The following is a 288,358-nucleotide window of genomic DNA, read 5'->3' as shown; positions in this document are numbered from 1 at the left end:
AATTGAAGGCAAACTCAATTGAGCTGTCAGCTGACAAATCATGAGAAATAATTTTGAAGATAAATCATTGTGTAATTTTCCCCCATATGTCTTCAAAGGAATTCAAATACTTGAGTGACATTTCTAAAACAAAATGTCCATTCCTATTTACTTATTTATATAAACAAGGTTTCTATGTGTGGTTTAACCAAAAACAAAAAGTTGGAAGACAACTGATGCTGAATCCTGCTTCATTCTAAAATAAGCACTATTTATCTATTAATACACTCACCACCTTTTTAAAAAAAAGACTTACATCACTAGTAAATTTGCTTTTTTAATAATTACACATTAAAATTTGTAATATGTTTATAACGTTTGATCCATTGTATTCCAATACTAATTGTCATGATAACACAAGCAAGACTAAATTTTGAACAACATTTACAGCTTTAGGATCACAGGAACTTTTGAAAAGCATTTAAATAGCAAAATATACACATTTTTGCTACAGAGAAATCTGGTAGGATAATCAATAAAATCATTTCAAGTGTAAAAAATATGTATTATTGGGATAAAATTCTGTTAGAATAAGAGGGAATTGAGAACTCAGGGAGAAAAGGGAAAATTTACACCTCCCAAACTGTCAAAGAAGAGCTCATTTATGAATTTTTAAAACTGATGACGGTGGCTCTCAAATCACTAACAGATTTAGGTTTCACTGCTTTCACATAAAACCGCGATGTTTTGTTTGTGAATTTGTTTGTGATTTGTCAGAAATCACATTATTTGCAGCTTGACATTTTGGATGCAAAATTTGAGATGTCAACCTGAATATGTGTGAAGGAGCACAACGTTAAAGATATTTTTAGAGAGCATTGTTATAAACCAATAGTTTTATATAAACATACAAAATAATTATCAGAGGGAGCATCATATACTCATTTGCCACCTTGTGGCCAGAGTTGTATTCAACTCCAGGCAAGGTGCTGTAATGAGGAAGGGGTCTCTCTTTAGGTCAGCCCCTTCAGCTACGCTTCCATCAGGTCTTTGTGAGGCTGAGATGGTAGCATTCGCCTGGGACTGAATCCAGACTCAAACAAGCAAGAAGTATCAAAAGGATTATGCTGACACCTGCCCCTCTCCATGTGATTCAGAGCAAAAGCAACATGCAATCAGGAAAGGAATGTAAGAAGTGCAAGAAGGTTCTGACTTTTCCCATGAGGACTGCTTTAAAAAAAATCAAATGAACTATTTCTGATATTCTTTTCTTGATTCTTCTGTTTTTGGTGTCTTTTCTCTACTGGTGACCTAGACACTTCCTCAGTCTGCCTTTTGGGGAACCCACTCCTGTTTCTGGCCCCTGGGGCAAGTGTGTTTGGTTTGGTGCTGGTTTCACAGTTCCTAGTGCAACACCTGGTCTGGGTTGGCGCTGAATAGACATTTGCTGAGTGAGTGGATGGCAGAGTGCACAACCTCCACCCGGCACTCCCCCCCTCCCCCGGCCCTGGCCTCCACTTCTTCCTTAACGTGCTGGACATGTGGGCTTCTGCAGGAAGATGATCAGTAAAGCTGTCAGGTTGCCAGTCATCAGTGGGAGATAGCCTTGGGTACACTGAGATTTTTAGGTCACTTTGGTGTCTGTTACCCTGTGGAGGTGGGATGAGAGTATTTCTTGTGCCTCCCCGCCCCCACTCTTGTAGGAGCAGGATTCCTTCAGTGGGTACTCTAGTTGTAGTTCCTCTTGTTGCGGGCCAAAAAGGGCAGGCGTTTATTGGAAGGATACTTGGATGCTTCAAGGGATGGGAACAAGAGTTGGCTTAGGAAGGGGAGACACCAGGGCAGTTCTGGGGACCTCAGGTGTATGGGAACCAGCATTCTATCCTCTTTAAAGAAGTGAAAGTCACTGGGTGGTGTCCGACTCTTTGTGACCCCATGGACTTACAGTTCATGGAATTTTCCAAGCCAGAATACTGGAGTGGGTAGCTTTTCCCTTCTCCAGGGGATCTTCCCAACCCAGGGATTGAACCCAGGTCTCCCACGTTGCAGGTGGATGCTTTACCAGCTAAGCCACAAGGGAAGTCCTCTATCCTTCTTAAGGGCTCGTGATTCCTGACAACCAACCCCTGCTGCTGACCCTGGGAGGCCTAGGCACTACCCCCTACCTGGAGGAGGGGGCCAGGTGGAGGGTGATATCCACACTAACCAGGGAGAACTCAGCCACAATGCAATAGGGCAGCACAGCCCTACAGGCCGGGCAGTATGTACTGGGCCAAGGGCTGCCATCACTGGGGCTCAGGCAGCAGACTCTTCCTGGAACACACTGTCCCCGACACTCTGCTCCTCGTGAGCCTCATCCTGACACCTGCCCTGGGCTGCACTCCCCGGGACCAGCACCTGCAGCTGCTTCCCAACATCCCCAAGTTGCCCAAGACCCAAACCACTTGCTCTGGGCTCAGTCTTTGTGAGCCCCTAGGTGCTGCTCCCCATGACTCCCAGCTCAGCACAGTGGGGTCCCAAAGATGCATGGCCGCCCATTCCCCTGACTGGCGGCTCCACAGATGGAAGCTGGTTTCTTGCCACTCCCACCTGCTGCCTGAGCTGGGCCTCCGCTGGGCTTGAGGGTCTTGGGACAGTGTCCTGTAGTTCAGGCCCCTTTCTTAGCTGCCAGCAGTAGGCCAGGCCTTATTGTGCCTTGTCCATCCCGCCACCCCCGGGGCAGCTGGCTCAGCGTCTCCTGGGCCAGAAGGCTGGCTGCCAAAACCTCAGCCCACCCGTGGCCTTGGGAGCCCGAAGGAAAGGTGCAGAGGAGGCGAGGAGCAGGCACGGACTGCGCAGAGCACCGATAAGATGAGCATGGGATGTGCCTCTTGGGGCCCAATGGCCTTGGGAGCTCTGCCCCTCTGTATCCGGGGTCCAGGCCTGCCCCAGAATGGAGCTTCGTTCTTATGGGGCAGGGCAGAACCTGGCTGGGGTGGGCGGGGAGCCTCAGACAGGGATGGGAACCTGCTCAGCCTCAGAGATGCTGGCTGATCACCGCTTCTGCCAGCGCTCCTCCCGACCCGGCCTCTGGGGGGATGTTTCCCAGCCCCAGGGACGTTTCTGGACTAGGATACCCCTCTATCCCTGGCCCCGCAGTGCTGGGGGAGGCTGCATGGACGAAGGGAAGGACGGAGAGAGGGGAGGAGACGATGAAAGGGGTCAGAGCAGCGATTGGAGCCGAGAACTGGAAGCGCCTTAAAGAGACTGCGCGGTCCCCGCCCCCCTTCCCGCCAGCCTCAATGAATTAGAGCTGTGTTTCTCAAACTTGCCTGCTCATAAGAATCTTCTCGGGCCCTAGTTAAAGATACAGGTTCCGGAGCATGTTCCTTCGGGATTCTGATTCAGTGGGGCTGCGGGTGGAGCCGAGGAATCTGTAATTTTAACACGCTCCCCACGTGATTCTCGTGAACAAGCAAGTTTGGGAAATATTGAATTAAAGGAAACCGGACCTGGCTGCAGAGCGGCCTCCGCTAGGGGGCTACGGCAGGAGGATTCCCGGGGGCGTCGCCTGCTTCCGCCGCCGCCTCCTTCAGTGAAAGTCCCTTTTGGGTCCAGCTGCCACAGCCACCGCGCTCCCTCAGGCCGGACGGGGGACACCCCTGGTCTGCGTGGCCCCCGCGCCGCCACGCCCAGTGGCCGCCCCAGCCCTGCGATTAGGGGGAGGAGCCGCTGCCAGTGGAGGCGGAGGAGCAGAGGAGGCGGAGACGGCAGAGACGGCGGAGAAGGCGGAGAGGAAGGTGGAGGCGGAGGCGAAGGTGGAGGGGAAGGTAGAGGCGGCGGGGAAGGTGGAGGCGGCTGGGAAGGTGGACGCCACCGGGAAGGTGGAGACTGTGGAGGGTCCGGGACGCCGGGTAGAGCTCAAGCTGGAGCCCGAACCTGAACCCGAGCCGGCACGGGAGGCGGAGCAGGAGCCGAAGGGGGAGCCGAAGCCGGAGCCTGAGGATGAGAACCCGGCGCGGAGTGGCGGTGGCGGCGGCAGAGACGAGGTTCCTCTCCCCTCCCTTCCCTCCGACCCCCCGCGGCCCCCCGATCCTTCCCCGCGGCGCAGCCGTGCCCCCCGCCGCCGACCCCGGCCGCGGCCGCAGACCCGGCTCCGTACCCCGCCGCAGCCTAGGCCACGGCCCCCGCCCCGGCCCCGGCCCCGGCGCGGCCCTGGGGGCGGGTGCCTGGATGTGGATTTCGCGGTGGGTCCACCAGGCTGTTCCCACGTGAACAGCTTTAAGGTGGGAGAGAACTGGAGGCAGGAACTGCGGGTGATCTACCAGTGCTTCGTGTGGTGTGGAACCCCAGAGACCAGGAAAAGCAAGGCAAAGTCGTGTATCTGCCATGTGTGCGGCACCCATTTGAACAGACTCCACTCTTGCCTTTCCTGTGTCTTCTTTGGCTGCTTCACAGAGAAGCACATTCATGAGCACGCCGAGACAAAACAACACAACTTAGCAGTAGACCTTTATTACGGAGGTATATACTGCTTTATGTGTAAGGACTATGTGTATGACAAAGACATTGAGCAAATTGCCAAAGAAGAGCAAGGGGAAGCTTTGAAATTACAAGCCTCCACCTCGACCGAGGTTTCTCACCAGCAGTATTCAATGCCAGGCCTCGGTGAGAAGTATCCAACCTGGGAGACAACCAAACCTGAGTTAGAACTGCTGGGCCACAACCCAAGGAGAAGAAGAATCGCCTCCAGCTTTACCATCGGTTTAAGAGGACTGATCAATCTTGGCAACACGTGCTTTATGAACTGCATCGTCCAGGCCCTTACCCACACTCCGATCCTGAGAGATTTTTTCCTCTCTGACAGGCACAGATGTGAAATGCCGAGTCCGGAGTTGTGTCTGGTCTGTGAGATGTCTTCGCTTTTTCGAGAGTTGTATTCTGGAAACCCATCTCCTCATGTTCCCTATAAGTTGCTGCACCTGGTGTGGATACACGCACGGCATTTAGCAGGGTACAGGCAACAGGATGCGCATGAGTTTCTCATCGCAGCGTTAGATGTCCTGCACAGGCACTGCAAAGGTGATGATGCTGGGAAGGCGGCCAGCAATCCCAACCACTGTAACTGCATCATTGACCAAATTTTCACAGGTGGCCTGCAATCTGATGTCACCTGTCAAGCCTGTCATGGTGTCTCCACCACGATAGACCCATGCTGGGACATCAGTTTGGACTTGCCTGGCTCTTGTACCTCCTTCTGGCCCATGAGCCCAGGGAGGGAGAGCAGTGTTAACGGGGAAAGCCACATACCAGGAATCACTACCCTCACGGACTGCCTGCGAAGGTTTACGAGGCCAGAGCACTTAGGAAGCAGTGCCAAAATCAAGTGTGGTAGTTGCCAAAGCTACCAGGAATCTACCAAACAGCTCACAATGAATAAATTACCTGTCGTTGCCTGTTTTCATTTCAAACGGTTTGAACACTCAGCCAAACAGAGGCGCAAGATCACTACATACATATCCTTTCCTCTGGAGCTGGATATGACACCGTTCATGGCCTCGAGTAAAGAGAGCAGGATGAATGGACAGTTGCAGCTGCCAACCAATAGTGGAAACGATGAGAATAAGTATTCCTTGTTTGCTGTGGTTAATCACCAAGGAACCTTGGAGAGTGGCCACTACACCAGCTTCATCCGGCACCACAAGGACCAGTGGTTCAAGTGTGATGATGCCGTCATCACCAAGGCCAGTATTAAGGATGTGCTGGACAGTGAAGGGTATTTACTGTTCTATCACAAACAGGTCCTGGAACATGAATCAGAAAAAGTGAAAGAAGTGAATACACAAGCCTACTGAAGTGACACACAGACCTACCTACCTGGAGTGGAAGATGACAGTGCCCATACAACAACTGGCATCAAGATTTAAAGGACCTACTTGCATGGCCCACGGGCCTGATAGAGTAAGAATTGAACAGTTTCCAGTGTCTAAAAGGTCCTGATTGTAAGAGGAATAGAAGGGGCGGGAGAAGAGGCTCTAGTCTAAGCAGTCACTTAAAGGAAGATTAAATGGCAGGATGCTCTGGGCGGGGCAGGCAGGAGTAGGGAAATCAGACACTGGTCCATATCCTATATTCCTCCAAAAGATTGTGTGGGAAAGTGTGGGGTGGGAGGGGGGTGGTGTGGGGGGGATGTGTGCCCTTGTAACTGTAAAACATCTTTCTCCATGGGTGTTTCAGCTTCAACTGACCAATCACATAACAGTTATATGTTTGGGGGAGAAAAAAGAAAAGCTTATACAAATGTAGCCCATTACATATATGGGTAGGAAAGTGGAAAAGCGGAGGAAGCAGGGATATTTCATTGACAAACACCTTTGCCAGTTTCTTTGTATTCGTGATTTTTTTGTGCTATTAAATGCAGTATTAAACAAAGAAAAGCCCATGTGGGCCTGTGAAACAAGAAAAGGGGGTTTTTGTATAAGGGGAGCAATTGCTCCAAAGGTAGAGAAGACAAGAAACACTGTAAGATAAACCAACACAGACAGGCCTCAGCTAAGAGTTTAGTGTGTGAGTGTTTAAAAAAAAAAAGCTGTATGATATACTTGAGCAAATCAATGAACCTCTTTGCGATTGTTTTCTCATCTGTACAATGCAGATAATTCCTACCTTAACGGGTTATTGTTAAAGATTAAGTGATATAAAATGTGTCAAAGTATTAATTAAAAAGGCTTGGGACTTTGTATGGGCTCAGTGAACATTTGTTGCATCTGAAACTTCTTTGGTCCAGGACCAGAATGCGTTAGAGGTGGGGGTCAGCCCTACCTGAGACCCACGGACAAAAATGACACGCACTGTGTCAGATGCAGTCACACATACACGCTTATGACTTCCTCCCCAGTACTGTTTTTTTTTTTTTTTTTGAGCCCCCAAGGCGGTGGATTCCACTATTGTCCCTTGGGTACAGGGCATTACAGTCAGTGCCACATTCAGGACTGGGGGGAGAATCACAGGTGTCCCCCCTCAAAGTCATTATTCTGTCCAATTGGAAGACTCATGTTGTTATCATGACTCAGCACCCCAGGGATGGGACTCGGGGCCAGTAGGCTGCTCGGCTTCCATGTGAGGGTGTTGGTGGTCTTTGCCCTCCACAAGTGTTATGGACATGGCTGCATCCACCTGCAGGCATAGATCATGAAAAGACTTCCAAAGCTCACTGGTATACCAGCCCAGGGATAGCGGGGGAGTGGCATGTTGGCCCCCTCCCTGATTCTCACAGAGGGCTAAGCCCAAACAGATGGGATGTGCCCAGGACGGGTTAAGCCCTGGTGGTGGTTCCTTCTTTTATCCTCTTCATCAAATACAAAAGGACATATTAGAAAACATGAGGGGGTGGGGAACTAAACATTTCAGACCCGTGGGACTTGCATCCACTGGCTCTGGTAAAAGGCTGGGCTCCTCCCACAGCTCCCCAAGACTACTTCATGGTCAGTTCATTTGGTAGTATATGTTTATTTGTGTGGTTGTGGCTGCATCCCCAACTAGCTCACAGGCATTTTTAGGACAGGGATTGTCTCTCCTCTTGTACCCTGGGCTGCATTCTCAGTCCCTAGAACAGCCCCTAGGACATAGTATTTGAAACATTTTCTGGATGGATGAATGAACTCAAACACCTTCCTTTCATAACCAAATTTTCCTCACTCCCCACCCCCAGGGCTCATTATCCTCAGGAGAAAATGTAAAAAGTCTTACTTTTGGTATCTTGTAGGCTGGGGGAGAGCAAGAGGCAAGTGGCCTCGGATGCCACTTGGCACCTTCATGCAGGTATCTGACTTCCCTTTGGGATGTGTGGGAGCCCTGCCTGGGCAGACAGCCACGTCCTCCTTCCTCATCCCTCCCACAGGAAGAGTTCAGTCAGGCATGTCCACCAGATCCTGACTGCTTGCACAGACACTTTGACATTTGTAAAACATTTTTATTTGGAAGTGATTTCTATTTTATAGGAAACTTAAAAAAAAACAGTTTAAAGAACATCCATATACCCTTTACCAGATTTAGCTATTGCTAACATTTTACCCCCTTTGCATCTATGCACTCGTGTGTGTGTGTGTGTGTGTGTGTGTGTGTGTGTGTGTGTGTGTGTTTGGACCAACTGAGGGTAAATTACATCATGGCCCTTTATGCCCAAGTACCTAAGTGTGCACTTCCTACAATTAGGCATATTCCCTACATCACAGTATAGTTAACCGCTTCAGCAAATTTAACATTGATATAATACTGTTATCTACACTTGTACTCCAGTTTTGTCTGGTGACCCAGTAATGTCCTTAATAGCATTTTCCCTCTTCGTCACAGCATCTGGTCCAGGATGAGGTGTTGCTTTTAGCTGTCATGTCTCTTTAGCCTCCTTTAATCGGGAATATTTCCACAGCCTTTCTGCATCGTGTATGGCATTAGCATTTTTAATAGAACATTCCTCACTCTGGGTTCATCTGATACAGAAACTGTCTTTAAATACCCTATACTCAGGAATAGGTCTAAGAGATATGAATGGCATTGAGACTGAAACTGACCTCCCTGTCCCCACTGGTGAAAGGCATAGACCACCAGAGGGAGCAGCTGTACCTGGCACTTTCTGATTGAAACATTCACCTCCTCTGTCTGGCAAACACCACTGTCCCTCAGCAACAGGGGAGCCATTCGAGCCCAGCCCTATGCTCTCCCCATCACGAACCCCCAGACTGAACCATGGAGTGTAACAACAGCAGGGCCTGCTTTCAGATCACATCACTGTGGAGCCCAGGGCATCGTGTACCGTGCAGGTATGTGTTAGCTTGAGCTCAAATGCAATTCAGGCATGTTTGAGCATGTCTGATACACTGGTGAGCACCTCCATGGTCGGGGCCTTTAGGGGGTCAGGAGGTAGCACCCTTGGCACCTTCTTCAACGTTCCCATGGTGGGAACAGCAGCAGTGGGGTGGCAGGGGAGGGATAAGTAATTTTGAAGCAGCTTCATGGACAAAGCACACAAAAATGGGGCACAGACTTAAGTGAGGAGGAACATAGGAGAGGCCCAAAACAGATTGGTTTCTGACATAACTGAGGACTTTCAGACAGCATTGGGCTATTTTACATGGGGGCTGGAATTCCTGTAGGAGCAGATATGGGCAAGAGCTGGTGAAATTTAAGGTCGTTCTTTAACTGAGACACTCTACTTCCACAAGCTGATAAGGCCAGGGAATCTCAGTTCATATGTGGATTTATGATCTGGGCCCAGAAGGGTACAGGCAAAAGATGGGTGCTCGTAACTGGGAGCTCATCCACCCACAGAGCTCACAGGGACTTACCTTTCATCCATTGTACATGCTTCCTATGGGTTCTTGGCCTGATCTAGTTGGAAATCCAGAACCCTATCTCTTCCCATTTCCTGGAGTAACCAGGTGCTGAAACTTATTCTGGCTTACAGGTCACATTAGGTAACTGCCTCACTTCTTCCCCTCCCACTGGGAATCCTGATCAGGGATGCCATCAACCAAGAGGTCTTTTCCAATCAAGAAACAGAGTGGCCTCCATACTGCTCATTGCCATAATACAATAGACCTGGTGCTAGGAACCTATGTTTGCATCAAATGTATATTTCACATCCAGAAGCAAAGGCCCCCATCCTCCGAGAGTATGTAGCCCAGCACCCACAGCAGTGTGTCATTTACACACTGACTTAATGCTATGTTTAAATTCTTGCATCAAAGCATGTCAGATATACAGGAAATGCACATATCATCAGGGTGCAACTTCATGAATTTTTGTAAAATGAGCACATCTCTGTGAACAGCACTCAGATAAAGAAATAGGACGTTACCCATAAGCCAGGCCCCCTTCCTGCCTCCTTCAAGTCAATAACCCCAAAGGGTAATCCCTATCTTGACTTCTTTCACTGTAGATTAGTGTTGCCTTTTAAAATGCCATCTATAAATGGAAATGTTCAGTATGTACAGTTTTGTGTCTGGCTTCTTTTGCTCAACATTATTTTGTGAGCTTCAGATCTGAAGTCTTGTTATCAAGCAGAATTATGTGGAATGTCATTATTTCTGTCTAATGAACTGAAAGTAAGGATTCCCTACTCTTCCTAGTGATGCCTCACTTATTGAACCAATTCAAAGGGACCCTGGTCATTGCAAAGTTGGACCTTGTGAGGGTCTATAATGGCCTTCATGCACAAGAAAATAGTGAATGGAAAACAGCCTGCCAGATAAGTTTGGGCTTATTTAAGCACCCAGAAATGTTCATCTTGGGCAGTACTCCAGCCTTGTTCCAATAGCTCCTGGATGGGATGCTCTATTGTAGTAAGGCCTCACACATAAATGTGCATCAGAGTCACCTAGAGGGCTTGTTAACACACAGGTTGCTGGGTCCTGCCCCCAGAGTTTCTGATTTCAGTAGATCTGGGATGGGGCCTGTGAGGGGGGTTGAGAATTTGCATTTGTAACACATTCCCAGGTGATGCTCATGCTTCTGGCTCTGGGACCACACTTTGACAACCACTGATCTATTCAATTTGTTTTCACACTGTGGTACTTGGGGCCAGAAGAGTCTATGAAGGTGGCCTTGGGGAACAAGAGGAGGGGCAAATTAGTGAGGATCAGGAACTCTGAAATATAAAATCATTAAGAGAGAGTTATTGATTTTGTATTTGGGAATTCCAAGTAATATTTGAAGAAAGAGTTCTGCTACTAAAATGTTTTAAAGTTGAAAATCACTCTGCTAAGGAAGTTTAGACCCCAGGGGAATGATGTATTTAAACTATGTAGGTGGTATATCTGGAGAATGATGCAGCATGCTGCAAAGACCTGGCCTCATATGTGCCCTTAATCTAGATGATCCCGAGGTGGATTAATTTCCTTGGAACTCAGAGAAGTTCATATTTATGAGAACGGATGTGATAAGGGAAAATTCTTAAAGTATAAACACAGCACAAAATCATATATATAAATATGATTTTCTTCTGGCTGTACAGCACACTAAGATGACATAAATAGCACCCCCCCACAAATACAAACACATATTAACATGAGATAAACTAACAAAAATTTTAATTTATAGTTGAACTTAAAAAAATAAAAAGTAAAATCTTCAGAGAAAATGAAAAAAGCCAGTCTAGTAATTGTAAATGGACATTGCAATAACCTATTGTAGTTACTGGTTCCAGATATTAGGTCCTAGGGGCTAGGGGCTCCGAGCCGGGAATCTAGTGCCCAGGCAAGTACTGGCAATACAGCCTCAAGTCTGCCAGAGGCAGAGAAACCGTCACTGAAACCTCTGAATAAAGCCTTAGTAGCTTCTCTGTTCATTAGAATGGGATTTGGAAAGTAAGCCATGAAAAGTCTTATGCTGTCTCTGGAGCCATGAGCAGAAATAAAAACCCCAGGCCTATGTCATATGTGGTTAGGAGGGATCTACATTTACCTCACTGCATGTTATGGGAATCACATACTGAAAAATTAAAACAAATATTGGAGCAGAATCATTGAAACTTCTAGAACCTCAGTGAAAGCAAAAATATTTTTATAAAACACAACACATAGAAGCCCACAGAAAAAGACCATATCTGCTGAACATGTGCTCAGAAACAAACAATAAAAATATTGTACTTGCAAAGAAATGAGACGCCATGAAGGTGAGTCACCAGTTGCCACAAGGAGGAGAATTAGTACCCCCAAGCAATATTGATGAGATGAACTTCTACTCTTTTTCTTTGAGAGTAGAATAAGGACATTTTCAGAAAAAATAAACCTAAGAAAGTTTAGCAATAATAGACTCTTACTAAAATAACTACTGGAAGATATACTTCAGGAAGAAGGAAATTGAAATTGGAGAGAAGGAATGAGTAGGAGGCAAGGAACAGTGAACAAAAATTGGTAAATGTGAGGCAATCTAAATAAGCATATAAAACAATGATAATGTTGAATCATATGGAGGTATAAAAACAAGCTGGCACTAAAAACACTGGAGCACAAAAGCATGTAAAACAGCAGGAAACTATTACTATTTAAAGCATTCTAAGTCTCTTGTTTGGGAGGAGGGTAGGGATACTGCCTGCATTCGGACCTTGTTAAGTCAAATATGAATATTTAAACATTTAAGAGTGTGAACTTCTATTGAATAGTTTCTGGCGATGGCAGGCTTGGTTATTTGATTCAACTTTCCTATTGAAGTATTGAAATATACTGGATAAAAATTTCAAAACTGCTTAAAAAGCACTGAAGAGCTGAGAGAGGACAGAGGAAAATGTTCAGGTCAATTTTTGGATGAAAGCTTGTAATCAGGCAGGTAAGCAGAGTATTGACACACCAAAGCCAACTGGGTTTGAGGGTGTTTGCCTACAGTGCCCACCTGAGCTTTTAATCAGTGGTCACAAAAGGCTGGAGGGGGAGAAGTTAAGGTTCAGGGCCAGCACAAGATAGGGGTTTAATATGACACCCTTTCTACATTAAAATGAGATCCCAAAGACCTACACTGGCTGCATAAGGTTCTGCATCCCAATCAGAACTAAATCTGTCCTGTTTCCAACAATCCCAGATAACTATACAAAAGGCTGCTTTAGCACCAAGAAGAGCTCTTTTCCTAAAAATAAGGGGTATAAAAGGGGGGAGTGGGACGGAGAACCATATGGAGGTTCCTTAAAAAAAAAAAAAATAGAGTTACTATATAATTTATGATCACACTCCTGGGCATATATCTGGAGATAACTCTATAATTTGAAAAGATATATGCACCCCATGTTCATAATGGAGGAGGAAATAGCAACCCACTCCAGTATTCTTGCTGGAAAAATCCCATGGACAGAGGCGTCTGGCAGGCTACAGTTCATCTGGTTGCAAAAGAGTCAGACATAACTGAGTACTGAGCACATGTTCATAGCAGCACTATTTACAATAGGCAAGACATGGATGCAACCTAAATACCCATTGACAGGTGAATGTTTAAAGAATATATAGTACATATACACAATGGAATATTACTCAGCCATAAAAAAGAATGAAATAATGCCATTTGCAGTAAAATGGTCTAGAGATTATCATACTAAGTAAAGTAAGTCAGACAAAGACAAATATAAGAAATAGTTTGCATGTGGAATCTTAAAAAAATTATACAAATGAATTTAGTTACAAAATAGTAATAGACCCATAGATATAGAAAACAAACTTATGGTTATCAAAGGGGGAAGGGAGGAGGAATGAATTAGGAGTTTGGGATTAAAATATACACACTACTAATATGAAATAGCTAACAAAGACCTACTGTATAGCACAAGGAATTATACTCAATATCTTGTAATAACCTATAATGGAAAAGTATCTAAAAAGAATGTATATATTATATATATACACACATATATAATATATATTCATAAGTGAATCACTTTGCTATACACCTGAAACTACCACAACATTGTAAATCAACTATATTTCAATAAAAGTTAAAGTAAATAGGGACTGCCCTGGTGGTCCAGTGGCTAAGACTCTGCACTCCCAATGCAGGAGGCCCAGGTTCAATTCCTGGTCAGGGAAGTAGATCCTACATGTTGCAACTAAGAGTTCACATGTCACAACTAAAGATCCTGAGTGCTGCCACGAAGACTGAAGATCCTGTGTGCCACAAGTAAAACCCAATGTAACCAAACAAATATGTACAAAAATAAAATAAATAGATTATAAAATTTTTAAAAGGGAAGAGTAGGTTAAAAATTCATCCCTGAGAAAAAGAGGCCACACTCCAGTCCTCAAATAGATTTGTACCCCATCACTCATGGAATGAATCAGCCAGGGAACTTCAAGCTGTGACCTTGGATTTAAGTGGCTTCCACGGTACTCAGTAAAAACAAATACAAATACAAAGCCTCTGAAGGAGAATCTATCCATTCCAGGTCTTAGGAAACCCCTACAAATAAGTTTTCAAGGGCACAATGACCAGAGAACAGGCTAAATTTGTCATACCAGGAACCAAGGGAACTCAGTTAAAAATTCAAGTTAAACTCAAGGGAACTCAAGTTAAAAACAGCAGGAATAGGAAACAACAGAAACAGACTCACACAGATTTCAGATAAGAGAATAACCAGACACATATCTTTTTTTTTTTTCAGACACATATCTTAAAACAACTAAGTGTACATGTTTAGAGAAACAAATTATTAATTTAAAAATATCCACAGGGAAGAAAAATCTATAAAAAAAAGTGACAATGCATCTTGTGAAAAAAAATAAAAAATAACTTCTGGAAGTGAAAAATACTGACTCAGTGAATGTATCTGGCAGAAATGTGGATGGTGGACATAAGTGAAGAGAGCATTAATAAGCTGAAAACATGATCAAGAATGCAGTATGGAGAGAGGAAAAAATAGAAAATACAGGAGAGAAAGTAACAGACAGGGAGGATACAATGAGAAAATCTAGCACACATCTGATTATAATGTGAGAGAAAGAGAGTATGAATATTGATGGAGCAGAGTCAATATTTGAAGAGATAATAGCTGATAAAGTTTCTAGACTTAATGAAAAGAAGTTAACTTACACATTCAAGAAGCTCAACAAATCCTGGGTAGGATAAATAAAGAGGTCTAACCCAGACACTGAAAAAAACCAAAGAGAGAGAAAGTGAAGTCAGAGAAAGATGACAGATCATGTCATAGGGACAGCAATTAGATTGATAGCTGATGTCTCAACAATCAGAAGATAGTGGAATGATCTTCAATTTATTGATTGTTAACTTAGTATTCTAAAATCAGTAAGAAAAAATTAAAGAATTAGAGTGAAATAAAGACATTTTCACACAAACATTAAGAGAGTTCTTCACCAGCAGATCCTCATTAAAGGAAATCCAAAAGAGTGTACTGTAAGTAAAAATAGAAAGAAAATTATCCCAAGGGTAGGATGACTTGGGAGATTAGGATTGACATATATACACTATTGATACTATGTATAAAATAGATAACTAATGAGAACCTACTGTATAGCACAGGGAACTCTACTGTGTTCTGCGGTGACCCAAACGGGAAGGAAATCTAAAGAGGGAATATATGTATACATATAGCTGATTCATCCTGTCCATGGGGTTCTCCAGGCAAGAATACTGGAGTGGGTCGCCATTTCCTCCTCCAGTGGACCATGTTTTGTCAGAATTCTTCATTATGACCTGTCCATCTTGGGTGGCCCTCCACAGCATGACTCCTAGGTTCACTGAGTTATGCAAGGCCCTTTGCCACCACAAGGCTGTGATCTATGAAGGGGCAACCTACTCCAGTATTCTTGCCTAGGCAACCCTATGGGCAGTATGAAAAGGCTGAAAAATATGACTGCCAAAGACCCCCCAGGTTGGAGGGTGTCCAATATGCTACTGGGGAAGAGCACAGGGCAAATACAATAATACCTCCAGTAAGAATGAAGTGGGTAGGCCAAAGCAGGAATGATGCTCAGGTGTGAATGTGTCTGGTGATGAAAGTAAAGTCTGATGCTGTAAAGAACAATATTGCATGGGAACCTGGAATGTTAGGTCCATGAATCAAGGTATATTGGATGTGGTCAAGCAGGAGATGACAAAATTGAACTTCGACATCTTGGGAATCAGTGAACTAAAATGGACCGGAATAGGTGAATTGAATCCAGATGACACTTATATCTACTGCTGTGGGCAAGAATCCCTTAGAAGAAATGGAGTAGCCCTCATAGTCAACAAAAGAGTCTGAAATGCATTGCTTGGGTGCAATCTCAAAAATGACAGGCTAATCTCAGTTTGTTTCCAAGGCAAACCCAACCACTAATGCTGAATAAGCTGAAGTTGAATGGCTCTATGAAGACCTACAAGACCAACTAGAGCTAACACCAAAAAAAAAAAAAAAAAAGATGTCCTTTTCAGCCTAAGGTAATGGAATGCAAAATAGGAAGTTAAGAGATACCTGGAATAACAGGCAAGATTCCCCTTGAAGTGAAAAATGAAGCATGGCAAAGGCTAACAGAGTTTTGTCAAGAGAACATCCTGGTCATAGCAAACACCCTTTTCCAAAAACACAAGAGACGACTCTACACATGGACATCACCAGATGGTCAATACCGAAATCAGATTGATTATATTCTTTGCAGCCAAAGATGGAGAAGCTCTATATAGTCAGCTAAAACAAGAACTGGAGCTGACTGTGGCTCAGATCATGAGCTCCTTATTGCAAAATTCAGACTTAAATTGAAGAAAGTAGGGAAAACCTCTAGAACATTTAAGTATGACCTAAATCAAATCCTTTATGGTTATACGGTAGAGGTGACAAATAGATTCAAGGGATTAGATTTGGTAGACAGAGTGCCTGAAGAAATATGGATGGAGGTTTGTAACACTGTACAGGAGGCAGTGACCAAAACCATCTGAAAGAAAAAAAAGTTAAAGAAGGTAAAGTGGTTGTCTGAGGAGGTCTTACAAATAGCTGAGAAAAGAAGAGAAGTGAAAGGCAAAGGAGAAAGGGAAAGATATACCAATTTGAATGCAGAGTTTCAGAGAATAGCAAGGAGAGATAAGAAGGCCTACTTAAATGAATGATGCAAAAAAAAAAAAAAAACAATAGAATGGGAAAGACTAAGATCTCTTCAAGAAAATTGGAGATATCAAGGGAACATTTCATGCAAGGATGGGCACAATAAAGGACAGAAATGGTAAAGACCTAATATAAGCAAAGAGATGAAGAAGAGGTAGCAAGAATATACAGAAGAACTATACAAAAAAGATCTTAATGACCCAGAAAACACCTAGAGCCAGACATTTTTAAGTGTGAGGTCAAGTGGGCCTTAGGAAGCATTACTATGAAGAAAGCTAGTGGAGGTGATGGAATTCAAGGAATCTATTTAAAATCATAAAAGATGATGCTGTTAAAGTGCTGCACTCAGTAAGTCAGCAAATTTGGAAAACTCAGCAGTGACAACAGGACTGGAAAAGGTGAGTTTTCATTGCAATTCCAAAGAAGGATAATGCCAAAGAATGTTTAAACTACCGTACAATTGTATTCATTTCACATGCTAGCAAGGTTATGCTCAAAATCCGTAAAGTTAGGTTTCTACAGTACCTGAACCAAGAACTTCAAGATGTATTAGCTAGATTTAGAAAACTCAGAGGAACCAGAGATAAAATTGCCAACATCCGTTGGATCATGGAGAAAGGAAGGGAATTCCAGAAAAACATCTACTTCTGCTTCATTGACTACATTAAAGCCTTTGACTGTGTGAATCACAACGAACTGTGGAAAATTCTTTAAGATATGGGAGTGTCAGACCACCTCATCATCTTCTGAGAAACATGTATGCAGGTCAAGAAACAACAGTTAAAACTGGACATGGAAGAATGGACTGGTTCAAGATTGGGAAAGGAGTATGACAAGGCTCTGTATCATCATCCTGCTCATTTAACTTCTATGCAGAGTACATCTCATGAAATGCCCGGCTAGATGAAGCACAAGCTGGAGTCAAGACTGTGAGGAGAAATATGAACAACCTCAGACTTGCAGATGACACCACCCTTATGGCAGATAGTGAAAAGGAACTAAAGAGCCTTTTGATGAGGGTGAAAGAGGAGAGTGAAAAAGCTGGCTTGAGACTCAACATTCGAAAAACTAAGATCATGGCATCCAGAATCATCACTTCATGCATGGCAAATAGAAGGGGGGAAAGTGGAAGCAGTGACAGATTTTATTTTCTTGGGCTCCAAAATAACTGTGGACACTGACTGTAGCCATGAAATTAAAAGATGCTTACTCCTTGCAGGGAAAGCACTGACAAACCCAGATAGCATATTAAAAAGCAGAGACATCACTTTGCTGATGAAGGTCTGTCTAGTCAAAGGTATGATTTTTCCAGAGGTCATGTACAGATGTGAGAGTTGGACCATAAAGAAGCTGAGCACCCAATAATTGATGCTTTTGAACTGTGGTTTTGGAGAACACTCTTGAGGGTCTCTTGGACAGCAAGGGGATCAAACCAGTCAATCCTAAAGGAAATCAACCCTGAATATTCATTGGAAGGACTGAGGCTGAAGCTAAAGCTCCAGTACTTTGGCCACCTGGTGGGAAGAGCCAACTCATTGGAAAAAACCCTGATGCTGGAAAAGATTGAAGGCAAAAGGAGAAGGGCACAGAAGAGGATGAGATGGTTAGATACCATCACTGACTGAAGGGACATGAATTTCAGCAAACTCCAGGAGATGGTGAAGGAAATGGAAGCCTGGCATGCTATAGTCCATGGGGTCGCAAAGAGTCAGACATGACTTAGTGACTGAACAACAATAACAACAAAGCAGTGATAATGAAAGGGAGGTCCAGTGACCCCTCAGGTCCCCAAGATCCTTTTAGGGGTCCACAAAGTCGAAAGTATTTTAATGAGAATACTGAGATTCTCTTTGCATTTATCACACTCTCCATCAAGTGTTCAGTATTTTTCCAGAAGCTACATGACCTATGTTATTGCAACAGATTGATGCACAAGCCAATATGAGAGTCCAGCTGTCTTCTATTCAGCCAGACACGAAAGAGGTTTGCAAAGATGTAAAACAATGACATTATATTTTTGGATATTTTGGAATATATACTTACCTTTCATTGCAAGTATGTTATTTATGTAACATGTAATGATTTTTCTACTATTACTGTTTTAAATTCAGTTCAGTTCAGTTCAGTCACTCAGTCATGTCCAACTCTATACGACCCCATGGACTGCAGCATGCCAGACTTCGCTGTCCATCACCAACTCCTGGAGCTTGCTCAAACTGATGTCCATCAAGTCGGTGATGTCATCCAACCATCTCATCCTCTGTCATCCCCTTCTCTTCCTGCCTTCAATCTTTCCCAGCATCAGGATCTTTTCCAATGAATCAGTTCTTCCCATCAGGTGGCCAAAGTATTGGAGTTTCAGCTTCAGCATCAGTCCTTCCAATGAAGATTCAGGACTGATTCCCTTTAGGATGAACTGGCTGGATCTCCTTGCAGTCCAAGGGACTCCCAAGAGTCTTCTCCAACACCACAGTTCAAAAGCATCAATTCTTCAGCTCTCAGCTTTCTTTATGGTCCAACTGTCACATCCATACATGACTACAGAAAGAAACCATAGCTTTGACTAGACAGACCTTTGTTGGCAAAGTAATGTCTCTGCTTTTCAATATGCTGTCTAGGTTGATGATAGCTTTTCTTCCAAGGAGCAAGTGTCTTTTAATTTCATGGCTGCAGTCATTTTGGAGACCCCAAAATAAACTCCCTTGCTATTTCCACTATTTCCCCACCTATTTGCCATGAAGTAATGGGACTGGCCCCGCCCATCAACAGAAAATTGGATTAAAGATTTATGGAGCAAGGCCCCACCCATTAGAGCAAGATCCAGTTTCCCCCTCAGTCTCTGCCATCAGGAAGCTTCCATAAGCCTCTTATCCTTAGCCATCAGAGAGCTGATAGAATGAAAACCACAGTCACAGCAAACTGATCAAACTGATCACATGGGCCACAGCCTTGTCTGATTCAATGAAACTATGAGCCATGCTGTGTAGGGCCAACCAAGACGGATGGGTCATGGTGGAGAGTTATGACAAAACGTGGTCCACTGGAGAAGGAAATGGCAAACAACTTCAGTATTCTTGCCGTGAGAACACGATGGACAGTATGAAAAGGCAAAAAGATAGGACACTGAAAGATGAACTCCCCAGGTCGGTAGGTGGCCAATATGTTACTGGAAACAGTGGAGAAATAACTCTGGAAAGAATGAAGAGATGGAGCCATAGCAAAAATAACACCCAGTTGTGGATGTGACTGGTGATGGAAGTAAAGTCCAATACTGTAAAGAGCAATATTGCATAGGAACCTAGAATTTTAGGTCCATGAATCAAGGCAAATTGGAAGTAGTCAAACAGGAAATGGCAAGGAGGAACATCAACATTTTAGGAATCATTGAACTAAAATGGACTGGAATGGGTGAATTTACCTCAGATGACCATTATATCTACTACTGTGGGCAAGAACCCCTTAGAAGAAATGGAGTAGCCCTCACAGACAACAAAAGAGTCTGAAATGCAGTACTTGGATGCAATCTCAAAAACAACTGAATGATCTCTGTTCATTTCCAAGGCAAACCATTCAATAGCACAGTAATCCAAGTCTATGCCACAACCACTAATGCCAAAGAAGCTGAAGTTGAAAGGTTCTTTGACGACCTACAAGACCTTCTAGAACTAACACCCCAAAAAGATGTCCTTTTTATTATAGGGGACTGGAATGGAAAAGTAGGAAGTCAAGAGAAACCTGAAGTAACAGGCAAATTTGGCCTTAGAGTGCAGAATGAAGCAGGGCGCAGGCTAACAGAGTTTTCCCGAGAGAACACACTGGTCATAGCAAACATCCTCTTCCTACAAAACAAGAGAAGACCCTAGACATGGACATCCCCAGATGGTCAATACCGAAATCAGATTGATTACATTCTTTGCAGCCAAAGATGGAGAAGCTCTATACAGTTAGCTAAAACAAGAATTGGAACTGTGGCTCAGATCATGAGCTCCTTTTGCAAAATTCACACTTAAAGAGAAAGTAGGGAAAACCACTAGAACATTCAAGTATGACCTAAATCAAAACCTTTATGGTTATACTGTAGAGGTGACAAATAGATTCAAGGGATTAGATCTGATAGACAGAGTGCCTGAAGAACTATGGACAGAGAGAGGTTCATGACACTCTACAGGAGGCAGTGATCATCAAGATCATCCCCAAGAAAAAGAAATGCAAAAGGGCAAAATGGTTGTCTGAGGAGGCCTTACAAATAGCTGAGAAAAGAAGAGAAAGGAAAGCTGAAGGTAAAGGAGAAATGGAAAGATATACCCATTTGAATGCAGAGTTCTAAGGAATAGCAAGAAGAGATAAGAAAGCCTTCCTAAGTGATCAATGCAAACAAATGAGGAAAAAAAGAGAATGGGAAAGACTAGAGATCTCTTCAAGAAAATTAGAGATACCAAGGGAACATTTCATGCAAAGATAGGCTCAATAAAGGACAGAAATGGTATGGACCTAACAGAAGCAGAAGATATTAAGAAGAGGTGGCAAGAATACACAGAAAAACTGTACAAAAAAGATCTTCATGACCCAGATAATCACGATGGTGTGATCACTCACCTAGAGCCAGACATCCTGGAATGCGAAGTCAAGTGGGCCTTAGGAAGCATCATTATGAACAAAGCTAGTAGAGGTGATGGAATTCCAGTTGAGTTATTTCAAATCCTAAAAGATGATGCTGTGAAGGTGCTACACTCAATATGCCAGCAAATTGGGAAACTCAGCATTGAACACAGGACTGGAAAAGTTCAGTTTTCATTCCAATCCCAAAGAAAGGCAATGCCAAAGAATGCTCAAACTACCACACAATTGCACTCATCTCACACACTAGCAAAGTAATGCTCAAAATTCTCCAAGCCAGGCTTCAACAACACATGAACCGTGAATTTCCAGATGTTCAAACTGGATTTAGAAAAAGTAGAGGAACTGGAGATCAGATTTCCAACATCTGGTGGATCATTGAAAAAGCAAGAGAGTTCCAGAAAAACATCTACTTCTGTTTTATTGACTATGCCAAAGCCTTTGTGGAAAATTTCCACAATAAACTGTGGAAAATCCTTCAAGAGATGGGAATACCAGACCACCTTACCTGCCTCCTGAGAAATCTGTATGCAGGTCAAGAAGGAACAGTTAGAACTGGACATGGAACAACAGACTAGTTCCACATCAGGAAAGGAGTACATCAAGGCTGTATATTGTCATCCTGCTTATTTAACTTAAATGCCGAGTACATCATGTGAAATGCCAGGCTGGATGAAGCACAAGCTGGAATCAAGATTGCCGGGAGAAATATCAATAACCTCAAATATGCAGATGACACCACCCTTATGGCAGAAAGTGAAGAAGAACTAAAGAGCCTCTTGATGAAAGTGAAAGAGGAGAGTGAAAAAGTTGGCTTAAAGCTCAACATTCAGAAAACTAAGATCATGGCATCCGGTCCCATCACTTCATGGCAAATAGACGGGGAAACAGTGGTTGACTTTATTTTTGGGGGCTCCAAAATCACTGCAGATGGTGATTGCAGCCATGAAATTAAAAGACGCTTGCCCCCTGGAAGAAAAGCTATGACCAACCTTCTTAAAAAGCAGAGAGATTACTTTGTCAACAAAGGTCCGTCTAGTCAAAGCTATGATTTTTCCATTAGTCATGTATGGATGTGACAGTTGAACCTCAGATGTGAAAGCTGAGAGCTGAAGAATTGATGCTTTTGAACTGTGAGAAGACTCTTGAGTGTCCCTTGGACTGCAAGGAGATCCAGCCAGTTCATGCTAAGGGAAATCAGTCCTGAATCTTCATTGGAAGGACTGATGCTGAAGCTGAAACTCCAATACTTTGGCCACCTGATGGGAAGAACTGATTCATTGGAAAAGACCCTAATGCTGGGAAAGATTGAAGGTGGGAGGACAAGGGGATGACAGAGGATGAGATGGTTGGATGGCATCACAGATTTGATGGACACGAGTTTGAGTAAGCTACGGGAGTTGGTGATGGACAGGCAAGGGTGGTATGTTGCAGTCCATGAGGTCACAGAGTCCGACATGACTGAGCGACTCAACTGAACTGATAGGACTGGATACCATGATGTTAGTTTCCTGAATGTTTAGTTTTAAGCCAAATTTTTCAGTGTCCTCTTTTACTTTCATCAAGAGACTCTTTAGTTCTTCACTTTCTTCCATAAGGGTGTTGTCATCGGTGTATCTGAGATTATTGATATTTCTCCTTGCAATCTTGATTCCAGTTTGTGCTTCATTCAGACTGAACTGGCATTTTGCATGATTTACTCTGCAAATAATATTTATTTTTAAGTGATTTGTAAGTTCTATAATGGCAAATATTGATAGATATAAACCACATAAACAAAGCTCTTTAGGAATTTCAATAATTTTTAATTAAAATGAGCATATAGTAAAATTGATCTTGTTGGCATAAAATTTGATGAATTTTAACAGTTGTATAGGCTCATGCAACCATCACCGCAAACAGAATAATAAAAAAAATTCCATTAACTCAAAATAAAAAATAGATTAATATGTAAAACAAAAAACTATGAAATTTTTAACAGAAAATATATGAAAAATAGCTTCATGACCTCGGGTTAGGTAAACTCCAGGTGCTGTCCTTTGGTTATACCATCTTCCCACCCCTAAGCCTTGACAACCACATATCCATTCTCTGTTACTATAGTTACATCTTTTTGATAATGCCATATAAATGAATCATACAATATGTAACCTTTTGAGACTTGCTTCTTTTCTTCAGCATAACGCCTTTGAGATCCATTCAAGTTGTTGGGCAAATCAATAGTTCACTCTTTTTTATTGCTGAGTAGTACCACAATTTTTTTTATCCATTCACTTGCTAAAGAGAGAATTTGGGGCTGTTACAAATAAAACTGGGCTTCCCAAGTGGTGCTGTGGTAAAGAACCTGCCTGCCAATGCAGAAGATGTGAAGAGATTGTAGGTTGGATCCCTGGGTTGGGAAGATCCCTTGGAAGAGAGCATGACAATCCACTCCAGTATTCTTGCCTGGAGAATTCCATGGACAAAGGAGCTGCAGTCCATAGGGTCACAAAGAGTCAGACATGACTAAAGAGACTTAGCATACATATACAAATATAGCTACCATGATCATCCATGTACAGGTTTCATGTGAACGTTTCTCTAAGGTAAATACTCAGGAATGGGATTGCTGGTAAGTGTATGGTTAACTTTATAAGAAACTCCTAACTGTTTTCCAAAGTGGTTGTAACAGTTTGCATTTATTATTATTTTTCTGCATTTTGCATTTAGAAGAGCAATGTAACAGTTCCAGTTGCTCTGCATCTTTGCTAGCAATTGGTTTGGTCAGTATGTTTTATTTTAGCCTTTCTAATAGATATGTAATGGTTTTAATGCATGTTTTCCTAGTGGTTAATGATGTTGAAAATCTTTTCATGTGTTTATTTTTTATCCCTATATCCTCTTTCTTCATGTGAATACTCAAGCTGTTTGGCCATTTTTTAATAAAATTTTTATTTTCTAACTCTTGGGTTATGTGAGTTCTTTACATGTGCTGGATACAAGTCCTTTGCCAGATGTGGGAATTGCAAATATTCTCTCCCAGTGTGTAGCTCCTCTTATCATTTTCTTAATGTGTCTTTCATAGAACAAAGTTTCCATTTTGATCAAGTCCAGTTTATTATTCTTTCCTTTTATGGTTCATGCTCATGGTGTCATGTGAAAAAAAAAACCTCTTTACCTAACCCTAGGTCATGAAGCTATTTTTCCTGTTTTCTGTTAAAAGTTTCATAGTTTTGTGTTTTACACATAAATCTATTTTTTGATTTTGAGTTAATTTTTGTGTAAGGTATGAGGTTAAGATTGAAATTCATTTTTTTGTGCATCTAATTCCAGTTGTTCCAATGTCATTTATTGAAAAGATTATTGTTTCTCCATTGAATTGCCTTTGCACTTTTATCAAAAATCATTTGGGTGTATTGGTGTGGTTCTACTTCTGGACTCTATCCTGAATTGATCTATGTGTGTGTCCCTTCACCAAATACCACATTGTCTTGATTTCTGTAAGTTCAAAGTAAAGTTCATAGTCTTAAAATCAGGTACTGTGATTACTTTGACTTTATTCTTTTCTAAATTGTTTTAACTATTTTCATTCCTTTGTCTTTTTGTATAAATTTTGGTATCGACTTGTCAATGTTGATAAAAAATATTATATTCCTTGGACTTTGATTGGAATACATTACATGTATAGATTAATTTGGGGAGAACTGGAATCTTTACTATGTTGAGTCTTCCAATCCATGAACATGCTATGTCCCTCCATATTTAGACTTTTACTGATTTCTTCCATTAGCATTTTGTCATTTTTAGCATACACTTTTGGACTTCTTTGAGTCCACACCAGGTTACACCAGAAGAAATAAAATAGTAAACTTACTGATAATTCAGTGATACTACAAAATCTAGTCTTCTTCCCCAATCTACTCTATTATTTGCTTTCAGGATACTCAAATAGCTGTTCCATGCATTCTGTCCAGGTTTCACAGCTATATTTGTTGTGAGAGACATTTTGGAGTTTGTTTATTCTAACTCAGCAAAACAAAACAATAATTTTTAAAGTGTAAATAGATTATGAGATGAAAAAGCTTGAGAAATGCTGCATTGTAGGTACTAAAGTTAGAATACTGTCCCAGAGATGGAAGATGAGGCCACAAAGCAGGAACTGAATTTCATCCATTAAGCCCTTTCACACAAGGGGCACTAGTAAAATTTCACCTGCAAGGTCAGAAATACAGCAAGGGAACTCATCATTTGTCCAACAAAATAGGTAGGAAATGGTCACCCCTAAAAGAAAGGGCATGCAATAAATAACTTCAAAATCATTAGAAAATTTTTAAAAAGTTATTAAGAGAGGCAGGAAGGGAGGGGGAACAAAAAGAAAGTATGATTCAAAGGTAACACAAGGACTTTCTCTTCCAATCATGGTGGACTAAAAGGAATTGGGTTTACCTTCTTGCCTTAAACAATGAAAAGGAATTAATAAATTATATAAAACAATGGTTTTCAGACATTAAACATCAGGCAGCAAAGGGCATTGATCATTGAGAGAAAGAAAACAAACAAAGTGAGCCTTATGATTACCTCAGTTTACTGCCTGGAGAGTTTTCAGGCCTCAAAATGGGCAGGGTGAACCCAAACAGAGCCTGGCAGTCTCCCTGAGTCAAGAAGACTGAGCTGAAAATTCAAGGAGAACAAGGCAATTAGATTCACAGGACGTAGTATTGGCATGGGGAGTGGCGGAGAAGGAGCGAGACCAGACCAGAGCAAGAGAGAGAGCATGCTTGAGTGCTCTGGAAATATGCAGTGGGTTCTCCTAGAGTCTTGAGCTGAGTACTGATCAGCACATGTATGTGAGGAAACGACCCAAGGCCAGGAAACGAATTATAAGAAATGAGCATAGAGAACAAGGTTATGAGCTCAAACAGGGCTGGGAAGAGTTCATATCCCCAGTATCCAGAGTAGAGAAATCTTATAATACACAGAGGTTTGGAGAGAGTACTCAGAAGAGTAGTGCCACAGTCTCAGTTCAGTTCAGTCGCTCAGTCGTGTCCGACTCTTTGTGACCCCATGAACCGCAGCACGCCAGGCCTCCCTGTCCATCACCAACTCCAGGAGTCCACCCCGACTCATGTCCATTGCGTTGGTGATGCCATCCAACCATCTCATTCTCTGTTGTCCCCTTCTCCTCCTGCCCTCAATCTTTCCCAGCATCAGGGTCTTTTCAAATGAGTCAGCTCTCCGCATCAGGTGGCCAAAGTATTGGAGTTTCAGCTTCAGTATAGTCCTTCAAATGAATATTCAGGACTGATTTCCTTTAGGGTGGACTGGTTGGATCTCCTTGCAGTCCAAGGGACTCTCAAGAGTCTTCTCCAACACCACAGTTCAAAAGCATCAATTCTTCTGTGCTCAGCTTTCTTTATAGTCCAACTCTCACATCCACACGACAACTGGAAAAACCATAGCCTTGACCAGATGGACCTTTGTTGACAGAGTAATGTCTCTGCTTTTTAATATGCTGTCTAGATTGGTCATAACTTTGGTCATAACAGTAGAGGACAATATTAGCCTTTAACTACTGTTCTGATCTGTTGGAGAAAAACGAAAAGTAAACTTTCCTGCCAATCCAGGAAATCCTCTCCACGAAGGTAGACAAGAAAGGAAACAGTTTTTTATTGAATAGGCATTAAACCAGATTGCTGCATTATAGACAATAGCTAATGAGATTGGAAAGAAATAAATCCCATTCTTCTTTATGCAATGTCTCTATTACATACTTGTTTTTATATTATAATGTGTTCTTATGTAAGAGGACTTGAAAGTACTGTTTGCTACACATTCTTTCATAGTTCATCCTAAGTTCACCCGGTAATTGGAGTAACCATCTGTGCTAGTTAATTGCCTTTATCTGAAGAAAAAATACAGTTTCTCATATCTCTATGATGAACAGGTGCTTATAGCTTAGGGCAAAGCACCTAGGCTAAAATCCCAGGATGATAGAGAAATATAGGGGCATTATTGTCCTTGATGTTTACATTTCAAAGAGATGTCCCTTCAGAAATACATTTCTGAAAAAATACAGTCCCTTCTGAAATAAATTTCTGGATTATAAGGCTGGCAAGAGACTCATTTAATCCTTAAAAAAGATTTACATACATATCAAAGCAACACAGGATGGATGAACAAATACTAGATTTCTCAAAAAAAAAAAAAAAAAAACCTCTAAGAAATGGGAGAGAGTAAAGGTCTCTTTCCCTTCTGGCAATAGGGAAAATTCAATTTTATTTTTATTTACTCTTCCAGATTTTACCTTACAAAGATGAAAAGCAAACCTAAAAAGGATCAAGTCCTTTCCAAGTAACTTAACTATATCCTAGAAGAAGCTAAAAATCATTAAAAGAAATTCAGAAAATGTAGTACCCAACAAAATAAAATTCACAATGTTTGGCATCCTATAAGACATTACTAGGTATGGAAAGAAGTAGGAAAATATGACTCATAATAAGAAAAGTATAATAATAGAAACAGACAAAGAAATGGCACAGATGACAGAGTTACTAGACAAAGCCATTAGAACAACTGATGTAAATATATTCCATATATGTAGAGGAAAGGATGAGTATATAAAGGAGAAAAATGGAAGATATAAATAAAGATCCACACTGAATTTTTAGAAATGAAAATATACATCTGTGATTATAAAATACAGTGGATGGGATTAAGAGCAGATTAGACATGTCAATAAAAAAGACTAGTGAACTTGAGGACATAGCACTTAAAATCATTCAAAAAGGAAACACAAAGAAGAAAAGTCTGAAAATAAATAAATAGAACATTAGTGAGCTGTGGGATGACTGCAATCAGCCTAATATATGTATTAGGAGAGGCAAGGAAATGGAAAACAAAAATTATTAGGAGAAATAATAGCTAAAAATTTCCCAAATATGATAAACTCTATAAACCCCATAAATCTAAGAAACTCAATAGACTCTGAACACAAGAAACAAAGAAAACTACATTAATGTATGCCAAAATCAAATTTCTCAAAACAAACAAACAAACAAACAAACACCCAGTGTTAGAGAAAAGAAAAAAAAAACCCCTAAAAGAGACCAGAGAAAAGATATATTATATTCAGAGGAACAAATATCAAAATGATACATATTTTTCATCAGAGACCATGAAATGCAGAAGACAGAGAAACAACATCTATAAAGGACTTAAAACATTGTCAACGTTGAATTCTATATTCAGCAAAAATATTTTTAAAAATGAAGGAAAGTGAAGACCTTTGCTTAAATATACAAGCTGATAGAATTAATCACCAGCAGACCTGTACTACAAGAAAATTTAACGGAAGTTTTTTAGGCAGAAAGAAAACACCAGGTGGAAACCTGGATCTATATAAAGAAATTGAAGAGATTGTAAAAGGCAACTGTGTGGGTAAAGACTATTTTTTTCCACATTTTACACCTTTCTTGAATAGATCATTGGTAGCTTAAAGCAAAAAGGATACAATATTTATAGCATATGTAGAAATAAAATGTATGAAAACAACTGCACAAACGCAAGGTGAGGGAACAGAAAGATGTTGTTGTAAGGTTCTTATACTGTACATGAACTGTTATTACCTCAAGATTGATTGTGATAGGTTAAATATATATACTGTAAATCCTAATACAATCAGCAAAGTAACACAACAAAAAGTTACATCTAATAAGCCAGAAAGGAGACAATGTAGAATAAAAAAATACTCATTAATCAAAAAACAAGACAATAAAAGAATAAAATGGGAACAAAGAACATATGGGATAGAGAAAAAATCAATAGCAAGATGGCAGATTTAAATATCATATCAACAATCACATTAAAGGTTCGTGGTTTAAACACCCCAATTAAGAGGCAGAGATTGCCTGATTGGATGAAAAAGCATGACCCAACTATATGCTGCCTACAAGATATCCATTTTAAATATAAAAACATAAATATATTAAAAATAATTCTATGCTAAGCAGAAGGAAGCTGAAGTGGCTATATTAGTATAAGACAAAATAGATTTCAGGGCAAATAATTTTACCAGTGAAAAAGTTGGCTTAAAACTCAACATTCAGAAAACTAAGATCATGGGATCTGCTCCCATCACTTCATGGCAAATAGATGGGGAAACAATGGAAACAGTGGCAGACTCTACTGTTTTGGGCTCAAAAATCACTGCAGATGGTGACTGCAGCCATGAAATTAAAAGACGCTTGCTCCTTGGAAGAAAAGCTATGATCAACCTAGACAGCATATTAAAAAACAGAGACATTACATTGCCAACAAAGGTCCGTCTAGTCAAAGCTATAGTTTTTTCAGCAGTCATGTATGGATGTGACAGTTGGACTATAAAGAAAGCTGAGCACAGAAGAATTGATGCTTTTGAACTGTGGTGTTGGAGAAGACTCTTGAGAGTCCCTTGGACTGCAAGGAGATCCAACCAGTCCATCCTAAAGGAAATCAGTCCTGAATATTCATTGGAAGGACTGATGCTAACGCTGAACCTCCAATATTTTGGCTGCCTGATGTGAAGAACTGACTAACTGGAAAAAACCCTTATGTTGGAAAAGATTGAAGGTGGGAAGAGGAGGGGATGACAGAGGATGAGATGGTTGGATGGCATCACCAACTTGATGGACATGAGTTTGAGTCAGCTCCGGGAGTTGGTGATGGAAAGGGAAGCCTGGTGTGCTGCAGTCCATGGGGTCACAAAGAGTCAGACACGACTGAGCAACTGAACTAAACTGAATTTTACCAGAGATAGAGTACCATTCATACTGATAAAATGGTCAATTCATCAAATAACTGAACTTCAAAATGCATGAAATAAAAACTGAGATTTTCAAGGAGAAATAGAATTCACAGGTATGAGACTTCAACACCCCTCTTTCAATAAATGATAGAACAAGAAGACAGAAAATCAATAAGGGTATAGAAGACTTAAATAAAACTATTAACAAAAATGGCCTAATTAACATTTATAGAACGCTTTACCCAAAACAGCAGAATATGCACTATCAAGGGTCATATAGACTATGACCAAGACACCAAATTCTTAGCCATAAAAAGTATCAATAAACAAATTGATTTAAGTAAGATGAACTCTGACCATAAAATAATTAAATTACAAATCAGTAGCAGAAATATATTTGCAAAATCTCAAGATATTTGGAAACTAATTAATGCAACTATAAATAACCCATGGGTCAGATAATAGAAAGAGCAGGAGGGATTAGAAAGCATTTTGAACTGAATGAAAATGAAAATATGGCAACAACAAAGGGCAACAACAAAACAGTGCTTGGAGGGAAACTTATAGCCTTAAACATTTACATTATTAAAAGATAAAGTTCTCAAATAAATAACTTATGCTTCCATCTTAGGAAACTAGAAAAAGAGAAGCAAATCAAACACAAATTAAATAGAAGAACAAATATAGTTAAATATTAGATCAGAAATCACTGTAACATAAAATAAATAAATCAATAAAGCCAAAAGCAGTTTCTTTGAAAAAAATCAATATAATTAATAAACACCTACTTAGACTGTATAGGGAACAAAAGAGAAGATACAACTTACTTGTATCAGAAATAAAACAATGGAACATCACTACAGATCTTAGACATACTAAAAGGATTATGAGGGAATATTATGGACAATCAGTTCAGTTCAGTTCAGTCGCTCAGTCATGTCCGACTCTTTGCAACCCCGTGAATCACAGCACGCCAGGCCTCTCTGTCCATCACAAACTCCCGAAGTTTGCTCAAACTCATGCCCATCGAGTTGGTGATGCCATCCAGCCATCTCATCCTCTGTCATCTCCTTCCCCTCCTGCCCCCAATCCCTCCAAGCATCAGGGTCTTTTCCAATGAGTCCACTCTTTGCATGAGGTGGCCAAAGTATTGGAGTTTCAGCTTCAGCATCAGTCCTTCCAATGAACACTCAGGACTGATCTCCTTGAGGATGGACTGGTTGGATCTCCTTGCAGTCCAAGGGACTCTCAAGAGTCTTCTCCAACACCATAGTTCAAAAGCATCAATTTTTCGGTGCTTAGCTTTCTTCACAGTCCAACTCTCACATCCATACATGACCACTGGAAAAACCATAGCCTTGACCAGATGGACCTTTGTTGGTAAAGTAATGTCTCTGCTTTTTAATATGCTGTCTAGGTTGGTCATAACTTTCCTTCCAAGGAGTAAGCGTCTTTTAATTTCATGGCTGCAGTCACCATCTGCAGTGATTTTGGAGCCCCCAAAAATAAAGTCTATCACTGTTTCCACTGTCTCCCCATCTATTTGCCATGAGGTGATGGGACCAGATGCCATGATCTTAGTTTTCTGAATGTTAAGCTTTAAGCCAACTTTTTCACTCTCCTCTTTCACTTTCATCAAGAGGCTTTTTAATTCCTCTTCACTTTCTGCCATAGGTTGGTGTCATCTGCATATCTGAGGTTATTGATATTTCTCCCAGCAATCTTGATTCCAGCTTGTGCTTCTTCCAGCCCAGCGTTTCTCATGATGTACTCTGCATATAAGTTAAATAAGCAGGGTGACAATATACAGCCTTGATGGACTTCTTTTCCTATTTGGAACCAGTCTGTAGTCCCATGTCCAGTTCTAACTGTTGCTTCCTGACCTGCATACAGGTTTTTCAAGAGGCAGGTCAGGTGGTCTGGTATTCCCATCTCCTTCAGAATTTTCCACAGTTTATTGTGATCCACACAGTCGAAGGCTTTGGCATAGTCAATAAAGCAGAAATAGATGTTTTTCTGGAACTCTCTTGCTTTTTCGATGATCCAGCAGATATTGGCAATTTGATCTCTGGTTCCTCTGCCTTTTCTAAAACCAGCTTGAACATCTGGATGTTCAATAGCTCACTCCAAAAGAAATAGATAACACACAGACTTGGAACTAATAAAGAAATTAAATTTTTATTTACAAACCTTCCCACAAAGTAAACTCCTGGCAAGATGACTTCTCTGACAAATTCTACTAAACATTTAAGGCAAAAAAAAAAAACACCCCAAATTCTATACAAAGTCTTCCAGAATATAGAAGATGTAGGGACACTTTCTAATGGTATGCAGCCAACATTACTCTGATACCCAAATGAGACAAATAAATTCAGAAGAAAACTACAGACCAATACCTCTAATGAACATAAATCCAAAAATTCTTAAAATTTTAGAAAATAATCTAAAATATCATGAACAGGTAATTTATTCCAAGAGTACAAGGAGGATTTAAAATTTGAAAACCAAGAAACGTATTTCACAATATTAAAAGATGAAAAAATAATGAACCATACGATCAATTCAGTAGATTCTGAAAAAGTACTTTACAAAATCTAACATCCCTTCATGATAAAAATTCTCAGCAAACTAGGAAAAAAAGGAATCTCCTCAATTTATTAAACAAAACCCACAAAAAACCTAGGTGTAAAATCATACTTATGGTGAAAGATGGAATACTTTGAGGCCAATCAGGAACAAGGGAAGATTATCTACTCTCTGCTTATATTTGTTATTCTATTGGAGGTTTTAGGCAATACAATAAAGACCAAAAAAAATTAAAAGGTATACAGAGTAGAAAGGGGGAGGTGAAACTCCAAACTGTCAGATGACAAGAGAATGCTACGTAGAGAATGCTAAGGAATCCACAAAAGAGGCTACTAGGATGAATACATGAATTCTGCAGTGCTGTAGGATACAAGAGCAAGATGCAAAAATCAATTGCATTTTTTATACAATCTGCAAACTATTGGAAATTGAACTTTAAAAATCTACATCATAGAATACTTAGAGATAAAAGTCTAATAAAATATGTGCGAGATCTATGCATTGAAAACTAGAGGGACTTCCTTGGCAGTCCAATGGTTAAGATTTCATCTTTCAATGCAGAGGGTGTGGGTTCAACCCCTGGTTAGATAGCTAAGACCCCATGTGCCTCACAGCCACAAAACCAAAACATTAAAAAAAAAAAAACAGAAACAATATTGTAAAAAATTCAATAAAGACTTAAAAAATGGTCCACATTAAAAAAAACTTGGAAAAAAAGAAAACTAGAAAACATTGCTGGAAGATATTACAAAAGATATAAATAAATCAAAAGGCACATCTTCTTCATGGATCTGAAGACTCAATACTGTTAGGATATCAGTTGTCTTCAAATTGACCTAAAGATTCAATGCAGTCTCAGTAAAAATCTTAACAGAATTTTGTAGAAACTGACAAGCAAATTCTAAAATTCATAGGTGAATGCAAACATCTAGAATAGTCAAGTACAATTTTTTAAGGGACATGCAATTGATTCCAAGGGCAGATTGCATCTTTAGTTAAAATACTAATATTATATTTTATTCATTATGTATTTTTGCATTAATTTTGATTTTTAAAATACTGTAATAAGCCACTATTTATTACTGAGTTTTTTGGTGCTTGCTTGAATTTTTCCAGCTTTTTTGAGATACAGTTGACATATAACATTGTGCAAGCTTAAGGTGTACAATCTGATGATTTGATACATTTATTCAAATACAATTTTGAAAAAGAATAAAGTTGGAATACTTATAATAACTGATATCGAGACTTTTATAAAGATACAGTGATCAAGACAGTGTGGTATTGGCATGAATATTGGTAAATAGATCAATGGAACAGAATAGAGAGTCCAAAAATAGGCCCAAAGAATTGAGTTTTGACAAAGATACAAAGGCAATTCATTAGGAAAGAATAGCATTTTTAACAAACAGTGCTCAAATGTTAGATATCCACACGCAAAAAGTAAACTTTGATGCTTCTTTCCGTTTATAAAAATTAACTCAAAATGGTCATAAATCTAAAGCCATAAAACTTCTGGAAAAGAACATAGTAGAAAATCTTTTGTTTTAACCTTGAGTTAGACGCATATTTCTCGTACATAATGCTGAAAGGATGGCCCATAAAAGAATAAATTGGTAAACTGAACTTTATTAAATTGAAATTTGTCTTAGAAAAATGTTGTTAAGAGAATGAAAAGACAAACACCAGATCAGGATAAACATTTGCAAATCCGTACTTAACAAAGGACTTGTATCCAAAGTGTATAGAGAAGTTTCAAAAGCTGAATAGACTTGTAACTATTGGGGTGGCCAAAAAGTTCGTTTGAATTTTCCTGTAACGTGTTATAGAAAAACCTGAATGAAGATTTTGGCCAATCCAATATTAAATAAGTCAAAATGATAGTAAAGAAAAAACCCCTTAAGAAAAGGCATGAGGCCAAAATGACTTATGATAGCTTTCTTTTTTTTTTTTAACCAACCTTCAAAAATTATATAACCTTAAATTTCCTGGTGAATAGGACATTCAATCTTTTGTGGCTAGAATAACCTTCATGTCCAAACCTGACCAAGACAGGGCATGAAAAAAATTTTAGAGGACAATCTTGATTATAAACATAAATGAAAACTCCTAACTAAAATACAAGCAGATTTATTCCCTCACATTTAAAAAATATGAACAAATAGGGTTTATACCATTATTTCAAGAGTGATTTAGAGAATCTGTTAATGTAATTCACCACACTAATAGTTAAAAAAGAGAAAAATCACATGATCATCTTAGCTGTAGAAAAAGTAACTATTAAAATTTAACACCCATTCATTCAGTTCAGTTCAGTCACTCAGTCCTGTCTGACTTTTTGCAACCCCATGGACTGCAGCACACCAGGCTTCCCTGTCAATCACCAACTAATGGAGCTTGCTCAAACTCATGTCTTTCAAGTTGGTGATGCCATCCATCCGTCTCGTCCTCTGTTATCCCCTTCTCCTCCCACCTTCAATCTTTCCCAGAATCAGGGTCTCTTTCACTTTCACCAAGAGGCTCTTTCTTTGCTTCCTGCCATGAGGGTGGTGTCATCTGCATATCTGAGGTTATTGATATTTCTCCCAGCAATCTTGATTCCAACTTGTGCTTCATCCAGCCTGGCATTTCACATGATGTACTCTGCATATAAGTTAAATAAGCAGGGTGACAGTATACAGCCTTGACGTACTCCTTTCTCAATTTTGAACCAGTCTGTTGCTCCATGTCCAGTTCTAACTTTTGCTTCTTGACCTGCATGCAGGTTTCTCAAGAGGCAGGTAAGGTGGTCTGGTTTTCCCATCTCTTGAAGAATTTTCCACAGTTTATTGTGATCCACACAGTCAAAGGTTTTGGCGTAGTCAATACAGCAGAAATAGATGTTTTTCTGGAATTCGATTGCTTTTTCTATGAGCCAATGTTGTTGTTTAGTCATTATGCCATATCCAACTCTTTTGCTACTGCCAGCCTCCTCTGTCCATGGGATTTCCCAGACAAGGACACTGGAGTGGGTTGCTATTTCCTTTTCCAGGGACCCAGGGATCTTCCCGACTCAGGGATCAAACCCGCATCTCCTGCAATGGCAGGCGGATGCTTTACCACTGAGCCACCTGGGAAGCCCATGAAGCCACCTGGAATACATTCTATGATCCAGTGGATGCTGGCAATTTGATTTTTGGTTCCTCTGCCCTTTTAAAATCCAGCTTGAATATCTGGAAGTTCTCAGTTCACATACTGTTGAAGCCTAGCTTGGAGAATTTTGAGCATTACTTTGCTAGCATGTGAGATGAGTGCAATCATGTGATAGTTTGACCATTCTTTTGCATTGTCTTTCTTTGGGATTGGGATGAAAATTGACCTATTTATTATTTAAAAACAAATAAACAATAAAACACAAGAGATATAGAGTTTAAAAAGGGTATACACCTAAAACCTTCATGAAACCCAGCACCATTACTAGCCAACATTAAATTAGAAATTCTAACAATGTACTAAGATGATAAAAAGAAAAAAAACTGGAACAAAGATCAAAAAAGAAGATATATATATATATATACATATATATATATATGATATGGCTGTTTATATAAAAAAGCTATGAGGACCTACAAAAGTATTAGAATAAGAGAATTCAACAAAGTTGGTAGAGACAAGAATTTCTCATAAATGACAGTAGAGTTCCTATATGGTAACAATTAGCAGTTAAATATAATTTTCAAGGAGGATCTTATTGGGCAGGAGGTGGGAGGGAGGAGATTCAAGAGGGAGGGGACATATGTACACCTGTGGTTAATTCATGTTAATATATGACAGACATCAAACCAATATTGTAAAGCAATCATCAATTTATTAAAAATAAATAAATATTTTAAAAAGAAGTAAGTAGAAAAAAAACCCTATGAGGTGCCTAGGAATAAATCTAAAACCAGTATTTTACTTAAAGTAACATACATGTATATAATATCTTTTAAAATTTATTTCTATCTAATTATTTATACTTTTGTCTCCATTCAATCAACATGTTTACTACCTACTCTGTACAGTCATTCTTGTTAGGGCCATAGATGTAGTGATGAATGAAAGTTCTAGCCTTCATGAAATTTACATTCTAGTGGGAGGAAGTGATAATAAATAAAATGGGTAAAATATATAGCCTTGTAAAAAGTGCTTGAAGAAAAATAAATCAAGGGAATTGATGACAAAGGAGGTGGCATTTTAGGAGTGGTAGAAGGGAAGGATAACATATGTGATAGAGACCCAAATGAAGTGAGGAGCTTGCCAAGGGGATATGTGGTAGCGGGGAGGGGGAAGAAGAGCTTTCCAGGCAGAAAGAGCAGCAAGAGCAAAGACCCTGAGGTTGAAGGGCATGGCAGGTCTAAAACAGCAATCCAAAATTATGTGTATCCAGAGGAGATTTGTGCAGGGAACACATCATAGGGCCTTTCTTGCAGACCATGATAAGGTGTATGGATTTTTGTTTGAATAAGATGAAGACACTATTAGAAGGTTTTGAACACAGGAGTAGTATTATTTGATGTGTATTATAAAAGGATCGATTACTTTAACTTCTGTATTATGAACAGAATATAGAGTGGCAAGTGTAGAATCCGGGAGACTAATCAGGAGAATATTACAGTAATCCATGTGAGAGATCATGATATTTAGGAACAGTGAGGTATTGTTGGTGAAGGTTAGAAATGGTGTAATTTTGGGTGTATTTGAAGAGAAAACCAAAAGGAGTTGCTAATAGATTGAACGTAGGGTGTGAAAAAAAGAGACAGAAGAGAATTGGGGATACAATTAGGGTTAAAGCTATGATCAATGGATTTTGACTTGAGGAAGGATAGTTCTCCATCAACAGAGATGAGGCATGGTGGGGGTGGATCACATTTTTAAGGAAAAATCAGGGCTGAAAATCAGGTATTGAAAATATTAAGTTTGAGACACCTATTAGACATCCAAGTTGAGATGTCAAGAAGGCAGTTCTATGATCTGAAACTTAAGGGAGATGTTAGGTTTAGACTGATAAGTTTGGAAGTCATAAGCATATTTTTAAAAATGTATTTTATTGAGGTATCAGTCAGTTCAGTTTAGTCACTCAGTTGTGTCCGACTCATTGCAATCCCATGAACTGCAGCATGCCAGGCCTCCCTGTCCATCACCAACTCCCAGAGTCCACCCAAACCCATGTCCATTGAGTCGGTGATGCCATCCGACCATCTCATCCTCTGTTGTCCCCTTCTCCTCCCGCCTTCAGTCTTTCCCAGCATCAGGGGTCTTTTCCAATGAGTCAATTCTTTGCATCAGGTGGCCAAAGTATTGGAGTTTCAGCTTCAGGATCAGTCCTTCCAATTAACACCCAGGACTGATCTCCTTTACGATGGACTGGTTGGATCTCCTTGCAGTCCAAGGGACTCTCAAGAGTCTTCTCCAACACCACAGTTCAAAAGCATCAATTCTTCTGCACTCAGCTTTCTTTATAGTCCAACTCTCACATCCATACATGACCACTGGAAAAACCACAGCCTTGACTAGACGGACCTTTGTTGACAGAGTAATGTCTCTGCTTTTTAATATGCTGTCTAGGTTGGTCATAACTTTCCTTCCAAGGTGTAAGGGTCTTTTAATTTCATGGCTGCAATCACCATCTGCAGTGATTTTTGAGTCCAGAAAAAATAAAGTCTGCCTCTGTTTCCACTGTTTCCCCATTTATTTGCCATGAAGTGATGGGACTGGATGCCCTGATCTTAAGTTTTCTGAATGTTGAGCTTTAAGCCAACTTTTTCACTCTCTTCTTTCATTTTCGTCAAGAGGCTTTTTAGTTCTTCTTCACTTTCTGCCATAAGGGTGGTGTCATCTGCATATCTAAGGTTATTGATATTTCTCCTGGCAATATTGATTCCAGCTTGTGCTTCATCCAGCAAGCGTTTCTCATGATATACTCTGCATATAAGTTAAATAAGCAGGGTGACAATATACAGCCTTGACACACTCCTTTTCCTATTTGGAACCAGTCTGTTGTTCCATGTCCAGTTCTAACTGTTGCTTCCTGACCTGCATACAGGAAATCAGATTGATTATATTCTCTGCAGCCAAAGATGGAGAAGCTCTATACAGTCAACAAAAACAAGACCAGGAGCTGACTGTGGCTCAGATCATGAACTTCTTATTGCCAAATTCAGACTTAAATTAAAGAAAGTGGGGGAAAACCACTAGACCATTCAGATTTGGCCTGAATCAAATCCCTTATGATTATACAGTGGAAGTGAAAAATAGATTTAAGGGACTAGATCTGATAGAGTGCCTGATGAACTATGGACAGAGGTTCGTGACATTGTATAGGAGACAGGGAACAAGACCATCCCCAAGAAAAAGAAATGCAAAAAAGCAAAATGGCTGTCTGAGGAGGCCTTACAAATAGCTGTGAAAAGAAGAGAAGCCAAAGCAAAAGAGAAAAGGAAAGATATACCCATTTGAATGCAGAGTTCCAAAGAATAGCAAGGAGAAATAAGAAAGCCTTCCTCAGTGATCAGTGCAAAGAAATAGAGGAAAACAATAGAATAGGAAAGACTAGAGATCTCTTCAAGAAAATCTCTTCAAAGGAACATTTCATGCAAATATGGGTATAATAAAGGACAGCAATGGTATGGACCTAACAGAAGCAGAAGCTATTAAGAAGAGGTGGCAAGAATACACAGAAGAACTATACAAAAAAGATCTTCATGACCCAGATAACCACGATGGTGTGATCACTCACCTAGAGCCGAACATCCTGGAGTGTGAAGTCAAGTGGGCCTTAGGAAGCATCACTATGAACAAAGCTAGTGGAGGTGATGGAATTCCAGTTGAGCTATTTCAAATACTAAGAGATGATGCTGTGAAAGTGCTGCACTCAATATGCCAGCAAATTTGGAAAACTCAGCAGTGGCTACAGGACTGGGAAAGGTCAGTTTTCATTCCAATCCCAAAGAAAGGCAATGCCAAAGAATGCTCAAACTACTGCACAGTTGCACGCATCTCACATGATAGTAAAGTAATGCTCAAAATTCTCCAAGCCAGGCTTCAGCAATACATGAACCATGAACTTCCAGATGTTCAAGCTGGTTTTAGAAAAGGCAGAGGAACCAGAGATCAAATTGCCAACATTCGCTGGATCATCGAAAAAGCAAGAGAGTTCCAGGAAAACATCTATTTTCACAGGTAGGCTTATTAATTTCCTCATCTGTAGTCATTTCAGTTTCATTCCCAAATAGTTCAGACTGGAAGCACAAAGAGTTTCAGAAATATAAAAATCTTCCTCAGTGGGGCTTAGGATTCAGCTTTAGTCTGACTGGGAATAGAACTCCCTTATCCAGGGCTCTGCATCTCCATTGGAAGAAGTGAAGGGCAGGCCACAATTAGCCACTCATTTCTCCTTCTCAGCACTCACAGACTTGCCACCACACTCTGCCTTAATATCACCAAACTAAGCTCTTCATGACCTTCAACTTTATGTCAATCATTACAAAATCCCTGGGACTCCTTGGTCACTACCTGCGTATTTCATGTTCTAGTGTCACACAATTTTGTGTATTCACCTAACCTATTCCCACCTCTTAGCCTTGAAATCCTTCCACTTTGTCCTGTAGAATCATAGCCCTGGTTTGCCCAGGACAATTCCAGTTTATACATGGTGTGCCACTGTCTCACCCAGTTTAATATTTGTCATTTTCATAAGTATCCCAGCTTGGATGATAAATTATATAATCATCCTATATAGCACTCAAAGTCTTCAGTAAAACTCTATATTTTTTCCCTGTTTACTGAATGCTTCCCTCACCTTCTTAATCTGACTGAAATCTGAATCTACCCAAGGACCTTACAATCATCTTAAGCACTGGTTATTTTTATTCCCACAAATTGAAGTCCCTCACTGCTATTTTCAAATCATTCTCTTTCTCCTCCCTAGAAATCCCCATCTTTCTTTGAATTTCTTATCACTTAATATGTTAAATATATTAAATATACTATATAATATGTATGGACTTTCCTGGTGACTCAGATGGTAAAGAACTGCCTGTAATGCAGGAGATCCGGGTTTGATCCCTGGGTTGGGAAGATCCCGTGGAGAAGGGAATGGCAACCCACTCCAGTATTCTTGCCTGGAGAATTCCATGGACAGAGAAGCCTGGCCGGCTATAGCCCATGGGGTCACAAAGAGTTGGACACGATTGAGTGACTAACACACATATATAATATGTACAGTTTAGCTTCTGTCTCACTGTAACTCCCTGCAATTAAGCTTGTCTTAATTCTTTGTGATTTCAATATCTTAACACCTGATTCTTCTAACACTCTAGCCTCTCAGTCCCTTGAAATCCTCTCCTACAGTTTTGTCCTCCACCTAATTGCAGTCTCTTCCTCCATTTTGTCATTTCCAGTGACTCCTATCCCTCTCCTATATCCCTGGAGTGGAATAGGGCTAGGGAAAAGCACAAAAGTACACTTTCGCTTTAAATTCAAGACCATCAACCTCAAGTGGGCACTTAATGTTGCCAGGAAATCACATAATATTATCCTAGTCCATTTACTCTCTGTTTCCTAGACAACTATTTCATACCGTCTCCTCTCACTTCAAACCTCTAACACCTCCGCACCCGTGTCCTCACTCTCAGCTCATGACCTTGCTTCCAATTTCACTGAAAAAACAGAGGCAATCAGAAAACAAAGTCCATAAATTTCTACCACTGCATCTATTACTTACCTATCTAAATCTGTGTATATATTCTACCCTTTCTCCTATGACTATGGATGAACTGTCCCTGCTTTTAGCTGAAGCCAACCCCTCCATTCCTCTTCTGGTAATTCTCTTCTCTATTGCCCCTCAAGCTTTTTTCCCATTCTAGAGTTTTCCCATCAGCTTCAACCATTCCTCTCATTAAAAAAAATTTTAAGTCTTCTTTTGAATCGCCTTCTCTTGCTCTCTACCCACCTGATTTCTCTGTCCCCATTTACAGCAAAATTCCTCATCAGAATCATCCATATTCAATGTCTACAAGTCCTCCATTCTTTAAAATTTTTTTAAAATTTGAAATAATTATAGATTCACAGGAAGTTATGAAAATAATATGGAGGTCCTTTGTAAGTTTCACCCAGATTTCCTCCACAGTTACATGTTACAAACTATTGACAATGGTATAGGAAATTGACATTGGTACAAAGTGTGTGAATACTTCTATGCCATTTTTATCGCAAGAGTAGATTTGTGTAACCACCACTGCAATCAAGATAAAGAACTGTTCTATCACCATAAAGATCTCCTTTGTGCTACTCCTTTTTAATCACTCCCCTCCCTTCACTATTCCTCATCCATGGCAACCATTAATTTATTCTCCATCTCTACCAATTCCTCATTTTGAAAATCTTAAATGGAATCCTATAATATGTGACTTTTTGAGATTGCTTTTTTACACTCACCATCCTCAATATCCATTTAAGTTATTGCATATATCAATCGCTTCCCCCTCCCCACTTCCTTGTGTTTCATAAATAAAAGGAAAGCATTGCATGGGGATGATGACAGTGTCCCTGTGTCTAGAAGTGGGTGGTGATACTATAAGTCTCTATCAGGTCATCTAGGACAGTGCTGGGTGTGGTGGTGATCTTGGCCAGCTCATAACACTCCAGTTTCGAAGTGAAGACAGCAGTTGAGCATCTGGGATGAGGATGGTCAGCACTACATTCTATAGAATGTGATAGTCTATGCACTACACCTAACCATCATGGGGCTTGAGGCCAGAGAGATGTGGCAGGATGGTGGTCAGCCTATTCTTCAGCTTCAGCAGCCTCTGAAGCCCTATGTCACTGTCCTGTGTGACAAACCATGTGACATGCTTGTTCTCCCACACCACTGACTTTTTTGGTGGGCCTTTAGGTGGCCTTTCACCCAGGGTACTCTAGATCATATTCACTTAGGTGCCCATATGGAAGCCTGCTCCCTGCAGCAGGCACATGTCTCTGGAACTCTCCTTGGCTTTCAGCAGGTACAGGTAGACGATGAGCTTGTGGCCTTGGGCAGACATACTGAATCCCAGCTGAGTATTGTCCACCATGAGGTCTACAATGTACACCTTGAGGGCTTGTCATCCCAAAACCAGAGGCTCAGAGTCTTGCTCTCCTCCTGATAGCATAGCAGTTGAAATGCTCTTCATAACAGCCATGGCCAGGATGAAATGCCCCACACTAATTATCTGGTGGAAGTACAGTTCTGTGCTAATAAAGACCATGCCCATCAGCTTGCTGGGCCACATGCTCCATAGAAAGCTCTTCTGAAAAGAAAAAAAAAAAAAAAAAGAAAGCTCTTCTGGTTGATGGCTGCAATCAGGTGGCAGTTGCAGTGACACAGGGTGGTCATGGGCCCCTTATGTTCCTCCTCATACAGCACCTTGAGTTTGTTCTTGGTTATATGCTAAGTATATGTTTAGGTTATTAAGAAAATACTAAGCTATTTCCAGAGTGATTACCATTTTACATTCCCACCAGAAATGTATAAAACATCCAGTTTCTCCACATCCTTGCCAGCATTTAGTATTATCAGGTGTTTTGTTTTATTTTGTTTTGTTTTTTAGCTTAGAAGTTCTAAGAGGTGTCTAGTGATATCTCACCATATTGTTACTTTGAATTTCCTTAAATGCTAGTGACATTGAGCATCTTTTTAGGTGTTTATTTACCTTCTATTTATCCACTTCAGTGAAATGTTTCTTCATGTTTTTTGCTCATTTTCTAATTGGATTATTTGCTTTATTTTACTGTTCAATTTCAAGTGTTCTTTATGTATTCTATTCTTTTGGCACTTGAAAAGTGTTGTGCCACTTCCTTCTGGCTTCCATGGTTTCTGATGAGAACCATGTCTTAATTTAAATAGCTCCCCTCCTCCTAAGTAAGGTGTCATGTCTCACTTGGTGCTTTCAAGGTTTTTTTCTCTGCTTTTAGTTTTCAAAAGTTTGATTATGATGTACCTTGGTGTGGATTTCTTTGCATTTATTCTGTTTGTGGTTTCCAAGCCATTGGATCTGTAGGTTCATATCTTTCCCCCAAATTTGGAAAATTGCATATTTTCCAGTTCTAAAATTTCCATTTGGCAATCCCTATCAAAATATCCATGACATTTTCCACAGAACTAGAAAGAATAATCCTAAAATTCATATGGAACCACAAAATACCCTGAATTGCCAAAGCAATCTTGAAAAAAAGAACAAATCTAGAGGTATAACCCTCCCAGAGCTCAGACTATACTACAAACCTGCAATAATCAAAACAGCATGGTACTGGCACAAAAATAGACACATAGCTCAATGGAACAGAATAGAGAGACCAGAAATAAAACCATGCACCTAAGGTCAATTAATCCATGACAGTGGAAGCAAGTATACAGAATGCAGAAAAGACAGTCTCTTCAACAGGTGGTGCTGAGAAAACAGGACAGCTACATATAAAACAATAAGAACATTCCCTTGCATTATATTTAGAAAGTTCAAAATGGTTTAGAGACCTAAATGTAAGAATTTAGGTAGACTGTAAAATGCCTAGAAGAAAACATAGGCAGAACACTCTTTGACATAGATCATAGCAATATTTTTTAGATCAGCAAAAGAAATAAAAGCAAAAATAAATAAATGGGGCCTAATTAAACTTAAAAGCTTTTGCACAGCAAAAAAATCCATCAAAACAAAGAGACAAACTACTTAATGAGATAAAATATTTGCAAATGATGTGACTGGCAATTGGTTAATATCCAAAATATACAAACAGATACAACTCAGTATCAAAAAACCAAACAATCCAATAAAAAAAAATGGGCAGAAGACCTGAATAGAAATTTTACAAAGAATACATACAGATGGCTAACAGGTACATGAAAAGTTGCTCACTGTTAGAGAAATGCAAATCAAAACAACAATGAGATGTCAACTCACATCTGTCAGAATGGATATCATCAAAAAGTCTATAAGGACTTCCTTGGTGGTCCAGTGGTAAAGGATCTACCAGCCAATGCAGGGGATATGGGTTCAATCACTGGTTTGGGAAGATTCCACATGCCTCTGGGCAACTAAACACATGTGCCACAACTACTGAGCCTGTGAGCTGCAACTATCAAGCCTGCATGTTACAACAACTGAAGCCTGCATGTGTAGAGCCTGTGCTCTGCACCAAGAGAAGACACTGCAATGAGAAACCTATGCACCACAATGAAGAGCAGCCCCCACTCACCAAAACTAGAGAAGGGCTGCATGGAACAACGAAGAACTAGGGCAACCAAAATAAATAAATAAATAATGTTTTAAAAGTCTACATATAACAAATGTTGGAAAAGATATGGAGAAAAGGAAACCCTCATATCCTGTTGGTGGGAATGTAAACTGGTGTAGCCACTATGGAAAACTGTATGGAGGCTCCTCAAAGAACAAAGAATAGAACTACTATATGATCTAGCAACTCCACTCCTGGGAATATATCCAGGGAAAAGTGAAAATGCTAGTTTGAAAGGACACATGCACCCCAATGTTCTTCAGTTCAGTTGCTCAGTCGTGTCTGATTCTTTACAATCCCATGGACTGCAGCACATCACACTTTCCTGTCCATCACCAACACCTGGAGCTTGCTCAAACTCATGTCCATCAAGTTGGTGATGCCATCCAACCAGCTCATCCTCTGTTGTCCCCTTCTCCTCCTGCCTTCAATCTTTCTCAGCATCAGGGTCTTTTCAAATAAGTCAGTTCTTCACATCAGGTGGCCAAAGTATTTGAGCTTCAGCTTCAGCATCAGTCCTTCCAATAATATTCAGGACTGATTTCCTTTAGGATGGACTGGTTGGATCTCCTTGCAGTCCAAGGGACTCTCAAGAGTCTTCTCCAACACCACAGTTCAAAAGCATCAATTCTTCTGTGCTCAGCTTTCTTTATGGTCCAACACTCACATCCATACATGACTACTGGGAAAACCATAGCTTTGACTAGACGAACCTTTGTTGGCAAAGTAATGTCTCTGCTTTTTAATATGCTGTCTAGGTTGGTCATAACTTTCCTTCCAAGGAGTAAGGGTCTTTTAATTTCATGGCTGCAATCACCATCTGCAGTGATTTTGGAGCCCCAAATGATAAAGTCTGTCACTGTTTTCATTGTTTCCCCATCAATTTGCCATTAAGTGATGGGACCGGATGCCATGATCTTAGATTTTGAAGGTTGAGTTTTAAGCCAACTTTTTCACTCTCCTCTTTCACTTTCATCAAGAGGCTCTTCAGTTCCTCTTCACTTTCTGCAATAAGGGTGGTGTCATCTGAATATCTGAGGTTATTGATATTTCTCCTGGCAATCTTGATTCCAGCTTGTGCTTCATCCAGTCTGGCATTTCTCATGATGTACTCTGCATATAGGTTAAATAAGCAATGTGACAATATACAGCCTTGACGAACTCCTTTCCCAATTTGGAACCAGTCCGTTGTTCCACATCCGGTTCTAGTTGTTGCTTCTTGACCTGCATACAGATTTCTTAGGAGGCAGGTAAAGGTGGTTTGGTATTCCCATATCTTTAAGAATTTTCCACAGTTTGTTGTGATCCACATAGTCAAAGGCTTTGGTGTAGTCAATGAAGCAGAAGTAGATATTTTTCTGGAATTCTCTTGCTTTTTTATGATCAAATGGATGTTGGCAATTTGATCTCTGGTTCCTCTGCCTTTTCTATATCCAGCTTGAACATCTGGCAGTTCTTGGTTCATGTACTGTTGAAGCCTGGCTTGGAGAATTTTGAGCATTACTTTGCTAGCATGTGAGATGAGAGCAATTGTGTGGTGGTTTGAACATTCTTTGGCATTGCCTTTCTTTGGAATTGGAATGAAAACTGACCTTTTCCATTCCTGTGGCCAATGATGAGTTTTCCAAATTTGCTGGCATATTGAGTGCAGCACTTTCACAGCATCATCTTTTAGGATTTGAAATAGCTCATCTGGAATTCCATCACCTCCACTAGCTTTGTTCATAGTGATGCTTCCTAAGGCCCACTTGATTTCTCACTTCAGAACGTCTGGCTGTAGATGGGTGATCACACCATCGTAGTTATCTGGGTCACTAAGATCTTTTTAGTATAGTTCTTCTGTGTATTCTTGCCACCTCTTCTTAATACCTTCTGCTTCTGTTAGGTCCAAACCATTTCTGTCCTTTATTGTGCCCATCTTTGCATGAAATGTTCCCTTGGTGTCTCTAATTTTCTTGAAGAGATCTTTAGTCTTTCCCATCCTATTGTCTTCCTCTATTTCTTTGCATTGATCACTTAGAAAGGGTTTCTTATCTCTCCTTGCTATTCTTTGGAACTCTGCATTCAGTTGGGTATATCTTTCCTTTTCTCCTTTGCCTTTAGCTTCTCTTCTTTTCTCAGCTATTTATAAGCCCTCATCAGACAACCATTTTGCCTTTTTGCATTTCTTTTTCTTGGGGGTGGTCTTGATCACTGCCTCCTGTACAGTGTCATGAACCTCTGTCCATAGTTCTTCAGGCACTCTGTCTATCAGATCTAATCCCTTGAATCTATTTGTCACCTCTACTGTATAATCATAAAGGTTTTGATTTAGGTCATACCTGTATGATCAGTGGTTTTCCCTACTTTCTTCAATTTAAGTCTGAATTTTGCAATAAGGATTTCATGATCTGAGCTACAGTCAGCTCCTGGTCTTGTTTTTGCTGATTGTATAGAGCTTCTCCATCTTTGGCTGCAAAGAATATAATCAGGCTGATTTTGGTATCAAGCATCTGGTGATGTCCATGTCTAGAGTCGTCTCTTATTTTGTTGGAAGAGGGTGTTTGCTATGACCAGTGCATTCTCTTGGCAAAATTCTGTTAGCCTTTGCCCTGTTTCATTTTGTACTCCAAGGCCAAACTTCCTTGTTACTCCAGGTATCTCTTGACTTCTTACTTTTGCATTCCCATCCCCTATGAGGAAAAGGAAATCTTTTTTTATTGTTAGTTCTAGAAGGTCTTGTAAGTCATCATAGAACCATTCAACTTAAGCTTCTTTGGCATTAGTGGTTGGGCATAGACTTGGATTACTGTGATATTGAATGGTTTGCCTTGGAAACAAATGGAGATCATTCTGTCATTTTTGAGATTGCACCCAAGTACTGCATTTTGGACTCTTTTGTTGACTACGAGGGCTACTCCATTTCTTCTAAGGTTCTGCAGTTCTTCAATGTTCTTAGCAATACTACTTGCAATAGCGAAGACATGGAAGCAACCCACGTGCTCATCAATAGACGACTGGATTAAGAAGATGTGGTGTGTGTGTATGTGTCTGCTTATACTGTAATATTGTTGTTGTTGTTTAGTCACTCAGTCATATCTGACTCTTTGTGATCCCATGGACTGCAGCATGCTGGGCCTCCCTGTCCCTCACCATCTCCCGGAATTTGCCCAAGTTCATGTCCATTGCATTGGTGATGCCATTCAGCCATCTCATCTTCTGACTCTCTCTTCTCCTTCTGCCCTCAATCTTTCCCAGCGGCAGGAACTTTTCCAGTGAGTCATCTGTTGGAATCAGATAACCACAATACTGGTGTTTCAGCTTCAGCATCAGTCCTTTCAGTGAATATTGAGGGTTGAGCTCCCTTAAGATTGATCGGTTTGATCTCCTTCCTCCCCAAGGGACTTTCAGGGGTCTTCTCTAGCACTACATTTCAAATATTATTGTAATATTACTCAGCCATAAAAAAGAATTAAATTCTGCTTTTTGCAGCAATGTGAATGGACCTAGAGAATATTATGCTTAGTGAAGTAAGTCAGACAGAGAAAGACAAATACTGTATGATATCACTTATATTTGGAATCTAAAAAATTTACAAATGCATGTTTATGCAAAACAAGAACAGATTCACAGATACAGAAAACAAACTTGTGGCTGGCAAAGAGGAGAGGGACAAATTAGGGGTATGGGATTAACAAATATGAACTACTATTTATAAATTAGATAAGCAATAAGATACACTGTATAGCAGAGGGAATTATAGCCATTATCTTGTGATAGTCTATAATGAAGTATTATCTGAAAAAATACTGAATTACTATGTTGTATACCTGAAACTAATATAACATTGTAAATCAACTATATTTCAATTTAAAAAACTGTACTAAGGATAAAATTTCCATTCAGTTTTCCTTTATGTCTTATATTTCTTTGCTGAGCCTTTCTATTTTTTATTCATTTCAAACCTGTTCAGTACTGCTCTTTGAAGCATTTTTATCTTGAATGCTTTAAAATCCGTGTATAATTTATATAATTCCATTATAATTCCATATAATTCCAACATATACACATGCTCAACATGTGTGACATAGGTCTTGGTGTCTGTTGGTTGACTTTCTTGTTATTACAGGTTATTTTCATTTCTATTCTGGACATTTTTTATGGTATGTGATGGGACTCTGGATTTTATTTAAATTGTCTGTTTAGTTGACCTCTTCTGATACTATGTCTGAAAGGGGATGTGGCCTTGTTAGTACTAGTTGGAGGCAGAAGACCATATTTCTTATCTTGTTTTCACTGTGGAGCAGGAGAGGCACCTGTTACAATTGGGAAGGAGAAAAAAGAGAAAGACAAGAAGGGCACAATTTACTGATTCCAGTTGGACCATAAAGAAAGCTGAATGCAGAAAAATTGATGCTTTTGAACTGCGGTGTTGGAGAAGACTCTTGTGAGTCCTTTGGAAAGCATGGAGATCAAACCAGTCAACCTTAAGGGAGATCAACCCTGAATATTCATTGGAAGGACTGATGCTGAAGCTACAATACTTTGGTCACCTGATGCGAAGAACTGACTGGAAAAGATCCTGATGCTGGGAAAGATTGAAGGCAGGAGAAGGGGACGACAGAGAACGACATGGTTGGATGGCATCACCGACTCGACGGACATGAGCTTGAGCAAGCTCCGGGAGTTGGTGATGGACAGGGAAGCCTTGCGTGCTGCAGTCCATGGGGTCACAAAGAATTGGACATGCATGACTGAGTGACTGAGCTGCAGCTGATTCTTAAAAGCGTGGTATCTCTTCCTTGAGTTATGTTCTTTATTCCACCAGTAGATGGCGCACGTTCCACGTGATTAGGTTACAGAGCACGTCTAACAAGTAAAAGTGTTAGTCACTCAGTGGTGTCTGACTCCTTGCAACCCCATGGACTGTAGCCCGCCAGGCTCCTCTGTGCATGGAATTTCCCATGCAAGAATACTGGAGCGGGTTGCCATTTCCTTCTCCAAGGGCTCTTCCCCATCTGGGGATTGAACCCGTGTCTCCTGTATTGCAGGCAGATTCCTTACCACTGAGTCAACAGGAAAGCCCCTAATGCCCTTTAATGCGGCCCTTCTAAACCAAACCTAATTTTAATAATAACCAGTCTTTCTGAATTAGGCATCTGGCTATTTATATTCACCATTTAGTTAGCACGGCTTAGTGGAAAAGTTATCATTATCCCCATGTCAGAGATAAGGAAACAGGCTCAGAGGGAAAAATCTCTTGCTAAAGCCTGAATTCGAGACTAGCTCTTTAATTCCAGAACCTGTGTTCTTTCCATCACACCATCATGCCAGGAGGTCCTTTGGAAAGCTTAAGGCAAGTTTTTCTAATTGGTGGAATTCTTGGGAGGTTCTCTTTGACTGGAAGGTTTTCTCTGTGCCGCTACCACAAAGCGCAATAGGAGTCAGAGACTAATTTGGGCTGTTTTCAATCCAGGCAAGTCACTTAGTCTGCATGCCTCATCTTCTTTATATGAGAATGATAAAATCTGCTCTACTTAATTCTGAAGGTGGTATGATGGTAGAAGGAGGAGAGAGATGTGAAAACTCTGCAAAATAGAAAACACTAGAAGAATGATATAGTCAATTCAGCACTTATTCATTGCCTACTATGAGCTGGGCACCGTGGTGGTGCTGGGAAACAATACTCCTCAAAGTGTGGTCCACGGCCCAGTGCCAGTCCACAAACTGTTTATCACTGGTCTGCAATAAGAAATTGGGAGTAAATGTTTCAAAACCTTAACAAAACCTTGACAGAGTAATTTTATGTTTGTTGAATATAATCAGAAAAGAATTGGACTTGTATTTTCTATGTCTTTTTAATTTCATTTTTCTAGTTATTCACTTTTATTGTATTTTACAAAAGTATTGGTACACAATGGATGTGACAAAAAAAATGGTCCTTCACCACAAATGGTTTGAAAAGCTCTGCTAAGATAAATATAAAGGAAGAATAGGTCATGGACTGTGCCCTCAAGGAGTTCTCACAGTAGTGGGTGACCAGGCATCACAGTGATTCTGAGAAAGCACCACCACTGTTCCATGAGCTTGCACTCCTGCATGAACAGAAAGCAATACAGAGCTTGATGAAATACAGAGTAGAGGCCTGCACATTGTCAAAACCACTCCCTAAACAAACTCTCCGATTTGCTCCTTTAGACTCTAGCAGCTCTAATCTAGATAGAATTGAACGTCTCTCAAATAGAGGGCAGTCTGACATGGAATTTTTACAAAGTAAAATTTCTCTGAAAACCATCTGTCAAAAATTTTGCTGGGCTCAATTAGAGAACTATAAAGACTGAGTTTTTGCATAACATAGATTTTCTTGCATAACAAGATCTCCTGGAAAAGGGAACAGGAACTCACTCCAGTATTCCTGCCTAGAGAATTCCCTGGACAGAAGAGCCTGGCAGGCTATAGTCCATGGGGTCGCAGAGTTGGACACGACTGAGCGACTAATATACCCACACACAAGGCAGAAAGCTGACCAACTAGCTCTTCAATCTAAACACCATCCTTGACAGGTTATTCAAAAATTTTTCTGTATTACTTTTTAAGATATATAATTGAACAGGTAATACACTTCCATGGCATAAAATTGAGAAAGTACACAACTCCACACCTTCCTTTTTTTCATAGAATTTTACATATAAGAATTTTACATATATAAAATAGATAACCAACAAGGACTTACTGTATAATACAGGGAACTATACTTAATATTTTGTAATAACCTATAAAGAAAAAGAATCTGAAAAAGAATATATATATACACACACACATATATCTGTGAATCACTGTGCTGTACATCTGAAACTAACACATTGTAAGTCAGCTATACTTCAATAAAGAAATTACGCAAAGAGCTTTCTCATTGGGTAGATGTATCAATATTTATTTGAACAATCTTCTTTTGATGAAGATCTGGTTGTTTCTTATTTTTATTACAAACAATTGCACACAATAGATTACACCTATGCAAACACAACTGAAAGAAAGATTTCTAGAAATGGATTTTTGGGATCAAAGTTTCATGTATTTGAAATTTTTATAGTTATTGCAAAGTTGCCCTCAATTGACTAAATGCACTACCACTAGCATTTCATAAGAGGACTCCCCCCACCTCCAGCTTTTTCACCAAGTATATTACTAACATTTTATGTTTTACTAAGGTACCACACTGTGGTTTTTGTTACTGTTTCTCCAATCATGAGGTTAGCTACCATTATGTCCTAGAAGACATTTGTTGATTAAAAAGTTTTTTTTTTTTTCATTTTGGACACACCACAGGGCATACAGGATCTTAGTTCCCTGACAAGAGATCAAACCTGTGCCCCCTGCAGTGGAAGCCCAGAGTCTTAACCACTGGACCACTAGAGAAGTCCTGCCATTTGTTAATATTGATACTCAGATCTTCAAGTACAAAGTAATTGTAAGTGATCCTAGATTACCCTATTTTTAGACTTCTTAACCTACTGTCTTGATAGATCCCCTGAACTAGAGAACTTTGCTCATTTCCTTTTATTCAGCCTCATTTTCCTAGAACTATTTCAGGCATTTCTTGGGCACCCAAGATATTTTATTTATGCATGGTATTTTACTTTATTTTTTAATTGAAGTATAGTTGGTTTACAATATTATGTTAGTTTCTGGTGTACAGCAAAGTGATTCAGTTATACATGTATATATTTCATATTCTTCTCCATTATAGGTTATTACAAGATATTGAATATAGTTTTCTGAGTTATACAGGACTCTGTTGTTTATCTATTTTATATATAGTGGTTTGTACCACATATTTTATTTTAAAACTAGTATCCCTAGGCTAACATAGTGAAAAGTGAAACCACTGGGGAAAACCTGGACACTAACCACACACAGCCCACCAGGTTCCTCTGTCCATGGAATTCCCCAGACAAGAACACTGGAGTGGGCAGCCATTCCCTTCTCCAGGGGATCTTCCTGATCCAGGGACCCAGGGATCCAACCTGCATCTCCTGCATTGCCGGCGGATTCTTTACCATCTGAGCTACCAGGGAAGCCCAGGGGCTAGCACTGTGCCTGGCACAATAGTAAAGACTTGAACAAAATGTGGAACAAATAAAGAACAATACCAGAAACATTTACTTACTACTTGACAAGGCTATGTACTCATATAACTATTTCAGTCTGGATTTGCAATGACAATTTCAAAATTAAAGATAAAGCTGCTTTGCTATTTATAACAGCCGAAAAACATGGAAGCAACCTAAATGTTCATCAACAGATGAATGGATAAAAATGAATATATGTATATATACACACATAACACACACAATGGAAAAATGCCATTTTCAGCAACATTGGATGAACTTAGAAATTATCACATTAATGAAGTAAGTCAGGCAGAGAAAGACAAACCATATATCACTTTATACATAGAATCTAAAAAGATATATACAAATGAACTTATTTACAAAGCAGAAAAACACTCACAGACATAGAAAGCAAACTTATGGTTACCAAAGGGGAAATCGGGGGAGAGATAAATTAGGAGTCTGGGATGAACATCTATATACTGCTATGTATAAAATAAATAAACAAGCACCTACTGTACAGCACAGGGAACTATATTCAATACCTTGTAATAACCTATAATGGTGGAGAAGGAAATGTCAACCCACTCCAATATTCTTGCCTGGAAAATTTCATGGACAGTAGAGTCTGGGAGGCTAAAGTCCATGGGGTCACAAAGAGTCGGACATGACTAAGTGACTATCACTCACTCACAGCCTATGATGGAAAAGAATTTGAAAAAGAATATATATATATATATATATATATACACATATAAAATCTATATCTATCTCTCTGTGAGTCACTTTGCTGTTCACCTGAAACTAATGTAACATTGTAAATTAACTGTACCTCAATTAAAAAAAATGGTTTTTTAAAAAAATAAAGCTGCTTTAGACATGCCAGTTTAGGTGCCACTGTGAGCTATTGACCTAGAGGTTTTTCTTTTGTAGCATTAACTCTAAAATGCTATCTTTTATTATACAGAGAAATTCACTGTTTTATTGTTTCTTTAAAATTAACTTTTAAGATCACATTGTGTTTACTCTCTACTTTGTAAGAAGTGAAATGGCTTTTGACCAAAAGTCTGGTGAGCACTGTGGCGGATAGGAACATTTTTTCAAGTTTTTCCAAGGAAGGAAGAGAATAGAGGGTCTCAGTTATCTGCACTATTGATCTATCTACACTCTTCTGGCCAGATCCACTTGTGACCATGTACACACACTTGTGGGGCACCTGGCTAAGGTTCTCATGGGGAAGAGAACAGTTAACAGAATCCGTAACTCATGATTAAATGATTAACTTTGCCTCATTAGCACCACACTCTAATCATTACACTTGGGAAAGTATAGGCATTTTTTACTCACCACATAAATAACTTCTGCAAAATTTGTGGATCCAAAGGGGCCTAAGTAATCATCATCACCATTGGTAGCAATACTAGCTCACATGTATTGAGCATTTAACCTTTTCCAACTATTTAAAATCTATTAATACATTTTATCATATTATTCATTTTACAGATAAGAAACCTGAAGGAGAGTGAAACTTGAACGAGGTGATACAGCTAGTAAGTCTCTGAATCTGGTTGGTTCTGAGACCAGGGAGTCTGGCTCCAGAGCCCACTCCCATAATTGGTATTGTTTTGCAGTTTGCAAGAGAGACAATCTTTTACAAAGCGCATTCCTAAAATCCCCAACAGGAGCCCTTCAAGCTGTCAGCGGTCAGTGGCGACACCACGTGGTCATATCGGTGTACTGCAGCCTTCATACTCCATAAATCACTCCTGAACAAGCCCCCCCAAAGAAACCTATATTCCAAGTAAAGCCAATATTTGCTCGCTTTACAGTGGTAGCTTCCAACCAGATTGCCATCCTTCAACTTACCTTTTTCTTTCTCACAGGAAAAGGCATCTTTTCCCAGCTTAGCTTGCATCTCATTTTTATCTCCCCATGTATTTTACTCCATTATTTATCCCCTCCTTTTCTTGCCTCTTCAATTTCTGTTTCACTAGTGGATCTTCCTGCTCAATCTAAAAATAAGCTCTGGTTTCTCCTATACTGCAATGACAAAAACAAATCAACTAACCTATCTCTCCATGAACATGGACCTTGTTAAAGAAGAGTGATAGAGGTTAACTAGACTTATTGTGGAAATCATATTGCAAGATATACAAATAGTGAGTCATCAGCACACCTGAAGCTCATATAATGTTAAGTGTCAATTATACTTGAATTTTTACTCCTTTTTCTGCTCTGATTGCTGTGGCAAACACTTCCAAAACTATGTTGAATAGTAGTGGTGAGAGTGGGCACCCTTGTCTTGTTCCTGATTTTAGGGGAAATGCTTTCAATTTTTCACCATTGAGGGTAATGCTTGCTGTGGGTTTGTCGTATATAGCTTTTATTATGTTGAGGTATGTTCCTTCTATTCCTGCTTTCTGGAGAGTTTTAATTATAAATGGATGTTGAATTTTGTCAAAGGCTTTTTCTGCATCTATTGAGATAATCATATGGTTTTTATCTTTCAATTTGTTAATGTGGTGTATTACATTGATTGAAACCAGATCTGAAAGAGACACGTGCACCCCAATGTTCGTCGCAGCACTGTTTATAATAGCCAGGACATGGAAGCAACCTAGATGTCCATCAGCAGACGAATGGATAAGGAAGCTGTGGTACATATACACCATGGAATATTACTCAGCCATTAAAAAGAATTCATTTGAATCAGTTCTAATGATATGGATGAAACTGGAGCCCATTATACAGAGTGAAGTAAGCCACAAAGATAAAGACCATTACAGTATACTAACACATATATATGGAATTTAGAAAGATGGTAATGATAACCCTATATGCAAAACAGAAAAAGAGACACAGATGTACAGAACAGACTTCTGGACTCTGTGGGAGAAGGCGAGGGTGGGATGTTTTGAGAGAACAGCATCGAAACACGTATATTATCTAGGGTGAAACAGATCACCAGCCCAGGTTGGATGCGTGAGACAAGTGCTCGGACCTGGTGCACTGGGAAGACCCAGAGGGATCGGGTGGAGAGGGAGGTGGGAGGGGGGATCGGGATGGGGAATACATGTAACTCCATTGCTGATTCATGTCAATGTATGACAAAAACCACTACAATATTGTAAAGTAATTAGCCTTCAACTAATAAAAATAAATGGAAAAAAAAGAAATGCAATTATACGTGAATTTTTAAAAAGTGCTCCAATAAAGGGATTACCTTTCTCAAAAACTTTAATTCTTTTTCAATCACTTTCTGAATTAAGTATAAATCTCAGCCCAACATTCAAGATCCTCCAAGACTGGGCCTCAGTTTATCTTCTAGTTACATCTCCTACAACTTCTGTGAACTTCTTCACCCTAAGCTTCAACCATAGATGACTACTCACGGGTCCTCATATGTGATTCCCTGCCTGCACACCTTTGTACAAGGTATCACCTCTCATTTACCATCTTCAGAGGACTCAGCACAGTTCAGTTCAGTCGCTCTGTTGTGTCTGACTCTTTGTGACTTGATGGACTGCAGCACGCCAGGCTTCCCTGTCCTTCACCATCTCCTGGCCCTTGCTCAAACTCATGTCCATCAAGTCGGTGATGCCATCCAACCAGCTCATCCTCTGTCGTCCCCTTCTCCTCCTGCAATCTTTCCCAGCATCAGAGTCTTTTCCAGTCAGTTCTTCGCATCAGGTGGCCAAAGTATTTGAACTTCAGCTTCAACATCAGTTCTTCCAATGAATATTCAGGACTGATTTTCTTTAGGATTGACTGGTTGGATTTCCTTGCAGTCCAAGGGACTCTCAAGAGTCTTCTCCAACACCACAGTTCAAAAGCATCAATTCTTTGGCGCTCAGCTTTCTTTATAGTCCAACTGTCACATCCATACATGACTACTGGAAAAACCATAGCTTTGACTAGATGGACCTTTGTTGGCAAAGTAATGTCTCTGCTTTTTAACATGCTGTCTAGGTTGGTGATGGCTTTGCTTCCAAGGAGCAAGTATCTTTTAATTTCATGGCTGCATTCACCATCTGCAGTGATTTTGGAGCTCCCCCAAATAAACTCTCTCACCGTTTCCACTGTTTCTCCATCTATTTGCCATGAAGTGATGGGACCGGACTTGCCCCAATTCTTTTTAGTTACTTGTGGCTATTCCCCTGGACTTCCCAGGTGACACCAGTGATAAGAACCCACCTGCCAATGCAGGAGATGTAAGAGAGGCGGGTTTGATCCCTAGGTAGGGAAGATCCCTTGGAGGAGGGCATGGCAACCCACTCCAGTATTCTTGCCTGGAGAATCCCATGGACAGAGGAGCTTGGAGGGCTATGGTCCATAGGGTCACAAAGAGTCAGAAACGACTGAAGCGACTTAGCACACAGTATTTCTCCCAAAGACATGCTGCAGCTATAAGAGGATAAAAGCCCCATTATTTGAGTGACCACCATGTTTTTCAGTTCAGTCGCTCAGTTGTGTCCGACTCTTTGCGACCCCGTGCATGTTTTTTACTCACTGAGAAACTTTGTTTTTTTACAATCACAGGCTATCAGGAATTTTACTGCTTGAAATCATGTCAGTGAGAATAAAACATTCCACATTTGTCTGCAGCACAGAAGTTTCTTGGACCCAGAGAAGCAGCCTCAATTTCCAATCCAGGTGTAGAGCTTCAGATAAGGGGTATTTGAACATTCCATATCTATCTTTACTTTGTGGTTCCCAAGGAAACAGGCCTCTGGGTTCACTTCGAAGTCCAGACCTGATATCGACCCCTTCAGACAACCCCACTTCAAGCTTACTAAAACAATGCTTCATCTAAAATTCACTGAAACTCCATCCTTCCCCCAACATCATAATGACTCCTTTTGTTTGGTGAGATGCCCCAGGGTTTCTCTTGTGTGCAGACTCTCCTGTTGCAATGGGTCAAAAAACTGGACTTTTCTGATTATAGGTTTGTTGTTGGTGGCCTAGTGCTGACTAGGCTAGGGTACATACAGGTTTTGTATCTCACACCACTTAGCTTGTCCAGAGGAGTAATTCAAAATTGTTCACTACAGTAGACTCTGAATTAGAGTACTGGGGTTCTAGTTAGACTACCTGGATTGATTATACAAATGCCAGCCTCATTTTTGCCAATAAATAATAGCTGGTTCATGTTAAGTAGGTCAACACACCCCAATGGCCTGTTTTCTCTTTTGTAAAATGAGGGGCTATTTCTTTCAAACCTAGGGCTTCAGAGTCAGGTAGGCCTAGGTTGGAATCTCAGTTCTACCCCTTCCTAGTTCTGTTATTTTTGCTTTCCTGAGCCTCTGTTTTGTAAGTATTAAAAATGGAGACAACACCCAAAACCGTACTGTGGATTTTTCAGTGTTACTGTGAGGATCATGTTGGCTGTTAGAAGCATCACTGTATTTGATCACTAATGACACTACCACTATTATATGAGCCCGGACAACCTTTCTGTGCCTCTGTTTTCTTATGAATAAAAGTGGAGAAATAATAGTACACTCCCCAGTGGGGTTACTGTCCGCATTAAATGAGATGAAAAAACTAAAGGGCTAGAACAGTGCCTGGCATATAATCAGAGGCTCAAAATAAGTGCGTGTGTGCTAATTCGCTTCAGTCGTGTCCGACTCTTTATGACCCTATGGGCTATAGCCCTCCAGGCTCCTCTGTCCATGGGATTCTCCAGGCAAGAATACTGGAGTGGGTTGCCATGCCCTCCTCCAGGGGGAGGTTGCCATGCCTTCCTCCTGGGAAGCCCAAAATACGTGAGCTAATGTAATATACCATCAGCTTCCCTGATGGCTCAAGCGGTAAAGAATCCGCCTGCACTGCAAGAGACGCAGGAGACGGGGGTTCGCTTCCTGGGTCGGGAAGATTCCCTGGAGGAGGGCGTGGCAACTCGCTCCAGGATTCTTGCCTGGGAAATCCCACGGACATAGGAGCCTGGCAGGCTCTAGTCCACGAGGTCTCAGAGTTGGACGCGACTGAACACAGCACACACAATGTAATATACTTATTACATTAGCTCACGTATTTTGTGGGCCAGAAGCTCAGGAGAAACAGTCTAGTTCTAAGGACAAAAGCAAAAAACCGGACCGCAGGCTCGAAACAGTGAAACATAAAGCAGCATTTATTTTTCAAAAGCAACTGACACGCCCAGCACTGGGCGAGGATCCGCCCAGTCCTTATTAAATATGGCAGCGAGCAAGGCCGACCTACTGCGGCTGCGCGCACGGAAACTCCTCCCAGCACCGCCTTCGCCGCGGCTCTCCCCGCCCTGCTGACTCCCGGGCGGGGATCACCTCCTCCCCACCTCCGCCGAGGTGTGGGGAGCGTGCTGGCTGGGGCGCGCACGCGCAGACGGCGGCCGTGCTTGGCAGATCTTTGCGAGGCGCCTGTCACATGAGCCGCGGGCCCGCTCCACTCCCCCTCCCCCTGGCTGGGCTGTGAATGAAGCTCTGCCGGCTACGTGGGGCGCTAGCTCAACTTAGAGTCCCGGACGCTAGAGCCGACTGAGCGCTCGGCCCGCCGGCGGCGGACACGGGCTCCGTCGCTCCGGATCTCGGCGACAGGTAAAGACAAATGGGCTGTCTACCGCAGCGGGTCTTAGGCGGGCCCCTTGGTCCCCGGCCCACCCCCAGAGCACCCCCTGGGCGTAGAGACAGAGGGGAGGCGCTCCCCCGCTGCCTCGGCCCCCCGGAGATAGGGGTTCCCCGTGCCTGGCCGCCACCGCCTGGCACTCGGAGGAGTTAGACCGGCCAGTTCTAGCCAGTGCAGGGCGGCATCTTCCAGGGAGCCCAGCCCTATTCTCCGAGCCAGGGTCCCTGCGCTGTCCCAGCGAAGTTTCCTCGCGGAGCCGCGCCAAGCCCGCCCAGCTTTTGAATGGGGGAGGGAGGTTAGCTGCAGGCGTCCCGTTTCCACGATTGGGGCAGGGTGGCTTTGGCTGGTAAAACCCCGTTGAGGCCCCGTTCTTATCCATCCTGCTCTGGGCTGGCAAGTTTGTGTGGGTCGTAATGAAGAGGAGTCCAAGCTCTCGGAAAAAGTAGTTGCTGCGTTTTTCTTTTCCCACTTAACGCGGGGAGCTGGTTCTCTCCTGACTTTACAGGCTTGCGCTTGAGCGCCTTCTCCTCAAGGGAAAAACTTTACCTTCACGTTGATATGTGTGTACCTTATTAATATTTCAAAGCAAATCATGTTCCAGGAGTGCCAAGTGAAGTTGTACGTGTGCCCATATGATAACGTCAGAGTAAGCTATCCTGAATAAGTGAGGGAGATCCAGAAGAGTGAAGTATAAAAAGCCAGTAAGAATCTGCTTTATGTACACTTCATAGATTTATTAGCAGCTGCCCAGGTTTGACTTCGGAGATGTTAAATTCTCCTGGTCCCATGAGGCGCGTATCAGTACTGCACGCTAAATAAGAGGAGAAAAAAAAGGCAAACCAAAACAAACTGCTCTAGGTTCCAGATAAGTCATCGAAGCAATTTTCCTGGTGATTCCATCCTGGGACTTTGTGAGTTCGTAGTTTTCTTGGACTTTGCAAGCCTTTCCTTATCCAAAGCATTCTTTTTTCTCTTTTGGCTTCTTGGGGTTAGTGTGCACATTCACACTTTCGTTCTTAAAAAAAGTCATTTCCATGAATAAGAGGGCTTCCCTGGTGGCTCAGACGGTAAGGAATCTGCCTGCAATGCAGGAGACCTGGGTTCAATCCCTGGGTGGGAAAGATCCCCTGGAGAAGGAAATGGCTACCCACTGCAGTAGTCTTGCCTGGAGAATCCCATGGACACAGGAGCCTGGCGGACTACAGTCCATGGGGTCGCAAAGTGTCAGACACGATTGAGCTACTAAGCATACAACCATGCATGAATAATAATAGACAAAATGAGATTGACCACTTGATATTTTTTTATCTAGTTGATAGGTACCTGGGCATTTGTTATGTTACTCATTCCTCTCATGTATATATTTGAGCTTTTCCGTTAAAAACCTTGGCTAACTATCTGTTAAGTAAAACTCAAATCTAAAACAACAGCAAAAAACATCATTTAAAAAAGGCCAAAATGATGACCGTCAAGTTCGTTGTTAGTCTTTAGTGTGTCTACTGTCAGCACTTTGACTTAGAGTGTGGAAGTGTTGCTTGTATGAAAGCTATGGAAATAGCAATCTACTTTGAAGTTCCCTGGGTCAAAAAGGTGAGGACTTTTTCTTAGAAAAAGCAGATCGGCTTGTATACTACATAAGGAAGACCACTTTAATATTTAAGAACTTGTTTAAATGGAGAAGCAAAGTGTTTAATATAGTCATCTTCTAAATCAAATAAAGTAGTCAGACCTTTTATTTTTTTCTTCCATTCCTAGTGCCTTTCTTATCCTTTCAAGCAGTACCGTCCAAAGACTGAATTTGACATTTTAAAAATAGAAATTATCTGAATTAATTTGGTTTTACTTAAATTAATGTTCTACTTTTACATTTTTCTTTTCTTTTGGTTCTTTTCCTTCCTGATTATAAAAGCAATCTAAGCTCCTACAGGACATTGGCAAAATGTGAGAAAATATAATGAAGTGTGGAGAGGAAGCACCATGACCTTGAGGGCATGGCTCTTATGCAAGATCCATTTTAAAACTTTAGTCACAAAATTTGCTCTCCTTTCTATGAAATTTCTTAATGTAGAGTTGGATGTTTTGGGGGTTGGGAAGGGCATTCCCCAAAGTGTGGAACTTGGAGGTCGAGTCAAGAGACACTTAATGGCTATCTCATCCAACCACCCATCCTTTGAGATTCTGAAACCTAGGTACTGAAGATCCAGTGATTCATGCAGAATTGGACAACACTCAAGGGCAATATTAACTGACTCTAGATCTCCCCGTTCTTTTTTCAGTGATACCTTGCTGCTTAGGTGGAAATATGACACTTGACTGTCTCTGCTTATCATGGAAAGAGAGGTCCAGAGAGGGACAGGAGATAATTTTCAAGGATTTGAATGTTTTTCATTTAGGTATTCGTTTTCTTGTTGACATTTTCAGGTTCCAGTTTGAGCATTCTGCAGAATACAAGACGATACAGCTGCTGTTCTCTCCACATCCCAGTCGATTCTCCCTACAAAACTGGGGGGTCTGGGAAACTCTGAGCTTGCTGACCTCAGCGTGGGAGAGAATAGGATCAAGATGGCCACGTGGCAGGGTAAGAAGTTAGTACTTACTCCTCCAACTGGTTTTTCCTCCTTCTCTATCCTCTCCCACAACCCAAACCCCCAAGCCAGCGGCAGGCAGCCAGGCAGCTGTTTCTTTAATTTAACCGTTTGTCTTCGCCAGGACAAAGCTTTTTAGTTCAAAAGGAGTTGCTGCTAGCTAGTTCCGATTATTTTAAAGTAGGAGTGAAGGGGTGTGTGTGGAGAGTAGGAGTAGCAGGAAAATGTAGTGCCAGGAGCATTTTCAAAGAACTCCCTTCATTTGAACATGTGCTCATGGGGGTTACAGGTCAGGAGACGGAGGATATTTTTTTCATATTTCAGTTTATTTGTTTCTGGCAAATTTCCATCATAAGGTTCTCAAAGGTGGGGGAGACAGATGTCAGCACCTCTCTGGCTTTCTCTTCCCAAAAAAGACTTTAAAGGATATTCAATGTTGTACGTTAATATTAATATCTGTTCTAATACAATGGCATGACTTGAAAGCAAAGGTTAATGCTATCTTGCCTGATAGAGCACATTTCTTGTGAACCTGTGATTTCTTACCACGTAAGTAACTTTTTATTTTTGGTGGGTTTTGGAGAGTATCAGAATCTCCAGGGGTGCATGGGATTTTATGTTTATCATAAGGGAGTATGGGTTTAGGAAATGGTAGACAAACACTACGTAAATTGGTCTGTGACCCAAAAAAGGTTAAGAACCACTTAGATGGAGTAGAATGAAGGGAGCTCAAATGTCTATAAATATTCAATAGGTAGGTTTGTTGGTGGTCTGATATTTCTTTTAAAACTGTCTCCTGTTGGTTATGGCTGTAACAAGTATTTTTGATAGGCTAGGGTTGTCACTTTAAAGATACTTGTTGAGATGAGATATCTCCTATATGCCTGGTTTGACTCATCCAATGGGCATTTATCAGGAGGAACTTGGATATTCCTGTTTAAATTCTGAGACATTCTTTTAATTCAACAAGTAGAATATAGAAATGAGTAAGATGCAGAACCCTAGAGGGTTCCTTGTCTTATCGAGGAGACAAACTATATAAGCAAATAGTTGTGTCAGGTTGAATATGTGTTATAATAGAGATGCAAAATGTGATGGACGCTCAGAGAAAAGCATGATGAACTGTGGGTTTTGAGCTGGCCTAAAAAAATGAAAAATGAGTGGGAGTTTGCCAGATGGGCAAATGAGAGAAGTGCATTCTGGGCAGACAGAGAAGCACTGTTTGGGAACTTCCAAGTTGCTCTGTTGGCCTCATGTGAGATGTGTGGGCCACAACCTTGGATGAAGCAGGAGAGGTAGTCAGAGGCCAGATGATAAAGAACCTTGTATGTCCTAAGAAGGATTTTACACTTTATCCCGAAGACAAAGATTCTAAACAGGGAAGTAACATAATCAAGTTTTATTTTAGAAAGATTACTTTGGCAGCATTATTGAGGTAGGGTTGGAGCTGGAGAGAATGGAAACCAAGAACCAGTTGGGAGGTTTCTGGCATAGTGGCTTAGGGAAGAGATGGTGAGGGTCTGAGCAGAAGGAGGGGCAGCAAGGATGGAGAGAATGAGATGAATTCTGCGAACATTCTGTAACTGGATATGGGAAGAACTGAGCCTGGGTTGGCACCCAGTTTTGGGTGCCTGGGGCCAGTGGCGCCATTCATTGAGTCGGGGACCATGAAAGGTATGTGGGGTGTGGGGGTGGTGGGAAATTAGTGTACTGCGTTTGGTTTGGCCTGTTTTGTTTGAGGTGCTGTGAGCTGTCAGGTCAGTGTTTAAAAGACAGTGCTGAAAGTATGGAATTAGAGTTTGTGCAGGCGTGGAGCTAAAGTTGTGTTCCTGAGTGCATGCTAAATCACTTTAGTCGTTTCTGACTCTTTGTGACCCTATGGACTGTAGGCTCCTCTGTCCATTGGGATTCTCCAGGTAAGAAAACTGGAGTGGGTTGCCATTTCCTTCTCCGGGGGATCTTCCCCCACCCAGGGATCAAACCTGCATCTCTTGCATTGGAAGGTGGGTTCTTTACCTCTAGTGCCACCTGAGAAGCCCTAGAGTTTGTGCAGGTGGGGAGCTAAAGTTTTGTTCCTAATGATGCATAAAAAGTGTGTGTTTTCTTTCTGTTTAATGGAAATGTCATTAGTAAGTTAATGATTTATAATAAAAACATTTTAATGGATAACAGTTCTTAATAAAAATGTCATAATTTCTTAATAAGTAATATATTTTGCTATCTCAGGCCCTGAAATTTGATCTGCTTAGAATCACATTGGAGGCAAACAGCTTTTCTAGCATTAATGAAGAGGGGGAGTATTCTACAGAAGTAACTGCAACTCATTCCTTGCTTTGTGCAACCTCTGAAGTGACAAGCACAGTACAATGATGGTTTGGGTGGCAGTATGGTAGAGTAGTTATAAGTGTGGGTCCAGGTTCAATTGCGTTGGTTGTCACTTGGTAGCTGTGAGACCTCGGGCAAGTCCCTTAATCTCTCTGTGTCTCATTTTTCTCTTTTGTAAAATGGGGATAACAATAGAACTCAACCTTGCAAGGTTGTTATTGATGATTAAGTTAATGTTAAACAAAACGCTTGGAACATAGTAAGTGCCATAAAAGTTTGTGCCACTATTATTAGTAGTAAGCCATTTAGAATAATGTCTATCATACAATAAGTGCTCAGTAAAATTTGGCAATGGGCTGCCCAGGTGGCTCCATGGTAAAGAATCTGCCTGCCGAGAAAGATAAATACCATATGATCTCATTTATACGTGGAATCTAAAGAAAGAAAAAGCAGCTCACAGATTCAGACAATGGATTGGTGATTGCCAAGGATGTGGGGTGGGGTTGGGCTAAATGTGTATAGGAAGTCAAAAGGTACAAGCTTCCAATTATAGAATAAGTAAGTCATAGAAATTTAATGTATAGCATGGTTCTTCTCGTTAATAATACTCTAGTGTATATTTGAAAGTTGCCAAGATAATAGATCTTAAAAGTTTCTATCACAGTGAGAAAATCTGTAACTGTGTATGGTGATAAAGGTAAACTAGACTCGTGGTGATTGTTTAAATATACATGCAAATACTGAATCAGTATGTTATATCTCAATAAAAAACTTATAAATAAATTAAAAAAAAACAAAAGAATCCACTTGACAGTACACGAGCTGCAGGTGACAAGGGTTCAATCCCTGGGTTGGGAAGATCCCCTGGAAGAGGAAATGGCGAAACCCACTCCAGTATTCTTGCCTGGAGAATCCCAATGGACAGAGGAGCCTGGTGGGCTGCAGTCAGGGGTTGCAAAGAGTCAGACACAACTGAGTGACTGAGCACGCACACACAAAATTCAGCAATAGCTGTTATTGTTACTAGTACTCCTGTTAGTATTACTACTACTGCTTCTACTACTGTCATTATTATTTGCTATATTCTGGAATGGACCTGGGACCCCATTCTGTGGAGGGAATTTTGGGTTGTCCTTGGAAGGCCTGCCCCATAGTAGTCTATTTGGGTCTTTCTTTTTTAATTTATTTTTTAATTGGAGGATAATTTCTTTACACTGTGTTAGTTTCTGCTGTACAACAACATGAATCAGCCATATGTACACATATATCCCCTCGCTCTTTTGTTTGGGTCTCTATGTAGAGGTTTAGATCTGAAGAGATCCTTAGAAAACGTCTAGCCCAACCTCTAGAGGTTTAGTGACATGACCGTGGTCAAATAGGTTAGCAGTAGTGACAGAACTAACACTCAGGTCTTCTGAGTCACTATTCCAATTTTTTCTTATTGACTCTTGGAGCAGGGAATGTGTGGTTCTGTCCTCAGCTCAAGGAGCTCTGAGTCACTTTCTGCATCTGCTAGAGAAACTCTTCAGAGCTAGAGGAAGCCAAGTGTCGTTAGTCTCTCAGGTCAATGCTGTCTAGTTCCTCCATGGAGAATTGGATCAGAATTCCCATACCTCTTAAACATGGCCAACATTATTATTTTGACTTTGTTTGATGGAGTCCTCTAAGACATTTCCTGGCCATTTTAAACAGAGTTTACTGAGCATAATTTAATATTTGTGATAACTCGGGGTCATCATTAATAACATCAGTTTCATTGGTCTAATGGTCAAGAAAATATTGAAGAGAATACTAGCCAAGTTGGGGTGGGATGAGGGTGGAGACTTGTGTTGTCAGGTGCCATTTATTTATTCAATTAACGTCCAGCACCACTTGTGTACCAGGCACTATGTAGAGCCCTGGAGATGGCAGTGGTCAGTAAACACAGGAATGGGCTCCACTGTCACAGAACTTACTGATGAGGATAAAAGTAGCATTTCAACTTTATGAAATGCTTTATTTAACAAACATAGTGAAGTAACTTGGAAAAATGACACCAATGTAAATTTAGAAGGATTAAAATAGTGTTTCTTAATAAAAGAAGGGGGTACATTGGAAGTCCCTTTTAAAAATATTCTTGCTCAGTTCTCATCCCCTCAAATTGTGATTCAGTCTTAAGACCTGAGTGTTTAAAGAACTGCTGTGAGCAATTCTGATGTGTAGTCCTGTTTGGGAACTGCTGCATTAAAGAATTAAAAGTTTTAAAAAAATGATAAAGGAACTCAAAAAATATAGGAGGATACTCACATAATTTTGGGGTAGGGAAGATGTTTGTATGCATAATATGAAAGGTAGACTGATGAAAAAGTTTAATATAATCAACTATATGAAAATTTAAAATTTCTACACAAAACCATGAGAGAACTAGAAACAATTGCAAAAAGACTCATTATCCTTAATATATAGACTCACAGCTTAATAAGAAAAATACAAGTATTTTACTAGAAAAATGTGGAAAGGATGGGAATAGGAAAATACATAAGCAGAAATCCAGATGGCCAATAAACATGAAAAAATGTTCTGTCTCAGTAGTAGTCAAAGAAAGGGGGAATTAAAATGGCATACCATTTTCTCCAATATAATTTGCAGTCATTAAAATGAAATGACAAAATGCAGCTTTGGCAAGGACACAAGCAAGTAGGCATTCGCGTACACTTCTGGTGGGAATGTCAATTTGGCAATATTTGTCAAAAGCTTTAAAAAACATGTTTATCTTTTCACCCAGCAGTTCCTTTTCTTGGAATTCATCCTAAGGAAATAATGAAGGATGTACAGAAAGATGGATCAATAAGGATATTGATTGTAGCATTTTCTATAGTGGGGAAAATTGATAGCACTTGCATTCTGATGCATTGATACAATGGAATACTATAGTTATTAAAAATGATAATGTGGATTAATTATACTTATTAACATAGAAATGGGTTCACAATATGGTGTTAAATGGTGGGGGTGGAAAGTACGTCCCAAATTATCAGCATTTAAAAGTGTGGGCTCTGGGCTTAGAGCTAGATGGAAATCACAGCTTTATGAGCTGCGTGGTTTTGAGAAGTTACTTGCCTTGTGTCCAACTCTTTGTGACCCCATGGACTATATAGTCCATGGAATTCTCCAGGCCAGAATGCTGGAGTGGATAGCTGTTCCCTTCTCCAAGGGATCTTCCCAACCCAGAGATCGAACCCAGGTCTCACACATTGCAGGTGGATTGTTTAACGTCTGAGTCACCAGGGAAGCCCATCCTCAACTTCCACATTAGTTAAAAGAGGGATAAAATAGAAGTGAACCTAACAGTTCCCAACCTGTACATCCATTAGGATCACCTGGGGATCTTTAAAGCACCCCCAAGCCCAAGCCTCACCCAGACCGATGAAATATGAATCTCTAGGATTGAGATCCAGTGCTCAGGGATTGAGGCCCACCAGGTGACTCCAGTGTGCAGAGGAATTTGGAAACTGCTGAGCTAATCTGTAGGGTGGTTGCAAGGATTACATGAGAAAATGATGAGAGTAAAATAAGTCAGAAAGAGAAAAACAAAATATCATATATTAACACATATATGTAGAATCTAGAAAAGTGGTATAAATGAGTTTATTTGTAAAGCAGAAATAGAGACACAGACATAGAGAACAAACTTATAGATACCAAGGGTGGAAGGCAGGGGTGAATGGATTGGGAGATTGGGATTGACATATGTGAACTATTGATACTATGTGTAAAATGGATAGCTAATGAGAAACTACTGTATACACAGGAAACTACACTGAGTGCTCTGTGGTGACCTAAATGGGGAGGAAGTAAAAAAAGAGGGAATATACATATACATATAACTGATACACTTTACTGTACAGTAGAAACTAGCACAACATTGTAAAACAATTATACTACAATTTTTTTTAAAAAAAAGAGTCCAGTAAAAAGGGAGAAAAAAAGAAGATCACAGTGCCTGGCATGTGGTAAGTACTCAATACATGGTAACTATTGTCAGTAACTGTTACTTTTTATTATTAATAGTATGATCCCATATTAATACATGTGTCATGTCCATGTATGTTTCTACAAAGAAAAGTCTAAGGGGATAGACCCCAAAGTATTTTTTAAAATAATTGCGGTTGACTTTCTTTTTGTTTATTTGTATCTTTTAATTTTTCTCTATATAACATAGATTCCTTGTTAATTTTTACAAGTATAATTTCTGAAGAAACTATCAGATATATGTATGCAACTTTATATACTAAGGTATTTATAAATGGTGAAAAAATGAAGCTTTATATACTAAGGTATTTATAAATGGTGACAAACTAACATAGGGGAATGTTAGTAAATTACGACAGGTCCACAGAGTAAAATATTTGGCTATTAAAAATCAAGACCAATGCTGAAGAAAATCTTCATGGTATAATGGAAGAGTATGGGATTATTCTGCTTCTGTCTTTTCAATGTAACTGGGAGTTTATATATATCTCTATGTGTTTACATCTGTATACCTATGAATGTGGTGATAAATACAGAATGGATGGAAATGATCCAAAGTTGTTGAACTGGCTATCCCCAGGTAGTAGGATGCATTTATATTTTTTCCCTTTTGTACTTGTATTTTCCAAATTTTATATAATAAATATGTATTTCTTTTAAATCAGAGAACAAGTTGTTTGGAAATGAGGTGTAAAATAGCAGTGCCTCCAACAAGGAAAGAAGTGAATTGTGTGGGCTTCTAGACAGCTGTTTCAGCCTTTCTGTGCCCTCTACCTCCAAAAAACAAAACAAAACACACTAAATCCCTGAGGGTTTTGTTAGAGCAGTTTTTTTTTTAATATTAATTCTTCCTTAAGTATTCTTGTAATTTTTGACTGTCTCTCCTGTTGACTCCAAAAAAACTCTTTTGAGAGTGAGATTGGGGACAGGAAAAGTGTGCAAAAATGGGGAAATTACACTTAATCTAATGTGGGAGTTACATAATAAGGTGAAGTGGCAAAATATGTCCGGGTAAGCGTGAAAATAAAACAGATGCAGTGAGAAACTGTTCTATTGGCTTCAGATCCAAGGCAAGTAAATTTCAACCTTGCAGTTTTTTTTTTTTTTAGCACATCACAGTGTATTTGTAAACACTCTGGTGATTTAGCTAACACTTGGGCGCCAAGGGGAGCATCACAAAGCAGTCAGTGAATTAATCACAGAGCTTCAGTGTGAAATCTTGATGGCTGTGTGGCTTGATACTTCGACCACCATCACCTAGGAAAAGCCATCTGGTCCTGTTCTGTTGACCAAAACGTTAGTATGTGTGTGACTCTCAAATAAAAGGGATGGTGTTAGCACAGGAGTAAAGAAACAGAGCCTCCACTCCCCTCCTTTTTTCTCTCGTGCAGTGTCTCATCTATGGCAGGTACAGGAAATGAGTTCTTCATCTCTCTGCATTATTGCCCTACCACAACTCCTCACTGGGGCAGAATGGGATGGGGTATGGATTATGATGAAAAATACTGAGTAGGGGGTAGCCAAAAAGAGACTTTCACAAAATTTTTCTCTAAGAGCCAGCTATTCCTTCCCAAGCGTCCAGTGTGGAAGGAACATGGGCCTTGGAATCCGATACACCTGCATCTGAACCCATTTCTGCCAGTTGGTAACCAGAGTTCTCTAAGCTCCAAAAGCCTCAGTTATGTCCTCTGGGGTCAAGTGTAGTCTCTGGAGACAGACTCCCTGGGTTTGTATCCTGGCTCTGTTGCTGCTAGCTATAGGCAAGTTATTTCATATCTTTGGGCCTTACCCTCTTCTGTAAAATGGGGTTAATAATAATCATACTTCAAAGGGTATATTGCATTACTCTGTACTATTTATAATTACATGTGAATCTACAAATTATGTTTTTATCTCAATGTAAAATTTTAATTAAAGAGAATAGGAAGAAAGACTTTCTCCTCCATAACAATAATAGTGTTCACACTCAAGGAATTATCACCTATACAATAATTTTATGTAGTTTATAGCCTATATTTTTTTCAATTATCCTAAAGTATCTTTTAGGACTTCCTTGGTGGCTCAGACAGTAAAGCATCTGCCTACAGTGCAGGAGACCCGGGTTCAATCCCTGGGTCAGGAAGATCTCCTGGAGAAGGAAATGGTAACCCACTCCAGTATTCTTGCCTGGAAAATCCCATGGATGGAGAAGCCTGGTAGGCTACAGACCATGGGATCACAAAGAGTTGGACACGACTGAGCGACTTCGCTTCACTAAAGTATCTTTTATAGCATTTTTGAGGAGGCATTTGGTATCCAATCAAGGGACAAATATTTGATTATCTGTCCCTTTCGTTCCTGTTTCTTTGTTTCATTGTGATACATTGACAGTTTTGAAGAAGCCAGGACAGTTGTCATATAAAAAACATTCCTCAGTTTGGCTTTGTGTGATTGTTTTCCTGAGATTAGATTCGAGTTCTGTGCTTTTGGCAAGAAATTTACATAGGTGATGTTGTGTACATCCACTGCATTACATTTTGGGTGAAGACATGTAATGTCAGTTTACCCTGTTATTGGTGATGCTAAAGTAATCACTTATTAAGGCGGTATCTGCCATATCTCTTCATTGCTGAGGTTCTGTTTTTTATAGATAATTAATAAAAAGTATCTGTGGCATGGTACTTTAAGACCTTAGGAATATCCTGTTTCCCAAATCATTCCTCCAACAGTTTTAGCATTAATTGGCAATCTTTATTCAAGTTTCTGAAAAGCAATAATTTTTCTAATTTTATCATCCCTCATTTTTTTTCAACTGGAATTCATCTATAAGGAAGTGCTCCTCCACATTTTATTTTTTATTTAACTATAGTTGATTTATAGTATTATGTTAGTTTCAGGTATATAGCTTCAGATTCTTTTTCATAATAGGTTATCATAAGATGCTGAATATAGTTCCTTGTGCTATATGGTAAATCCTTATTGTTTATCTATTTTATTTATAGTAATGTGTATCTATTAATCCCATACTCCTAGTTTGTGCCTCCCCTTCTTTGGTAACCATAAGTTTGTTTTCTCTGTCCGTGAGTCTGTTTCTCTTTTGTAAATAAGTTGATTTGTATTATATCTTTAGATTCCATATGTAAGTGATATCATATAATATTTGTCTTTGGTTGAGTTATTTCATTTAATATGATAGTCTCTGGATCCATTTATGTTGCTGCAAATGTCTTTATTCTTTTTTATGGCTAACACTCCATTGTATATATGTACTGTATCTTCTTTATCCATTCGTTTGTCGATGGACATTTAGGTTGCTTCCATGTCTTGGCTGTTGTAAATAGTGCTGCAATAAACATTGAGGTGCATGTATTTTTTCAAATTCATTTTCATATTTTTCATATATATGCCCAGGAGTGGGATTGCTGGATCATATGGTAGTTCTATTTTTAGTTTCTTAAGACACCTCCAGACTGTTTTCCATAGTGGCTGCACCAATTTACATTCCCACCAACAGTGTGGGACTCCCACAGTTTTTAAGAGAAACAAATTGTATCCCAAAAGACAAATGCTCATTTTTTCCTCCTGGGAAGTTTCTTTTTTAATTGTGGTAAAATACACATAACATAAAAATTACCAGTTTAGCTATTTTAAAGTACACAATTTAGTGACATTTGGTACATTCACAATGTTGTGAGTACTCTCTAGTTCCAGGACATTTTCATTACACTTCCAAAAGGAAATCCCCTACCCATTAAAAAATAATAATCATGTTGTCCTTTGCTATTACCATATCGTTTTGCCTAGAATATTGTTTCCCTCACACAGTTGTAGGTTACAATGAGAATCACCAAAATGCCTGGCCTGTGATGGCTATTCTCATTGTGTTATAATTGTGACAGAAAGGAAAAATCACTGTGCTCTTACAGGGATGTTTTTTAACTGGAAAGAATCTTTTGAGATGATCTGTTTCCAGAATCTCATCTTGCACAGGAAGAAACTGAGGCCCAAGGAGACTCATTCTGGTCATACAGCTGTCACATGGGGCATAGAGCCAGGATTAGGCCCCCAGCTTGATAATCAGGGCCAATCTGTGTGCCTGTTTATCCCTACTGCATTACACTGCTACCACTTCCGCAGGCTTGTCTATTTTATAATTTTCTGCTAAATGTTTGTTTTTTCCTACTGTTGCTTTCCCTGTTTTATTGCTGTTTTGAAAAGTTTGGTTTTTTCCTCCCCAAAGAATTGCTTTGTCATGGAGGCTTCCAGGATGTGTTTTTTTTCTTCCTGTGCCTCTGTTAGCATTTTTGAAATAAACTATAGGTTCCTTAGGTTTTAACCAGAATTGTGATTCAAAGCTTCCTGTTTCATGTAACACTGTTTTGTGTGTGGCCGGGCAGGGGGAGGGAGGCCTAGAAAGTTTCACTATGGGTGGCAACAAATGTCAGATTTTTCTTCTTCCCATCTTCTGTTTTTTTTAAATTATTTTATTTTTGGCTGCGTTGGGTCATTGCTGCACACAGGCTTTCTCTAGTAGCGGAGAGCAAGAGCTACTCTCTATTTGCTGTGCATGGGCCTCTCATTGCAGTGGCTTCTCTTGTTGCAGAGCAGGGGCTCGAAGCGTGTAGGCTCAGTAGTTGTGGCACACAGGGTTAGTTGCTTTGTGGCATGTGGAATCTTCCTGGACCAGGGATCAAGCCCTTGTCCCCTGCATTGGCAGGCAGATTCTTTACCATTAGACCACCAGGAAAGTCTCCTACCTTCTGTTAACATGCAGGTATTTATAAGACCTGTTGTCAGACCAGAGAAGCTGTTGAGGAGTTAATAGGATGTGGTAACTCCCTAGTAATGGCCTATCTTCATGCTTTTCAACCCAATACCATTCAGGGGTGAGGTAGCATTTTATTGTATTTATTTAGGATTTCTGCCCTTACTACTTCCATGAAGAGCATCAGAATCCACTGCCCTCCCTTGGCCTGGCCTGACCTATGTGTGGCCATCTATGACTAAGCACTGAATATTCCCAGGTCGAAATCATGATCTTTCCTATTTAGCTTGAGAGTGATGAGAGGCAGATGAACAAGGGAATGGACACTATCCAAATGCCAAACTCTGCCAACGGCTTCTTTTCCTTGGGCACTGGACCCTGGTAATTAATAATAATAATAATAATAGAACTTCTTCCTCTTACATTCGCTATACTGCTTGATCCACTATCCGCCCAGATATCAAAGCCAAAAGTTTGTATGGCAGCACATGGTCCTTGCCATTCCCCACATACAGTCCGTCCTTGGTGGCCTAGAGCATTTCAGTAGGTCACTTTCCTGGCAAATGTCTACTTATCTTTCAGTCATCAGCTCAGAGGTCATGTCTTTTCTGTAGCCCTTCCTGAAACCCTGTCTATCCTCTGGTAAAATTCGCTTCTTTGTGTATTTCCCCACTATATTGTATATCCCTTGAAGGCATTGACTATTTTTGTTCAGAACTTTTGTTTTTGTGTCTTCTCTATGCCAGACATTGTGTTGGGTGGATGCTGGGGATATAGTAGTGGCCACAAAAGTCATGATTCTTGTCCTTCTAAGCCTTGCAGTCATGTGGGAGAGTTGGAATGCAAACAAATAAATGCACAAATGTTTCATTATGAAGTGTCGTGAGTGCTATAACGTCCTCTGAAAAAGAATAATAAATAAGACGTAATTTATTGGGAGGAAAGGTCTGGGAAAAAGTGACAAGTTTGGCTGAGGCTGAAGGATAAGCAGGAATTATCCAAGCGAAGAGTTGGGGGAAGGGCATCCCAGGCAGAGGAAACAAAGTGAAAATCCCTGAGGTGGAAAGAACCTGGATTCTTCCCTAGCACAGCCCAGTGGGTCTGTACCATAGTGAAGAAGGTACAAAGGGGCATGGGATGAAATTGGAAGGACGGGACTTCCCTGGTGGTCCAGTGGTTAGGACTTGGCACTTCCACTGCAGGGGGCACAGGTTCGATCCCTGGTTGGAGAACTAATATCCTACATGACAAGCAGTGCAGCCAAAAAAAAAGAAAAAAGGAAAAAAAAAAAAAAAGAAATTGGAAGAGTGAGCAGAGAACTGGTCACTGGTCACACAGGGTTTCATAGGCCATGTAACCAAGTATCCTAAGTGCAGTGTGGAGGCTTTGCAGGTAGATTGGACAGAGCAGTTTTCAGTGAAGGAGAGGGGTGTGTCTCTATCACTTTTTAAAAAAATTCATTTTAATTGGAAGATAATTACCTTACGATATTGTGATGGTTTTCGCCATATGTTGACATGAATCAGCCACGGGTGTACGTGTGTCCCCCCCATCCTGAACCCCCTCCCAGCTCCCTCCCCACCCCATCCTTCTGGGTTGTCCCAGAGCACCGGCTTGAGTGACCTGCTTTGTGCATCAAACTTGTACTGGTCATCTATTTTACATATGGTAATATACATATTTCAATGCTGTTCTCTCAAATCATCCCACCCTTGCCTTCTCCCACTGAGTCCAAAAGTCTGTTCTTTACATCTGTGTCTCTTTTGCTGCCTTGCATATAGGAACGTCGTTACTGTCTTTCTAAATTCCATATATATATACTTTAATATATAGTATTTGTGTTTCTCTTTCTGACTTACTTCACTCTGTATAATAGGCTCCAGTTTCATCCACCTCATTAGAACTGACTCAAATGCATTCCTTCTTATGGCTGAATAATATTCTATTGTATATATGTACCACAACTTCCTTACCCGTTTGTCTGCCAAAGGACATCTAGGTTGCTTCCATGTCCTGGCTATTGTAAACAGTGCTGCAGTGAACTTTGGGGTACTTGTGTCTCTTTCAATTCAGGTTTCCTTGGTGTGAATGCCCAGCAGTGGAATTGCTGGATCATATGGCAGTTCTATTCCCAGTTTTTTAAGGAATCTCCACACTGTTCTCCATAGTGACTGTACCAGTTTGCATTCCTACCAACAGTGTAAGAGGATTCCCTTTTCTCCACACTGTCTCCAGCATTTATTCTTTGTAGACTTTTTAATGTTGGCCATTCTGACCAGCATGAGATGATGCCTCATTGTGGTTTCGATTTGCATTTCTCTGATAATGAGTGATGTTGAGCATCTTTTCATGTGTTTATTAGCCATCCTTATATCTTCTTTGGAGAAATATCTGTTTAGTTCTTTTGCCCACTTTTTGATTGGGTTGTTAGTTTTTCTGGTATTGAGCTGTATGAACTGCTTGTATATTTTGGAGACTAATTCTTTGTCAGTTGTTTGGTTTGCTATTATTTTCTCCCATTCTGAAGGCTGTCTTTTCACCTTGCTTATAGTTTCCTTCATCATGCAAAAGCTTTTACGTTTAATTAGGTCCCATTTGTTTATTTTTGTTTTTATTTCCATTACTCTGGGAGGTGGGTCATAGAGAACCTTGCTGTGATTTATGTCAGAGTGTTCTGCCTATGTTTTCCTCTAAGAGTTTTATAGTTTCTGGTCTTACATTTAGATCTTTAGCCCATTTTGAGTTTATTTTTGTGTATGGTGTTAGAAAGTGTTCTAGTTTCTTCCTTTTACAGGTGGTTGACCAGTTTTCCCAGGACCACTTGTTAAAGAGATTATCTTTTCTCCATTGTATATTTGCCTCCTTTGTCAAAGATAAGGTGTCCATAGGTGCGTGGATTTATCTCTGGGCTTTCTATTTTGTTCCACTGATCTATATTTCTGTCTTTGTGCCAGTACCATACTGTCTTGGTGACTGTAGCTTTGTAGTATAGTCTGAAGTCAGGCAGGTTGATTCCTCCAGTTCCCTTTTTCTTTCTCAAGATTGCTTTGGCTTTTTGGGGTCTTTTGTGTTTCCATACAAATTGTGAAATTATTTGTTCTAGTTCTGTGAAAAATATCATTGGTAGTTTGATATGGAGTGCATTGAATCTATAGATTGCTTTGGGTAGTATACTCATTTTCACTGTATTGAAGCTTCCAAACCAAGAACATGGTATATTTCTCAATCTGTTTGTGTCATCTTTGATTTCTTTCATCAGTGTTTTATAGTTTTCTGTATACAGAAAATATTTTATTCTTTTTGTTGTGGTGGTGAATGGGATTGTTTCCTTAATTTCTCTTTCTGATTTTTCATTGTTAGTGCATAGGAATGCAAGCGATTTCTGTGTGTTAATTTTATATCCTGAAACTTTACTATATTCATTGATTAGCACTAGTGATTTTCTGGTGGCATCCTTAGGGTTGTCTACATAGAGGATCATGTCATCTGCAAACAGTGAGAATTTTACTTTTTTTTTTTCCAGTCTGTATTTCTTTTTCTTATCTGCTGTGGCTCGGACTTCCAAAACTATGTTGAATAGTAGTGGTGAGTGATACCCTTGTTTTTTGTTCCTGATTTTAGAGGAAATGCTTTCAGTTTTTTTGCCATTGAGCATAATGTTTGCTGTGGGTTTGTCATATATGGCTTTTATTATGTTGAGGTGTGTTCCTTTTATGCCTACTTTCTGGAGAGTTTTTATCATAAATGGTCATTGAATTTTGTCACTTTTGCATGCCAACTGTCTAGCAGAGAGTACCTGCCACATACTATGTGTTCATTGAGGCTTTGTTTAATGAGTAGTACTTGGCTTGCCTTCCTACCAGGATTTCCATGAATATTAAAGTAGGTAAAATATGCTAAAGTGCTTTGCAAAATGTAGAATGTTAAACAAGTGTTATCCTATTAGATGTGATTCACTGGATTCTATGCAGTGATGCTTACAGATGTTCACTACCATTGGTGTGGGGAGGAGGGAAACATTTTAAACTAGTGAAATGTCAACCAGATCATTCCAAGCCATTAATACATTAATGTACTCATTTCTTACATATTCAAAGTGTGCCTCTATTACCAATGCCTTTAACTAATTATGGGTGAGTGTATACCACCTTATATCACACCATTATGTAGCACTCCTGGTGTTAGAGATAATTATGTTGCCAGAAGCAGTATAGGTTTCTCTTCTATGCTGAATTCTCTCAATAAAATCTCTGAGCCTAAAGAATTCATTATTGAAGAGCTGGATAAACTGTGAAGAATAGCACCCTCTGAATTTGCATTTGGATGGGGCAAGGCTAATCACAGCAGGATGTGGCTGCCACTAGCCATGGCATCTAGTTTTCTTGACTGTTAAAGATGTAACAAAATCATCAGTGTGCTGCTATTTTTGTGTCAGATATCTGGTTCCCTATTTGAACTGCAGGAACTTCAGACCAGGTAATTGACTTTTTTAAAGCACACACCCTGTGCAGTTTTGGTGGGAGTATAAATTGTTAGAGCCCATTTGGAGGGCAGCTTGAACGTTCTTATCAAAATGTTAAATATATGTCCCTTTTGTCCCAGTGACTCTAGTCTAAAAAGAAACTGCACAAAAGCCACTTGTTACCTGGATGTTCGGTGCCTCATTATTGCCATTTATTCACTGTTGATAATTGTGATGTTCATCATGAGAGACAAGTTACATTAATAATGGTGTATACACACTATGGAATGTATTTCATTAAAAAGAGGGAAGATGGCCAAGATAGATTTTAACTGGGAAAAGAAAGGTGCAGAATGGTATTGTATGGTCCCATTTGTACAGCAGAACAAAGTAGGGAGGTATAGGTTAGATAGATCTGAGTTTATATGCATAAGTAATTTACATATGCATAGACATCTTCTGCAAGTGATACTCACGAAACAGTTATCAGTTCTTTATTTTATTTTATTTTTTTTATTAGTTGGAGGCTAATTACTTCACAACATTTCAGTGGGTTTTGTCATACATTGATATGAATCAGCCATAGTTCTTTAAGATTAGGAATGGCTAGCTGCAAGCTGTCATTTTCACTTGACACTTCTATATTGCTTGACTTGTTTACAACAAGCTATACTGTCTTTTAATAATAGTCACTAGATTCTTTTCTTGACATTGTTATACGAAGAAATGAAAGATGTAATAGTGGTTGAGGTGAGAGGTCAGGTCTGAAGCACAGGAGGCAGAGTCTGGACAAATCAAAGGCCTTTGAAAGCTACCAGGGAATCATCATGACCAGGAGGCTTGGGGGATGAGGTGGGGTGGGTGTGGCTTTCTTAAAGCTTAATACTAAGAAAATGAGATAAAATTAGGTGAAAATCAGGATTTTGTTAGGTTTTCTTGATGAAGCAATTTTAATTATGTCATTAGTTTTGATACATGGATATTTTAATGCCTAAGTTGCATAATAATTGTATTCTAGGCCACAATTAAACAATTAAGTGTCTGAATAAATATCTGTTGTTCTTGTTCCACTTGTTTAAATATTGTAATTGAATGTTACACTACAATTTCTTAAGCTTTTTTGCTTAAGGATGGAAGAGGAATGCTAGTATAGTCTTATGTTTGAGGCAGAGAAGATTTAAGTTATCTGTATTTGCATAATAAAGTTTTGATTAAGTTAAATCTTCAAATGCTTCAGGCTCATTTTTAGCCCACTCTCTCCTCAGCAAAAGAAGGCTTTTGCCTGAGCTGCAAGAAGTAAAAGTTACTCCCAGTTGACTGTCCTCTTGATTTGGTATCATGAATAGTTCCCTCACCCAGTTGTGTCTATGTGGAGACAAGAGTCACTATCCAGTCTTGGCTGAACCTGATTCTTTAGTATTTGGAATTTTAGCCAGGAGATGAATGGTAGAAGACTTAAAAATGGATTAAGAAGCAAGACAGGTTTTACTCTAGGATGTATAATTGTATGTCTGTGTAATTGGGCAGGTGGCAGAGGCTGGAGGGATGGAAACAATTGTGAGAAAGAAGAAAGGCTAAGGACTTTCAGGCTGAAGATGGTCATAGAAAGACTGGAATCATAGAGAGTGCCACTTTTGAGAGATGTTTCTGGTTCTAGAAACCGTAGAGCATGAGGAGCTGCCTGTACTGTGGCTTTATGTTGAGCCTGAACCCAGACCTGGAAGTTATGCTCAGAGAACAGACAGGAAGATTTTTTTCATTGCTGATGATCAGAGAAGCTGTTACAATTGTCCCCAGCTTGGACTAGGCATAAAGGAGGGGAAAACTGGGAAAAGAAACAGACATCCTAGAAAGACATGCAGGTGGGAAGGAGATACTGGAATTGCAGAGGATTAGTTAGGAGATTGCTGCAGTGTGAGGGCCTGGATATAAGATGCTAATTTGGGAGAATTAAAGGAAGAAGGATGAGGCTTCTTTCCTAGCTCAGTTGGTAAAGAATCTGCCTGCAGTGCAGGATACCCGGGTTTGATCCCTGGGTCGGGAAGATCCACTGGAGAAGGAAATGGCAACCCACTCCAGTATTCTTGCCTTGAGAATCGCATGGACAGAGGAGCCTGGCAGGCTATAGTCCATGGGGTTGCAAGAGTTGATACAACTTAGCGACTAAACCACCAAAGGAAGGATAAATGTGAGAGACATCACAAAAGAAGATATGACAAAGCTTGGCTACTGGTCAACTTTGGAGGGAGAAGCAGAGTAAAGAACAACCCAAGATTTCACATTATTTAACAGAAACATTGTGAGCCAAAAGTAGCCATTGTAACATAAAAGATGATAGGAGTTTTTATTACCTTTCTAGATTAAGAGAAAATCTGCTTCTCAGTAAAATTGACTTGTTGTTCAGTCATTTAAGTTGTGCCTTGACTCTTTGCTACCCTGTGAAACTGTAGCACACCAGGCTGCCCTGTCCTCCACTATCTTCTGGAGTTTGCTCCAGTTCATGTCCATTGAGTCAGTGATGCTCTCTAACTTTTTTTGCCTTCTATCTTTACCCGCATCAGGGTCTTTTCCAATGAGTCCACTCTTCACATCAGGTGGTCAAAATATTGGAGCTTCAGCTTCAGCAACAGTCCCTCCAATGAATATTCAGGGTTGATTTCCTTTAAGATTGACTTCCTTTAAGATCAGTCTTTTAAGATTGATCTCCTTGCAGTCCAAGGGACTCTCAAGAGCCTTTCTCCAGCACCACAGTTTGAAAGCATCAATTCTTCAGGGCTCAGCCTTCTTTATGGTCCAACTCTCATATCCATACTTGACTACTGGCCAAACCATAGCTTTGACTATAGGGACCTTTGTCGGCAAAGTGGTATCTCTGCTTTTGAATGCACTGTCTAGGTTTGTCATATCTTTTCTTCCAAGGAGTAAACATCTTTTAATTTCATGGCTGCAGTCACTGTCACCAGTGATTTTGGAGCCCAAGAAAATAAAATTTGTCACTGCTTCCACTTTTTCCCCTTGTGTTTGACTTACTGGTTTATAATCAAATTATTTAACCCTCCTTTGTCAGTATTTACTCATCTGTAAAGTGTAGTGTTACCTGTAACTGAAAAGCCTCTGAAATAGCAGAGATTGTCTGATTTTTTTTTTTTAACTTTCATATTTCAGAATTTGAGTGCTTGTGCTCAGTAATGTAAAATTGAGTTTCAGTGTGAGTACACTCACTTTTATATCTTATATTGGCAAAACAATAATCATAATATTGATAATGATGTTTCATCTCCCTCTTCTGAACTCCTGCCTCTGTTACTGCCTTTAATTAATTGCCAGATGAATTCTAACACCTGCCTTATAATATCTTTTCTATCATTATCTCAAGCTGCTGTTTAAATTCTTTATTATGGTTTAACTTTTTAAAATGTTTAAATTAGCTCCCCATATAGAGTGGAAAATACTTGAGGGACAGGAACATTCATGTTTCTAATGCCTTAAATAGAGGCACCCAGGAAGGTTATTGATTTGTTTTGACCAGTTCATATGGTATAGTAGGACTGTCTCTTTTGTTTTGTCCATTATGCCTTATTAATATGGCCTCAGGTAACACTTGAGTTTTTCGCAGCTACATCTTACTATGAGCTCATAATGAGCCCAAAGCCTACTTCTTACTCCAAGTATGTCTGTCTTTCTCACTTTCTTTTTAAATATTTTTATTTACAAAAAACTTTCTATCTAGGCTTTTACTTAAACCTTAATGTAGTTAAATTTTTATTTCTTGTTCATCCTGTTAGTTTTAGCATTATTATTGTACATATGTCATGAATATCTTTACCCAAGTAATTAATAAAATAGTGCATGGTTTTAGTTTTCTATTGCTGTACAATAAATTACCACAAACTTAGTGTATTATTTCACAGTTTCCATGGTTCATGAGCCTGTCATGGCTTGGCTAGGTCCTTTGCTCATTCTCTCAGGCTGTAATCAATGTATTGGTTGGGACCACAAGTCTCACCTGAGGCCTTGGGGTCTTCTTCCAAGCCTACATACCTGTTGGCAGAATTTAGTTCTTCAGTTGGTTGTAGGATTGAGACCTTCACATCCTAGTGGCTACCTGTAGTTCCCTGCAACATGGCCCTCTTCATGGGCACTTCACAACATAGTAGTTCACTTCATCAAGGCCAGCAAAGGACAAAATCTGTATGTCACCACAGCAAGAAGGAATCATAATAAACATGGGAATGACATCCATCACACTTGCTGTATTCTGTTGGCTAGAAGCTGGTCACAGGTCCCACCCTTACTCAAGGCAAGGGCATAAACACCAGGAGGTAGGAATTATTGGAGGTAGCCTACAAGTGTCTGTCACACACGGCATAAAACTGAATGAGGATAATTGAAGACTTGCAATTTACCAGTAAGCCATCAGTTCAGTTCAGTTCAGTTGCTCAGTCATGTCCGACTCATTGGCTACCCCATGGACTGCAGCATGCCAGGCCTACCTGTCCATCACCAACTCCCGGAATTTACTCACACTCATGTCTATTGAGTCGGTGATGCCATCTAACCATCTCATCCTCTGTCATCCCCTTCTCCTCCCACCTTCAATCTTTCCCAGCATCAGGGTCTTTTCCAGTGAGTCAGTTCTTCGCATCAGGTGGCCAAAGTATTGGAGTTTCAGCTTCAGCATCAGTCCTTCCAGTGAATATTCAGGACTGATTTCCTTTAGGATGGACTGGTTGGATCTCCTTGTAGTCCAAGGGACTCTGAAGAGTCTTCTGCAACACCACAGTCCAAAACCATCAATTCTTTGGCACTCAGCTTTCTTTATAGTCCAACTGTCACATCCATATATGACTACTGTAAAAACCATAGCTTTGACTGGATGGACCTTTGTTGGCAAAGTAATGTCTCTGTTTTTTAATATGCTGTCTAGGTTGGTCATAACTTTTCTTTTATGGAGCAAGCGTCTTTTAATTTCATGGCTGTAGTCACCATCTGCAGTGATTTTGGAGCCCAAGAAAATAAAGTCCGTCACTGTTTCCTTTGTTTCCCCATCTGTTTGCCATGAAGTGATGGGACCAGATGCCATGATCTTAGTTTTCTGAATGTTGAGTTTTAAGCCAGCTTTTTCACTCTCCTCTTTCACTTTCATCAAGAGGCTCTTTAGTTCTCCCTCACTTTCTGCCATAATTATGGTGTCATCTGCATATCTGACGTTATTGATATTTCTTCCGGCAATCTTGATTCCAGCTTTTGCTCATCCAGTCCAGCATTTCTCATAATGTGCTCTGCATATAAGTTAAATAATCAGGGTGACAGTGTACAGCCTTGACGAACTCCTTTCCCGATTTGGAACCAGCCTGTTCCGTGTCCAGTTCTAACTGTTGCTTCTTGACCTGCATACAGATTTCTCAGGAGGCAAGTCAGGTGGTCTGGTATTCCCATCTCTTTAAGAATTTTCCACAGTTTGTTGTGATCCACACAGTCAAAGGCTTTGGCATAGTCAATAAAGCAGAAGTAGATGTTTTACTGGAACTCTCTTGCTTTTTCTGTGATCCAATGGATGTTGGCAATTTGATCTCTGGTTCCTCTGCCTTTTGTAAATCCAACTTGAACATTAAGCCATCAAGGGATACTTACTGAGCAAGGCTGTTCTAGCAGCTGTGACTCTTTATTGTCATTCAGTGAATGTTTCTTTTTTCACCTTGCTTACAAAGATATAATGAGAGGTGATGTTCAATAATTTACCTGATATCATTCATCATGTGGGGCCTTCCACTGAGACAAAGAGCACTCGAGCAGGAGTAGAGCTGTGGAGATGGAGATTTCAGTTAGGATACCTGTAGATATCCAAGTAGAGATTCATCTTGCTGGGTTTGGGGCTTACTAAAGGGTTTGGGCTTCCCCAGTGGCTCAGATGGTAAAGAATCTGCCTGTTATGCAGGAGACCCAGGTTCAATCCCTGGATTGGGAAGATTCTGTGGTGAAGGGTATGGCAACCCACTCCAGTATTCTTGCTTGGAGAATCCCCATGGACAGGGAAGCCTGGAGTGCTACAGTCCGTAGGGTAGCAAAGAGTCGGACATAACTCAGTGACTAACACTTTCACTTTACTTTGCACTGGAATAGAGATTTGGGAGTCTTATAAAGATGGGGCTTCCCTGGTGGCTCAGACAGTAAAGAATCTGCTTCCAATGCAGGAAACCCAGGTTCGATCCCTGGGTCAGGAAGATCCCCTAGAGAAGGGAATGGCAACCTACTCCAGTATTCTTGTCTGGAGAATCCCACGGACAGAGGAGCCTGGCGGGCTACAGTCCATGGGTTCACAAAGAGTTGGACACGACTGAGCGACTAACACACACATACATAAAGATGGTAAAAAGTTTTCTAGAGTGTGTGTATAGTTTGAGAGAGGGAAGGTACCAAGGGTGAGGTTCTGGGGAAACCTGAGTACTTTGAGTCCCCTGACCTCCTAATCCAACAATTTAAGTGGAAAAAGGAAACAAGTTATCCAGCTTCAGAGGAAAAGTTGTTTTATTTTTGTTTGCTTTTGCCTTCTGTCCCATCTCTTCCTGTCTATTCCAGGTAGCACTTATCCAATTATCCCCCTTTTCTTCTGTTATGTTTTCTTTCTTTCCACTGGACCCATTTGGTAGACTCCGTAAACATGTAGTGGTATCCCTTTGCTGTGCCATCTAGCTATTAATACCTACCTAGCCAGCCATCTAACCTTTCTGGGCCTCAATTTTCTCAAAGATTGAAGGGCATGATATAGGGAGAAGGCTATGATTTTTAAGAAGCCTCTTTAAGAGGTTTAAATCTTTTAAGAGGCTTAATCTTTTAAGATCTAGATTTTGTTCTGTCATCTTATTTCTCTCCCCTCTTTCCCTTTTTGGTTCTGTTGACAGTTCAGTTCCTTTTTGAAACTTCCCTCCCTTGGCCACAGAGTTGTTGTATTCTTCTGGTTCTCTTTCTGCCTGCCTCTCCTGCTGTTGTTTCTTTGCTTTTGATTCCTTCTGTCCCCTAATTATCTTCATATTTAGGTGGGTTGAGTTCTTTGCCTTTTCTCCCTTTGTATTCTCTCCCTACGAGATTCCATCTCCTCTTTTTTTTTAAACTTTTTATTTTTGTATTGGGGTATAGCTGATTAACAAACAAATGATGTGATAGTTTCAAGTGAACAGCTAAAGGACTCAGCTATACATAAACATGTTTCCATTCTCTCCCAAGGGTTTCCTGGGTAGCTCAGCTGGTAAAGAATCCACCTGTAATGCAGGAGCCCCTGGTTCGATTTCTGGGTCAGTTCCCCTGGAGAAGGGATTGGCTACCCCTCTAGTAGTCTTGGGATTCCCTCATGGCTCAGTTGGTAAAGAATCTGCCTGCAGTGCAGGAGACCCAGGTTCGATTCCTGAGTGGGAAAGATCCCCTGGAGAAGGAAATGGCAACTCACTCCAGTATTCTTGCCTGGAGAATCCCATGGACAGAGGAGTCTGGTGGGCTGTAGTCCATGCAGTTGCAAGAGTCAGACACAACTTAGTGACAAAACCACCATTCTCTCGCAAACTCCCCTCCCATTCACACTGCCACATAACATTGAGCAGAGTTCCATGTGCTACATAGTAGGTTATCAATTTCAAATATACCAGTGTGTACATGTCCACTCCAAATTCCCTAACTATCCCTTCCCTCCATCTTCCCTGCCTCCAGCAACCATAAGCTCCATTTCTCTGAGTCTGTGAGTTTGTTTCTGTTTTGTAAGTAGGTTCATTTGTATCACTTTTTTTAGATTCCACATATAAGAGATGTAATTCAGTATTTCTCCTTTTCTGTCTGACATATTTCACTCAATATGAAAATCTCTAGATCTGTCCCTGTTGCTTCATGTGGCATTTTTCAGTCTTTTTAATGGCTGAGTAATATTCCATTGTATATATGTACCACATCTTCTTTATATAGTCTTCTGTTGATGGAAATTTAGGTTGCTGCCATGTCTTGGCTATTGTAGATTTGATTTGTATTTCTCTAATAATTAGTGATGTTGAGAATCTTTTCCTGTGCTGATTGTCCATCTGTATGTCTTCTTTGGAGAAACGTCTATTTAGGTCTTCTGCCCATTTTTGAGTGGGTTGTTTTGATGCTGTTAAGCGTCATGAGCTGTTTTTAAATTTTGGAGACTAATCCCTTATTGGTCACATTATTTGCAAATACTTTCTCCCAATCTGTGGGTTGTGTTTTTGTTTTGTTTATTGTTTCCTTTGCTGTGTAAAAGCTTTTAAGCAGGTCCCATTTGTTTATTTTTGTTTTTATTTCCACTATTCTGGGAGATGGATTGAAAAAGATGTTGCTGTGATTTATGTCAGCATAAACACAGTGTTCTGCCTGTGTTTTCCTCTAGAAGTTTTTTAGTGTTTGGTCTCATATTGAGGTCTTTAATCCATTTAGAGCTTATTTTTGTGTATGGAGTTAAAAATGATCTAATTTCATATTTTTTTTACATGTAGCTGTCTAGTTTTCCCAGCACCATTTGTAGGAGAGACTGTCTTTCCAACATTGTGTAGTCTTGCTTCCTTTGTCATAGATCAATTGACCATAGGTTCATGGGCTTATTACCTCTTGGTTTTTAATTGTAGAAGTAACATGTGATTACATGTTTATCTTAAAAAATAATATAGAAGCATCTTGAGTAAAAAAATGAATGTTCTCTTTTAACCTCCTCCTCAGATGTAACCACTATTGTCATATTGGTATCCTTCCATGTGTTGAGTCCCAAACCCATAAACTTAGCTCTCAGTTCAGTTCAACCGCTCAGTCATGTCCAATTCTTTGCGGCCCCATGGGCTGCACTACGCCAGGCTTCCCTGTCCAACACGAACTCCTGGAGCTTACTCAAACTCATGTCCATTGAGTTGGTGATGCCATCCAACCATCTCATCCTTTGTCATCCCCTTCTCCTCCCGCCTTTGATCGTTCCCAGCATCAGGGTCTTTTCCAGTGAGTCAGTTCTTCGCATCAGGTGGCCAAAGTATTGGAATTTCAGCTTCAGCATCAGTCCTTTCAATGAATATTCCAGACTGATTTCCTTTAGGATGGACTGGTTGGATCTTAACTCTACTTTTTCATCTACAGCTTCAATCTGAATACTGTTAGCTCTAATGCTCTACTAGACTTCCCTGGTGGCTCAGATGGTAAAAGCGTCTGGCTATCATGTGGGAGACCCGGGTTTGATCCCTGGGTCGGGAAGATTCCCCCTGGGGAAGGAAATGGCAACCCACTCCAGTACTCTTGCCTGGAAAATCCCACGGACCAATGGAGGAGCCTGGTGGGCTACAGTCCATGGGGTCTCAAAGAGTCGGACACGAGTGAGCGACTTCACTTCAATGCTGTACTATCAGCCTATGAAATAAGTTAGATGAATGATTTTGGGCATGTGGTTGATGTGATTCATTCTGTGGTTGTTTCTGTTCTGTGTTTCTTTCATGTCTAATATGTATATATTTTTGTGTCCACATAGCATTAATGATATTCCCTATATGTTTGGTTGATCCTATTATTTTATGACTGATAAGCTCTCATTAGCCTTTCTTCCCAGTTTGCTTATATGTACAGACCCAAAGAACTAGAATAACCCTCTGTCAAAACTTAGATGAAAAGGTGGATGACTAGGTATAAGACCCAGTCACTGGAAACCAGTACATGTGAGCACTTAGGTGTGTAAGAGGAAGCATGGGGATTTGTTGGAGGAGAATTAAGTAATAGATGGATAGTTTGTTGGAAATTTTTATTTGAAGTTAAAGCCAGTGTTCTAACCTTAAAGAGAAATATCATGGGCTCTCAATATGTTAATCTAAAATATTAGCTGCTTCCCAGGTGGTGCGGTGGTAAAGAATCTGCCTGCCAATACAGGAGGCTCAAGAAACATGAGTTCGATCCCTGGGTCAGGAAGATCTCCTGGAGGAGGAAATGGCAACCCACTCCAGTATGCTTGCCTGGGAAATTCCATGGCTCCAAGAGCCTGGTGGGCTACAGTCTATGGGTCACAAAGAGCAGGACATGACTGAGTGACTGAGTGCAGACATAAAATATCAGCTACTGAAATTGCTATTTGTGTGAAAACATTGTTTTGCTCTGAAAAAGATAAATGGATAAGTTCTGCAGTGTGAGTCACTTTACAAAAGTGTTTCCTGGTGTATGTGTGTTAAATGCACATTAATTGGCAAGATTATGCTTTTGAGAATCCAGATTGCTGCCAGAAGTTGATTACTCCATGTTGTATTATTGATCCTCCATGTTGTATTAATGAGTCTATGTCATAAGCAAATGACACACTGAAAATTGCAAGTCTCTGTATATGCTTAATTATAAAGGAATTGGGGCTTCCCTTGTAGCTTAGTTGGTAAAGAATCTGCCTGCCATGCTGGAGACCCGGGGTTCGATTCCTGGGTCAGGAAGATCCCCGGGAGAAGGAAATGGCAACCCACTCCAGTATCCTTGCCTGGAGAATCCCATGGAAAGAGGAGCCTGGCAGGCTGTAGTGCATGGGGTCACAAGAGTCAGACATGACTTAGCGACTAAACCACCACCACCACTACAAAGGAATTGAGGGTCACCTCAGTGTCTGGAGGCATTTTTGGTTATCACAGCTGTGGGGGATGTTACTGACATATAGTGAGTAGAAATCAGGGTAACTGCTAAATATCCTATAATGCCCAGGTCATGCCCCTCACCCCCACCAAAGGATGCTCTGACCCAATATGTCAGTAGTGCTTAAGGTGAGAAACCAGGGAATTTGGGTTGGGAAGAGATCCATGCAGGTCGTCACTGATGCTCTTTTGTGTTCATGCTGATGTCCCATAATTGTTAACCTTGAAGGATATGACGATTATTTGGATTTCAGTGATAAAAGCATAAATATCAGATAAATTACCCTTACTTGCTTTTTAGCTATTCTAATTATTTGGATACCAGAGGAAATTATTTCCAATCTTTGTCAATACTCATTTTTTTCAGGAGGAACTTGTTGCCAGAACAGGCAAAGAGAGATAAAAAAGAATGTGAAGACCTGATGCAGTTTTGAGTTATTGCTCTGGTGTACTGCATTCGATGGAGAAGGAAATGGCAACCCACTCCAGTATTCTTGCCTGGAGAATTCCATGGACAGAGGAGCCTGGCAGGCTGCAGTCCATGGGGTCACAGAGAGTCGGACATGACTGAGTGACTAACACATACACAGACGCACACACTACATTCAAATTCTTATTTATTTGTTTCTGGCTGTGCTGGGTCTTTGTTGCTGATCAGGCTTTTCTCTAGTTGCAGTGAGTGGGGGCTACTCTTCGTTACAGTGCCTGGGCTTCTCATTGCAGTGGTTCCTCCTGTTGCAGAGCACAGGCTCTAGGACATGTGGGCTTCAATAGTTGCAGAGTGTGGGCTTAGTAGTTGCAGTTCCCAGGCTCTAGAGCACAGGCTCAGTAGTTGTGGCACATGGACTTAGTTGCTTTGTGGCATGTGGATCTTCCCAGACCAGAGACTGAACCCACTGAACCCAATGTCTTCTGCATTGGAAGGTGGATTCTTTACCACTGAGCCCCCAGGGAAGCCCTGTATTCTAATTCTTAATCCTAAATATTGCAGGTGAATTTATCTTAAACTGAGATGTAGCTTAGGAGTTTAGGTGTGTTGCCCAGGGTCACATAGTGATTTAATTATAAACTCTGGGCCAGAAATCAGGTCTCCTGACTTCTAGGCTATTATTTTTTCAGTTCTGCCATTGCTTCTGTGTTGCTTCTTTTCCTGAAGAGCACAATCAAGTATGTCAAAGATTGGATGGTCTTGGATACCGGATGTTTTGTGAATTTTTGCAAGAATATTCAACCTCACTGGTCTTCTAAGAAAAAAGCAACAAAATAATCCAAAATACTGCAGAGTAAAACTCAAGGAGTTATACATTTTCACCAATTAATATGGATACAGTATTACCCAAATGGGGGATGGAGCTTAAAGGAAGTGGTAGGGTGCAAAGACCTTTAGTATAACACAGCTGGATGGCATTTCTTTAAGCTACCATTTTGAAAATGTTGCCTTCTGGACTGACTCCGAAACTCCATTGGGCTAGCACTGTGGAATTTAAATGGGTAAAAAATATGATTTTCCATTGCTCCCAACTGCCCTGCATGGTTTACTAGACGAGTATTTAAAAGGAAATAGAACCAGCATTGATTTATTTTGTGAACCTAGGAAGTTCTGATTAGTTTCTTCATATGCTCAGGTCTTTCATATAGTAAATGGAAGATGTTAATGATAAAGGTAGTTAATTGTTTTGTTAATTATAGATATCTTTTACTTAGGATTAAGAACATCCAAAGGTAGTATGCTGTTTATTGATGGAACCACAAAGGTTGAAAGGATATGAGGTTTGCAAATTGTCATAACAGCAACAACATAAGAAGCTCTTTACACACATCAGCTCAGACTATCATAATTACCTTACAAAGTGGGCCATATTGTGTTATTTTACAGATAAAAAAATGAAATTTACAGAGCTGTTTTGGTAGAACATAGAACTATTTAACTTCCTAAAGGTAGTTAATATTTATTGAGCCCTTACAATTTGCCAGGTACTGTCCTAAGCCCATGTGTTTAAACTTCAGATCAATGCTCTAAGGTGCATATTGTTATTCCCATTTTAAAATTGAGGAAACTGAGGTAAAGACAGGTTAAGTGAGTAGCTTTTATAGCTAATAGTAAGTGCCTATTATGAATTGATGTGAATTGAGATATGCTGTTGGAGAAGGCAATGGCACCCCACTCCAGTACTCTTGCCTGGAAAATCCCATGGACGGAGGAGCCTGGTAGGCTGCAGTCCATGGGGTTGTGAAGAGTCAGACAGGACTAAGCAACTTCACTTTCACTTTTCACTTTCATGCACTGGAGAAGGAAATGGCAACCCACTCCAGTGTTCTCGCCTGGAGAATCCCAGGGACAGCGGAGCCTGGTGGACTGCCATCTGTGGGGTCACACAGTCGGACATGACTGAAGCGACTTAGCAGCAGCAGCAGCAGAGATATGCTATAAATGGAAAATACCCACTAGATTTCAGAGACTTAGTATGATAAAATGAATATACAGTATTTCAATAATTTTTTAAAGTACTGATTCCATGTTGAATAATTCCATGTTAGATATATTGAGCTAAATAAAATCTATCATTAAAATTAAATTTACCCAATTTCTCTTGACTTTTCTTAATGTGGCTTCTAGAAAATTTAGTGTATGTGGCTGGCATTTTTATATTTCTGTGAGATGGCATTGCTCTAGAGAGTTTTATCAAGCTAGATGCCAGGGGTGGGTGAAATCTCACCCCATTATGTACGTGAAACTAAGAGCTGAGAAAGGCAAAAATATTAAAACCTTGGGCTAAAGTTTGCTGCTGTTGCCAGTGAATCTCTTAAGGGGGAATGTTAGGGCTCTTCTCTAATCCTTGCATTCTTAAGGGGTGGGGAGGGAAGATGCTTTTCAACTTATGTAAGTTCTAAAGTTTTATTCCTGCACACATCTAATGAATAACCGTGGAAGACACTGTGTTTATACTGTGGCTCAGATAAAAATCAACAACTCAGACCTTGCCACCAAGAAGCTTATTATCTAGTAAAAGAACTTGGACTCACTTGACTCTATATAAAGTCATATGTAATGAGTGGTAGAAACAAAGGGCTTAGAATCTTAAGAGGATGAGATGTAATTTGCAGCTGTGGTGAGGGGGAGAGAAGGCTTGGGAAGGAGGTGACATTTAAGCTGATTGGAGAAAGATGGATAGGATTTGAATAGATATCCCCTCTGTACTCAAAATGACCTGCAGAATTTGGTGACGGTTCATTGAACTGGTGTGGTTTTCTGCTTACCAAACAGAAGCTGAATGTGGCACAACATGGAGAGAGGATCCATACATCAAAATGGGGATTTGTTAAGGATGCTTCTGTGTTGCTGTGCCTTCCTTGACAGACCCTTATCTTGCACAGACATGGAAACTTTCACTCACAGAACAGCTTACTTATCTAAGTCTTTGATTTCTGATTAGCCAGATAGCCAAGTGTTGCTTAAGCACTTTGCTTGCCTGTGCATGTGTTTTTAGCCACGTATAGATAGATGGGCAGGCAGATAAATTGTTTTTAAACAATGGGTACAATGGGTCAAACTTGAAATTTACATTTAACACTAATTTTTTCTTATAAATGATTGTCTAATATCTCAAGCAAATATTTGTAGCTCCTTCCATGGGGAAGAGTAAGTAAAGGGGTAGAAGGAGGCCTGGAACGTTTACTCTAACAGAGGCCTCTCTACTTAGAAAGAAAGGAAGTAGGAAATAAAATCATCCCCTCTCCCTCGACCATTACCACTGTGTTCAATTCTGTCTTGTCCTTCCACCTACCAATTGTGCATCAAATTGACTGGTTTGGTTTTGTGTGGAAGTCAGTTGGCATTATAAAAAAGACTGTTGGGAGTGGGAGTGGAGGGAAGAATATTGCTTTCAAGATAAAATCCCCAAAGAAGAGCACTCTGTAGCCTTAAATGGTGGGGCCTCTTCACACTATACTTGCAGGGTCTTTGTGTTCTAGGTGGATTTTGTTTGTTCATTTTGTGCTAATAGAGTTTTGCCCCACTAATGTAGAAGATGCAGCAGTGACTCCTTCCTGCTCTCCAGAGGATACCATGCAGTTCATTGGTTTTTCCTTTAATAGAGTCTAAAAATCTTAAAGCTACAAAGGGACACTCTTGTAGAATGTTAGCGTGACTAAGTCCCTTAGAAATGATAATCAATCACTTCTCTTAAAAAAAAAAAAACTAATGTAGTTTGTTTTTATTGTAACCAGCTTTTAAAAATTAAAAAAATACAAATAAGGGACAGAGAATAAATTTAAAATCCAAAATTTTAAAAAGAGAATATTTTTAGCACCCATAGGTGCCTTCTAGCCTATATGTGTAGCTAATGATAAAATGAATTGTACTTTTTATGCCACTTTTTTTTTTTCGTCTTTACATTATACCTGTTTCTCTATTGTCAGCTTTTTATTTACAGTTAACACTTCTGAATGCCCCATTGTATTGATGCACCCTGATTGGTTTAACCAATCCCTTGTTGGACATTTAAATTGTTAACAGTTGTTGTCTATCATTACCAGTGTTGCCATGAAAATCCTCGGAGTTAAATTTTTGTCATATCCTTCACTATTTCTTTGGTATAAATTATAAAAAGTAGAATCGGATAGGTAGGGGCTTCCCTGCTGGTTCAGTGGTAAAGAATCTACTTGCCAATGCAGGAGACATGGGTTCGGTTCCTGGTCCAGGAAGATCCCACATGCCACAGAGCAACTAAGCCCGTGGCCGCAATTACTGAGCCTGTGCTCTAGAGCCCAGGAGCCACAACTGCTGAGTCTTATGTGTTGTAACTGCTGAAGCCCTTGTGCCCTAGATCCCATGCTCTGCAACAAGAGAACCCACCACAATGAGAAGCCCGTGCACCACAGCAAAGAGTAGCCCCTTCTCACTGCAGCTAGAGAAAAGCCTGAGCAGCAATGAAGACCCAGCACAGCCAAAATAAATAATATATATATAAATAAATATGTCGTTTTTTTAAAAGAATTGGATAGATAGGGTAAAGCCTGATCTGTTTATAACCTTGAACTCTTACCAATCTTGTGTTTCATCATTTGGAAAATATTTGTCAGTTTGATGAGTCAGAAAGGGCCTTTTGTTGTAGCAGCATATAATTTTAATTAGGAGTGAGGTTGTACTTTCTTTGTATACTTGTATTATTGATAATTCCTTATTGGGTGGTCACTTTTTCACTGATTGAAGAGTTATTTATTAAGGGAAGTAACTGTCATAATGTATATATTTCTTCTCGGTTTTGATATTTGTTTATTACTGGTTTGTTTTTAATATCCACAAGTTTTCCCTTTTTATATAGTCAAATGTATTGATCTTTTCCTTTGTGATTTGTAGTTTACACAACTCTTACCAAAAGGCAGGGCCAAGGAGATGTGCCCTCCCAAAACTTCTGCCTGTTCTTTCTAGATGAGACTCCAGGTGCTTAGAAGCTGAGAATTCCCTACTCAGTCTGCTTCCAGGGCTGGCCAAGGCCTATTCTCTGGGCCTGTTCTAAGGGGACTGTGCCATAGGTGTGAGCTCTCCTAAGTCTAAGGGTTGGTTGTTTGGTGGGAGAGACGTGTGGGTGGGTAGAGCTACTGAGTCCACATGTATATGCCCAAGGTTCCTAGTCAGGTAGGGAGGAGTGAGGTCAGGGGAGGGGGGAGAACAAAGAGGGGGATTGTGAGCCTCCATTTATATTCTAGCCTCCAGCCTTACAGATGTCAGGGATGGACCTGTTTCTCCCAGAAGTATTTATGATTTTAATTACATTTAAACCTTGAGTCCACCTGGCTTTTCCTTTGGGCTGAGATATGAAGTCTAAAACTAACTACCCTCCCCCAAATGTTGTCCCTCTTGTTTTATAGATGGGGAAACTGAGCCTTAGGTTATAATTATCCAGAGTCACCAGGCTGGCTAGTGGCAGAGCTGTTTCATGTGACTGTCAGACTAGTACTCATTCCTTTGAGGCAGACAGACCTGGACTTGATTGACTCTGGGTTCTGGTCCTCATTGGTCTTTCACACGTTATATAGGATTAGAGGATCAATTAAATTTGAACTCTGACAAATTATAATTCATATTTGTGCTACCACAAATTTAAAAGCTATCCTTATAATTTAAGACAGAATTGAAATAGGAACTGAGTCATCCCACTGGTGTTCTTGCTCGCTCACTTGCTGTCTTTGTCACCTGTTCACATATATCTTCTATTTAGGGTGGATGATCTTACCTCAGAAAATCTGAGCTTGCTATAGCTATATGTGGTCCCATAGCCTGCCAGCGTGCTTCCTGTGTAGCAACATTGTGTTCTTTAGTCATTTCTCCTTTTTCCCTTTCAGGATGATGAGACATTGATGATATTATGAGAACTTTTCCCTTGAAATATTTTATTCTTCTTAAACAGTAGCCCACTTAAGAGTTATCATGGTCTTATCTTGTAGAAATCTCCATCCCTGATATCTGGAATATCTTGGTACCTATCAGACATTTTTGTCCTTGGTCATTACCCAACCGTACTTAAGATGACATGGCTGTGTTTCCTAAAGTTTCTTTCACTTCTACTTTTGCCAATCAGTTCTTTCTTAGTCAAACTTACCCAGAATTGTAGTTCCTTTCACTGCTTCCTCAGCATCCTAAAGAATGTAATTTCCCTCTTATAAGTTCAGCACAGCTCTTCCCCTTTCATAGGCATATTGTTCCCTGGCTGACACTCCCTTCTCATATCCCTTGTGGCCACCAGAACTCCTGTTCTTTGGTCAGGAAATGTCTGTATATTCTCAACCATTTTTTCTGGAACTCTGCCTTGATGACACTCTTTTCTTCACTGCCCTCTTAAATGGAAATTGCTCATTCTCTCATAGTTCCTCAATCTCGAAGCTAGTTTCTGCTGCCAGGATGTTGTTCAACACCTTCCTTTTCCCTTATTCTCGAATGTGCATGCCATTGGGTAGTAGACCAACTCTCATCATTGGCATAGACTGATCGCTGGCTTACTTGCACACATTCTTCAAGACCTCTGGCACCTAGCTTAGTGTTCTGTGCTATCCTGACTCCTGGCATCATCCTAGATCATGTCAGTGCCCACACTGATGCATCATCAAATGCTCCAGCATAACACTTCCTTGACTTCCAATACCGTGACCTTCATCTTTGCTCTGCTTCAGTAACTTCATCTTATGGCTACACTTAGGACCTTGCCTTGTCACCAACTGGAACTAGTCTATCTCTGATATTTCAGACTCTAAAATTCAATTTTTTGACTAGTACCTCTAGCTTTCCACATCCCATATTCGCTTCCTCTCACAAAACCTTTCTGACCTCATCAACACATCTGGCCCCTTCTCTTTTCTTCCCGATTTTTAGTCATCTTCTGCTTCTACTGCCTTTCCCACTCATTCAGCCATTTCTCACTCTCACTTGGCCCTGCCAGCCATTTGATATTAATTCCCACCAGTATGCTCAATTCCTTCACATTCCCCTTGTTCCCCTGCACCTGCCCTGCCAATCCCCAAGCCCAGATAGACTTTAGCATCTGTTTTCTTCTGCCCTGTTCCCAGGCTGCTGAGTTGTCCTCAGGAAAATCACCTCACCGTGCTGATTATACCCGTGACTAAACTATGATTTCTGACCACAGCTGGATCCTCAATGGCTGCTCACTAATCCTTTTTTACACATTCCTAGTTGGTTCCTTTTCCAGTTTCCCACAGCATCTGTTCCATTTTCTTACCACACCCCTCCAGTGCCCTAATTTAGCCTTCCCTATCCCCAGCTCCTCTCAACAGATAATCTAGTTACATATTTCCCTGAAAAGACAGAGCCCACTGGTCACAGACTCTCTTTCCCTTGAAACATTTATTTCCATGTCTAACTTTATCCTCATTCTTCTTGTATCATCTTTTCCAAGGCCTTTTACCTATCCCTCAGTGCCTTCTTAAAGATATTCTGTTTCATTAATCTCTTCTTTTTTCTATTATACTTTTTGCATTTTCCTCAAAGCACTCTTTTTCTTCTGCTTACGCATGTCCAAGAATCCCTCTTTCACCTACTTTCCCTCAGTTTCCACCCCTGCAGATTAATGGGAAACCTTTTTCCTTTATTTTATCTGAAAACTTCTTGAAAGAGCCATCTATGCTTCCTCATTTTTCAGCCTTCAACTCATAAAATTCCCTCTATTAAAAACTGACCTCTCATAGGTCAGCATTGACTTTGAAATTCAGAACATGTGGATTAGATGTCCCAAGATAATAGAAAACAGAGGAGAGGAAGTATGTGTATGTGTATGTGTGTGTGTGTGCATGCATGTGCACACGTGGGTGCACAAACAAGATTGCCCATGCTTGCTTAGAGGGGCAAATGAATATGAGGGAGAGGGGATATAATTCATACTATACCTTTTTTCTCTTCTAGAGAAGTTCATAAATAACATGATCTAATAACATCACTTCTTTCTCTTTGCTTTTATACTCAACTGTTATTTACCATGTTTCCATCATCTGATTTAATAAGAAAGCACTGCCTTTTTACTGCAAATGATGATGATGATGATAGTGGCCACCTTTGGGGTGCCTACTCTGTGCCACATACTGTGATAGATATTTGAGTGCACTATAGCCTTTGGTTTTCATAAGAGCTTAGTGAAGTAAATATAAGTGGATCAGTGATAGCTCAGAGAGGGTAAGTTTTTTAACCAAGATCACAGGACAGACAAAAGTCAGCACCCTGGTTGGCCTGGCTTCAAACCTCTCCTTAACCATTATACTCTACTGCCATCTATGATCTAGGGCCAGATGCCATCTCACTAGCTCCTGATTATGGTAACTTATCTGATTATGGTAAGATCGTGTGGGCTTCCCTGGTAGCTCAGCTGGTAAAGAATCTGCCTGCAGTGCAGGAGACCCTGGTTCGATTACTGGGTTGGGAAGATCCCCTGGAGAAGGGATGGGCTTTCCTGGTGGCTCAGACAGTAAAGAATCCACCTGCAGTGTGAGACCTGGGTTCGATCCCTGGGTTGGGAAGATCCCCCTGGAGGAGGGCATGCAACCCACTCTAGTATTCTTGCCTGGAGAATCCACATGGACAAAGCAGGCTGGTGGGCTACAGTCCATGGGGTTGCAAAGAGTCAGACATGACTGAGCGACCAAGCACACAAGATCATACTTGCTTTCTGATGTTTCATGTGCCCCAGTGACTTGGTTTATTACTACTACTGTTTAAATAAGTCTGAGGACTTCTAAAGCCCTAGGCATGATTTCTGGCTCTTTTGTCTAGTTTTCTCTTAAAGAGTAGAGGGCATCTCTTCCACTATGGTTTTTATTTCTATGTCACATTTTTGGTGGCATTTTTTCCTTTCCTTAACATTTTCCTTTAAGTTCATATTCATTATGTTGATAAATCTCCAGCAAAATCATTTCTTCCTGGTCTGTGAAATTTCCCCCATCCCTTGCCAGAAGTTCATTGTTCTGCAATCTTAAGGGATTATCCAGAAAACCACATCCTATTCTTTGACATCATCCTAGTAGCAATACATTAATTTCCCCTATCTTCCCTTCTGGTCAAAAGTCATGACCTCCAACAAGGAAGAAGAGGTAAAAAGCTCTCAGGTGCCCCTAAAGTCTTCAGTTTTCTACCTAAACTTACAAGGTCAGTAGGTATAGTCCAGGTTCTTCTTGGTTGTATAATTTGTTGCCAGATCTAAATACTTTCTGGACTAAAAATAAACTCAAAGATGCATAGCATCCATGCCCATCTCACTGAAAGAGTCAAAAATGTCTGGGATGGGAGAATTAGCTGGGACTGAAAAAAAATCAGCTTTTGCTGTTAATTAGGCTGGGAGGACAGACACTAATAAAGACAACTGCAAAGTTAACAGGAAACATTGTTTCTCCCAAAGTCAGGCAGCAGCTGTAAAAAGCCATAAGAATATTCTCTTCCAGTGAATACTGCTTTCTTGTTAATGATGCCCCAGGCCCACTCTGCTGTGCCCATCTGTTACTGGGGATTCCCAACTACTCAGCTGCCCTTGCCTCAGAAAAGCACCCAACCCCTAGTTTATCCCTGCTTTTCCCAATCTTGCTTCAGAAATAAAAAACAATCCATAACTTATCCCCCTTTAGTTAAGCCCCCTCAGAATCACTCAAACACCCACAAAGATGTTTCCCTTCTCCTTGAACAGCATCCCATGGTTCCGCCAGAGTACCCTCCCTCATGATGAGTGAGTAAATGTAACATTATCAAACTACAGGCTTGTCCTTGGTGGTCTCTAGGTGATTAAGCTTGAAATGTCACTCTCACCTTGAGCTTTCCCCTAGATAAGAAATTAGCTTATGTGATTAAGCTCCAGCTTGGCCCAGTGCCATATTTCCTGCCCTGAGAATGAAGGTCCCCATATCCTTCCTGGCCCAACCCAGGTATAGTGCTGACAACAGATTGAAATGGTGCCATCTTAGCCTGGAGGCAACAACATGAGCTGAAAATCCAGTATTAGAACATGATTGGAGACTTGACATACACATGGTGGTAAAAGGGATGCAGACTTTATGAGCAGAGAGCCAGTGGCCTCAGAAGGAGGTGAGTGGTAAAAAAAAGTGAAGGAATTACCTTGGTTTTTAAAAAAATTTAAGAGGTGTTTGACATGGGTTGGGGTGGAGGGGCAAGAGCAAGTGATTCTCGATAGAGAAGAACGACTTGTGTAAAAGGATAGAAGCCAGAACAAGAAGTCATGTTGGAGCAATAGCCCTTCTCTTGAGACTGGAGAGTCAAAGAACGAGAAAACTTGTGTTTGTTGATCTCTCTTCTCAGTGAAGTGCATGGTTTGAGAATTGGGGAGAAGCTAATTGGGGTTTAGGAAGAAACTGCTGCAACAGGTGGCCATCACAGTAGTGTAAAAGTAGTCTTGAAAGGAGGAGGAAAGGAAGTAGTCTTGAAAAGGAAACAAATGTCTGGCAGTGTCCAGGACAAAGTGGTAACCACGTGGCTGCTTCTTTTGGGGACACTACTTGCCACCTTTTATGCTCAACTGTTATTTACCATGTTTCCATCATTGGTTGAATAAAAAAGTACTGCCTTTTTACTACAAATGATGATGATGATGATAGTGGCCATCTTTGGGGTGCCTACTGTGCCACGTACTGTGATAGATATTTGAATGCATTATAGCCTTTGGTTTTCATAAGAAAAAACCAAGTGGAGAGGATACTTTCAACTTCTGCTCACCTGGATCACTCAAAGCAAGGAAATATTTCTTCCTGATTGATTCTGACCTTACGTTAGGAAAAGGGAATTTGATTACCATCCTTAGAAGGTATGTCAGGGCAGAAATTATAAATCAGTTTAGTGTTCCCCTAAAAAGAAGGATGATAGGTGAATTCCACTTCAGTTACTTTGAATACCTGCATAGATTCCTAGTGAGGCCATTTAGGATATAGTCCATGTTATTCCTGTTTGTGGACCGTTAAGTCTGTCTTTTTTCTTGTAATCACCAAGAAGTGCTAAGGAATGCCTGCATAGCATCGTCGTTTTGGCTGAAACCAAAGCCTTAATTCTGCTGCTTTTGTAGTGAAGTACACCTTTCTTGGGCTTCCCAGGTTGCGTGGTGGTAAAGAATCCACCTGCCAATGCAGGAGATGCAAGACACGCAGGTTCGATCCCTGAATCAGGAAGATCTTTTGGATTATTTCCTATTTGGATGGGATGCATGTTGCATTTTTTTTTATTAGTTGGAGGCTAATTTACAATATTGTAGTGGTTTTTGTCATGTTGCATTTTTAATTCTAACTATAAAAACAGTAATGTTAATTATGGTAAATTTGCTTTGGTCTGCAAGAATTTGTTCAGCAGCTATTTATTTAGCACCAACTATGTACCAGAAAATGTCAAACAATGTTTTGAATAATTGAACTGTTTTTGTTGAAATTAAAGTTCCCTGGTAGCTCAGACAGTTAAAGAATCTGCCTGCAGTGCCGAAGACCCGGGTTCAGTCCCTGGGTCAGGAAGGTCCCCTGGAGAAGGGAATGGTAACTCACTCCAGTATTCTTGTCTGGAGGATTCCATGGACAGAGGAGCCTGGTGGGCTACAGTCCATAGGGTCGCTAAGAGTCAGACACAACTGAGTGACTAACACAACACTTTTGTTGAAATTACAGCAGCAAACAAGATATGTTCTTTTGAAAGAATTGTTATCAAGAGTAGGTGAGACATTACTTCTTGAAAAAAACTTCGTTAATTCCATCCAATTGTAGGAAAAGTCACTGTATTTTAGCAAAAAGTGTATCTTATACAAACTTTCGCCAGTTACAGCTTTAATAAACAAGTAGCAATTTAGTACCAGAGTGTGTTCTAAGCACCTTACAAATATCAACTCACGAATCTCCCAACATCCCTATGAGGTAAATGTTATTGTCACCTTCATTGTATAGTTGAAGAAACTGAGTCACATAGAGGTTTAGCATCTTGCCCAATGTTACAGTTTTCTGAGTCATGATGTTATGATTTGAAATACAGGCAGTCTGTACTACCTGTATCAACTGCAAATAGATTCTTCCTGAAGAACCTGTAAGTTTAATTAGCTTAATTGAATTTGTCATGCCCCCTGAAATCTTGCTTATGCTATTGACTTGTTTATTGGACTCCCTTGTCCCTATGTGAAGGTTTTTTTGTACCTAGCTATAATCCAGATTATGACAAATTCTGAGTTAGCGGTATTTATTTTTTTAATTTTGTTGTTTTTATTGTATTATTTTAAACTTATTTTTGAGCACTTACTATGAGCCAGGTACTTGTCTCCAAGGCTCATTTCTTTAGTCACTCATCAGAGCATTCAGTTCCACAAGCCTTCTCTTCATTGCTTCCTCAGCAGCTCCCTACAAACCCCACATGGGATGACTTTATCTTGCCTTAGGCTGTTAGTGACTAAGCATCTCAGGTTCAAGGAAAAACCTTTCTTGAACTTTATCAATAGGTTCATGATGGAAAATTGTGTCACATACAACAAATATATGTGCTTCCAGGACACCCAGAAGGGGGACTGAAATAGAACTGTTTTGTGTTGTCTTGTGCTGCTCATTCTACTTGGAAGGTGAACACATGGGGTCATATTCCTCAGCTTAAACCAGGAGCATCAAAGTGACAAAGGGGCCGAAGGATATGCCTGGGATTAGTTTAGTGATTTGTAAGATTCTGTCTGGCTTTGAGAACATGTGATTTTTATCTCTGTTTTATCAGCTTTATTGAGACATAATGACACACAATAAAATGACACATATGTAAAGTATAAATGACACATTTAAAGTATAGGGAGCAGGGTGGGGAAGGGAAAGACTGGGAGTTTGGAATTAGCAGAGGTAAACTGTTCTACATAGGATGGATAAACAGCAAGGTCCTACTGTACACACAGGGAACTGTATTCAATTTGTTGTTGTTGTTCAGTCCCTAAGTTGTGTCCCACTCTTTGTGACTCATGGACTACAGCACACCTGTCCTCCACTATCTCCCAGAGTTTCCTCAGATTCCTGTCCATTGAGTTGGTGATGCCATCCAACCATCTCATCCTCTGTCGCCCCCTTCTCCGAATGCTCTCAATCTTTCCCAGCATCAGGGTCTTTTCCATTAAGTTGGCTCTTCGCATCAGGTGGCCAGAGTTTTGGAGCTTCAGCTTCAGCATCAGTCTTTCCAATGAATAGTCAGGATTGATTTCCTTTAGGATTTATGGTTTGATCTCCTTGCTGTCCAGAGGACTCTCAAAAATCTTCTCCAGCACCACAGTTCGAAAGCATCAATTCTTTGGCACCCAGCCTTCTTTATGGTCCAACTCTCATGTCCGTACATGACTACTGGAAAAACCATAGCTTTGACTACATGGACTTTTGTTGGCAAAGTGATATCTCTGCTTTTTAATATGCTGTCTAGGTTTGTCATAGCTTTTCTTCCAAGGAGCAAGCATCTTTTAATTTCATGGCTGCAGTCACCATCTACAGTGATTTTGGAGCCCAAGAAAATAAAATCTACCACTGCTTCCAATTTTCCCCCTTCTGTTTGCCTTGAAATGATGGGACTGGATGCCATAATCTTAGTTTTTTGCATATTGAGTTTCAAGCCAGCTTTTCACTCTCCTCTTTCACCTTCATCAAGAGGCTCTTTAGTTCCTCTTCACTTTCTGTCATTAGAGTGGTATCTTATGCATATCTGAGGTTGTTGATATTTCTCCAGGCAGTCTTGATTCCAGCTTGCGATTCATCCAGCTTGGCATTTTTCATGATATACTCTGCATATAAGTAAAATGATCAGGGTGACAGTATACAGCCTTATTGTACTCCTTTTCCAATTTTGAATCAGTCTGTTGTTCCATATCCAGTTCTAACTATTGCTTCTTGACCTGCATGCAGGTTTCTCAGGAGACAGGTAAGATAGTCTGATATTCCCATCTCTTTAAGAATTTTCCAGTTTGTTGTGATCCACACAGTCAAATGCTTTAGCATAGCTAATGAAGCAGAAGCAGATGAAACCAGTCAATCCTAAAGGAAGTCCCTTATTGGAAGGACTGATGCTGAAGCTGAAGCTCCAATACTTTGGCCACCTGATGCAAAGAACTGACTCATTGAAAAATACCCTGATGCTAGGAAGGATTGAAGGCAGAAGGAGAAGAGAGTGACAGAGGATGAGATGGTTGAATGGCGTCACTGATTCAATGGACATGAACTTGGGCAGACTCCAGCAGATAGTGGAGGACAGAGGAGCCTGGTGTGCTGCAGTCCATGGGATCACAAAGAGTGGGACACAATTTGGTTACTGAACAAAAATAATGAAGCAGAAAAGGAAAGTGAAGTTGCTCAGTCATGTCTGACTCTTTGCCACCCTGTGGACTGTAGCCTACCGGCTCCTCCATCCATGGGGATTCTCCAGGCAAGAATACTGGAGTGGGTTGCTATTTCCTTCTCCAGGGGATCTTCCCGACCCAGGGATCGAACCTGGGTCTCCCACATTGCAGGCAGATGCTTTACCTTCTGAGCCACCAGGGAAGCCCAGTGAAGCAGAAGTAGATGTTTTTCTGAAATTTCCCTGCTTTCTCCATGATCCAGTGAATGTTGTCAATTTGATCTCTGGTTCCTCTGCCTCTTCAAAACCTAGCTTGTACATCTTAAAGTTCTTGGTTCAGGTACTGCTGAAGTCTGGCTTGAAGGATTTTGAGCATAACCTTGCTAACATGTGAAATGAGTATAGTTGTACGGTAGTTTGAACATTCTTTGGCATTATTATTCTTTGGGGTTGGAATGAAAACTGACCTTTTCCAGTCCTGTGGCCACTGCTGAGTTTTCCAGATTTACTGACAGGTTGAGTGTAGCACTTCAGTAGTATCATCTTTTAGGATTTTAAATAACTCAGCTAGAATTCCATCACCTCTACTAGCTTTGTTTGTAGTAATGCTTCCTAAGGCCCACTTGATTTCACACTCCAAGATGTCTGGCTCTCAGTGAGTGATGATACCATTATGGTTATCCAGGTCATAAAGATCTTTTCTGTATAGTTTTCCTGTGTATTCTTGCCATCTCTTCTTAATCACTTCTGCTTCTGTTAGACCCTTACCATTTCTGTCCTTTATCATGCCCATCCTTGCATAAAATATTCCCTTGATATCTCCAGTTTTCTTGAAGAGACCTCTAGTCTTTACCATTTTTGTTTTCCTCTATTAGCATTGTTCATTTAAGAAGACCTTCTTATCTTTCCTTGCTTTTCTCTGGAACTCTGCATTCAGTTGGGTATAGCTTTCCCTTTCTCCCTTGCCTTTTGCTTCTCTTCTTTCCTCAGCTATTTGTAAAGCTTCCTCAGACAACCACTTTGCCTTCTTTCATTCCTTTTTCTTTGAAATGGTTTTGGTCACTGCTTCCTGTACAATGTTATGAACGTTCATCCATAGTTCTTGTGGCACTCTTTCAGATCTAATCCTTGAATTTATTCATCACTTCTACTATATATTCATAAGGGATTTGATTTAGGTCATACCTGAATTGCCTAGTAGTTTTTCCCTACTTTCTTCAATTTAAACCTGAATTTTGCAATAAAGAGCTGATAATCTAAGTTACAGTCAGCTCCAGGTATTGTTTTTGCTGACTGTATAGAGCTTCTCCATCTTTGGCTGCAAAGAATAAAATCAACCTGATTTCTATATTGACCATCTGGTGATGTCCATGTGTAGAGTTGTCTCTTGTGTTTTTGGAAAAGAGTGTTTGCTGTGACCAGTGTGTTCTCTTGATATAACTCTCATAGCCTTTGCTCTGCTTCATTTTGTACTCCAAGGCTAAACTTGCCTGTTATTCTAGTCCCCTGTGATGAAAAAGATATCTTTTTTTGGTGTTAGTTCTAGAAGGTGTTGTAGGTCTTCATAGAACTATTCAAGTTCAGCTTCTTCAGCATTAGTGGTTGGGGCATAGACTTGGATTACTGTGATATTGAATGGTTTGCCTTGGAAATGAACTGAGATCATTCTGTCATTTTTGAGATTGCACCCAAGTACTGCATTTCAGACTCTTGTTGACTATGAGGGCCACTCCATTTCTTCTAAGGGATTCTTACCCACAGTAGTAGATATAATGGTCATCTGAATTAAATTCACCCATTCCCCGTCCATTTTAGCTCACTGATTCCTAAGATTTCAGTGTTCAATCTTGCCATCTCCTGCTTGACCTCGTCCAGTTTACTTTGATTCATGGACCTAACATTCCAGGTTCCTGTGCAGTATTGTTTTTCACAGCATCGGACTTTACTTTCATTACCAGCCACATCCACAACTGAGCATCATTTCTGCTTTGGCCCAGCCACTTCATTCTTTCTATAGCTATTAATAGTTGCCCTCTGCTCTTCCCCAGTAGCATATTGGACACCTTCTGGCCTATGGAGCACATCTTTCAGTGTCATATTTTTTGCCTTTTCATACTGTTCTTGGGGTTCTCCAGGCAAGAATACTGAAGTGGGTTGCCCTATCCTCCTCTAGTGGACAATGTTTTGTCAGAACTCTTCACCATGACCTTTCTGTCATAAGCATGGCTATGCCCATGGCTCATAGCTTCATTGAGTTACACAAACCCCTTTGCCTTGACAAGGCTGTGATCCATGAAGGAAACTATATTCAATATCCTGTGATAAACCATAATGAAAATAATACAATAAAAAATATGTGTATGTGTATAATAACTAAGTCACTTTCCTGTACAGCAGAGACTAACAACATTGTAAATCAAGTATACGTCAATAAAAAATAAAACTAAAAGAATAAAGTGTATAATATGATGTTTTGAAATATGCATATAACTGTTGAAGCTATCATCAAAATCAAGAGAGTATCCTTTACCTCTGAAAGTTTCTTCCTTGTTCTATATTAATTCCTCCCTTCTCAGCCAGTGGGAACCCCACTCCTGCCACTGCCAGCAATGTGTCCTTTCTATCACTCTGTGTTAATTCGCATTTCCTAGAGTCACGTAAGTGGAATCATACACTATGTAGTTTCTTTTGTTTGACTCCTTTTGTTAAGCCTAATTATTTTGAGATTCATCCATGTCACACATACCAGTAGTTCATTGCTTTTTATTATCCTGTTTTATGGACATAGTACAGTTTATTTATCCATTCCTCTGCTGATGGACATTGGAATTATTTTTGGTTTTTGGGTACTATGAATAAGGCTGCTGTGAACATTTTAGAGCAAATCTTTCTATGGACATATGCTTTTATTTCTATTGAGTAAATAGCTATGATTGGAATGACTGTGTCATATGATAGGTATATGTTTAGCTTTTAAGAATCTGCTGACCTGTTATCCAAAGTGGTTGCTGGTGGTAATGTAAAATGATAGAGTCATTGAGTTTCAGTTGTTCCACATCTGTCCCAATACTTGATATTGGTCAGAGTATTTGATTTTGGCCATTTTTGTAGGTGCATAGTGGTATCTCATTGTGGCCTTAAATTGTCTCTTACTTTTAACTCATTTATGTCATTATATTTTCATTTCTTTTTTTTTTTTTTTTCATTTCTTTTGGCTATATACCGAGGAGTGGAATTGCTGTCATATCATAACTCTTTGTTTAATATTTTGAGAAACTACCAAGCCATTTTTTTTCTAAAGCAGCTGCAGTTTTACATTCCTAGAAGCAGTTTTACATTCCTAGAAGCAATATATGAGGGTTCCAATTTCTTCACATTCTTGCCAACACTTGCTGTTGTCTGTCATGGATGTCTTTCTATTTATTTAGGTCTTGTTTAATTTCTTTTAAGAATATTATAGACTTTTCAGAGTATAAATTGCATTTCTTTTATTAAATTTATTCCTACATATCTTACTATTTTGATGGCATTATAAATGCAGTTGTTTTCTTAATTTCATTTCAGATTGTTCATTGATAGTGTATGAAAATGCTATTGATTTTTATGTTACCCTTGTGCCCTGTGACTTTGCTGAACTCATTTATTAGTTCTCATAGTTTTTTAGTGACTTCCTTAGGATTTTCTGTATACATGGCCATGTCATCTGTATTTGCAGATAGTTTTGCTTCTTACTTTCTAATCTGGATGCTTTTAATTTCTTTTTCTGGCCTAATTGCCTTGGTTAGAACTTCCAGGACAGTATTGTGTAGAAAATGTGAGATTGTACGCCTTGTGTTTTTCCTGATTTTAGGAGGAAAGTGTTGTCTTTCAACATTAGTTATGATGTTTGCTCTGTTTTTTTTTTTTTTTTTGGTAGCATTTAATCAAGTTGAGAAAGTTCTTTTCTATGCCTAGTTTATCAATGGTTTTATCACAAAAGGGTGTTGGAGCCTCTGTCCTAGAAGTTAGCTGGAGTGAGGGTGAACAGGGCCCAGTGTTCTTGTCCTGCTACACCTAGAATAGAGTTTCTACCCTACAACTATGAGCTGGGTGAGCAACGGATACTTGATTTTCTTGGCTGCTCCTGATCAGAATGCAACTTCTGCAACAGAGGGCAGGTGAATGAGGAATACCAGCAATCTGCCCCACCCCGGGAGGGAAGGGAGCCCCCATTTTCTTGGCTACCCAGGGTAGAGCCTCTTCACACAAAGTTTTGGGGAGTGTAATAAGAAGCAGGTTGTAGCTCAAATGCCATCCACTCTCACTGTTCTTACTGAGATTTAATAGATTTTCTTCAGTGTATTTTCTTTTTTTCTTCCATTTGCTGTATACCCTTCGGACAATTTCTAGAGACTTAAAATGGTCATTTTTAAAAATAATTTTTACCAGGTAAATTGTTGCTTTGCTGAGGAGAGAGTGGGCCAAGTTCATTACCTCGCCATTCTGTAAGTCCCAATGATTAGATTTTCCAGTTAAAAAAAAATTTATTTGAAGATAATTTCAAACTTACCGAAACTTTGCCAGAAAAAGAGAAAATCAAAGACCACCATTACACCTTTTACACAGATTCACCTACTTTTAACATTTTACTCCATTTGCAGGCCCTGGTGTGTGGTTGTGTATGCTTGTACACACATTTTCTGCACCTCTTGAGGGTAAAGTGCATACATCATGGCCCTATCAGTTCAGTTCACTTCAGTCTCTCAGTCACATCCAACTCTTTGAGACCCCATGGACTGCAGCATGCCAGGCTTCCTTGTTCATCACCAACTCCCGGAGCCTACTCAAACTCATGTCCATTGAGTTGGTGATGTCATCCAACCATCTCATCCTCTGTCATCCCCTTCTCCTCCCAGCTTCAATTTTTCCCACCATCAGGGTCTTTTCAGATGAATCAGTTCTTTGCATCAGGTCCCTAAAGAATTGCATGTATATTTCTTAGGAATAGAGATAAAGTATTACAGAACTATAGGATAGTTATCAATTTCAGTAAACTTAAGCATGATTGTTATACCATGGAATCTAATCCTGTATTTTTACCCCATGCTTCTTTCCTCTGTTTTGTATATGTTTTATGCGTGCTAAGTCTCTTCAGTTATGTCTGACTATGTGCAACCCTGTCGACTGTAGCCTGCCAGGCTCCTCTCTCCATGGGATTCTCCAGGCAGGAATACTGGAGTGGGTTGCCATGCCCTCCTCCAGGGGATCTTCCTGACCCAGGGAACTCTTACATCTGTGTTAGCAGGTGGGTTCTTTACCACTGGCACCACCTGGGAAGCCTGTATGTCTTATATTGTACATAATATTAATACGTGAAAGTCCATATTAGTGTTTTTGTTTTTGTATGTGTGTGTTTTCGGTTTTTTTTTTTTTTTCAAACTTTGGTTTTTCAACTCTGAATTGTAATTTATTTATTTTAATTGAATTATAGTTGATTTACAATGTTGTGTTTGTTTCAGGTGTACAGCATAGTGATTCAGTCATATATATATATATATACACACACACATATATTTATATATATAATTCTTTTCATATTCTTCTGTTTTTCTACCGATAGACATATGCAATAAAAAGATTTGTGAAGCAGCCCACCCAGAGTTTGACAAAATGCTTTTGCTGTCAACTCAGCTGATTCTACCACCACCCTGTGATGCAGGCAAGATGTATTTTCCCACTCCTATCAAATACGAAGAAACACTGAGGAATTTACTAAAGATATAAAACTTAGCAAGTGTTAGACCTGGGCCCCGTCCCCAGGATTTCTGATCCCAGAGTTTGTATCTTTCCACACCAAGTGACCTTGCTGAATGAGCTCTCAGCTATCTACACGTGACTTTTTTACTTAGGAATTTCAAAGCCATTTAAGATTGTGTGATTCTAAAACCTGTGCCAGATGCTTTCTAACATATAGATTTAAAGACATTGAGGCCCAGGAGGTTAAGTGGCTGTCATTTCCTTAAGCAGAGAAGGAAAAAGGAAACATTACTGCTATTTCCCTTCCTCCTCTCACAGTGACCCCACACATCCTCAGAAGCATTTGACTTGACTGAGTAATGGCAACATTTATATTGTACATTACCAATTGTAATGCATTTTAGTACATTCTTTCATTATACATCCACACCAGCCCTGGGAAAACAAGTCCCAAGTTGATGCACATGTACATTCAGGTCTGAGAAATGCTGGTCTAGGGCATTGACCTTTGTTTCAACTCAAGCCTGGCTCTCATTTTCCCTCACCAGCCTGTCTGGCAATGCTCGTGAATCCTTTTCATGGCCAGTGCCAGACAGACTTTCTCTATACCAAGACAATTTCTCTTTAGTCAAAGGTGGCATTCCTTAGAGTGGAATATATAGGATAATCTACTAGGATCAGTTCAGTTCAGTTGCTCAGTTATGTCCGACTCTTTGTGACCCCATGGACTGCAGCACACCAGGCCTCCTTGCCCATCACCAATTCCCGGAGTTTACCCAAACTCATGTCCATTGAGTCAGTGATGCCATCCAACCATCTCATCCTCTGTTGTCCCCTTCTCCTGCCTTCAGTCTTTCCCAGCATCAGGGTCTTTTCCAATGAGTCAGCTCTTCCCATCAGGTGGCCAAAGTATTGGAGTTTCAGCTTCAACATCAGTCCTTTCAATGAACACTCAGGACTGATCTCCTTTAGGATGGACTGGTTGGATCTTCTTGCAGTCTACTAGGATATAGGAAGCAAATAATTAGAAAAAATATTTTTTGCCTTTTTTTGGCTGTTCTTCTATTATACTTTTTAGACAGCTTTATTAAGATATAATTCATGGGCTTCCCTGGTGCTGTGGTGGTTGAGAGTTCACTTTGCAGTGCAGGGAACACTGGTTCACTCCTGTTCTGGGAAGATCCCACGTACCACGGGGCAGCTAGGCCCGTGGGCCACAACTACTGAGCCTACACTCTAGAGCCTGTGAGCCACAACTACTGAGCCCATGTGCCACAACTACTGAAGTCCACATGACCTAGAGTCTGTGCTCTGCAACAAGAGAAGCCACTGCAATGAGAAGCCTGCACACCTCAACTAGAGAGTAGCCTCTCCTCGTTACAACTAGAGAAAGCCCACACATGGCAATAAAGACTCGGCACAGCCAAAATATAAATTAATTAATTAACTTAAAGTAAATAAAAATAAAATCTTTTAAAACTATGTAATTCACATATCATCAACTCACCCACTTAGAGTATATGATTCAATGGTTTTAAGTATATTCACCCCCACCCCAACCTTAGGAAACCACTACTCTACTTTCTCTCTCTGTAGGTTTGCCTATTCTAGGTAATCTCATATAAATGGAATCATGTGATTGCAATATGTGATCTTTTGTGTCTGGTTTCTTTCACTCAGCATAATGTTTTCAGGGCTCGTCCATGTAATTAACTGTACTTCATTCCTTTTTATTGCCTAATAAAATCCCATTGTGTTGATATACCATATTTTGTTTATCCATTCACTAGTTCATGGACATTAGGGTTGTTTCCACCTATGTACTATTATGAATAATGCTGCTGTGAACAGTTGCATATAAGTTTCTTGGTGGACATATGTTTTCATTTCTCTTGGATATTACTGTGTGCCTGATCAGCATAAATGTTAAATTTTGAGAAAAGGAAACAGTAGGAAGGTAAATATGGTTCTCTCATGGAATTAAATTTTTATTACTTCTTTGGCTTTTCATGTCATCCCTCTGAATCTTTCCCATTTTATTGACTTTCTTATTTATTTGTTTACATGTCTTCCTGACTGCTACTTACTCCTGCTAGGGATGCTGTGAGGGTAAAGGAAACATTTATTATTGAGTAACATAACATTTAACTTCATAACAACCTATGTAAGGTTGATACTGTTAAACCCATTTAAAAGAAAGGAAACTAAGGTTCTGAGATTATAACTTGTTCAAAATCACCTAGTAATTAAGAAGCAGGAGTGAGAGGAGCCCACTTCTAATTTGATTCCAAAGCCCATGCTCTTTCCGTAGTCTGTCTGCCAGATGAAGTATTTAGTGAGGTTCAGGGGATAGATCTTGCCTCTCACTGAAGACTCCAAGATGAATATATGGAATGAGAAAAACAAGAAGTGAGGGGGATTATGCCAAGATTTTGATGAGACTGTGTGCATGGGGTATATAGGAGCTGGAGGGATGGTTGATGAATATAGAAGTAGAACCTAGTTTGGGGAAGGAAGGTGTTGGTGACTGTTCAGTTTGGGACATACAGAATTTGAGGACATTATTCATTCAGGTGGTATTTAGTTTGAGTGGCTTGTCTATGCTTGACATTGTTCAGGACACTGGAAATACATTGAAGAAAGGGCTAGCCATGGTCCCTGCTCTAATGGAGACTGTGGACTTAGTGTAAGGGTAGACAGACAAAAACAGTTATAACTAAGTGTATTAGGTGTCATGAAGTAAGGGGGATAATTTAATACAGACACCTGGAGAAACTGATTCTAAAGGCTCCAGGGTTAGTAGAAAGATGTTTAAAATGGCTGTAGCTTGGATAAACAACAGGTCCTACTCTATAGCACAGGGAACTATATTCAGTATCCTGTGATAGACCATAATGGAAAAGAATATGAAAAAAGTATGTATGTATATGTATGTGTGTGTGTGTGTATATATATATGTGTATATATATATATATTCAGAATCAGAATATATATACAGAAATTTGCTGTACAGTATAAATTAACATTGTAAATCACCTATACTTCAATAAAATAAATTTTTTAAAATGGCTATAGCTTAAGGTACAAATGGAGGAAGGACAGAGAATTATCAGAAGTGGATATAGGAGATACAAAGGTTAAAGAGTTGATAATATTCTTTTCCCCTAACTTGCCCCTTCCTACACAGGGCAAAAATGATGATTTCCTCCAGCTATAGGGAACAACTGGTAGTTCCCTGATTGTCGTGCTTTGTTGCCCCCATGACTTCTGCCTGGAATTTTCCTCCCCTGTCCATTTTGTCTGGCCAATTCCTGCCCATCTTTATCATAATCTTTCAGAAAGCCTGCTTTGTCCCCTTGTTCCATGTCCCCACAGTTTCCTGAGCCTACTGTTCACACTGTCTCTTCTATTAATTGTAATTGCAGTAAAAACAGGGACCTTTTCATCAACCTGAGTAGCCCCCCACACATAGTGGGATGGGTGCATGGATGAATTAAACAAAAATGATCACATCTGGAAGAGAATCTGCATTTTATGCACAAGAGGAAGAGGTTTCATCACTTCATTAAAAGGGAACTTGACTAAGTCAGTGGTTCTTAACCTGGGGTGATTTTGCCTCTCCCCACACCCAACTTGGAACACTTGACAATGTCTAGAGACACTTTTGATTATGACAATTGACTTGGGGGAGGGGCACGTGGTTATAAGCATTGAGTAGAGGCCAAGGATGCTAAGCATCCTATAGTGCACAAGATAACCCTCCACAACAGTTATCCAGTCCAAAATATCAGTAGAGCTGAGGTTGAGAAACCCAGGTCTAACCAAGTTTAGCTCTCTTCTGCCTAAAGCAGTGGTTCTCAAAGTGTGCCCCCCACCCCTGCCAGTGACAGCATCCACCTGGGAACCGATAGAAAGGTAAATTCTAAGATCCCACTCCAAAGCCACTGAAAGAGAAACTCCAGGGCTGGACCCACTGTGTTTGAACAAGCTCTCCATGGGGTTGTGGTGCAGGCTGACATTTGAGAACCACTTCTAAAGTAAAAAACACTGGTTGGCAGGCATTCCCTGGAAGTCCCGTGGTTAGGAGTCTGTGTTTTTACTTCAGAGGGTGGGGAAAGTGGGCTGGTAATAAAGCCAGGGCCAAAACTCCAAGAGACTCCCGGGGTGGGAGAGTGGGTAAGGAATAATGGTAAAACAGTCCACAGGAAGTTATGGGCTCCAGGGTGAAGTGGTCCTTGATATCAGATATTTCTGAAGAGTTGCTAAATATGAGAACAGGCAAGGGGAGGTGAGACTGCTGCTAATAGTTAAGATTCCTGAAATGGAGCGAGGCAGGGATAATGTCATTCAGAAGTGGCAGGTTTGAGCAGTGGAGGCCTGAAAGCTTTCAGTTTGCAGTCATATGTGTGGCAGAACCACTTGTAAAAATTTGTATTTAATGTTAGGTTTCTGGAAATAACTTGCCAGGACTCTCATCCCTCTAACACAGAAGCTCTTATTCTTTTTGTGTTTTCTTTCAGGCTTTAGTTTATGTACATAGCTATTTTTACAGTGGAGAGTTGCTGTCACAGTAAATTGAAAAGTGTTTTCAAAGATTATACCAGAGCAGTAGGCAGAGGAGTTAAACTAGATCCCATGACCAGTTTGTTCTGCTTGGTTGCACGGTGGTCATAGGAAAAGCTAGGCAGGTGCCTTAGGCTAATTTTGGTTCTCTGGGAAGAAACCAGTAAAGTCAACTTCAGAACAGAAATTCTCAAGCTTCATTAAGGAAGTCAAGGATATAGATAAGACAATGGGAGAGGAAAAGTCTTCTTTAGGGGGAAAAACTTAAAAATAGTAGATACTCAGAGCCATTCGGATTGGATAGTTTTATGAAGACGCTTTTTATTGAGTGGATGTGAGGGGAGAAAAGAATTTTAGAGCCTTGTCTATGTTGGGAGAGGGAGAGTTAAAATAGGTGCTGGTGTTAGGGATTTGTTTCCCTAACAAGTTGAGTATGTTAGGGAACTGCTTCCTAGTGTTGATTGTATTTTTAAAGCAGTTTTTTCCATAGAAGACTTAAAAATTTTTTTTCTTTAGAAGGAAATTTCATGACTATATGTGTGTCAGGCACAGTGCAGTGAATTTTTAAGCACACTTCATAAGCCAGGGAAATTAATGGTGGTATCCCCAGTTTGTAGTATGAGGAAATTGAGGCTCTAAGTAAAATGATGGGGCTAGAGTCAGATAGCAAATAAGTGTCATGGATAGAATTCTAAACCCTGGTATGTTTTTCTCCAAGACTACTGTAATTAACACAGCAACAGAGTTGCTGTAGTGATCAGTTTCCTAGAGGTTATCTGATATATCTTCGTACCTCCCCTTATTGGACTAGACTCAGTACCCAAGGTTGTATGTACATCATAACCGCGAGGAGATTTTTCAAAATATGTGGTCTAAGCTATTCCCCCAAAGAAGTTCTATGGAGGAAGACTTTTAACAAAAGAACCACTTTCCCCCCACCCCCATTTCCTCCTAGTGTCTCCTCTTTCCCAGAAGCCAGGCTGTACAAAGGCTGATTTTAGAGCATGGAGCAGGTGTCAGGCAGGGCTGGGCCAGCCAGCTTCAAGCCAATTCAGCTGTGATGGTGACAGCTGCTCCTCTCCAGTTGCCTGTAACTAGCGGATCTCAATCACCTGGAAGAGGGACAGGGAGCACAAGGGTCTTTTGTGGCCATGGGCAACTGGTGTGAAGCTTTCTGGATTCAGATTTTTCTCTCTGTTGTAAATCAGTGGTGTGACCTGGGGTAAGCTGATCCCTTAACTACTTTTTTTTTAATATAGTTATATTGCATAGACGACCAGGAGACAGGATAAAGTAGTGGTTGGGTAGGTATGGCCTCTAGACTCTCCCGAAAGGATGGACTTTTTTCCAACTAATGTGGAAGATAAAGGTAGGAGCAGAGTCTCTATGGATGGGGCGGAGGGAGGGGGGGCGTGTATATTACTGGAGGGGACAGCAAGATTGAAATAAAGGAGTATTTGTGATTCTGTTTTAAATGGGAGGAATGGACCACATGTGTCACTGGAAATACAGGGGTCCCTTGCAGACAGTTGAAGCACAGGCCCACACAAAGGTGAGGAAGAAGATAGTCAAAATGCAGGTTAGGGGCCAGCTTTGGAGAGGATGGGGGGCATTTTGTCCTCTGAAACAAGCATAAATAAATTGAAGATAATATGATGTTTTTATTTACTATATACTAATATATCTTAAAAGAGGGCAATACCCTCCTCACAGAGTACCAACTATTTATGCACCTCTTATCTCTTTGTGATTTTTACCAAACAGCAGATGTTTGGTATTCTATCTTCATTTTATTTTATTGAAGTCTTGCCTACAGCTCACTTCTTTTCACACCCTCCACCATGGGCCACACATTTACCATTTTTCGTGTTTTGATGGCTAGATTTTAGTCCATCACTACTATACCACAGTTTGTTTAACCATTGATCAATTTAAAAACTTTTGGGAAGCAGATGATTTGTTTGAAAGAATGAACTTGTCTACAGTTTTCTCACATTGCTGGTTTCTGTGTATCACAGGATAGTTCTGAAGCTTTTTTTCTGCCTCAAATTATTTCTGTTCTGCCTCAAATTTTTTCAGCCTCTACAAATATAACTCACTTTCAGCCCATCATACATATCTACTTGTTTGGCCATGTCTTTGTGAATTTAAGAAATGTCCTCCAAGTGTTCAGGTGACTTCTTAACTTCTCTGCCTGTTTTACTTCTTTAGCTATGCTTTCTTCACTTTTTGTTGCCTATAATTCTTTTGTATTGAAGCAACTTTACTTTTATAAGTTCTAATTAGTCACATTAAAAGTCTAGAATTGTCTAATGTATTTAGGATTAATGATACATTATCGGGATGCTGAATTAATTATATGTATGTATCTCTTAGTTTTATATTACATAGTTAAAATAACATTTATTTTTGTTGATATAATTAACATATAACATTGTTTTAAGATGTACAGCATGTTGGTCTGATACCTCTGTCATAAATAATGTTTAATATCTAATACCACTTTAGAATAAATTCAGCCAGTCCTTCAACCCTGTTGAAAGCTTTGTTTCTTATAGGCTTTATTGAATCAAAATAATTAAAATAGCCCAAAATGTCTTCTTAGAAGTATGCTTTAAATGTAAAATCACCAGAATGTGTACAAAAATTATTAATTGATAATAAGCTTGTGGCCGGAAATATTTTCAACCAAATTTCCAAAATCCGTTTCATTTAATGACAGAAATAAAGTGGAAAAATATTTATGCAAGATTGCCAAACAAATAGATTTAGGCATAAATGACTAAAAAACCTTAAATTTAAAAAAAATCTGAAAGGAACTGAAATGCTAAAAATACACCCTAAAAGTTACAGAACTATCCTAGTGGTACATGGAAATGATCAGTATATAAAATGCCAAGTGACTGAAAAATACAGATTTTTCTATTTGTTGCTTTAACTAATTCACCTGGAGCCAATAGAATACTGTATCCTTAAAAACTAGTATCGTTTATCAAGGGAATAAAATATGGCTGTAGCCACATTTTATTATATTTTACTACAAAGTTAATAGGTAGTGCTTTAATTGCTGATGAGTCTAAACAGATTTTGGTGTTCCTTTTTTGATGACTGACGTAAGATTTTTATATTTTTTAGCCACTAACCCAAAGGAAAGTAGTATTAACTATCAGGTTGTATTCGATTTTCATTATTTTCTATGTTAAGTTCTTTTTTCATCAAAATCATGGCTGCTTTTATCTGTATTGCTTTCTTTTTATTTTTTAAAATTAAAAAAATTGTTTCTTTTTGTTTTTTAAACTTTTTGTTTTTTTTTTTTTTCAAGCTTTAAACTTTTTATTTTGTATTGGGGTATAGCCAATTAACAATGTTGTGATAGTTTCAGGTGAAGAGTGAAGGGACTCAGCTATCTCCACTATTTCCCAAACCCCCCTCCCATCCAGACTGCCACATAACATTGCCAGAGTTCCATGTGCTATACAATAGGTCTTTTGTTGGTTATCCATTTTAAATATAGCAGTGTGTACATGTAGATCCCAAACTCCCTATTCTCTTCCTCCCCACCATCCTTCACTGGCAACTGTAAGTTTGTTCTCTGAGAGTCTGTTTCTGTTTAGTAGGTAAGTTCATTTGTATCATTTCATTTTAGAGTCTGCATTTATGGGATGTCATGCCATATAGCTCTCCTCTGTCTGACTTACTTCACTCAGCATGACAACTTCTAGGTCCATCCATGTTCCTGCAGATGACATTATTTCATTCTTTTTAATAGCCCAGTAATATTGCATTGTGTATATGTACCACATCTTCTTCATCCATTCCTCTGTGAATGGACATTTAGGTTGCTTCCATGTCTTGGCTACAGTGCTGCAGTGAACATTGAGGTGCATGTACCCTTTCGGATCATGTTTTCCTTGGAGTATATGCCCAAGACTGGGATTGCAGGGTCATAGGGTAGCTCTATGTTTAGTTTTTTAAAGAAACCTCCATGCTGTTCTCCATGGTGGCTCTACCAGTTTGCATTCCCACCAACAGTGTAGGAGGATTCCCTTTTCTCTACACTCTCTCCAACGTTTATTGTCAATTTTTTGATGATAGCCGTTCTTGCTGGTGTGAGGTGATATATCACTGTAGTTTTGTTTTGCATTTCTCTAATAATGAGAAATGTTGAGCATCTTGTCATGTGTCTTTTGGCCATTTGTGTGTCTTCTTTGGAGAAATGTCTGTTTAGGTCTTCTGCCCGTTTTTGACTGGGTTGTTTGTTGTAATCTGTTAAGCATCATAAGCTGTTGGTGAATTTTGGAGACTAATCGCTTGTAAATCACATTATTTGCAAATACTTTCTCCCAATCTGTGAGTTGTCTTTTCATTTTTTTATTGTTTCCTTTGCTGTGACAAAGCTTTTGAATTTAAGTAGGTCCCATTTGTTTATTTTTGTTTTTATTTCCATTATTCTGGGAGACTGTATTACTTTCCTTTTAAACTTTGTAAATTTTTTAATGTATTAAAGTTTTATTTTTATTTAGTCGTATTCATCACCTATAGGTGATAATTTCTTCTTTTGTTTTGGTATTAATAGAATTCTTTCACATGTTAAGTATAAATGCACCCTTCTATTTTCTTATAGTGTCTCAAAATTTTTAAAAAGTTTGAATCCTTGACTCATCTGGAATGAGTTTTTAATTTTTTTCCCAAAAGCATTTTTTGAAAGTTCCGTTCCCCAGTGAACCACTATTTCTCACACTGTAATTCAAAGACATTGTGTGAATTGTTTTTCTGCTACCCATTCTCCCACATGGTTGAAGTTGCTTGAATTCTAATTTCAGATTTCATGGTAAATGCATTTCTCTATCTCTGAGCCTTGTACATGTCTTTCCCTACTTAAAAAATATTTCCCTACTTTTTAATCTGGAAACTCAACCCTTATACTACCTATTAACCAAAAATAAATAAATAAATAAATAGTGATAAACAGAAAACTGTATCTTGAAATTGCGCAGAAAGATACCATAGGTATGGAATCCCCTGTGGCTCAGACGGTAATCTGCCTGCAATGCAGGAGACCTGGGTTTGATGCCTGGGTCAGGAAGATCCCCTGGAGAAGGGAATGGCAACTCTTTCCAGTATTCTTCTCTGGCGAGTTCCCTGGACAGAGGAGCCTGGCAGGCTACAGTCCATGGGGTCACAAAGAGTTGGACATGACTGAGCCACTAACACTTTCACTTTCATACCATAGGTATTTTATTTTATTTTTCCATGTGTCAGCAGTCTTAGCAGATTTTTATTCTGTTTATTTACTTATTTTCTAAGTGAAGTTTTTAAGTACAGAAGTCAGGTCTTTCTAGATTCAGAGTTTAAATCCAAATATTACTAAATTCATTTCTCTCTAGTAGCCAGAGAGCAGCAGCTGTTGAGCTTTTGAGAGAATAACAAAGAACAAAGAGAAGAATGTATTTGAACTACCGTTAATTGTGTTTGAGCCTAAACTATGAATCTGAAACCAATAGAATAAACCTTCTAAAGATTAAATTCACCAGACTCTCAGTGGCATCATTAAGGAAATTAGTCTAAGTCCTTGGATCCTGTGTTCTTTGCCTCTGAGTCTGAAGGCTTTGTGATGCTTCTAACTGGAACCAGTGGCCATACATGCGAAGGAATCTGGGGAAGTTGTTTTGGCTTGAGTCGCCGTTCCTCTTTTCTCTTCAACTGCCATTATCACTGCTGCTCATTTCTTTCTCTGTTTTTAATCTCCTAATTTTGAGCTGTCTTTCAGAGTGGCACAGAAACAAAGCATTGTTTTTAATGCAGGTGACATTTAGGAGCAAAATAAGTTAGAAGTTTTAGGACTAAAGTCCCTTAAAATGTCTTAAAGGGCCGGGGGAGCCTAAATGTAGAGCCCTCCCGCCCCCACCTCCCGCTCCCTGCTCCCTGGTGGGAAACTTGTTATGTGGACTTTGAAGATTCCTTTTTACATTCCAACAAGTAACATCACGTAAAACATGGTGAGGAAGCTTGTGTTTTATTTTTTCCTATCAAGGATCACTGACTCACTGGAAGATTTCAGTTAAGAATCAGAAGTTTTAAAAAAGCAATTTTTTAAAAGGAAAGAAATATGTACCATTCATCTGGTTTTAAGATTAGAAAAAGGGAATATAAATCCCACTCTTCAGTAAATGTACCAAGTAATTCACAAGAACTACTTGAGTTTTATGTTATTGACAGAAGAGAAACAGAGAAGAAAGAAAAAGAGGGGTGTACTGAATTATATATTAATACACAACTAGTTTCCCTCTAAAAAACAGAAATAGAAACAGGTAGATAATGCCAAACTTTGCCACTGAAAGCATTATAGAAGTTGTAGTGCAAGTTTGTATGTGTATGTGGAAAACTATTCCACAAATTTAGAACACCAAATGTTTATATTCTTGTTCATTTCTTACACATTCTTGTCTCTCTCCTTTGTTTCTATTTGTGTGTGTGTAGAGAGAAAATCTTGCCACATTGCTTTCACCATAGATTGTCCAGTTTTTTTTGCTTTGTCACTGATAGACCTCTTCAGCTTACATTATTTTTCCATTTTCATGTATCATGTAGCATGATATAAACATTTATTTAAATGGTTGAATTAAATAATCACCCAAGTTTCTTGAGATTAGAGACTGCATGTTTTCCTTATGTGTGTATCACTCAAATGATCAATGAGTAAGGGAAGTAAGCACTATATCAGAGTTGTTTTAATCACATCTCTGGGATTTTTAAAAAAGATTATGAATGCAGTTGTGACAAACATCTTTTGTACAAAGCACCCTTTTTACATGGGAGAGGAGCTATCTAATTTGGGGGTAGGGTGGGGGAATCTGTTCCTGAACTGAGAGTACTGGGTCAGACAGTTTGTTTATGGGGTTGTATAGTCAACAGCATCTTGAGTGTGTCTTCATTACCCAAATAGCCCACAGTTATTTGGCTTTATTTGTATTATTTTACTAACACAGTGGGTGAATATTGTAATAAGTAGTCATTTACTTGTGATTGATTTCATTCATTTTATTTTATTTATTTATTTTTTTGGTGTTCCTTCATATTTTTTATTTATTTATTTTTTCCCATTTATTTTTATTAGTTGGAGGCTAATTACTTTACAATACTGTAGTGGTTTTTGCCATACATTGACAACATTCATTCCTTTTATAGAAACCGTCTGTCTCTAACTTCTTGTTATGAGAAACTTGAGCATTAACTTTATAGTTATAGTTAGATGACAAACTATTTGTACATCATACTGTCACATTACAGAAGTAAAATTGACAGGATTCAGCAAATGTCCAGGTGGAAATGAAGTCCTAAATGTTTCTGTATTATATTAAATTGTTGTCATCTTTGCCATGTTTAGTCCCCATGACATATATGTGCCCAGTTAGGGTAACTCTTGGGTTAATTTTTTCTGGTGGTTGTTGCTGTGGTAAAATAAATTTCTGTAGATGTTTATTATTGGAATGTAAAAGAGTTTTTAGATTTTATCTTATAATTTACCCCTTTGTTGAACTCATTACTTTTAATTTAGTTTCTTGAATATCTTTGTCTTTTAGGTTATATAATTATATAATGTGCAAATATTGTTTTACTTTTATCTCCTTTAGGTTATATAATTATATAATGTGCAAATATTGTTTTTATCTCCTTATGTTACTTGTTCATTTTTCATACATGGTTACAATGATTCAGTTTTCTAACATGATTAATTAGGAATGGTGACTAGACATCTTTGTGTAGTTTTCTGCCTTTTTTTTTTTTTTTTTTGGATGAATACCTCTAGTGTGTGTGTTTTAAGAATAGTGTCAACTTCTCTCAGACATACCATATTTATAGTTAAAAGAAAATCCTTCTTTTAATATCAGAAATGAATGCTGAATTTTCAGGCCATTTAAACTATTTGTTGTTGTTCAGTTGCTAAGTCATGCCCAACTCTTTGCGACCCCATGAACTGCAGCCCACCTGGCTTCCCTGTCCTTCTCCCAAAGTTTGCTAAATCTTGTCCATTGAGTCAGTGTTACCATCCAACCATCTCATTCTCTGTTACCTCTTTCTCCTCTTGCCCTCAATCTTTCTCAGCATCAGGGTCTTTTCCAATGAGTCAGCTCTTATTTAAACTATTATTTATTCACTTAATTTTATTTTTTCTGTTTTTCTCGTGAATCTCTGGTCTTATTTAAAATCAGCCTCAGGCTAAAACCTTAATGCCCATGAAGATCAATTCTTTTAAACTGCTGGTGTATGGTTTGGTAAAATTTTGTTTAGAATTTTACATCTATGTTCACAGATAGGACCAAACTATAATTTTCCTTTTCAGAGTATAGCCCTAAGTCAGGCTTAGTTCAAACTGACTTTCACTACATGAAAATGAATTAGATAGGACATGTTTAAGGAATCTTTGTGAGATAGAATTATTATTCATTTACTATTTAGACATTTAAGTGCCATTTTTGTTTCTTTTGAAATTTATTGATAATGTTGTTTATTTCTATGGTCTAGATTTCACTTTGGGTGAAATCTAAGTAAAATCTAGATTTCACTTAAATTCCTGATTTCACTTTGGGTACTTGAATTTTCTTTTCTAGAAAGTTATTCCTTTTCTTTTTTTAAAGAAAATCTGCATATGGAATGCACTGATAATGTATATCATCTTTGCAGTAATTATATATCTTTAAAATCAATAATTTGCGTGCTTTTTCTCTTTTGTTGAATTGTACTGGCGGTTTATCAGTTTTATTACTTTTTTTAAACCATCCTTTTCCTAAGAGAGACATGTAGAGCTATTGATATATTTTGATTCATATTTGAATTTTAAATAGTCACTTTCTTGATTTAGTTGTCATTTAAGAAAAATGTATTTCACAATTTCCATGTGGTTTGTATTCTTTTATCCTAATATTTTTTGCTATGTAAGAATCCTGCCATTTCATATTTGAGACTTTTTAAGTCTGAGTATATTATAAATTTTTGTGAAAAACACTTTCCTAAACTTTTCCACCTGATTATTATGATGAACCTGATAATTATATTCTATTGTTTTGTTTAGATATATTGAACTCTTTCATTGTTGTTTTTGCTGCTAATTTGCTTTCCCATATTGAAATAATGAAACAGTTCTTCAGTTAAATTGTGTTTCTCATGTTAAATTTATCAGTTTTTTGTTTTATTAAAAATCATTAGATTTTGTTTTACTTCCTGGATATTTAAAAAATCATTATCTCGTGCTTTAAAAAATCATTTTGTAATATCTGGTTTTGGTTTAAAATTTGCTTGTTTAGAAACAGATTCTGTGACTAAGATCTTTTAATTTGCATTAGAAAACCTAAAAGGAATAGCCTTTAAAAAAATGAAGTATAGTCGATTTACAATATTGTATTGGTTTTAGGTGTACAACATAGTGATTTAGTATTTTTGCAGATTTATACTCCATTATGGGCTATTACAGGATAATGGTTATAATTCCCTGTGATATGCATTGTATCCTTGTTGCTTATCTATTTTATACTTATTTTTATTTATTTATTTGGCTGTTCTGGGTCTTAGTTGCAGAACATGGGATCTTTAGTTGTTGTATGTAGGACTTAGTTTTCTGACCAGGGATTGAACCCAGGGCCCCTGCATTGGGAGCTCAGAGTCTTAACCACTGAACCACCAGGGAAGCCCAGCTTACCTATTTTATACACAGTAGTTTGTATCTGTTAATTCCATGCCCATAATCTGCCCCTCATCTCTTCCTTCCTCCCTCCCTTTGGTAACCACAAGTTTGTTTTCTTTATCTATGAGTCTGTTTCTGTTGTCATTTGCAGAAGTAGACATTTTTAAATGTATTTTTATAATCAGGGTCAGATTTCATTTAATCTAATGTATAATTTTTATTGTATTTACTGCATAAAATTTAGCATTATAATTAGCCTGTATTTTTCACTTAGGGAACTTTTTTCTTTTAAAATTCAAACTGTTGTAAATTTAAGAGATGTTTCAATGATGTGGGAGGATAGCCTTAATTCCTTAATTGATAATATTGCCTCAATTTCTTTCTTAAAAATTTTTATTTATTTATTTTTGGCTGCACTGGCTCTTTGATGCAGAGCGTGAGCTTTCTCTAGTTGTGGTGAGCTGGGGCTCCTCTTCACTGTGGTGCACAGGCTTCTCATTGCAGTGGCTTCTCTTGATTGGAGCACAGTCTCTAGATGTGCTGGCTTCAGTAGTTGTAGCATGCATGCTCTAGAGTGTGTGGGCTCAATAGATGTGGTTCATGGGCTTAGTTGCTCCACAGCATGTGGGATCTTCCTGGACCAGGGATTGAACTCATGTCGCTTGCATTGGCAGGCAGATTCTCAACCACTGGACCATCAGGGACGTCCTCTCAATGTCTTATAGATGTGTTCAGTGATTCTTTTATTTTTTAATTATCTAATAGATATTTGCCAGAGAATGGTAGTCTTTCTTATACACTGCTTAGGCCATCTATCTTATATTTGTTTTTCTTATACTATCTTAATTGGTCTTTTCACTTTATCCTTGTGACTTTACTTATTTGCTTTCAGTGTTGTGAAACTTTTTACTTGATCCTGGTTTGCTTCTTAAATAATGGCTGGAAATTTCCCTGACCTGGGGAAGGAAACAGACATCCATATCCAGGAAGCCCAGAGACTTCCAAACAAGAGGAACCCAAAGAGACCCACACCAACACAATTAAAATGTCACAAGTTAAAGACAAAGAATATTAAAAGCAGCAAGAGAAAAACACCTTGTTACACAGAAGGGAATCCCCCAAAGACAGATTTTACAGCAGAAACTTTGAAGGCCAGAAGGGAGTGGTACAATATATTCAAAGTACCAAAAGAAAAAAACCTCCAACCAAGAATACTACCTGGCAAAGTTATTTATTCAGAAGGGAAAGAGAGAGTTTTCTAGGCAAACAAAAGATAAAGGAGTTCATCACCACTAAACTAGCCTTATAGGAAATGTTAAAGGGACTTGTTTAACCTGAAAAGAAAGGGTGTTATTTAGTAACACATATGAAAGGTAAATATATAGTAAAAGTAGTGGTTTAGTCACTTACAAAGCTAGTATGAAGCTCCAATACTCTGGCCACCTGATGCGAAGAACTGACTCATTGGAAAAGACCCTGACTCTAGGAAAGATTGAAGGCAGGAGGAGAAGGGGATGACAGTGGATGAGATGGTTGGATGGCATCACCGACTTGATGGACATGAGTTTGAGCAAGCTCCGGTAGTTGGTGATGGACAGGGAAGCCTGACATGCTGCAGTCCATGGGATCGAGCTACTGAACTGAACTGAAAGTTAGTATGAAGCTTAAAAAAAACAAAAGTAGTAAAAATAACTATGATTACAACAATTAGCTGTACAAGGTGAAAGATAAATGTGACATGAAAAACATAAAACATGGTAAGGGGAGAGTAATAATGTTGAGCTTTAAAATGGGATCAAACAAATTATTAGCAACTTAAAATAGACTGTTATAGATATAAGTTGTTATATGTAAGCTTTATGGTAACCTTAAAGCAAAAAGCTTCCCTGGTGGCTCAGATGGCAAAGAATCTGCCCGCAATGCAGGAGACCTGGGTTCAATCCCTGGGTCAGGAAGATCCCCTGGAGGAGGGCATGACAACCCACTCCAGTATTCTTGCCTGGAGAATCCCCATGGACAGAGGAGCTGGGTGGGCTACAGTCCATGAGGTCGCACAGAGTCAGACATGACTGAGCAATTAAGCACACACAACCATAAAGCAAAAACCTATAGTAAATACATGGAAGAGAAGGAGAAAGGGATATAAACTTACCACTAAAGAAAGTCGTCAAACACAAAGGAAGAGAGCAAGAAACAGAGAGAGAAACTAAAAAAAAAAAAACAGAAAACAATTAACAAAATGGCAATACACACACCTATCAATAATTGCTTTAAATGTTAAGACCCTTCTATATGTTGCCTACAGGAGACCCACTGTAAATATAAGGACACACAGAGACTGAAAATGAGGGGATAAAAGAAAGATATTCCATGCAAATGGAAACTAAAAGAAAGCTGGAGCACCTTGAAAAAGGAAAAACAAAGCCCAAAGTTAATAGAAGGAAGGAAATAACAAAAATTAGAGCAGAAATAGATTGAGACTAAAAAGATAGTAGAAAAGCTCAATGAAACTAAGAACTTATTCTTTGAAAAGATAAATAAAATGAACAAACCTTTTCTAGACTCACCAACAAAAAAAGGGAGAAAGAGGTCAGATAAAAACAAATGAAAGAGGAGATGTTACAACTGTTGCCACAGAAACACAAAGGATCATTACTATGGACCAATTATACTCTAATAAATTGGACAACCTGAAAGAAATGGATACATTCCTAGAAAAATACAGCCTATGAAGACTGATGAAAGAGAAAATATAAACAAACCTATTACTAGCAAGGAGATTGACTTAGTAATCAAAAACCTCCCAACAAATGAAAGTCCAGGGCCAGAGGCTTCACTGGTCATTCAAAGAAGATGCCTTCATTTTGTTAACAGAAGAATTAATGCCAGTCTCTGTCAAATTCTTCTAAAAAATAGAAGAGATGGGACTCTTTCAAGCTGATTTTGCAAGGCCAGCATGACCCTGATATCAAAACTAGATAAGAATGCCACAAGAAAAAGATTAGAAGCCAATATCCCTGATGAACGTAGACACAAAAATTCTCAGCAAAATATTAGCAAACTGAATCCAGCATTTACATTTAAAGGATCATAGTAGGATTTATTCTGGGGACACAAGGATGGTCCGTTCTCAAACAGATTAGTCAGTGTGATACGCAACATTAACAAAATGAAAGATAGACCCCATGGCCTTCCTTTACGTGGTTGACCTGCACTTGGATGTCACCGAGGCCATGCTGTACAAAAAGTTCAGTCCTGCCGGGCCTGTGCTGTCCATTCAGGTCTGCTGTGATATGATCACCTGCCGCTCCCTGTGTTATGCCTACGTCAACTTCCAGCAGCCGGCTGATGCTGAGCGGGCCTTGGACACCATGAACTTTGATGTAATTAAGGGAAAGCCGATCTGGAACATGTGGTCTCAGAGGGATCCGTCTCTGAGAAAATCTGGTGTGGGAAACGTCTTCATCAAGAACCTGGACAAATCTATAGATAACAAGGCACTTTATGATACTTTTTCTGCTTTTGGAAACATTCTGTCCTGTAAGGTGTTGTGTGATGAGAACGGCTCTAAGGGTTATGCCTTTGTCCACTTCGAGACACAGGAGGCTGCCAACAAGGCCATCGAGAAGATGAACGGCATGCTCCACAATGACCGCAAAGTGTTTGTGGGCAGATTCAAGTCTCGAAAAGAGCGGGAAGCTGAACTTGGAGCCAAAGCCAAGGAATTCACCAATGTTTACATCAAAAACTTCGGGAAAGAGGTTGATGATGAGAATCTGAAAGAGCTATTTAGCCAGTTTGGTAAGACCCTAAGTGTCAAGGTGATGAGAGATCCCAGTGGGAAATCCAAAGGCTTTGGCTTCGTGAGTTACAAAAAAACACGAGAATGCTGATAAGGCTGTGGAAGAGATGAATGGAAACGAAATCACTGGGAAGGTCATTTTCATTGGCCATGCACTGAAGAAAGTGGAGCGGCAGGCCGAGTTAAAGTGGAAGTTTGAACAGCTGAAGCAGGAGAGGATCACTCGCTATCAGGGGGTGAACTCAACATTAAGAACTTGGATGACACCATTGATGACGAGAAGTTAAGGAAAGAGTTTTCTCCTTTTGGATCAATCACCAGTGCTAGGTGATGCTAGAGGATGGGAGAAGCAAAGGATTTGGCTTTGTCTGCTTCTCATCCCCTGAAGAGGCAACCAAAGCAGTCATAGAAATGAATGGACACATCGTGGGCTCCAAGCCACTGTATGTTGCTCTGGCCCAGAGAAAGGAGGAGAGAAAGGCTCACCTGACCAACCAGTATATGCAGCGGGTGGCCGGATGAGATCTTAAATCAGTTCCAACCTGTAGCTGGGGGCTACTTTGTGCCAGCAGTTCCACAGGCTCAGGGAAGACCTCCATATTACACACCAAACCAGTTAGCACAGATGAGGCCTAATCCACACTGGCAGCAAGGTGGGAGACCTCAAAGCTTCCAAGGAATGCCAAGTGCTATATGCCAGTCTGGGCCTCGTCCAGCTCTTCGCCATCTGGCTCCAACAGGATCTGAGTGCCCGGACCGCTTGGCTATGGACTTTGGTGGGGCTGGTGCCGCCCAGCAAGGGCTGACTGACAGCTGCCAGTCTGGAGGTGTTCCCACAGCTGTGCAGAACTTAGCGCCTCGGGCTGCTGTTGCTGCTGCTGCTCCTCGGGCTGTTGCACCTTACAAATAGGCCTTCAGCGTCCCCAGTCCTCAGCCTGCCATCCAGCCCCTGCAGGCACCCCAGCCTGCAGTCCACATGCAGGGGCAGGAGCTGCTGACTGCCTCCATGCTGGCTGCAGCACCCCCCCCCCCCACTCCAGGAACAGAAGCAGATGCTGGGTGAACGTCTGTTCCCACTCATCCAGACGATGCACTCGAACCTGGCTGGGAAGATAACTGGGATGCTGCTGGAGATTGACAACTTGGAGCTGCTGCACATGCTGGAGTCCCCCGAGTCTCTCTGCTCCAAGGTGGATGAGGCTGTGGCGGTCCTTCAGGCTCATCATGCCAAGAAAGAAGCTGCTCAGAAGGTGGGTGCTGTTGCTGCTGCTACCTCTTAGACAAGGACAAACTGATTCAAAAGCGAAATAAACCCTCATGGAATTCAGCTCAAGGTTTGAAGACTTCCTAGCTTGTCCAATGGACCTCAACACCAAGAACCGCAATTGCAAATTTAATAGGTCATTTTGTATCAAAAGGTCAATTATGAAGCATCTAGAATTTTTCAATTTAAAAATATTCTTTGGGCTCTGATATGGCCCAGACAGTGTTCACTTTTTTTTTCTATTGTGGGTTTTGATTTTTTTTCCCCCAGATATTGGTTTTATTTGATGTACCCAAGTCTTGCTGCTGCTGCTAAGTCACTTCGGTCATGTTCAACTCTGTGCGACCCCACAGACGGCAGCCCACCAGGCTCCTCTGTTCCTGGGATTCTCCAGGCAAGAATACTGGAGTGGGTTGCCATTTCCTTCTCCAATGCATGCAAGTGAAAAGTGAAAGTGAAGTCGCTCAGTCATGCCCGACTCCTAGCGACCCCATGGACCACAGCCTACCAGGCTCCTCCGTCCATGGGATTTTCCAAGCAAGAGTATTGGAGTGGGGTGTCATTGCCTTCTCCAACCCAAGTCTTAAGTTTCTCAATAAAGAAAAAAATCTCCGTTAAAAAAAAGAAAGAAATCATATGATCATCTAAATAGATGGAGAAAAAGCACTTGACAAAATTCAGCATCCATTTATGATTAAAAAAATAACAAAGTAGACTTAGAGGGAAGGTACCTTAACATAATAAAGGCCATACATGATAAGACTACAGCTAACAACAGTGAAAGGTTGAAAGCTTTTCTTCTAAAATCAGAAACAAGTTAAGGGTGCCCAGTCTCACTATTTTTATTCAGCATAGTATCGGTGTACCTTGTTTTACTGCACTTTTCTTCATTGTGCTTCATAGATATTGTGATTATTACAAATTGAAAGTTTGTGTCAACCCTATTTCAAGTAAGTCTCTTGGTGCCATTTTTTCTAATAGCATTTGCTCACTTCATGTCTTGGTGTCACATGAGTCACATTTTGGTTATTCTCACAATATTTCAGACTTTTTCATTATTATATTTATCATGGTAAACTGTAATCACTGATCTTTGATGTTACTATTACAATTTTGGAGGATGGCACGAATCATGTGCATATGACAGTGAACTTAATTGTGGTTGTGTATGTTCTGACTGTTCCACTGCCAGCTGTTTCCCTGTCTCCTTTCCCTTGGCCTCCCTATTCCTTGAAACATATAGTATTGAAATTAGGACAGTTAATAACACTACAGTGGCCTCCAAGTGTTCAAATGAAAGGAAAAGTCAGTTAGTGAAGCAAACTTCACTATTGTCCTGTTTTAATAAATTGCCACAGCCACCCCAACCTTCAGCAACTACCATCTTGACCAGTTAGCAACCATCAACATGGAGGCAAGACCCTCTATCGGCAAAAGGATTATGACTTCCTGAAGGCTCAGTTGATGGTGAGCATTTTTAACAATAAAGTATTTTTAAAATTAAGGTATGTAAGGAATCTCCATACTGTTCTCCGTAGTGGCTGTACCAGAACTGGAAATAGAGCTGCTTTAGGACCCAGCAGTCCCACTGCTGGGCAAACACAGTGAGGAAACCAGAATTGAAAGAGACACATGTACCCCAGTGTTCATTGCAACACTGTTTACAATAGCCGGGAAATGGAAGCAACCTAGATGTCCATCAGCAGAGGAATGGATAAGGAAGTTGTAAATATACACAATGGAATATTACTCAGCTATAAAAAAAAGAACGTATTTGAGTCAGTTCTAATGAGGTGGATGAAACTGGAGCCTGTTACAGAGTGAAGTAAGCCAGGGAAAAACCACTACAGTATATTAATGCATATGTATAGAAATTCAAAGACAGTAATGACAATCCTATATGCAAGAGAGCAAAAGAGACACAGATGTAAACAACAGACTTTTGGATATGAGGGAAAAGGCAAGTGTGGTATGATTTGAGAGAATAGCACTGAAACATGCATGTAATCATATGTAAAATAGATGACCAGTGCAAGTTTGATGCATGGGCAGGGCACTCAAAGCCAGTGCTTGGGGACAATGCAGAGGGAGGGGGTGGGGAGGGAAGTGAGGGGGGGTTCAGGATGCGGGAACACATGTGCACCTGAGGCTGATTCATGTTGATATATGGCAAAAACTACCACAATCTTGTGAAGTAATTATCCTCCAATTAAAATAATTAATTAAAAAATTAAGGTATGTACATTTTTTGACATAAATTTATTTCATATGCACTGGGAAACCAAATAATTCATATGACTTGCTTTATTGTAATATTCGCTGTATTGCTATAGCCTGGAACCAAATTTAAAATAACTCTGAGGTATGTCTGTATTGGAAGTCCTTATGAGAGGAATTAGGCAAGAAAAAGGAATTGTTCAGTTGCTCAGTTGTGTCAGACTCTTTTTGACCCCATGGACTGCAGGATACTAGGATTCCCTGTCCTTCACCATCTCCTGGCACTTGCTCAAACTCATGTCTATTGAGTCAGTGATGCCATCCAACCATGTTTTTTTCCTCTTTCATCCCCTTCTGCTCCTGCCCTCAATATTTCCCAGCATCAGGATCTTTTCTAATGAGTCTGCTCTTTGCATCAGGTGACCAAACTATTGGAACTTCAGCTTCAGCATCAGTCCTTCCAATGAACACCCAGGACTGATTTCCTTTAGGATGGACTGGTTGGATCTCCTTGCAGTCCAAGGGACTCTCAAGAGTCTTCTCCAACACCACAGTTCAAAAGAATCAGTTCTTTGGCTCTCAGCTTTCTTCACAATCCAACTCTCACATCCAGAGTACATCATGTGAAATGCTGGGCTGGATGAATCGTAAGCTTGAATCAAGACAGCATGGAGAAATATCAATAACCTCAGATATGCAGATGACACCACCCTTATGGCAGAAAGTGAAGAAGAACTAAAGAGCCTCTTGATGAAAGTGAAAGTGGAGAGTGAAAAATTTGGCTTAAAACTCAACGTTCAGAAAACTAATATCATGGCATCCAGTCCTATCACTTCATGTCAAATGGATGGGGAAACAATGGAAACAGTGGCAGACTTTATTTTGTTTGGCTCCAAAATCACTGCAGATGGTGACTGCAGCCATGAAATTAAAAGATGCCTGCTCCTTGGAAGAAAAGCTATGACCAACCTAGATAGCATATTGAAAATCAGAGACATTACTTTGCCAACATGTTCTGTCTAGTCAAAGCTTTGCTTTTTTCATTAGTCATGTATGGATGTGAGAGTTGGACTATAAAGAAAGCTGAGCAGCTAAGAATTGATGCTTTTGAACTGTGGTATTGGAGAAGACTCTTGAGAGTCCCTTGGACTGTAAGGAGATCCAACCAGTCCATCGTAAAGGAAATCAGTCCTGAATATTCATTGGAAGGACTGATGCTGAAGTTGAAGCTCCAATACTTTGGTCACCTGATGCAAAGAGGAGACTCATTAGAAAAGATCCTGATGCTGGGAAAGATTGAAGGCAGGAGCAGCGGGGATGACAAGAGGATGAGATCGTTGGATGGCATCACTTGCTTGATGGACATGAGTTTGAGCAAGCTCCAGTAATTGGTGATGGATAGGGAAACCTGCCATGCTGCAGCCCATGGCGTCACAAGGAATCTGACACAACTGAGTGACTGAACTGAATTTATTTTTTAGTTTAATTATTGTGTCATTTATTGCTGATAATCTGTTCTTTATTTTTTCTTGAATCCTTTCTTGAATGAATCCAAACATTTCTTGTTTCTTCTCCATATCCATGCCTCATCCTATTTATCTCTGACTCCATTTTATTTCCAAGGTTTTGGATCATCTTTACTATCATTGTTCTGAATTCTTTTTCAGGTAGACTGCCTATTTCCTGTTCATTTGTTTGGTCTTGTTGGTTTTTTATCATGCTCCTTCATCTGGTGCGTGTTTCCGTCTTTTCATTTAGTTCAGCTTACTGTGTTTGGGGTCTCCTTTCTGCCGGCTGCATGGTCATAGTTCTTTTCATTTGTTGTCTCCACCCAGTTGGTAGGGTTGGACCACTGCCTTGTGAAGATTTCCTGTTAGCGGGAACTGGTGCCTGTGTCCTGGTCAGTGGAGGTGGATTTTGTCTGTGAAGGGACAGTGTGTTTTGGACTCTCTGTGAGCTTGGTATGGCTTTGGGCAGCTTGTTTGCAAATCGGTAGTGTTATGTTCCTGGGTTTTGTTGTTGTTTTAATAGCAAAAATATTTTCATTTATGTTTTAATTTTACCTTCATTTGTTATTTCTCTGATGGTCATCCTTCTTTATGTAGATCTGAGTTTCTTTTTTATTTCTTCACTTTATTTTTAAATTTATTTATTTATTTTAATGGAGGATAATTTTTGCCATATATCAGCATGAATAGGCCATAGGTATATGTGTCTCCCCAGTTTGAACCACTCCTCCCACTTCCCTTCTCACCCTATCCCTCTATGTTGTCCCAGAACACCAGCTTTCGGTGCCCTGCTTTATGCGTCAAACTCGCACTGGTCATCTGTTTTACATATGGTAATGTATGTTTCAGTGCTATTCTCTCAAATCATCCCACCATCTCCTTTTTCCACTGAGTCCAGACCAGAAGTCTGTTCTTTATGTCTGTTTCTCCTTTGCTACCCTGCACATAGGATTGTTGGTATAATTTTTCTAAATTCCGTATTTATGCATTAATATACAGTATTTGTCTTTCTTATTTTGAGTTACTTCACTCTGTATAATTGGCTCTAGGTTCATCAGCCTCATCAGAACTGACTCATATGCGTTCCTTTTTATAGCTGAGTAATATTCCACTGTGTATATGTACCACATCTTCCTTATCAGTTCACCTACCGTTAGACATCTAAGTTGCTTCCATGACCTAGCTGTTGTAAATAGTGCAGTGAACATTACAGTACATGTGTCTTGTGTTCCTGTTTTGTAGAAGGTTTGGTGTGAGGTGTCCAGAACTGGGAGTTTTCTGGCCATTGGGTGGGGCCAGGTCTTTTTGCTGAGGGGGAGGCCTTTAGGACAGCTCTTGCTGATTAATATTCTATGGGCTCAGGAGTTCTCTGGTGGTCCAGCATCCTCAATTTGGGTCTGCCATCTTGGAGGTTTAGTCCTTACCCCTGGCTGGAGCATACACAGGCCACACAGCACTGAAAAGAAAGAGAAAAAAAGAGATAGCAAAGAAAAATAGAAAAAAAAATACCACGAACAAACATACAAAGAAAAAAAGAAAGGACAGACTAAACCCTAAGACAAATGGTAAAAGCAGCACTATACAGACAAGGACACAGAAAGAAACTCACACAAGAAAGGAAAGAGTGAAAGCAGAAACCAAAAAAAAAAAAAAAAAAAGAGTAATCAAAAGAAAGAAACCCATAAATGAAAACAAACACTAAAAACTAGACTAGCATAAATACAAAATGATAACTATGATTTAAAAAATGCAGTATAATGAAAAAGTACTGTAGAAATAGGAAAATATAAAATAAATTTATTTTTTAAATAAAAGGATTAAAAAGGGAAAAATAAATACTACTTAAAGGAATAGTAAAAAAAGAACAACAATAGAACAATATGAAAAAGAAAAAAGACAAAAATATATATAGAGTGGTAGTAAGAAGAATATTTTCCTGTGGCCTTAGTTGTCAATGTCCTCATCACATAGTGAGCTCCAGCCAATCTGCATACTGAGGAAGTCATCCAATATTTCTAGGAAGGTCTCTGGACCTGCTGTGATCACTATGGGGTCAGCTCAGACTCCGATCTGTCCTTATTCCGGCTCATACTTGCTTCCAAAGTCTACAATTGCCCCCCAAGTCCACAGCCACAAGCCAATTGGGATTTAATACCCTGCTCCTGTGACTGTTAGGAGTGAATTCCCTTCGGTCACATAGCCTCTGGTGCTCAGCATTGGTTTTGGCCCTGCCTGCTTGTAGGCTGCCCTCCGGCATCTGTTCCCTGCCCAGACATGAGGGAGTGAAAATAGCGACTGCTTAGGGCCCACTTACTCAGTCTGCCCAGAATGGAGCAGACAAAACTGGGATGTGTGGGGAGTGCCTGTAGTGGCAGAGGCCCACAGGAATTTGCTACAACCTGAGACAGGGTGTGCATTCTTCCAGGGGAATTGGCCATGGGTCATGGGTCCCTCAGCAGTGGCAGGCACAGGCTACCAGGAAGGTGTCAGCAGTGACCTGTGCCTTCTCAGCTGTGTCGGACCTCACGTCTACCTCGGGGGTCAGGTACTGCAGTCATGGCCTATCCCACGGCCTCTGAATATTTACTCTTTAAAATAAAATTATCTCTGCCACTCTTTTCACCTCATTCAAATGTGCCTGAAACATTTTTTTTGTTTAGCATAATAGAAATTTAGAAAAATACATTAATAGTAATTGTATTTTTTCCCAAAAAATTCACATGAATCTTTTTATCTTCTTCTAGTATACTGCTTCATTTAGTTTTTATTTTAAATACTGATTTTAAAATACTGTGCTTAGGCAAGGCAGCCTTCCTACACAGTGTTTTCTAGGAGGTTCAGAAGCATTCTAAGAGGGGGAGAAAATGTTTTTAAACACCGTAGAATAATCATACTTAAAATTTTTTTGAGGTAACATATAACCAAGTGTTCCAAAATTCAGTTTAGAAAATGCTGGTTGAAGGCCTCTTCCAAAAGGAGCTGCTGGACTTGATAGTCTTTAAAATCAGAAGCTTATGTAATAAGGAAAAATGCAAGGCACACTCAACACAGATCAAAAGCTTGAGTGCTGACAATAGAACCAGCTTAAGTTACCAACACATTTTTGAAATGACATATTTTCATCTTCATAGGTGCCCCCCCCATGTCTCTAAAATATTTCAGTGGCAAAAGTTCATTGACATTGTCTGTTTATTGAAGTTTCAAGAAATTTGACCTTTTCAGAGACTGTAGCCCCATAAAGCTAAACTCCAGTATTTTGGTCACCTGCTACAAACAGCTGACTCATTGGAAAAAAATCCCTCATTCTGGGAGAGATTGAGGGCAGAAGGAGAAGTGGGCATCAAGAGGATGAGATGACTAGACGGTATCACTCATGTAATGAACATGAACTTGGGCAAATTCTGGGAGATGGCAGGGGACAAGGAGGCCTGGTGTGATGTAGTCCATGGGGTCCCAAAGAGTCTGACATGACTGGGCAACTGAACAACAACAGCCCTATAATCCTTTCTTATCTTCTGAACTTTCCAAGGTTGTTTGTGGTCCACCCTACCCTTATCCCCTTGGTGGGTGGTGTAAATAGCACATTTCTTACACAAGATAGGTGATATCTTATCTGGTAAGACCTTTCTCAACCAGATTCTGGGAGAGATTTGTATATCCTTTTGGAAAATTACTAACAGTAATATACTTATATAAAAGCAGTCTATTAAATACTGCTTATTAAATCCATTAGAATCGACCCCTGACAGGTACAAGGGTTGATAATTATGGCAAGGGGGAAAAAATTACAGCCCCTTATATAAGATATCTTTGGAAGTACTTATGTACCACAAACCAAATGTTAACAAACCAGTGTTGTTATAAACTTTGTATGAGAATGTTTTCAAGGCATTATAAAACATTTTCCCTGGAAGTCCCCAAGCAGAGGCCATCTTAATTAGACTCTGTTAAATCTCAGGTAACATTGTGTTGCCTGTGCCTGTGAGAAGGAGACTCAGGGAAGCACAGCTGTTTAGATCTTTACGAAAGGCCACACACCCCCCTCCGCATTGTGGCCATTTTAACATACACTAACTCCAGTGCAGAGGGATCTCAAAGTAGAAATTGTATAGGTTAGTTTATAGATGATACAGATTTGATGAGGTATAGATACTTAGTATTTATAGTGTTACTCTTCTAGACCTTTCTTGCTTCCCGTGGTTATATCCCTTGCCTTCCCCCACTCCCCAGAAAAAGCCCTTCATCTTACAAGTGTTTTGGGTCCATCACATACCTTGTTAGTCTTCCTTTACCTGTCATCCTCATTCAAGGCTTAGCTTTTCATTTTGGAGAAGTGAGGTCCCTTTGTGTCTGGCCTCCAGCAGGAAACCTTGGAGTCCTGTTTTGCCTTTTTCGCCCCCCAGATAGCCAGTGTACTAAACTTAGCCCCTTGCTCCACAGTGTGATTGTCCATCACCCCAGGATAGGGGAGAATCAAATTCAGTTTCTTCACCAGATTTCCAGATTACTCCAATCTCTTTATTTCCCAAGAGACTGAACTCCCTTCCAATCAAACCCAACTAATGGACTCTGCCCTACAAAACAGCTGCTTTCTTTAAAAAATTTTTTTTGGAGTATAGTTGATTTACAATGTTGTGTTAGTTTTAGGTACACAGCACAGTGAATCAGTTATACACATATCCACTCCTTTTGTAGATTCTTTTCTCACATAGGCCATTGTTGTTGTATAGTCGCTAAGGCATGCCCGACTCATTGTGACCCTGTGGACTTTAGATTTCCCAGGCTCCTCTGTCCATGGGATTCTCCCAGCAAGAATACTGGAGTGGGTTGCCATTTCCTATTCGAGGGGATCGTCCCAACCCAGGGATTGAACCTGTGTCTCCTGTTTTGGCAGGCAGATTCTTTACCACTGAGCCACATGGAAAGCCCATATAGGCCATTACAGAGTCAAAGTAACTGCTTTCTTCATGTCACTTCCTTATTGGTGAACCTAGGGTGATTTTCCAGTGCTTATTGTCTTCAGCATAAACTCCTCCATGTGCTTGGGTTTCAAGGTCTTTGTTATCTTGCCTTACCTCATTTATACATCTTTGTTTTCTCTTACCTCTCCTCCATACCCCAGCCCCTTGGGTCAGATGTTTCATCATCCTCAACCAGTGTTTCTCAAGGAGTTGTGCTGAGAGACCCACTGGTTTTGTTTGTTGGTTGGTTGGTTTGTTTAGTTTTTAGCTCATAGTGGGTTGATACTTTTACATAATACAATAAAAATCATTAGGAGAATCACATTAAAAAGGCATAGTAAATAAAGACATACAAAGTAAATAAAGATGTATTTATTGTTAGAGTCACGAAACATCAAATTACTCTGTCAAATTGCTATAAAATGTTCTAAAATGCTTATTAATTTCTGGACTAGCCTTGGGGAATACTGGTAGTAATATTTGGGGACTGGCACAAGGCTTCGCAGGGCTTTCCAGGTGGTGCAGTAATAAAGATTCTGCCTACCAATGCAGGAAATACAGGAGACCTGAGTTCGACCCCTGGGTCGGGAAGATCCCCTGGAGAAGGAAATGACAACCTACTCCAGTATTCCTGCTTGGAAAATTCCATGGACAGATGAGACTTGCAATATAGTCCATGGGGTCCCAAAGAGTCAGACATGACTGAGTGACTGAGCACACACAAGGCTTTGATCTATGCTTTGAGTAGCACAGCTCTGCCTCTTGCTAATTTACACTGCCTTGCCCTTTGCTTAGATGTACCTGCCCTGGCTTGGAACACCCTCTTTTTCAGTAACTTTACCCACCCATACTAGAAGATCCATATTATGTACCCACTCCTTCCTCCACTTGTGCAGCTATACTAAACCATACTGAATATACCCCTTCCTTGAACTGTTGCTGCTCTACTTACAGTTAATACTGTACTGCTTAGCACCTGATTACACATCATATTTTATTTTTCTACAATTGTTCCATCTCTGTTACTAGTAATACTACCCACCCCCCTGCCTTCCTGAGTAGCCTGAGATGCTAAAGAGTATAAAATATGTCTTCCACAAAAACATTGCATCCTGCCACCTAGCCATGTAAGCCCTTCAATATATATTAGTCGACTGAATCTTCTTTTATCCAAATAAAAATAACATTTTATCCCCCTAAAATGTGTCTCCCACAGTGCATAGTAGGCCCTTGATTAAAACACGTATCTTAAAAGCATATTAAATTAATTATAGTCTGGGTACATATAGAGTACTCACCTTCCAATACCGCCCTGTTACATAACCTTTTGACCACTGTGTAGGGTTGACTGTGTCACAGGTTTGGTTACGTGTCCTGACTCACAAAGGCATTTTCTGCTGATTCAGACCAGTTATTCTCAGTCCTGATTTGATGATTCCATGCAGTGTCACATACTAAGAATGTTGTGAAACTTCAAAAATTGATTCCTAGTTACCCAATTTCTATTAATTTTTGTTACATATTCAAATGCCATGTTTTACTTTTTAGGTAGTATAGCCATTTTGACAGTATTGATTCTTCCAATCCATGAACACAGTATATTTCTCCATCTGTTTGTGTCCTCTTTGATTTCTTTCATCAGTGTTTTATAGTTTTCTATGTATAGGTCTTTTGTTTCTTTAGGTAGAGATACTCCTAAGTATTTTATTCTTTTTGTTGCAATGGTGAATAGTATTGTTTCCTTAATTTCTCTTTCTGTTTTCTCATTGTTAGTGTATAGGAATGCAAGGGATTTCTGTGTGTTAATTTTATATCCTGCAACTGCAAACAGCGAGAGTTTCACTTCATGTATTACTTTTTAGAGGTTAGAAGAAACTTTAAGAGAGTTTACAGTTGCTCCAAATTTGGAAATTGTTGAATTGGCCTGTTCTAGGTTAAGTGGCCCAGTCTGCCCACCCCTTAATCAATGAATAATTTCTCCCCTATACATTTAGATGCAAGGTTGGTTCTTATTATCCATGTGACAGCAGTCCACAAGTGGTTATATTTCTATTTCAACCAGCGAGCCTGTTTATTCCAAGTGACTGGAATGCTCTGCCATTTAAGTGTTTCTGCAATAAGGTGTTTAATGGAGGATGCTGGTAAGTTTTTTTTTTAACTTTTATAACACGTGTACAAAATAGCATGCAAATCCAGAGGTACAGCTTAGAGATTTACTGCGAGGGGAACACGCCTGTGTAACCGAGAGTGGTGAGAATTTGACTGGGAACATTCTTCCTTTCACAACCCGAATGATGGTTTCTTAAACATATGGCATTAGTGTAAGTATGAGCCATGCCTTGTAGGGCCTCCCAAGATGGATGGATCATGGTGGAGAGTTATGACAAAATGTGATCCACTGAGGAAGGGAATGGCAAACCACTTCAGTGTTCTTGCCTTGAGAACCCCATGGACAGTATGAAAAGGCAAAAAGATAGGAAACTGAAAGATGAACTCCCCAGGTCGGTAGGTGCCCAATATGCTACTGGAGATCAGTGGAGAAATAACTCCGGAAAGAATGAAGAGACAGAGCCAAAGCAACAACAATACCCAGTTGTGGATGTGACTGGTGATAGAAGCAAGGTTCGATGCTGTAAAGAGCAATGTTGCATAGGAACCTGGAACATTAAGTACATAAATCAAGGCAAATTGAAAGTGGTCAAACAGGAGATGGCAAGAGTGAACATCAACATTTTAGGAATTAGTCAACTAAAATGGACTGGAATGTGTGAATTTAAATCAGATGACCATTATATCTACTACTGTGGGCAAGAATCCCTTAGAAGAAATGGAGTAGCCATCATAGTCAACAAAAGAGTCCAAAATGCAGTACTTGGATGCAATCTCAAAAACAACAGAAAGATCTCTGTTCGTTTCCAAGGCAAACCATTCAGTATCACAGTAATCGAAGTCTATGTCCCAACCAGTAAAGCTGAAGAAGCTGAAGTTGAACGATTCTATGAAGACCTTAAGACCTTCTAGAACTAACACCCAAGAAAGATGTCCTTTTCATTATAGGGGACTGGAATGCAAAAGTAGGAAGTCAAAAAATACCTGGAGGCAAATTTGGATTTGGAGTACAAAATGAAGCAGGGCAAAGGCTAACAGAGTTTTGCCAAGAGAACGCACTGGTCATAGCAAACAGTCTCTTCCAACAACATAAGAGAAGACTCTACACATGGATATCACTAGATGGTCAATACCAAAATCAGACTGATTATATTCTTTGTAGCCAAAGATGGAGAAGCCCTATACAGTCAGCAAAAACAAGACCGGGAGCTGACTGTGGCTCAGATCATGAACTCCTTATTGCCAAATTCAGACTTAAATTGAAGAAAGTAGGGAAAACCAGTAGATCATTCAGGTATGACCTAAATCAAATCCCTTACGATCATACAGTAGAAGTGACAAATAGATTCAAGGGATTAGATCTGATAGAGTGCCTGAAGAACTATGGACAGAGGTTCGTGACATTGTACAGGAGACAGGAATCAAGACCATCCCCATGGAAAAGAAATGCAAAAAGGCAAAATGGTTGTCTGAGGAGGCCTTACAAATAGCTGAGAAAAGAAGAGAAGCTAATGGCAAAGGAGAAAAGGAAAGATAAGAAAGCCTTCCTCAGTGATCAATGCAAAGAAACAGAGGGAAACAATAGAATGGGAAAGACTACACATCTCTTCAAGAAAATTAGAGATACCAAGGGAACATTTCATGCAAAGATGGGCACAATAAAGGACAGAAATGGTATGGACCTAGCAGAAGCAGAAGATATTAAGAAGAGGTGGCAAGAATACACAGAAGAACTATACAATAAAGATCTTCATGACCCAGATAACCACAATGGTGTGATCACCTACCTAGAGCCAGACATGTGAAGTCAAGTGGTCCTTAGGAAGCATCACTATGAACAAAGCTAGTGGAGGAGAAGGAATTCCAGTAGAGCTATTTCAAATCCTGAAAGATGATGCTGTGAAAGTGCTGCACTCAATATGCCAGCAAATTTAGAAAACTCGGCAGTGGCCACAGAACTGGAAGAGGTCAGTTTTCATTCCAATCCCAAAGAAAGGCAATGCCACAGAATGTTTAAACTACAGCACAATTGCACTCATCTCACATGCTAGCAAAGTAGTGCTCAAAATTCTCCAAGCCAGGCTTCAACAGTATGTTAACTGTCAACTTCCAGATGTTCACGCTTAATTTAGAAAAGGCAGAGGAACTAGAGATCAAATTGCCAACATCTGCTGGATCATCACAAAAGCAAGAAAGTTCCAGTAAAATATCTACTTCTGCTTTATTGACTATGCCAAAGCCTTTGATTGTGTAGATCACAACAAACTGTGGAAAATTTTAAAAGACATGGGAATACCAGACCACCTTACCCTTCTCCTGAGAAATCTGTATGCAGGTCAAGAAGCAACAGTTAGAACTGGACGTAGAACAACAGACTGGTTCCAAATCAAGAAAGGAATATGTTAAGGCTATATATTGTCACCCTGCTTATTTAACTTATATGCAGAATACATTATGAGAAATGCTGGACTGGATGAAGCAAAAGCTGGAATCAGGTTTGCTGGGAGAAATATGAATAACCTCTGATATGCAGATGACACCACACTTATGGCAGAAAGCAAAGAATGGAAGAGCATCTTATTGAAAGTGAAAGAGGAGAGTGAAAAAGTTGGCTTAAAACTCAACATTCAGAAAACTAAGATCATGGTATCTGGTCCCAGCAGTTCATGGCAGATCGATGGGGAAACAGTGGACACAGTGAGGGACTTTATTTTTTGGGGCTCCATAATCACTCCAGATGGTGACTGCAGCCATGAAATTAAAAGACGCTTGCTCCTTGAAAGAGAAGTTATGACCAACCTGCTGCTACTGCTGCTGCTGCTAAGTTGCTTCAGTTGTGTCTGACCCTGTGCGACCCCATAGATGGCAGCCCACCTGGCTCCCCCATCCCTGGGATTCTCCAGGCAAGAACACTGGAGTGGGTTGCCATTTCCTTCTCCAATGCATGAAAGTGAAAAGTGAAAGTGAAGTCGCTCAGTTGTGTCCGACTCCCAGCGACCCCATGGACTGCAGCTTACCAGGCTCCTCCGTCCCTGGGATTTTCCAGGCAAGAGTACTGGAGTGGGTTGCCATTGCCTTCTCCGATGACCAACCTAGACAGCATACTAAAAAGCAGGGACATTACTTTGTCAGCAAAGGTTCATCTAGTCAAAGCTATGGTTTTTCCATTAGTCATATATGGATGTGAGAGTTGGACTGTAAAGCAAGCTGAGTGGCAAAGAATTGATGCTTTTGAACTGTGGTGTTGGAGAAGACTCTTGAGAGTCCCTTGGACAGCAAGGAGATCCAACCAGTCCATCCTAAAGGAAATTGGTCCTGAATATTCATTGGAAGGAATGATGCTGAAGGTGAAACTCCAATATTTTGGCCACAAGATGGGAAGAAGTGACTCATTGGAAATGCCCCAATGCCGGGAAATATTGAAGGTATAAGGAGAAGGGAACAACAGAGGATGAGATGGTTGGATGGCATCACTGACTAATGGACATGAGTTTGAGTCAGCTCTGTGAGTTGATGATGGACAGGGAAGCCTGGCGTGCTGCAGTCCATGGGGTCGCAAAGAGTAGGACACGACTGAGTGACTAACTGAACTGAATTAGTGGAAGTGTACATTATGAACTGTAAATTATAATCCATATGCAGTGATGGTGCTCAGTTGAATGAATTAAGCCTTTGACTTGTCTCATTCTTCTGAGAGCATTGATGCCATCTGTCTGGCAGCACAAATTCTGACAACTGCCCAAGTCTATAGGGTCTTTCAGTTCACTTCTTTTTTTTTGGGGGGGGGGAACTTTCCAGGTTTTTTTTTTTTTTGTGGTTAGTTAATGCTGATCATAAGGATTTTTTTCATTTATTTTTACTAGTTGGAGGCTAATTACTTTACAATATTGTAGTGGTTTTTGTCATACATTGACATGAATCAGCCATGGATTTACATGTGTTCCCCATCCTGAACCCCCCTCTCACCTCCCTCCTCATCCCATCCCTCTGGGTCATCCTAGTGCACCAGCCCCAAGCCCTTGTCTCATGCATCCAACCTGGACTGGCGATCTGTTTCACACTTGATAATATACATGTTTCAATGCTATTCTCTCAGATCATCCCACTCTCGCCTTCTCCCATAGAGTCCAAAAGTCTGTTCTATACATCTGTGTCTCTTTTTCTGTTTTGCATATAGGGTTATCTTTATCATCTTTCTAAATTCCATATATATGCATTAGTATACTGTATGGGTGTTTATCTTTCTGGCTTACTTCACTCTGTGTAATGGGCTCCTGTTTCATCCATCTCGTTAGAACTGATTCAAATGTATTCTTTTTAATGACTGAGTAATATTCCATTGTGTATATGTACCATAGCTTCCTTATCCATTCGCCTGCTGATGGGCATCTAGGTTGCTTCCATGTCCTGGCTATTATAAACAGTGCTGTGATGAACATTGGGGTGCACGTGTCTCTTTCAGATCTGGTTTCCCCGGTGTGTATGCCCAGGAGTGGGATTGCTGGGTCATATGGCAGTTCTATTTCCAGTTTTTTAAGGAATCTCCACACTGTTCTCCATAGTGGCTGTACTAGTTTGCATTCCCACCAACAGTGTAAGAGGGTTCCCTTTTCTCCACACCCTCTCCAGCATTTATTGCTTGTAGACTTTTGGATAGCAGCCATTCTGATTGGCATGTAATGGTACCTCATTGAGGTTTTTATTTGCATTTCTCTGATAATGAGTGATGTTGAGCATCTTTTCATGTGTTTGTTAGCCATCTGTATGTCTTCTTTGGAGAAATGTCTGTTTAGATCTTTGGCCCATTTTTTGATTGGGTCATTTATTTTTCTGGAATTGAGCTGCAGGAGTTGCTTGTATATTTTTGAGATTAATCCTTTGTTGCTTCGTTTGCTATTATTTTCTCCCATTCTGAAGGCTGTCTTTTCACCTTGCTTAGAGTTTCCTTTGTTGTGCAAAAGCATTTACATTTAATTAGGCCCCATTTGTTTATTTTTGCTTTTATTTCCAATATTCTGGGAGGTGAGTCATAGAGGATCTTGTCGGAGAGTGTTTTGCCTATGTTTTCCTCTAGGAGTTTTATAGTTTCTGGTCTTACATTTAGATCTTTAATCCATTTTGAGTTTCTTCCTGTGTATGGTGTTAGAAAGTGTTTTAGTTTCATTCTTTTTCAAGTGGTTGACCAGTTTTCCCAGCACCACTTGTTAAAGAGGTTGTCTTTTTTCCGTTGTATATTCTTGCCTCCTTTGTCGAAGATAAGGTGTCCATAGGTACGTGTATTTATCTCTGGGCTTTCTCAGGTATTTTGAATTATATTTAGTTGTGGTTAGTGGCAAACTTATGAGTTGCCTGGGTCCATCTTCTTGACTTGTGCTGTAAGATCTGCTAAAGGATCTTGCTGTTGCTCTCTATACCCTGCTCCAACCCCGTGTATTGTTTTTTTCTTTTTTGCCTTTCGAATTTCAACTTCAAAAAATTATAAAAAGTTCCCAACATCCCCATCTTTCCATGGTTACTGTTTTTTTGGGGGGCTTTCAAGTGATGGATTCTGACATACTATTTTATATCCCCCTACCATGGGATTAGACAGAAAGCTCATAAAGTGCCTTCGCTGGGAAACCTGTCCATTTTCTTCTTCAAGGTCTTTTGTGGGTTGTGTGGTTGGCATTTTAATCAGTAACCACATGAAAATAATCCAGTGACCATCCAGGTACATCAGTGGTACAATCTCTGAGACCTCTGTTTAGGAGGAAAACTGGAACAAAGAGAAAAACTACTTAAATACTGTGATTTGTTTCAAGGAAAAAAAGCCACAGTGCTAAAATCTATTGCAACACAAGTAGTACTTTGCTATTACAATATGCTGAGTGTTGTGCCTTCGTTTTCCCCCAGCAGTGATTTCTTAAGTCAATGATACATTAACTTTGCAGCAAGCCAGCAACTTTTTTTTAAAAAGATTGTTTTTAATGCAGGTAATTTGCTTTCCCTTATGATTAATTGAGGAACGTGTTGAAATCTAAACGTTTGCATACATGTAGAGCTATAATTTTTCCTTGGTTTATAACATAGTTAATTAAGTTCTCCTGGCCCATAAAAACCTAACTGCTGCAGTTACTTTTAGGCAGAGTACAGAAGAGCATGTGACTAGTGTGTTGTTGATTTCTTAAGGGCTTGTTACTTGGTGGCTGGTGGGTGATAGGATAAGCAATACAGTAACTTGAACAGATTTAAGCATACAGTAAGACAGATTGGGAAGTGAGACCTTCTCCTGCCCCTTGAACTTCTGACATTAGAGAAAGATGTGCTGGGCTCCAATGGATTTAGGTGCTTTCCTCCCTCGGCTTGCTCAGATTCTAGGCATTGAGGGTTTCCTTCCCACACCCACCTTCTCCACCACCAAGGTCAGCCTCTGAGCAGCATTTACCCCGGGGCCTGAAGAGGAAAGGTTTCCAGTTGTCCTTGCTTTTTGATTTAAAGGCTTTGTTTAGTCTGAGTGCTAGGAGGCAGGGTTGGGGAGCAGTTTTTCACATTTAAGGGAAGTATTTAGCTGTATTTTATGGTCCTTTGTTACTGAAGTTCTCAAGTTACAGACTTTTAGTATGATCTGTATGTTTTTTGTGTTACATTTCATGTGTTAAAGGTAAGGAGAGGGGTAGGGAGATGGACCAGAGTGTCATGACTTTCTTGGGCCCTTCAAGATTCACTGTGTGATCACTGAGGAGAGAAATTAGAGCAGGGGCTTTCAAATTAAATAATATAGTTTGAATGCTAATTATTGTGTACCCCCAAAGCATTTCTTGAGTACTTATGTGCCTGCCACTGTGAAACAGGATATAAGAGAAAAATGCCGTAAACCTAGCTTCTCTGAGCTTATTATTCAAGAAACAATGAGGGTGGTAAAGGATGAAAATATAATCAAGAGGAGAGTAGCATTGTCCATTGGGTATTAGGAAAAGCTGAGTGTCATCAAAGTGAGACTTGAGCTGGGCCTTTAAAACAATTAACAATTGGACATGTAGAAAGGGGAGGTGACAGTCCATTCTGGTCCAGTAACACAAGTCTGGTCAGGTGTGGGTGGGGGTCGACCATGAGGAAATTGGCTTTATTGAGCAAGAGAATTGAAGAGATTCTGAGAAGCAGAGCAGAGGAGTTGAGATTAAATGTAGCAGGGAGGGAAGGGGACTGGTCTTGGAGAGTAATAACAGATCATGAAAAGTGTAAAGGAGCCAGGGCCAGACTCCAGTGAGAAAGGTGGGGATATAAAGTAAAGGAACAAATATGAAACATCACAAACCAGGAAGTTCCGACTTGGTAACCAATTAAATATAGAAATGACAGTAGGAAGGAGCAAAAGATAATTAACATTCTAAATTGGCAAGCTCAAAATAGCAATGGTGACTGCAGATAACTTGGGGGGAAGGAAATTTGCTTTGGGGAAAAGTAATGAGTTTAGCTTTAGTGTCAACCTTTTTATTTTGTGATATATGGTTTCGAATATCCTGTGGCTTGAATGGGAGAGCAGGAGTAGATACTTAGAATTTGTGTGAGAATAATGACATCTGAAACCCAAAATAGAATTCAGAGAGATGATTAGAAAGCTGAAGATATATTTTTGTCAGGGAGTAGCAGATAAGGGGTGAGGAAAGACTGTGACACAGTAGGAACTTTGAAGAAGGAAGAGGTGGTAACAGACATTGAAAAGAAGGAAAGCTCAGAGAAGTAGAGGAGAATCACACTATAGTACAGAATAATATAAATGAAGATGTGGGCATTTCAAGGATTGAGGAGTCACCTTACATCAGATCTTAAAAAAAAATTAAGCAGAATAGAAGGTTTAAAAAATTCACTTTAACTGTGTTAGATTCTAGTGGATATTAAGCCCTTTAGAACATGTAAAGTTAGACCATGTAAACCTATTATAGGTTATGTTTTACATAACCTATATATGTTATCCCCAATACATATATATATATGTGTATATATATATATATATATATATATATAAAACCTAAAATAGTGCAGAATTTGATACATTCTTAGACTCCATTCCAAGAAGATCTTACCCAGGACTCCATTCCTCTGTGTAAGACACAGGCTTATGTATATTGTCCTGAAATATGTACAGTAGGTCACAAAAGTTAAACAAGACTGGGTAGATTTTTCCACCAAGTTTCAGCAGATTGTTTTCTCCCCCAAACAAATGTTTGGTCATATCACCATGAGTATGAAGCAGCTAAGATGCAGAGGTGTCAGCCACTTGCTTTAGTATTCAGATAAAGTCAGTGACAGGGTTGGAACTAGGATCCAGTTCCTCAGATTGGTTAATATGTGTTTTTTAATTTTTTTTCTCTAGCCCATTCAGAGACAAAGGATTAACATTCCACTCTATATCTTATGTCTTGGACCCAAATTCAAATCAAGACTTATTCATAAGCTTACATTTTTGAATTACAGAGTGAGGTGTAGTTGGTATCTGTCAGGCTAGTAGTCGACATGCCTCAGGTGGGTGGTTAGGTAGAACACTGACTGAAGGATGGAGTATGTGTGTGTCTTCAAACCTGACACACCCTGAAATCTTCCTGGATTAGTAAATCATTTTATCAGTATCTTCTTGCACAATAATGGGGAAGGGGAAGTAATTTGAAGAGCCACTGATAAGACATTTTTGGGGCCTCGTAATGGCAGTACTTCAAACAGAACCAGAGCAGCTGTACTTAGCCTGAACGCAAACAGATTCATTTCACAGATAGTTATGGACTTCTACCCTGTATCTGAGGCCTCCAAGTGAAGTTAAGGTCAGTCTTTTCCCTCTAGAGGAGATAAGGCATAGTGCAAATAACTGGAACGCAGGGCTGAATGGATGTAGGTGCTATGGGAGCTAGTCAGAGGACAGACTGTCTTAGAGTGGGTTCTTGGAGGAAATGTAGAGTGCAGAGGCCTGACAGCTATTAAGAAAAGCATAAATGAAGAGATAATAACTCTATTCATTCTGCCAGTCCTCCAAGTTGTAAGACGTAATTAGTTTATGTACCGAATGAATGGTGTAACTGTGTCTATTTTTAGAGGGGACTTGAGCTCATGAGTCAAGTCCTTCCAAGTTGTCGTTTTTTGTTTAAATTTCTCTTGAGCAATAAAATAAAATCCACTTAACTGCCAGTTTTATCATGTGTTGTATCTTGGCTTTCGAGCTACAGGGGTTGGGAAATGAGAGGAAAATTTCATGTTTCATCTTGGGAACACCAGCACAGTTAGGTAGCTTGCCCAGAATTCAGAGTAGCAAAAGTATTTTAAATGCATTGGTACCTGTGGAGCAAACAACATTCTTTTATTTTATTATTGTTGGTTAGTTACTAAGTCATGTCTGACTCTTGCGGCTCTATGGACTGTAGCCTGCCAGGCTCCTCTGTGCATGGAATTTCCCAGGCAAGAATACTGGAGTGGGTTGCCATTCCCTCCTCCAGGGAATCTTCCCGACCCAGGGATTGAGCATGCGACACTCCTGCATTGGCAGGCAGATTCTTTACCACCGACCCCCCAGGGAAGCTTGATTCTGTTGTTTAGTGCTTTGCAATACAACGTGATCATTTCAGTGAAGGATGCTAAGATCCCCAATACATAATGCTTTATCTGTGTATTAATGCTGGAACCTTTGACTTTTTTCTGTAATCAAGCCTCAGTTTAATCATCCAGGTTCTGTAGATTGATTAAAGCATCCCTCATGCCCATCACATTTATTTTGGCTCAGCTACCACCCTAGTCAAGCCTTTCTGAACACTGTCATAAGATTCACTACGTAGAGCTAGTTGCCAGTTCCTGCTCTTGGAATCTGCCAAATCGCTTCTCACCACCCTGCCCAGCATCACTTCCTCTCACAACTGTCAGTTGTGAGAGCTGAGCTTTTAAATTGATTCTCCTCATGCCAATCCATATTTCCGCTTGCTGCTAGACTAAACTTCCTGAAGGAGCATTTTGTTCTCCAACTTATAAAATGCTGGGAACGGCCCATTGCCTGAAGCTGTGTTTTTCAGGCATCCCAGTCATTTGTATATTGCCTTCACAATCTTCATGTCCATCTGGACTTGTTATCTTCCTTTGAATCAGCTCATTTAAAAAATTAAATATTTCTTTCTGTCCCATCTCAAGCAATAAACTCCATACAGACTCGAACTGGGGTTAGTTTTAGTGTATTACTCTTGACATTCAAGTGGACACACTAAGAATTCCCTTTCCAGAGCGGTTGCTCACTGCACTGATGTGCAACTCATTATTATTCTTGCAGCATTTAAGGACCACAACATGTTCTTGGCCTTATTCACCCTCATCTTCCTGGCAGAACTCTCCACTCCAGCTGAACTGGTTTATTTGTGGCCTCTTCGGTAGCACCTTTACATATTCTTCTACCTTCTGGAATACCCTCCTCTACCTCCTCTTCCCCTTGACCTGTCAGCATCTTTCCCATTCTCTTTGGTTACTCTTCATGCCAGCCTATCTGGTCTACAGCAGTGTCTCGCCTCTTTAAATCCCTGCCTTTTACATCTACTGCCTTGTGTCACTAGTTAAGCATTTCATTTTATCTGGCTTAAGTCTGTCCTTACAGCATCACAAAGACTGAGCTGGGATAGAACTCAGAGAACTTTGCCTAGGACTTTCTTGATGTAAAGACTCTAAGCTCACATTATACATATCAAGCCCCAAATGTACAGCTCCTTTTTAAGGTTTTCTGCACTCTGTGCTATGCTTAGTTGCTTGGTTGTGTCTGACTCTTTGCGACCCCATGGATTGTAGCTCGCCAGTCTCCTCTGTCCATGGAATTCACCAGGCAAGAATACTAGAGTGGGTAGCCTTTCACTTCTCCAGGGCATTTTCCCAGCCCAGGGATTGAACCCAGGTCTCCTGCATTGCAGGTGGATTCTTTACCATCTGAGCCACCAGGGAAGCCCTTTCTGTACTCTGGATGCCATTAAATGTGCCATTGTCTCATTTTTCAGGAGCTCATTATCTAGCTTATCCTGCTGATCCCCAGTGTTTCCCACAGAGCCGTCAGAATCACCACTTTATTATCTCACCTCCTGTGTGTCGTGTTCCTGTTGAACAGTCTATGCCCTTCACCCTTTTCCTCAGTGCCTTGCCCTTACCTCCTGAACACATTATGTACAGCCATCTCGGCCTCCGGTTCATTTCACCACTTTTTCTTTTACTTCCAAATTTTATCGGTGAACATTTTTTATGGAAGATTCCACCTCCAGATCTATCTCCTTACTTCTCTGTTTCTCTTTCACTTAGCCCCAGGTCCAGGCAGGTCTACTCTCCTTTAACAGCTCCTGGCCCCAGACAAGGAGAAGGTGAATGGTTGGTGGCCCTGCTCACTTACCCTCCCACTACCTGCCACTGCACGGGCCCCTGCACATCCCTGTATAGAGGGGTGGACCATCTCATGAGCAGCCGCACAGAAAAGGTGCAGAAAAAAAAGACTTCTCACCTCAGACCTATAAGCATACCCACTGTCTGACCTGCTTGCTACCTCATGAGCCTTATGTATGTCAGTGTGTGAAATTAAAAAAATATATTTTTAATTTTAAAAATATTAATTTTTTCCCATTTATTTTTATTAGTTGGAGGCTAATTACTTTACAATATTGTAGTGGTTTTTGCCATACATTGACATGAATCAGCCATGGATTTACATGTATTCCCTATCCCAATCCCCCCTCCCACCTCCCTCCCCACCCCGTCCCTCTGGGTCTTCCCAGTGCGCTAGCCCTGAGCACTTGTCTCATGCATCCAACCTGGGCTGGTGATCTGTTTTAATTAAAAATATTTAACAGAGTGTGACATTTTCTCAGCCCCCCTCCCACACTGAAAGTTTACGGCAAATGAGCCTTTCCATGTCTTCTCACACAGAGAACTCAAGAGAAGAGCCTTCTGACCCCATCACCCTTTTATATGGCTTGACCTGGGGAGAGCAGACTTTCCAAATTCCACCCGCATCTGTGGAGTTTGCAGAAGTGAGCCTTCACCCAGCAGGCAGGACAGAGATTTCTTCATGCCTTTCTCATAGGCATGGTGCATGAGACTGAACTTTATTACAGTGACAGCCTGTCTGCCCTAACACATACAGATGATGCATGCCAGTGGGTGAGAGGAGGAGGAGGCGCCTGATTATCCACTGCCTCTCTGTACCTGTGTTAGTACACGTCCTCTGTCTGTGAAGAGCAGCAACCTCCTGACTTGTTGGGGCTCTCCTGCCTCACATAGTGGGTGTGAGCTGACTCAGGTCCTCTCCCACACACAAGCTTTACAGGTACACACCCTTTCTGAGCTGTGCCCTGTCTCTTATACCCAGCATGCCTTAAAGGTCCCTTCCAACAAGCATGCTTTGTAGGACAGTAGTGAACTTAAAAAAATTGACTCAGAGTCACAGACATATATGTGTTCAGATGTATATGCAAACATATACATACATAAAGTGAGTGAGAAGAATCCTTCTGACTGTTAGTATTTGGCTTATATGGTGGGTGTATGGAAGAATAAAAGTTATTAATATCTGCTTCTCTTAACTTAGTGGGGAAAACCAAAGGATCAGAAACCAGAGTTTATCCTTCAAAGATGGCAGGGAATTTCTAAACTTTCATCTGTTGGCCAAAAAGATTGAAGACTAAAGAAAAAGTGTCAAGGTGACTATACATTGGGTTCTTTATGGTAAGCATTGTCAGCAACTGACATGTAAGGAAAAGAATATGAGAATCACCCTACAGTTAATATTTGCTTGCTTAGTCTATCCATGAAAAGCCTTTTAGTTGTTTCAAAGGTTTTGGAACTTTGTTCAAATGATAAGTATATACATCATGAACACAGTGTAAATGTTTCTGTTTTAACATTTTATAAGATTCATCAGTAAGCATTCTTATACCTGTCCCATCTCTGCCTCTGCTCCCTGCTCAACCCCCCCACTGTCAATGCAAGAGTACAAGCCTCTTGAATAGTCCTACTATCTTTTCCATCTTGAGCATGCAGGACTATGAGGTTGTTTTTTCTTAAGCATGTTTCCCCAAACACACGCACACACAGAGTGAACTTGCTGACAGTGTATTCTCTCTATTACATGTCCTGTCTGTTGGTGTGTGTTTTCCCACTCCCATCCCACTTGCCTCTCTCTCATATCCTGCACTCCTCTTTCTTACTTTCACCTGCAAATGTATATAGTCTGTGTGTAAGAGAGACACTTGAGCTGTCCCATTTCATCCAGTGTTGTTGGACTGTGGGACTTCTAGTGCTGCCCACCTCGCATCCCATGCATGGCTTAAATGAACGTAAAATTAACCTTGTTACACTCTCTCAATGCACGCATTGCTTATGCTACAGTGCCAGCCTCCCTATTACTCTTTCTCAAGCGTGCCCCCTGCCACCTATGACAGCAACTTGAGCCTTCCTATTATATACCCTTAATCTTTCTTCTGTTTCCCCTGTCCTTTTCCCATACATGTGTGCCCAGGATGTGCAGAAAACTTAGTCCTTATCACCTGTGGTTTTCATATGTGCATGGGTACACACAGCTTGGGGTTTGGTGGTTTGGTGTGCCATCTTGGCAGTCAGATGGCCTGTGGTAGAATCCTGCTGTGATCGCTTATCAGCTTTGTGATCCTGGACAAGCAACTTTTCCTCTTGGTGTCTCAAATTCCACTACATATATGCATACATACATATATACATACATACATATATATATATATAACTGAAAAAAATAAATTGAAAAATTAAAGAATGAAAAGGCACTCCCTTCTTCCTTGACCCTACAAACTGCTCCAGTTTCTCCCCATTTTTCAGTTCCACTTTATAGAACAATTCCTTGAAAGAGCTGACTCCATTCATGCTTCTCCTATTGTCTCTTGAACACTCTCCAGTTAAGCCTTTAATCCTCACCACACCACTGAAATTACTCTTGTTACAGTCCCCAGTGCTCCTTGCACCCCTCAGTTCATTGGGCAGTCTCACCATCTTTCTTGACGGATTCACACAGTTGTTCATTGCCTCTGTCTGGTTTCCGGAACTCCACAGTCTCTCGGTTGATTGTCTTTTTCCACACCAGCCTCTCTTTCTCAGTCTCTTTTTGATGTTTCCTTCTCTTTCTTCTTGAATTCTAAGCCTTAGAGAGAGACACAGGGCTTAGACTTTGGATGATTTCTTTCTACTTCTCATTAGTCCTCAGAGGTTCTCATTTTTTCCTGTGGCTCTTAACACCATCCTCTGTGGATGGCTTCCAAATTTATATTTTCAGACTGGACCTCTCCCTCTCTCCCCTACTTTCTCCCCTTCCTTCCCCCTTCCCCCTCCTCCCCCTGCCTCTCCCATCTTGTCTGTTTTTGTCTCTTTCCTCTCTCTCTTCCCTCTTCCCATACTCAGCTTTCTTCTGACCCCTCCCCGCTGTGCAGTTTGAGCCAACTGGGCAGCCTCTCCCTTGCCTCCAGCCACCACCACACTTGCAGAGTGCAGGGACACAGGCCTGCAGGAAAATGGGCCCAGGCCCTGGCCTTGTTTTTCTACCTGCCCACGCATGGCTTAGTACTCCACATTCTTTTTGCATCTTGTTTGGGGTGTGTACATACACACACACACACACATTCAGGAGAGTGAATCAGCTCACCTCTTTTGCTTGGTGGAGGGCGAGCCTCTGAAACCATTGCTGATATGCAGGAGGGAACCTTGGCTTCCCTTGCTCTCTTGCCAGTGAATAAGACTTGTCTTCTACTCTCTTTCTATCTTGCACCCTTTGCCTGCAGAAAGCTGTACTTTTTGAATCTCCCTCCTGTGATCTGCCACCAAAGAAAATCTTCTTAGTAAGTTGATCATTTCTCCCTCTGAGACTCTTCTGCTCTGTCTTCCCACACCCGGACCACATGCCAGAGAATGAGACTCCCTGTTGCATCCGGCACACATGGAACCCACATCCCCTCCACCTCATTCACTCACACCCACACATCCTCCCCTCCCTGCAGCTCGAGGGGAATGAGGCCCCTGCTTATTGCCTTAGGCGGCCTAGGATTCCTGCTCTTTGTCACCATCATATGCATACAATTGAGCCTGTTTTGGGGGGGGGGGGCCTCTTTCTAAACTGCAGCGTGTAAGATTCTGAACTTTCTTACCATGTGTTCTTTCTGCACTTTCTAGTGTTAGTTCATCTATAAAATACGGAGACTGATGATTACCTTGTAGATATTTTATGGGGATTTAATGAGTTAATATATGAAAAGCAATTGGATCAATGCCCTCTAAATAATAAATGCCATACTAGTATTTGGAGTAAAAAGAGAAAGAAAGAAGGAAAATGGAAGAAATAGGTAATAGATAGTGAACACTCTTGAAGGTACATATTGTGCATTAAATATGTACAATATGATATTTAAATATATACAGTTTATACATTAATTGTACATTAATTTATATTATGGGGTATAATGACATACATACCAGGGCTTCCCTGATAGCTCAGTTGGTAAAGAATCTGCCTGCAATGCAGGAGACCCTGTTTCCATTCCTGGGTTGGGAAGATCCCCTGGAGAAGGGATAGGCAACCCACTCCAGTGTACATACCTGTCCAAAGTATCTGGGACAGACAGACAGACAGACAGACAGACACACACACACACACACACACACACACACTGTACAGGAGAGCAAACCTCCTGACTTGCTTTCTCTCTTACATGCCTTGAGTGTAGGACCGTTGGCATCTTAATTACCCTCCCACACCCAAGGCTTGCAGGAGGGCCAGCCTTTTCCTCCCTCAGCAGTGCACAAGCATGAGCACACATACACACTGAAGGTGATCAGGTCTTGATGTAGCCCCTCCCTCCTAAATCCTGTGTGTGCTATACCAGCCACTGCCCCCACAGCTGTCCCACTCCTTATGTGCCCCACCTGGCTTACCCCCTAGCACTCCTCCCTCGCTCTTTGATGCCCATGGGCAACCCCTAGGGTGTTGATTGTGCCAAGAGAGTGAACCTTTCCCTGCTCCCTCTCTCACATCCCTTGCATGGTGGAGGGTGGGCTTTCTGAAAACCCCTCCCACATGCAGGGTTTGCAGGATGGTGAGCCCTGGCTTTTCTTGCTCTCTTGTGCCTCTGCTCATATACATATATGCATCTTCAGAAAAGACGGATGCACACACCAGTTGTGGGAAGGAGGATGGTCCTGAGCCCTGTGTCCTTTCTCTCATCTCAGTCATCCATAGATCTTGCAGGAGAGGGAGTTTTTTCCTTATCTTGTACAAAGTATTGGTTCTCATACTCAGGGATGAGGACAACTTAGGAGGGTGAGTCTTTTGACTTCTTCCTTCCTTGTCAGCACCTAGTGGGGAGGAGAGAGGGTCTTTTCAGGATTCCCATACATGTGGTATGCTAGAAAGGGAACCTTCTAACTTATTCCCACAAACTCAATGTGTGAGGGACATTAGTAAGTATCTGTTGCTTAACACATATGTGTTAGTCGCTCAGTTGTGTCCAATTCTTTGCAACTCCATGGACTGTTACCCACCACGCTCCTCTGTCCATGGGATTCTCCAGGCAAGAATACTGGAGTGGGTAGCCATTCCCTTCTTCAGGTGATCTTCCCAACCCCAGGATTGAACCTACGTCTCCTCCATTGCAGGCGGATTCTCTACCACTGAGCCACCAGGGCAGCCTTTCCATAACACATATGGAAGTGTGTGTACATGCACACACACACACATCCATATAGGGTGTAGAAAGTGGGATTCCCCCACTGTCCCATGCCTTCCCCAGTGCCCATTTATTTGCACAAGAGGGCATGTAAAGATTTGTTTTCTCAGACATTCACGTAGACATAAATCAGGGAGAGCTTTCTCTGTTCTCTTCCCAAATGCAGGATTTGCAGCTTATTCAGTGAAACACTCATTCATTTAACAAATATTTACTGAACATATACTAGGGATTGGGTAGTTTCCTATGCTCCAGGGATACATCAGTGATGAAAAAACAAGAATTCTTTCCCTAGTGGGAGGGAGACAGGCAGTGAACAAAATAAGCAAGTAAAACACATAGTATGCCAATTGGTCAGTCAGTAGAGTTGCTCAGTCATTTCTGACTTTTTGTGACCCCATGGACTGCAACACGCCAGGCTTCCCTGTCCATCACCAACTCCTGGAGCTTACTCAAACTCATGTCCATCGAGTTGGTGATGCCATCCAACCATCTCATCCTCTGTTGTCCCCTTCTCCTCCTGCCCTCAATCTTTCCCAGCATCAGGGTCTTTTCAAATGAGTCAGTTCTTTGCATCAGGTGGCCAGAGTATTGGAGTTTCAACTTTAGTATCAGTCCTTCTAATGAATATTCAGTACTGATTTCCTTTACGATGGACTGGCTGGATCTCCTTGCAGTCCAAGGGACTCTCAAGAGTCTTCTCCAACACCGCAGTTCAAAAGCATCAATTTTTCGGCACTCAGCTTTCTTTATAGTCCAACTCTCACATCCATACATGACTCCTGGAAAAACCATGGCTTTGACTAGATGAACCTTTGTTGGCAAAGTAATGCCTCTGCTTTTTAATATGCTGTCTAGGTTGACCATAGCTTTTCTTCCAAGGAGGAAGCATCTTTTAATTTCATGACTGCAATCACCATCTTCAGTAATTTTGGGGCCCCAAAAAATAAAGTCTGTCACTGTCTCCATTGTTTCCCCATCTGTTTGCCATGAAGTGATGGGACCGAATGCCATGTTCCTAGTTTCCTGAATGTTGAGCTTTAAGCCAACTTTTTTACTCTACTCTTTCACTTTTATCAAGAGGCTCTTTGCTTAGATCCTCTTTGCTTTCTGCCATAAGGGGGGGTGTCATCTGTATATGTGAGGTTATTGATATTTCTCCGGGTGATCTTGATTGCAGCTTGTGCTTCATCCAGCCTGGCATTTGGCATGGTGTACTCTGCATATAAGTTAAATAAGTAGGGTGACGATATACAGCCTTGATGTACTCCTTTCCCGATTTGGAACCAGCCTATTGTTCCATGTCCAGTTCTGACTGTTGCTTCTTGACCTGCATATAGATTTCTCAGGAGGAAGTAAGGTGGTCTGGTATTCCTATCTCTTGAAGAATTTTCCAGTTTGTTGTGATCCACACAGTCAGGCTTAGGTGTAGTCAGTAAAGCAGAAGTAGATATTTTTCTGTCAATTTCTTGCTCTTTTGATGATCCAGTGGATGTTGGCAATTTGATCTCTGATTCCTCTGCCTTTTCTAAATCCAGCTTGAACATCTTGAAGTTCTCGGTCCACGTACTGTTGAAGCCTGGCTTGGAGAATTTTGAGCATTACTTTGCTAGAATGTGAGATTAGTGCAATTGTGTGGTAGTTTGAACATTCTTTGGCATTGCCTTTCTTTGGGATTGGAATGAAAACTGACCTTTTCCAGTCCGATGGCCACTGCTGAGTTTTCTAAATTTGCTGGCATATTGAGTGCAGCATTTTCACAGCATCATTTTTTAGGATTTGAAATAGCTCAAGTGGAACTCTGTCACCTCCACTAGCTTTGTCTGTGGTGATGCTTCCTAAGCCCCACTTGACTTCACATTCCAGGATGTCTGGCTCTAGGTGAGTGATCACACCATCGTGATTATGTGGGTCATGAAGATCTTTTTTGTATAGTTCTTCTGTGTATTCTTGCCACCTGCTTCTGTTAGGTCCATACCATTTCTGTCCTTTATTGAGCCCATCTTTGCATGAAATGTTCCCTTGGTATCTCTAATTTTCTTGAAGAGATGTGTAGTCTTTCCCATTCTATTGTTTTCCTCTGTTTCTTTGCACTGATTGCCGAGGAAGGCTTTCTTATCTCTCCTTGCTGTTCTTTGGAACTCTGGATTCAAATGGGTATATCTTTCCTTTTCTCCTTTGCTTTTCACTTCCCTTCTTTTCACAGCTATGTGTAAGGCTTCCTCAGACAGCCATTTTGCTTTTTTGCATTTCTTTTTCTTGGGGATGTTCTTGATTCCTGTCTCCAGTACAATGTCATGAACCTCTGTTCATAATTCATCACACACTCTATCAGATGTAATCTGTTAAATTTATTTCTCACTTCCACTGTATAGTAATAAGGGATTTGATTTAGGTCATACCTGAATGGTCTAGTGGTTTTCTCCACTTTCTTCAATTTCAGCCTCAATTTGGCAATAAGGAGTTCATGATCTGAGCCACAGTCAGCTCCCGGTCTTATTTTTGCTGACTGCATAGAGCTTCTCCATCTTTGGCTGCAAAGAATATAATCAATCTGATTTTGGTGTTGACCATCTGGTGATGTCCATATGTAGAGTCTTCTCTTGTGTTTTGGAAGAGGTTGTTTTGTATGACTGGTGTGTTCTCTTTGCAGAACTCTATTAGCCTTTGCCCTGCTTCATTCTGTACTCCAAGGCCAAATTTGCCTGTTACTCCAGGTGTTTCTTGACTTCCTACTTTTGCATTCCAGTCCCCTATAATGAAAAGGACATCTTTCTTGGGTGTTAGTTCTAGAAGGTCTTTAGGTCTTCATAGAAGTGTTCAGCTTCTTCAGCGTTACTGGGCGGGGCATAGACTTGGATTACCGTGATATTTAATGGTTTGCCTTGGAAATGAACAGAGATCATTCTGTCAGTTTTGAGATTATGTCCAAGTACTGCATTTCTGACTCTTTTGTTGACTGTGATGGCTATTCCATTTCTTCTAAGGGAGTTTTGCCCACAGTAGTAAATAAAATGGTCATCTGAGTTAAATTCACCCAGTCCAGTCCATCTTAGTTCACTGATGCCTAGAATGTCGATGTTGACTCTTGTGATTTCCTGTTTGACCACTTCCAATTTGCCTTGATTCATGGACCTCACATTCTGGGTTCCTATGCAATATTGCTCTTTACAGCATTGAACCTTGCTTCTATCACCAGTCCCATCCACAGCTGGGTGTTGTTTTTGCTTTGGCTCCATCCCTTCATTCTTTCTGAAGTTATTTCTCCACTGATCTCCAGTAGCATATTGGGCACCTATCGACCTGGGGAGTTCATCTTTCAGTTTCCTATCTTTTTTCCTTTTCATACTGTTCATGGTGTTCTCAAGGCAAGAATACTGAATTGGTTTGCCATTCCCTTCTCCAATGGACCACATTCTGTCAGACCTCTTCACCATGACCCATCAGTCTTGGGTGGCCCTGCAAGGCCTGGCTTAGTTTCATTGAGTTAGACAAGGCTGTGGTCCATGTGATCAGATTGGCTAGTTGTCTGTGATTGTGGTTTCAGTCTGTCTGCCCTCTGATGTCCTCTCTCAGTGTCCTATCTCAGATGGATAAGGTAAGAGGCTTATGGAAGCTTCCTGATGGGAGAGGCTGACTAAGGGGGAAACTGGGTCTTGTTCTGATGGGTGGGGCCATGCTCAGTAAATCTTAAATCCAATTATCTGTTGATGGAGCCATGTTCCCTCCCTGTTGTTTGACCTGGGGCCAAACTATGGTGGAGGAAATGAAGATAATAGGGTCCTCCAAATGGGTTGCCAAATGAAATGCCATTTGCAGCAATATGGATAGATGTAGAGATTGTCATACTAAGTGAAGTCAGATAAAGGCAAATACCATATGATGTGACTTATACGTGGAGTCCTAAAAAATGGTACAAATGAACTTATGTACAAAACAGAAATAGAGTCACAGATGTACAAAATAATCTTATGGTTACCAGCGGGGAAAGGAGGAGAGGGAGAAACTAAGAGATGGGGATTAACATATACACACTACTGTATATAAAATAGATAAATAAGGACCTTCTGTATAGCACAGGGAACTCTACTTAATACTCTATATAATGAACTATATGGGAAAAGAATCTAAATAAGATATATGTATATGTATAACTGACTTACTTAGCTGTATAGCAGAAAGTAGCACAACACTGTAAATAAACTGTGGGTGTGTGTGTGTTAGTCAGTAAGTCGTGTCGAACTCTTTGAGACCCCATGGATTGTAGGCCGCCAGGCTTCTCTGTCCATGGCATTTTCCAGGCAGGAGTACTGGAGTGGTTGCCATTTCCTCTTCCAGAGGATCTTCCTGACCCAGGGATTGAACCCTGGTCTCCTGCATTGCAGGCAGATTCTTTATTATCTGAGCTACAGCGAAGTCAAAGGGAGTAAATGTTTCCACTCAGTTTTGAACCGAGGACCTCTCCCATGTTAGGTGAGTGTGATTACCACAACACTGTGGAACCTACTATATCGAGTATACTCCAATAATTTTTTTTTTTTAAGAAAAAGAGAGGCCTACTGTGTTCTCGGAACAACAACGAGGTCATTGTGACATGGGAAGTAGTAAGATCTGATGGTGGAAATGGAAAACTGATGATTGGTATGTATATCTGTACAATCCCATGGCTATCCAGTGTTTAGGACTCTTGTGTTCTCAGTGCTGAGGGTCTGACCCCTGGTTGGGGAACTAAGATCCTGCAAGCTGCGTGGAGCAGCCAAAAAAATAAAAATAAAAAAGAAATTAGGATCCAAATAAAGTCCATACATTGCATTTGGTTGATAGGTATCTGAAGTCTCTGAATTATACCTTCTCCCACCATCTATATTTTTTCTCTGATTGTAAAGTGGGCCATTTGTCCTGCAGTGTCCTACAGACTGGATTTTTCTGACTGCATCCCTGTGGTGTGGTTTACATGTTGCTTTCCCTTGTTTGTATTTCCTATAAATTGATAGTTGTATCTAGAAGCCTGAAGAGATTCAGGCTTAATTTTGGAGAAGTGGGCAGGAGTACTTCCATCAAGAGGCATATAATGGTTGGTTGTCCTTTCTTTGGTGATGTTAGTTGCCACTGATGCTCAATTCCTGGGGCCATTATTTGATTAGACCTGTAAAATAATGATACTCTGATTCCATTATTCTTTCTTCATTTATTAGCTGGAATACTTCTTGTTAGAAAAACGCCGCGGGAGGAAAAAAGCCGCCTCTAAGGACCGGTGGTAAAGGCCTTTATTGAGCGGTCGCTCTCGGGCAGAACTCCCGGGGGCGGGTGAGCGAGGAGACAAAGGGAGTCTGCGAGGTATGAGGGGTGGGGAGGGGTTTTATAGCCAGGGCCGGCATCCAAGCCAGGTCTTTTCATATAAGGAAGAAAGCGCGGGCTACAGCAGCGGTCAGTGTCCGAGGGCTCTGGTCAGTACCTGATTGGACCAGGCTGCAGGGGGTCGGTCCCCGGAAGTTTAGCCAGCCTCCGGAATTTGCCTTGCGGCACTTTTCCCGGGGCATGTCTCAACATACCCGACCTTTCACTTCTGTAAAGGAAAACTTCCCCTCAACTACTGTTTGATTACCCAGTACTACAGTTTTTACAGAAAAGGTAGATACATGATTGATTCTCTTTATTTATCAGTTCTGAAAATAATGAGTTGGCTCAGTAGTGTACTCCAAAAAGGATCTTTAAAAAATTATTGTCATAAGCTCATGGATTTAAATATATTTGATCTTCCCATTGTGGTTCTTGTCCTCAGTAGAGCTCAAATGTCCCATCTTAGTCAGGAGGGCATCTTCAAGTTGGTTTCTGAGTTCTTTGGACATGGCCCCAGTCCTTATTCAAGAGCTTCTCTGCTTTATGGATTGATTTTGTTCCAGGCTTATCTTAGACATCTCCTTCCCCAGACCTGGAATCTGCCATGTCTTCAATAAGCCTTGGTTCCTTTTTTATAACACATGGTATTTGGAGGCCTTATTCTAGGCCCTCCAGGTGCTCATTGCCTCTGGATTGGTCATTGTTTTCAGGCTTCTTCAATGATCAGAACAACAACAAAAAGTTTTGTCATATTTCTAGATAAAACATGAAATCAGGGAGTTTCTTGTTGGTCCAGTGGTTGGGACTCTGTGCTTTTGTTGCCAAGGGCACGTGTTCAATCCCCGGTTAGGGAACTAAGATCCCACAAGCCATGTGGTGCCACCAAAAGGAAAATAAAACAAAAAACAAAAAAACCCCACATGAGATCATTCTTACACTTCCAATTCAAAATCAGATCACATGGGTTTTACATGCCTTTGTTTTAAAAGCATTGTTCTGACTGTTGTGTGGTAAATAGACTATGAGAGAGAGCAAGTGCAGAAACAGGGAGAACAATTGAAATAATTCATGTGACAGGTTGATGGAGACATGGTGGTAGTGGTGAAGGTGAAAACTGGTCAGATATGGATCTATTTTAAAGTTAGGGCCAATTGGATTTACCGATATATTGGATATGAGGTATGAAAGAAAGAGGGGTCAAAGATGAACTGTTCTTTTTCCTCTTTTTCATGATGAGTTGGGCATCTGTGCTGACACTGCTTGTATGGGTGCTCTAGTTTTCTGCTCTGTTCCCCTGTCTCCAATCTTAATGCCCAGATGTGGGTATTGTCTCAGTGCAGTGTACCTGGGCAAGAATTCACAGAAGATAAGTGTCTTCTGCCCAGAGAAGAATAGAGTGCCTGTCACCTCTCCTCATTCCTTTCACAGGTCTGTTTTAACATCTCTTGGATTTAGGAATCTAAGCATACATCAGAAGTGCTCAGCTTACTGCCCTTTGACCTTGTGCCAGAGAATAAAATTCCTCACTCCCATTAAGCCTGCCTTCATGTATTCAAGGGGCTGGGAAAAGTGAGGATTTTCTGTCCTTCCCACACCACTCCTGGGAGCCCTCTCATTTGCTGCTTTTCTCTAATCCTTGGTACCTGGTTGCTAAGTGCTTTCTACTACAGTTGCCTGGGCAGGGATTTAGAGCAGGCTGAGCCTAATCTGCAGATGGAAGCACAGAGTGCCTGTACATCACCTCCCTCTTCTTCCTGCCATTATTTACTTACTTCCTACTATGTACCAGATAGTTCGCTGGCTGTAGGGAGCCAGCAGCAAACAGGACACTCATATTACTCTGAGTATACCTGCTAGTGGACACATAAAGGTGGATGAGTCTCATTTGTACCCCCTGTGCAGGTGTGCACACATGCTGGTGAATGAGATTATACTCTTTAGTGTCTGCTGTCCAAGCACCCCGCCCCACCACCATGACAGCTGGGCATCTATGGAAGGGTGAGGACCTGCATGCACAGAGTCCCATTGACAAAGTGAGCAGGGATGGAGCCTTCCTGCCCTTACCCTGCCCTTTCATACCTCCCAGGAAGAGCAGTGAGCTGTCTCAGTGTTATTCCCTTGAGAAGTTATTGAATAGAAGGTGCACTACTTGTTAGTGCTGGTCTCTCGTTCATAGATACCAGACAAACAACACACCATCAAGATAGATAGGAGAGTGAGCATGCGCGGGAGGTCCACACATGGCCATGTCCACAGCATAGACAGGCAGATGAGCTTCCAGGGACAGGAGGCACTGGAACCTTTGGCTTCATACTCACAGGGGCAAATACCCCATTCTCATTCATCCACTGGTATTTTTTTTCTATTTCTCCTCCATCTCTCTCCCCTTCCCTCTCCACCCCTTGCCACAGGCACACATGGACCCTCACTCAGAGTTCACTTCATAAGTCATTCTCCTCTGCTACTTACATGCGTGGGAAACATTCAGGAGAGGGAGCCTCCCCACCTCCTGCTTCTCATGTCCGTTGCCTAGGGGTGGGTGAGCTTTCTAAAATTCCCTCCAATAGTCAGGGTTTTCAGGAGGGAAGCCTCAGCTCCCTCATTCTCTTGTATGGAGGGCATGTGCTTTCCCGCTCCCCACGCCCGCCCCCCCGCCCCGCCCCACCACCGCACACGCTGAACTTCACACGCAATGCATCCCCAGTAGGAATGCACAGGCTCTGACTCCACTGCTCTTGCAGTTGAACAGCGAACTGTCTAAATACCATTCCTGTAGGCTGCATTTGCATGAGGAGGCCAGGGTGCACTTTCCTGTTGCAGTGCTCACACTGGCTCTCCCCCCACCCCACCCTTTTCTCAGACACAGCACAGAGTAGAGGACAGGGAAACTTCTGATGTTTTCCTTGACATTCTTTAATATGAGGATAGGGTGTGAACTTTGTTGATAAGGGAGATTAAGGGAGAGACAGACTCCTCAACTCACTTACACACAAAGGAATTCAAGAGAATGAATCTATCTATTCTCTCCCCCCGCCCACCACTGGTACTCAGTTTCATGGGTATTCAGATCTCTTCCCTTTCCCTTGTCCCTTGTGCGCAGGAGTGAGACCCCTGCCCTTAAAAATGCACACTCATTCAAATACACAGATGCATATAAGTGGAGGGTAAGAAATACAAGTAACGATAGCCATGTGCTAGGTACTGTGCTCCATTTTGTGTTTATTTGTCATCCTGTTTCATTTTCGTGGCACCATTAGTAAGTAGGCTTTCAGTTCAGTTCAGTTCAGTTGCTCAGTTGTGTCCGACTCTTTGTGACCCCATGAACCACAGCACACCAGGCCTCCCTGTCCATCACCAACTCGTGGAGATTACCCAAACTCATGTCCATTGAGTCAGTGATGCCATCCAACCATCTCATCCTCTTTTGTCCCCTTCTCCTCCTGCCCTCTATCTTTCCCAGCATTAGGGTCTTTTCAAATGAGTAAGCTCTCCGCATCAGGTGGCCAAAGTATTGGAGTTTCAGCTTCAACATCAGTCCTTCCAGTGAACACCCAGGACTGATCTCCTTTAGGATGGACTGGTTGGATCTTCTTGCAGTCCAAGGGACTCTCAAGAGTCTTCTCCAATACCACAGTTCAAAAGCATCAATTCTTCTGCATTCAACTTTCTTTATAGTCCAACTCTCACATCCATACATGACTACTGGAAAAAGCATAGCCTTGACTAGATGGACCTTTGTTTACAGAGTAATGTCTCTGCTTTTTAATATGCTGTCTAGGTTGGTCATAACTTTCCTTCCAAGGAGTAAGCGTCTTTTAATTTCATGGCTGCAGTCACCATCTGCAGTGATTTTGGAACCCCCCAAAAATAAAGTCAGCCACTGTTTCCCCATCTATTTGCCATGAAGTGATGGGACTGGATGCTATGATCTTACTTTTCTGAATGTTGAGCTTTAAGCCAACTTTTTCACTGTCCTCTTTTACTTTCATTAAAAGGTTCTTTAGTTCTTCTTCACTTTCTGCCTTAAGGGTGGTGTCATCTGCATATCTGAGGTTATTGATCTTTCTCCCAGCAATCTTGATTCCAACTTGTGCTTCTTCCAGCCCAGCATTTCTCATGATGTACTCTGCATATAAGTTAAATAAGCAGGGTGACAGTATACAGCCTTGGCGTACTCCTTTTCCTATTTGGAACCAGTCTGTTGTTCCATGTTCAGTTCTAACTGTTGCTTCCTGACCTGCATACAGGTTTCTCAAGAGGCAGGTCAGGTGGTCTGGTATTCCCATCTCTTTAAGAATTTTCTACAGTTTATTGTGATCCACACAGTCAAAGGCTTTGGCATAGTTAATAAAGCAGAAATAGATGTTTTTCTGGAACTCTCTTGCTTTTGTGATGATCCAATGGATGCTGGCAATTTGATCTCTGGTTCCTCTAAAACCAGCTTTTTCTAAGCCTTTTCTAAAACCAGCTTGAACATCTGGAAGTAGGCTTTATTGACCTCATTTTTCAGAGGTGTCGACTCTCTAAGCTCATTCGTGGTGGAACTTGGATTTGAACCACAGTTATGTGAACACCAGAGTCCATGGTTTTCCTACCACACCACTGTAGTCCCAGCAGCCACAGCATCTCCTGGGAACCTGTTAAAAATGCAAATTCCTGGGCCCTTCCCCAGGCCTATGGAGTTGGAAACCCCTATAACCTGTATATTACCAAGCCCTCCAGGTGATCCTGATGCATGTTAGAGTTTGAGAACAACTGCACTGAACTATGGCCTTCCCTGGCGTCTCAGATGATAAAGAATCAGCCTACAGTGCGGGAGACCCAGCTTCAGTCTCTGGGTCAGGAAGATCCCCTGGAGAAGGGAATGACTGCCCATACCAGTACTCCTGCCTAGAGAATTCCATCCATGGACAGAGGAGGCTGGCGGGCTATCCTGTATGTGGTCACGTGTTAATAAGCTTCAGTGATATTCATTCATTCTCTCTTTCCTCCCACCCTCTTCTCCTCTCGGTCTCTTTGCCCTTGTAGGTTTATACTTCTTTGTTGTTGCTTTGTTGTTATCTGAGAGAACAGAAAAGACATGTGTTCAACTAGACATCTTCATTGGGAAGCTTCAGTATCTTCTCTTCTGTATCACGAGTAAGCAGCTTCTGTGAAGAAGAGTGAGCCCTCTCGTTAAGCCCACGTGGGACCGTCTGTTCTGGCTCCCCTCTCTAATTCTTGCTCCCCAGGTGAGAGTGCTTTGTGAATGCAATCCACCTGGGCAAGGATTCTGACTGTGAGAGCTCCCATCTTCCATATGGGACAGAGCACCTTTCCTGCCTCTTCCCAGTCATCTCACCAATGTTTATTGATCACCTCTTCCATACACGGTACTAAGCTGGGTGGTGAGACTATAGTCATGAACAGGCACACCATGTTCCTGCCCTCATATTGCTTACAGTTGAGGGAGGAGAATGGAATTCTTCATCAGCCTTTGCTCCACCTGCCCTGAGGGTGGGTGGGCCACAGAGTGGACTTCTCATTGCTGCTGTCACCCACAAGTACACAAAAGCAGGACTCTTCTCTGATCTCATACAGAATGTTCTCTGCCTCTCTGTACAATCAATCCTCAGTGTATATACATGAGACCAAGACTCTGTCATAGCTACACACACACACACACAGGGCAGGTGCCTGAGCCTTCTTGTCTGCTCCCCCTCTCGAATCCTTGGAACCTAGGTGTGAGTGCTGCTCTAATGCAACACACCTATTCAAGGATTCAAAGAGGCTGAGCCTGGTCTACGTGGAGAAGGACCGAGTACCGATACATGACCTCTTTCACTGACTCATCGTCTTTCAAACGTTTCATTTCCTAGGAGGTATGCTGCACTGGGTGGCAGAGATTCACTGGGGAATGATATGGACTGACCCAGAGTCCTCAGCCCTGGGCTTTCTGGAGGACAGGTGGGAGAAAGGGCCTCATTCCCCTGTAGTGGGCTTACACCTTTGTGAGGGTGTGAGCTTTCTCTTCATTCTGGCTTCCTACATTCATACACTAATGGGGAAACATGCAGTGGGTGATGACACAACCAGTCATTGCCCTCCCCGAGCTCATAGTTTGTCAGAGGAGTAGAAAGGGGTAAAGTAGCCCCTTTACCATGCCATCCCCATGTATGTGCATACACATGCATGCCCCCCTCTGCCCCCTGCTAGATCATCCCAGCCTTCTTGTTAACCCCCAGATGCACAGCCAACACATGTGAACTTTCACATACGATCTGAAAAAGGTGCTGCTCACAGCCTGTATTCAGAGGCTCTGTCTGAGAGAGAATGGCCATGGGACCTTGTGTGTGGTGATGAGTATACATGTACATGCTGGGGAGAGGGGGATCACTCTGTTAAAAGCATGTAGTGATGCTTTGTGGGGATGGGACCATGAGAATTAAATATGTACATCTGCACATGTACAGGGTGCCAGCCCCAGTGTTTTCTGCTCTGTTTCTCCTCTTCTCCTTTGTGCACAAGTGAGAGCACCTTCTAAATGCTGTGCCCTGGGGTGGAGATCCTTGAAGGTGAGCCTGCTCTGCATGGAGCAGGACAGATGATCTGGCTATTCCCACTCAGCTACTTGCTGCATGCTTGCCTGCCATCTGTCCCTCATTCATTCTTTCCTTTCATGAATAATATTTATGAGGCACTGTGCTAGGCATAGGACACAGAAGATGGATAAGACAGACTTGGCCCCTGTCCTCCTGGATCTTCCAGTCCAGAGAGGAGAGTAGACTTTCTCATCACCCATCACTGCTGCATGTACTCAGGGTGAGCAGCCATGCAGGGGACTTACCTCCCCTACCCCACCCCCCACAACTTACTAACAAGTACAAAACTTCTCGTCCTCTGTTACACTGATCCATGCAGGAGCACCTTCTTTTTAATTCAAGCCTATGTAAATGGAGTGGGCAGGAGTGGTGAACCTCCTTGTTAAACATACATGCAAGGTATGCAGGTGCTGGAATCTTCTGTTCTGGCTCCCCCTCTCTAATCCTTGCTACCTGGGTGAGAGTGCTTTCTGAATGCAATGCACCTGGGCAAGGATTCTGAGAGAGGGAGCACTATCTTCGCCTAGAACAGAGCACCTCTGTGTCCTCCTACCCCCCGTTCTACAACTCCCTACTGAGTACCTGCTCTAGCTCAGGTGCGGTGCTGGGCAACCAGCCCATGAGAAAATGCACTGCATCTGGTCCTTCCCTACAGGTTGGAGAATGGACCCCTTTTCATTCATCATGCCCACATGTCCTCAGGGTGGGCAGGCTGCACATTGGGAATTGACATAGCTGTCCTACATACTGGTCATAGGCAGATGTGTGTAGGAGAATCTTCGAAGCCTCAGTACAGTTCCACGTAAAGGCACTGTGTGCAGAAGAGGGGCCTGACTGGGTGCATACACATAAACATGTACCACAGGGTGGGCCCCGGCTGGGTGCATCCCTCTCCCTTGTTCAGTCTGGGAGCTGGTGCTGTTTTGAATCACTGCCACTGTTTGGGACTCCAAGGCAAGGAGCCTTGTCTACATGTAGGAGGACAGAGCAGCAACCTTTCCTCCTTTCTCTTCCCCAAGATATTTGAGTGTCTCCTTGATGCCAGGTACTACCTCATCACAGAGGATGTAGCAGGGGTCAAAATGGACACAGTTGTTACCCTTATATTCTGGTGGGTGACTGACAAACACACCAACACATGGATGCTGCACACTAATAGGCCACTGTTGAGAGGAATGGAGTAGATCTCTGTGGTTCCTGCTGCCTGATCTGCAGACCCAAACATATGTAAGATATGCCAGAGCGAGATTTGTCATCACCCCAGCCCCCAGACACACTTAGTGACATGGACCTATGTGCAGAGACTCCTGCTTACAGCAAGGGCAGGAGAAATAGGCTGTTGTGCTGTCCCACTGCCTCTCCAGCGTGTAGACCCACCAACTTTCCTAACCTTCTATGGATGGGACTCAGTGATGGAGGCCTTCTCACTTCTGCTCCCATCTGTACTGCTGTGTGGGATAGAGCCTGTCTCTCCCTTTCTGTAGGATCACGTGTGAACACACTGGATGCAGAAAAGTGAGCCTGCCCTGCAAACACACACACACACACACACAGTGCTCAGGCATAGAGACACAGAAAGTGTGTACCCTGTACCCAGAGTGGCATCCACAGAGTATGGAGGATACTAAGTGTCACTAGCAGTGTGCTGTTTCCCATGTCCAGTGTGCAAGGCAGTGAACTTTCTGCATGCTCCTTCCACAGCCAGAGCTTGGGTGGAAGTTGCCCTTACTTACTGCTTATCCCCCACATCCGTATGCAAAAAAGGCATGTCCCCTTTGCACAATCATAGGAAAATTACCTGTGAGCAGGGAGGTGACATTTCTTGTACACACACACACACACACACACACACATATACACGCTGATAGACTAGATCTGAAGAGCTTCCTATTCAGGTCCCTCTCATTCTCAGTGCTTGGGGACAGATGCTGTCCCAGTTCATTGCCCTTATACAAAATTTCATAGAGAGGGAATCTCATCTGTGTTTAAAATAGTAGAGAGTCTTTACATCAGCTCTGCCATTCTTTCATCGGTCTCATGTCCATTTAGAGTGGTGGCTCTCAAAGTGTAGTCACTGGGCCGGGAGCGTCAGCATCACCTGGGACACTGTTAGAAATGCAAATTCTTGGGCCCTCCCCATGAACTGCTAAATTACAGACCACAGCCATGTGTATTCTCACAAGCCTTCTCACTGGCTCTGATGTTCGCTCAACTTTGAATCACTGATTTAGTGGAAGTGCTGGGGATGCAGTGGCAAGCAAGTCAACCTCCTCTGAGGGACTTACTGTAGAGGGTGGGAGGGAACGTGATTCCCAATTTCTTATGCATATGCCCAGTGTTGCGTCCCTGCAAGCTGTGGCAGAGGTACATCTTCTCGCAACTCTCCCCACCCTCCAGAGCCGCACGCTTGGTGAGCGTGTGAGGTTAAGCGAGGTTAAGCAAACTCGCAGCCAAGACCATGTCAGGGAAGACCCTTATCATTACTTTTCAGGGTATGCAATTAACACAACACATGCGTGCATGCATACACACACATGATGTGTAGAAGAATGAACTGCTCCTTCTCCCGTACCCATTGCATATCGGAGCTGTGAATTCTCAAAGCACCTCCTATGTGCATGGATTACAGGAGGGGGGAGCCCTGTCATCAAGTGTCTTCTGCCAAACAATCCAGTCAACATATGTGTATGTATTGATGACTTTTTGTGTGTCATGCACTGGGCTGGGAGCATCCTGCTGAATATGAGAAAGCTTCTCTCCTTACAGGACTTCTTGTCTAGTGGAGGTGTGGGCTGAATGAACTTCCCTAAGCCTAGAGAAGAGGAACGCAGGGTGTGCCCAGAATTGAGGCCTCTCATTGTGTACATGCAGATCCACACAGACACACCTAGAGACACCTTTCTGTGCAAAACTCAGAGGTAGGAGAGAGGCTGTGTTCATATCTACACTTGTCTGCAGAAGCATGCACTTCCCTGTTGTGTGAATGCACTCAAAAGCACATATGGGTGCCTCGACTGGATTTTCATTTCCACTCTGTCTTCTTGCATCCTAGACTGAGTGTAGGGCAGTGGGCTTGTGCAAGGGTGTGAGATTGGGGGACTTACTTGGTGGCCCAGTGGTTAAGAGTCTGCACTTCCAATGCAGGGGGCACAGGTTTGATCCTGGGTCAGGGAACTAAGAGCCCACATGCCATGTGGTGCAGCCAAAAAATTAAAAAAAAAAAAAAAAAAGGAGGATGTGAGATTGGGAGCCTGGTCTCTGTAGAATGAAGCCTACCCAGCATTTTGCCTTCCTGTGCTTTGCTGATCTTTCAGTCAGTTATTCGTTGTTTTTTTATTAAATACGTTTTTTTAAAAAACTATTTATTTATATTTATTTTTGATTACACTGGCTCTTTGTTCCTGTACATGGGCTTTCTCTAGTTGTGGCAAGAGGGGGCTACTCTTGCGGTGTGTGGGCTTCTCACTGTGGTGGCTTCTCTTGTTGCAGAGCACAGGTTCTAGGCACATGGGCTTTAATAGTTGTGGCTCTTGGGCTTAATTGCTCCATAGCATGTGGAATCTTTCCAGATCAGGGATCAAACCCACATGCCCTGCATTGGCATGCAGATTCTTATCCACCAGGGAAGTCCATCAGTCAGTTATTTATGTGTGCATTTCTCTGTCTATCTGTTTAACACATTCACTGAGCTCCTCTTCTTTGGGGATGCCATGGTGACCTAGCCAGTCAGGGACACCAACTTCACTGTCTAGCGGATCCTGGGACAGTCAGCTTTCTCATGACAGTGCCTGTGGATACGTGGGCTCAGGGGGTGGGAACTACACTTCCCTTTATCCCCTCACACAGGTGCACCTGTGGTGTGCATGGCTGAGCCTTCTGCTCAGCTTCCCCTTTCCTTTCCTTGTGCCCTAGTTGTGAGTGCTAGCATGGCACAGCACACCTACTCTAGCACCACAGGTGGGGCCCTTTTCTGCAGGTGGAAGGACAAAGCACCTGTGAATCCCCTGGCCTCCCTTCCCCAGGTATTTACTGTGCAAGGTGCTGCTACTAGGCCAGGCAATGGGCATATGAAATACACAAGAGGGATGTGGTCCTTATCTCAAAGGATATGTGTAAGGAGAGTGGACTTCTGTGCCATCTGCTGCTGCTGCTAAGTTGCTTCAGTCGTGTCCGACTCTGTGCGACCCCATAGACAGCAGCCCACCAGGCTCCGCCGTCCCTGGGATTTTCCAGGCAAGAGTACTGGAATGGGTTGCTATTGCCTTCTCCGTCTGTGCCATCTAATATCCTGCACATGCTGAGTTTAGTTGTGTGGCAGAATGGGGCTTTTAAAATTTTTTTATTTGTTTTAAATTGAAGGGCTAATTGTTTTACAATGTTGTGTTGATTTTTGCCAAACATCAACATGAATCAGCCATAGGTGTACATGTGTCCCCTCCCTCTTGAACCTCCCTCCCACCTCCCACCCCTTTCTACCCCTCTAGGTAGTTACAGAGCAGAATGGGGCTTTTTAGGAATGTCCCCTCTAATGCTCACAGTGTGCATGCTTCTCTTTCCTGCTCTCACACTGAGCCAGCCTTCTCTGCATTGAGAGCAGTGGGTGCTTGAGCCTTCTGCCCTGCCCACCCCCCTAGCCCTTGCTTTCTGGGTGCTAGTGCTGTCTCCATGCAATGCACCTGGGCAAGGATTCAGAGAGGGTGGGCTGAACTGCACCAAGGATAGAACCTATATGTCCTCCCCCTTTCCCTCCTTCATTCCCTTTTCCCCTCCCTCCCTGCTTCCTTTTCTCCCTCCTTCCCTTCTGTCTTCCTTCCCAGTAAGAGTTTTTTTTTCTTATTTTCTTTTCTTCAGTAAGAGTTTTTAAGTGACTGGTGAATACTGGAAAAGCACAGGAGAATGGGATAGATAGGGATTTGGCCTCTCTGTCTGGTGGGCTGATCTGTGTTCTAGAAGAAATGTCCTTATTAACTATGTGCTCAGGTGCATAGAGTGTTAGAGAGTGGGTGTTTTCTGTACTCACTTCCTGCCTTCTTCTCTACATGCAGCAGCAGGCAGGGACCAGAGCCTCTGTACCTCCTCGACCTCCCTCCTCTCCCTTTCAGCCTAGGAGTGAGTACTATCTCAAGTTTTGTCAGAGCTCTGTTCCAGTCAGAGCTTTGAAAAGAGGGAGCCCTGCCTACATGGGGCAGGACTGAGTGCATTCTGTGACTCTTCTCACCTTCCTGAATATTTATGGAGTTTCTGCCATGTGTCAGGCACTGTGTTGAGGATCCAGTAAGGAACCAGGCAGGCAGAATCACGGGTTGTGCCCTCTGCTGGGCATCTTTAGGAGAAACCCAGGTCCACAATACAGATGGGCACAAATGTTGAGAGTGCCAAAGAGTGAACCTAGCTCTTTCCCCCCATCCATGGAGGGCACCCTCACCCACTGCCCTCTGAGGATGGAGAGATGTGCACGATTGTTGAGAAGCTTCTTGCCTACAGGATGTGTAGGAGTTTGCACTCATAAGTTGTCCCTGATCTTCCAGGACCTGCAGATAGGACTGTGAGCTTCCTTAAGATGCCTACTTCATACTGTGCTTGAATTGGATGTGGGTAAAGGGCAGGGGACTCGACTCTTCTTACTGTTCATCTTATATGCACAGCACACAGTATGGAGACGAGAACAGCCTAGATCTTAATATTACTGTACTATTTCCATCTCTCTCTGTTTCCTTGTCTGTCTCCCCTAGGGCATGTAGGTGTATGTTTGAATTTACTCCATCTCTCCTGTCCTTGGTACCTGGGCCTAAGTATTCTCACTGTAGTGCTCCAATACAAGGATTCTAAGAGGGTGAGTCTTAGGACATATATATATATGGAATCCAGAAAGATGGTATTGCTGAACCTATTTGCAGGGCAGTAGTGGATATACAGACATAGAGAACAGACTTGTGGACACAGTGGGGGAAGAAGAGGGTGGGATGGATTGACAGAGTAGCATGGAAATGTATACATTACCATATGTAACATAGATAGCCTGTGGGAATTTGCTGCGTGATGCAGGGAACTCAAACCTGGTGCTCTGTGACAATCTAGAGGGTGGGATGGGGTCAGAGGTGGGAGAGAGGTTTAAGAGGGAGGGGACATATGTATACCTATGGCTGATTCATGTTGATGTATGGCAGAAACCAACACAATATTGTAAAGCAATTATCCTCCAATTAAAAATAAATTTAAGAAAGAAAAGTGTGCATTGTGATCATATAAGAGGACCATTCAGCTTTCCATCACTTCCCTCAGATTTGGTCACTTTTCGAGCAGTTATTTAGGGAGCATTTATAATGTGCCCGCTACTGTGCTGGTTGCTAGAAAAACTGTGCTAAACATGATAGACAGAACTGGATGTTTGGCCTTGTGGACACATATTGGAGTTTCTTAGAAACTTTTCATATGTTCTCCATCCACCTTTTGACTCTGTACATGTTTAGGCTTCCCCTGAAGTTCAGTCAGTAAAAATATCTACCTTCAATGTGGGAGACCTGAGTTCAATTCCTGGGTTGGGAAGATCCCCTGGAGAAGAAAATGACAACCCACTCCAGTATTCTTGCATGGAGAATCCCATGGAGAGAGGAGCCTGGCAGGCCACAGTCCATGGGGTCACAAAGGGTTGGACACAACTTAGTGACTAAACCACCACCACAACCACGTTTGAGTGTAGAGAGAAGCAGAGAGTATTGTGCCAGAGTTCACAATTGGTGTCAGTTGCACATTTTGTCTCCTGGAAATGAGGGGACAGTCTAGTGAGTCACACTGTCTGGGATCAATCTTTAAGAGAAAAGAGGGAGGGGACGGAGAATGCAGATTTAGTCCAGCATCTTTAGGTGGTCTTAGGAGTATTCTCCAGTGTACTGTCCACTTCAATTAGGCCAATCTATTCATTCCTACCTTTCTTTTTTTTTAAAATTTACTTATTTTTTATTGAAGGATAATTGCTCTACAAAATTTTGCTATTTTCTGTCAAACCTCAACATGAATCAGCCATAGGTATACATATATCCCCTCCCTTTTGAATCTCCCTCCTATCTCCCTCCCCATCCCACCCCTCTCGGTTGATACAGAGCCCCTGTTTGAGTTTCCTGAACCATACAGCAACTTCCCCTTGGCTATCTATTTTATATATGGTAATGTAAATTTCCATGTTACTTTTTCCATATTTCTCACCCTCCCTCTCCCCATGTCCATAACTCTGTTCTCTATGTCTGTTCTCCATTGTTACCCTTAAATAAATTCTTCAGTACCATTTTTCTAGACTCCGTATATATGTGTTAGAATACGATATTTATCTTTCTCTTTCTGACTTACTTCACTCTGTATAATAGGTTCTAGGTTCATCCACCTCACTAGAACTGACTCAAGTACATGCCTTTTTTATGGGTGAGTAATATTCCACTGTGTATATGTACCACAACTTCTTTATCCATTCATCTGTCAATGGATATCTAGGTTGCTTCCATGCTCAAGCTATTGTAAATAGTGTTGCAATGAACAATGGGATACATGAGTCTTTTTCAATTTTGGTTTCCTCAGGGTATATGCCTAGGAGTGTGATTGCTGGGTCATGGTGGTTTTAGTCTTAGGTTTTTTAAGGAATCTCCATACTGTCTTCCATAGTGGCTGTATCAATTTACATTCCCACCAACAGTGCAAGAATGTTCCCTTTTCTCCACACCCTCTCCAGCATTTATTGTTTGTAGACTTTTTGATGAGAGCCATTCTGACTGGCGTGAGGTGATATCTCATTGTAGTTTTGATTTTCATTTCTCTAATAATGAATGATGTTGAGCATCTTTTCATGTGTTTGTTAGCCATCTGTATGTCTTCTTTGGAGAAATGTCTGTTTAGGTATTTTCCCACTTTTTGGTTGGGTTGTTTGTTTTTCTGGTATTGAGTTGTATGAGCTGCTTATGTATTTTGCAGATTAATCCTTTGTCAGTTGTTTCATTTGCTATTATTTTCTCCCTTTCTGAGGGTTGTCTTTTCACCTTGCTTATAGTTTCCTTTGCTGTGCAAAAGCTTTTAAGTTTAATCAGGTCCCACTTGTTTACTTTTGTTTTTATTTCCATTACTCTAGGACGTGGGTCATAGAGGATCTTGCTTTGCTTTATGTCATCAGTGTTCTGCCTATGTTTTCCTCTAAGAGTTTTATAGTTTCTAGTCTTATATTTAGGTCTTTAATCCATTTTGAGTTTATCTTTGTGTATGGTGTTAGGAAGTGTGCTAATTTCATTGTTTTACATGTAGCTGTCCAGTTTTCCCAGCACCATTTATTGAAGAGGTTGTCTTTGCCCTATTGTATATTCTTGCCTCCTTTGTCAAAAATAAGGTGCATGGGTTTATTTCTGGGCTTTCTATCTTGGTCCATTGGTCTATATTTCTGTTTTGTGCCAGTACTATACTGTCTTGATGACTGTAGCTTTGTAGTATAATCTGAAGTCAGGAAGGCGATTCCTCCAGCTCCATTCTTCTTTCTTAAGACTGCTTTGGCTATTCGGGGTCTTTTGTGTTTCCATATGAATTGTGACATTTTTTGTTCTAGTTCTGTGAAAAAATGCCATTGGTAATTAGATAGGGATTGCCTTGAATCTGTAGATTGCATTTGGTAGTATAGTCATTTTCACAATATTGATTCTTCCTAGGAACATGGACTATCTCCCCATCTGTTTATGTCATCTTTGATTTCTTTCATTAGTGTCTTATAATTTTCTGTGTACAGTTCTTTTCTCTCCTTAGGTAAGTTTATTCCTGGATATTTAATTATTTTTCTTGCAATGCTGAATGGGATTGATTCCTGAATTTCTTTTTCTGATTTTTCATTGTTAGTATATAGAAATGCAAATGAATTCTGTGTATTGATTTTGTATCCTGCAACTTTGCTAAATTCACTGATTAGCTCTAGTAATTTTCTGATACTGTCTTTCGTGTTTCCTGTGTACAGTATCATCTCTCTGCAAACAGTGAGAGCTTTAATTCTTCTTTTCTGATGTTGATTCCTTTTATTTCTTTTTCTTCTCTGGTTGCTGTAGCTAGGACTTCCAGAACTATGTTGAATAATAGTGGCAACAGTGGACATCCTCGTCATCTTCCCGATCTTAGAGGGAATGCTTTCAGTCTTTCACCATTGAGAATAATGTTTGCTGTAAACTTATCATATATGGCCTTTACTATGATCAGGTAGGTACCTTCTATGCCCATTTTTTGAAGAGTTTTATTCATAAATGGGTGCTGAATTTTGCCAAAGGCTTTCTCTGCATCTATTGAGATTATCATACAGTTTTTATCTTTCAATTTGTTAATATGGTGTATCACATTGATTGATTTGCATATGTCAAAGAATCCTTGCATCCCTGGAATAAACCCAACTTGATCATGCTGTATGAGCTTTTTGATGTGTTGCTGAATTCTGTTTGCTAAAATTTTGTTGAGGATTTTTGCATCTTTGTTCATCAGTGATACTGGCCTGCAGTTTTCTTTTTTTGTGTTGTCTTTGTTTAGTTCTGGTATCCGGGTGATGGTGGCCTCGTAGAATGAGTTTGGAAGTGTTCCTTCCTCTGCAACTTTTTGAAAGAGTTTTAGAAGGATAGGCATTAGCTCTTCTCTAAATATTTGATAGAATTCTCCTGTGAAGCTATCTGGTCCTGGGCTTTTGTTTTTGGGGGAGATTTTTTATCACAGCTTCAATTTCAGTGCTTGTAATTGGGTTGTTCATAATTTCTATTTCTTCCCAGTTCAGTCTTGGAAGACTGAACTTTTCTAAGGATCTGCCCATTTCTTCCAGGTTATCTACTTTATTGCCATATAGTCGTTCATAATAGTCTTTATAATCCTTTGTATTTCTGCATTGCCTGTTATAACCTCTCCTTTTTCATTTCTAATTTTGTTGATTTGATTCTTCTCTCTTTTTTTCTTGATGAGTCTGGCTAAAGGTTTGTCAATTTTGTTTATCTTCTCAGAGAACCAGCTTTTAGTTTTATTAATCTTTACTATTGTTTCTTTTATTTCTGATAGTATCTTTATGATTTCTTTCCACTAATTTTTGGGTTTTGTTGTTCTTCTTTTTCGAGTTGTTTTAGGTGTAACGTTAGGTTGTCTATTCGATACTTTTCTTGTTTCTTGAGGTAGGATTGTATTGCTATAAAATTCCCTCTTAGAACTGCTTTTGCTGCATCCCACAGGTTTTGAGTTGTCATGTTTTCATTGTCATTTGTTTTTGGAATTTTTTTATTTCCCTTTTGATTTCTTCAGTTACCTGTTGGTTATTTAGAAATGTGTTGTTTAGTCTCCATGTGTCTTTGTTTATTACAGTTTTTTTCTTGTAATTGATATCTAGTCTCATAGTATTGTGGTCAGAGAAGATGCTTGATATGATTTCAGTTTTCTTAAATTTACTGAGGTTTAATTTGTGACCCAAGATGTGGTCTATCCTGGAGAATGTTCCATGTGCCCTTGAGAAGAAGGTGTATTCTTCTGCATTTGGACGAAATGTCCTGAAGGTATCAATGAGATCCATCTCATCTAATGTATCATTTAAGACTTGTGTTTCCTTATTAACTTTCTGTTTTTATGTTTTCAGTGGTGTGAGTAGGGGGTTAAAGTCTCCCACTATTATTGTGTTACTGTCAATTTCTCCTTTCATGTCTGTTACTGTTTGTCTTATGTATTGAGGTGCTCCTATGTTGGGTGCACAGATATTTACAATTGTTTTGTCTTCCTCTTGGATTGATCCCTTGATCATTATGTCGTGTCCTTCCTTATCTCTTGTAATAGTCTTTATTTTAAGGTCTATTTTGTCTGATATGTGGATTGCTACTCCAGCTTTCTTTTGCTTCCCATTTGCATGGAATATATTTATTAATCCTCTCACTTTCAGTCTATATATGTCTTTAGGTCTGAAGTGGGTTTCTTGTAGACAACATATATATGGGTCTTATTTTTGTACCCATTCAGCCAGTCTGTGTCTTTTGGTTGGAGCATTTAATCCATTTACATTTAAAGTAATTATTGATATATATGATCCTATTGCCATTTTCTTAATTGTTTGGGGTTGATTTTATAGACCTTTTTTCTTCTCTTGCATTTTTTGACTATATAAGTCCCTTTCACATTTGTTGTAAAGCTGGTTTGGTCGTACTGAATTCTCTTAACTTTTGCTTGTCTGAAAAGCTTTTTATTTCTCCATCAATTTTGAATGAGATCCTTGACAGGTACAGTAATCTTGGTTGTAGATTTTTCCCTTTCAGTACTTTAAATATATCCTGCCATTCCCTTCTGGCCTGCAGAGCTTCTGCTGAAAAATCAGGTGTTAAGCATATGGGGTTTCCCTTGTATATTACTTGTTGCTTCTCCCTTGCTGCTTTTAATATTCTTTCTTTGTGTTTAGTCTTTGTTAGTTTGATTAGTATGTGTCTTGGTGTGTTCTCCTTGGGTTTATCCTGTACGGGACTCTTTCGTGCCTCTTGGATTTGATTGACTATTTCCTTTTCCATGTTGGGGAAATTTTCAACTATAATCTTTTCAAAAATTTTCTCATACCCTTTCTTTTTCTCTTCTTCTTCTGGGACCCCTATGAATTCGAATGTTTGTGCGTTTGTTATTGTTCCAGAGGTCTTTGAGACTGCCCTCAGTTCTTTTCACTCTTTTAACCTTATTCTGCTCGTCAGAAGTTATTTCCACCATTTTATCTTCCAGCTCACTGATTCGTTCTTCTGCTTCAGAGCTATTGATTCCTTCTAGAGTATTTTTAATTTCAGTAATTGTGTTGTTTGTCTCTGTATGTTTATTCCTTAATTCTTCTAAATCTTTGTTAATTGATTCTTGCATTTTCTCCATTTTGTTTTCAAGGTTTTTAATCATCTTTACTATCATTATTCTGAATTCTTTTTCAGGTGGTTTGCCTATTTCCTCTTCATTTATTTGGACTTCTGTGTTTCTAGTTTGTTCCTTCATTTGTGTAGTATTTCTCTGCCTTTTCACTATTTTTTAACTTACTGTGTTTGAGGTCTGCTTTTCCCAGGCTTCAAGGAAAGTTGAATTCTTTCCTTGAAGAAGGTGGAATTCTTTCTTCCTTTTGGTTTCTGCCCTTCTAAGGTTGGTCCAGTGGTTTGTGTAAGCTTCATATAGGGTGAGATTTGTGCTGAGTTTTTGTTTGTTTGTTTGTTTTTCCTCTGATGGGCAAGATTGAGTGAGGTAATAATCCTGTCTGCTGATGATTTGGTTTGTATTTTTGTTTTGTTTGTTGTTTAGATGAGGGTGCTACCCTGCACAGGGTGCTACTGGTGGTAGGTTGATACTGGGTCTTGCATTCAAGTGATTTCCTTTGTGTGAGTTCTCACTATTTGATACTCCCTAGGGTTAGTTCTGGTAGTCTATGTTCTTGGAGTCTCATGGCTTGATCTCCGGTCAGGAACCAGAGATTCCTGAAGATTCTACAAGTGGTTTGTTATGGCATTAAGTGAGATTAAAACAAATATCCAAAAATGAGAAACCAAAGATGAACCCCAGACAAATGGCAGTTACAAAATCAGGCAAATAATAATTAAAATAATGGAATATACAGATATACATATACACCCATGAGCAAAGTCAAAACAGTCCAATAAAAATGAAGTACAGTAGATTGACCAGCAACCAAAGGAAATCACAAATTATATTTACCAGTTAAAAACAAAGGTAACTAAAGCACGAACTAGAAAACAAAACTAAAGCAAGGTGCCAAGTGGGGAATAAAGCAATGAAAAGAAAACTAGCAAATATGTTGAGAGGAAAGGAAAGAAAGAAAAGTAAGAAAGCATAGATATGCAAGGTTAAATAGAGGTAGATGAAGAAGATTTATATACATTTAAGATTAACTGTAAGGGGAAAAGAACAGTAGGAAAGGAAAATAAAGGAATAAATGTAGAAAAAATGTAATAGGTTTAAAAAATTAAAAATTAAAATTATAAAAAACTAAATAAAAAGCAGAAGAAAAAGAAAAAAGGATAACTCCACAGAACTGCAAAAGCCCAAGGTAGAGACAGAGGTTTATAACAATAACAATAAGTGTGACTGAATATACACATATACATATACACCCATAAGCAAAATCAAAACAGTCCAACAAAAATAAAGTATAATAGGTTGACTCGGTGAACAAAGGAAACCAAAGATTATATCTCTCAGAACAAAACTAACTAAAGCACAAACTGGAAAACAAAAGCAAGGTGCTAATTGGGGAATAAAGCAATGAAAATTAAATAGAGGTAGATAAAGACAATTTTTAAACATTAAAGATTAAGTGCAAGGGGAAAAGACCAGTAGGAAAAGCAAACAAAGGAATAAATGTAGAAAAAATAATAATAGGTTTAAAAAATTAAAAGTTAAAACCAAAAAAAGAAAAAAAAGTAAAACTCCACAGAACTGCAAAAGCCCAGCATAGAGGTAGAGGTTTATAACAACAACAAAAAAATGTGACTGAGAAAAAGAAAGCTCAAAAGCTTAATTGTATTTCTTCGTGCCAATAAAATTGACAAGTAAACAATGGGGGGGGGGGAGGAAAAAAAGAACATCCAAAAGAATCTACAGAACAGGTCAAAAAATAAGAATAATAAATTTTTTCTTGAGTCACTGCTGTCAGAGTCCTTTCCCTCGCTGGGAGTCCACCTCACCTCCCTAGGATGTCCTCCAAGACTGCGCTGATCTCTGAACCTGCTGTGGGGGCAGCTCAGGTTCTAATCTGGTCTTACTCCTGTGTGTTCTTGCCTTCAATGTCCACAGCTATCAGAACTAGTGCCTTTTCTTTTGTGGGAGCTCTCAGTGTCCTTTTATATATTCTATAGACACAGAGTCTGCCTAGTTGATCCTGTAGATTTAATCTGAAGCTTGTACAGCTGATGGGAAGGTTTTGGGCCTTCTTCCTTAGCCGCACTGCCCCTGGGTTTCAATTGTGGTTTTATTTCCACCTCTATACGTGGGTTGTCCACTGGAGTTTGGTCCTGAGGCTGCCCTGGAGGACTTGGGTTTGCCCCTGTGAGGGCCAGGTGTGGAGGTGGTGCAGCTGCCTGGGTCACAGGGGTTCTGGCAGCACCAGGTACTCATGGGGGTTGGTGGCCAGGGCATCAGGAAATATAGTGCTCTAGAAGGGTATGGCAACCAGTATTGGCCAATATGCTCCAGTATTCTTGCCTGGAGAAACCCCCTCCCTGATAAAGAAGCCTGGCAGGCCACAGTCTACAGCGTTGCAAAGAGTCAGACACGACTGAAGTGACCCTGTGTGCATAGATGCAAGACTTATTTTGCCTGTGGCAGCTCTGCCCCAGTGAGAGCTGAGTGTGAAAATGATGCAGCTGCTTGGCTTGCAGGGACCCTGCTGGCGCTAAGTGTGCAGGGACACAGACTGCCTCCTCTGCAGGAGTTGTGGCCCTAACAGAGTCTTTTTTCCAGCCTCGGGTAGCTGACAATCAGAAGCTCGCTTTGGCAAGTCTTTCTCAGTAGCTCCACCTGTTTGGGCACTTAGAGGGCTCCCTTGCCTGGGGTCCTTCTCTGTTGTTCAGCATGTCAGGCACATAGAGTGGCCCCCCCTGGCTGGGGTCCTACTCTGTAGTTCATTGCTCAGGCATTTGCTGGGCCAGTCTCCCTATCGTTCAGCTGCCAATGCTGTGTTGTGGGGAGTAAGAGGCTGTGGTGATGGCTGCACCCCCTACATGTGATTGAGCAGTATCGCCTTGCTTCCATGGCTGCCTGGCTTTCCTCCACTGGCATTTCCCACCACAGTCTCCTCCCTCACATCCCCTTGATCCGTCTCTCTGCAGTCAGTAGCAGCCCTCACCCTGGGATTGCTCCATAATACCTAAACTCCAGCTCCCAGCCACTGCACCTTCCAGGGGACCAGTGTTCCTATCTGGGGTATGTATGGCTGCAGCAAGGACTGTCTGATTCTCATTCCATTTAGACTGCCACAGATCAGCTGTTTCAGCCTTAAATGTTTCTCCTCTGACTCAGACAGTTGCCCCATGTGGGGATCGGACCTCTGCTTCAGTTCCCCTACCCACAAAGGGCAGGTCCAGTCCTACTAACACTCCTGTTTTTCCCCCTAGTTCCTTCCTCCTACCGAGTTTTGTGTGGGTCTATATATTCTTTTCCACTGGTCAGGTACTCCTGTCTGCTCTCAGCTGGTGTTCTGCATGCACTTCTGTCTGAAGGTGTATTCTTGATGTATCCACAGAGAGAGATGTATTCCATGTCCACCTATTCCTTCGCCATCTTGTTCTCCCATTCCTACCGTTCTTAATGCCTTTGTCCGTTAATTTTTGTGTGCCCTATAGCCCCATTTTGGTGACTCCTTGGCCTTGCTTTTCTTTTTCTCAGACTTTATATTTTTCTCGATGCACAGGGCCAGCACCATCAGCGTTCCCTGGGACCTCGTTAGGAAATCTAATGGTCAGGTCCCACCTCAGACTTAAAGGAATCAAAAGTTGGGGTGAGGTCAGGTAGGGGGCCACGCAGTCTGTGTTTTAATGAACCCTCCAGGGGATTCTGATGCACTATGAACTTGGAGAATTGGTTTAAATAACTTTAATAGAGATTTCTGTGTTCCACAGGATGATTTTTAAGAGTAAAAGTTTCCTTATGCGTAAACTGCCCATTTAGTCTCCTTTGATTTTTTTTAAAACTTAATAGATCTTTTTTTTAAAGTGGTTTCAGGTTTACAGAAAAATTGAGCAGAAAGTACAGAGTTCTCATATACTTCCCCTACCTCAGTTTCTTCTGTTACTAATATCTTGCAGTTAATATAGTACACTTGTTATACTTGATGGGCCAATATTGATAGATTATTATTAACTAAAGTCCAGAATTTCCCTGATAATTTCCCTGATAGCTCAGTTGGTAAAGAATCTGCCTGCAATGCGGGAGACCCGGGTTTGATCCCTGGCTTGGGAAGATACCTTGGAGAAGGAAAAGGCTACCCACTCCGGTATTCTGGCCTGGAGAATTCCATGGACTATATAGTCCATGAGGACTGTATAGTCCATGGGGTCACACAGAGTCAGACACGACTAAACGACTTTCACTTTTCACAAAGTCCAGAGTTTACCTTAGGGGGTTCCCACTTTGTGTTTCATATTCCATGGGTTTGAACCAATGTACCATGGCATGTATCCACGATTAGGGTGTCATACAGAATACCTTCACTGCCCTAAAAATCCTCTGTGCTCCGCCTGTTCATTACTCCCTCTTCCCACACCCCTGACAGCCACTGGTCATTTTGCTGTCTCCACAGTTTTGCCTTCCAGAATGTCATATAGTTGGAATCATACAATGTGTAGCCTTGTACAAATGACTTCTTATACTTCTTTTAGAATGCCTCCGTATCTTTGGTGACTTGATAGCTCATTTATTTTTTTTACTGAATAATATCCCATTTTAAAGTTAATAATATTCCATTTTCCCATTACTATGGTTTGTCTATCCTTTCACCTACTGAAGAACATCTTGGTTTTTCCCGGTTTGGGCAATTATGTGTAAAGCTGCTATAAGCATCTGTGTGCAGGTTTTGGTATGGATGTAAAATTTCAAATCATTTGGGTAAACACCAAGGTGCATGATTGCTGAATCGTATAATAAGAGTATGTTTAGTTTTGTAAGAAATGGTCAAAAGGTCTTCCAAAGTAAGTGTGCTATTTTGCATTCCCAGCAACAATGAAGGAGAGTTTCTGTTGCAAAAAGAAACTACATACTACATACGACTTAATTCATTTTGTATCCTTCCATGGTCAGAAATAACTTTGTTTATCTACCACATCTGGGATGAATATAATATTCTGTGTTCTGTTTAAAATCAACTCTAAAAGTTTTCACTTGTAACTTATTGCAGTGTGGTATATGTTATAATTGTATATTGTTTTCCATTTTGATATCTAGCAATCCAACTGTTTACTAAAAAGTGATTGAATCTTTTATTTGCTTTTGCTTGCCTTGTGTTGCTTCTGATTTATCAATTATGAAGTTTTAGAAACAGAATATATCCATTGGTAGAATCTCTATTCTTAATCCAGTGCTGTAAGGTTTTGGTGATTGTTTCTTTGTACAAGATTAAACACTGATGGGTTGTTTGCTATATTTACTTTTAAGAAAATATATATACTAGTAACCATGCCTACTTATTCTTCCAGGTGAAGTTCACTATCAATCTTTCAAGTTATCTAAAGAATGCCATGGGGACTCTAGATTAGTATATAGTTGTAATACAATTCAGAATTCAAATTAGTGTCTGTCTCATTCTTACTGTATTTAAACTTTCTATCTAAGAACATGATGCATGTTGATTTATGTCATTCTTTTTTCCCTCATACTTGGATTTTATAAATTTTAAGGTAATATATTTTGTTTCAAGATTATGTCTCTGTCATAAATAGATTTCAGCAGTAAAGAATATGCCTGTGATGCAGAAGATGCACGAGGCCTGGGGTTCAATCCCTGGGTAGGGGAGATCTCCTGGAAGAGGGTGTGGCTACCCACTCCAGTATTCCTGCCTAGAGAATCCCATGGACAGAGAAGCCTGGCGGGCTACAGTCCATAGGGTCGCAAAGAGTCGGACACAACAGAAGCGAGTGAGCATGCAGCACATTGTGTTTCAAGATTATGTCTCTATCATAAAATAATTATTGTATTTTCTAGTTCTGTGATAGTTCATGGGAAATCGGTTGTTTTGTTTACCTTATAATTTCTGAATTCATTTGTTACTTTTAGTTATTCTATATTAGCTAATATTCTTAGAGTTGTATAAATTTCCATTCATGCAATCCAAACATCAAAATTGGATATGTATTCCTTTCCTATATACATTCCTCACTTTTTTCCTCTTAAAGTTTTATTTTACCATGTTAAGGGGTAGCAGGAGGAATCATTGTCTTCCTGTATTAAGGGGAATGAGATTTTGCTTCTTGGTTTTAATTTCAATATTCTGTACCATGTTAAGAAACAAATTTTCCTCCTGGGATATTTTTTTAAAATATTTCAATCTTGAATAGATACAACTTTTAAAAAATACATTCTTGACATCTGTTGAGATGATTATGGCCTTTTTACAATCTATTAATCTGATAAATGATGTTGATAGATTCCTTGTGGTATCAATCTTGTGTACTTAGAATAAACTCTCCTTATTTATGGTAGGCAAACTTTTCAGTGTAATGCTATATTCAGTTTCTTAAAGTTTATTTGGTGCTTTATGCATATATTCCAAAGTGAGAGTGATCTATAAATTTTGACTGGTGTCTCAAGGACAAGTGGCAGGCTCTTGTCCTTGAACTTCAGGGTGCTTCTCTAGCTATCTTGTTTGTCACTCTCTTGAAAGTCTTCCTCTAACAGGGTTCTGTGGTGTTTGAAGACTCTCTGTGGTAATTCCCTGGTGGTTCAGTGGCTGCTGCTGCTGCTGCTAAGTCACTTCAGTCGTGTCCGACTCTGTGTGACCCCATAGATGGCAGCCCATCAGGCTCCCCCATCCCTGGGATTCTCCAGGCAAGAACACTGGAGTGGGTTGCCATTTTCAGTGGTTCAGTTCGGTTCAGTCGCTCAGTCGTGTCCAACTCTTTGTGACCCCATGCATTGCAGCACGCCAGACCTCCCTGTCAATCACCAACTCCCGGAGTTTACTCAAAATCATGCCCATCGAGTTGGTGATGCCATCCAGCCATCTCATCCTCTGTCGTCCCCTTCTCCTGCCCCCAATCCCTCCTAGCATCAGGGTCTTTTCCAGTGAGTCAACTCTTGGCATGAAGTGGTCAAAGTACTGAAGTTTCAGCTTCAGCATCAGTCCTTCCAATGAACACCCAGGACTGATCTCCTTTAGGATGGACTGGTGGATCTCCTTGCAGTCCCAGGGACTCTCAAGAGTCTTCTCCAACACCATAGTTCAAAAGCATCAATTTTTCGGTGCTCAGCTTTCTTCACAGTCCAACTCTCACATCCATACATGACCACTGGAAAAACCATAGCCTTGACCAGACGGACCTTTGTTGGCAAAGTAATGTCTCTGCTTTTTAATATGCTATCTAGGTTGGTCATAACTTTCCTTCCAAGGAGTAAGCGTCTTTTAATTTCATGGCTGCAGTCACCATCTACAGTGATTTTGGAGCCCCCCAAAATAAAGTCTGACACTGTTTCCACTGTCTCCCCATCTATCTCCCATGAGGTGATGGGACCAGATGCCATGATCTTAGTTTTCTGAATGTTGAGCTCTAAGCCAACTTTTTCACTCTCCTCTTTCACTTTCATCAAGAGACTTTTTAGTTTCAGTGGTTAGGACTCTGCAATTTCACTGCAGGGGCTGCAGCTTCCATCCCTGGTTGGGGAACTAAGATCCCAAGTGTCATGGTGGTGGTATTAGTTGCTCAGTCGTGTCCGACTCTTGCGACCACAGACTGTAGCCCGCCAGGCTTCTCTGTCCATGGGTTTCTCCAAGCAAGAATACTGGAGTGGGTTGCCATTTCCTTTTCCAGAGGATCTTCCTGACCCAGGGATTGAACCCAGGTCTCCTGCATTGCAGACAGATTCTTTCCTGTCTGAGCTACAGGGAAGTCTAAGCCTTATGGCACAGCCAGGAAAAAAAACAACAAAAAACAGAGTCTTTGAGAAATGCTAACGGAAGGTAGTATGTTACTATTTCAATTTTAATTTCTCAAGTTTTTAAAGCCCCTTTAATAAATTATCTACTTACCAATATCTTATGCCCTTTCTTCTTTTGGGATTCAGTTGCAATAATTTGAACAATCTCTTTATATATCAAAGCTATTTGTCCTTTGGGAAAGTATTTTTAGGAAGTACTGGTTTGTTGTTTACTTCACTTCCACTTCCTTCATCTATCAGCATGGTCTCATCTGACTGTTTTGTCCTCTTCTTCCTTCTTAGCAATCGTGAGTGTTGCCCAAGTATGGTTTATCCATTCTATGTCTTTTCTTTCCTTTAACAATTCTCAAAGAGTGGTTTGAGCTTCCTGAGCCCGAGAGGTCTACAAAGGGGTAGCCTGTCAAAACTATTTTCATATTAATATTAAGACCCTCTTTCCGCTTTTCATTCTCATTTTCTCAAGAATGTTCAGTGGAGTTTTCTAGAGGTTGTATCACAGGTTCCCATGTCATTGCTGTGATGGCAAATCAAATATGTGTCCTCTTAAGGCAAACCTTAAAAATATTTATGGAGGATTTCCCTGGTGGTCCAGTGGCTAAGACTCCATGTTCCCAATTTAGGGGACCCAGATTCGATCCCTGGTAAGATAACTAGATCCCACATGCTACAACTAAAATATCCTACATGTTACAACTAAGACCTGGTGCAGCCAAATAAATAAAGCATAGTAAAAAAAAAAAGAGGTTTGTGGGAATTCCTTGGTGGTCCAGTGGTTAGGACATTGCAGTTCCACTACAGGGGGCCTGGTCAGGGAACTAAGATCCTGCAAGCCATGTGGTGCAACCAAAAATATAAAAAATAAATAAATTTGTAAATTAAAAATTAAAGGGATTTGCAAAATGCCTCTCACTAAGCTTTTTTTAAAATATAGTTTTTGTCCCCTGAAGTTAATGTTAACAAATAATGGGATGAGTTTGTTATATTTAAATACATTAATAAATGTTTATTTTAAATATTTCTGGGTTTGGTTTCTAATTCAGTAAATATCTATAGATATTAATAGAATCCTTATAAATAAAAGTTCTTTAGGTCCCTCAATAATTGTGAACATTAAGGGAATCCTGAGACCAAAAGTTTTGAGGACTGCTGTTTTTGTACTGTCTGTGCTGAGTCCTGTCTTTTCTCCTAACACCTACTCATCTATGAGGATGACTCCCACATGAAGACCACACTGTGAGAAGAAGCACTATTATTTCCTCCTGGGATTTTTACTTGAAATTTTGACATGTAAAGAAGGTGCCTTGGGTTAAGGATTGGCCCAAACCTCTGAAATAAGGCACCTCAACTAATATAATGCTAGGAAATATCTGTGCTTCTTGTTTAATCAGGTTTAGACAGTAACTATTTACTCCCTCATATGATATTCATATGCTTCTTCTATCATCCTCTATTTTTTATTTATATATTAGTTTTCTATTGTTTACTTTTTAACCTTGACAATGTACTTAAGTCTCTACTGTCCTCTTAACACTTGAAAATAATTCTTGACTTTCTAATACAGTGATATTTTTATTCTTACTTTTTTCTTTCCTACACTACCTTTATGTCCTTCTTTCATCTGCCACTTTAACTCTGACATTCTCTCCTGTAAATGCTACCCATTGTTCTAAATTATAGACTAACTGTAAAAGCTGAAAATAAATAGATGTCAACAAAATCAACAAAAAAGAAATAAGGCACCTCAGAAACTACTATCCAAGATTTGCATTTCATTTCTGCCTCTCAAAATAAAGTAACTAAAGCAGGAATTGAAATATTAACTAGATTATTTACTGAGTTCTGTCTTTGAGTCAAGCACTTAGTAACAAAGATTTAATTCACTTTGTCCTCAAGTAGTTCAAAATATAGTAGGCAGAAAAAGGGTGATTTTATTTGGGTGCTAGTTCTTAACCACCTTCAAGGTTATTCTTAGGGATGAGTTAATGTTCTTTCTATTAATGATAAGACAGTACTTGTGCTGTGCTTAGTTGCTTATTCATGTCCAACTCTTTGGGACTTCATGGACTGTAGCCCACCAGGCTCCTTTGTCCATGGGGATTCTCCAGGCAAGAATACTGGAGTGGGTTGCCATTCCCTCCTCCAGAGGATCTTCCCAACCCAGGGATCAAACCCAGGTCTCCCACATTGCAGGAGGATTCTTTACCATCTGAGCCACCAGGGAAGCCCAAGAATACTGGAGTGGGTAGCCTATCCCTTCTCCAGGGGATCTTTCTTACCCAGGAATCAAGCCAGGGTCTCCTGCATTGCAGGTGGATTCTTTACCAGCTGAGCTATCAGGGAAGCCCCAAGACAATACTTATATCTTGGCAAATAGTATAATACCCCATTTAAACTCTTTGTTCCTCTTGTATCCTCCCTTTCCCACATTTGTGGTACCTGGCATATATTACTTACACAGAATGCCACGTGCAGGTAAACAGTTTTTGTTCTTGAGCAAAAATAAGAAATAGAACATTTCATTGTTTCTTCATGCTTGTTAGCATTGGAGTATGTGGTATATTTTATATTTTTATTTGAAGGGTCATATGTATCATACTACTCATTGGTTTATATACTTGTTTTGCCAAATGGGCTAGTTGAGATGGAAATATTAATTTATTCATACCAATATGTGTCACTGTCATTAGTTAAACAAGATGCTCGTACACCAGAATGTGGTACCACCTCATACGCGTCAGAATGGCCATCATTAAAAAGTCTACAAGCAATAAATGCTAGAGAGGTTGTGGAGAAAAGGGAACCCTGCTATACTTGTTGGTGGAAAAGCAAACTGGTGCAGCCACTATGGAGAACAGTATGGAGGGAGGTTCCTTAGAAAACTAAAAATAGAATTACCATGTGATCCAGTAATCCCTGGAATATACCTGGTCAATACTATAATTCAGAAAGATATGTTTGCACCCCCATATTCATAGCAGCACTGTTCACAATAGCCAAAACATGGAAAGAACCTAAATGTCCATCAACACATGAATGGATAAAGAAGATGTTGTGTGTGTATGTGTGTGTTGTGTGTGTATAATGGAATACTACCGTCATAGAATGAAATAATGCCATTTGCAGAAACATGAATGCAACTAAACATTATTATACTAAGTGAAGTAAGTCAGAAAGAGACAAATACCATATAATATCATTTATATGTGGAATCTAAAATATGACACAATGAACCTATATGCAAAACAGAAACAAACTCATAGACATAGAGAATGGACTTGTGTATGCCAAGGGGGATGGGGGGAGGGAGAGGAATGGACTAGGAATTTGGGGTTTGTAGATGCAAACTATTACATTTAGAATGGATAAACAGCAGGGCCCTACTGTATAACATGGGAACTATCCTCAGTGTCCTAGAATAAACCATAATGGAAAAAGAATATTTAAAAAGAATGTGAATATGTGTATAACCGAATCACTTTGCTGTACAGCAGAGTGGCACAACATGATACATCAACTATATTTAAATTTTTTAAAAAAGATGCTATAAATAGTATGCCATACCACCAATTAGCACCGTCTCCCCCATCCCTACCTGCCTCTTTCAGTGCAACTGTTGGGAATATTTTCTTTTCCTCCTTTCCCTTATGCCTTCCTCCTCCATCCCAAATCACATTGAAACTGGAAGTAGCAAACTGCCTTCCTAGTCCTTTCATCCTCTCTTTTCCAGTCCACTGCTGCCACCACACTTACTTCCTAAAATTGTTTTTTTCATATTGCTCCTCAAAAACTATGGAGACTCCATTTTGGCTTCCCAGGCACTTCATGATCTATCTCCATCCATTTGCTCACAGACAGTTACCCTGTCCTTTGTTGTTGTTGTTGTTTAGTTGCTAAGTCATCTCTGACTCTTTTGCGACCCCATGGACTGTAGCCTGCCAGGCTCCTCTCCATGGGATTTCCCAGGCAAGAATACTGGAATGGGTTGCCATTTCCTTCTCCAGGGGATTTTCCCGACCCAGGGGTTAAACCTGTGTCTCCTGCATTGCAGGTGGATTCTCTACCAGCTGAGCCACAAGGGAAGCCCAAGAATACTGGAGTGGGTAGCCTATCCCTTCTCCAGGGGAATTGAACTAGGATCTCCTGCATTGTGGGCAGATTCTTTACCAACTGAGCTGTTACTCCCCGACTAGATCACAAATTCCTTGAGAGCAGTGACAGGGTAACAAATGCTTTTTGTATCCTTAATCCTCTTCCCTCATAGTTGAAGGCATAGATTTATTGAGTGTTGGCTACATAAATATGTTGATTAGCTAATACCCTTCCTCCCCAACTAGAATCCTCCTCAATAAGTGTTTATTGAATACCTTCTCAGGAACAACACTAGAGTTGTTGAGACAACAGAAGTGAGAAGGACATGGTGTAGTCACAAGACTCAAGTGGAAGAGATTATGCAATCAGCATAGATGTCTGAACAAAGGTGGCTTTGAGGGAAAAGCCTGTTTGAGCTGGCCCTAGATGGATTGAAGGGGATTTCACCAGGCTGAAAAGAGGATGGCGGCTGGATGGAATTTCAGCTAGAATATCTGGACCTGATGAGCAAAGGCGTGGAGATGTAGAAGTACAAGGCCTATGTGGAGTATAACAAATCTGTGGCAAGAGATAAGTCTGTCTGAGAAGATGGGATCTAGCTTTGATAGGGCTCTAAATGCCATGCTAAAAAAAAAAATGTAAACCTGACCCAGAGGCAAAAGAACCAGCTTATGATTTTAAGCAAGAAGGTGACAAAAGGCCCTGAAAATGTCAGCTATGTAATGCAGATATCAACCAAACAACATTTTTCCTTGTTTACCCTCCCCTATAGCCCTCCACTGTGTGACAAGCCCTATAGTAATCCATTAGTTGGGATAATAAAACAAATCCCCTTTGTTCCTGGTCTACCCTAAATTCTGGCTGACCTCATGCATGTGACCATCTAGAGATTTGATTTATTCCAGATGTTCCATTCTCTGGACTGCATCTCATAGTGAAGCTCAAAAGTATTATGGAGAGAGCAATAGACTTGGAGTTCAACTAAATGCAGGATCAAATCTCAACTGTAGGAACTTTACATTATTTCCTTAGTATTCTGCTGCCTTAACTTTTCTTATGGAACTGTTTTATATCTGCAAAATAAAAACCAAAGACTACCACAATGTATTATCCACAGGCAAGATACCACTTTTGAGTTTTACTGATTATGGTTATTTTCTCTGTTGAACCCCCAGTCTGTTGCATTTGTTTTGCTTGATCTGCTTGCTTCTTATAATTTTCTTTTGTTGATACTTTATTTCTATATGCTTATTAAGGAAGCACTTTATAATCCAAACACTGAACCAGATAACTGCTGCAGGAAATGTTTGAAATGAGGCAGCTCAATTTAGCCAGATTGTTCTGTGTCAGTGGGTTACAGGAAGGAGTTTGTAAGGCCCCTATGGGGAAATGGAAAAGTTTTCCAGCTTCTCCTTTGTTGAGTCTTCATCGTGTAGTGTCATTATTTTGTTTTAATGAATTCCCAGAACAATAGGTACACCCTCTAAAAATATGACTACAGGACATATTCCAAAGCCAAATATAAATTATTTTTGGACTCCTCATACTTTTTCTTCTTATGATTTGTGTGGCTAATGTAGAATTGCTGGAACTGTGTATTTTAAATCATTTCCTGGATGAAACATGTAACCAGTGAAGAGAGAGGGAAAGGATTCTGCATCGTTTTGCAATTTTTTTTTTTTTGGCCTACTTTTCAGTGCTAGTCACTGGAATTCATGGGTGTTGGATGAATTTAAACAGAAATAATTTCTCGAGTTCTTCTCATCAGCTAAAATGGTGCTCATTTTCTTTTAAGATTTCTAGAAACCTGGAATACCTACTGTTAAGATTGAGTGCTTTTATAGGTTTGTTGAACATAGTAAATCCCAGAGTTAGACAAATATTAAGTGTAGATATTGACTCTGATGCCATCTACATTTAAAAGGGAAAGTTGATTTGAGGGATGAGGGCAGGGAACATGCCTTGTTTGGAGGTTATTATTTGTATTTAGGTTAAGGTTATTTCTGCTTGTTTCTGATCTTCATCCTCTTGGGTTTGAAACAGCAAAAGAAGTGTATAGGGAGTTCTTGGGAATTTAGTTTATGGAGCTTAAGATAGAGATGAGAGCTAGAGATAGTAGGTTTCCTTAAAGGATAAGGATACTCAGAGTAAGGCACGGAAATCTGTTATCTCAGTCAGATCCAGAGCAAAGTATAGAAACTGTTTTTTCTTAAATAAAGAGTAAAGACAGTTCTTCCTGAATGACAGGAGGGAAGACTGAGAGATTCAGTTTCCTATGTGTCATTGTTGTTGTTCAGTTGCTAAGTTGTGTCCAACTCTTGGCAACCCCGTGGATGGCAGCATGCCAGGCTCTTCCATCCTATATTATCTCCCAGAGTTTGCTCAAATTCATGTCCGTTGAGTTGGTGATGCCATCCAACCATCTCATCTTCTGCTGATCTCTTCTCCCTTCTGCCTTCAGTCTTTCCCAGCATCAGGGTCTTTTCCAGTGAGTCAGTTCTTCGCCTCAGGTGGACAAAGTATTGGAGCTTCAGCTTCAGTCCTTCCAATGAATATTCAGGGTTGATTTCCTTTAGGATTGACTGGTTTGATCTCTTTACTGTCCAAGGGACTCTGAAGAGTCTTCTCCAGCACCATAATTCGAAAGCATCAATTCTTGGACGCTCAGCCTTCTTTATGGTCCAGCTCTCACATCCATACATGACTACTGGAAAAACCATAGCTTTGACTAGATGGACCTTTATCAGCAAAGTGATGTCTCTGCTTTTTAACATGCTGTCTAGTTTTGTCATACATAGCTTTTCTTCCAAGGAGCAAGTGTCTTTTAATTTCATGGCTGCAGCCACCATCTGCACTGATTTTGGAGCCCAAGAAAATAAAAAACCTGTCACTGCTTCCACTTTTTCTCCTTCTGTTTTCCATGAAGTGATGGAACCAGAAGTCATGATCTTAGTTTTTTGAGTGTTGAGTTTCAAGCCAGCTTTTTCCCTCTCCTCTTTGACCCTCATCAAGAGGCTCTTTAGTTCCTCTTTACTTTCTGTCATTAGAGTGGTATAATCTCCATATCTGAGGTTGTTGATATTTATCCTGGTAATCTGGATTCCAGCTTGTGATTCATCCAGCTTGGCATTTTGCATGATGTACTCTGCATATAAGTTAAATAAGCAAGGTGACAATATATAGCCTGGACGTACTCCTTTCCCAGTTTTGAACCAGTCTGCTTTTCTATGTTCAGTTCTAACTATTGCTTCTTGACCTGCATACAGGTTTCTCAGGAGGCAGGTAAGGTGGTCTGGTATTCCCATCTCTTTAAGAATTTTCCCCAGTTTCTTGTGATCCACCCAGTCAAAGGCTTTAACATAGTCAATGAAGCAGAAGTAGATGTTTTTCTGGAATTCCCTTGCTTTTTCTCTCATCCAGCGGATGTTGGCAGTTTGATCTCTGGTTTCTCTGCCTTTTCTAAATCCAGCTTGTACATCTTGAAGTTCTTGGTTCATGTAATACTGAAGCCTTGCTTGAAAGATTTTGAGGATAACCTTGCTTGCATATGAAAAGAGTACAATTGTACTGTAATTTGAACATTCTTTGGCATTGCCTTTCTTTGAGATTGGAATGAAAACTGACCTTTTCCAGTCCTGTAGCCACTGTTGAGTTTTCCAATTTTGCTAGCATATTCAGTGCAGCACTTTTTATAGCATCATCTTCTAGGATTTGAAAATAGTTCAGCTGGAATTCCATCACCTTCACTAGTTTTGTTTGTAGTGATGCTTCCTAAGGCCTACTTGACTTCAAACTCCAGGATGTCTGGCTGTAAGTGAATGACCACACCATCATGGTTATCTGGATCATTAAGACCTTCTTGGTACAATTTTTCTGTGTATTCTTGCCACCTCTTCTTAATCTCTTCTGCTTCTGTTAAGTCCTTACTGTTTTTGTCCTTTATTGTGCCTTCTTGGAACTACAGTGCCTTCTTGCATTTCTTTCTCTTTGAGTAGGTTTTAGTCACTACCTCCTGTACAATGTTACAAACCTTTGTCCATAGTTCTTCTAGTACTCTATCAGATCTAATCCCTTGAGTCTATTCATCACCTCCACTGTATAATCCTAAGGGATTTGATTTAGGTCGTATCTGAATGGCCTAATGTTTTCCCTACTTTCTTCAATTTGAGACTGAATTTTGCAATAAGGAGCTCATGATCTGAGCCACAGTCAGCCCCAGGTCTTTTTTTTTTTTTTTTTTAGCCCCAGGTCTTGTTTTTGCTGACTGTATAGAGGTTCTCCATCTTTGACTGCAAAGAATATAATCAGTCTGATTTTGGTATTGTCCATCTGGTGATGTCCATGTGGAGAATTGTCTCTTATGTTAGTTACATGGTAAGGGTAGCAGTGCACTATATCTGGAGGGTAGCTGAATATATTAAGTAGACAAGTGCTCGGGCCTGGTGCACTGGGAAGATCCAGAGGAATCGGGTGGAGAGGGAGGTGGGAGGGGGGATCGGGATGGGGAATACATGTTAACTCCATGGCTGATTCATGTCAATGTATGACAAAACCCACTGCAATGTTGTGAAGTAATTAGCCTTCAACTAATAAAAATAAATGAAAAAAATTATTTAAATAATAACATAAAATAAGACATGAATAAATGGTAACCCAAAAGGTGAAGACTACCTAAATGTCTAGCAACTGATAAATGAATCAATAAAATGTGGTATATCCATACAATGATATTATTTAGTCCTGAAAAGAAATGTAGACTGATACATATTACAGCATGGTTGAGCCTTGAAAAAAATATGAGAAGTGAAAGAAGCCAGACACAAAGGGCTACATACTATATGGTTACATTTATATGAAATATCCAGAATTAGCAAATCCACAGAGAGAAAGAAAATAGAGGTTAAAGGAGCTGGGGTAAGAGGGAGACGGGAAGTTACATTTATTGCATAGTGAGTTTCTGTGTGAGATGATGGAAAAAAAAAATTTCTGGAAATGAAGAGTGATGATGATTGTGTGTCATTGCAAACCTGCTGATTGCTATTGAATTGTCAGTTTAAAGTGGTTTAAGTGGTAAATTTTGTTACGTGTATTTACCACAATAAAAAAAGAATAAGTGGTAAGGGGTTTGGAACTCACTGTAATAAACCTCCTGTTTTTCTTTTTGTGCAGGAGCCATGGATCACAGAGGCTTTCACCAGGGGAGTTTTAATAGCTTCCAAAGTAGCTCCAGTGATGAAGACTTGATGGACATACCGGGTACAGCCATGGATTTCTCCATGAGAGATGATGTTCCTCCTTTAGATGGAGAAATAGAAGGTATATTATTACTCCTGATGATAATTTATCTTTTTCAAAATTATTTCTAATGTATATACAATAATATTAATTTATCTACTGGTACCCAATCCTGTGAGTTTTAACATGTGCTCAGATTACTTGTAACCCCTCCCACCAACAGGATATAGAACACTTCCAAAGAATTCCTTCTTATTACCCTTTGCGCTCAGACCTCCCCTGCGCCCAGCCCCTGGTAACCACTGATTTGTTCTCTGCCCCATAGTTTTTCCTTTTCGAAAATGTCATATACATGAAGTCACATAGTATGTCAGCTTTTTATTTTGCATTTTTGACTGTGCTGGGTCTTCGTTGCCACATGTGGGCTTTGTCTAGTTGAGGCAAGTGGGGGCCGCTCTTCATTGTGGTACATGGGCTTCTCGTTGTGGTGGTTTCTCTTGTGGCATATGGGCCCTAGAGCAGCAGGCTTCAGTAGTTGCAACTCTCGGTCTCTAGAGTGCAAGCTCAGAAGTTGCTCCGCAGCTTGTGGGATCTTCCTGGACCAGGGATCAAACCTGTGTCTCCTGCATTTGCAGACAGATTCTTAACCACTGGACCACCAAGGAAGACCAGTATGTCCACTTTTGAGACTGACTTCATTTACTCAGCTTAATGCTTTGGAGATTCACCCAAGTTGTTCATTCCTTGCTGAATAGTATACCCCAGAGTGAAATCACTGAATAGTGTGATAAATGTGTGCTGAACTTTATAAGAAGCTGCTGAAACATTTTCCAGAGTGGCTGTACCATTTTGCATCTGAGCTAGCCACCTTTGGTAGGTAGTTCCACTTGTCCTGCATTCTCCACAGCTCTTGGTATTTTCAGTAATTTTTATTTTAACCATTCTAACAGCTATGTAGTGTTATCTCATGATGGTTTAATTTCATTTTCCTAATGGCTTATGATTTTGAACATCATTTCATGTGCGTATTTGCCAAATTTATATCCTCTTTGATGAAACGTCTGTTCAAATCCTTTCCCCCTTTTATAATTGTTGTTTTTTTTTTTATTATCTGGAATATATTTATGAAAGGAGAATTCCTCTTATGTATTGTTTGGTTATCCAGTAATGTCATTCTTTTCATTGGCTACATATAATTTCATGGGATAGCTATAGCATAGTTTATTTAACTAAGCTTCTATTGATGCACATTTCAGTTGTTTACAATATTTTCCTATTTGTGTGTGTATGTGTGTGTGGGGGGGTATGCATCTTTTAAGTGTGTGAGAGCATTTTTGTAGCATGACTGTGTAAGAGTGTGTATTTCCCCACCACCTTACTGGTGCCAAATATTATAATTATTTTTTCATCTTTACAATATGATGAAATAAATATATCTCCATTATTTTAATTTTCACTTTTTTAAATTAATGAACTTGAGCATATTTTCATGTTTATTAACCATTTAAATTTCTTTTTCTGGGAAATTCCCTGGTGGTCCAGTGGTTCAGACTTAGGAGCCTGGGTTCAGTCCCTGGTTGAGGAACTAAGATCCCGCAAGCCCCATGACATGGCCAAAAAAAATTCTTTTTCCAAAAGTTTCCTGTTCATACGATGTTCCTGTTTTTCTAATGGGCTATATTATTTTTTTATAAGAGCCCTTTATAGCTCAGTTGGTAAAGAATCTGCCTGCGATGCAGGAGACCCCGGATTGATTCCTGGGTTGGGAAGATCCACTGGAGAAGGGATAGGCTACCCACTCCAGTATTCTTGGTCTTCCATTGTGTCTTAGCTGGTAAAGAATCTGCCTGCAATGTGGGAGACCTGGGTTAGATCCCTGGGTTGGGAAGATGCCCTGGAGAAGGGAAAGGCTATCCACTTCAGTATTCTGGCCTGGAGAATTCCATGGACTAAGTCCATAGGGTCACAAAGAGTCGGACATGACTGAGCGACTTTCACTTTATATCATTATTCTTAATCTTTTTTCTAATGTAGGTTGAAAATATATTTTTTTCTCTTCCTGGTTTGCCTTTGTTAGCTTTGTTTTTTTAATATTCAAATATTTTAAACTTTGTATATAGCTAGGTATATAACCCTTTTGTATCTGCTACGTTTCTTGTTATAATTAGAAAGGACTGTATCACTTTAAGATTAAATTTAGGTACTTAAAACTGTTGTCTGTTTCTTTAAGTTACTGGGATTGCCATTCTCAAAGTGAAGTCAGGGGGCAAGAAACTACTGTCAGAATTCATTATTTAGCAAATTTGTGTTAAGAGCATAAGACATTGCAGATATTTTTCTAGGTTCTGGGAATTACCAAGGCTTTAAGACACCATACCTGCATTGATGAAGTTGATTCTAGCTAGCCTAACAGAAACGTAACTATTTATGACAGTATCTATCTCTTAGAGTTGTTTTCAGGATTAAATGAGATAATAATATATAAAATGCTTATGTACCTGGCATCAAGTTAATGCTCAATAAAATGTTAGCTATCATCATTATTTTATGTCTATTATAACCCTATATTATAAGTGCTATAGCTCTTATAAGAACTTAGCAGAGAACGCATTCTGTGTGTGTGTGTGTGTGTGTATGTGTGTGTGTATGGGACTGGAAAAATTTTCACAGAAAAGGTGTGTTTGAGAAGGGCCTTGGAAGATAAGTTACTTGGTAGGAGGAAGAGCATTCAAGGCAGAAAGTAAGCTTTTACAGAGCAGCAAACATAATATATAGAGGTGTAAAATGGAAGATATAAGCCTAAATAAGTAAATTTGGGTCTTGAATGTCATGCTGAGAAGTTTGAATGAACCTTATTGTCACTGTGAGGACAAACTCCTTCACATACTCATCGAGCACTTGCTATGAACCAGATACTGCTATAGGCACTAGGAGTACAGTGGCTGGATTAACATAGATAAGATCCAAGCTGATCTGGAATTTAGATCTAGTTGGATAAATAAACAGACAGATTCTCTAGTTAATTATGATAATAGATGATAACCGGGAATAATACTGTAGTTGGAAAGGTCGGGGAAGGCTTCTCTGAGGGGAGGCGAACAACTTGGGATGAATATACCAGTATGAAAAACATGGATTCAAAAGGATAACAAGAGGCTTTCCTGGTAGCTCAGTGGTAAAGAATCTGCCTGCCAGTGCAGGAGACACAGGTTTGATCCCTGATCCGGAAAGATTCCACATGACGTGGAGCAGCTAAGCCCCTGCACCACAACTATTGAATCTGTGCTCGAGAGCCTGGGAGCCACAACTACTGAGCCTACGTGCCCTATAGCCCATTCTCTGCAACAAGAGAAATCACTGTAATGAGACGCCCACACGCCACAACTAGAGTAAACTCCACTCGCCACAACTAGACAAGAGCTTGCGCAGCAATGAAGACCCTGCAAAGCCAAAAATAAATGGAGTAAATAAAAAATTGTAAAAAATATAACAAGGAATTTGCCTGGTAAAGTTACCTCAGGGCAGTGACAGTAGAAGAGAGCCCCTGAATTTAAAGTTCATAAGAGAGAGGTACTCATAGCTTAGTATTTGGTGGGTTTTCCTATTTGCCTACTAATATAAAGGGAACATTTGTGTATCATGTCCATTTATGTGTAGTTATAACCATAATGAATCAGTTATGCCAATTACTGGCTCTACTGAAGTGGTCAGTTAGGGTATCTGTTAACTTAAATTGGCTACCTCTACTTAAGCCTTCTGGCTAAACCAAAGTAGTTTAGTTATCATCATTGCTTTTAATGAAAAATGATTTCATATGGCATCTGTGTGACCAAAGTACTTTTTGTGTGTCCATATCGCTCTCGGTAGGTGATGGAGTGAATATCCATTATTCTCATTTAATAAACTAGAAAACTGAGGCAGGCAAGATTTTGACATTGCTTATGGTTGTAGAATATGGTTTTAAGTGAGCAGTCCTTCACTTTGCACTGTCCTTTACAGGAGAATTACTAATGAAGCTGTTTTCCATGAACCAGGCACAAAAATCAGTCCACTTACAATGCTCTGTAATGATATAATTTTCTTGCTTTGCTTTTTAGTTGTTCTTACTTTAATGTTTTCACACGGGATTTCCTAATGATCATGACAACGGCAATAGAAAAGAAAGGTCATAAAGTCCTTGATATTCGGTGGTGAAACTGTGCATAAATTATTACATTTTGTACCAGGCACAATAGCACGTTCTAAAAAGATTAGTTAAAAGGAACTTGAAAGGCAGTAGAAGTGGTTCTTGCTTTCCAGATGGCTGGAGGGGCTGATTTATGAGGAATGAATAAATAAATTATGCATGGCACGGTTAAATGCATCTGAGGTAGTGTTATAGTAGTCTGTAAATTACAAGAAACATAAACACAGAGATCTGAATGAATGGGAGGAGGAGGCAAATAGAAAAAGGGTTTGAGTAACAGGAAAAAATTCAGAGCTATTCTTGTAGTCCATCTGTTCTCACTTGCCTGCCTCCGCAGCCTGGAACTCCTTGTCAGCAATTCAGTCATGCATGCATTCAGTATTTTATGGAACACCCAGATATGAACTGTGCTGTTTTTGTAATGTTCTTCGATACCCTTCTTCCTCTCACTTCCTCATGTTTCTACCTAGCCTGCCTTGCTGCTACTCCCTAACTGTAGAATGAAGAGATATTCCTGGCAGAGAATGCAGCATAGGTAAAGGAAGCAGTAGCATGAGAGACCCTTTTCTGCTCAATAAACAGAGGCTGTGAGTCTGGGGCATGAGACTCAAGGGTGGGGATGGTGACAGTTGGAGTAGGAGATAGGTTGGGAGAGCTTTTAGACCTTACCTTGTAACCAAGCAGTTACCAAATGATTTAAAAGCAGAGGAATGAGGTGATTAGATTTATGTTTTAGAGAATGTATGGCAGTGTGGAGGATGGATTCAGGGGAAGGGTATGTGGAGACTGGAAGACCATTAAAATGTTAGTTTTGAGCAATCTAGGCAAAAGAGCAAAGGCCTGAATTAAAGTTCTGGAGAAATTTCGGAGTGAGCATCAATAAGACCAATTAGAGATGGAGAACAGACCAGAAACATCAGAGATGACTTAAAAGCTCAGGTAGGGTATGCTGCTAAGTCACTTCAGTCGTGTCCGACTCTGTGTGATCCCATAGACGGCAGCCCACTAGGCTCACCTGTCCCTGGGATTCTCCAGGCAAGAACACTGGAGTGGGTTGCCATTTCCTTCTCCAACATGTGAAAGTGAAGTCGCTCAGTCATGTCCGACTCTTAGCGACCCCATGGACTGCAGCCTACCAGGCTCCTCCATCCATGGGATTTTCCAGGCAAGAGTACTGGAGTGGGGTGCCATTGCCTTCTCCGGCCAGGTGGAGTATAGGCAGGCCATTTCTCCCTCGCATGTGAGCACATGCCCAGACCACCGCTGCCAGCCTCAGCATAAGCTCCTGATGTCCCAGGGAAGGGAAAAAAACTCTTTTAAAAGGAAAAATATGACAGTGCGTGAAATACACCATGGAAGTTGTGAAACAGTTCTGCTTCTTCTGCCCTGCTGTAAAAACACACACACACACACACACACACACACACACACAAAAACAAAAAACAGAATGGAGAAACCTACCATCATCATCTCAGTTAGGCTCTCCCAAACTGACTCAAGCAATTTGTGTGCATGGTACGAGAAGGAGAAGGAAACGGAATTTGGGATCCATCACCCTCAAGATATTCGAACTTCCCTAAACACTGAGCCTAGTAATAGTAGTAGCAGCAGCAGCAGAAGTAGTAGTAGTAGTAGTGTTAGTTACTCAGTCGTGTCCGACTCTCTGCAACCCCATGGACTGTAGCCCACAAGGCTCCTCTGTCCATGGGATCCTCCAGGCAAGAATACTGGAATAATTTGCCATTCCCTTCTCCAGGGGATCTTCCTGACCCAGGGATCAAACCCATGTCTCTTGCAATGCAGGCAGATTTTTTAAACACTTAGCCTAGGAGAATGGCAATTGTTATTGCTGCTTTTTGAGCTTGAAAAAAGAGTGACTGATATCAGAAGCTCTGTGGAGCCATAAACCTCACTTGTTTTATATGCTGAACCCATAAAATGAGGTGTATGGTGATGATCCACAGGATTTAAAAGCTTTAAAGTTTCCTTAATGGGAAAATACCTGGTCAGATTCTAGAATGTACACCCTGTAATCTCTCCCCCATTTATATGTTTATATTGTTGTCTTAAGTATATGTTTTATTTGGATCTACTGAGTTTTTACCCAGTGTCCCATCCAGGATACAACATTACATTTCATCATTGTGTCTCCTTGGGCCCCTCTTGGCTGTGATGGTTTCTTAGACTTTCTTTCTATTTGGTGATCGTGACAGTTTTGAGGAGTACTGGCCAGGTGTTTGTATATTGTTGCTCAACTGGGATTAGTTTGATGTTTTTCTCATAATTAGACTGAGGCTTGGGGGAGAAGACTAGAGGTAAAATGTCTTTCTTACCACATTCACATCAAAGGTATATGCCGTCACTATGACTGCTGATGTTCACCTTGATCACTTGGCTGAGGCAGTATTTATCAATTTTTTTTGACTGTGAAATTATACTTTTTTCATCCTTTTGAAATGTGTTCTTTGGAAGGAAGTCACTGCATAGCTGATACTTAAGAATAAGGAAGTTATTCTCTACCTCCTTGCGGATGAAGTATCTAAAGATACTATTTGGAATTGTTCTTCATTAGAGATTTCTCTATTCTCTCCCACTTATTTATTCAATCACTTATTTATAACAGTAGGGACTTATTTGTTTAATACTTTGTACTATAATATATTATTATTTATTTTATTCAAAGCTGGGCATTCAAAGCTCTTTTAGTTGGCTCTGTTTCCCTTTGACATACCCCTGTCACTATGGAGGTTTCTTGAGCACTTACTTACTTCCTGGTACTACAACATACTCCAGGCCCATGTTATGTATTTCCTGACTCAGTTCTAGAATCAGCCATTTCTCCAAGGAGCCCTGGTTCCTTTCAGTGGAGGTTGGTGTTAGAAACCAAGATCTGGGCCTTCAGTGTGCTTTTATCTATTGGGGTGTTGTTGATTCTAGGCCCTCTCAGTAAGGAAATACAAATATATGTGTATACTGACCTACATATTTAACTATCTGCATCTATATTAAGCTAAACATGAGATCATACTGATGTCTCTAATTCTAATCCATTAACACATGGTTCATTCTTGCCTTCTTCCCTTACTTGTCTGTAACCTTCCCCTTAAGGTAGTGAGAAACATGGCTCTCACCATCCACCATCCAATTTTTAACTGTTCATTTCCAGTGTACATGTGTGGATTTCAAATTGTTAACCCATATCCTTCATGGGAAACTACTTAATCAACTAGAATAAAGCACTTATACAAAATTCCTTTTGCCTTTAGTTTTAAAAACTCCATTCATTTCTAGTTACTTGGGTCAGCATCTTTTTCTTTTACCCCTTTTAGTGAGGCTGCTTCACAAATTTGTAATATAATTAGATTCTTTTGTCACTTAGTGCATTCCATCCTGGGATTTTTTTTAAATTGCATACATTAAGGTTCACTATTTGTGCTGTAAAGCTCTATAGATTTTGACAAGTATATGGTGACATGTATATACTATTATAGTATCATGCAGAATAGTTTCACTGCCCTGAGAAATCCAGTGCCTTACCTATTTAATGTCCTTCCTTCTGAGCCCCTGGCAACCATCAATCCATTTTCATCTTCATAAATTTGTCTTTTCCAGGATATCTTTGGGCTTCCTGGGTGGCTCAGCCAGTAAAGAATCTGCCTGCAGTGCAGGAGACATGGGTTTGATCCCTGGGTCAGGAAGATCCCCTGAAGAAGGAATAGGCTACCCACTCCAGTATTCTTGCCTGGAAAGTAACATGGACAGAGGAGCCTGGTGGGCTATAGTCCATGGGGGTCTCAAAGAGTCGGATACAACTGAGTGACTAACACTTTGAGAATTTCTTTATAAACAGAATCATACAGTGTGTAGACTTTTCAGATTGGCTTCTTTCATTTAGCAATATGCATTTAAGGCTCTTCTATGTCTTTGTGTAGATTGATAGCTCATTCCTTTTCATTGCTGAATAATATTCCATTGTCCAGATATACCACAGTTAGTCTATTCATTCACCTACCTACTGCATAACATCTTGGTTTCTTACAACTTTTAACAGTTTTCACTAAAGCTGCTACAAATATCTGTGTGCGAGCTTGCCCATAGGCATAAGTTTTCAAGTCAGTTGGGTAAATATATGGGTGTGTGATTTCTGGATTATGTGATAAAACTTTTTAGTTTTATGAGAAATTGCGAAACTGTCTTCTAAAGTGGCTGTGCCATTTTGTTTCCCCGTCAACAATGGTTGATAGTTCCTGTAACTCCACATCCTTGCAAGCAGTTGGTATAGTCAGTGTTTTAGATTTTAGCTATTCTAATAGGTGTGCAGTGGGATCTCATTGTTAATTTGCGTTACCCTAATGACAAATGATGATGAGCATCTTTTCATTTGTCATTTGCCATCTGTATGTCTTCTTTGGTGAGGGTCAGATCTTTTGATTTTAGATCTTCTTTTCTAATATATACATTTAATACTATAAATTTCTAAGGACTGCTTTTGCTGTATCCCACAAATTTTGTTATGTTGTATTTTCATTTTCACTTCAGAATGTTTGAAAAGTCATCTTGAGAGCTCTTTAACCCATGGGTTATTTGGAAGTGTGTTGCTTAATTTCCAGGTATTTTGGCATTTTCCAGCTATTTTTCTGTAGGTTTCTAGTTTAATTCTCTTGTGTTAAGATTTATCTTAAACTGGCTAGGAGTTGGGCTGTGTTTAATGTTTGGTGTAATCATTGGTGCTAGGAGGCTAAATCTCTCTCGTGTCCTTGTTTTTGTCTCCTCTCTTGACTGAGTTTCCTTAAGCACAACTCCCATTCTGTATCTTGCAGCTATAATTCACTGTTATTAAGTATGAAAGTGAAATCATTAGCCACTCAGTCGTGTCCGACTCTTTGTGATCCCATGGAGTGTAGCCTGCCAGGCTCCTCTGTCTATGGGATTTCCCAGGCAAGAATACTGGAGTGGGTTGCCATTCCCTTCTCCAGGGGATCTTCCCAACCCAGGGATGGAACACAGGTCCCCTGCATTGCTGCTGGATTCTTTACCTTCTGAGCCAGTATACAGGAGCCCTATTGGTATAGTGGTATGGTATGGGGGAATAGGTTATTTTTACAATTTTCTGATTAAATCACAGTGTCCTTTGGACCTGTGTTTTGTATTTGACCTTCACAAAATATAATCCAGTGGTATAGCATTTTGTTTTCCCTGCCCCCTACTCCTGTCAGCATTTCCAACCCATTTCCAGGAAGCCCAGACCTCTGACTTGGCTTTTTTTTCCCTTAGGTGAGATTAGGAGGATGGAGTGGGGCTGGAGAGGGAAGAATACCCTTCCCCCACCTGGGATAAGTCTCAAGCAAAGTATTTCCCCCTGGAGCATAGGCTTTTGTTAGAATGACCTGTTTGGCCTATTTCACAATGATAACTCTTAGCTTCTGATCAGAGTCTGGAGGAGGTCTTTCTTTGAGAACACCAAAGTATAGGCTCAGAAGTTTCTTATTCTCATGTAAGTCCACACTCAGCCTTCAGAAATTAGTCAGAATTGCCATTTAAGTGGCCAGGTAAGTAGATCTTTCTCGGTGTCTTTTCAGATAAGCCTGTCTCTTCAGATTTGGGGGTTGGAATTTCCCTTGCAACCTTATAATTCTCTGGTGAGTCCTGGAAAAGTTACTAATTTTTCAGTTTTTTCTAGCCTTTTCTTGTTCAAATAGGAGTGACAGCTTCTTTTTTATTTATTTATTTTAACTGAAGTATAGTTAACTTACAGTGTTGTATTAGTTTCAAGTGAACAGCAAGACAACTGAGCTTTTTACTTGCAAGGGTTGAATCTGGAAGCTCCCCATTTATTTTCTAATTAGTTACACTGCTTTGGTCCCCTCTTGAAAGAAGAAAATTAGAGGACAAACATTTGACCTCTAATAAATCCTGAGTGGATTCTTTTGAACCGCACTTTGTTCCAGTTTGTGACATTCTAGGGTAGAGGAAAGGGTTACTCTGATGTTTCGGGAGTGTTGTGGTGAGTGTTTCTGGGGTCTGTGGCTATCGGGTTCCCCAGAGATTTGGTAACCATGTTGGTATAGCTCTGGTTAGCCGTAGACCAGATGCATTTGGTCCCAGGTGTGCCCTCCTTCACTGCTGAGCTGAATCTTTCTTTTCCAAGATTAGTACCATTTTATGATCTCGCCAGAAGAGTATTCTCTAACTATGCAATCAAAATACCTTTGAAATTCTTCAAAGCTAAGGTCTTCTCAAAAGTCATTTAGCACAATGTATGAATGATCCACAAATAGTTGTTGCTAAAATAATGAGTGTGAGGGTGGGAAAGGACTGTAAAAATCATACATGTTAATACACCCTCATTTTACAGATGGGGAACCATAAAGCCACAGAGATGAAGGCAGTTGCTCAGGGTGACAAAATTACTGAGTTATGGAGCTAGTCTTAGAATCTGTATCTTCTTACTGCTGGACAACGGGCCTGATCACGAAGACTATTTTTCCCATTGACTTTCATTTAAAAATTTAGTAAGCCATCTTCTTTGTGGTACATTTCTCCTGGTGTTGTCTGAAACCTGTCGCCTGTTTTGTTTACAAATACCCCAGTGGTCTTCCTCTCACAATAGAAGTCTGTCCTTCGCGATGTCCTGTTTCTAATCTTCTAGCTGCATTATTGTTATTTTTCTTTTTAGAAACACACATAAACATACCTCACTGTTGAGATTCAAACAATGCACATGTGTATAACATGTGAAAGTCCTCCCCCTCACTGCCAACTTCCCACTCCAGAGATAACCCTTCGAAATAATTCAGTTATGACCCTTTCAATTCTTTTTCTATCCAGTTAACACAGAGATACACAATTAATTTTAAAAAATCTACTTATTATTTTGTAAATAGCTTTTTTCACATAGTAAGTTCGGGAGGTTTTTCTATTTCAGTACATATCAGTCTGCTTCTTTCCTTGTGCTATTCCCCCATTACTGGACTCTTTCATTGTTCCCAGTGCTGCAGTGAATAACATGCATATGTTGGTGTATGCAGGTCCAGGTGTTTAAGGGCAATTCCTAGATTATATGTGTGTGTGCTTAACTCATTTTTGTTTGGTTTGGGCGTTCCATATACCATGTGGGATCTTAGTTCCCTGACTAGGGATCGAACCTGTGCCCCCTGCATTAGCAGCATGGGGTCTTAACCACTGGAAGTCCTAATTAATTTTTTTGTCCATAACATCACACTATTCCTATGAGTTTGGGAAGAATCTCCTACTTGCTATTTCCTCTCTTGAAGTTTTTTGCCCTGCCAAAGAATGATTGCTAATCTCTTTTCCCCAGCTTCCTTTTGGAGATTAATAGAGAGAAACCAATGTAGGCTCAGTACAGAACTGGTGAGTTGCTGCTTCTAAAATAGTAAGTATAAGTAATTACATAGGCTTGTGCTAGCCAAAGGGTTTCTCAATACTCTGGTATGGAATGTACTTCTTAGAGCAAGATCTCCCTATCCATTACATTTCCCAGTCCTCTTGTCAGTCCCTTGTAAAGTATAAAGTTGAGAAGGAAGGGATGAAGAGCAAGTAAGGGAGCAGAGGACTATTTTCTTTATATGGACAACCCTCTGAGCAATGCTGTCAAACCTAGCCCCTCTAATTCCGTTTCTGCATTCATTTTGTACAGTGGTACCAAACCATGCTCCTCAAGTTGTTTTTCCAAACACTGGTAACTCTGGCAGTTAGCACCCTAGCTCCACTGGTAATGAAAGTGAGTTGGGTGGGGGAACTTCTAGATTACAACAGATGGCTGGGAACAGAAAGCTTAAAAGATACACCATCAAGCAAATGTCTACAATCCTGTGGGGACAGAGCTGTATCCAATGGGAGCCATGGAGTCTGAAGGTGGTATTAGAATCTAGATAAATGCTTATCTCAAAAGCCTTTTTTTCCTGTCCCTTTCTGCCATGCCCCATCTTCCTGTATACTTCTTGTAACCCTCAAACTTTATTTTAATAGCACATATGTATTTGTTACTGTTGTTGCAGTTCTGATGCCCACCTCTCTCAACACCTGATTGAACTTGTGTCTCTTACGTCTCCTGCATTAGGCAGGTGGGTTCTTTACTGCTAGCGACACCTGGGAAGCCCAGCTCTCAGCAGTCAGTCCTTAAATGGGTGCAGGGGTGACCGTCAGAACAACACAGGCACCGAGCCGACAGGTTGAATGTCCCGGAGCCTCTTGGTGTTCCAGCTGCTGCATCATGGGAAAGTTCAGGAGCCTCTGGGGGATGGTTGTGGGGGAAGAGAGTCCTTAGGAAAGAGTAGTTATCTCTCTACAGCTACTCACAAAGTGAGGTATTTCACTATGTAACAACCAGTATGGCTTTACAGATAGGTATCAATGGAATGCGTGCCTGCTAAGTTACTTTACCACTAGTACCACCTGGGAAGCCCAATCAATGGAAATAGTCACCCTGAATAAGTGCCCTAGGAGCCAAACTAAGATAGTATATTAAAGCATAATATAGTCCTGTGACACTCTCCAGGGCTTTGATGAGAGGGCTGCTTCACTAATATTTGCTTTTCAACTGGTGGGTATGGGTTAGTGGGAAAGCAAAATGGAGGCACAAATTGATAGAAGGGTCCTAAAAATGTTGATTAATTACTCAGGTTTCAACTGTAATATATTCTCAAACATAGAGGTGAATGGAATGTGAAAGAGTTCATGGCTTGTTGGGAGATCTGGAAGAGATGAACCAGTACAAGAAGGGAAAGGGGTGCAGATAGGAAAGTGAGAAGTGGCTCATAATAAACTCTTGTACTTGCTGTTGAATGAAGGTACAATTTTAAAAATCACAGGATGAATATCTGCTGATGTGTGCTTCGTAGAATGTTGACTGTTTTTGTATATGTGCTTTTAGCTTTGCAAAAATACAAAATATCCCTGTAAAAGCTGAAATATATTCTAAAAATGGAACTATTTTCCAAGTCCTCTGATGCATACCAATAGCCCTGCTCCATTTCTCTGTGTGCTTATTTCTTTCTCTAGGCAGCTACCAATAAGTGAGCCCACATGCAGTGTGGTTCTCACTAAAGCAGTATGTCAGGGTGCACAAGGTTTCTTTCTATCCTCTTTCCCCTTGTGTTTCTGTTAGTGTTTAACTAATTCACTTAATCAGTTACTATTCAACTCCCCCAGGAAATTTCTAATGGCATATTGGTTAGAGATTGAAATAAACATTAATTCTCAAATTGGAATTTATTTTCCTGTATCTTAAGGGGTTTTCTAGTTTTAAGCATCATGTGATTTTTAGAAAATATTAGAAAGTGGTTTTCATAAAGGGAAATGAGCAAAATACACTCATTTATATGCATCCTCATTCAGCCATGTGCTTTTAAACACCCATTAATTAAGTTTTTATACCTCACCAGGAAAGCTGTTTCAAGGTTGACTTTTTTTTCTGACTAGTTTTTTGTTCATTTTTGTCCCAGGCTCAAGCAAAGCAGATAAGCTTTAGGGGACCTTTCTTTTATCATTTGAGATCCAGAGGTACTTTAATTTGACTCATTTTCCTGCTAGAGCATTAAAACCATTTCTTATATAACTTATGTTGAATGGCACACTATGCCTTCAAAACTTAACTAAGTTTTACCTTTGCGTGTGTGTGTAGACACAAGAATATAGACTTGCCTAAGTTCCAAAGAGTAGCCAGGAGAGATAAGAAAGCCTTCCTCAGCAATCAGTGCAAAGAAATAGAGGAAAACAACAGAATGGGAAAGACTAGAGATCTCTTCAAGAAAATTAGAGATACCAAGGGAACATTTCATGCAAAAATGGGCTCAATAAAGGACAGAAATGGTATGGACCTAACAGAAGCAGAAGATATTAAGAAGAGGTGGCAAGAATACACAGAAGAATTGTACAAAAAAGATCTTCACGACCCAGATAATCACAATGGTGTAATCACTCACCTAGAGCCAGACATCCTGGAATGTGAAGTCAAGTGGGCCTTAGAAAGCATCACTATGAACAAAGCTAGTGGATGTGATGGGATTCCAGTTGAGCTATTTCAAATCCTGAAAGATGATGCTGTGAAAGTGCTGCACTCAATATGCCAGCAAATTTGGAAAACTCAGCAGTGGCCACAGGACTGGATAAGATCTGTTTTCATTGCAATCCCTAAGAAAGGCAATCCCAAAGAATGCTCAGACTACCGCACAGTTTCACTCATCTCACACACTAGTAAAGTAATGCTCAAAGTTCTCCAAGCCAGGCTTCAGCAATATGTGAACTGAGAACTTCCAGATGTTCAAGCTGGTTTTAGAAAAGGCAGAGGAACCAGAGATCAAATTGCCAATATCTGCTGTATCATTGAAAAAGGGAGTTCCAGAAAAACATCTATTTCTGCCTTATTGACTATGCCAAAGCCTTTGACTGTGTGGATCACAATAAACTGTGGAAAATTCTGAAAGAGATGGGAATACCAGACCACCTGACCTGCCTCTTGAGAAACCTGTATGCAGGTCAGGAAGCAACAGTTAGAGCTGGACATGGGACAATAGACTGGTTCCAAATAGGAAAAGGAGTACGTCAGGGCTGTATATTGTCACCCTGCTTATTTAACTTATATGCAGAGTACATCATGAGAAATGCTGGACTGGAAGAAGCACAAGCTGGAATCAAGATTGCTGGGAGAAATATCAATAACCTCAGATATGCAGATGACACCACCCTTATGGCAGAAAGTGAAGAGGAACTAAAAAGCCTCTTGATGAAAGTGAAAGAGGAGAGTGAAAAAGTTGGCTTAAAGCTTAACATTCACAAAACTAAGATCATGGCATCTGGTCCCATCACCTCATGGGAAATAGATGGGGAGACAGTGTGTCAGACTCTATTTTTTTGGACTCCAAAATCACTGCAGATGGTGACTGCAGCCATGAAATTAAAAGACCGTTACTCCTCGGAAGGAAAGTTATAACCAACCTAGATAGCATATTAAAAAGCAGAGACATTACTTTGCCAAAAAAGTTCCGTCTGGTCAAGGCTATGGTTTTTCCAATGGTCATGTATGGATGCGAGAGTTGGACTGTGAAGAAAGCTGAGTGCCGAAAAATTGATGCTTTTGAACTGTGGTGTTAGAGAAGACTCTTGAGAGTCCCTTGGACTGCAAGGAGGTCCAACCAGTCCATCCTGAAGGAGATAAGTCCTGGGTGTTCACTGGAAGGACTGATGCTGAAGCTGAAACTCCAATACTTTGACCACCTGATGCAAAGAACTGACTCATTGGAAAAGACCCTGATGCTTGGAGGGACTGGGGGCAGGAGGAGAAGGGGACTACAGAGGATGAGATGGCTGGATGGCATCACCGACTCGATGGGCATGAGTTTGAGTAAACTCCGGGAGTTTGTGACGGTAGGGAGGCCTGGCGTGCTGCGATTCATGGGGTCGCAAAGAGTTGGACATGACTGAGTGACTGAACTGAACTGAACTGAAGGACCCCAATCTTGGTATTTAGAGCTGTTGTTTAATTTTGCTTTTTTTCTTGGCAGAGTATTTACACACCAGAAGATTAACTTTTTAAAAAAATCTCCCTGTTTTTAAATTGAAGTATAGTTGATTTACAGTATTTCTGGTTGTACAGCGAAGTGATTCCGATTATATATACTTTTTCAGATTATTAATATTTTCCCTTATAGGTTATTACAAGATATTGACTATAGTTCCCTGCATTATACAGTAGGTACTTATTTATCTAAAGAAGCTTAAGTCTTAATCCACTGCTTTTTGGAAAGCTTTTTGCATTTTGCTACTCTATTCGTACCTCAGTAGTTGATCTGGAATGGAATCATTTCTACACTCATTCTTGATAACTTAGTTTTATGAATTTAATATTTCTTTCTACTAAGCAAAAAAAATGCTAAGAAAACAGACCAATTGGATGTGGAATAAGACCCACAGCTTAAGCTATTTGTCATCAAGTCATATATAGATACCTCTGTGAAAGAGTACAGTTTCATCCCTCTCATTGATAAAACCTTAAAAAGTAGTAATATTATTGTCATCATCCTTATTTTACACTTAAAGTATTTTTTCCTATTCTAAAAACTATGATGAATATCTTCTAATTTCTAGTCCATACTGGTGTCAAATCCCCATTAAGTGGTCTTCCTGTGTTGAAAGTTTTAAGAACTGTTGTAGGAGCAACTAACATATTAGAAACAGAAAATGATCTGATCAGATCTGTGCTCCGCAAAAATAACTCTGTCCCCAAATATTAACTTTATCGTTGTGGTTTTATCATAGGATACATTAAAATTGGTAAGCATTTCTTTCTGTTACTTCATAGTAATTGACCTACACCTGACAGCCTGTATAAAGGAACCTTTGGCAGAGAAGGGAATAGTGGGGTAGAAGAGAGTAAAAGAAATATAATGTCAAATTCTGAATACCATTGCCTCATTTATTTTTTTAATTGAAGTATAGTTGATTTATGATATTGTGTTAATTTCTGGTATACAGTAGAGTGATTCATTTATACATTTTGGGGAGGATGGGAGAGAATTTTTTTTTTTGGAGAGAATTTTAATGCAGCCACCAAATTAAAGGATAAAAATACACACTGAGGAAACCAGATCTGAAAGAGACACGTGCACCCCAATGTTCATCGCAGCACTGTTTATAATAGCCAGGACATGGAAGCAACCTAGATGCCCATCAGCAGATGAATGGATAAGGAAGCTGTGGTACATATACACCATGGAATATTACTCAGCTATTAAAAAGAATTCATTTGAACCAGTTCTAATGAGATGGATGAAACTGGAGCCCCTTATACAGAGTGAAGTAAGCCAGAAAGATAAAGAACATTACAGCATACTAACACATATATATGGAATTTAGAAAGATGGTAACGACAACCCTATATGCAAAACAGAAAAAGAGACACAGAAGTACAGAACAGACTTTTGAACTCTGTGGGAGAAGGTGAGGGTGGGATGTTTCGAAAGAACAGCATGTATATTATCTATGGTGAAACAGATCACCAGCCCAGGTGGGAAGCATGAGACAAGTGCTCGGGCCTGGTGCACTGGGAAGACCCAGAGGAATCGGGTGGAGAGGGAGGTGGGAGTGGGGATCGGGATGGGGAATATGTGTAAATCTATGGCTGATTCATATCAATGTCTGACAAAACCCACTGAAAAAATAAATAAATAAAGGGAAAAAAAACATACTGTAAACATAACTTAAAACAATTTAGACTCAAACAAAATGTGAGGTAGACTGACTAGTAAAATTCACCAAATGTTGGTTAGGAAAATTTTATAGTAATAAAGTAACACAGGTGCCTCCTTTTCTAAAAATCACAAAAAGCAATTGCATAAGTTACAGCCAAAAATTGAATACAACAATTCTCATTGTAGTTTTAGTGTATGTGTATGTGTGTATATATATATATATACTAAATATATCTATATTCCTTTTCATATTCTTTTCCCTTATAGGTTATTACAAAATATTGAGTATTAGTTTCCTATGCTATACAGTAGGTCCTTGTTGGGTATCTATTTTATATATAGTTGTGTGCTTCTGCTAATCCCAAACTCCTAATTTATCTCCCTTTCCTTCCTCTTTAGTAACTGTAAGTTTGTTTTATATGTCTGTGAGTCTGTTTCTATTTTGTAAATAAGTACATTTGTATCATTTTTTTAGATTCTGCATATAAGTGGTATCATACAACATTTGTCTTTCTCTGCATTACTTCACTTAGTATGATAATATCTAGATCCAACCACGTTGCTGCAAATCCAGTGCCTCATTTCTTAATCTGAATTGTAATTAAATCTCATTTTAGTAGGAGGACTGTGTCATAGCTGTCAGTCCTCTAGTTTTCAAAAGAGGTAAATTTACATGGAATAAAATAGTTCCTCCACAGAAGCACTGATGGAGCATTTGAAAAACACATGAAATTTCACCAGAAGTTATTGACATGGTACTAGCTATGCAATCCAGTTACTGTACATTGAAGACCTATACATTTTTTAAGTGCCAAAAACTAGTATGTTAAAGTGTAAAATAATCTAATAAGGGAATGCAAATCTTAGTATAAGTGAATATATTCTGTAGTGGTCTTCAGATACTACACATAGAATCCCATTTAGTAAAGATAATTTTGAAGGAGGCTTGTGAGGTTGGCCCTGTCATCCTCTTTAAGTAAGAAATACATACTTTTCTAAAAGTATAATTGTACAATACAGTCACACTTGAGTCATAGCTTTTGCTTTTTAAACTTGTTAGTTTTTTGCCACAATACTATCAGTTGCCGCTTCATTTTACTCCTTGTTAGTGCTAGGTTAGTTCATCAAGAACTGAGATACTGTCATAGTGATGGACTGGACCAAAAGCATGTAGGTTCCATGAAGTGCCTCACATTTCCTAAGATTTTGTTATATTGATATTTTAGGATGCATCAGGCCTTAAGAATTGATGAGAGTAATCACAACATTTTGAAACACTATATTTAGGTCTGATTATTGGAGCACACCAACTAGATTAATGTTTAACAGTGGCTGTTCTGTGCATTCACTTAGGTGGTTAGGAGATGGCAATTTTCTTTTTCTCCTGTTCTGTTGAGAAAAAATTGACATACATCACTGCATAAGTTTAAGGTATAAATCAGGATGCTTTGATTTACATACATTGTGAAATGATTACTACAATGAGTTCGACTAACATCCATCTTCTCATGTTGTTGTTGTTTAGTCGCCAAGTTGTGTCTGACTCTTTGTGACCCCATGGACTGTAGCCCACCAGGCTCCTCTGTCCATGAGATTCTCCAGGCAAGAATACTGGAATGGGTAGCCATTCCCTTCTCCAGGGGATCTTCCCAACCCAAGGATCAAACTTGGGTCCACCTGCATTGCAGGCAGATTCTTTACCCTCTGAGCCACCAGGGAAGCCCATCTCATATAGATACAATAAAAGGAAAAGAAAGAAGAAAAGAAAAAGTTTTCTCCGTATGATGAGAACGCTTAAGATTTACTCTCTTAACAACTTTGCTATATATCAGTGTTACCTCAGTGTTACCTATATGTAGAGATGGCAATTTAATTCTTCTTTACTGCATTAGCCTTTTGCTTATTGCACAGTTCATTAAGACTTGCTGAACAGTAGCCTTCAGAATAGGACCAGAGAAGGGAAAGTCTTTAAAACAGTGCAGATGTACTAGTGAATTAATTTTCATGGCTGAAATATCTACTTTTACCCCGGTTGGATTAATGAGATCAGACTTGATACTGCTTTCTAGGTAGAGTACTACTGCTAAGAAACAACTTATTTTCTTGACTGCTTTCTGAGTTTTCAAAGTTACTAGGAGGTATTAAAGACCTGACTTTGTATGCTAAGTTCATATGTGGTTCAGTTTTTCATAATTTTCTCTATAGAAAGACATAAGCTATGTGTATACAATTTAAAGAATAATCATCATGTGAATACTCAGGTAACCCCTGCCCAGATTAAGAAAAATTGCCAGCTTCCCAAAGCCCAACCCTCACCATGTGCTCCATCCAGAAGGTGACTCCCCTCTCTCCCTAGTCAGCTACTGTCTTTACTTTTGGCATTTTCTTGTTTCCCCTTATAATGTAGTCACTTACATGGGTATCCTAAAACCATATAACTTAGGTTTGTCTGCCTTTGAACTTACATGAATAAAATCATGTTATGTGCTCTCTTGTGTCTGGCATCTTTCATTCATTTCACTAATTTGGCTCGTTACTCTAGTGAGATTTTTATCTGTTATTGGTATCCAGTGCATTAAAAAAAGAAAACCTTTCCATATTTGCCTGTCTCTCTTTCCCTCCCCCTTTTTAAAATATTTAAGATCCCTGTAATTTTAAATGCTTTCTGATATTTATACTTTGCCTTCTTAGATTTTCTGCTAAATGGTTTCTGAAAACCTTAAATTTGTCTGAATCCCAGTTTTCTGAACTGACCTGACTGCCTCTGGTTTGATGGCATTTGTTTAGATGAGACTACATCTTTAAGGCTTCTGTGCTTAGTTAAAAATCTTCTTTCTCCAAGGCTGGTCCAAGGGTCTGGTCACGTGATTCCAACAGTGACATCACATTCTGACCGCCAGGGAACATTGGTGGTTCTTTAGGTGGTGTTTGTTCCTGTGAAAGGCAGAGAATACAGCAAGTGCCCTTCTAAAGCAGTTCAGACCGGGGCTCCTTCTGTAAAAGCTCCTCAACCTAAATGAGGAAATGCGGGCTGCCAAGGTTATTTCTTCTTTGAGGCAGAAAAAAAGAAAGCTGTGATTGAAGGTAAGCAGGCTTGAGCCTGGCCAAGGACCAAAGCATGACCCCAGGGAGAAGGGGGTCTGGAGAATCACAAGCAGTCTGTTGTCGGATTCTAATCATTGCCTGCTCTTTCCGAGCTGCCTGACAATTTGCGTTTATAATAGACTATCTACAAAGAAGGATGATTCAGTACTCATGTTACCCAGTGATGTAATAGGATTTTTTCTTTCCTGTTAGGAAGCTGTTGCAGATCTTCATTTTGTCTTAATATCCTTTGAACTGGGGGCCTCATTTGATACCTAGTGTAACATTAGATATCTAGTAGAAGCTTTTTAAAAATCAGTTTCACAAAATCCTTTGAAAATTTCTCCTGAAAGGAGCACACTTAAACCAGAGCAAATTGAATTGAAGCATTAACCTGCTTAAAAAAGTCAGTTTCTGGTTGGTTGGTGTCCTGTGTTCATGTCAGCATTTGTCTTGAGAATTCAAAGAGCTTGGTTCCCTCCTGCCCCACATACTTCAGCCTCTTTCTGCCCTCCTTCCCAGCTGGCTGTTTCCCTCCAATCTCTCAGACAACACACCAGCATTCATCTTTATCAGCATGCCACTGACATGATAGGAAATGCTGAGCTGGTGATTCAGCAGACAACCATTTCATGGTCAGGTACGCTTGAAGATATGGAAAGGACTTTGGTTAGGGGTTTTAAGATTAACTTGTTCACCTCCTCCACTCCCCCCCCCCCCCAACCTCACCCCCACTCTTACTGTGATTTGGATTCTGCAGAGCTTTTCCTTTCAGCTGTGCCTTGTTTGTGAAAGGTATGCTGAACTAGGTATTTGGAAGACTTAGAATTTGTAAACCAGGTGCAACTTGGGTGTTAATTCAAACTTGTCCTTTGAGAGTGCTCAAATTGTCTGTTAGTTGAGGATGTAGCTGGGGGGAGACGAGGTCAACTTGGGCCCACTTTAGCCTTCTCTGCAGAGGAACTTATCATCAAACAGTCTGGATATAGCTTTGTCCCTGCCAAGGTTGGTGTTGCAAATGTGAGCTGTGGCTAGTTGAGTTCATTGATGGCGTTACTCTGCATTTTTCCTCAGTGTGCATTTGTATGCATTCCTGAATACAGTTTTACATTTTGTGTTTAATAGTGAAATTTTGTTCTACCAGAGGATTGTGGAAATATTGTAAAGAAGTTTGTTAAGTAATACTAAGTAACCTTGTGTAAGTGTCACTTCTGAGTTTAAATACTCCTCCCTCATCCCAACAGTTCATCAAACAAACTTGGGCTCACCTGATATTTACTGGGTTGTGGCTGTGTGCTAGACACTGGAGAAGGCAATGGTGAATCAGAGATAGGGCTACCCTCAAAGAGCTTCTAGTCTAGAAAGGAAGATAAAGCATTTGCCTAAGTTATTATAGTAGAAGTGCTAAAAATGAAGCAGGTAAATGTGATTGTTGGCCAAATGGATATGTTTCTTTCAGTTGAAGGATCAGGGAGGGACCTGTCATTTCTGAGCCATGCACTTTTCTTTAAATCTCTACTTGGAAATCTTAGACTGTCCTGGCATACTCAGTAAAAGTTTCCACAGGCCCATGGCATCAAGGATCAAAGTCTTATATCCATGGAAGTGAAATATGTACATTCCAGCCAGCTTAACTCTGGAAGAGACCCACATGCTTTCTTTGGAGTCCCTCCTCAGGCAAAAGCCACCTCTGAGGATTGAATTACTGCCTTGTAAATGTATTAATAAAATGGTTTCTGATGTAATTTGTCTGCAAAAACCTTTGACCCTTTTGTCTTCCTCCCAAAACATAAACTGAAATATCTAAACTGCTCCAAGCTCTTGTCTTTTGTTTCATACATCCTTTTACCCTGTATTTCAACTGTCAGTTCTCCTTTTGTACCGTCGTTCTCATCTGTCCCTTTCCATTCACACTGCCTTGAGATGCTCATTGTTTTGTGTCTAAACCACAGAAACCTTTGAATGTGAAGGATGTTCCTGCCAGGTGATCATCCTGCTTTATCAACATACCCTAACTGTAGTCATCTGATAGTTTAAGGGCTCACCTGGTGCTCAAAAAGGAGGTATTAAAAATGTCCAAAGTGTCTGTATTACTAATGTCTTCTTTCTGTTCAATCCAGAGAATAGGTCATACAATGGTGGAGGAATAGGTTCTTCAAATAGGATGATGGACTTCTTGGAGGAGCCAATCCCTGGTGTGGGGACCTATGATGATTTCAATACAATTGATTGGGTGAGAGAGAAGTCTCGAGACCGGGATAGGCACCGAGAGGTAAGACAAAAGATGCTTTGTGAGCTGAGTGTTAGGAAACATCAGAAGTTGAAAATATATATTCTTTCCATATATAACCCTCTGCCCTGGATGTGGCTGAATTTATTTTCTGTTGGCCATGTAGGGTTTTATTTTATTTTTATTTTTAAGGCATCTTGAAAATAATTTATATTTAATGATGATTTATCTTCCTATAGTGAGTGGTTGAAAAGGATCATTGGGTGTAAATGCCTATGTAGAAAGGTGAAAACAGTTGGTGGGAGGGACCAAAATAAATTTCAAAATATTTCTTCCCCATCTCATCCTTCTTTATGGTTTTCCCTTGAAGCAGAATTTTTACAACTAAGAAAAGTAAGTGGACTCTTTTTAAAGAAAAAGAGTGTTTACTGAAGCTTACAGGATAAACCTGTGATTATAGCTCTTTTACAAGTATAAAACCAAAGCACATTTATGCACTGAACTAAAAACTGCAAGACCAATCAAATTCAAATCAATGACATTAATTTAGTATGATAGTTAATAGAAGTACTTAGAGCTATGGCTCAGTTTTGTTTTGAATATGACAAGAGAACCTCCATACTTTTGTCTTTTCAAAGTACTGTGAAAACTTCTCAGAGCAGCCCACCAAGGTTATTTGCCTTTAACTTACTGCTGAATATCATTTAAATCAGGGAATCACAATTTCTAGTCTGAGTCAGGAGCATGTGGAGAGCTTATTCAGCCCCCATCATCCTGATTCAATGGCGAACATGTCTTCAACCAACAGTAGGTATGATTATTTTTTTTCTTTTTGTTTTCTGCTTTGAGTCCAAATTTAAAATTTGCTTTTTAAGTTGACTCCATTTTCTCCTGAGTTCCTGGTTTCCTCCTCTCAGACCTGAGTGAATCTCCTGAGCCGTCAGGTTCAGGTCACTTTTCATTCCTTTCCCGGCTCCTAACTGCTTTTCTCATGACCACCTGAGCCCAGGATTGTCCCAGGTACAGGTTTTGAGAAGTTTCTTTGTAATCCTTAGATTTGTGATAATCCCACTGAGTTTTCTTCTCCTAACTCAAAAAGGTGATCTCTATAAAACATTTTGGTTTTTTTAATAAGATTCCTGCTATTTGGGAACATATCCATGTATTCTTTCTATTATATTAATTCATCAGGCAGGCTTTAAAATATAGTTTTATAGCCTTAGAATCTTTTTCTCTATATAATTCAGAATTTAGTTTGTCATCATTTGCTTTTTCAACATGTTACTCAGATTGTGAAAACCACCTGTGAAATGACAGGAGTACATTTCCCATTGTATCAATATGGTTGCATCTGAGACACATTATATCAAATAATAATAATTCGGGATCAATTGAAATGTGTTTATCAAATGTTCAAAGGAGACCTTTTTTAAGCATTAGGTGTTCATCATCTGAATGGAAACACTGTCAGGGAAAAGTGTCACCTCATCTACTTTCAGCATTTCAATTGGAAACTTAAAGTCATAAGTCTAAATGAAATTTTAAAGTGCTTTTAACATCTGCCTGCTAATGCAGGAGATGCAGGAGGCACACATTGGATCCCTGGGTTGGGAAGATCCCCTGGAGGAGGAAATGGCAACCCCTACAGTGTTCTTGCTTGGAGAACCCCACGGACAGAGGAGGATGGTGGGCTACAGTCCATGGGGTTGCAAAGAGTCAAACATGACTGAGCAACTAAACACAGTACAGCACACAATAATTTATTACTCGTGATGTAGCTGCAGATCAAGATGGGGCAGCTAACTTTCAGTTTCAAAGATAAGAAATAGAGGCAGAGAAAGGGGAAGTACTAATGCCAAAGTTGTCAGAATGCTTGGTTTTGAAATGTGAGCACTGAAGAGCTAAATTGACAAGGCTAGGGCCTAAAAAAGTAAACATTTCTGTACCTCTTGATAGCTGCAGATATTCCCAGCAGGTTTTTGAAAATGAAAGAGATCATCCCTAATATCATTTAGGAACTACAATCACTGTACAGTTAGGGGTTTGTGGTATCAAGTCTTAGAATTTGCCTGACCTGAATTACAGCCCCATGTAGTAAACTTCAGATTGTATTTTCACCACTCAAATAAGCCCATATTTATGTATTCTTTGAAAAACAATCAGACTATTTTCCATGAGTCAAGAGACCATTTTAGGACTATCTGATGTCCAGGCCAGAAGGAGACCACTGCAGTAAGCAAAACAGGTTGATGTTATAAGAAATTAGCAGCTAAGGGGCTTCCCTGGTGGCTCAGTGGTAAAGAATCTGCCTGCCAATGCAGGAGACATGCATTCAATCTCTGATCCAGGAAGATCCCATGAGCCAAGGAGCAACTGAACTAAGCCCATTAGTCTGTGTGCCACAACTGTTGAGCCTGTGCTCTAGAGCCTGGGAACTGCAACTACTGAGCCCACGTGCTGCAACTATTGAAGCCCAAGCACCATACAGCCCATAATCCAGGACAAGAGAAGCCACCTCAGTGAGAAGCCCATTCAGCACAACTAGAGAGTAGTCCCTGCTCTCCGCAACTAGAGGAAAACCTAAGCAGCAGCGAAGACCTAGCACAGCCAACAACAACAACAAAATCTCTAGAAGGCTTCTCTGGTGGTCCAGTGGTTAAGTATCTGCCAGCCAATGCAGGGGATGTGGGTTCGATCCCTGCTCCAATAAGATCCCACGTGTCATGGGGCAACTCAGTGCATGTGCCATAACTATGGAGCCTGTATGCCTAGAGTCTGTACTCTGCAACAAGAGAAGCCACCGCAGTGAGAAGCTTGCACACTACAACAAAAGTAGCCCCTGCTCATCACAACTAAAGAAAGCCCATGTGCAACAACGGAGACCAGTGCAGCCAGAAATAATAAATAAAAGACAAAGGCCTTATTAAAAATAAAAGAAATTAGCTGCTAAATAGGGAAGCCTTGAATAAGGTACTTGCAGGCATTGCAATACTGGAGATGAAGGTGGGGTTTGGTAAAACAAGGTTCAATAAACCTCAAAGTTCTTGGTGACTTTGGTTCAGCCAAAGACTTGAGAAGTAACTCTGAATTGGTCTCCTAATGAATAGGTTTGTCTTTGTGTTTCTTTATTGCACATTTTGATGTGAAAAAGCAAGGGTGTGTGTAAAATCTATCAATGTTTTCTCATTTCTCCCTAGATTACCAACAAAAGCAAAGAATCAACATGGGCCTTAATTCACAGTGTGAGCGATGCTTTTTCTGGCTGGTTGTTGATGCTACTTATTGGGCTTTTATCAGGTATGGTAAACCATGTTAACTTTCTAAACAGATTTCCTAAAATTGTGGTGTGCCCGTCCCCCAAGTCATGAACTGAATTGAATGCTGTGCTTTACTGTTTTCCTACATGAAAGAAATCACTCATGGACCTTTTGGAAGCTTGATGACCTTAACTGTAAAGAGGTACTGATACCTCATCTCCTTCATTAAATAAATGAGATTAAATAAGGAAATGCATTTAAGTGCATTTGTATACTATAAAATATTATATCCATTTTAAGGTGCTGTTAGCCCTGACTTTTGAAGCTTATCTTGAGGAAGAACCTTTCTGTTCGAGATAGGATTTTTTTTTTTTGTTTTCATTTTTTTGGGGGGAGGGGTGGGAGCAACTCTGTGACTGGCAGGAACTTGATCTCTGACCAGGGATTGAACCCATGCCCTGGCAGTGAAAGCATCAAGTCCTAACCACTGGACCACCAGGGAATTCCCAATTGTTTTTTTTAACATATACTACATGGGTAAAGAATCTGCCTCCAATGCAAGAGACCTGGGTTCGATCCCTGGGTCAGGAAGATCCCCTGGAGGAGGGCATGGCTACCCACTCCAGTATTCTTGCCTGGAGAATCCTATGGACAGAGGAGCCTGGCGGGCTATAGTCCATGGGGTTGCAAAAGAGTCAGATATGACTGAGTGACTAAAACTTTTGCTTTCTTTCACATGGGATTTAGGAAAGAAGATGTAGAAGAGGACTTCTTGAAAGATTTTTGTAGTTCTTAAACATCTTCTCTCTTCATTTAGGGGTAAAATATGTAGGACATGGCTCATACCCTTAAGGGGCCTACACTCTTATTCTTTCATGGTGGTTGAGGACTGGGATGGTACTACCTTTTCCTGTCTTCTCCATCAAGCTCCTAAGCCACTCCAACTATATGGTCTATCTAGGAATAGTATACTTGCTATGCAATACAGCTTCAAAACAGGTCCCTAAGCAGACTTCCCTTCCTGTGGCGGAGGCAGAAAACCAAGAATACCAGGCAGAAGTGCTGAGATTTATATCCTTGTGGCATTAAAAAAAAATGGGCCTCGAAAGACTGGGGATAATGAGCTAAATAGAAGTTAGGTGGGAAATCAGGAGGTGGTTGGGATGGAATTGTAGTTAACAGCACAGGCTCTAGTTTGTGGCTTCTTGAATTTGAATCCCAGCCCCACCAATTGCTAGTTTTGTGACTTTAGGCAGGTTTCTTAACCCTTGAAAGCTTTAGTTTACTGACTTGTAAAATAGGGATAATAAGAGTACCTATTTTGCAAATTTGCTGTGAGAATTGAATGAAGTACAACATATATAGCACTCAGCACAGCACCCAGTTGTTCACAAGCTGCTGTTACTTAGAGATAATTCATGAGCTGTGGAGTATAAAATGATCACAGCAGCTAGTGGGAGCTGCTGCCATTCGGTCATAGCACCCTGCAGCCCTGTCTCCCATCAGTGGGCTCCTCAGGGGGACATGCAGGGGATGTTCACCATGTGCCACATTGTTTACATAAAACACCCCCATTTTTCTTGAACGCTGTGGCATTACCCTTGCCTCTCCAATGCATAGAAACTAACTCTCCACCATCCCACCCCTCATTTCTTTGTCATGGGATAGGAAATTAAGATCCAGTAGGCTTGTTTACCCCCAGATACTTTTGCGACATCAGGCTACCACATAGTAAATCCGGTTTCTTATTTGATTCATTCTGTGTGCTTTGGTAGCAGCTCGTGTGTTACAGCCAAATCTGGTGACAATCCTGTGTTTTCTACATCAGTTAAATCTCTGCAGGTCCATTTGCTAAAAAAAAAAAAGAAAGAAAGAAAGAAAGATCACAGCAAATGAGAAACTGCTCATTCATAGCAGAGTTTTCAAAGATTATTTCTGGGCCAGGGGTCAGCAAGCTTTTTCTATAAAGGGCCAGACTAAATATTTTAGGATTTGTGGGCCAAATGGTCTCTATAGCACAAATGTAGCCATAGATAGTAGGTACACACATAAGCTGGACTGTGACCAAGAAAAGGTTTATTTAAAAACACAGAGGTGGATTTGACCCTCAGGCCATAGTTTTGCCAACCCATGGTCTAGGGTGTTAATGCTGCCCATTCTCTGTCTCATACAGAAGAGAGAATATGGTCTGGACAGTTTAGAGCTGGCTCATAATAGACTGAGTGGGCTCTAATGTCAAATATTACACAGAGGCTGAAGAGAAGGAAGGGGGCTGAGAAGGGGTTATATAGTTTAGCAGTTAGGAGGATACAAGTGACCTTGAAAAAAATCTTAGATAAATATTAGTAGCCAGGTTTTTTTTTTTTCTTTTGGCTGCACCTAGTGGCCTGCCCAATCTTAGCTCCCAGACCAGGGATTGAACCTGGGCCCTTGCAGTGAAAGCACCAAGTCCTAACCACTGAACAACCAGGGAGTCCCAGGAGCCAGATTTGAAGGGGAGGCAACCACTGTAGAAGTTTTGGAGCTACTGGGTAGTCATCGGAAGGAGAGAAGGGACAGAAGCATGAAACGATAGCATGGACAAATGGAAGCACTGCATTCTTTAGGGTGGGGGAAACCTGCTAAAATTCATAACCAGGGAAGAAAGAGCCAACTGGGAAAAGAAGAGGGAGACATAGAAGGGAAGATAGGATGCAGGGTACCAGGGTTAGGTAGAATAAGACGTACACACGTGAAACAACCAGAGAATTAGCCAAACTCTTTAACATCACTTAGTTTTCTGAATTCAGGCAGTAAGGGCAATAGGGTTTAGAAAGAAGAGACGATGGGGGCTGGAGTGGCTGAGAGTAGGTTCAAACAGTTTGTCAGATTTGACTAGGTTGTTCAAGTGTGTAAATAACCTGTATTAACACTTAGCACCTACCAAAACATACACACGGCATGGCCTCCAGCCTGCTGGAACATAGGCGTAATATCCTCAACTTTTTAATGTATGTCTTGTCACTAGGTGGTCAGTGAATATTTTTCTTCCCTTCATACACACAGGGTATTTTGTTTTTAAGCATTGGAGGGCAACAATAGAAGCAGTGTGTCTGAATGCAGGAACAGTGTGGGAATTCAGGGGCTGTGAATTTTATGATGTCTTTGCTATTTGCCTAAAGCACGATTCTAGACCATTTAATTTCTTTATTCCAGTATTTCTTCATCTGGATAACAGAAATGATGAGAAGGCCAGAATTGAAAGTATTATAACTATCTTAACCCTATCAGTCTATTAGCCATAGTGCATGAATCCTCATTCATTCTCATAATTTTCTTTGAGGAATGATCTATATAAAATATTTTTTGCTTCATCTCACTAAGAAAACCAGAAGTTCATGCCCTAGGCTCAGAAGGCTTCAGCCTGCCTATAGCTTCATCTCATCTCCCATGTACATCACAATTTGTGCTTTTATAAATTCCGTTCCCTTAGCCTAGAATGCTTTTGCCATTGCTCAAATTCCCTTGTTCCTGGTGCCAAATCAGTATCAAGACTGAGCCCTTCTCATAGTCTTCATCAGCTGCCCCCATCAAGCCATCTCAAATACATGTCATATAATATTCTTCAACATGGGCAGTTCACATTTTCTGTCTTATGTATAAAGTGAGAATAAAACAATCTTTAATAAACTTGACTTTCTTTATGGATCAGTCTTCATCAACTCTCAGCAGCAGAGTCTTCGCCAGGTGAGGCAGCTAAAAGTCAAATCCACTCACTCCACACCCCCAACCCAACCACTTTGCTCTCTTCTAAGTTTCCCATATAGAAATTCTGCAGACACAGTGTTTAGTGCAGACACTGCTTTTTTTCCCTCTTGAACAGGCATTTGAAACAGGTAAAATCTATTAGAGATAATAGGTAAGAAGCAAGCAGACAATCAGGTTGCAAAGGAGGTTGCAGACAGAATGAGAATGTATGTACTTGTCCATTATTGTGATTCCTTTTCCCTTATTTTCTCTCACGACTGTAACTTTTCCTTCCCTTCCCTCAAACCAGGTTCCCTAGCTGGCTTGATAGACATCTCTGCTCACTGGATGACAGACTTAAAAGAAGGTATATGCACATCAGGAATCTGGTTTAACCATGAACACTGTTGCTGGAACTCCAAGCATGTCACCTTTGAAAACAGAGACAAATGCCCAGAGTGGAATAGCTGGTCCCAGCTTATTATCAGCACGAATGAGGTAACACATGGTGAAGATTTCTGAACTGCTGACTTAATTATTCTTACATTTACTTCATTTCTTATACTGTCCTCGTGGCAATTGTGGAATCTTCCTTTACATTCCTTTTCAGGAAAAGGGGAACCAGTGCCAGCTGCCTTTCTCTGTGGTTTAAGTGCAGCCCTGTTTCTATATCTTCTGACATGTGGAGTTTGATGCTTATACAACAACATAATTTGCTTTTTGCTTGTTTTAACAAACCGTGTTTCTTCTTAGTTGTTAGTACACGGTGTGACTGAATCTTTCTCTAGTAATTTCCATAGAAATGCCATAGTCAGCCAACAGATAAGCTATAATTTCTAACAAAAGATGTAATGGGTTAAAAATGTGTTTAAGCAAAATTTCCCTGAGCATTGTATTAGAACATTAAAGAAGTATATTCCTTAGCAAAATAGCAGAAACCCAGGAATGAAATTGTTCATGATCCCCTTTTGAAATTAAATTAAAATTTCATTTGTCCTTGTCTTCTAGCAAATCGTTTTGGATATAAAAGTAACTTTGTTTTTCAGTTCCTTACCTTTCTCTTACTACTTGATTTGTATGTTAGATCTCTCCTACTGAACACAAAAGCACATGAAATAACTCTCAACTCCCAATTCCACTCTGACTTCTACACAGGTACTTCTAAAACAGGTGCCATCTCAGCTCACTCCTCATCTACTGTGTTAGTAAAGTGAGAAGGACAAGACTGGAATAGTTGTTTGTACTTTTAAAATTTATTTTCATACCTACTTTGGTCCACAAACAATTTGAAGGGCACACCGCCCCGCCACAGACTCAGTCAAGGCAAAAGAAGGATAAGAAAATAATGTCAGAAATAAGAGTATTTATGTACATATTTGACTATGCATATTGGCTTGTGAAAGAGGTCAATTAGAGGATTAACTGCATACTATACGTGTGAGAAGTTTATGTTTGTGCTTCTCAAACCGGGTTAAGGTCAGCATACCGGAGGGTATGTGAAACCTCAGCATATGTGCTGTGTGCCTTCCCAGAGTATCAGTGCTTCCCAAGTATTTGGAAGAAATTTTTTTTTCAAAAATTAAATGTAAACAATTGTTATAAAGGAATGAAGGATTTCCGTGTTTAAGATAAAACAGAATCTCTATTTCAGCTCTGCTCCTGTCTGGGTACCCCACCCCCATCCTCTCGGATGGAGAGAAGTTTGAGAAGCCCTGGAATTTAGCATGAGAGAGTGTGTGTGTGTGTGTGTGTGTGTGTGTGTGTGTGTGTGTGAGTGATTCCCTTAACTCTTTTATTTTTGAAGTATAGATTCCCAGGAAGTTGCAAAGCAAGGTACAGGAAGGTCCCCATACCCTTCACCCAGCCACCCCCAGTCATGACATAAGTATGTGTGCATGTGTGCTAAGTTGCTTCAGTTGTGACTGACTCTTTGCAACCTTATGGACTGTGGTCTGCTAGGTTCCCCTGACCATGACATTCTCCAGGCAAGAATATTGGAGTGGATTGCCATGGTCTCCTCCAGGGGATCTTCCCAACACAGGGATCAAACCCGTGTCTCTTATGTCTCCTGCATTGGCAGGCAGGTTCTTAACCACTAGCACCACCTGGGAAGCCCCTAACATTTAAGTATTTGTTGTTGTACAGTCCCTCAGTCATGTCCGACTCTTTGTGACCCCATGGACTGCAGCACGCCAAGCTTCCCTGTCTTTCACCATCTCCCAGAGTTTGCTCAAACTCATGTCCATTGAGTTGGTGATGCCATCCAACCAACTTCTCCCGCCTTCAATCTTTCCCACCGTAAGGGTCTTTTCCAGTGAATTGGCTCTTCACATCAGGTGGTCAAAGTGTTTATAGTACACTAGCAAAACAAAGAATGTGACATTGTTGCAACCTGCAGACCTTATTTTCACCCATTTTATGAGCATAGAAGAGAAAGAGGGGGAAGGAGAGAGAGAGTGAGTGTGTGTGTGTGCATGCGCACAGTTCACTGTAATTTTAGCATATATATAGATTTGTGTAGCCACCACCACAATCAAAATGTAGAAGTGTTATTCCATCACCACAAGGCTCCCCCAAGCTACTCCTTTAGAGCTATGTATGTGTGTGTTTAAGTGTTCCAACCGTAACTTTCAAATTGGAGATTTGCTCAAATGATAACTTTCTCTGACTGTCCTTTTAATGAGTGAAATCCTTACCTGGGGAGAGTTAGTTGTAGGTTTTAAAAAGAGTTCTGCTGCCAAGAACTTGGCCTCCTGGTCTCTGCCTATAGTCAGTTTCAGCCACTTCTCCTTTCTTCCCCTTTCCTCTTTGTTTCCTCCTGGTAGAGTATTCTTCCTCCCTAGCTATATTCTAAAGGCTAAGAGAGAGCAATCATTTGTTCCTCTCAGAGACTAAAATAATGGGAAGCCTATGTCAAAATTATAACTCAGAAAAAAAACCTGAGTGTTGGTTCTCCTCGTCTAGGTCAATGAATTTTTTTGATAGTGTTTTAGGTTTTAAGATACCAAAAGTCCACTGAGTTTTGTGATCCATGTAATTTGAGTGAGTTTCAACTTCTAATATTTCTATCACCAAGCATCATATGCCAATGTTCAAAATGTTTTTTTTTAAGGCATAGCTATTTTGCAAGGCTTTTAATGGTGGTGAATCCTTACTAATGGTCAAAATTAGATTTCTTTTCTGGCAGACTTCATTATAATATATAATAATATACATATATTCTTATATAAGATAAGTATGTTATTTCCATTTTAAAAAGTAGTCATCTCTGTTTTATTCTTTGGGCTATCTGACATCTCACTGATTTTGTCTGATAGTCACAGCCCAAAACGTTTTACTGCATATTCCTGTTGCTACTCAACAACTACACCTTTGCTACTACAGTGGCAAAATTCTCTCAAAGATGTGGTCATCTCTACAGAATATCATTGCTTATTTTAAGAAAAACACCCAAGAATTGTATAACCGCCTATGAGAATTTGACACCAAGGTAGGTAGTAGCCAAAGGTGAATTTAATGGGATTCTAGAGCCAAACTTCACTTGAAATGTGTAGCCAAGGTTCAGTCATTCCAATAAAAGGACTGCTAAGACTTTTAATGAAATTGACATAGTATATATATATTTGACTACAAAATCTATCAAAGCACTCATATGGAAAGTGAATTTGCATTTTCATTCTTGTCCATCCTTAGAAGCCATCCTCAGTTTCCTTTGGGTGGAGCAAAAGCCTCTCATTTTCTGTAGCAAATGAGCTGACAGTGTTTTAGTAGTTGCTTTGCTGACGGTCTGGAAGAAGCATTTTGAGCAATTTAATATTGTTTTGTTTGTTTTCTGACCTCCTCTCCTGAAAACCCATTACTTAAGAGCTGGCCTCACTGAGGGTGTCTAGGCTAAAACCAGCTTCTTTCTTTTCCCTCTGTTGCAGGGAGCCTTTGCCTACATAGTCAATTATTTCATGTACGTCCTCTGGGCTCTCCTATTTGCCTTCCTTGCCGTATCTCTTGTCAAGGTGTTTGCACCTTATGCCTGTGGCTCTGGAATCCCTGAGGTGAGTCTCTAAAATGGTTTATAATGGTTTATAAGTGGTAACAATAATCCTTTTTAGTTAAAACCATTTAATATGTATTCCAGCATATACTGCAGTTGAATATTAAATGAGATCAGATCCCGAGGCAGTCTAGGGCCTTTCTGGATCTTCCCTTAAGTTTCCTCCTAGACTGGGCCACATAGACATTTAAAGGGAGTTGATTCCTAGCCTCCTACGGGTTCCTGGTGAACCAGCCCCCTGAAGAATTCCCCAACTCCCTAACCAAGAAGCTTTTAGGGTAGATTGCAGGATTCTGGTCTGAAAAAAATAGTGGTACTGTCAACTTTTTTAGAGCAGAAGAAATGAAACTATTTTGCCACATTTTTTACAACATGATTTGGGCTAGAAGGAGGGTGATTAGAACCCTATTTCTAATGACTTTTGGTTTAGATTACTTGACAGTGACTGAAACCACTGAGATTTTAGGTTACCTGGATGGCCTTGCCTCTCTCCGTTTCCTGATCAAGTGATAGCTACAGATTTTTTGGCAGAGAGTCAAGGCTATACTAGTAAGGGAAAGTAAGAAAAACACCCCCCCTCTCAGTTGCCCTTTCTCCACACACATGCACTCTCATACTTAACAGTACTCCCTTGCCCAGCTATCACATGCCCCCCCCCCTCCAAAAAAAAAGAGCATAAAACTTTTAAGAACATTTCTCATTTTCTTGGGATCCTGGGTCCCCTCCCAAACTTGAGTCACTGTTTCAAGCTTTTATGTGTCACTTGTTTAAAAGGTGCACTTGTTTAAAAGGTCCTATAATAAGGACCAGATTTATTGCTTCTTAGCCTTGTTTCCATACTTACTCCGTGTTCAATCCGTGTTTAACCTGCAGATAAAAACTATCTTGAGTGGTTTCATTATTAGGGGCTATTTGGGTAAGTGGACCCTGATGATAAAAACCATCACACTGGTACTGGCAGTGTCATCTGGCCTGAGCCTGGGCAAAGAGGGCCCCCTAGTGCACGTGGCTTGCTGCTGTGGGAACATCCTATGCCACTGCTTCAACAAATACCGGAAGAATGAAGCCAAGCGCAGAGAGGTAATAACAAATGACCTTACCAGTCTCTCTCTCTCTCTCTCTCTCTCTCTCTTTTTTTTTTTTTGGTGAGAGCACAAATGGTACAATTTTAGGGATGAGAATTGGGGGATTCTACCGGTGTTAATGCAAATACTCTTTGACCCAGAAGTTCCATTTCTAGAAATTTGTCCTGCAGACATTCTACCATGTGTGCACAAAGGTGTGTGGGGATAGGCAGTGCAGCATCTGTCAACATAGTGAAAACCTGAAGCAATCCAAATGGCCATCAGTGGGGGACTGACTGAGTAAACAATATTCTCTCCATACTCTAGAATCCTATGCAACTGTTAATGAGATAATGCTATGTATACTAACATGGAATGATGGCTATAAAATACCATTAAACTTTCAAAAGCCAATCTCAGAATAACATGTATAGTAAAAGTCAGTTAATGTTTTTATAAAGTGTGTGTATTGCTCCTAGAAAAAATGGCTGAGAAGTGGTTTCACCCCAAACTGTTAAAAAAGAGTCTGCTTCTGGTGAGGGGGAAAGTGAGGTAGATGCTAGTGAGGAAGAAGTAAAGACTTTAACTTTTTATAATGTATAATTCTATACAAGCATGTGTGATTTCTGTTACAAAATAAGTTGCAGAAATAATGGAAGACTTTTTAAAGAAATTTATTCCTGTGAAAGAATATAAGTTCAGCATGTGTTTCAGATGCCAGCTTTTCTACCTTTTATTTCTACCTAACAGCATACTGTATTTGTTTCTCTGTATTAGACTTCTCTCTCCCTGCCTTCCATCTCAGCCCTACAAATTAGTCCCACTGCAGTATCTCTATAGTTGTTCTCATGTTTATACAGTTGTTAATGTATGTCATTTTGAGGAGGAAGACCATTTTTTAAGAAGTTCCAAGTCATTGGTTACTTTTTTCCTGCTATAATTAAGAATTTGAGAAAATAATGGTTCTTGATTTTTTTCCCTTGAATTACAAAGAAATCACATATGGAATGGGTCAAGACCAAGGTTATTTCATTAAAGAGGATTTTTCACAAAATTAGAACCTCATGATTTATTCTGAAAGCAAAAGAAAACAAAATTCCCCATAAGACTTGGAAGAAAATTCAAAGATGTTGAAATTTCAAATATGGAATACATTTTGATGGTTCAAGGGAAAAAGTTCCTGGCAGGAGAGGTAGGCTAGCAGGAGAGAGAGAAGGAAATCCGAGTAGGTTGTTTAGCTGTCTGTCAAATACATAAAGGCAGTCTTATATTGGTGAAGTTGTTAGATAGGAATAATGTATAACAGAAGCTAAAGAGATGAAAAAAAACATTTTAACTGGCAAGAGTAAAGTGTTGACTGTTGCTGGTTTTGCATAAGTAGAGGTGACTTTGAAACTGTACATTGGTGATTACTTTCATTTTATTTCATATAAAATTGGCATTTTTGTTCAAACAGTTCTTATAAAATGAAAGAAGAGTTTGATTTGGCTGTTTTTCCATACAGATATCATATATTTCTAACTAAACACATGAATAGTTGAATATGTCATTCACTTCTTATTGCTTATTTAGAGTTTGCAGTTATTTTTTCCTGGTGTTCTCACCATCAGCAGTAACCATTTTATGTCCTCGGGCCTTGTCATAATGGCCAGATGGTTGAGTGTAAAATAAGAGATTTGAGAAAGCAGGGCATAGATAGACTGCACTCCACAACTTATTGGCCAGTTCAACTCTTCCTTCTCCCTCATAATTCATCCTAAACAAAGTCACTGAAATCCCCTTTCTCAAGTTCTGTGTTAAATGTCCTCATCCTTCTTAGATGAAAGCCATTCTAGTCTTGAATTTCAGAGTCCTCCCCAGCTAGCACCAGAGATCACTTTCCCCAACACCCTTCATTTTCCTGGGTCATCCTGCACTTCCAGAGAAACCTACCTATTTGCCAAGAGCCATTTTTTTCCCTTTAAAAACTGTCAGTTTTATTCAACTTCCTTTTAAAAATAGCTCCTTGATACCACACATCATATATCATTCCATAGAAACCAGAATCCAACAAACTAACTTTCTCAGTCTATTAATTCTGGTGTGTTGGTGTGTTTATCATGCACCTTTTACATTCACATGCCTAGGGCTACTACATACAAAGATGGTACTCTTGAAATATCACTTGCTCTCTTTCCCCACCTCCTTGTCCCTTTTAATTTCTCTCTGACAGCTTCTTCCTCTTTCTCTCTGTCCTTACCCTTTTCCTTGCCACACCTAGACACACTTAGGTCTTAGGACTGTTCCCTTCAAAATCTATCCCCAACTTTGCTTCAAGTCACCCTCCTATTTCTGTTTCCATAGGTCACTAGGTGTGGAGTAGGGCACATAGTACAAGAAACTCTAAATACCGCTTGTCTGAATATTTGCAGCTCCTGATTAGCTGTGAGCCAATCGCTATTTGAAGTTTGTATCATTAGAGCTATCTTTAAAATCTCATTTTAAAAGCTTTTCTTTATAAAGAAAGTGCTGTGTAAATCACATAACTGGAAATATTTCATTTAGGTGGTGAATAGGTCTTACAGACCATAAATCAGTTGTGGAATTGGGAGTATGGGGGATGGGAGCATAATTTGGAATCAAGTACATGCCTAAATTAATTACAAAGAAAAGGCCCTCTGGGTGTTCCAGCATGTGAACCATGGGTTCAAGATTCAGCAGATAGTATTTGCTCTCAAAGTAAATATATTTTGAACTTCATTTTTGATAAGCTGGGTATAGAGCAGGTAAAGTTTTTTTTTTTTTTTGTTTACGTTTGGTAATATTCCTTTTAAAATGTGACTAAAGGTGGGAAAGTGGCCTTATTCTATCACTAATTTTGAGTTTTGAATCATAGGTCTTGTCAGCTGCTGCTGCTGCTGGTGTATCTGTAGCCTTTGGGGCACCTATTGGTGGAGTATTATTCAGCCTAGAAGAGGTAACTGCTTTTATCTGTCTGTAGAGCCATGCTTGTGATTTTGTGCCAGAAATTCTGGCCATTGTCTGTGTATACATTGTCTGTGTCCCAAAGTGCTCTGCCCAACTTCAGTGCTTTGCCACGGGACCAGAGATTTCCAGGCCATTTTCATCCTTAGCTCTAATTGCCACAGCACACTTTTTCTCCCCAAATAGTTCCTGCATATTCACTTGAGTTGATTTTCTCGCTTTTTCTCCTATAGGTCAGCTACTACTTTCCCCTCAAAACACTGTGGCGTTCATTTTTCGCTGCTCTAGTGGCAGCATTCACTCTACGCTCCATCAATCCGTTTGGGAACAGCCGCCTGGTTCTATTTTATGTGGAGTTTCACACCCCATGGCATCTCTTTGAGCTTGTGCCCTTCATTCTGCTGGGCATATTTGGTGGTCTGTGGGGAGCTCTGTTTATCCGCACCAACATTGCCTGGTGTCGGAAGCGGAAGACAACCCAGTTGGGCAAGTATCCTGTCGTAGAGGTTCTTGTCGTGACAGCCATCACTGCCATCCTGGCTTTCCCCAATGAGTATACCCGAGTGAGCACAAGTGAGCTCATCTCTGAGCTGTTCAATGACTGTGGCCTCCTGGACTCCTCCAAACTCTGTGATTATGAGAACCGTTTCAACACAAGCAAGGCGGGTGAGCTGCCCGACAGACCAGCTGGCGTGGGAGTCTACAGTGCAATGTGGCAGCTGGCCTTGACACTCATACTGAAAATTGTCATCACTATATTCACCTTTGGCATGAAGGTGAGGAGATTCTTTTGGTAGTTCCTGGATATTTGTGTGTCTGTAGGTTTTCAGGTCAAAGCCAAGACACTATAAAATTCTCATAGTTCATGGGGTATGTCCAGTTTCACCCAGCGTTATCCACTACCCCACCCCAAGGCCCCTTTTACCCACACATATCCTCAATATCCTTATAACTTCTTAGACAATTGTATGGCTCTCTAAAATTGTCCAAGCCTAGTTTTAGGCCAAATGCAAACCTTGGTGATGAGATTTTAAAAGTAGAAATGTTTTCTCCTTTTCTGTGGAAAACATATTTTGCCACTCAAAAAGGATGGTGAGGTATTTATCCCAGTGCATTTTGTATCAAAGCAATATCTGACCAACACATTTTTGGTCCTTATAAAGTGGCTTTGGAGTTTACCAATAAAGCAAAGTAGTTGGTTGAAGTTGCCAACCATTTTAACCACTGAAATAGCAATTTCATATGGTTCAACCCAATATATAGCTAAATGTATTTTTTACAGTTGTTATCAGTGTCCAATTATCAAGAACTGCATAGGTGACCCTGAATTAATATTTAGATTATCAAAAGCTGACATTAGGACAGTATCTTTTATTTTCAGTACTTGTTATAATTTCCATGTGTCAGAGGAAATCAAGAAGGAAAATTTTTATTTTCCTCATCTTCCTTGGTTTTTATGTGTCCAGGCAACAATACTGGAGTGGATTGCCATTACCTTCTCCAAGGGATCTTCCAGACCCGGGGATATTCCTGACCGAGGGATTGAACCTGGGTCTCTTCCATTTCAGGCAGATTCTTTATCTGTAGCCACCAGGGAAGCCCTTCTTTTCTTTAGCACTCAACTACCAATGTATTTCCTCTATTCTCTAGAGAAATAGATTCAAAACAGAAAATAAGGGCCAACAATGCAGTTTAGGGAGTACAGTAATCTCTGAATTCATATCCATCCTAAACATGTTGAACAGATTTGCAGTGCTTCTTGAGTTACTTTGCACCTCATGGCTTCATTCTTTGATTTAGAAGTGAATTTGCAGACCATCAGACCCACCCCAATTCAAATAAATTCTAGAATCAAAGTTGTTTTAAAATAATCTGCTGTTTGGGTTATCCCTGTCATCATTTTCCCTCTCAGCACAGAAATTTGAGAATGCACTATTGTATTCTGGTGGTGGTGGTTTAGTCCCTAAGTCATGTCTGACTCTTGAAACCCCATAGACTGTAGCCCACCAGGCTGCTCTGTCTATGGAATTGCCTAGGCAAGAATAATAGAGTGGGTTGCCATTTCCTTCTCTAGGGATCTTCCTGACCCAGGGATTGAACCCATGTCTCCTGCATTGCAGATGGGTTCTTTACTGACTGAGCCACCAGGGAAGCCCCAATTACATTCTGGGAGTTAAAAAAAAAGAGTCAGGAGACAGATGGGGGTTCCTTTTTGGGATAATCATGCAACCATAGTCACTACCTCATTAAAAAACTTATTTATTCTTTCTTTTATACTGTTAAACTGAAACCTCATGTGCCATCCTTTTTGTGTGGGCAGTGGATAAAGATTCAATACATGAGAGTGATTAGAAGAATTACATTTAAACCCCATCAGCAACATTTACTAAATCTTGGCCTTGGATGAGTTCTTAACCTCTCTGTACCTTAGATCCTTTGTGAATTGAGGATAATAACACCCGCCTCTTGGGGTGGTTATAAAGAACCCACAAAATCCAGTCTGTAGAGCATCCAGCATAGAGCATTGTAGATAGTCAATAAAGGGTAATCGCTGTTGATAAGAATTCAAAATTGGGTAAACTGTCTGCATATATGAGAAACTCCATCTATTTTCCTTTTTCTTTGGGAAAGGCTTAATTTCTACCTCCAGTTCTGTGTTGGTCTGGAGAGTTCAGGCTCTTGCCTGATGGACCCCGAATCAGGGTAAGCATCTTTGCAGTTGTACTTGCCTGCACGTTCCAGAGAACCTCTAGTCCCTGTAGTGTTACACAGATCTTTGCAGCCACTTGCTAGCATAGTGCATAGTTAGATTGTCATTGGCCTGTTCGCTTTGCAGAGGGTCAGTCCTCTAGTCCTTATCATGAGCCACATAATTACATCACTTCTCACTGACCATCTGTTGCTTTCTCTTTGCAGATTCCTTCTGGTCTCTTTATCCCTAGCATGGCTGTTGGTGCTATAGCAGGTCGGCTTTTGGGAGTTGGGATGGAACAGCTGGCTTATTACCACCATGACTGGGCCATCTTCAATAGCTGGTGCAGTCAAGGAGCAGATTGCATCACCCCTGGCCTTTATGCGATGGTTGGGGCTGCAGCCTGCTTGGGTGAGTATTGTTTGCATTGATTTCAAAGAAATTGCTACCAAGATGGCATTATAAAGATGAGTTATACTATACATGACTGACTGTAGGTTTTAAAAATAAAACCAACTATCCATTTCTTGTTGGGTTTGCCATTTTCAAGTGCTTTAAGAAGGCATTCTTTACCATATATCTCCATTCCTCCCCTTTGAGAGGAATTCTCTCAAATTCTGTCATGTTGAGGAAGAAATCAGAAATTTGGACAAAAATACCTGCACAAGAATGTTCATCATGGTATTATGTGTAATAGCAAATAACTGTAATCAACCTAAAAGTGCAATAAGGGACTGGTTAAATAAATTATGGTGCATCCATATAACGCTATTCCATGGAGCCACTGAATGTGATGCTAATGTGTTTAATATTTTTAAACACAATTTAAATAAATTTGTACTAATATACAAAGTATTCCTAACATAAAGTTGGGATAAAAGGCATGGTGGGGAATTTAAACAAATAATACAAATTCATCCATATAAAAACATGTTTTTGAAAAAAAGTCACTTGACATTTTTACTCAGCATATTTTTCTAGGCAGTGAGTTTACAGGTAAGACTTTTCTTTATATACTTTAAAGATATTTATAGTTTCCAGTTATTCTACAGTGGGCCTGCATGTCCCAGAGAACCTCTCACATCTGTGGTTCTATATAAATCATAGACATCTTATGCAATTGCTTTTATTATTGGGAGTTGGTGGGGAGCAACAAACAAATGAAAAAAAGAGTGAAGGAGGTATCTTTTGTAGAGGTTATTTTGAGAAGTGTGACTCATGTCCATTGTAAACTTGTTTGAATGCAGTTGCAGGAGTCTATGCAGTTGTAGGCGAGGGCCTCCTTTTAGTGATATTTCTGGTAAGTAACTTTTTCTGGATGGGGCCTGTGACAGGCCCATAACTGTAATGAATCCTATACTTTTCCTGCCTTCACTAAGTAGCCTGTTGTCTGTTTTTGCAGGTGGGGTGACTCGAATGACTGTTTCTCTTGTTGTCATAATGTTTGAACTAACTGGTGGCTTGGAATACATTGTGCCTCTAATGGCTGCAGCTATGACAAGCAAGTGGGTGGCAGATGCTCTTGGGCGGGAGGGCATCTATGATGCCCACATCCGTCTCAATGGGTACCCCTTTCTTGAAGCCAAAGAAGAGTTTGCTCATAAGACCCTGGCAATGGATGTGATGAAACCCCGGAGAAATGATCCTTTGTTGACTGTCCTTACTCAGGACAGTATGACCGTGGAAGATGTAGAGACCATAATCAGTGAAACAACTTATAGTGGCTTCCCAGTGGTGGTGTCCCGGGAGTCCCAAAGACTTGTGGGTTTTGTCCTCCGAAGAGACCTCATTATTTCAATTGGTAAGGATTTCATAAAGGGGACAAGGGGAGGTCCACTATAGAAATAATAAATAAATATGCGTGAGGGGAGGGGAGGGATAAATTAGGAGATTGGGATTAACAGACATACACTACTATATATAAAATAGATGACCAACAAGGACCTGCTGTATCACACAGGGAACTATACTCAGTATCTTATAACACCCTGTAATGGAAAAGAATCTGACAAACAACGTATATATATATATATACATGTTATATATATATATATATATATATACACATTATATATATATATATATATATATACACATGTATGTGTGTGTGTATGTGAAATTTGCTCAGTCATGTCAACTCTTTGCAACCACATAGACTGTAGCCTGCCTTCTCTGTTCATGGAATTCTCCAGGCCAGAATGCTGGAGTTGGTAGTCATTCCCTTCTCCAGGGGAGCTTCCCAACTCAGGGATTGAACCCAGGTTTCCCACGTTGCAGGCAGATTCTTTACCATTGGAGCCACCAGGGAAGCCCATAGAACAGAATCATTTTGCTGTATACCTCAAAATAACACAACATTGTATATCAACTATACAATAAATAAGCATGCATGCATGAAATGGGGAAGACAGAGGGGAGAGGGGATCGGTTAGGGCCCAGAAGGATAGAATCAGTCCTTCCTTTTCCAACCTTTTTCCCCCTACTTTTTTCAAATAGAAAATGCTCGAAAAAAGCAGGATGGAGTTGTGAGCACTTCCATCATTTATTTCACCGAGCATTCTCCTCCAATGCCACCATACACCCCACCTACCCTCAAGCTTCGGAACATCTTGGATCTCAGCCCCTTCACTGTGACTGACCTTACGCCCATGGAGATTGTGGTGGATATCTTCCGCAAGCTGGGACTGCGGCAGTGCCTGGTTACACACAATGGGTGAGAGCTCTTTGGTGAAATCAGGTTGGGTTAGGGGAAGAAAGAGAATGTAGAGAGATTAAAGAAAGAAGAGCCCAACTCACATGAACATTAGTAGCACTTATAGACCTTTTGGAAACTCTGAGATGAAGATGGATATGTTTCTCTCACTGTCATAATAGAGAAGACGTTTGGGGAAGATAGTGGGTTTGAGAGATGTGAACTGCTGGTTGCACATCATAAATAACTCAGTTCCTCCCCTACAAAGGAAATAACTGTGTTCTTATGAATAGGCAGGACTGAAATTTAAATGGTACTAGATAGTATATGTATGTTATTTTGTCCTTACAATACCTTCATCGTTATTATTTACTGGTGAGAAAACCAGGTTCGAGTGAGGTTTAAAGATTTGCACAAGGACACCCCAGTTGATGTCTAGTTGAAGTAGGCTTTAAACACAAGTCTTCTGACTCCCATGGCTAAGGCTCTTTCTTTCTGAGATATTTCTTATCAAGTAAAGGAAATCATGTTATTTTTATTGGGGAAAAAAAAGCAGGTTGAGGAGAAGGATGGGTGTGTGTGTGTGTGTGTGTGTGTGTGTGTGTGTGTGTGTGTGTGTGTGTGAACATGGTAATGTTAATCTAGTGATTATATAAGAATTGCACCCTCTAAAATTTCTGAATAATGTAACAGATGTCTTGCAGAATTGAAATCAGTAAGGGGACTTTCCCTAACTGATTCATTCAATCTTAACTAAATCTGAACTTCATGTAGGAACATATTCCACTAGATTCTGGGGAGAAACAGAAATCAAAGAGACCACTCTCTGCCCTCAGGGAGTATGCAGTGTTCTAGGGAAGCTGATAACAGCTACAAATGCTACAGAAGAGATGTGCACAGAACATACTGTTCCTAGGAGGAGGGCACAGTTAGTTCTGGCTCGTAGGATCAGGAAAGGTGTTCTGGAAAAGGCACATTTGAACTGGGTTATGAAAGGTAAGACATGTATATATAGAGAGTAATATACACAGGAAATAGTAGGACTTAACACCTAGAGGAAGTAATGCTTAAAGGGACCCATGGATTGGTCCATTTACCTGGTATATGTAATCTAGTCCTGTTATCATTCTATAAGTGCAAATTGTGTTCAAAGACGAAGTTGAAAACGACTGAGGAGGAAAAGTGTCACCTTTGTGAATGTTATTTTAGCTACAAATTGATTTTTGTTTGTTATCTTGTTTTATCTTTTAGGCGATTGCTTGGGATCATTACCAAAAAGGATGTGCTAAAGCATATAGCACAGATGGCGAACCAAGATCCTGATTCCATTCTCTTCAACTAGAATCACAGGGTTGTACTGGATATAAAACAGGAAGGACATTGCAGACTATGGTTATATTTTATTAACTGGGTACCCAAAACATATTTCCTACATTTGGGTGGTGAAGTTGTATCAGTGTGTTGTCTCTTTTCCTGCAAATTAACCAGTTGCACTACGTAATCTCTGGAAATTATTCTTCTCTTTAGGAGAAAATTCTATTAGGCTTCTGTGATATTGCATTAGGAAGATTTCATGAAAGAGTAAACAAGATTGCTATGATTTAATTATTTTCTTTCCTTTTATTTAAAGATTTTTTTTTAATTTAAGACATAATTGTTAGCCAATATGCAATCACTGAAAACTATGCAAGAAAAATTCCAAATGTCCTGACCTATAGCCTGCAGGAAGCTCATGAAAAAGTCACTTTTTTGGACTCTTAACTGTCATTGGTGGAAAATGAAGTGTAAACTAAGGGGCTTTGCTTTTCCAGCCACAGGAAGGAAAGCCAGAAGGAAAATAGTAATGGTATTTTCCAGACTGTGAATTCAGTTCAAATATTATCTTGTTCCTGTTACAGTATTTAGCATTATTAGTTTTGTGTGTTTATGTATATGTTAATTTTAATGTCTGATTATAAGACAATGCTGCTTTGGTTAATCTCCTCTAAGTGAATTTAAAGAGATTAACTTTTATAGCTTGCTTGTTCCTGGTACTCTTTTGACGTGCACAAAGATAAATTATAGAATTTTCTCCTTGTCTGCAAATAGGCTAATTTTTCCAGGTGGTCTTTGTTAGCTAGTAGACAAAGACTTGGCCATAAATTTGTTAGTAACAAGGAATGATTTCTCCAGCTTCCTTGAAATGATTAGTAAAATTCTAAGCAAAGTCAATGACTAGGTCTTTCACATTTTTGTGAAGTCCCAACTAATCCTCTTACCCAGATGCCACCTCCATGAGTGATGGTGCTTTCGGCTTCTGGAATATACAAGAACAGTAAAGGGAACCAAATCTAGACTGCATACTGGTAAACCAGGGAAGATTCCGAGCTGTATCTGTGTTTTCATGCATTCCTTCGTGACAACCACCAGTACTAAAATGACTGGGCACTCATGCCTCTTCCCAGTGTTAAGTACATTTAACAGGCCAGTGTTTTCCCCATGATGGTGAATTTAGGCTTGGGAGTACTTTCAGATATATTCAAGGCATTGGAACAGGATAGGCAGCTCTGACTCCCTTGAGGCTTCTTGGACTTCTAAATAAAATGCAGAACCATCCTGAGACCCAGGGGTGTGGACAAGGCCTGGTGACACCTTAGGTGCTTGTATCCAATTGAAAAGGTGCCTGTCTCAATTTTCTGCCACCTTTACTGCAGTAGAAAACATCTAGGGACACCCGGTGGAGTTACAGAGCCACCACCATCATTCCAACTACGTTTTCTACGTTTGTACCCACATGCTGTTGTTTCCCCTCCATTCTTCTCCCTTTTCCATGCCTTAGTCCTGAGTCCTCTCTTTGGGATTGAGCACTGTGCCCAGTTAATCATTCCTATTACAAAAAGATAACTCCTGGAGCTAGTTAAATTGTAAACCCAGCCTCCAGAAGCTTACAGCCCATGGACCAGAGAGGCAGCACACAGCCATTTGCTTTGCTCTGTAGTCCAGTAGCTACTGCCATGCCTCCATTCCCACGCTGACGCCCACAGCAGTGAGACTCAAATGCTAGGGGAGAGAGCTGAACCTTCCCCATTTTCCAAAGTCTGTTCCCAGCACTTCCCACCATCCTTCCAGCCTAGAATCAGCAGTCATTCAGCATAGCCTTTCCTTCCCTCTGTCTCCTGTGTTCAAGCACCTCAGTGTACCTCATTTTTTAAAGTTGCTGATCTCTGATTCTAGAATTTTTTACCCCTAGTTCTTATGTTTCCAAAATCTGAAATTCTTTTATTGCCCAGAACTAGGGAGCCAAGGCTTATTTTGATTTTTAGCTTTAAAGTATCAAGGCAGTCACCAGAGCTTTTCCTTTAAATATAACACTCTAGCATTTGAATGAAAAAGAAAAGACCCTCCCTAGGTTTTATTATATTGTAGTCATTACTCAGTAACTTCACAAGGGACAAGTAAGTCATTTGTCTCTTCTTTGCCACTGATTCCCTCAAAAGAGATGTGGCTATTTGCCCTACCACCACATCTATTGTGCAGAAATCAAAGTTCTTATGTGTGTACTTCTGGTTCACTCCCTATCTTTTCTTATCAGCCGTCCAACTAAAGTTTGCAAGACAGGAAATGTTAATATTTCTGGTATTTGATGACAGTGAAAGGTTTGGTCACATTTCTTAGGGCAGCAGTGATATGGAGGGTATATAAGTTTGCCTCTGTGTTTCTTCTAGGCTCTGTTTTTGATTTGAAACAGATGAGCCAGTGTTCAGGTGCTACTTCAGAGAATAAATTCAAGAAATCAGAGAATACTGTGCCAAGGTATACTTTCTAGATGCTAAGCACTGATTGGCCCGCCAGAGAAAAACATCCCTTTGATACCTCACTCCTAATAAATCTCATTCATTAACCTCAGCTTCTCAGGAATCCTTGAAACCATATGCTAAAAGTACCTGTAGTTTATGATATCCATTATATGTCCAGTCCTATGGTTTGGCTCAAAGTTTGGCTAATTGTGGTAGCGCTCTCTGCTAGACTGCTAGCTCAGCACCTTAACATTCAGAGTTTCTTATCTTGAGGCAAAGGAAAATGTTCTTTCTGCCGTTGCCAATTCAGCAGTTATACATCATTAAACCAACAGAGCTGATATAGGGAGGTCTGTTAGTAGCCAGAAATGGTCGCATACCTCAGTGGCAAAAGACTTCGAGACCAGTCTATTCTGGTATTGAGAGAAAATTTCCCAACACAAGGGAAGGATTTCTAAAAGAATGCCAATAAGCACTTCGAGAGAGGGTTTTCCAAAGCAAAATATCTGTAGGCATCCAGCCATGAAAGGAGTGAGTGTCTAGATTTTTTTTGAGAGTCTAGATTTTAAAAAATCTAACAGCTATATTTTGTATCTTCAGATCTTCAATGTAAAGAATTAAAGAAACTGGAATAAAGCTGAGGCATGTTTAGATACACCATTGGCAGAAGCAGGGAACTGACTGAACATGCAAAGTAAAGGCCACTTTTAGGATCATTTCTGTTAGTTCAGACACTCTCCTCTTTTCTGGCTCCATTCTGGCTCAGCCCAGCTGTGGAGTAGAGGTGGTATAATCCATAGAACCCATATCCTCTGGTGGATAATCTGACATTGACAATACTTTGGATGTGCCAGCTGGCAGAGCAGTCAAATCTGTTTTGCTGCTGGAACTGCAAAGGAGTTCAGTTGTTTTGACACCAGAGACTGAATCTGAACCCTTTACAGAAAGAGCAGAGAACAGCATCAATTTCTCTATCAAGTCTTCAACTGCGCTTGACCACAAGAATGATAAATTAATGGGGACTTTGTGTGGTCTAAGACTGTGAAGTAATTCTTAACTATGAATTTATGAACCTATTCAGGTGGAGGGGAGGAGCAAATATGTTTTTTTAAAAACAACGTGCAATAGAGTCCAACAGGGAAAGTAATCACCACTGTATGTTTTAAGTATTTGAATCACCTGTCCTGGTTGGGTCCTGACCCTGGTTTGTTTAGTTAGGTGGTGAGTATACCCCATGGTATCTTTTGGTTTTGTTTTTTTAATAAATCATAAGGAGTGCAGTTTTTGAAGTTGAATATTTAATAAATGATAGTGAAGACAGTTATTGAAAATTTGAAACGGCCAGTGTGTTTTATATTGCTAAAGTACTTACTGGTGATGGACCACATTGTATTGTGAAGAATTGTTTTACTTTTATCAACTCAGAACCATACTCAGGCCACTCATCTGTTCAGAGAAAGCAGGAGAGTGTCTTTCATGGTGGTACATAGAGTATTGAGCTCTTGAAAACCCTGAGAAAAATTAGGGGTTTAGAAAGTAAAGGGGAGGTGGAATGGTGAGTCCTTAAAAAATAGATGTCTAAATATGTGGTCTGAACTTAAGTGTCCTACAATCTTGATTTTTTTTAAACCACCTCTGGGATTACCTAGATTCCCTTTGGAGAGAGGGTGGAAAGATATGGCAGTGGAAAAACCCTAGTAAGAAAATATATGAATTCTTGTAAGATGGTGGGAGGAAGGTCATTCCATGTCCCAAGCCAAACACCCTGACATTTATTAAACTGCTTGATTATGTGCCTCAAGGGGAGAATAGTTAGTAGTGGCTGAAAGAGCAGGCTTTCCAAGCAACATAGAGGCTCAAAGCAGCATTTGGTTGGAGGCAGTCTACTTTTATGGAGAGGGCTGACCCAAGACCAGACATCTGCTCATGGAGGAAGGCAATGTCTCCTGCCATTGCCTAAATGATAAGCTTTTGGTAGATTATCTTGAATTTTGATAGCAAAATATTTTAAAAATCTATGTCGTTAGCCTCCTTGGTATACGTTTATTCTATATTAGAAAGAAAAAAGTGACGGTGGCTCAGAGCTCAGGGAGCTTTGTAAATTTGAACTGAAATTGGTGTAGTAGACCTGTGGCAGCCACTCAACTGTGCTCTGCCTCGATTTTGATTGCTTGCCCCAAGGGGAGACTTTCTTGGACTAGTAGGTGTTAGCAACTTCAAGTCACTCCCCAAATGTTTGCTGGTCACAATCTCATTTCTAAACATCTGCATCTGGGCAAAGTTTTGAAGTGACATAAGGAGCAAAATTGGTTTTCCACCATGTAATCTTATTTTGCCAAATCACTCAAGAAAGAAGGAAAGTCTGTGATGTGTGGAGTTTGCATTTCTTGGATGGAACCTGTCAGGTCATCCAGTTCAGTCCCACAGTCATAAATTCCTACCTCTTAAGTTCCTGCCAAAGGGTCTTCAGCCTCTGTGTGCACACTCATTGAATGAATGCCTTGCCTAAAGTTCAGCCTTTTAAGGGGAAAAGGTGTGTGGTAGTATACAATGTGAGGGTTTAAATAAATGATCTCTCCCTCTCCTCCTCTCTCCTGTCTGCCCCTATCTCTCTGTTTCTGTCTCTTCCCTGCCATGCCCTAAATTCAAAATTTTATCATGTGTTATAAGTGTATTGTTTTGAATATGGACCTTGGAGGAGGGAGAGGATCATTCTGAGAGTAGAGAATGACTTCTGAGTTGATGGAGCCAACAGGGCTTTGCTTCACTTTAGGGGCTAGAGCCAGTGATACCTGCTGGCAGTGTCTAGGGCTTTAGCATCTCGATGCAGACATGTGAAATATTCATTGCTAAACGTTATTCTCATCTACTACTAGTCCAAATATGTTGAAAGTCAGAGGCGATCTAGAACTTGATGAGTGAAATGCCTCTTGGCAGAATGAAGGTGAGGGAGTGGCCTGGGTTGATTTTGTCAGGGTGGGGATGTTTCGCCTCATTATCTTTCTGACTGTACCTCAGCTATATAGTCCTTCAACAGTGCTCCTCCTCCTCCATTTTACTTTATCCCTTATCCTCTCTCTTTCCCCTTGTCCTGCCTTTTTACTCCTCAGATTTTAATAAATATTTACTTTTTTATTATATATTTGGTCCCTTGGGACTATGTAGTGATTATGAATTGATTTCATTCTAGGTAAAAAAAAATATATAGTGTGTTTAATATTTTGTTCTTTTAAACTGTCTTTTGAAGCTATGCTGTTAACCAGGTACAGGCCAGGAAGGAGTTAAGCCTGATGAACAGCATCCTGGTCATGTCACCTAAGGATGCCATTGATGTAATGATGGTGATTCTTCATTTGACCAAGGCCAGCCTCCTCTTCTTACCCTCTGTCCAGTCATTTCTGACTGTGGGAAAAATACCAGCTGTCGAGTGAGCCAGTGAGGCCAGGATGATCAGAGGGGCTGGTTCCAGCCCATGGGCCATTCTATGAGTATCTCTGTAATGAGCTCATTTGTAGGGCTGGCTTCAACTGCAGTAGCCAAAGAAAACCTGTCTGACTCAAAATTTTAGTTCCTGAGAGTTGGTAAAAGTTCAAATGAAGCTAATGTATGTAGACATCAGCAATAGCTAGGTGTCCAGACACTAGAGTCAACCAAAGCTAATAGAGCCTGAGTTTCCATAGGAAGCTTGGTGCTGAGCTGTTCAGAGCAATTATTTATCTGAGTGCTGCCAATGTTTTAGTCACACTTTCTTAGCTTTATTGTAACTTTTAGAGATGTTGGTCCCTGTTCATAGGCATAGCCTGTACCAAAGCTATGGCTTACTGCACACTTCATTCTGCTCCCTGGTCAAGCATAGCAACATAGTCTTAAAGGAAAGATGTGGGCTGGGGAGTTAGGAGACCTAGTTTCTATTCCCTGTGCTTCTACTAACTAGCCTCGAGATCTTAACCGCTCTGTGCCTCAGTGTTCCCATCTGCAAAATGGGGATAGTGTTAATTGCCCTACCTACCTCACAGGGTTGTTGTGAGGATAAACTGAGACAATGAAAGGAAAGTACTTTGACAAGTAAGTGCTATGCAAATTGTAAGACATGGAAACAATCATGTTACAGGCAATGGAATGGACTTTGGCAGAAGGGTTAATGGGATTGTCCAGCCCTTTCTCTGTGTGGCTTAAACCCAGGTCGCCATTGCTTTATACATTTTTCACTTAGCACAGATTTGTAATTATGCATGTAATAAAGCACAGCCTTATCCAACTTGGTGTCTGGTGTGTTTCTGAAGACCCTCAATTTTGTTGCTATTGATTTCTGATCATAAAATTGCAGTGTGGAGGATGGGGGAGGATAGTGTGAAAGGTACCTGAAAACTCCTAGTGGCTGGCCTACTTCTTAAAATATTTGCTAAATACTTAGTTAGATTTACAGATTGAGTAATACTTTGAGCAAGCTCCGGGAGTTGGTGATGGATAGGGAAGCCGTGAGGTCGCAAAGAGTCAGACACAACTGAGAGGCTGAACTGAATGCTTTTTACCAGGAGGAGACAAACGAGGAGCACCTGGTGTGTTCTGAATGATTCCCCATACTTCATTATGGCTACTTAAATGTTCCTGTCTCACACACTGGTGATCTTTTCCTGATGAAATGAGGATTATCTGGGAGCTGTATTTTTTTCTCTTTTTGAGTTTTTAATGATGTAAGGTTATTGGCTTTGACAGGCCTCTTGGCTACAGTTCGTTCTTACAAGGAGTGGGATGGGTGATGGAAATGTTCCTACAATGAATAGCAGAGCTAGTAATATAATCTTTATGGTGTGTTGGGATTAAAATGTCTTCTCTGGGAAACCCTTTGATGTGACTGAGGAGTGGGCCTTTTCAGGGAAGTGGTTTAATGTGCCAACATTTCCTATTCACATCTCTCTAGAACCCAGAAAACAAAGGAAAGCTATCCTTTAAAGCATGGTTTTCCTACTTTCTCACTCTATTTTTCCTGAATCTGATTTCTCCTTTCTCTTTTAGACCACTCTTTCTCTTTTAGACCACTAGGAAGACAGTATACTGTGTTGTCTAAGTTTTCCTTTAACAATTTCTCCTGTTGACATTTGATAACATCTGCACTGGTGTACAGGTGTACACTGGATATCTTGTTGCTACCAAGAACTTTAATGCCTTTGGCCTGCTTGGTATTGTTTCAGGAAGGAAACCTCTATGTATGAATAACTCCTTCATAAACCTAAAATTTCACAAAGAAACTTCAGATTTTGATGTTATTCTTCCCAGGTGGCACTAGTGGTAAAGAACCTGCCTGCCAATGCAAGAGACATAAGAGATGCAGGCTCAATCCCTGGGTCGGGAAGATCTCCTGGAGGAGGGCATGGCAATCCTGTCCAGTGTTCTTGCCTGGAGAATCCCATGGACAGAAGAGCATGGTGGGCTATAGTCCATAGGGTCACAAAGAATCAAAAATGACTGAAGCAACTTAGAATGCACACAGTTTTACTGGGCCCTTGCCACACGTATTGTCATCCCTGCCTCTAATCTAAATACCTTCTTAGAAAGAACCAGCTATTACCACCTATCAACAACTTACTGTGAATTAGAGTGTCATGTCTTAGTTGCTATAGGGCTCAGATAAAAATGGCTTTAATGGAGTACAAGGTACAGATTAATCCATCATCTAATACAGAAGCTGCCCAGAAAAAAACCTGGAAATGACCACCAGATGTCAGTGCAATCATTAAAATACTGGTATAGCTTTGGTTTGGTCAGAAAATAACTGTCTGAGGGTTGGCAGGGCAAGAAGCATTAATTCCTATCTACAGCTAGATGCTGGGAATACAAAATTCAATCAAGAGATCTCTTGGTTGATCATATATTCTCTTTTTAATGCATATAGTAAACTGTGCTTTTCTTATTAAATCAATTACATGGCAGTCCCTGCCTTTCAGGAGCTTATTGCCCTGATTTGTTTTTTTTTTTTCCCCCATTTATTTTTATTAGTTGGAGGCTAATTACTTTACAATATTGTAGTGGTTTTTGTCATACATTGACATGAATCAGCCATGGATTTACATGTATTCCCCATCCCGATCCCCCCTCCCACCTCCCTTTCCACCCAATTCCTCTGGGTCTTCCCAGTGCACCAGGCCCGAGCACTTGTCTCATGCATCCAGCCTGGGCTGGTGATCTGTTTCACCCTAGATAATATACATTGTTTCGATGCTGTTCTCTCAAAACATCCCACCCTCGCCTTCTCCCACAGAGTCCCAAAGTCTGTTCTGTACATCTGTGTCTCTTTTTCTGTTTTGCATATAGGGTTATCATTACCATCTTTCTAAATTCCATATATATGTGTTAGTATGCTGTAATGTTCTTTATCTTTCTGGCTTACTTCACTCTGTATAATGGGCTCCAGTTTCATCCATCTCATTAGAACTGATTCAAATGAATTCTTTTTAATGGCTGAGTAATATTCCATGGTGTATATGTACCACAGCTTCCTTATCCATTCGTCTGCTGATGGGCATCTAGGTTGCTTCCATGTCCTGTATTGCCCTGATTTGTGAAAGTTATCATTTCTTTTTTGAAGCAGTGCCTCAGATTAAAAACAATGAGGAAAGATGGATTCTGGTTCCTCCCTCATTAGGATGGCTGTGTAACTTATTGTGTGACTAAGACCCTTTTGAAAGTGGGATGGTGGCATTGATAATTACCCAGGGACAACAGGCACATACGGGGACTATCCCAGGAGTGTTAGTCAGCCCAGGCTGCTGTAACAAATGACCATAGACTGAGTGGATTATAAATAAAAGAAATTGATTTCTCACAGTTCTGGAGCCTGGAAGTCTGAGATCAGGGTGCTGACATGGCAGGGTTCTGGTAAGAGCGTAGCAGACTACAGAATTGTTGTATGATCACAAGGCAGAAAGAGAGCTAGAGCATTCTCGGGGGTCCTTTTATCAGGGCACTAATTGCGTTCATGTTCAGGCTCCCATCTTCTTGACTTCATCACCTCCCAAAGGCCCTACCTCCGAAAACATTGGGAGTTAAGATTTCAACGTATGAATTTGGGGTTGACACAAACATCCAGTCTGCGATTCTGGTAAAACCAAGAAGTGTGGTCACCTTCTTCCTGAGGGATCTCCAGCTCCAGTCTTTCCTTTCTTCCCTCCCTTGTAACAAGCTCTGTCCCCTTAACTGTTACTGGGACGTGGGGTAGAGAGGTTCAGACCACCACAAGTGAAAACAATTCTTATTCTCAAAAATAATAATAGGACTCTGAGCAGAGAGCCACATTCAGGGTAAGAGAAAGACAGCTTTGGCTTTTGTGTTCCCTTAGGCGTCCTTGAGCTGTCCGATTGAACAAGTTCTGTGTCTGTACACTTCCCATTGCTAGTGTATCTAAGCAGATCCTCATAGGGTCTTGATCCAGGAAACTGCAGGTAGAATGAAGAAAGCATAGAATTTGGACCCAGGGGACCTGGACTTAAGGCTTCCTATAAAGGAATTGCTACCTTTCTTCATCAAGCAAAACTCAGGACTTCTGAAACTGGCCTTGGAGGAAGAGTCTCCAATGGGTCTCGTGGATGTCAAAGGGTGACTGTATGTTCTACAAGATTCTCCTTCCTGTTGAGACAATCTTTCTGGTTACCTCACTGGCTGTGGGGTATAGTGGAGATAACTCCTTTTTAATATTCTAGTCTGAGTGTACCTCTCTAGCACATCTGAGATGGAAGTAGAACTTTTAATCTAAAAGTTCAGGGAAAATAAAAGGAAGCCATCATAATGTGCAATGAGCTCACCTGTCTGATCCTGACTGTGCAACAGAATCATTTGAAATGAGTATAAAAATATAGATTCTTGGAGGTTTGGTGCCAGGTCTTAGACTAGTATTTGAAAAAGCATGTGGGGATATTGTGGGGAAGATCCTCTGGAGGAGGAAATGGCTACCCACTCCAGTATTCTTGCCTGGAGAATCCCATGGACAGAGGAGCCTGGTGGGCTACAGTCCATAGGGTCGCAAATAGTTGGACACGACTGAGCGACTTAGCACGCATGGGGATATTTCAGGTTTCACCTGACCCTGAAGCTTTATCAGATTTCAATGTTGTGGGCACCAACTTAGTACCACCTGGGGGAATTCACTGTCCCACTTCTTGTTCACTCTTGTGTCCCAAGTACCAGCTACAGCACAGAGCAAGACCTCCAAAAGTACAGTGTTGGTCGGATAGCTGTCTGTGTAAAACTTGCCTTCTTAATTCCTGTTTCCTGCCTGAAGATGTATCTCTTCCATAGATGTATCCCACCTTCCAGGGATACCACGCTAACTCACAAGTAGTTCTTAGAATTTATACTGTAAGTCACAACCTGGTAGTCACCACCTCATACAACCCTTTGTAAGTGATAAAGAGCATGTTTATTTCAGGCTCTGCTGCTTGTTTACCTCCTGAACAACCTCTATGATCTCATCTGTAAAGGAGTAATGATGATAAAACCTGCCGCATGGGACTGTTGAAATGAATGAAACTAGATGAGAAAACTAGGGTTTCGAAGTTGGCTTCCCTGGTGGCTCAGATGGTAAAGAATCCGCCTGCAATGCAGGAGACCTGGATTTGATCCCTGGGTTGGGAAGAAGCCCTGGAGGAGGGAGCGACTAACACTTTCTGTTTTCATACAAACATCATTATTATTCATTCGGTCCTGAGAGCTAAATGAGGTAATATATGAGAATAGTCAATTCAGGAAATGGCTGTGCTAAGTCACTTCAGTTGTGTCCAGCTCTTTGAGACCCCATGGACTGAAATCCATGGGATTTCCCAGGCAAGAATACTAGAGTGGGTTGCCTTTTCCTTCTCTAAGAATACTCCAGGCAGGAACACTGGAGTGGGTTGTCATTTCCTTAACCCACTCCAGTATTCTGGAACTCCCAGAACAGAGGAGCCTGGTGGGCTACAGTCCATGGAGTTGGAAAGAATCGGACTTGACTGAGTGCCTAACACTTTCAGACAATGGAGATTTAGTGAAAGGAGAAAACAGACCCATTCCCTTCATGATAATCCAAAACACAGTCAATTAAAAGTGGAGTCAACCAGTAGTCTATTCTAGTGTCAGAGCCTTTTTTTCCAAGTCCAGTATCTGTGGGCTTAGCAACCCACCTGAGTATTAGAATCTTAGCACCTGCTCTCCCACCAAAATGTTTCCCAGTTGTTTTAGCCTCTGAGACTCCGGAATCAGATACACTCAAAACAATCTGTCTGCTATGGTTGTCAAGAGGGATGCACCCAATTTGTTCCCTTTGGCTTCAGCCCCCACTTGACCACAGTGAAGCCTGCAGAGTCACTCAGAGAACCCTTCCCTACCCCAGATATCACCTAGCTTGAGAAAGCCGACTATACCCTTTCCTTCCTTGCCTGTCCTTCAGCATAACTTCTTTTTCTAGTTCTAGTTACAAAATAAGAACTCTCTTGTATGTGGGTGAATATCAACAGATATGGCTGTGTGAAGGTGGTGGGGGGAGTGGAGAGGAGAGCTGTCTAACAGCAGTATAGTATAAATATTTTATTACATAAATACCCTTGAACTTTATAACAATCCTGTGAGATTGGCAGAATATGAGGAGACTAACACTTGTTTGTGATTTGGTCAGTATTTCCGAGGCAGGAAGTGTAACAGAAGATGGAACTCAATGCCTTTGACCCCAAGTCCAGTGATCTTTCTACTACTAATCTTGTGGCTCAGTTCTCCTGTTTGTCCTGTTTCTAGGCCAGTTTATGGGAAGAGAGTAATAGGAGACTGCCTGGTTGGACAGTTGGCCCAGTGTTAAAAATTTTCTGGGGGTAAGAATCTATATAGAGGCATGTGGAGATGATCAGAAAACAATCCTAGTTACTGTATCTCCAATGTGGTTTCTTTTAAAATGTGGATGTGTAGAAAAGTGAGGAGTGGGGATGGATTAGAGTTGGGGAGCAGTCTCTGGGGGCCTGTATTTACTAATTGATTTCCCTTAGCAGTATGTGAAATTTTTACTAGGCACATATATCACTTTATACTTTTTTAAAAGTAAACATCCAGGAAAGAAAACAGTAATTTTATATGCGGCTATAAATATGTGTTCATCTCATTAATTGGATGCTGAATTTGTTTTTCCTGCAAACTAATAATAAATGAAGAAAACTAAAGCCTCAGGTCCAGTAGGTTATTGTTATAATGAGAATTCCCATTCCTAGCGGGGAGCCATATGACTCATGCAGGCATGGGGCTGTTTTCTTTCATATTCTAACACAGCAGACAGAATGATACTTTTAAAAAATAAATCAGATCATGTCAGTTGGCTGATTTGAAACCCCCTGGTGACTTCCCATTACATACATCCAGAGGAAATCCAAACCCTTTACCCTGGCCTCTAAGGCCTTCGATGACCTTCATCTAGCCTGTCTTGCTAACTTCATGTTATGGGTTGAATTGTGTCCACTGAAAATTCACGTGTTCAAGTCCTAGTCCCCAGTACCTCAGAACATGCCCTTATTTGGAAATGGGGTCCTTGCAGATATGATTAAATTAGGATGAGGTCATACTGGAGTAGGGCAGGCCCTAATCCAATAATACTGGTGTCTTTATAAGAAGGAAAAATTTGGAAACAAGCTCACACATGGTAAAGATAAAGGTGGAGATTTGGGTGATGCTTTTACAAGCCAAGGAACACCGAAGATTGCCGGCACACCACAAGTATCTAGGAGAGAGGCACAGACAGTCTCCCTCATAGCCATAGAAGGAAGTGACCCTGCCAATACCTTAATCTTGGACTTTCAGCATCCAGAATGATGCAAGAAATGCTCCTGTTGCTTAAACTATCTGGTTTGTGGTACTTTGTTACGGCAGTCCCAACAACCTGACACACCTCATCTCTTAGTGCTCAGCCTCTCTCTCACTTGCTACCAGCACAATATCTTCTCCCCCCCCCCCCCCCGCCCAGTTCCTCACACATCCAATTTATTCCTGCCTCAGGAGCTTTACACTAGCTATTTCATTTTCCTCAAATGTACCTCTCTCAGACTTACATAATTAACACCTTTTAATAATTCAGTTTAAATGTCCTCTCTTCTAGAAGTCTTCCCTGACCTTCCAGTCATTCTTAATTGCTTCATGTTCTTTTTTTCTTCAGAGTAGTCATTGTCATCTGAGGTTCTCTTATTTATGTGTTTCTAGTATGTTTTCCCCAATTAGAATGTAAGTTCCATAGGGATTTTGTCCACCACCGTATCCCCAGCTTCTACCTAGACATTTCTGGCAACTATATGCACTCAATAAATATTTGCTGAATAAATGATTCAATGGATGTGAAGAGTTCTTCACTGATAAATTCATTTATTAAGCATCTATTGAATCTCTAATACTCGACAGCCACTGTGATAGAACTTGGGGCACAATGGCAAGTAAGATAGGGTCCCAGCCTGCTACCTTTCTAAAAGTCTGTGGCTACTGCCAGATCCCAAGACTGCTATAGTAGAAAAAGTGTGGGCTCTGGAGTATGACACGCCTAAGTTCATATCCTAGCCCTGTCACTTATTAGCTGTGTGATCCTGGGGAAGGCTCCTAAACTCTCTGTATCTTGGTAACCTCTTCTGCCAAAGAAGGATAGTATTAATATTTTCTAGAGAACGTTGTGGTAAGAAATAGATAGATAATGTAGCAGTGCCTAGTATCTAGTAAATGCTACAAAAATGGCATTCTATTTCACTCTAGTTAAATAACCAGAGCCCTTCTTTTCATAGTTATTTTCCCCCCTTTGGGGGAAATTAACCATTCCACAAGACAGTAGTAGAAATAATTTGGCCTAAAGGGAGTCCCTGGATGGTCCCAGATTCCTGATGATCTATCAGGGATCTCTGGGGAGCCATTCAGGTGGAGGAGACATATGTTGAAAATAAACACCCAGCCCACTTCGCTTCATTCCCCATATGTCAGGTAGTCATTCATTCATTTGTTCATCCATTCATTCAGCAGGTTATTTATTGAACTTCTATTCTGTCCCAAGCACAACACAGAGAGGGTCCTTGTCTTCATAGAATTTATAGTCTAGGAGAAGTTTGTTTTATTTTATTTTTTCATGTACTCTTTCAGCAAATATTTATTGGGCCTGGTACCTCCAGGCTTTCTCTCTCTATTTAGAGAGAATGGTAAGGTCATGCCACTACCAGCTGTTACCCCAGATGAACAAGTAGCCCTAGATCTGGGGCAGGCATAGGCAACAGTGTTCATCCTTGAGGCTTAGGGTTAGAGACCCTCCACAAGTTAGCATTTTAAAAAGTTCCACATACTGACTGATTGCTTTGTTTCAAGCAATAGAGTCCATGCTTTAGATCTTTTTTTTTCTTTCTTTTGCTTTTAATTCCCACAACAACTTTGAGAAACAGATACTGTTATTAAACCCTTTTCTGTCAGATGAGGAAAGAGATGCTCATGCTGATGTGAGGGTGAAGTGACTTGTCCTAGGTTATACAGATAGGAAGTGATGGAGGTAGAATTCAAGTCCACTGTATAATTCCCAAACCACTTTATATAATACTATGATGCTTCAATATTTCCATAGGCCATTTTTGCTAAGGAAGCATTATACAGGGCTAACTTACTGAAAGTGAGGAGAGTTCTTGAAAGAAAGAAATAAGGGTCATTATATAGATAGGAATCTCCAAGTTTCCTTATCTTCTTGTATTAGTTGTCTATTGCTATGTAAAATTTGTGCTGTTACCACAAACTTAGCTGCTTAAAACAATACACATTTATTATCTCACAGTTTCTGTGGATCAAGAGTCTTGGCAAAGTTTAGCTGGGTTGTTTGCAAGGCTGAAATCAAGGCATTGGCCAGGGTTGGGGTCTCATCTGAGGCTCAACTGGGGAAGAAACCACGTCCAAGCTTATGTGATTGTTGGTAGCATTCAATTCCTTGCGGGCTGCCACACTGAAGGTCTCAGTTCCTAGCCTACTGTCAGCCAGAGATCACCTTCAAGTTTCTTTGGTATATTATTTAGGGCTCACCACAGAAACAGAACCAATGGTGTGTGTGTGTGTACAGATATGGAGACAGAGCGAGAGAAGGAGAGAGATTATGAGGAACTGGCTCACGTGATGATGGGGGTGGCAAATTCAAAGTCTGCAGGGTGGGCCAGCAGACTGAAGACCCAGGGAAGAGCCAGTGTTGCAGAATTCCCTCTTGCTCTGGTGAGGTCAGATATTTGATCTAGTCAGACTGTCAGCTGATTGGATGAAGCCCACCCATAGTATGGAGGCCAATCTGCCTTACTCAAAGGCAGACTTGAGTTTAAATGTTGATCTTGTCAACTGGAAAAAGACACACAACCTAAAAGTTGAGAGTTGTATTTTTTTTTAATTTACTAATTTTTAATTGAAGGATAATTGCTTTACAATGTTATATCGGTTTCTGCCATACATCAACATGAATCAGGCATAGGTATATGTCCCCTCCCTCTTGAACTTCCCTCCCACCCCATCCCACCCCTCTAGGTTGTCAGAGAGCCCTGGTTTGAGTTCCCCAAGTTATGTTTTATTCATCAGAAATTTTTTAGGACTTAAGCCTGGGAGGCAGCAACTCAACCCTTAGAGAACTACTCTATGGAGGCAAAGGAGAGAACTAGGTTATGCAGAAGTTTTGCAACAAAGGGCAGGTAGTCAGAACATCAATAGATTATTGTGAATTAAAGGAAAATCAGATATCTCAAATTAAGGAATTTAGCACTTTTCTATGTATGGGAAGATGAAAGAGCCTGGGCTCACTGAAATCATTTCTTTGATATGGCCCCCTATCTGGGGCCAGTATCCTGTGTTTTGGGGGAGTGACTGCAGTCTGATGGCTGCTAAATGGCAGGTATTCTTTTCCTTCTTGAGTGTCCTTAGGCATACCAGCTCACCATTCATGGTGGCTGCAATCACTGATGACTGTGACATCCTTGTTTACTGATATGGCAGGGAATATTGCATTTCTCAATTTCATACAAACACACCAGAAACATCCAGAATAATGTTTGACCAAATATCTGGGTACCATGGTCCAGCCAAGTGACACTTAAAAATGACCATGACACTTGTCATTGTGGGCCTCCCCAACATGACCAGTTGCTTCATCAAAGCCAGCAAGGAAGAGAGTCTCCTAGCAGGAGGCTCCTTGCAAGATGATGCAACATAATCACAGTAATGCTATCCTGCTACTGTTGCCATATTCTGTTGGTTAGAAGAAAGTCATAGGTCCTACCTACATGCAAAGGGATAGTGATGATAGGTTTCTGGGGGGCCATGTTAGAGCCTTTCTGCCATAATCCACCTCTTGACTTCCAATGATTCACATCCCTCCTACACTCAAAAACATTCACTCCCTCCCAATATTCCCCAAAGACTCATCCCTATAGTATCTGCTTAAAGTCCAGAATCTCATCATTTAAATCAGGTCCAGGTATGGATGTGGTCCTCTAGGCATAATTCTTCTTAATATGATGATCTATGTAAAACTAAAGAGACAAATGATCCACCACTTATACAACCAACATAAAATCATGGGGAGGCATAGGATAGCCACTATAGACATTTCCATTCAAAAAGGGTGCTGGGGATCTTGAGAGACATCAAAGAGTCCATGGTGATTTTGAAATCCAGTTGGGTTAAATATTCCTCATTAGTTCCAAAGGCCTCTCTGATCACTTGGTTCTGACCTATAGTTTTTCATGAAAAAGAAATTATCCTTCCTTTTTCATGAAAGATAGCACACATTTGCAGCTGAGTAGTTTTATCAGCCTGCTTCCTGCCAATAGAATTTTGGGGGTCCAAAATTTCTTTGATTTTGTACTCTCTGTCTCAGTCTAAGATAACAGTGTTTCTGCTGAAATAACTTTCTCAAAAACTGTAGGAGTCTTCAGTGGATTTCACTGAGTTTCACTCCATTAGAAAAAATACATACACATAGATCTGCTCAAGATAAGCTCTCCTCTACCTTGGGCTCCTGAGATGGCTAGGTACACAGCTCTCAAGGCCCTAATGTTTGAGAGGTTCCGGAAGGCATACTCTTAATCTCTTGTAAGGGCCCAGTGTGTGAGTGAATACCACTCTGATCCTTTGATCTTTCTGAGGTTTTAACAAAGGTTGTACAGCCATTCTCTCAGCCTTTCCTCAATTCAATGCTTTCTTAACAGTGCTCAGAGGCTCTTTCTTTCTTTCTTTCCTTCTTTCCTTCCTTCTTTCCTTCTTTCTTTCTTTCCTCCCTCCCTCCCTCCCTTCTTCCCTTCCTTTCTTTTTTATGACTCAGTGTGGCTTATGAATCTTCATCCACCAGGCACTGAACTCGGCAACAGCAGTGAAAGCCCTGAATCCTAACCACTGAACCACTAGGGAAGTCTGCCATTTTTTCATTTTAGCATTTTCTGCCATCTGGAAAGGCTGAGAATCAATCAAGTACTGGTTTCTTCTAGGTTTAACAGTTATCTTAATTATTTCTCCCCTCTCAAATTTTACTATGAGCAGCAAGAAAATACCAGACCACATCTTTAACACTTTGCTTGGAAGTCTTGTTAAATAAATATGCAAATTCATCACCTTTGTGTTCTACTTTTTTTAAAAAAATTTTTTGGCTGTACACCACAGCATGTGGGATCTTAGTTCCCCAATCAAGGTTGAAACTTTCACCCCCTTCAGTAGAAGCACAGAGTCTTAACCACTGGACTGCCAGGGAAGTCTCTCCTGTTCTACTTTTCACATAACTTCAGGAAATAATTTCCGTAAGCTTTTTTCCACTACTTAACATGAATTCACCCATAGCCCTGTGCCTGCCTCACAGTAAGTGCTTAATAAATTTAACTATTGCTATTATTACACATACAGTAGGAAAAATAATGATGCTGAAAGCTCAGCTTCTCTGTTCACCAGTGCTGAATCAAACCTCAGAGACAGAGTTTTGGGTGAAGTAGAAAAGGATAACTTTATTGCTTTGCCAGGCAGAGGGGGGGCACAGTTGGCTAATGCCCCTCAAAACTGTGTGTTCCCACTTGGGGAAAATAATGAGAAGTTTTATAGTAATTGTTCAAAGAGGGCATGATCAGCTCGTGAAATTTCTTCTGATGGGTGATGAAGTAGGAGTCAGCATCATTAACCTTCAGGTCCAACTGGTCTGGGGTCTACATGCTTGTGGGCAGCATACCATCATTAATCATTAACTTCTCCCACCTGGTGGGGGTTTCAGTATCTGCAAAACAACTCAAAGATATTGCTGTGTGTATTCATTGATGGAAAAACAGGACCTTGACCCAAGGCTGCTCTTGATTGTTTCTCCCTGGTCTCTCAATCCTCTCCCTTCCCTAATTAGCAACTGCTTGAATCTGCCTGTTGCAACTCAGGGGAGGTCATGGAGGCTGAATGAAGGCTGTTTCCTATAATCAACGAAATGGGGAACACAGAAAGTGTTGTGCCCAGGCCTGCATGGTATCAACAACATCTATCTTCCAAGGTTGTTGTGAGAATTTCATAAGATTATGTGTTAAACTTCCTGGCTTTTGGTAGTTATGCAGATTCCCTTTTCTTCTGTTTTGGACTGAATATCTGTGTTCCTCTAAAATTCATATGTTGAAGCCCTGGACGCCCCCCACCCCCATGTAGCTGTAATTGGAGTAAGGAAATAATTAATGTTAAATGAGATTATAAGGGTGGGGTCCTGACCCAGTAGGATTAGTGTCCCTTTAAGAAGAGACACCAGAGAGCTCACCCTCTCTCTCTCTCTCTCTCTCTCTCTCTCTCTCTCTCTCTCTCTCCCTCTCCCTCTCCCTCTGCTGAGGAAAGGCCATTCAAGTTAAGACACGATGAAAAGGTGGTTGTCTACAAGCCAGAAAGGGAGCTTTCATCAGAAATTGACAATGTTGGCACCCAGATCATATACTTCCAGCCTCTAGAACAATGAGAAAATAAATTTCTGTTGTTTAAGCCACTCATTCTATGGTATTTTGTTGTGGCTGCCTGAACTCAGTAATACACTTTCTTAGAATTTAGCAATCAGAACCCACCCCCCCTCAGCTCCCACCTGCTCAACCGATGACACTGGGACATATGGAAAGCAATCTGCTTTTATAAAGATTGAAATGTTAAAAAAAATTGAAATGTTTATTTTTCTCTGATTATAAGATCACTGTAAAATTTTTTTAAATATTGAAAATTATAGTAAAGAAAATAAAATTAACTATAATTCCTTCTCAGAGATACCACTGTTAAGATTTTGAATTTTTAAAATTATTTTTCTACATGCGACAGTTTATATACACACATACAGAATGAGAGTGATGCTAATTCATAGTGCCTTATATTCTTTTTTCTATTCCATTTAGTATTTATTAGAGTAGATTACTTTGCACAGATGTCTTTTTCCCCCACAGTGATTTCTCTCCTGGGCTTTTGACTTCCTGTTCCTCAGTCGATTCTGAGCCAACTTCAGCCTGTTTCAGGCCCTGGATCCAAGCCCAAAGGATGTTTGCTTCCTATAGACTTGCCAGAGGTCATATGACTGTTCAGAAACTATGTTTCACCTGCAGTCTTGCTGGGGAAGATGAGAGGAAATGGCAGCTCTGGGGACAGGTGAACGTGAATGTGAAGTTGCTCAGTCGTGTCTCTTCACAACCCCATGGAGTGTAGCCCACCAGGCTCCTCTGTCCATGGGGATTCTCCAAGCAAGAATACTGGAGTGGTTTGAAATTTCTTTCTCCAGGAGATCTTCCCAACCCAGGGATCAAACCCAGGTCTCCCACATTGCAGATAGACTCTTTACCCTCTGAACCATCAGGGAAGCCTGTAAAAGGAGTGAACCAGAATCTGTGACTCCTGTTAAGTCACAGACTCAAGTCCTCTTTTACTAAAACACAGCAACAGAACAAAAACTATAAATATTTGTGGTCTGGGAGCAAGTGAATGCAAATGGACACTGTGTGATAAGAAAAACCTAAGGTTAACAATGATTTGGTAATAAATGCCAAAAAGTAAGGTACCAAGCTTTCAGTAAAGTCTGCTACACAAACAGATGGCTTTTGTAACTGATTTTGGAGGAAATTAAGGAAAAGAGACTGAGTCTTATGTAGGGGTTACTTCAGAGAAAGGAGAAAAGATCTGCCACAGGAGGTAAGATGTAAGTGAGATACAGAATAGTTCAGTAACAATGGGTTCTTCAGGCCAAAAGTGATTGAGTGACATAGAGAATATAGATATCTTGGAAAGAACATCAAATTTCCCAGATCTGGGACAGGGAAAAATTTGTCAATTGACATGGAATGTAAGTCTATGGCCTCTAGCAGTTGTACTGGTGTGAAAATGTGGCTCCAATACTTACCCGCTATGTGAACTTAAGCAAGTCAATCAAACCACCCTGTACTTCAGTTTCCTCATCTGTTAAATGGGGATGATAACAGTACCCATCTCCTAGGTTGGTTGTGCTGCATTAAATTACTCTGAAGGTTAAACGAGATCTTATCTGGAAGATACTGAGAATAGTATCTGAAACAAGGTAAACTCAATGAAAATTAATAACTGTTAATATCATCATCTAGCTGGGTTACAGAAGTAACAATGTCTTTATTGAATATATAACTACCACATTTCCTCAATTATATGGTTTACTTCTTTTCAAATTTCTGAAATTGAGACTCATCACACCATTATTTTACATTTGCATTTAAAGTCATTTTTCCCCCTCCTCCCTCAAAAGAATCCAAAACCTCTCTGTAAGAATGCTGTGGCAAGATGAAGAGAGCGCCGGAGTGTTAAGAGGCTTTATTGGGCAATCGCTCCCGGGCAGAGCTCCCAAAGGCAAGCAGGGGGAAGAGCGTGAGTCCGCAACCTGTAGGAAGGAAGTCCGCACCCTGGCGGATGCGGAAGTGGCAGGACCTTTCCATATATGGTTAGAATCGGGCTCTAGGGTGCTGATTGGACTGTCTGGTCTCGTGTCAATTTTTGATTGGCCAGAGTCTTGGCGCCTTCGCGTCCATCAGTCTGCCTGGCAATTGGCTGTTGATTGGTGGATGTCTTATCCGGGACTTTCCGGCGGGAGGCTTCTCTGTCAGCATTTTCTGTCTGGCGCTTTCCCGCCTGCGGTCAGCATGACCTTTCACTCTCTGACTCCCAAAACTGTGCTCTAGGTCAGTGATTCTCAGACTTTCGTGTGTGGACCTTGTGAAAATGTAGATTCTGTTCCAGTAGGTCTGGGGTGGAGCCTAAAATTCTGTAGTTCTAATGCGCTCCCAGGTAATACCAGTGCTCTGGTCCTTGAATCACACTCGAAATAGCAAGGGTCAAAATCTCTGGACCATAACCAGTCTGACACCAGAGAAACCATAGGTTGGAATGGGCACCACTTTACTGTCAGGCCTCGAAGCAACCTTCTTGATTAGCAAACTCCCGGTCCACCAGGCCTGGGACTGAGGTTTTGGAATAGTGCTGAAACCTATAGGTGGAAAACAATACCTGAGGAGGAAAGTGCTGCTGCTGCTGCTGCTAAGTCGCTTCAGTTGTGTCCGACTCTGTGCGACCCCACAGACGGCAGCCCACCAAGGCTCCCCCGTCCCTGGGATTCTCCAGGCAAGAACACTGGAGTGGGTTGCCATTTCCTTCTCCAATGCATGAAAGTGAAAAGTGAAAGTGAAGTTGCTTAGTCGTGTCAGACTCTTAGCGACCCCATGGACTGCAGCCTACCAGGCTCCTCCATCCATTGGATTTTCAGGCAAGAGTACTGGAGTGGGGTGACATTGCCTTCTCTGGAGGAAAGTCAGTGTTCCTAAATCAGTATCTTTGGTTACATGTAACAGCTGTGTTAGCCATTCTGAGTCAGAATTGTTTATAGAGGCTAGAAATTCTGGAAAGGAGACCTAAAGACCTTGGCTTTTTTGGTTTTACCTCTAATCAAACCTTACTAATTAGAATCTGCTGTGTCACTGCACACATACTTATTGTGTGGGGAACAGACTGCCAGCCTCAGTTCTCCACCTAGAGTAAAACCAGCCCTCTATCAATTCAGCAAACAAGTATGGTTTCCTCCCTTCTTTCCTCGTACCTTAAATAGTCAGGCATCAGATTCTGGGGATTCTCTTTTTTAAATTTTATTTAAAAAATTTATTGTTCTAAGAGCACATAACATGGTATCTACTCAAATTTTTAAGTGTATGATACAGTATTATTGACTATAGGTACAATGTTGAACAGCAGATGTGTACAGCATATTCATCTTCAGTTCAGTTCAGTCGCTCAGTCGTGTCCAACTCTTTGCAACCCCATGGGCTGTAGCATGCCGTGCCTCCCTATCCATCACCAAATCCCGGAGTTTATTCAAACTCATTTCCATTGTGTCGGTGATGCCACCAATCTCATCCTCTGTCGTCCCCTTCACCTCCCACCTTCAATTGTTCCCAGCATCAGGATCTTTTACAATGAGTCAGTTCTTTGCATCAGGTGGCTGAAGTATTGGGAGTTTCAGCTTCAGCATCAGTCCTTCTGATGAATATTCAGGACTGATTTCCTTTAGGATGGACTGGTTGGATCTTCTTGCAGTCCAAGGGACTCTCAAGAGTCTTCTCCAACACCATAGTTTAAAAGCATCAATTCTTCGGTGCTCAGCTTTCTTTATAATCCAACTCTCACATCCATACATGACTACTGGAAAAACCATAACTTTGACTAGACAGACCTTCGTTGTCAAAGTAATGTCTCTGCTTTTTTTTTTTTTTCCACTCCACCCTCCCCAGGCTCCCTGTCTCTGCTTTTTAATATGCTGTCTAGGTTGGTGATAACTTTTCTTTTAAGGAGCAGCATCTTTTACTTTCATGGCTGCAGTTACCATCTGGCTGCAGTGATTTTGGAGCCCCCCCAAAATAAAAATCTCTCACTGTTTCACTGTTTCCCAACTATTTGCCATGAAGTGATGGGATCAGATGCCATGATCTTAGTTTTCTGAATGTTGAGTTTTAAGCCAACTTTTTCACTCTCTTCTTTCACTTTCATCAAGATGCTCTTTAGTTCTTCACTTTCTGCCATAAGGGTGGTGTCATCTGCATATCTGAGGTTATTGATATTTCTCCCAGCAATCTTGATTCCAGCTTGTACTTCATCCAGCCCAACGTTTCTCATGATGTACTCTGCATATAAGTTAAATAAGCAGGGTGACAATATACAGCCTTGATGTACTCCTTTTCCTATTTGGAACCAGTCTGTTGTCCCATGTCCAGTTCTAACTGTTGCTTCCTGACCTGCATACAGGTTTCTCAAGAGGCTGTTCAGGTGGTCTGGCATTCCCATCTATTGAAGAATTTTCCACAGTTTGGTGTGATCCACACAGTCAAAGCTTTGGCATAGTCAATAAAGCAGAAATAGATGTTTTTCTGGAACTCTCTTGCTTTTTCGATGATCCAGCGGATGTTGGCAATTTGATCTCTGGTTCCTCTGCCTTTTCTAAAACCAGCTTGAACATTTGGAAGCTCACAGTTCACGTACTGTTGAAGCCTGGCTTGGAGAATTTTGAGCATTACTTTGCTAGCATGTGAGATGAGTACAATTGTATGGTAGTTTGAGCATTCTTTGGCGCTGCCTTTCTTTGGGATTGGAATGAAAACTGACCTTTTCCAGTCCTGTGGTCACTGCTGAGTTTTCCAAATTTGCCTGCATATTGAGTGCAGAACTTTCACAGCATCATCTTTCAGGATTTGAAATAGCTCAATTATTCATCCTACTTAACTGAAATTTTATACCTATTGATTAATAGCTCCCCATTTCCTCTTCCCCCCAGCCCCTAACAACCACCATTTCACTCTTTGGTTCTACAAATTTGACTATTTTAGATACCTCATATAAGTGGAATCATGCACTTATATTCATCTTTCTCTTGAGTGGCTAATTACATTTAGTGTAACATCCTCAAGTTTCCTCCATGCTGTTGCAAACGACAGGACTCCTTTTTTTAAGGCTGAAGAGTATTCTGTTGTATGTATATACCACATTTTCTTTTTCCATTCATCTTAATTTTTTGACAAAAAAAAAAACATTTTTGTCATCTGGTTCCTCTTGTGTTAGTATATTCCTGATCTCTCTACTGTACTGCCACAGCTTCCGACTGCAGCACCTCTCACTGGCTTCCCAATCTCAAATTGTCGTGCCCACTTCTCACAGTGGTTTTTGCCCCAAAAGTCTCCATTTCCCCCACTGCTCCAGTATCTTTCTTCCTCAGTCATTCTTTTCCATGACTTTCTTTTCCATGGCACAAATCTTCCACTTCTGGTTAGGTCTCATCTTTGTCCTAAGAACATCATCCCCATTGCAGAACTGAAGCTTTGATTCATTCTGTGCTTCCCATCCACGATACCTTCCCTCTTTCAGAAAAGGTTTTAGAAATAGCTAAGAAGGGCTTACCAGGTGGTGCTAGTGGTAAAGAACCCACCTGCCAATGCAGGAGACTGAGTACTTACTTTATGCCTAACTGTGCTAAGCACTTTACATAGATTATTACTTACTACAATAGTCTAATGACCTAGATATTTTATAATTATTCCCATTTGATGTGAGGAAACTAAGGGTCAAATATTGAGTTGGCCAGAAAGTTCATTTGTTACTTTTTTTTGGTAACATCTTACAGAAAAATCCAAACAATCTTTTTGGCCAACCAGTAATTTATCCCAGTCTGTCTCTATACATGAAGACCATGCCTTTGTCTTTTCTTATTAATCCCAGGCCCCACCTCTATTTAAATACCATCTCATTACTTTCAGAGTATATAGGAAATAAATTAATTAAGCTTTGGTTCCTTGAAGTGCTTCTGGATTCTGCTTTAATAAACACACCATTTACAGTTTGCTGTAGGGAAATGGTGCCTCTAAAGCTTTTGAAGGACTTTTAAGTCTTTTCATTGACATAAATCATTTAGCCATTTTCTCTGCAGTCTTTATTACTGTTGATGTGCTTAGCAAATCCCTTCTTTCTGGATATTAGAAAGTTGAGCCTCAGCCATGCCCTGTAACAGGTACTCCAATCCCAGATGAGAGGAATCAGAATGAGTGCCAGTGCACTGGCATCTAACAGAGTAAAACTCCTGGGCACACAGCAGTGTTTCTGTGGCTCTGAGAGGGGAGTGGGACTGATGGCGTTGGGGAGGAGAAGAGGGGTTTTCCCTTTTATTCTTTATACTTCTTTATTGTTTGATTTTTCTTTATACAATGAATGTTATTTATTACTTGTGTAACAAAAAGAGATACAATAATTTATTTAAAAATAAAGGACAATGGACAAAGAGGAACATTTGGAGAAAGATTGTAGATGATTCATAATCATTCAAAACTAGTTATCTCTAGGAATAAACATGTGATGCCTTTTTTGATCTTTCAGAATGGCAAAAAAAAAAAAAAATGAGACTTCCCTGATGGTCTAGTGGTTAAGACTCTGTGTGCCCAATGCAGGGGATAGGGGTTCGATCCCTGGTCGGGAAATTAAGATCCCACATGCCCTGAAGAGTGGCCAAAAAAAAAAAAAAAAATGGCAAAAAATATTTTAAAGTTTGATAACACTCACAGTTGGCAAGTATAAAGAGAAATGGGTGCTATCCTCCACTGTTGATGGATGTACAGGTTCTTTGGAGGCAACTTTGCAGTGTGCATCAGCATTTACCATTTAAGTATCTTTGACTCGAAAAGATTACTGCTAAGACTTTACCATGTGGTTATATACTGAAAAGCATGTCATGATGTAAACATTATAAATATACTTACTGCAGAATTTTTCATAATAGCAAAAACCTAAATGTCCATCACTGAAGTTTGGTTAAACAACTGTGGTTTATCTATTAATATTGAGAAAACTAAGCAGCTATTTAAAAGCAAGAGGTAGAGCTGTAGTCTTGATGTGGAATGATCTTTTTTAAAAATTATTTTATTGAAGTGTAGTTTGTTTACAATGTCGTGTTAATCCCTACTGTACAGCAAAGTGATTCAGTTATACATATATGTTGATTCTTTTTCATATTCTTTTCATTATGGTTTATTACAGGATATTGAATATAGTTCACTATGCTATACAGTAGGACCTTATTGTTTATCCCTCCTATATATAATAGTTTGCCTCTGCTAATCCCAAACTCCCAATCCATCCCTTCTCCACTCCCCACTTGGCAACCACAAGTCTGTTCTCTATGTCTGTGAGTCTGTTTTTCTTTCATAGATGAGTTCATTTGTGTCATATTTTAGATTCCACATATAAGTGATATCATATCGTATTTGTCTTTCTCTGTCTGACTTATTTCCCTTAGTATGACAGTTTCTAGGTCCATCCATGTTGCTGCAAATGGCATTATTTCATTTTTTTTATAGCTGAATAGTATTTCACTGTGTGTGTGTGTGTGTGTGTGTGTGTATACCACATCTTCTTTATTCATTCATCCATTGATGCATATTTAGGTTGTTTCCATATCTTGTCTATTGTAAATAGTGCTGCTATGAACATAGTGGTTCATGTATCTTTTTGAATCAGATTTTTGTCTGGATATATGCCCAGGGGTGGGATTGCAGGATCATATGGCAAATCTATTTTTAGTTTTTTTTTTTAAGAAACTCCATACTGGTTTCATAGTGGCTGCACCAATTTATAGTGATGGAATAATCTTAATGATGTGTTATTAAGTATAAAAAGTAGAAACTGTGACTATAGTGTACTACCCCTTATATCTTTCTTTTTCCAGGAAGAATACATAAAACTGTTAAAAGTAAAATTGCACTTGGATAAAAGGACTAGAATTCTGGGGCTGGAGAGCTTTTAATCTAAAATTCTAGCTATCAATCCTTTACAAATATTTTATCGTGTGTGTATAGCTTCTAAAGAAACAAAAACACCATTCTAAAATATCAAAGAGGGCACTGACAGACTTGAAAAGTTTGATCTGTGGACTCCAGGTTAAGAACATTTGTTTTAGGGGAAAGAGTCTGCCCAAATATTTAATGTTTCACCTCTTCAGTCTGGTAGTTCCCCAAGATCAAGGACTCTCTAGAGACGGTGGTGGCAAGGTTTATACCCTGGAAAGTCACCCCTGAGCAAATAGTTTTTAGCAAACAAAACCGTGTGAGTGAAAATTAAGGCACAGCTTTAACTCCCAACTCTAGGTTTCTTTCTTTTTAAAAACTTTTCTTTTCTTAATTATTATGCACTCACAAGAAATTGCAGCATTAGCACAGAGAGGTCCTATGTACCTTTACCCAGTTTCCCTTAACAGTGATATCTCATATCATTAAAGTTCATATCAAAAACAGGAAATTAATTGGCTTAACACAATTATCTAGACTATAGCTCTTACTCAGATTTTACTAATTTTTGAATGCACTCATTTTTGGAGTATGTCTTTGTGTGTAATTCTATTACATCACATGTGCAAATAGATACAACCCTCACCATGGTCAAGAGATAGAAGCGTTCTGTCACAACAAGGGAATGCCCAATGTCACTACTTTATAATCATACATTTCCTCTCATTGACTATATGTTCTTAGCTGTTCTCCATCTCTCTATGTAATTTTGTCAATTTTGAGAATTTTATTCACTATATTCTCAAAGGAGAATGGAGTCACATAGCGATTACCTTTCTTTCACTCAGCATAAGCCTCCTGGGGATCCATCTCTGTTGCTACCTATATCAGAAGCTTGTTTCTCTTTATTATGAGCAGTAATTCATTGGGTAGATGTATTACAATTTGTTTAATCATTCATCCACTGAAGGATGTTGGTTTGTTACCACTTTTTGTTATCACACATTAAGCTCTTATGAATATTCATGTGTCAGTTCAGTTTAGTTGCTCAGTCATGTCCAACTCTTTGCAACCCCATGAACTGCAGCATGCCAGGCTTCCCTGTCCATCACCAAGACCTGGAGCTTGCTCAAACTCATGTCTATCAAGTCGGTGATGCCATCCAACCAGCTCATCCTCTGTTGTCCCCTTCTCCTCCCACCTTCGATCTTTCCCAGCATCAGGGTCTTTTCAAATGAGTCAGTCCTTCGCATTAGGTGGCCAAAGTATTGGAGTTTCAGCTTCAGCATCAGTCTTCCCAATGAATATTTAGGACTGATTTCCTTTAGGATGGACAGGTTGGATCTCCTTGTAGTCCAAGGGACTCTCAAGAGTCTTCTCCAACACCACAGTTCAAAAGCATCAATTCTTTGGCACTCAGCTTTCTTTATAGTCCAACTCTCACATCCATACATGACTACTGGAAAACCCATAGCTTTGACTAGATGGACCTTTGTTGGCAAAGTAATGGCTTTTGAATATGCTGTATAGGTTGGTCATAGCTTTTCTTCCAAGGAACAGGCATCTTATAATTTCATGGCTGCAGTGGTTTCACTATCTGCAGTGGTTTTGGAGTCTAAGAAAACAAAGTCTGTCACTGTTTCCATTGTGTCCCCATCTGTTTGCCATGAAGTGATGGGACCAGATGCCATGATCTTTGTTTTTTGAATGTTGAGTTTTAAGCCAACTTTTTCACCTATTCAAGTATAAGTTTTTGTTTTTGTTTTGTCCATGACACGCAGCATGTAGAATCTTCCCCCACCAAGAACTGAACCCATGCCCCTGCACTGAGAGTGTGGAGTCTTAACCACTGGACTACCAAGGAAGTCTGTAGGTTTTTTTGTGTGTGTGTGAACATAAGTTTATATTTCTCTAGGACAAATACCCAGGAGTGAAATCTTGGGGTCCTATAGTAAAAAATTGCCAGACTGTTTACCAGTTTTAGTTCCTACCAGGAATCTATGAGAGTTCTAATTGCTCCATATTCTGGTCAGCACTTAATATTGTCAGCACTCTTCATGTTAGTCATTCTAATAGGTGTATAGTGATATTTCATTATGATTTTAATTTGCATTTCACTAATGACCTGTGTTGCTGAACATTTTTTCATGTGTTTTTAGATCCATACCATCTTCTTTGGTAAAGTGTATGTTCTTTTGCCAGTTTTTGAATCAGATCCTTTCACCTCCTTATTGTTCAATTTAGAGTGCTCTTTGTGTATAAGCTTTTGTTGGATCTTGGATTTGCAAATATTTTCTCCCAGTTGATGGCTTGTTGTATCATTCTTTGAACAAGGTTTTCTCACTGAGAAAAAGTTTTTAATTTTTTAAAAAGTTAATGTATTTTTTAATAGATTGTGCAATTGATACCATATCTAAGAACTCTTCTTCTTATGCAAGATCACAAAGATTTTCTCCTATGTTTTCTTCAAAAAAGTTGGTGGGAATGTAAATTGCTACAACCACTATGGAAAATAGAATGGAGTTTCCTCAAAACACTAAAAATAGAGCTACCATAAGATCCAGAAATTCCACATCTTGGCATTTATCCAAAGAAAACAAACAAACAAAAAAAAAACCAAAGAGAACAAAAACACTAATTTGAAAAGATACATGCACCCCTATGTTCATTGCAGCATTATTCACACCAGCCAAGATATGGAAATAAAAGTGTCCATTGGTGGGTGAATGAATAAAGAAATTTGTTGTTGTTTAGTCACTAAGTCATGTCTGACTCTTTTGCAACCCCATGGACTGCAGCACACCAGGCTTCCCCGTCCTTCACTATCTCCCAGGGTTTGCTCAAACTCATGTTCACTGAGTCAGTGATGCTATCTAAACATCTCATCCTCTGCTGTCCCCTTTTCCTTTTGCCTTCAATCTTTACCAGCACCAGGGTTTTTTTCAAATGGCTCTTTGCCACAGTATTGGAGCTTCAGCTTCAGCAACAGTCCTTCCAATGAATATTCAGGATTGATTTCCTTTAGAACTGACTGGTTTGATCTCCTTGCCATCCAAGGGATTCTGAAGAGTCTTCTCCAGCACCACAATTGAAAAGCATCAATTCTTTGGTGCTCAGCTTTCTTACATTCACACATGACTACTGGAAAAACTGTAACTTTGACTATATGGACCTTTGTTGGCAAAGTGATGTCTCTTCTTTTTAATACACTGTCTAGGTTTGTCATAGTTTTCCTCCCAAGGAGCAAATATCTTTTAATTTCATGGCTGTAATAACTGTCTACAGTGATTTTGGAGCCCAAGAAAATAAAATCTGTCACTGCTTCCACTGTTTTGCTCTTCTATTTGCCATGAAGTGACAGGACCAGATGCCATGATCTTAACTTTTTGAATGTTGAGTTTTAAGCCAGTTTTTTCACTCTCCTCTTTCACCCTCATCAACAGGCTTTTTAGTTCCTCTTCACTTTCTGCCATTTCTGCCACTTCACATCTGCATATCTGAGGTTGTTGATATTTCTCCCAGAAATCTTGATTTCAGCTTGTGATTCATTATACATGATGTACTCTGTATATGTTAATTAAGCAGGCTGACAATATATAGCCCTGACATACTCCTTTCTGAATTTTGAACCAGTCCTGTGTTCCATGTCCAGTTTTAACTGTTACTTCTTGAACTGCATACAGGTTTTTTAGGAGGCAGGTAAGGTGGTCTGGTATTCCCATTTCTTTGAGAATTTTCCAGTTTGTTGTGATCCACATAGTCAAAGGCTTTAGTGTAATCAACGAAGCATAAGTAGATTTTTTAAAATTCTCTTACTTTCTCTATGATCCAACAAATGTTGGCAATTTGATCTCTGGTTCCTCTGCCTTTTCTAAATCTAGCTTGTACATCTGGAAGTTCTCAGTTCACATACTGCTGAAGCTTAGCTTTAAGGATTTTGAGCATTACCTTTCTAGCATGTGAAATGAGTGCAGTTGTATGGTAGTTTGAATATTCTTTGGCATTTCCCTTCTTTGGTGTTGGAATGAAAACTGACCTTTTCCAGTCCTATGGCCACTGCTGAGTTTTCCAAATTTTCTGACATACTGAGTGAAATATGTATGTATATATAACTGTCAACTAGAAAGTTATTAGGAACCAAGTTAATTCTGTTTCTTTTAGTCACTCTCTCTTTCCATGTGGTCTTTGCCTTCCCATATCCACTCCAGTCTTCAATTTGTAACCCTGACTTCTCTGTTTTTCCATTAACTTGACTAAATAGGTCTTCTCTTGTTGGGTTACAAGTCCTAGGTTTAAGTGACCAGCAGTGACTGACTAGCATCTCTGTATTCCAGTTTGAAATTCTCAGGATGGAATCTGGTTGTCCCAACTTGGATCAGGGATGCTGTATGATTCAGTTAGTTTTGTTCAGAAGTCAGGATGACAGCATGGATGCCAGAACCTTGCCCCTATGAGAAGAAGAATCCAATTGTCAGAGAAAGGGGATGGTGGGTTCAGTAGACCGCTCAAAGCAGACAATGTATGAGGAATCATTGAAAAAATATAAGTAGTGGATGATAGATACAAGATGGTGGAATAGAAGGATGTGTGCTCATCTTCTCTTGTGAGAACTCCAGGGTTACAACTTGCTGCTGAACAACCATCAACAGGAGAATGTTGGATCCCACCAAAAGGGGATACCCCACATCCAAGGGGAGAGGAGAGGCCCCAGCAAGATGATAGGAGGGGCAAAATCACAGTTAGAATCAAACCCCCTACCCACCAGAGATGAGCAGAGGGCTTAAACAAAACCTTGTGTGCACCAGGAGACCCCAGAGAGACTGAGCCAGGCCTGCCTTTGAGTGTTTGAGTGTCTCCTGCGGAGGTACGGGTCAGCAGTGGCCTGCCACAGGGGCAGGGGCTCTGGGTGCAGCAGACCTGCATATGGCATAAGCCCTCTTGGAGGAGGTCGCCATTAACCTCACCATAGAGCTGCCAGAACTTACACAGGACTGGGAAACAGACTCTTGGAGGGCACAAACAAAACCTTGTATGCACCAGGACCCAGGAGAAAGGAGCAGTGATCCCACAAGAGACTGACCCAGATTTGGCCGTGAGTGTCCAGGAGTGTCTGGAAGAGGTGGGGCCAGGGGTGGCCTGCTGCAGGGTTGGGGGCACTGAGTGCAGCGGTGAGTGCTTGGGACCTTTTGAAGAAGATCACCATTATCTTCATTACCTCCACCATAGTTTGGCCTCAGGTCAAACAACAGGGAGGGATCACAGCCCCATCCATCAACAGAAAATTAGATTTAAGATTTACTGAGCATGGCCCTGCCCATCAGAACAGACCCAGTTTCCCCTTAGTCTCTCCCATCAGGAAGCTTCCATAAGCCTCTTATCCTTATCCATCAGAGGGTTGACAGAATGAAAACCACAATCACAGAAAACTAATCAGATTAATCACATGGACCACAGTGTTGTCTAACTCACTGAAACTATGAGCCATGCTGACACAAGACAGCCAGGTCATGGTGGAGAGTTATGACAAAATGTGGTTCACTGGAGAAGGGAATGGCAAACCACTTCAGTATTCTTACCTTGAGAACCCCATGAACAGTATGAAAAGGCAAAAAGATAGGACACTGAAAGATGAACTCCCCAGGTTGGTAGGTGCCCAATGTGCTACTGGAGAACAGTGGAGAAATAACTTCAGAAAAAATGAAGGGACAGAGCCAAAGCAAAAACAACACCCAGTTGTGGATGTGACTGGTGATGGAAGTAAAGTCCAATGCTGTAAAGAGCAATATTGCATAGGAACCTGGAATGTTAGGTCCATGAATCAAGGCAAATTGGAAGTGGTCAAATAGGAGATGACAAGAGTGACACCATCGACATTTTAGGAATCAGTGAGCTAAAATGGATTGGAATGGGTGAATTTAACTCAGATGACCATTATATCTACTACTGTGGGCAGGAATCCCTTAGAAGAAATGGAGTAGCCATCATAGTTAATAAAAGAGTCCAAAATGCAGTAATTGAATGCAATCTCAAAAATGACAGAATAATCTCTGTTTGTTTCCAAGGCAAACCATTCAGTATCACAGTAATCAAAGTCTATGCCCCGACCAGTAATGCTGAAGAAGCTGAAGTTGAATGGTTCTATGAAGACTTAAAGACCTTCTAGAACTAACACCCAAAATAGATGTGCTTTTCATTATTGGGGACTGGAATGCAAAAGTAGGAAGTCAAGAGATAGCTGGAGTAACAGGCAAATTTGGTGTTAAAGTACAAAATGAAGCAGGGCAAAGGCTAACAGAGTTTTGATAAGAGAATGCACTGGTCATAACAAACACCCTCTTCCAACAACACGAGAGAAGACTCTACACGTGGACATCACCAGATAGTCAATACCAAAATCAGATTGATTTTATTCTTTGTAGCCAAAGATGGAGAAGCTTTATACAGTCAGCAAAAACAAGACCAGGAGCTGACTGTGGCTCAGATGATGAACTCCTTATGGTCAAATTCAGACTTAAATTGAAGAAAGTAGGGCAAAACCACTAGACCATTCAGGTATGACCTAAATCAAATCCCTTACAATTATACAGTAGAAATGACAAATAATTTCAAGGGATTAGATCTGATAGAGTGCCTGAAGAACTATGGACAGAAGTTCATGACATTGTACAGGTGGCAGTGATCAAGACCATCCCCAAGAAAAGAAATGCAAAAAGGCAAAATGGTTGTCTGAGGAGGCCTTAAAATAGCTGAGAAAAGAAGAGAAGCAAAAGGCAAAGGGGAAAAGGAAAGATATACCCATTTGAATGCAGAGTTCCAAAGAATAGCAAGGAGAGATAAGAAAGCCTTCCTCAGTGATCAATGCAAAGAAACAGAGGAAAACAACAGAATGGGAAAGACTAGACATCTCTTCAAGAAAATTAGAGATACCAAGGGAGCATTTCATGTAGAGATGGGCACAATAAAGGACAAAAATGGTATGGACCTAAGAGAAACAAAAGATATTAAGAAGTGGTAGCAACAATACACAGAAGAACTATACAAAAAAGATTCATGACAAAGATAACCACGATGGTTTGATCACTCACCTAGAGCCAGATATCCTGGAATGCGAAGTCAAGTGGGCCTTAGGAAGCATCACTGTGAACAAAGCTAGTGGAGGTGATGGAATTCCAGTTGAGCTGTTTCAAATCCTAAGAGAATATGCTGTTAAAGTTGTGCACTCAATATGCCAGCAAATTTGGAAAACTCAGCAGTGGCCACAGGACTGGAAAAGGTCAGTTTTCATTCCAATCCCAAAGAAAGGCAAGCCAAAGAATGTTCAAACTACTGCATGATTGCACTCATCTCACACACTAGCAATATAATGCTCAAAATTCTCCAAGCCAGGCTTCAATGGTACGTGAACTGTGAACTTCCAGTTGTTCAAACTGGATTTAGAAAAGAGAGGAACCAGAGATCAAGTTGCCAACATCTGATGGATCTTCGAAAAAGCAAGAGAGTTCCAGAAAAACATCTACTTCTGCTTTATTGACTATGCCAAACCCTTTGGCTGTGTGGATCAAAACAAACTCTGAAAATTTTTCAAGAGATGGGAATACCAGACCACCTGACCTACTTCCTGAGAAACCTGTATGTAGGTCGAGAAGCAACAGTTAGAACTGGACATGGAACAACAGGCTGGTTCCAAATAGGGAAATGAGTATGTCAAGGCTGTATATCGTCACCCTGCTTATTTAACTTATATGCAGAGCACATCATGCGAAATGCCAGGCTGGATGAAACTCAAGCTGGAATCAAGATTGCTGGGAGAAACATCAATAACCTCAGATATTCAGATGATACCACCCTTATTGCAGAAAGTGAAGAAGAACTAAAGAGCCTCTTGATGAAAGTGAAAGAGGAGAGTGAAAATGCTTGCTTAAAACTCAACATTCAGGAAACTAAGATCATGGCATTTGGTCCCATCGCTTCATGGCAAATAGATGGGGAAACAATGGACACAGTGAGAGACTTTATTTTGGGTGGCTCCAAAATCACTGCAGATGGTGACTGCAGTCATGAAATTAAAAGACACTTGCTCCTTGGAAGAAAAGCTCTGACCAACCTAGACAGCATATTAAAAATCAGAGACATTACTTTGCCAACAAAGATCCATCTAGTCAAAGCTATGGTTTTCCAGTAGTCATGTATGGATGTGAGAGTTGGACTATAAAGAAAGTCAAAGAGTGCCAAAGAATTGATGCTTTTGAGCTGTGGTGTTGGAGAAGACTCTTGAGAATCCCTTGGACTGCAAGGACATCAAACCAGTGAATTCTAAAGGGAATCAGTACTGAATATTCATTGGGAAGACTGATGCTGAAGCTGAAACTTCAATACTTTGGTCACCTGATGCAAAGAACTGACTCATTGGAAAAGACCTTGATGCTGGGAAAGATTGAAGGTGGGAGGAGAAAGGGACAACAGAGGATGAGATGGTTGGATGGCATCACCAACTCGATAGACATGAGTTTTAATAAGTTCCAGGTCTTGGTGATGGACAAGGGAAGCGTGGTGTGCTGCCGTTCATGGGGTCACAAAGAGTCGGACATGACTGAACTGAACTGAACTAAGTGGATGATCCCAGTAATGGTCATCAACTGTTTCTGTCTACTACTTTTTATCTTTCTTTCTTTTTTTTTGGTAATAGATTCCATTTCTTAGACCATAAGGATGATGGACACATGATCCAAGATGAATTGATCACGGTACCTCATACTCTGGCCAAGATCACTATGCTCAGTCCTGCTATGTATCATCTTTCTGGAATCCTTCTCCCCTCCATGATCTGGCCATTCAATCCCTCTCATCCTTTTAGGTTTTACCTTGGGCTTTAGCAATGTTTATATTTTGGCCTGCCTGTTTTCTGCTGACTTTGCACTCATGTACCTAATGCTACGGGAAGACACAGGGAAGTCTTTAGGGAGGCATCTCAGTCACTAGGAAAAGGACGTAAACCTTTCCCAGAAGTCCTCTAGCTGACCTCCTTTTATACTTCACTGGTCAAAACTGGCACCAATTGCTGGTCAAGGAAAAGAGTGTTGCTGTAACTGTCATAAGCCAATCATGGCTCGTCTTCTAATGCTGGCCCACCCTCCCTGAGATCAAGAGTTTATGTTGGAGACTTAATCAGTGTTGAGCTTCTGTTAGCAAGAAGGTAGGAGAATGCTTGTCAAAATTGTCTGTCATAGTTTGAACTCACAGAGGATAGGTTTCTTGTGGTCTGACCCTGTCTTTCTGTCTGACCCTGGCTTTCTTGAACTTGCAGGCCACTTCATATTCTTCCTCTGTTCTCCTCCTGTCACATGGTTTTGGATCAGTTTGTGGCTTCTAGCCCATTTTCTAGAAGGGGAACAGCTCAATGAAAAGTAACAGATGTGACAAAGAAGGGTAAGTGAACAAGCTCAAACCACTTTTTACATGTTGTGTCTGCATTCTTGCAGGAAGTGTTAGGTAGGAAATCTCTAATATATGAAGTCACATAGCATAGCATAGGAGCTGGACTCCAGAGGCAGATTTCTTGCATTCAAATTCCAGTGTCAATAGTTAATAGTTGTGGTCGTTTTGGGCAAGTAACTTATCTTTTAGTGCCTCAGTTTATTATATACATCATAGGGTTTTTGTGAATACTGAAATGAGATAGTAAATATAAAACCCTTAGTATAGTGTTTGCTCACAGTAAGTACTCACTAAACATTACCAGTTGCTACTCTATTATTAACACCACTAGAAAAGTCTGGAATGAGTACTGCTGTGTCTTAATGGTGAGTTTCAGGTGATGTGAAATTTTCTTCCTTATACTGTTCTGTATTTTCCAAGTATCCTACAATGAAGCATGTATTTCTTTGACAATCAGAATATGACACACAAAATTTCATTAAAATTGAATCAATATTCCTACCCTAAAATAACCATGACATTCAAGAATGGTCTTAAATGGGGACATTTGAAACCATCAAAAAGAATGTGTTACTGGCTATCAGCATGACTACAGTGTGGGCACTTACTGTACCTCTTAGATTCCACTCAAGCCAGAGAACTCCTGGACCAGTATTTCACAGGATTCCTGGGAGAAAGTAATAAAATGATAGATGAGAAGACATTTTGTAAGACCAGAAACACATTTGGACAGAGAAGATCATGATAACTAGCCTTAGACCTTTGAGTTTGGCCAGGCAAAAGGAGACTGAGTTGCTAGCAGTTGACCTTTCTGAATGGGCAGGACTTGGGTCCAGAATGATCAGGTTGGAGGCTGGTTTGGCATTTAGAGTAGACTGGGACCTGGAGAGGCAGTGGGGCTGGGGGTCTGTCCTGAGGACATCGGGAAGATAGGAAGAAGGGAACTAGCATTTGTTAGTCACCTGGAGCTGTCAGTTACTTTATATAAAATCTCAAAGAACTTAATCCTCACCCACTATTCTGTGATTTTCAGTCCCCAATTAAAAATGTGTGTTGAATCTCAGAAAGACGAGATGATTTTCCCAAGGCCCCAGGTAACAAGACCATGGATTTATGGATTTAAACAATATGGATTTTATCTTTGGGCTTCCCTAATAATTCAGTTGGTAAAAAATCTGCCTGCAATGCAGGAGACCCCAGTTTGATTCCTGGGTCAGGAAGAGCTTTACAATGTTGGGCCTTTATTTTATATGATACCATGTTCCCTGTGGGTAGAGTGACAATGCACCCTGGTTTGCCCTGGGCCAGTCCCAGCTTATACCTGTGTTCATGGTGTAATAAGGAATAGCTTCTTTTCACTTTCAAAAGTGTCCCAGCTTGAATGATATATTGTATGGTTACTTTACCAAGGTCACATAGCAATAGGGGACAACCAGGTCAGAGGGGCTCACTCTCTGGTCCCTCTCTCTTCCTCAAAATGCAACATAACTTATATGCTTTCTCCTTTGATCAACAGACTCAATTCAGCTTTGTCTTCTTGTTAAGAGTAACAGCTACCATTTTTGAATTCTCATTTAATCCTCATAACTCTATCGTTAGCCCCAATTTATTTATTTATTTATTTTTTGTGGGACACATGTGCCCTCTTCCAGGTGGATCATGCTGCTAATCGTACCCAGTTTGGGGAGAAAATTCACAACTTTGAGCTGATCCAGGAGAAGCTGGCCCGGATGGCTATGCTGCAGTATGTGACTGAGGTGAGTGCCAACCCCTGTCCCCAGAGCCCTTCTTCCCAGATGGGTCAGACTACAACTCTCGTTAGCCCCAATTTAAAGATGAAGATGCAGGCACAGAAGGACATCTGACTTGTCTAAAGGGTTCAAAGCTAGTAAGTAGCAGAGGCAGAGCTTCAACACAGATCTGTTTGACTCCGTAATCCAGGACCCATTGAAGAATCTCCATGCAAACTGTCCCAAACTTCAGGGCTTAAGACCTATGAAAATGACAGGCTAGGACACTGCACAGTAGTCTGATTTCACTCGTTTCCTGTAGCAGAGGGAAGAAAGATTCATGGTATCCCTGTTCTCTTCCAGATGGTCTCAAAATCCCCAACAAGTCCACTCTACAAATATCAGAAAGACTTCCTATCATTGGAGTATGGCCTTCAGACCTTGTCCCCAAGTCATTAACCATCTTTTCATTCTACTCGCAGATGCCTCTTACCATGGTTTTCTTCCATGAAAATCTCATGAAACAAATATCCCATCTCATTCCTAAGTTAAGCAGGTAGTAGACTTGGGGTTTTGAATAATTGTTCCACTTATAGGAGAGCCCTAGTAGTTTTCTCATTGGGAAAGAGTTTGACCAGAGCTAGGTCAAGGGCAAACTCAAAGGCCTGAGTGAACAAGAGGGCCCCAGTCCCAACAAACTGCTAGAGTTTTTAGTGGAGAAACTGAGGCAAAAGACTGGGACTTTGTAACTAGTTGATACCTGGGGCCTAGAGAGAATTCGAGAAGAAAGAAAGGAAGGAAAGAAATAGAAATGGTTACAACTTGGAAGCCAATCTCAAATTTACTAGATCTACTGGGAAAGACTAGAGTAAGGCAAAGGAAGTGAGGGATGACAAAAAGCTTTTTCAGTAGCCTTACATATTTATTTAATAGAAATAATTAGTAGGGACATATATAAACACAAGGGACAACATAATTCTCAAACTCAGAGGCAGCAAGAACCTACTTCTCCTTTTCTTCAGCAATAGCATTTTTATCCAATAGGTTAGCCTTCTTCACTTCCTTCATGCTCTGAAGAAAAAGTAGATGCTGCTTGCCCTAACACGAGCCTACAGGAAGTGCTCAGTGGAGTCACTGTCTCTTAAGTCACTCCCAGGAAATTTAGTTCTCAGCCCCTGGCTACACTCTGCTAGCCCCAAGGATGGTGGCACAGAGGTGAGCACTGTTGTCTTTCTCTGTGGCAGGTCTCCTGCTTCTCTTCCTCCTCACTTCTGTCCTCAGCCTTGTTCACTTTGGCTATCAGGCTCTACACTGGCAGAGGGGATGATATCAGGTCTTCAAGCATCTCATGGACTAAGTTCTTGAGAAAGAAAGGGAGAGGGGGATCCAAAAGGCCAGCCCTAGTTGCTCAGCCAGGGTTCTGGCATCTGAGTATCTGGTTATCTTTTAGTTCTCATGCTGAGGTTTCACAGGTCCAGAAAAATGTGTGATCTGAAACAGACTCATAGAGAACAGACTTGTGGTTGCCAAGAGGGAAGTGGGTGGGGGAAGGAAGGACTGGGAGTTTGGGGTTAGCAGATGTAAACTATTATATATAGGATGGATAAACAACAAGGTCCTACTATATAGCACAGGAAACTATTCAATGTCCTGTGATAAACCATAATGGAGAAGAATATAAATAATGTTTATATGAGTATAACTGATCACTTTGTTGCACGGCAGAGATTGGCACAACATTGTAAATCAACTATACTTCATTAAAAAATAAAATTTAATTAAAAAAAAGAAAAATGTGTGATCTAGTCTGGCTACTCCCCAACTCCAGGCTGTGAGCTTGGTCACATGGCCAGAAGGAAAGCCCCTAAATAATTGGGTATTCTGTCAGTGTAATCTATAGAGAAGGATGATTCAGACACAAAGAGCTCCCCCTACTCCTTGACTCCAAGATACCCAACTAGAATAGTGGCTGTAGGCTACACTTTATTTTAGGCAACCAGCACTTGGTGGCCATACCCTTGAGAAGCAAAATGGGATGGTTGATAATCAGTGCAGCAATTGATACCTGTATCAGCTGCTAGCCCATCAGGAAGGGCTCCTTGTCTTCAGCCCTGCTACTGAAGTGAAGGTAGACCTAGGCGTACACATAGTACTTGCTACCCTGGCTGAGCCAAAGTGCCTCTGCCTGGTAGGTGAGGTTGTGCCAGGAAGATAGCAGGTCTCAGGCCTCCCAGCTGTGTATGAGTGAGGACTGGGGCAGCTCCTCAGAATGGATTGGAGTTTCTGGAAGGAAAAGAGGAGCAGGTAGTTGTTAAGGATGAAAGAAACCATCAACCTAGAGTTCCATCAGCTCTTCAGGCTCAACTCACCTCTATCCCAGCCTTCCAAAGGCCCTGAAGGTTTTTAAACAGGAGAGCAACTGGTTTAAATTGTCACGAGAACCACAGAGCTAGGGTTGAGTCTGGGCTATACCACTCACTAGCCAGGAAACTTTGAGTAAGGGATTTTAACTTCTCTAAGCCTCCATTTCCTCAAAATATAAAACAGGAAAAATAATTTCTACTTCAATGTGGAGATTATATGAGACAGTGTAGGAAAAGGGCCTGGGACAGTTTGACACATAAGGGACATTCAAAACAAAGTTTCTACTCTTTATTACTGAAAGGAAGATGAATTAGCTAAATTTTCAAGCCCCTGTATTACATGGCCCTAACCTGTGTTTCAGCCTTGGTCTCCTGCTGCTTCTCTATTACAGCTTTCAGTGCCAGTCATGTAGGATAAATTCTTATTTCCTCACCCTGCCCAAGAGCGGTTCCACTTCTCTATCTTTCATCATGCCCTTCCCCAGCTCAGATTTCTATCCTGCTCCTCTTTGCCTAAGCAAATCCAGCCTACCCTTCACATTCCCACCCACTCAGGAGGCAGAGTTCCAGGGCACCAGAGTGAGGTGAGCAGAGATGAGTGAGGAAGGGGTGACCAGCTGCCCTTCAGAAGCACTGACAGTGTCCTTCTTGACTCTTGTGAGGGAGGTGGAACAATAAACCTTATTGGTAAAGGGCATGGGACAGAGGTGGGACGGTTGTGTAGAAAAACATCATTTGAAATTTCTTCCTGGAGCTTCTGTGTCCTTAGATTGACACAGAGGGAAGGGATTGCAAGCCACTCCAGTTAATGAGCCTACGCTCTCCCAACAAGAATCTAAATTCTCAAGGCCTGCAGACCAAGTGTTTCTAGGCCCCAGAGCCAAGACCAATTAGAGTTACAATTTCTGGAAATTTACTTTTAAGTACTTTAACAAAGAGAGTGGGACCCATGTGCGTGTATCTGGGTAGTGTTGATCAACATTCTAGGAACTTTTGGTTAACATCTGAAGTATCTTAATTAGAAATGCACAAGCCATGTGTTAGTTGTCATTTGAAAAAGCCCATGCTACAGCGGGCTGTCATGAATACTTAAGTTTTCTCCAGTGGACACCAGAGATTGTGATAAAGAATGATGCAAATTAGAAGTGATTTTTTTCTCATTGGTGAAATGAATGCTGTTCAAGACATGTAGAGTGGCTAGAAATGCACAGGCTCTCCCACCTTTTATATAAAGGCTTTAAGAATTTAGCCAGCCCAGTAGCATAATCCCCGTTGAAGAGTGTCTCTAGGCTTAGTGATCCTAACTAGTCCATTCTTCAGAGGCTTACTGCAGGATTTATCACCTGAACCCTACCATTAAAAGATGTCACATGACAAGCTCTCTCAAGGTGTCTAAAGGTATCTAGGAATTTAGTGAACTTATAGAAGAGGCTATATTTTTGTACCTGCTTACTCTCTCCCTTGTACTCTACATCTGGTCTGTCAGCAAATCCTAATGGTTCAACCTTGAAAATATTATCCAGAATGCAATCACTTTTCACCGTGCTCCCTGCCATCATTCTGGTGTGAGCCACCAGGAATCACCTTTAACTGAATGATTCCAAGAGTGCCAACTGGACTTCCTGTTCTGCCCTTGACTCCCCTTAGTCTTTCTTTTTCCGTAGAGCAGCCCTAATGTTCCTTTTAAAATAGACATCACATAAGTCAGCCCATATCACTTCTTTGTTTCAAACCCTCCAATGGCTTCCTGTCTCATTCAGAAGAAAAATCAAAGTGGCTCCCAAGAAGCTAGCTGATCTTGTGCTCCGCTCACCCACCAATGTCCATTGTTAGTCTTACTTTATTATTCTTTCTGCTCATTCACTGTCCACCAGCTGCATTGGCCTCCTCACTATTCCTCAAACATTCCGGGCACTCTACCTTCTCAGGCCCTTTGCACTTGCATTTTTCTTTGCCTGGAATGTTGCCCCCAGGTAGATGAATGGCTACTTCCCTTGCTTTCTTCGGCTCTTTACCCCAAAGGCATCTTCTCAATGTGGCTTTCTCTAGCCACACCATCTCCATCCCAAAGCTTCTTATTCCCCCTTCTCTGCTTTATTTCTCTCCTTAAAACTTGCAAGAATCTAGCATACTATATATTTTTACTAATTTCCTTTTTGTTGTTCACATCCCTTAGGAAAATGTAAGCTCCACAAGTACAAGGATTTTTGACTGCTTTATTTCCCACTACTGTCTTTGGTGCCTAGAATATGTATGTAGTAGACCTTCAGTGAATATTTGTTGAGTGAATGAATGCGTGTTTCTGTAAGACTGGTATGGCAAAGCATAGCAGCAAACCTTTTCTACCTTTCTCTATCTGAGAGGTAGAGTCTAAATTCCCCTTTCCTTAAATCTGAGCTAGACTTAGTGATTTGCTTGGTCAAAGGAATGCAGCAAAAGTGACACTCTGGAACTTCTGGAGGTAGGTCAGAAGACTTGCAGCTTTTTCCCAGGTCTCTTATAACACTCACTCTGAAAGGTCTAAGCTGCCATGTAAGAAATCCCATCTACCCCGAGACTGCCATGCCGCAGAGTTCCCATATAGGCACCTTGCTCAATAATCTCATCTGAGCTCAGCCTTCCAGTCATCCCTACTAAGGTGCCAGACATGTGAGTGAAGCTGTCTTGGATCCTCCAGACCATCCCAATCCACCAGCTGAGAGCAACTTCAGTCACGTGGGACAAAAGAATCATTCAGCCAAACCCTGATGGAGTTCCTGACTCACACGATTGTGAGATATGAGAAAATGGTTGTTGTTTTAAGCCACTAAGTTCTGGAGCACCTCATTACACAGTAATAGACAATTAGGACCCCCAGGAAATATCAACCCATCTTTCTCAAAAGCCCTGCCTGGGCACCTGGGGAAGCAACTCATCTTTCTGGATGCTCTGCTAGAGAATATTATCAGTCCTTTGAAGGAAAGCTAAACAACTCTGAGAAGATCAACTTCTGACTAGGCCCCATATCAGGGGCAGAGGACATGGGCTAGAAGGAGAAAACAGGCCATTATCACTGGACAGGTCAGATCCTTCCAGGTCACATCCATTATCACATCCTTCTCAGGTCACTCACTCACCAAGGACACATTTCTTAATGCTGTCAGCAAACTTGAAGTACATCTGATCAGGAGTCAGGGGACTCTAGCATGTCCTTGGGCAACTGTAAGCATTTCAGCTCTTTGGGACTTCTAAGTGATTGGCTCTTTAAGAAAAACACAATAAGCCCATGACATAACCTTCCAGATGGTAGGAAGCTGAACCTGAATTACAACAGCGTTACCTGTCCCTGACATTGTTCCAAAGGAGCCTGAAGAGGTAAGAGAGGCCCATTTACTAGTTGCACTTTCTAGTCAGGTCTAATTCATTTTTAAAAGTGAAAGATGATCATGATGATCATTTTGTATAGAAGTATTGAATCACTATGTTGTACACCTGGAGCTGACATAGTGTCGTAAGTCAATTATACTTCAGTTTAAAAAAAAGAAAGAAAAAAATCAGAGGCTCAATATCCTTGAGTGTATGTCAAGCTTTAACCTGAAGAAAGTCATGCATTTATTTATTACTGATAAATACATTTTTACATTTCATTGTTCGCTTTAAGGTTAACTTTATGTCTACTCACCAAATGGCAGCTATAATCCCGAGTGTAGAGTATGATCCATTAAAACCAGGTCAATTTGAAGCAAGTCGAAGCCTAGAGTCCTGAATCCAGTGCTAGAAACTGATCAGATGCTTATTACAAAAATAAATTTTTTATATCCTTAAAAAAAGTACTCTAGTGGAAAGATCCTCATTCCAGTTCCAGCTCAGCCATTAACTTGCTGTGGGGACATTTCACAAGGCATTTCATCTCTCTAGACCTCAGTCTTCTCATATGTAAAATTAAGATGTCTCTCAGCAGTAACCAGCATATTAGAAATGCCAGTTAGTTTGAGCTCCAAGAAAGTGAAAGGAAGGAAGGTATGAGGTAGTGTCTAAAATGCTAAGGTGACTTCAACAAAAGTGCAATAGTAGTCCTAAGTCCCATTTGTTCAGGGTTCACAAGTCATGGTTTTCTCTTCTACCCCCTCTCCATCTTCCTTCCTGTCCCTGGTATAAGGTTGTGTTTGGTTCTGAGACATTCATTCCATCAATAAATATGTCTTATGGTGGAAGGCATTAAGCAAAGCCCCAAGAATCAGATTGCCTCATCTCCTGTTCTCAAGTACCCCTTCTAACCATACCCCTCCACTTCTCATTTTCTTCCACTGCCTACTCTTACCTGCCCTCTCTTAGGTAAGTGGTCCTGACTGTGGGTGGGAGTGAGGGTGGGGGTGAGGATGGAGGTCCATATTGCTCCCTAGAGGCATTTTGGGAAATATATGGTAGTACTTTTGTTTTTCACAATAATTGAGGGGGGCAGGGTTTGGGGTTGCTAAAGTCCTGCAAGTGCACATGACGGTCCTATCTCATGTGACTTTTGAATGTCCTGCTAGAACATTCATGTAGGTGAAAAGACTCCTTGAAATTATCTGAGCTTATAACCTAACTTCATATTAAATAAAAACACCAAGTATTTTTATACAATTTAAATTAACAATAAGTTTTCAACAAATGCAACAGAGTATTAAAAAGCAAAGACATCATTTTGCTGACAAAGGTCTGTATAGTCAAAACCATAATTTTTCTGGTGGTCATGTAGGATGTAAGAGTTGTACCATAAAGAAGGCTGAGTGCCAAAGAATTGATGCTTTCAAACTGTGGTGCTAGAGAAGACTCTTGAGAGGCCCTTGGACAGCAAGGAGATCAAACCAGTCAATCCTAAAGGAAATCAGTCCTGAATATTCATTGGAAGGACTGTTGCTGAAGCTCCAATACTTTGGCCATCTGATGCAAAGGGACAACTCATTGGAAAAGACCCTGATGCTGGGAAAGATTGAAGGCAAAGGAAAAGAGAGCAGCAGAGGATGAGATAAGGTTAGAGAGCATCACTGACTCAATGGACATGAATTCGAGCAAACTCCAAGAGATAGTGAAGGACAGGGGAGGTTGGCATGCTGTACTTCATGGGGTTACAAAAAAGTCAGACAAATTTAGCAACTGAACAACAATAACAAATATAAATCAAGGGAAGACTGCGCTTTGTTTTATTCAGAGTTTTACCAAGAGTTGTTCATCATTTAAAAAATCATCATGGCAATACATTTCACGGTATTTGGCCAATACAATACATTTGTATCAGTTGGCATTTCAGCTGGAGGCAACTGACTTCATTATGTCTTCCAGTGTAATCATGACTAAGCATTTAGATATTGAAATATATTTTATTTTACTAAAAATATAATTTTATGTCCTTAGTATTATAGTTAGGACATTGTACTCTTTTCAAATTATGTATATAGGTAAGTTATTTATCCCCAAACTCCATTTCAGGATAATAAAAGGGTATTACAAAATATTTGTTATAAAAAGTCATTATTGAGTTCGATGGTTCAGAATGACTGTCTTAGAGATTCCATCCTTTATAATCATTTCTCCATGAGCCTCTGTCCTGACCTCAACTTGTCTACACTCTACAGCTGAAATCCTCTACTTTCATGCTTTGCAATTCCCTCAAAATTCATGTGTATTCTATGGTAGCCAGCCTTCAAAGTGGCCCCCAACGATCCCTGCCTTCTGGTATTCATACATTTGTGTAGTCCCCTCTCATACTGAATAAGGTTGACTTGTGTAATCAATAATATATTGTGAAAATGATGGAATAGTTTTAAGCTAGGTCATAAATTACTTTATAGTTTCTGCCTGTTTCTCCTTCTTGGATCATTCTTCTTGAGGGAAGCCTGCTGCCATGTGAAGAGGACACTTAAGTAGCTCTATGGAAATGAGGAACTGAGGCCTCATGCCAACAACCAGAACCTTGCTGCTGCTGCTGCTGCTGCTAAGTCACTCCAGTCGTGTCCGACCCTGTGCGACCCCATAGATGGCAGCCCACCAGGCTCCCGCATCCCTGGGATTCTCCAGGCAAGAACACTGGAGTGGGTTGCCATTGCCTTCTCCAATGAAGGAAAGTGAAAAGTGAAAGTGAAGTCACTCAGTCGTGTCCGACTCTTCAAGACCCCATGGACTGTAGCCTACCAGGCTCCTCCGTCCATGGGATTTTCCAGGCAAGAGTACTGGAGTAGGGTGCCATTGCTTTCTCCTAGAACCTTGCTAGCCGTGTAGTAAGCTACCTTAGTAATGAATCCTCCAGCTCCAGCCAAGTCTTCAGGTGATGGCAAGCCCAGCTGCATCCTGTCTTCAATTTCAAGAAAGACCCTGAGTCATCATCACCTATTTAAACTATTCCCAGGCTCATGACCAGGATCAGCTGTGTGAGATAAATATTTATTGTCATTTTTCTGATTTCAGAGCCTATGCCTATTTAAAAATTCTATTAAAGTATAGTTGATTTACATTGTTGTGTTAGTTTCAGGTGTTGAGCACAGTGACTCAGTTATATATATATGTACATATATTAGTTATATATATATATATATATATATATATATTCTTTTCCCCTATAGGTTATTATAAAGTATTGAATATAATTCTTTATGCTA

General features: G+C 40.5%; 2 protein-coding genes, 1 non-coding gene and 1 pseudogene across 3 annotated transcripts; all 4 read left to right on the top strand.

Moving 5' to 3' along the window:
* Nucleotides 1-2,911: 2,911 nt before the first annotated feature.
* Nucleotides 2,912-6,105, top strand: USP27X (ubiquitin specific peptidase 27 X-linked). Its single transcript, XM_061137622.1, has 2 exons — nt 2,912-3,179; nt 3,577-6,105. Exons 1-2 carry the CDS (start codon nt 2,912-2,914, stop codon nt 5,811-5,813), a joined length of 2,505 nt encoding a protein of 834 aa, XP_060993605.1. The 3' UTR covers nt 5,814-6,105.
* A 7,345-nt stretch (nt 6,106-13,450) lies between these two features.
* On the top strand, nt 13,451-13,523 carry TRNAG-CCC (transfer RNA glycine (anticodon CCC)). Its single transcript has one exon. It is a non-coding gene; the product is annotated as a tRNA-Gly (tRNA).
* Nucleotides 13,524-59,261: 45,738 nt separating this feature from the next.
* CLCN5 (chloride voltage-gated channel 5) lies at nt 59,262-247,677 on the top strand. Its single transcript, XM_061137891.1, has 14 exons — nt 59,262-59,445; nt 61,895-62,051; nt 196,427-196,573; nt 219,091-219,242; nt 222,398-222,497; nt 226,494-226,681; nt 230,110-230,232; nt 231,105-231,311; nt 234,171-234,251; nt 234,493-235,035; nt 237,176-237,362; nt 238,354-238,752; nt 239,448-239,664; nt 240,895-247,677. Exons 2-14 carry the CDS (start codon nt 62,036-62,038, stop codon nt 240,983-240,985), a joined length of 2,451 nt encoding a protein of 816 aa, XP_060993874.1. The 5' UTR covers nt 59,262-59,445; nt 61,895-62,035; the 3' UTR covers nt 240,986-247,677.
* LOC133051767 (polyadenylate-binding protein 4-like) lies at nt 126,216-128,112 on the top strand (annotated as a pseudogene).
* Nucleotides 247,678-288,358: the final 40,681 nt, after the last annotated feature.

This window comes from Dama dama, chromosome X, assembly GCF_033118175.1.
Source record: "Dama dama isolate Ldn47 chromosome X, ASM3311817v1, whole genome shotgun sequence".
NCBI classification, from domain to species: Eukaryota; Metazoa; Chordata; class Mammalia; order Artiodactyla; family Cervidae; genus Dama; species Dama dama.
The sequence above is the reverse complement of the archived record's forward strand: the minus strand, read 5'-3'. Positions and strand labels throughout refer to the sequence as shown.

What these genes read in the sequence shown, in the direction of transcription:
- CLCN5 (XM_061137891.1), top strand. An exon ending in GTGGCTCTGGAATCCCTGAG is followed by an intron (nt 230,233 to 231,104) that starts GTGAGTCTCTAA and finishes TTTAACCTGCAG; the next exon opens with ATAAAAACTATCTTGAGTGG. An exon ending in TATTATTCAGCCTAGAAGAG is followed by an intron (nt 234,252 to 234,492) that starts GTAACTGCTTTT and finishes TTTCTCCTATAG; the next exon opens with GTCAGCTACTACTTTCCCCT.
- USP27X (XM_061137622.1), top strand. Translation starts at nt 2,912, where the DNA reads ATGGAGCTTCGTTCTTATGGGGCAGGGCAGAACCTGGCTGGGGTGGGC. An exon ending in GGGAGGAGACGATGAAAGGG is followed by an intron (nt 3,180 to 3,576) that starts GTCAGAGCAGCG and finishes TTTTGGGTCCAG; the next exon opens with CTGCCACAGCCACCGCGCTC.